General features: G+C 43.7%; 7 protein-coding genes across 17 annotated transcripts; 4 read left to right on the forward strand and 3 right to left on the reverse strand.

Annotated features, from left to right (window-relative positions):
• Positions 1-17,400: 17,400 nt before the first annotated feature.
• On the forward strand, positions 17,401-113,301 carry LOC115194273 (transcription regulator protein BACH2). Of its 5 annotated transcripts, none has more exons than XM_029753895.1 (5): positions 17,401-17,781; positions 88,562-88,816; positions 99,123-100,706; positions 108,350-108,556; positions 109,906-113,301. In XM_029753895.1, the coding sequence occupies exons 2-5, from the start codon at positions 88,574-88,576 to the stop codon at positions 110,389-110,391; spliced, it is 2,520 nt and encodes an 839-aa protein (XP_029609755.1). In that variant the 5' UTR covers positions 17,401-17,781; positions 88,562-88,573; the 3' UTR covers positions 110,392-113,301. The 5 variants fall into 5 exon arrangements, with proteins under 5 accessions (XP_029609755.1, XP_029609743.1, XP_029609763.1 ...); XM_029753883.1 differs by lacking the exon at positions 17,401-17,781 and adding an exon at positions 32,636-33,066; XM_029753903.1 differs by lacking the exon at positions 17,401-17,781 and adding an exon at positions 49,146-49,335.
• A 5,298-nt stretch (positions 113,302-118,599) lies between these two features.
• Positions 118,600-120,329, reverse strand: LOC115194299 (gap junction alpha-10 protein-like). Its single transcript, XM_029753920.1, has 2 exons — positions 118,890-120,329; positions 118,600-118,747 (listed from the first exon to the last, which is right to left on the reverse strand). The coding sequence occupies exons 1-2, from the start codon at positions 120,294-120,296 to the stop codon at positions 118,709-118,711; spliced, it is 1,446 nt and encodes a 481-aa protein (XP_029609780.1). The 5' UTR covers positions 120,297-120,329; the 3' UTR covers positions 118,600-118,708.
• A 1,641-nt stretch (positions 120,330-121,970) lies between these two features.
• Positions 121,971-134,189, reverse strand: casp8ap2 (caspase 8 associated protein 2). Its single transcript, XM_029753950.1, has 11 exons — positions 133,710-134,189; positions 132,890-132,990; positions 131,567-131,644; positions 131,311-131,414; positions 130,521-130,595; positions 129,751-129,866; positions 126,666-129,535; positions 123,366-126,102; positions 123,149-123,248; positions 122,942-122,992; positions 121,971-122,861 (listed from the first exon to the last, which is right to left on the reverse strand). Exons 2-11 carry the CDS (start codon positions 132,942-132,944, stop codon positions 122,820-122,822), a joined length of 6,228 nt encoding a protein of 2,075 aa, XP_029609810.1. The 5' UTR covers positions 132,945-132,990; positions 133,710-134,189; the 3' UTR covers positions 121,971-122,819.
• A 49-nt stretch (positions 134,190-134,238) lies between these two features.
• LOC115194308 (midasin) lies at positions 134,239-178,198 on the forward strand. Of its 2 annotated transcripts, none has more exons than XM_029753931.1 (101): positions 134,239-134,501; positions 134,870-135,096; positions 135,361-135,585; positions 135,809-135,916; positions 136,011-136,203; positions 136,400-136,609; positions 136,783-136,914; positions 137,047-137,150; positions 137,240-137,354; positions 137,554-137,747; positions 139,046-139,127; positions 139,632-139,727; positions 139,838-139,950; positions 142,343-142,491; positions 142,613-142,673; positions 142,804-143,018; positions 143,253-143,356; positions 143,487-143,631; positions 143,806-143,902; positions 144,011-144,124; positions 144,250-144,397; positions 144,507-144,614; positions 144,787-144,938; positions 145,637-145,815; positions 145,942-146,150; positions 147,721-147,867; positions 147,960-148,101; positions 148,275-148,409; positions 148,897-149,035; positions 149,235-149,373; positions 149,605-149,735; positions 149,931-150,069; positions 150,185-150,314; positions 150,548-150,805; positions 150,995-151,192; positions 151,416-151,624; positions 151,914-152,036; positions 152,197-152,394; positions 152,506-152,613; positions 153,127-153,315; positions 153,414-153,503; positions 153,671-153,934; positions 154,235-154,502; positions 154,854-155,013; positions 155,444-155,560; positions 155,649-155,857; positions 155,959-156,107; positions 156,317-156,516; positions 156,636-156,865; positions 156,993-157,106; positions 157,292-157,421; positions 157,665-157,771; positions 157,900-158,033; positions 158,186-158,346; positions 158,587-158,707; positions 158,965-159,178; positions 159,269-159,515; positions 159,753-159,876; positions 160,039-160,206; positions 160,512-160,726; positions 160,932-161,337; positions 161,499-161,611; positions 161,756-162,425; positions 162,554-162,715; positions 162,936-163,218; positions 163,448-163,686; positions 164,313-164,408; positions 164,768-164,862; positions 165,082-165,206; positions 165,428-165,589; positions 165,721-165,904; positions 166,039-166,222; positions 166,385-166,538; positions 166,763-166,909; positions 167,031-167,157; positions 167,424-167,529; positions 167,729-167,844; positions 168,096-168,500; positions 168,607-168,827; positions 169,001-169,138; positions 169,404-169,585; positions 169,838-169,999; positions 170,166-170,303; positions 170,535-170,673; positions 170,910-171,085; positions 171,213-171,344; positions 171,517-171,661; positions 172,351-172,649; positions 172,754-172,912; positions 173,003-173,104; positions 173,442-173,640; positions 173,788-173,955; positions 174,039-174,193; positions 174,303-174,392; positions 174,541-174,656; positions 174,874-175,048; positions 175,557-175,630; positions 175,736-175,850; positions 176,018-176,084; positions 176,654-176,796; positions 176,973-178,197. In XM_029753931.1, exons 1-101 carry the CDS (start codon positions 134,406-134,408, stop codon positions 177,156-177,158), a joined length of 16,638 nt encoding a protein of 5,545 aa, XP_029609791.1. In that variant the 5' UTR covers positions 134,239-134,405; the 3' UTR covers positions 177,159-178,197. The 2 variants fall into 2 exon arrangements, with proteins under 2 accessions (XP_029609791.1, XP_029609800.1); XM_029753940.1 differs by having other exon boundaries at positions 134,406-134,501; positions 169,407-169,585; positions 176,973-178,198.
• Positions 178,199-178,333: 135 nt separating this feature from the next.
• Positions 178,334-179,492, forward strand: lyrm2 (LYR motif containing 2). The gene is made up of 3 exons (XM_029754001.1): positions 178,334-178,443; positions 178,783-178,923; positions 178,998-179,492. Exons 1-3 carry the CDS (start codon positions 178,378-178,380, stop codon positions 179,082-179,084), a joined length of 294 nt encoding a protein of 97 aa, XP_029609861.1. The 5' UTR covers positions 178,334-178,377; the 3' UTR covers positions 179,085-179,492.
• A 2-nt stretch (positions 179,493-179,494) lies between these two features.
• ankrd6b (ankyrin repeat domain 6b) lies at positions 179,495-241,079 on the reverse strand. 6 transcript variants are annotated; one of them, XM_029753966.1, is made up of 17 exons: positions 240,982-241,079; positions 197,045-197,364; positions 196,258-196,317; positions 191,276-191,374; positions 189,764-189,862; positions 189,079-189,177; positions 188,637-188,735; positions 188,034-188,132; positions 187,370-187,468; positions 186,302-186,379; positions 185,628-185,732; positions 185,426-185,536; positions 185,161-185,316; positions 184,606-184,758; positions 184,197-184,310; positions 181,534-181,831; positions 179,495-181,125 (listed from the first exon to the last, which is right to left on the reverse strand). In XM_029753966.1, the coding sequence occupies exons 2-17, from the start codon at positions 197,168-197,170 to the stop codon at positions 180,473-180,475; spliced, it is 2,448 nt and encodes an 815-aa protein (XP_029609826.1). In that variant the 5' UTR covers positions 197,171-197,364; positions 240,982-241,079; the 3' UTR covers positions 179,495-180,472. The 6 variants fall into 6 exon arrangements, with proteins under 6 accessions (XP_029609826.1, XP_029609831.1, XP_029609839.1 ...); XM_029753971.1 differs by lacking the exon at positions 240,982-241,079 and adding an exon at positions 235,801-236,285; XM_029753979.1 differs by lacking the exon at positions 196,258-196,317.
• A 5,736-nt stretch (positions 241,080-246,815) lies between these two features.
• Positions 246,816-278,406, forward strand: ube2j1 (ubiquitin-conjugating enzyme E2, J1). The gene is made up of 8 exons (XM_029754024.1): positions 246,816-247,147; positions 267,913-267,986; positions 268,204-268,335; positions 269,018-269,102; positions 272,116-272,221; positions 274,874-275,000; positions 275,275-275,394; positions 276,993-278,406. Exons 1-8 carry the CDS (start codon positions 247,117-247,119, stop codon positions 277,257-277,259), a joined length of 942 nt encoding a protein of 313 aa, XP_029609884.1. The 5' UTR covers positions 246,816-247,116; the 3' UTR covers positions 277,260-278,406.
• The last annotated feature ends 2,442 nt before the right edge of the window (positions 278,407-280,848 follow it).

Here is a 280,848-nt window from a genome sequence, read left to right on the forward strand (position 1 = left end):
AAACGGTCAGAGAGATGTTGCAGTTTTTAATAATGGACAGAATTTGGGTCATAATATCGTGTATGTTGGTCTATAAATTGCACTGTGTGCCAGATACGTATTCCATTAATCTGTAGAATCCCTAGTTGGTCTTCAAAGAGGCTGTGGGTGATTATTTAAGTTCTCGTCTGCAGAGTCAAAGACGTCACGCAGAAAATGACTGCTGTTTCAGCTCTGTGTTGTCAGTTGACTTTCTGTAGGCTACATCTTACCAGGTGTAGTATTTCATGTGCATTTCATATATTTGGATGGTAGTAATTTCACTTTGACATTGTCTTATTACATTTTTATCTATTGTTTTGCCATAAAAATAAACAATCTGTTATTTTCTTCAATTACTGGATCAGAATCTAATTAGCAACTGAAACAGAAAATTGATTGCCCACAAATATCAAAAATATTGGGTAGTAATCCACTGGGCACACACTTGTTTCAACGTAATTTGTCAATGTATTGTGATGTAGAATCAACGTGGAAAATACATTTAGATTTGAAAAAAGTAATCAACCGGTACTGTTTTCATCTCATTTCAACCAGCGTTTTAAACATAAATACACTGACATAAGTACATTGACTTAACCTGATTAACATATTGTTACATCATTCTAATTTCAACATAATCATCAGAACCACAGTACCTGTCAAGTTTGGACACACCTACACACCTTTATTTTTACTATTTTCTATATTGAAGGATAATAGTGAATACATCAAAACTACATCAAAACTACATGGAATCATGAAGTAACCAAAAAAGTATTTAAAAAATCCAAATATATTTGAGATTCTTCAAAGTTGTATTTATTTTACCTTCATTTAACTAGGCAAGTAAGTGAAGAACAAATTCTTATTTTCAATGACGGCCTAGGAACAGTGGGTTAACTGCCTTGTTCAGGGGCAGAACAACAGATTTTTACCTTGTCAGCTCGGGGATTTAATCTTGCAACCTTTCGGTTAGTAGTCCAACGCTCTAACCACTAGGCTACCTGCCGCCCTAAGTAGCCACCTTTTGCTTTGATGGCAGCTTTCCACACTCTTGACATTCTCTCAACCAGATTCATGAGGTAGTCAACTGGAATGCATTTCAATTAACAGGTCTGCCTTGTTGAAAGTTAATTTGTGGAATTGATTTCCTTCTTAATGTGTTTTAAGTAAATTGGTTGTGTAGTGACAAGGTCAGGGTGGTATACAGAAGATATCCCTATTTGGTAAAAGACCAAGTCCCTATTATTGCAAGAACAGCTCAAATAAGCAAAGAGAAATGACAGTCCATCATTACTGTAAGACATGAAGGTCAGTCAATCCAGAAAGTTTCAAGAACTTTGTTCAAGTGCAGTCGCAAAAACCATCAAGCACTATGATGAAACTGGCTCTCATGAGGACCGCCACAGAAAAGGAAGACCCAGAGTTACCTCTGCAGAGGATAAGTTTGTTAGAGTTATCAGCCTCAGAAATTGCAGCCCAAATAAATGCTTCACAGAGTTCAAGTAACAGACACATCTCAACATCAACTGTTCAGAGGAGACTGCATGAACCAGGCCTTCATGGTCGAATTGCTTTAAAGAAACCACTACTAAAGGACTCCAATAATAGGAAGAGACTTGCGTCGGCTAAGAAACAAAGCAATGGACATTAGACCGGTGGAAATCTGTCCTTGGGTCTGATGAGTCCAAATTTGAGATTTTTGGTTCCAATCGCCGTGTCCGTGAGACGCAGAGTAGGTGAACGGATGATCTCCGCATGTGTAGTTCCCACCGTGAAGCATGTAGGAGGTGTGATAGTGTTGGGGTGCTTTGCTGGTAACACTGTCTGTGATTTATTTATAATTCAATGCACACTTAATCAGCATGGCTACCACAGCATTCTTCAGCGATACGCCATCCCATCTGGTTTGCGCTTAGTGGGACTATAATTTGTTTTACAACAGGACAATAGCCCTACACACCTCCAGGCTGTGTAAGGGCTATTTGACCAAGAAGGAGAGTGATGGAGTGCTGCATCAGATGACCTGGACTCCACAATCACTCAACCTCAACCCAATTGAGATGGTTTGGGATGAGTTGGACTGCAGAGTGAAGGAAAATCAGCCAACAAGTGCTCAACATATGTGGGAACTCCTTCAAGACGGTTGGAAAAGCATTCCAGGTGAAGCTGGTTGAGACAATGCCAAGAGTGTGCAAAGCTGTCAAGGCAAAGGGTGGCTACTTTGAAGAATCTAAAATATAAATATATTTTGATTTAACACCTTTTTTGTAACTACATAATTCTATATGTGTTATTTCATAGTTTTGATGTCTTCACTATTATTCAACAATGTAGAAAATAGTAAAAATAAAGAAAAAACCTTAAATGAGTAGACGTGTCCAAACTTTTGACTGGTACCGTATGTATGTTGAAATTGTAGATTTGATTATACATATTTTATTTGACCTTGTTTCAATGTTGATAGTAAAATGATATGTTTGAATCAACGTCATTGTTTCAACATCAATAAAGAGGTACATTGAAATAAAATGTGAAGCCACAGTCTAATGGTTTCTGCCTGAACAGTGACTCCTACTGGTATATGAGGGGTAATGCACTTCAGTGAAAACAAGTCTACCAGTCAGAGGCCAACCTCTATGTACATTGCTTAGCTTTGGAAACAAGCTGTGTTTGATTCAGCTGAGCTATCATGTCAACACAGTTAGACAATGATCAGCTTCCATACTAAATAACATTGAATAGCTGAAAGTAACTACTCTGACTTTTCTTACACAAGCTGTATGTGAAAGTAAATTCAGAATGAAGTTGGGTTTATGTAAGCTATATTGACGTCTAACTTGCCCAACAGAATGCACCATAATTTCAATGTGTAGGTAGGTATACTATCATTGATCCATGGTTGATTGGATCTTTAGAAGTTTAGAAGTAATTACTATAAATAGGATGCCAAATTCATAATATTAATAATACACTTTTACCTTTTGGATATTGTCTTGTATATGAAGGATGGTTGGTTGGTTGATTTCAAATGTAATCTATAAGTTATTAATAGGTTCAATTCACATCTCCATCCCAACCAAAAATCTAAGTTTAAGAATTGGACTAAATCAAATTGTATTTGAAGTGCATTTAAAGTTTGATTTGATTTCGTACCATTCTTTAACTTAGATGAGCTGGAGATGTGAATCCAACATATCAACATACATTTTTAGGCAAACTGAATATTGAATTTTGATCGCAACTAAATATCAACATTTGAAGGACATGTATCTTCTGCTTGGATAGTATATTATGAATAACATATATAAAATACAATATTAAAAGGCTAAAGTTTCTTATTAATATCATGATTTTGGCATCCTATTTATAAAGCTAATGGTAACTACTAATCTTCCAAAGATTCTATCAACCATGGATTAATGATAGTATTCTTATTATGGTGTGTTTTAGGCAAATCAGATGTCAATGTAGCCTACATAAACCCAACTTCACTCCAAATTGACTTCTACATATAGATTGTGTAAGAAAAGTTAGTGACTTTCAACTATTCAATGTTTATTAGGTAGTCGACGTGTATGTAGTCTATTTTTAACGTTTCTATGTGGAATTTTCAATGCCCTTTCATATATATATAGAACTGATGATTATGTTGAAATTGTATCAACTTGTTATTCAGGTTAAGTTAATATGTTTAAGTTTGAACCTAATTTCAATGTTTACAACGCTTATTAAAACGAGATGAAAACAGTACTGCCTGATTACTTTTTTCAAATCCAATCTATTTTCCACGTCGGTTCCACGTCACAAGACGTGGACAAATTAAGTTGAAACAACGTTGATTCAACCAGTGTGTGCCCATTGAAAATACTGCCTCCCTCCCTAGCCGTTCACAATTATCCTCATTAGCATCCGTCTTAAGATAGCCTGGCTGAAAATGTTCAATGGAAAATGATTAGATCTAATGGCAATTAAGCAAAGGACACCCTATTGTATAATTATGTGCTGAAATTGACAATTGTAATGTTCACACATTTTGATGATGTGAAAGGTTCAAGCTCTCTTAACCAACAATTATGGATAGTTCACCAAATAGCAGTTGTTCGTTTTTACGTGAAGTGGGTAAAGTTGGCAGTCATTTTACGAGCAAAACGGCACAGGCGGAAACTTTCGTTTCCAAAAGTTCAAAGCTGTCAAAACCATTCGTTTTTGAGACAGAGGTGTCGCCGAAGCTTTGTGGTATGATTAGGTATACAAGCGCGGAACGTTTTTCTACATAAATGCCAATTATAACAATAACCGTGCCTATTTGCATGACAATTTATCGTTACCCCAAAATGCCATGAATGTCACAGCCCTAGTTTCTAGTCCTGTTGAGGGTGACAGTGACATTCTCCCACCAAGACGGAGGCAGAGAAACATGAACAAGAGGTCTCCAATATGTATGTATGACAGACAAGATGTAACGTGTTGTGATAGAAACAGTAACACCGGGGAAATGTCTGTTGACATGTTATTTTTTTATTTATGTGCTGATAAGGTGTTCCCATTGAGATGGCGTTCCCATTGAGATGACTCGCTGTCTCCTGCACTGTACTCTGTACAGTGTGGGTGAGAGGTGACGTGTCTTATCTTTTATCTTCAATCATGAGAGCTGCATACCGCATCTTCTCCCCAGATGGGTCTGGGGTGGGGAGAGGAAGGAGGGAGGGCTGGCTTTATAATACAGGGCTAGCTATATAACAATCCACCATTCCCTTGCACCTTACAATCTGCACATTTTCCTCCACGAAGCAGACAACTACTACCAATAAAACTGTAATCATAATCAAAATATGCATGTGTGTACAATTGTGTGTGCTGTATGTGTGACAGAGAGAGAGAGTGGGAAAGAGGGGAGAGCGCTGAAGCGCTGGCTGTGTTGTGACTGAGTGGGACAGTGCGACAAGCTGTTATTACAGGCCCATGTGACTGACAGCGTGTGGGCGAAAAGCGATTGCGTTCAAGCATGCGTGTGGTGACGACGGCCTCTAGGGGAGCAGATGTGTAGAAGACCGAGACTCTCAGACAGAGAGAGAGACGGGCAGCTCAAAATGTGATGACTTATCACTCACACCCCCATTCACTCTGTTTGTTTACCCGTCCCCGTTCATCGACAGAGCAACGAGCGAGCGTGGTGATGACAGGGCACTGTCTTAAAGGATTTCACCTGTTTAGCCACACTGGCAAGCAGCTTAGAGCACAGTGCATATAGGTCCACTTCCCATGTAAACAGCCCGTGCAACCCCGCTGAGTCTGACTAGAGTCTAGACTAAACAGGGAGCTTCTCTGTTTACTGCGCTATTCAGGCACACGGTGAATTCTTCAAAAGCATCGGTGTATAAACTCCTTATCAACACAAGACTTGTGTCATGGCTATACCCTCCTCCAGCTTATCTGCTTAAATACTTTTTCCTGGGTGGAACTGGCAGCCACTCAGAAATTCCTGTAACTGCTCTTCCCTCCCTCACTGGCCAGAACACACATCAGTGGCTACAACTGGTATTAAACAAAGCTCTGTGACTGTTTGGGTTTGTTTAGACCATATGGGTGATTGAGGGTTCTGCTTATGAGCCAAGGCATTGGTTTGGCATTGGTGTGAACCCTGCAACCCCAGCCTCACCGCCCACGCACATACACACACTTGTCCACACTCGATGAACATAAAATAACAATCTGTCAGCCAAGGAAGTTCTAGTTTTTATTTTTCCATCTCAAAGGTAAAGAGAAAAAAATGCAAAGCATTGTATTGTATGAGGCCTGGGGCAGGAACTGACTGTCTGTTATTATGTTTGAATGTGTGTCACCTGTTCTGAAGGTAACCTGAGCCAGGGAAGTTGTTCTGTGGCAGGCTTTGTTATGAATGGCGGTAGAACGGTCCCCGGGGCACTGTTAGAGCTACTGTAATTGACGTAATCAAGGTATTTGGCTTTGGGTCTCATGCTAGCTGACAACAAGGCTGCGTTTACGTCTGTGCCTAGGTTTGAGCTTGCCGTACTCCTTAGCCAGCAAATTCATGGATGATTTCTGTCTCTGGGTCCTATCGTTCGACCGCAAAACCCAATGAATCCCTTTGAAATGAGTCATCCCTCCACGCACTAAGATGTGACTGTTTGACCGACTTGTCTCTCTCAGTTTGTACAGAGCTTTTGTTTCTGGTTTTACTCCGAATACTTTTGCTATGAGTCACTCATTTCAACAAATGCAGGAATATACAGGCTTTGCTTGCGATGTAGTAGTGTATATACTGTACCTTTAAATATACAGTGTATACATGAAGTATAAACAAAGTATAAGTAATGCATGTAATTAATAAACATCAAAAGCCATTAGTGTGTATGTTCTACTCTTTCCAAGAACTGCATTTTCAAGATGGCATTTCAGCGAGGTGACTCTCCCTGAATGTACTGTATGTAGATATACAACTCCTGTGTGGGCTGTCTGGATTGCTCTGAGGTACATCAGTTAATCTGAGTACAGAACACAATAATGGGATAGTATGCGGTCCCAGAAGAGTTTAAATGTACTTTTCAAGATTTCTCAAAATTCTATCGTTGTATCTGTATTCACTTATCTCTAGTTTGTGAAAATGGTTTCCTCATAATGGATTGCCTTCGGCCTATTGTTTATGCAACTCAACACAAAACAACATTCCTCCCTGTTGAGCAATCCGTGCAACTGCCTTTTCCTCACCACTGAAAGTTCATGGTCTGTCAGATTCCACTCTGCTCTGTGGGTGAGTTGAGTCAAACCTTTCTGTAGTGTCTCACTACACTATGCTGCCATACCTCCGATGTCTTGCCTGAATGTCAGACACAGAACATGCTGTCTGGATTAGCTCGAATTAGTCTTCCTGACATAAACTTCAGTGTTTGTCCCCAGTGAAGGCGGGAAACCAAGGCCTTGCCATCCCCACTTTAGACTCCTTATATATTCCACGGACGTTTGAAATGAACTTCTCCTCGTGCACTTTTGAGCATTCTCAGCATAGGCAAGATGTTGACTTCAGGAGCATTGTCTGCTGAGACAAAAGAGTGAGCCATGTCTGTCTGTCTCTCAGTGCTAAGATATGGGACACCTTCCCTCTGGAGGCCCCCAGCCCAGCTTTGGTGCTAAACCATTTGGATGGGTATTAAAAGCTTCAGATGTCCTGAAGGTTTCTGTGGATGAATATGAATATGAATGTCTTCTCTAATCTGCTGGATTACTTTGGGTTTGTCAGATGGTGTGTCTCTGGCCTCCCATAAATCTTTCCTTCACGGACCTCCTTGTCTTCTCCTCACAAAATGTCTCACTTCAGATGTTTCCTGTCTTTTTTCCTCTAACAAGGATCAGTTCATTTCGACCATTTAACATTTAGTACTTATTATCTCAAATGTAAGTTTAACTTTTGTGTGGGTTACACATTGACTCTAAAATTACAATCATGCGTGTTGCTTTATCCTAAAGGCAAACGAAGAAGAGCAAGATCAACCATGACCTGACGCAGATGTCTGACCATGGAACTCAAAAACATCCACTTGTCATGGGCAGAGGCAAAGAAAGTAGCCCAAGACCGACAGCATTGGAGATCTTTAGTACGAGTCCTATGTTCCTACAGGAATGAAGGTGGTTAAGTAAGTAATTCTGCTTCCTATTTAATTGACACAGTACAGTAAAGCGGCAAATATGCATCTGGGGGTGGCCGACAATTACTCATGCACACAAAAGCCACCCTGTAACAACGGTTAATGTTATAACTCTGGTTTATGTAATAACTTTGAGATTTTTTGATGTAATAAAACCAGTTAATAATACTGGTTTAATGTAATAACTTGCCGGTTAACGTAATAAAAGGTTGAACGGTTTATGTAATACCTTTTTCTGCTAAATGTAATGTTATTACATTAAATGGTAGTTATTACATTAACCAGTGAGTAAAAACGTATTTTTATTAATAATGTAATAACTTCAACCAATCACGCAATAGCATAACAAAATCTAGGTTCTTATGTACTACAGTACTTCCCTCAATTTGATGCACATACCAGCACCCACTGCCAATTACAACACAAACAAACTCATGCACATCATACAGGAATACTCATACATAGAGGCACTCACAAGCACACATGTACAGTCACACACACACACATACACACACACACACACACACACACATACACACACACACACACACACACACACACACACACACTCACACACATAAAAGCTGCAATAGAACACACCTTTACTTAGTTTCGGGTTCAATCCGATAATTTACTAAATTGTTGAACGGTTAATGTAATAACTATTTCAGGTAGTTAGACCGTTATCAGGTGAGTAGCAACGTTTTTGATGAATAATGTAATAACTTCAACCGATCATGTAGGTATTATTTCCCTTATTTTGATGGACATCGATGGAGTAGTCCCAAAAGTGCAAAACTCATCAATCTGGCAGTCCAGGCAGGCTCAAGCAGCTTAAAGTAACTATTTGACGTATTTCAAATGCTATTTGAACCCAGATCTGGATGGCATCAGTGCAAATGTTGTCATTTTAGCATGTTGAGTAACCTTGCCTGAAACCTGAAGAGCATTAGCTCCACAAGCTAACCCCGTCTTGTGCTACGCATAACTAACCCAGTCAGTAACACCAGCAACCATCCAGCTCAGTCTCACCAGACATTTCTACTATAAAATAACAACCAATCATTGACAATGCGTTACCGCGAGGTTGATCGTTTCTGGTTCATTCCTTCCTGTAGGCTAGCAATTAGGATTTAGAAGATCAAGGTCAATCAAAATCTAAATGTCTCAGAAAAGTATATCAGATTTCTTCAAACCTGGTACAGCCAATCAAAGAAACCCGCCATCAGCCTCAGTTCTTTGAAATCGGTGGATCTGGTGCATTCAGAAATGGAGAGAAGATTCAACCAGAAAGGGCTAGGAATATCAGCAAGATGAGAACAAAAACATCATTAACGCTGCAAAAGGAAGCACAACTCAACTGGATGCACAGTCCCTTGACTCCCTTCACCCCCCCATGCAGCTATACACAGGCTACCTGCTGCTCTAAGTCCACATGTTGGGAGACATCACAAAAAATACCCCATGCAGCAGTCCCAGAGGATGCTTCATCTGTTAAGGTGGCGCCGAAGAGGATGGCTGACGTTTTACATGCCCGTAACAATTGTGCTATTTTGTTCTCTTTTTTTGCGTTATTTGTAACTTATTTTTTTACTTATTTTGTATATAATGTTGCTGCTACCGTCTCTTATGACCGAAAATAACTTCAGGACATCAGAACTGGGATTACTCACCACGAACTGGAAGAAGCATTTTCCTTTAACGAGTCCGACGAGAAAGATATACTGCTCTCCCGGGAACAGGCCCAGATGCCCATCATTTGCGTGAAGAAAAGACGGAGGAAAAGAGGGCGCAGATTGGGCTGCCTTTTGAGAATCCCTGGGCGACCGAGTAAACTCTCACTGCCATCAATTCTACTTGCTAACATGCAGTCATTGGAAAATAAAATTGATTACCTACGATTACGATTATTCTACCAACGGGACATTAAGAACTGTAAAATCTTAAATTTCACTGAGTCGTGGCTGACACGGGTTAATATAGAGCTGGAGGGATTTTCAATGCACCGGCAGAACAGAGAAGCTATGTCTGGTAAGATGAGGGGTGGGAGTGTGTCTCTTTTTGTCAATAACAGCTGGTGCGCGATGTCTAATATTGCTCGCCTGAGGTAGGGTACCTTATGATAAACTGTAGACCACACTATCTACCAAGAGAGTTCTCATCTATATTATTCATAGCCATCTATTTACCACCACAGACCGATGCTGGCACTAAGACCACACTCAACCAACTCTATAAGGCCATAAGCAAACAAGAAAATGCTCACCCAGAAGCGGCGCTCCTAGTGGCCGGGGACTTTAATGCAGGCAAACTTAAATCAGTTTTACCAAATTTTTACCAGCATGTCACATGTGCAACCAGAGGGAAAAAACTCTAGACCACCTTTACTCCACACACAGAGATGCACACAAAGCTCTCCCCCGCCCTCCATTTGGCAAATCTGACCATAATTCTATCCTCCTGATTCCTGCTTACAAGCAAAAACTAAAGCAGGAAGTACCAGTTACTCGCTCAATACAGTAGGGGTCAGATGACGCAGATGCTACACTACAGGATTGTTTTGCTAGCACTGACTGGAATATGTTCCGGGATTCATCCAATGGCATTCAGGAGTATACCACCTCAGTCATCGGCTTCATCAATAAGTGCATCGACGACGTCGTCCCCACAGTGACAGTACGTACATTTCCCAACCAGAAGCCATGGATTACAGGCAACATCCGCATCGAGCTAAAGGCTAGAGCTGCCGCTTTCAAGGAGCGGGACACTAATCCGGACACTTATAAGAAATCCCACTATGTCCTCAGATGAACCATCAAACAAGAAAAGAGTCAATACAGGATTAAGATTGAATCCTATTACACCGGCTCTGATGCTCGTCGGATGTGGCAGGGCTTGAAAACTATTACGGACTACAAAGGGAAACCCAGACACGAGCTGCCAAGTGACGCGAGCCTACCAGACGAGCTAAATGCCTTTTATGCTCGCTTCGAGGCAAGCAACACTGAAGCATGCACGAGAGCACCAGCTGTTCTGTATGACTGTGTGATAGTGGAGCGGGTTGAGAGTTTCAAGTTCCTTGGTGTCCACATCACCAACGATCTATCATTGTCCAAACACACCAAGACAGTCGTGAAGAGGGCACGACAAAACCTTTTCCCCCTCAGGCACCGCCTGGTATGGCAACTGCTCGGCATCTGAACGTAAGGCGCTACAGAGGGTAGTGCGTACGGCCTAGTACATCACTGGGGCCAAGCTTCCTGCAATCCAGGACCTATATAATAGGCGGTATCAGAGGAAAGCCCATAAAATTGTCAGAGACTCCAGTCACCCAAGTCATAGACTGTTTTCTCTGCTATCGTACGGCAAGCGGTACTGGAGCGCTACCTACATGTACAAATTACCTCTAACCTGTACCCCGCACACTGACTCGGTACCGGTACCCCCTGTATATAGCCTCGTTATTGTTATGATATTTTGTTACTTTTTATAATTTTTTACTTTAATTTATTTGGTAAATATTTTCTTAACTCTTCTTGAACTGCACTTTTGGTTAAGGGCTTGTAAGTAAGCATTTCACGGTAAGGTCTACACTTGTTGTATTCGGCGAATGTGACAAATAAAGTTTGATTTGATTTGAGCTCTGGCCCAACTTCACCCACAAACGAGAGGTCTCTTCAGAGAAGTAGAAACCCTAATCAAACTGTGCCTCTGTCTTCCGATCGCTGTTGCGTCCTCGGAGAGGATAGTGTGTTGCCTACTCTTGTGCTTTATGCGCAAAAGCTTGTGGATAGTATGGTGTTGGCTACTGAAATTAGTCAACTGTGCTTTTTCTCTTTAATGCAGTTGTTGTGTTGTGGTTTGTTGAGCAATTATTTCTAACGATTGTGTGCTTTGGTGGGAGGTTCTGTTGATAAGTGGGTTAACTTTGCTGGAATTAGTTGGGTGGCATCGGACCAATTCTGCATGGAGAGTTCTCAGCTCTGTTTTGTAAGCGGTGCGCTCATGATTTACGCGCTTATCTATTCAGTTGTGATGGTTAGGAGTCGGACACATGCTCTGCTGTTTGATACACAGTTTAGTTTGAGTTGAGTCGGGTCTCTCTCTCTCTCTCCCTCCTATGGCCCTCTCCCCGTCTCTCTCTCTGCCGCTTTTCTTCTCTCCACCTTGTGGTGGATATCAAGTGATCTGGAGTAGTGCTCACAATTAGTCTTTCACTTTTTCTACTAGTTTACTATTCTCAACTTGGCGAAAAGGGAATGGGAACAATATCAAATAAGGGACATGGCACTCTTTCGCCCTCAACTCGTAGGACTGCTCCGGCCAAACACGTAGGTATAGGCTTATAGCCCACCGCACAGCACAGCCTGTGCTCGATCGATCGAGGTGAGCACTTTTTTACACGATGGCTTGCATAGATGTCCATGGTCCTGAAACCGTCTCTCATACACACCCATTGTAATTATGCAGTACCAAGAAATATGCGTGCTGTTCACAACAGGCTTTTTTGCAAAAAGCCATGATATGAAATTAACTTAGGCTGCAGTAATACTTTTACCAAGTCTTGTCCTACTAATCACATTGGGAATAGTATTTTGTTGTTAGTCTGCATAGTTGCAATACTTTATTATAAAGGTGATATATTTTTGTTGTTGTTTTTTTTTTTTTTACTCAGAACAACTTCCCGCGGCTATGGACTGTACCCAACCCTATGACACACCAAATACAGAACAGGCTTGGCGCAGAACACGGTCAGCCTTGCCATTGTAACAGTTTAGGGGCAAAGTGCCTTACTCATGGCCACCAAGGCAGTAGGCGATTGCACCTGAAAAGTGATTTAGGTGTAATTAAACTTATCTGAGACCTAAAGATTTGTGTAAGCTCCCTGATCTAATGCCCAAGCTTAAGCTTAGCAGGGTAACACAGTCTTGTGGCCTGCAGGAGACCTACACTACATGACCAAAAGTATGTGGACGACCTGCTTGTCGAACATCTCATTCGATTAATATGGAGTTGGTCCCCCCCTTTGCTGCTATAACAGCCTCCACTCTTCTGGGAAGGCTTTCCATTAGATGTTGAAACATTGCTGAGGGGACTTGCTTCTATTCAGCCACAAGAGCATTAGTGAGATCGGGCACTGATATTGGGTGATTAGGCCTGGCTCCCAGTCAGCGTTCCAATTCATCCCAAAGGTGTTCGATGCGGTTGAGGTCAGGGCACTGTGCAGGCCAGTCAAGTTCTTCCACACTGGACAAACCATTTCTGTATGGACCTCACCTTGTGCATGGGGGCATTGTAATGCTGAAACAGGAAAGGGCTTCTCCAAACTGTTGCCACAAAGTTGGAAGCACAGAATCATCTTGAATGTCATTGTATGCTGTAGCGTTAAGATTTCCCTTCACTGGAACTAAGGGGGCTAGCCTGACCATGAAAAACAGCCCCGGACCATTATTCCTCCTCCACCAAACTTTACAGTTGGCACTATGCATTCTGGCAGGTAGTGTTCTCCTGGCATCCGCCAAACCCAGATTCGCCCGTCGGACTGCCAGATGGTGAAATGTGATTCAATTCTCCAGAGTCCAATGGTGGCAAGCTTTACACCACTCCAGTCGACACTTGGCAGCTAACGTTTGTTTTTGCGCATGGTGATCTTAGGCTTTTGTGCAGCTGCTCGGCCATGGAAAGCCATTTCATGAAGCTCCCGACTAACAGTTATTGTGCTGACGTTGCTTCAAGAGGCAGTTTTGAACTTGGTAGTGAGTGTTGCAACCGAGGACAGACGATTTTTACGTGCTGCGCACTTCATCACTGAGCAGTCCCGTTCTGTGAGCTTGTGTTGCCTACCACTTCGCGTCTGAGTCGTTGTTGCTACTAGACATTTTCACTTCACAATAACAGCACTTACAGTTGACCGGGGCAGCCCTAGAAGGGCAAAAATTTTATGAACTGACTTGTTGGAAAGGTGCCATCCTATGACAGTGCCACGTTGAAGGTCACTGAGCTCTTCAGTAAGGCCATTCTACCGCCAATGTTTGTCTATGGAGATTGCATGGCTATGTGCTCGATTTTATACACCTGTCAGCAACGGGTGTTGCTGAATTAGCCAAATCCACGAATTTGAAGGGTTGTCCACATACTTTTGTATATATGGTGTAGGTTAGACACCAGTCTGTCCCATTGGTGCTGTGACCTGGATAGGTATCTGTGAGGAGTTGAAATGGGTGGTGGGGTGTAACGAAGGTGGTTCTGTAAACTATTCTTGTTGTGTGTTTAGAAACCTTTTTTGATACCTAAAGAGATTAATTTAGTAGTAACTGTAAGGTTGCCGTTTTGGGCTGACAGGCTAAATCTGGCAGGTGTGAGCCAGACAGTTGCTGGTGTCATTGACTAAGTTCAAACTTGGGTCACTTGTTACCTTGCCGAACTATAGGCATGTTGCCTAGAGGTTAGAGGGGGGCAAACAACCAGAGGTTTTCTGGTTTGAATCCCAGGTCCGATTGGAAAAATCTAGTCTTTGTGAACCGGCAAATGGAGGGTTTCTGGTGTCTAATCCTAGATGCCATATCCTGTCATTGTGCCCTTGAGCAAGACACAACCACAAAACGGCTCTGAAGTGTAATATTTTTGTATCTTGGGGGAGCTAACACAAGTCTTCAGGTCTCACACGAGGTTACTCAACATGCAATTGTGGTTCACCAAACTACAGATGTAGGATCTTAATTAAACCAGTTTCTCACAGCAGGAAAATAATCCTGCAGCAACAGGAAATGTGAATTATTGTGTGAATTCTAATTAATATAACTTTTTGTAGAAAAATCAAGTCAAAAACAAGGTGATCAAATTAAGATCTTATATCTGTACCAAACCACCTCTGTTACACATCCGGGCACAGACTAGATTCTAACCCGGTCTACCACAAGGTCTCTCTAGCCCGGTCTACCACAAGGCCTCTCTAACCCGGTCTACCACAAAGTCTCAAGCAAGGTACTCATCCTGATATACATCCTGTTGTGTGTATGGTGTCAGGCCGTAGGTACTGTGATAGCAAAAAGGCATGTTCCAGATGAACAATGGCCAGGATTCAATTCGAGTCTTGGAAGAGCTGAGTTGTAGCACGGTTGACATTAAAGGTTTGAGCAGACATCTGCAGCGTTTACTGAATGCGATCTTCGCGACAAGAGTCGAATTGCCTTTAAATGGTGGATAGCCGAAAAGGGCCGATCGGACTGAATCCCAGCCTAAATTGAACCTGGGGCGGCAGGTAGCCTAGAGGTTAGAGCGTTGGACTAGTAACCGAGAGGTTGCAAAATCAAATCCCCGAGCTGTCAAGGTAAAAATCTGTCGTTCTACCCCTGAACAAGGCAGTTAACCCACTGTTCCTAAGCCGTCACTGAAAATAAGATTTTTTTCTTAACTGACTTGCCTAGTTAAATAAAGGTAAAATAAAAATAAATTAAAGATGTGTTCTATTGAAACTTTTATTCGAAAAATTTATGTCAGGAATGGATTTGTAAAGGTTTCATGAATGGCAATCTATAATCAAGTAAAGCGTTACCCCGTGTGTGTGTGTGTGTGTGTGTGTGTGTGTGTGTGTGTGTGTGTGTGTGTGTGTGTGTGTGTGTGTGTGTGTGTGTGTGTGTGTGTGTGTGTGTGTGTGTGTGTGTACATTTCAATGTGTGCTTGTGATTGCCTCTACAGTGTGTATGAATATTCCTGTATAATGTGCATGAGTTTGTTTGTGTTGCAATTGGCAGTGGGTGGTGATATGTGCATCAAATTGAGGAAAGTATAAGGCTACATAAAAACATTTATTTGGTATGTTATTACTTGATTGAAGTTATTCAATTATTCATCAAAAAAGTTGCTACTCGCCGATTATTGTAATAACCACCTGTTAATGTACTGACGTATTACATTTAGCAGGAAACGTTATTACGTTAAAGTTCACCATTTTATTATGTCAACAGGCAAGTTATCTTAACCTTTTCGTTCCATAACAAATCTATAAGGTATTACAAATAGAAAAGTTATTACATTAACGCTGTTCGTACATTAACCATTGTTACACACCCCCTGAGTCTACCATAGTTTACATGAAGAGCAGTACATAGTCTAATCTAGTCTGCTGTCTAACATACCATTGCAAGCCTGGCAAGAGGCTGCTATGAGCCTGTCTACTTGGAATCAATTGTCCCTATCCGTGGGAGTGTGCTGAACTATCCAATAACTATGCGATCCTTTGTCATTTCCAGAGATATCCCTCGCAGGGAATGTGTTTTATTGTTTGTGATGCTGTGCAGCTGAAAGTATTGAGAAATATCCCACAGGCATCTATGAAAAATCATCATGCATTTATTGTTTGCAGGAATCATCTTTTTGAGGAGCACACAGATGCTCAGGCAGGCTTCTAGATGAATTGTAATATTAGTTTGTTGAGCTGTGGAATAGAACTGGGGAACCGTATAGACCTACACTAGTTCCACCATTTCAGGTTTCAAGTCCCAGTGCAATACATCTCAAATAACATGTTTAATGTGTTTTCTTCCGTTTCAAATGTAAGTCTTATGTCACTCATAATAATATGTTGTTCCCATATTGCTCTGCTGTTGCATAAACAAATGCCCGTTGGTATTTTGATGTCCCTACCACCAGTGAGACACTTGCAGCAACATGGGGTGTTACAGCACTTATCGAGTGCCACTGTAAAATGTCGAGTGAGTGAACTGAATATATTGGGATGAAAACTAAAAGCTGTCTGTCTGTAGCATCATGATCATGCATAATTACATGCAAACTCCCCCGAGGAAGAATCTTACATTATAAATGAAAACATTTCCAGCCAAAGCTCTCTTGTACAAACAGTATGTGGGCTGATCCAGAACAAAACGTGCCTGAGTAACATGCCTCATGTTCTACCGCCAGCTTCCCTCCGTGCCTACACTTTGGTCCTGAACAACAACATGGGTTTACTCGTCCAAGATCTACGTAAACTCTTGTAAGAATGTATGTTCTCTCTAGTAAAAGAAAGTTGCTGTTCTAGAATGAACTGTAGGCAAGGCTATTCTTTGTTCCTTGATTTGGAAATTCTCATTGGTAATAAAGTAATTATAAGTATATTATTCAATTCAAAAGGCTAGTGTCTTATATCTGGTTTAAATATCCTCCTTTGTAAAGGAATATATATTTAGAACTGTAACTATGCCCATCCTTGCAGCTTTTGTGCATGTTCCTTAATTGCCCTGTATATTGTATTAGTCATGGCAATATCACAACTGGCCAGGAAGTCCCATAGGGCAGCTCACAATTATTAAACATTTTTATTTAACTTTTATTTACCTAAGCGAGTCAGTTGAGAACACATTCGTATTTTCAATGACGGCCTAGGAATACTGGGTTAACTGCCTTGGGTTAACTGTCAGTTCGGGGATTCGATCTTGCAACCTTTCGGTTACAAGTCCAACGCTATAACCACTAGGCTACCTGCCGCCCCACGCCGCCCCGCGTCAGGGGAGGGTTTGGCCGGTGTAGGCCGTCATTGTAAATAAGAATTTGTTCTCAACTGACTTGTCTAGTTAAATAAAGGTTAAATAAAAAATCAAATACAACTGCTCACATTGACAGAAGCTGCTTGTACAGATTAGGGTCGCGCGCTGCGCGTACTCGAAATAGGAATTCACAAACCTCAACTGCGGACATTTTTTTTGAGTATGTGCCTACTGCCCGGGGCACCAACGCAATCTGCACCGCGTAATGTTGTGAATGAGGGCTAGAATGACGTCAGTGGCCCAATGTCAACAATGTAGCCATTCAGAGTAGGCGTTCCATTCGAGTGTAATAAACAGCGGAGACGGAGCAGCACGCTGCACAGGATCATCACACACACTGACATTTGCTGAAGAAGAAGAACAACACTTTTTATAACCACAAAACTTAATACAAAATAGAAAGAAAGAAACGAATAGTGTAAAGTAAAGGTATTCTCCCTGCAGTCGGGGGCTTTAGGAAACTGCAAGGAAGTCACCATGTGATAAAAAAAATCTTTGGTAAACGGACAAAAAGGCTGGATTACAAGAAAACAGGCGAAAGTTAAAAGGTGAGCTGCATGCATATTTCAACCATTTAACTGAAATGTGTTATCGAATTGTCTTAATTATTTAATTATTGTGCAAGTGCTCGAATAGACTATAGTATGTTTATAACGGCGAATGGAGTTCCAAACTTATACGGTGAGGGGACTGTTAATGTTTGGAGTTCGAAGATATGAAAACCGCTCCAAAAGAATACATGCATAAATCTCCAACACTTGGCGGCATGCCTCTGATCATTTTTGCCTGGTTGTAGCTATTAGGCTAGTTTTGATTGTGAACACTCGTTTTAAGAGTGAAACATAAGGCTACCACATCCTGTTAAGATCTGAGTCAGTCCGATTTGAGCTCCCTCCGATTTGAGAGCAGTGAATGCATTGCTATCCTGGAGGAGGAGGAGGCACGTCGGAGTGAGTGTCTGGGTTAGGCATGACTCTTGTTTTCGCTAAGAGAAAAGAAGCTGTCACTTGCAAAGGCCTTAACCGTTTAATGGGCCATGGCAAAGGCAAATACCCCCAGTCCGAATTCCCGCCCTCATTCACTGCAGAAATGAACTCGGGAGTGATTCAAATGTGCAATGCAATTAAACTTAAAACGAGTATAGTTTACGCATTAACGATTAGGCTACTTTAACTGACAAATTATATTGACGATAATAATGATTATGATTAGTATAATTATTGTTAGGCTAGTATTATGTTATTTAGTAATTATATTATATTCTTTAAAGCTACCGAATGTGTTCCTGCGACGAATCGGATGTTAAAAAATACTTTACTAGCACACATTTTACAGTGCAACTTGTTGCTTTTGAGTAACAAAAGCAATTTGGCAACAGTTGGCCAAACTGCACTCATGTAAAACTAGTATCCATTATACTACAATCACCCCATTAATCCACAGAAAATCAGCGAAATATTTGCTGTGTAAGGACTGCGAGCTTTATTTGGTTCAGCAGCCAATGCAATCGGCTCAATAGCCGGAGGGTGCCATTTAAAGAGCCAGAGCATATATTTCAATGAAACTGGGGGGATTTGATCCCCCTCTCCATATTTGCATTATAGTCCTAACTCAAGTTTAATTGAGGTTACATGTGTTTACAATAGCTCATATCTTCAGCCTAGTCTCATAGCAGCCCAGCATTTCCTACAGCAATGTGGCTTGAGAAACGATATACTGTATAGCCTACCTGCCACAAAAGCTTCGCCTTTACGCACGGACGGTCCTCGTGCTTTGTCATCGCTCACTTTGCATTGGCAACAACGTGGAGGGCATTATTGCCGTTATACATATTTAACCTATTTCCCATAATTTCATTATTTCTATTCAATGTTTTTATTGACGTTTTAATTGACGATGGGATAATTGGTGCAGTGACTTAGCGGCTTTGTCCTCATTTGAAATCACCGACGGAAAGCGGCTCTTGATCCGTGCATTAGGCTACTATAGTTTACACATCTCTCTCGCATGCTGTGCAAAGGCGACCACGTTTGCTGCGCTGTGCTGTAATAAGAATGTGTCATGTGTGTGTGTTCTCTCCGCGCCGCACATTTAGGCTATCTGGGATTGCGATGCGTCGGCTATTTCCAAAGACTGACACAAATAGCCTTACAAAACAAAGAATTTATAATCTCTTACATCGGCCATGCGTTGTCATATGAGAATATGTCTGGAAAAAATAAGCGTTGCGTTTCAAATGAATGATGTTGACATTTTAATGCAGTGTTACCGCAGTTTGTAGCCTATAGCAGTGTGACATGCACCCAGAGGATCAAGACATTCCTTTGTCTACTAGTGCATTTGAACCGAACTGCTCATGCCACGGAATAACAGTGGCTGATTGTGCCATGAATGTGCGCGTTGAAAATATGTTTTCAGTGATCGTTCATGATTTGGACTGATGTATGTAATTTTGAAAACTAATTTCCCATAAAATTGAGCCTCAACGCTTGAGAAGGCTATAACACCATTATAACTCATAGGCCTAGGTATAGCCTATCTAATTGGATTACATTTCCTCTGTTCTTGAACCAAGAAACACCAACAGTAGAAAATATACACTTTTAAACTATGCCTCTATCCCATTGGTGTAATGGAAGGGCATTGTATCAATCAAGATTGCAAAGTACACTATGTAGCACTTGTGTAATCATGTGCTGCAGATATGATTCCATTGTTCTGCTGTCTTTATCTTCTGTACATGCGCATGCTTCCCCTATTAGTGTCAGTGTATGCTTCACTTTCCCAGTGAATCTGAATCTATCATTTGAGGCATTGACAGTGAACCTTGGCTGGATACAGTATATGATGCAATATCACACCAACAACCTACATCAGAAATGATATAGCCTATTTTGTTTTTGTGCTTTGATGAATTTGTTTTGGTTGGAACAGTTCTTTCCTTTATACGTTTATTTTTTTTAGTTGCATTATTGTAACTGTTTTCAACAGCGTTTTACAGTCAAAGTAATTATGAGAGTCAGTTACTTCTATTACCTAGAAGACAAAGAAGAAAAAAGCATGTACCTTATATTCCAATATTATCATAAAATCCAAGTTTCCCCTCACAACTCACCGTTCATCACATAATGACAGACATGAAAACTGGTCAATGTCCCTCTCATGCATTGATTGACTATAGGGAAGTTGTCTCAATTTGACTGTCCCCGTCTCAAATGGCACCCTTTTCCATACACAGTGCACTACATTTGACTTACCTTTGATCTGGTCAACTGTTGTGCACTATGTAGGAAATAGGGTGCCATTTGTGACGTAAACAGATTGTTTGGGGATTCACACATAATGAGTCCCAGAGGGTTCCCTCCCAGCGCCTAACCACCGCTGAAATCCCACACTTGAACAAGATCTCTCCACCTGACACTGTTTGTCCCTCCCATGCAGACTTTCCATTCTCATTCTACGTCCTTAAATGCAGAAGTACCAGGCCTACATACTAACTCCTCTTTGTGTTTCCTTTGCCTTGTGGTAATCAACCCTATTATGTTCCATCAATAATGGTGTCTTATGTTGCCATGTTAGCAATGCCCTGTACCTTGCATGTATTTAAAACAACCACACAAAAAAAACACGCTGTTGTCCTTGGAGTAGGCTAAGAGCACTCCAAAGTTAATGATTCATGAAATCACACTTTCCCATTTTCTTTTGCGCTGTGATTTGTCAGGTGATTAAGACCTAGAATAGCACTACTTATCATGAATTTGGTTGAATAATCAAGAAAAATCTGTTTCAATGTATTTATGCACCCGCAGTGCCAAGAAAAAGTATGTGAACCCTTTGGAATTACTTGGACTTCTGCATAAATTGGTCATAAAATGTGATCTTATCTTCATCCAAGTCACAACAATAGACAAACACAGTCTGCTTAAACTAATAACACACAAACAATTATAGGTTTTCATGTCTTTATTGAACACACTGTGTAAACATTCACAGTGCAGGGTGGGAAAAGTATGTGAACTTTTGGATTTAATAACTGGTTGACCCTCCATTGACAGCAATAACCTCAACCAAACGTTTTCTGTAGTTGTGGATCAGATCTGCACAACGGTCAGGTGGAATATTTTCCACTTTACAAAACTGTTTCAGTTCAGCAATATTCTTGGGATGTCTGGTGTGAACCGCTCTCTTGAGGTCATGCCACAGCATCTCAATCGGGTTGAAGTCAGGACTCTGACTGGGCCAATCCAGAAGGAGTATTTTCATCTGTTGAAGCCATTTTGTTGTTGATTTACTTCTGTGTTTTGGGTCGTTGTCCTGTTGCATCACCCAACTTCTGTTGAGCTTTAATTCGCAGACAGATAGCCTTGCATTCTCCTTCAAAATGTCTTGATAAACTTGGGAATTAATTTTTCTGTCGATGATAGCAAGCTGTCCAGGCCCTGAGGCAGCAAAGCAGCCCCAAACTATGACGCTGCCATCTACCATACTTTACAGTTGGGATGAGGTTTTGACGTTGATGTGCTGTGCCTTTTTTTCTCCACACCTAGTGTTGTGTGTTTCTTCCAAACAACTCAACTGTAGTTTCATCTGTCCACAGAATATTTTGCCAGTAGCTCTGTGGAACATCCAGGTGCTCTTTTACAAACTTCAGACGTGCAGCAATGTTTTGTTTTTTTAACAGCAGTGGCTTCTTCCGTGGTGTCCTCCCATGAAGACCATTCTTGTTTAGTGTTTTACGTATCGCAGACTCGTCAACAGAGATGTTAGCATGTTCCAGAGATTTCTGTAAGTCGTTAGCTGACACTTTAGCTGATTCTTCTTAACGTCATTGAGCATTCTGCGCTCTACACTTGCAGTCATTTTTGCAGGACGGCCACTCCTAGGGAGAGTAGCAACAGTGCTGAACTTTCTCCATTTATAGACAATTTGTCTTACCGTGGACTGATGAACATCAAGGCTTTTAGAGATACTTTTGTAACCCTTTCCAGCTTTATGCAAGTCTTCTGAGATCTCTTTTGTTTGAGGCATGGTTCACATCAGGCAAACTCAAATTTTGTGAATGTTTTTTATAGGGCAGGGCAGCTCTAACCAACATCTCCAATCTCGTCTCATATGTTGGACTCCAGGTTAGCTGACTCCAGACTCCAATGAGCTTTTGGAGAAGTCATTAGCCTAGGGGTTCACATACGTTTTCCAACCTACACTGTGAATGTTTAAATTATGTATTCAATATAGACAAGAAAAATACAATCATTTGTGTGTTATTAGTTTAAGCACACTATGTTTGTCTATTGTTGTGATCAAATTTGATGGCCAATTTATGCAGAAATCCAGGTAATTCCAAAGGCTTCACATACTTTTTCTTGCCACTGTGGATATTCGGTAGATTATGCACATGAATGAATGGAACTGTCTGTAGGAAAATAAATAGGTGTTTTTTACGAGGTAACAATCAAAAGGCAATGAGATGTATCTGTCTTGAGCAAGGTAGTCTGCAGCTGCTATATACATTTTTTTGACATATAAATTATAAATGCTATATACCCATTGATTCTTGAAGAATTATAGATGTCTCATGAGTTTAGTTCAACTGTCACACCCCATCAGAGCCCAAAATATAAGCTTGTTTAACTCAAATGTTTGTAAACATTGTCAATGTAAACAAACACTGTAATAGCCTCAAAACATGCTTCTAATAATTTCAAACATAGAATAAAACTATAATTTTGATATCTTGGATGGTCAGTCCTTGCATCCATAGCTCTGACTATGAATGTGATAGTGGTTACATTTTCTCCAGGCCCATCCTTCAGCTTTTTACCAAAACAGAGGCGGGGATTCCCTTTTTTAATTGTTTCAACTGCGGATTGTCACGTTAAGGGGTTGTTTTCATCCCTCCAGGCATTTTGAGTAACCCCTACCAGCAAAAAACCAACATCTCTAATCACAGTCTTGAGTACGAAAAAAAAACGTGTTCCCATAGTTCACCTACGTCAGCACAAAGGCATGTTTGACTGGGCCCCAGCCAGTGGGAGCTATAGATGGGACAGCACTGCTGGGAGAACTCTAAGACCATGCAACTCAGACCAAGGGCTTTTATTTCTCTCTCTCTCTCTCTCTCTCTCTCTCTCTCTCTCTCTCTCTCTCTCTTTCCTGGGTGTTTTGTTCCTCCTCTCCCACTGTCCGGGGCAGTGATGCTTACTGACATTATCACGCACCATGTGAAATCAGACTTCATTATCGCGCCAGACCCAGCTCCGTCTGCGGTTGCAAAAGCCCTCCATGAAACAGCCCTGTGTTGCCTGCCCCTCACTGTGTTCCCTTCCAGTTCACTGCACCGATCCGGTGTATGTGACAATAAAACATATCACAGACAGAGTGGCAAAAACGTATCACACGCAAAAACGCTACGGGCGCGATACTGATTGCTCTGTTTTGCGTGGCGTTTTTATACTGCCTGCGAGAGATTATCAAGACCCCTAAATCACCCCGGTGACTGTGTCATCAGACTGTCTGTGATAATCTGCTGTATTTTCCACCAGGATGAGAGTGACAGACTAGATCACCTCAGAGCCCCACCATGTGGCCTCAGGCCTTGAGCCGGATGGCTCACGCAGACAGTTAACATAATGCTCATTAGGAACCCATCCAGGGATCATCCATTACTTTTTCATTGTGCAAAACGGATCTCAGCAAACTAACTCGCTCACATTTGGTCTGAATTTGGCTTAAGTGAAAACAACAGAGACTAGGGTCGATGATGGAACCACTAGTCACGTAAAATAATAGACATCCAATGAAGTGAATCATTCAAGGAGAAGTAGTAATGAGGCCATTCAGATCACTTTGCAGTGATGTCTTTGTTCAGAAGTTCATTGGAAGATGCCACCATGTTTGATCACTTCCCCTAATGGGCGCTCGGCATGGCTGTGTGCTTGGAGGTGCTGTGTGCTTGGAAGTGTCCTCCTCACATTGCTGGATCCTCTGGTTTCCTTTGTGAAGCGTAGAGAGGGCTGGGGGAGTATGATGAGCGGTTGTGGTAAAGCCGGCACAGCTGCCATTTGGACACGGTGAGCCCCTCACAGAAAGGGCGCCAGCATAGGAGTGCTCTCGCACTCTCTGGTGAGAGAGACAAGACTATGCCAAGGAGTGGGCTTGCAGTGCTCTCAGCCTCAAGTGTCACTGAAGAGTCTCAATAATCAGCTCTTATCAGGGCAAAGGCGTGAGTATCATGCCAAAGGAGTCCCTTTCAGCTCCTGCTTGACAGTACAACTGTTGTTGTATTGGTGATGGGATACTAGTGTGCTTCTTAAATGGGAAGTCAATACCAACACCTGCATTTCCTGTCCAGTTCCATTGAAATGAAACCCCTTTTTCAGTTCCACTTGTAGATGTTTAGCAATGGCATTCATAGCCTAGTGTCACTGTCAATGTCCGTTTTAATGAGGTTTTCACACCATTGTTTTTCCTGTACATTTACACATTTGTATATCTTCTTATGGTATCACGTGAGAGTGCATGGCTACATGTTTTAAACTGGAGCATTTAAATGTAGGCTGTGCATGTTTTCACCAGCCCTGCCACTGTGTGTGGTCCTCTCCTCTTAAGCGTCAGAGGACTTGAGTGACGTACGTGATGCAAGTCATTTTTTTTCTGTAGTTGAATCGGAAAATGGCGGCATAGGAACCACATCAAGAGCCTCAGCTGGGCCTATTTGTCTGACTGTGTCAGCAGCACAGTTACAGTCCAACATGCACCAGGCAGGCATTGGTTCTTTACCAGAACCACATCCAGCTAAGGAAGGGCCAAAGAGCAAATGCACCAGTGTGCCATGGGAGTAGTTGTATAATTTAGATGACAAATCCCTGTCTGCATTTTGTTTCGTTTCCTAAACCTTTATTAGTGTTCCTAAGACGCCTGTTCTATATTTAGAGCAAAGCAAAACACCCAGTTCTGTTCCAGGTGTTGTCTACTCCCTTGAGGGCCCTCCTCTCATAGTGGTGATGACATGCATGTTACACACCTTATCAAATTAGGGCTGTTTTGCTGTGAATTTGAGGCAGAATTTTGGATTTTGTCTGCAGGGTGTCTGTGTTGTGTATGGGGAACTCAATAGATCATATAAGTCATCTCCTCCTAGTTAAATTTAGAGCCATCGCCTCCCGCCTGTCAGCATTTTCCATCTGCAGCTGCTGAGTCAAATGTGGAGGCGAACAACCGGAGCCCCTCTGACCAATGACCGACCACTCACACATCCCGCCAGTCAACCTCCCATTGCTAAACCAACCAACTCACACTGCCTTCCTTGACCTATTCCTTTCAGCTCCTAGTGGAGCAGAGGGGCTCAAACAGTCCGATTTTACGGTATCTAGACGTTTTATTAATCACTCGTCTGCCCGCCTCTAACTTACTCAATGCGTCCTTATTCACTACTTGTTTTACACTGCTAATGCTTTCCTCTTAAGTAGTTTGAAAGCCTGAGTCTGCGAGGGCTACTCTATTTGTAAAGGTTACCCTCTATCTCTGTCTGACGCTAACTTATCGTGTTGGGCCACAGCCTGACACCGTGTCAGACAAAAGAATGCTGTTCTGTTGTCTTCCTATTTAGCCTGAGGTCATATCCTTGCTGTTATCCCTGTGACAATTTCTTTTGTTCTGCTGGTGTTCAGCATTACAGGACGTATTGTTGTGCAGAGAAATGTACAGCTCGTCGACGAGGGTGTGTCAGAAAGCTAATGTGTGGGCTTTAAGTAGAGTTGAGCTGTATCTCTGCACAGGGTCTACAGGGTCTACACAGGGTCTACAGGGTCTACACAGGGTCTACACAAACCTGTGAGGGAGGACATACAGTAGGCACACATGAATCACATCAACTATTGCATGTCAACATCATGCTTTGTCGTAATATACAGTGGCTTGCGAAAGTATTCACCCCCCTTGGCATTTTTCCTATTTTGTTGCCTTACAACCTGGAATTAAAATAGATTTTTTGGGGGGAATTTGTATCATTTGATTTACACAACATGCCTACCACTTTGAAGATGCAAAATATTTTGTTATTGTGAAACAAACAAGAAATAAGACAAAAAAAAATTTAAAACTTGAACATGCATCACTATTCACAGCTGCGAGTCTCTTGATGTATGTCTCTATAAGCTTGGCACATCTAGCCACTGGGATTTTTGCCCATTCTTCAAGGCAAAACTGATCCAGCTCCTTCAAGTTGGATGGGTTCTGTTGGTGTACAGCAATCTATAAATCATACCACAGATTCTCAATTGGATTGAGGTCTGGGCTTTGACTAGGCCATTCCAAGACATTTAAATGTTTCCCCTTAAACCACTCGAGTGTTGCTTTAGCAGTATGCTTAGAGGCATTGTCCTGCTAGAAGGTGAACCTCAGTCCAAGTCTCAAATCTCTGGAAGATTGAAACAGGTTTCCCTCAAGAATTTCTCTGTATTTAGCGCCATCCATCATTCCTTCAATTCTGACCAGTTTCCCAGTCCCTGCCGATGAAAAACATCCCCGCAGCATGATGCTGCCACCACCATGCTTCACTGTGGAGATGATGTTCTCGGGGTGATGAGAGGTGTTAGGTTTGCGCCAGACATAGCGTTTTCCTTGATGGCCAAATAGCTCAAGTTTAGTCTCATCTAACCAGAGTATCTTCTTCCATTTGTTTGGGGAGACTTCCATGTGCCTTTTGGCAAACACCAAACGTGTTTGCTTATTTCTTTCTTTAAGCAATGGCTTTTTTCTGGCCACTCTTCCGTAAAGCCCAGCTTTGTGGAGTGTACGGCTTAAAGTGGTCCTATTGACAGTTACTCCAATCTCTGCTGTGGAGCTTTGCAGCTCCTTCAGGGTTATCTTTGGTCTCTTTGTTGCCTCTCTGATTATAGATAATGTTAAAAGTGCAAATCTAAAAAAGATGATATTGTAAAATGTAATTTGAGTGATGCAACAGACCTGCAAAATCTCAAATGAACAGTCCACAGGCATACTGTCAATATTTCCGTAATCTTCATTTCACCAGAGATATGGTATTAGGTGTTGAGGTATTCCTTCACTTCATTCACCTTGGCAACCCATGTCATCATCGGATTCCTCACAATCCCGCCAACAACAATTCTTCCGCAAAAATTTGGATATTTTTTCCATGTGCGCTCTCTCTCTCTCTCTCTCTCTCTCTCTCTCTCACTGAGCTTTATTAAATTACAAGGGTTTTGTCGTCGTTGTCGGTCATTTCAAATAATATAGGTTGATACCTGAGTGAACCCGAGTCCCAGGGTGGCTAGAGGGCCCAACGTTTCCTGCCAAGGTAATTTTGTTTCCCCCCCCTTTTCCTGTTTCTCTCCTTAGTCGATGGGGGGAAAAAGAGGCAGCAGTCTTTCAAGCATTCGAGAGTGGAAGGTATTTAAAACAATCAGTGGAGTCCTGGTAAGGGGAGTGAGATCATTGTTATAGTGAGGGAGGGAGAATAGAGGGAGAGCTGGGATGATCCCATGGCAGTCTGTTGTTGTCTGTCTGCCAGACCCAGGCCCAGGGCAAGTCAGCCATTACCGTGAACTCTGAGGTAACCCTTGGCTTTGGCAAAGGTCACCATTCCTTCTAGACGTATTTATTAGTACTGCTTAGCATATCAGAACGGCTCGCCCGAAAAACAAAATATTCCCTGTGTGTGTGAGGGGATGTTAACACAGAGCTCCAACATCTGTGTCTGATGATTTACGCTGTATGAATAATGAGGGGGGAAAAAATCGAATGAGTCCCTTTCTCCAGGGTCAAGATAAACAAGTCAGGACATAATAATGATTATCTATGAATCAGCTTCATGGAACTTCTCCTTATTTGTTTTCATGTGTAGGGTACTTCATTGATTTGCCCCTGCAGTTATACAAGTATAACCATTTCATATTTAGAATCATGCGGTTACTGTTAGTTACTCTAAAAAAAAAATTGAAATGTGTTTTATTTACGGTTAAAATACAAGTTCCAAAAATACAGAACAATATTTTCATTGAAATCATTGAAATCGAAGCAGTGGAGTGTAAAAGTACACAAACACGTACGTAGTGTGGTTTTGGGTATGGTGCAGCTGTAGACCTAGCTAGTGTTTGTGAGACTGGTGGGTGTTGGGGATCTTCATCCTGTGAGACTTGCACAGGTGGTTGGGAGGAGGGCGGAAAGAGAGGAGGTGGGCGTGGAGGAGCAGGGGCGTAGTGCCCACTTCCTGTTGAAATACTGTAAACCAGTTGGCTCACGACCAGATCAACAGGATTTGCCTTGCGGTGGCAGCTCTCTCTCCGCCTCTCAATAGGCTGCCATTGGTGGAGAAGCTTTGTGTGGTGGTGTGGCTAGTTGTGCCTGTTTCTTGTATATGGTGTGTTTTCTCGATAATAGAAAACAAAAGTGTAGCGAAGAAAACACATTCGGAACAGAACATTCAACTCTCCCATAAAGAAAAATAATAGCATTAATAATAGTATTAATAATAGTATTATTAAATATGAATATTTACCATTTAAAATAGTGCGTGTTTTAAAAGAGAGAGTGAAAGTTAAAACCACGGATAAAAGGGATGGATTTTCCATTTAGTTTTGCACACTTGTGGAATGGAAAACATTCAAGTATGGCTCAGTAAAATCCACAATGGAGTTTGACATTTGGAATGTAGCTCTTCCTGTACAGAGTATTCCTAACGTGGCTACTTGTCACTCTGTATTACCATCCTATAAGCTGCATTATAAACTGGGTGGTTCGAGCCCTGAATGCTGATTGGCTGACAGTCATGGTATATCAGACTGTATACCACGGGTACAACAAAACATTTATTTGAACTGCTCTAATTACGTTGGTAACCAGTTCATAATAGCAAAAAGGCACCTCGGGGGTTTGTGATATATGGCCAATATACCACACCCCCTCGAACCGTATTGCTTAAATATGAATTGACTGAACCAAGAATTCTCAATAATGATCATTGAGAAAGTTACAGACGCACAAATATCATACCCCCAAGACATGCTAACCTTTCACCATTACAATAACAGGGGAGGTTATCATTTTTGGGGGTGGTATTATATTTGTGCGTCTCACTCATTATTCGGCAGGGGCGGCAGGTGGTTAGAGTGTTGGGCCAGTAACCGAAAGGTTGCTAGATCAAATCCCCAAGCTGACAAGGTAAATATCTGTCGTTCTGACCCTGAACAAGGCAGTTAACCCACTGTTCCTAGGCTGTCATTGTAAATAAGAATTTGTTCTTAACTGACTTGAAAAAATAAATATATAAATAAAATAAAATTCGCAATTCATTCATGATTATCTGTAATCATGGTAGCATCCACATTAATCTAGACGTGTTTAGAAACATATTCTATTCTTATTTACAATAAAAGTACTCCAAAATTACACAATGCATTATTTACCATTCATTTTTATTAGGCACAAAGTAATCTGAAACACAACCAAAATAAACAGCGAATGCATCCAACAAGTTTGTAGAGTAAATTGCATGCTATGAATATGGGACCAAATACTTAACTTTGACCTTCTTTAATATACATTAAAGTCCCATAGTCCCCTAAAATGGGGGGAAAATGTACAGAAAGCGCTGTAATTTCTAAATGGTTCACCCGATATTAATGAAAATACCCTCAACTTAAAGCTGAGCGTCTGCACTTTAACCTCATATTGTATCATTTCAAATCCAAAGTGCTGGACTACAGAGCCAAAACAACAACAAACGTGTCACTGTCCCAATACTTTTGGAGTTCACTGTAGATGCCTATTTGACCGAAATATACTGAACAAAACTATAAATGCAACATGCAACAATTTCAAAGATTTTACATAATTAAAGTTCATATTAGGAAATCAGTCATTTGAAATAATTTCATTAGGCCCTAATCTATGGATTTCACATCACTGGGCAGGGGCCCACCCACTTGGGAGCCAGGCCCACCCACTGTTGGAGGTGGCTTATGGTAGAGATATGTGACAAAACTGCACATTTTAGAGTGGCCTTTTATTGTCCCGAGCACAAGGTGCACCTGTGTAAGGATCATGCTGTTTAATCAGCTTCTTGACATGCCACACCTGTCGGGAGGATGGATTATCTTGGAAAAGGAGAAATGCTCACTAACATTTGAGAGAAATAATATTTTTGTGCATATGGAACATTTCTGGGATCTTTTATTTCAGCTCATGAAACATGAGACCAGCACTTTACATGTTGCTTTTATATATTTGTTCAGTATAGTTTGTGTGTGTTTATTGATATGTAGGCTACGTGTGCTTTTTTCAAATTGATGTAGTTCTGTCGTTGAGCTGTTCTTGTCTATTAATGTTCTGTATTATGTCATGTTTCATGTTTTGTGTGGACCCCAGGAAGAGTAGCTGCTGCTTTCGCAACAGCTAATAGGGATCCTAATAAAATACCAAAAATACCAAATGCCTATTTAAAATTATTTTCGCTTTTCTCACTAACGGCAATTATTATATTTAGCTACCTGTTTTTTTTTATGAATAAGAGTGTCATCATACATTCCCCGTTTGTACAAGGCTACGAAGCTACTTTTGCCTTCTTGCAGTGCAATACTTCAACCAGTACAAACTGTGCGTACGCATGGTCTGAAGTTTGCCGGAGGATAAGCACATTCTCACGTCAAGTTCAGTTTTTATAAATACTAACTTCTATGTGGAAAAACTGGCACACGCATGTTTTGTGGCATGCTTTGTGCGTTCGCAAGATTTATACATGAAGTCCCAGGCGTTTACATTTGTTAGATGACATGACAATAGAGTTCTTTGGCCACGCACAACAGTGTTGGGTTTGACGTCGAAATAAGAATGCATGAGCATAAAAGAACCCCATACCTACTGTAAAATCTGGTGGTGGATCTTTGATGTATGTATGTTTTAGATAAAATAGGATGTTGAAGGATGTTGCTTGGAAAACCACCCCCATTGTTACAAATTTGATGTTCCCTTTTGAGTCTCTTTTAGTCCACACAATTAATAAATGTTCATGTATTTATCTACATACACTACTGTTCAAGAGTTTGGGGTCACTTAGAAATGTCCTTGTTGTTGAAAGAAAAGCAAATTTTTTGTCCATTAAAATAACATCAAATTGATCAGAAATGCAGTGTAGACGTTGTTGTTAAAGTTGTAAATGGCTGTTGTAGCTGGAAACGGCTGATTTTTAATGGAATATCTACACAGGCGTACAGAGGCCCATTATCAGCAACAAGGACAAGTACATTAGAGTGCCTCTGTATGCCTATGTAGACATTCCATAAAAAATCTGCCGTTTCCAGATACAATAGTCATTTACAACATTAACAATGTCTACACTGCATTTCTGATCAATTTGAAGTTATTTTAATCAACAAAACATGTACTTTTCTTTCAAAAACAAGGACATTTCTAAGCGACTACAAACTTTTGAATGGTAGTGTACAATCATGCTTTACAAAATCAAATATATCATTTTGAGGCATTTACACATTTCTAATACACCTACAACTGAAGAACATGAGTTTTATCTAGAGAGATGTTTCAAAAACCATAGTATTGTATTTCTTCTCTATGGTTTGATAGACAGGCAATCACAGCATTCAACCCACATATTGCATTTAATGTCTAAAATAATTATCCAAACCCAAAATCAAAATCCGTGATAATTTACAAAAATTCTCGAACCGAAACCGAACCGACTTCAAAAAGCATTAATTGCTCAGCACTACTTTGAACACAAAGGGAGATAGTTTTAGATGAATTAGCTTGATAATTGTGTAGTATAATCAATTCTCAGTTGTATCTATGGCCACGTCAATAGCGTTTGCTCTTTTCTCTCGCTCGTTCTCGAGACAATAGCTCCTCTTGCCGTGTTTTTTTCCATCACCGACAGAGAGAATCTGGATCGATAGTGCCGCCTGCATGAAAGGCTTTAGTAGCTGGCGTTAAGATGGATTACTGTTGTGTCCCATCTCTTTCATCTTACATTCAGAGACTGTATTTGGAGGGGAGGAAGCAAATTAGTCCTAATCATAATTAGCATCCACTTTTAGGTTAGTTTAGCGTTTTCTTACTGTATTCATAATTGGCGTTGCGTCATCTGTTTGAACAGGGTAATGAGTAGTTATGAAGCCTCGTAAAGTCATTGATTCATGTGTGATTCATCAATAGATTGCTATCAATCCAGTGACTGAGCCCCAGTAAACTACGCCGTACTACTATACGTTTGCAGCTCTTATAAGCACCTTTCTTGGTTCAGTGGTTTGATTATCATGCACAGTCAACCATGTTCAAGTTTATAGAGTAGTATTGCGGTTTACAAGCTTCTTCAATTTGATTTGCCGCCTCTTTGGTGGACATCAAAGTTAGAACTGTTGGCAGTTCAGATCTTTTGTTGTTATAATGTGATGATGGTAGAGATTTGATCAGATTTTTCTTTGAAGGGTCAATTGCGGTGTAACATAAACTACGTAGGCACATCTGTGCTTCGTCACCTTTATGTGCGCTTGTGTTAGGAATGTTTTATTTCAGTTGTGATAAGATGGATAGTTAGATTGACATCACACATATTTGGTTGTGAGTCTTTGTCATTGGTCTGGGCCATAAGCCAATGGGAAGTGCTACTGCGAGGAGTTGTGTGTGTGTGTGTGTGTGTTTGTGTGAGAGAGATACATGAAGCCCACACTACAGACCCCTGAGCTGCCAATCAAATGACTGGCATAACACCTTTACATAGCAGTACGACTGGTGTTATAGAGTCACTGCTGCTGGTGAATGACTTGTTACTGATTACTAACACCATGGACGACAAACCTGTAAGTAACTGATGTTCTCAACGTAACATTTATGTTGTCAAGGAAGCTGTTTTCATGTTATACAGCAAAGTGTTTTTGTGGTCACAAAGGCTACTTTTTATTGCTACTTTGACAATAACATCTGTAGATTTTTTACCAGTTATGTAGTATTATGTTTATAAAGTCATATTCATCGGAACATGTTACTTGCTAGAAATACATTTCTTTGGGTTTACTTTTCCCCATGTTTTTGAACTGCATAGCAAGAAATATGTCCTCAGTTGCTTAGTTTATGGACCATATCAGAAGAAACAGAAGAAAATAGACAGGTCTATCTCAACCTAATTCACGGAGCCCTGGTTTACGGCAAAGCTGGGAGGAAATACGTTGAGCCACAAAACTCTTTAAGAAAGCCTTGGAGTCAGATGATTGTAGTCTCTATGAATTATACCCCAAGTTGAACTGTGTTGTCAACTGTTAGTTGACAGAGTTCACTGCAACACATTTTCAGCCAGACTAAATATATTTAAGCGAATCAATTTATTTAAAAAAATTGCTACGGAAATAAAGCTTCCTTTTGTGACTTCCTCTGCAGGTGCTAGAATTTTGGCCGTAGCCAAATTTATGTAGAAACAATCAACAGAAACAACAATTAATTCATATACTTTTCCCAATTCACTCTTTTTTAATATTTCAATTCCAATATAAGATCCCATTGAATGTATGTGTTGTAAAATAAGGGCAAAGTGTGTACAGTGGATCATTGTGTCTCACTGCTGTTAGTCTCATATACAAGGTTTGTAGCTTAGAGCTAATGCTAATGGTTAATTATAGTAGGAGTACAACCCATAAGATCGCTTAGCCCCGGACCACATGGAGGGCGTCTAGGCAGCTATGTAACATGGCTAAGACCTGCTCAGAGTACATGCTAGTGCCTTAGGATCAGTGGCAAGGTCTGTCTCAACCCAAATGTCCTGATTCATTTTTTTTATTCCATGATGCCTACCTTCCAAAGCAACCTTTTGGGGGGGCTAATTGAACCATATAGTTCAAGAGCAGATGCCTGTGAGTTAAAGGGACATTCACCAATGCTTGGATTCCTTGAATGTCTCACGATTATCCACATGCACTACAAGCAAGCAGTCTGGCTCCCATGGTGCACCTCTTCTCATCCAGCATGGGGAAAGGCAGTGAAAGAGGCCATTGTTTGTGTCACTCTGAGGCATGTTGCATGTAGGTATGGCACTGAGAGGGAGATATGATGCCACTTTATACATCTGGAATATCTTTGAATCAATCAGTTGTATGAGAACAAATGCATTTTATAACCGACTTCAATTTGAGAAGGACAAAGTAGTTCAAATAAAGTTGTATTCATTCCAAATATCACAGTATGCAGTACAAAGTAGGATCATTTAAAGTTACAATATTGTGAGATAAAATGAATGGAAACACTCAGTTCCCTCTTTAAAACCAAGAGTGTAGCAAAATTAGAATTTTTATATTTCATTGTTTTACGCAGAAGAGATGGCTCGTACTATAACATGACTCATGACTTACGGGTTGGAGAATAAGCTCGGAACTAGACCTCCGGAGTGTGATTCTGATGTCTGATCTATTGAATCAAGTCTTCTGCTAAACAAACGGCTTTCAGGGATTCTCTCTCCCTCTTGTCTTCCCTTTCCTTCAGAAGGCATTGATTCATGTGCAGTAAACTGCACTTGTCAAGGTTTGATTTCTCACTTGGATGTTTCTGGCATGATGTAATGTTTTCATGATCCTTAACATGGTAAGATGTCGTGTATAGCAGCACTGACATAAAAAACAACAACAAAGAATACCTCTATCTGAAAAGGCAAGATCCCAGGTCTTTTCAGGGTTGTCTATGCCTCACAGATAACATTAGCCCCATTTAGACATTGTGGAACACTTTTTATCAGCGAGACAAAGGCATTTGTGAGAATGGTTTTTGTTTTTGTTGTTCTCGTTGGAAGCCGAGCCTCTCAGACAGACGGACACTATGTTTTCAGTGGTTGTTGTTCAACATCTTGTCTGGAGTGCACCATTTGTATCAGCGGTGCTGTGACATTCTCCCTAAGCTACATAGTCACCACGCAAGAGTCACCACGCAAGAGTGTAAATGCCAGAAGAAAAAAAATGTCTGTATCCGTCCCAGAGAGGCCTATTTTTAACACCTACAGTGCCACTTATCGCCTCTTGCCATTTTGGTATTTTGTTAGGTGAGGATGATATTTCAGGATGTTCTTGGTTAGCCTGGCCTGTGAGGCGAGATGAGGTAGAATCTCGTCACAACAATCCATCTTGTGACTGTGTGTGTGTGTGTGTGTTTGCTGTGCGAGGTGAACCCGACATCCGGGACTGACCTGTTGCAAAGCTGAAAATGAACTCATTTCACAGCCTGTGCCACTACCAGCGTTGTCACTGCATCTGCACTTCCAGATAGAAACCAGATGGCAGTCTGGAACACCCGTGCAGACCTCATAGGAGCTGAACATATACGGTAAACAGCTATGAAATTATAAGGAGCTCCACGTCAGGACATTCCTCATGCATTAGCAGCACTTAAGTCTCTTGATCAGCGCCAGGACCGCTACTCCTCACACTTAAGACTGTTCCGATTGATGGCCGGATTGGGGGGACTTCAGTTCTCTCTCAGAGCCCAGGGAAAGTCTGGCCTGTCTATCTGCTGTGTTCATGTTTGTTTCGTTTGGATTCTGGAGGCTGGCTCTGAGTTTGCTGCTCTGTTTTGGAGTGATGTCTCTTTTATAAATTTGGAGTGGGAATGTTTACAGGAGGGGCAAATGGGGAGAGTGAGTGAAAGCACAGGAATTCCCTCTCACTTTGGCTCATCATGTATTCATTCTGCTACTCCCCCCCCACACTTTCTCTTTCAGTACTCTCCTCTGTTGAGAAAAGGGGAATGTTTGTTGTTGGAATGCTCTCAGCACTCTGAGCTGTGCCCAGCATTAGAACATCTTTGTTCCGAGCTGAGCGGGTCCTCCCGGAGACGCTGCGTGGCGCGGGGGGAACTGGGCGGCCAGTTATCAGGGGGGACCGCTGTGTTCATTCATCCGCCTGTCATGGGTTCCGCTTTCTTTCATTTTAGCCAAATTCATCAGGCTTGACAAGCGGGTAATTTGAGCCAAATCGAGGGCAGAGCATTCTTCGTCCTCCTGGGAAAGGCTCTGGACAGCCCTCTCCAGGCCCAGAGTTTTGTTGAGTCATGTGAGATCATGTACACACAGAGACAGAACCACACCAGGGTGAAGGGATGGGTGAGGACGGGGGCAGCAGGGGGGCTAAAAGCTGCTCACAGGCTAGGGGAGACAGAGGAATGCACTGGAGCCAGCCTTGTATAAGGTAATGTCTGGCGAACATGCTGGGGTGGGACCTGTGCACAGATTTATTTTAATACACTGCTGGCAGAGCCAGAGGGGAGGGGAGGAACGTCCAGCTCCCTGCCAGCTTGTCCCAGGATCACAGTCACTCGTCGGACAAGACAGGACATTGTATTAGGTTAACCACCACAGACGACAAAAACACACAAAGAGGCAAGTTTCAGTTGACCTATTAATCTGCTAGTTTGATCTATTAATCCGCATGATCAGATTGTGTTGCTTTTCGTTCCACTGTCAGGAGCTTGTATTCCTTTTCCATGGGGTTGTTGTGCTTCCCTGCAGTCGGAGTGATTCCCCTGACACCAGCATGTTTTGAGTTCACTGCCCTGCAGACAGAAATGGATTTGTCATGTCAGTCTGGCATTTAGCATTGCAGTGATGCAGAGAGTACATACATGTAGAGGCTATATAGGGGTTTGACGTTATACTGTAGTGGTAGGTTATGTTGCGGTGCCCCAAAGCTGTGTATGGTTATAATCAAAAGCATAGTAGTGTATTGTTCATAGACTGATGGACATTATAGGTTAACAGATCAAATCCCAGAGGAATGTGACGTAGTAGCCTACAGTGCCCTCAGAAAGTATTCATACCCCTTGACTTTTTCAACAACAAAAAATTGTGCTACAAAGTGGAATTAAAATGGATTGCATTGCCATTTTTTGCATTTGTTAAAACAAATTTGAAAAATAAAACATTAATATATGGTGATTAGATAACTATTCAACCACATGTTAGAATCAATACATGTTAGAATCACCTTTGGCAGCGATTACAGCTGTGGGTTTTTCTGGGTAAATCTCTAAGAGCTTTCCACACCTGGATTCTTCAACCTCTATCAAATTTGTTGTTGATCATTGCTAGACAACGATTTTCAGGTCTTAAATGTACATTCACTATCTTCTTGGTAAGCAACTCCAGTGTAGATTTGGCATTGTGTTGTAGGTTATTGTCCTGCTGAAAGGTGAATTCCCCACCCAGTGTCTGGTGGAAAGTAGACTGAACCAGGATTGTGTTCAGCTCTGTTACATTTATTTTTTATCCTGAAAAACTCGCCAGTCCTTAACGATTACAAGCATACCCATTACATGTTGCAGCCACCGCTATGCTTGAAAATATGGAGAGTAATACTAAGTAATGTCTTGTGTTGGATTTTCCCCAAACTTAACACTTTGTATTCAGGATAAAAAGTGAATTGCTTTGCCACATTTTTTTGCAGTATTACTTTAATGCCTTGTTGCAAACAGGATGCATGTTTTGGAATATTTGTATTCTGTACAGGCTTCCTTCTTTTCCCTCTGTCAATTAGGTTAGTATTGTGGAGTAACTACAATGTTATTGATCCATTCTCAATTTTCTCCTATCCCAGCCATTAAACTCTGTAACTGTTTTAAAGTCACCATTGGCCTCATGGTGTAATCCCTGAGCGGTTTCCTTCCTCTCTGGCAACTGAGTTAGGAAGGACGCCTGTATCTTTGTAGTGACTGGGTGTATTGATCCAAAGTGTAATAATAACTTCACCATGCTCAAAGGGATATTCAATGTCTGCTATTGTAGATGTTTTACCCATCTACCTTTGCTAAGCATTGGAAGGCCTCCCTGGTCTTTGTGGTTGAATTCACTGCTCGACTGAGGGACCTTACAGATAATTGTATGTGTGGGGTACAGAGATGAGGTAGTCATTATAAAATCATGTTAAACACTATTATTGCACACAGAGTGAATCCATGCAAGGTATTATGTGACTTGTTAAGCAAATCTTTATTCCTGAACTTTGCCATAACAAAGGTTTTGAATACTTATTGACCCAAGACATTTCAGCTTTAAAAATGTTATTAATTTGTAAACATTTCGAAAAACATAATTCCACTTTGACATTATGGGGTATTGTGTGTAGGCCAGTGACAAACAAATCTAAATGTTATCCATTTTAAATTCAGGCTGTAACACAACAAAATGTGGAAAAAGTCAATAGTGTCTGAAGGCACTGTAAATGTATAGAAAAGGAAAACATTTGTTGAATGCAATGTTATCCAAAACCCTCAGTCAGGACAAGGAAGTAGTATACAAATAGACTGCAACCATAGCTTTTTTTCACAAAAATACATGTATATATCTTTAAACTCTTTAAATCCCTTGCCTATACCTCTCCTTATGAAAGGTTTATGCAAATAGAGGCAGTAATTATGCGCTTTAAATGGGTGTTTGTTTGGGAGGAAAACAAGCAACTAAAAAACATTTTTTCTTAATAAACTGTCTGTAGATGCTGCTGATTTTACATTACATAGGTACGCAGAAAAAGAGGCTAGTGGCTTCAGCATGAGAAGGCACATGATATCAATGTCTAGCTAATGGATTCAAAAAATAGAGTGAAATTGAGCAAATGTCTACAAGAGAATGCGCGTGCTGCCCAAATGTTCCCCCAGAATGCACTTTGTAGCATTAGCTGGTCCGCAATATGAGAATGGTCACAAGGCCTAAACAACTTTGCCAGCAGTGGCAGTGTGTTTGTTTGTGAGCTGGCTCCTTAACTGACAGAGCAGCCTCTGGGCAGGGCATGGCAGGCAGTGGTTGGTCTGGACTTAGCTTTCCCACTGACCCCTGTGGACCCTGTGGCCCTGCTCAGACAGACTGAAGTATGGAGTGCCCTTGTTCACTCTGAACTCTATACTGTAAATAATTGAAGTATGTGTAGCAGGTTAATGGATTATTGACTACCAGACGGGTGCTAAGAAGAGCTGGAACAGTTGGAGAGAATGGAACCTCAGTCATGCTCAAGCTTTGAGAGCTGGTTACAGTTAGAGCTGTTTTTGCTGCTTGTTTTTATTAAAACGGCTTGCTTCTAAATCCACATCAATAGAACTCTTTACTTAGCCAAAAAGTCTTATCAAAATAACGAATACATGGTTAGATGAATAAAAATAAAGTCTCCCTCCCTTTGGGGTTTCATGTTTTTAGCTCTTGTGTTATCTTAAGGAAGCGTTCTCGTAAGCTGAAGACCTCTATTGATGCATCGAAATTCCTGCTGAGCTTTGGAGACCGAGGACTGAAAGGATACTCTTGGGATAAATGTTCTTGGAACTCTTGGGATACGGCCACGACTCATAGGAACAGGAGTACTGTGAGAGGAATGGCGAACAGCCAACAAAGGAAGAGTCCTTTTTCCCAGCAAATGGAAGTTTGTTTACTTCAGGACACTAAAATGAGCAAAATACTTGTGTAAAAATGTCCTATAATATGGAGGTGGGAAGTTGTTGGCCATTGATCATCTAGTTCATTTCTGGACTAGAGGTTTACAGCCGAGATCTTAAAGTCTGATTGCCATGGGAAACCATTATGTGAGACAATTGTCATGGTCGACCACTTTAGAAATCTCCTTGGAATAGCCTCTATATATTATATATTACTATTACTTATATATTACTGTCCTACTCTCCTCATCTTCAACCTCTCGCCATTGGCTCAGACATAGTTTACTTCAGCCTCCTTTCTCAGAATTGCAGTGGGCTACTAAGCTCAGGAATTAACAATTTATACCCTGTCTGTCTGCGTAATGTACAGATGTGATATCTGTAGTGAGGCGTTTAAGAATAACAAACATCTCTCATCCATATTCCAGCGTCTCATTATTTATAATCTTCATCACAATTAGACCTATGTTTACAGTATATCACATTTATGCTCGAAGACGAGAAATGAACACGTCCTCATCCTCTGCCTAGAACGCTCAGAGCAGCAGTCTGGCTGTGAGACCGATTTTTGCTGTTGCTTTCACCTGGTACTGGGAGTGACTTCAATTTGGAGATTCATCAGGCAAGTAAAGTGGGTTGTGCAGCAGCCTTGAATAACCACTCATATTTTCCCTAACGTGGCAAAAGCCCAAATTAAATTATGAAGACTTCATTCAGAACAGATGTGCTGATATTCGCATTTTGCCTTTAAAGTGCCGTTCATTCAGTATGCCCACCTGTTGTCGATGAATTGTCAAAGCTGCTTGAAGAGTGTTTTCGAGGACAGGCCTGCTGGTTATTAACCTAGATCTGCAGTCCCTTCTGGCTGCCAAATGGACTCTGGACTGATCTCAATATCAAAGTTTTAAATCAATGACTCTTTGCCCTTCAGAGGCACTACTTGGTCCTATTAGAGAAGTGTTCAGTAGCACTGTGTGTAGTAGTCTGAGCAGTCATGAATCTTCAAATGGCTCTATAGGCAATTTAATCAAACGCTCTTCTTGAAATCCTTTCCATTTTAAAACCGAGAGAGAGAGAGAGAGAGAGAGAGAGAGAGAGAGGAGGGAAAAAAGCAATATTCATTTCTGAACCACTCCAGTTAGTGGGCCGGCGATGCTCACATTTATTATGCAGGAAAACAACCTCCCTCAAAGATCTGCTACTAACCCATCTGGTTGAGGTGATTAGCAAAAGCCGAGGCAGATGGCGCCACGGCCAGATTCTGCATTGCTTCAGGCAGGGTGTATTAATCTGCATATACTACTGACTGGCTTGTTTGGATGCAAGGATTATTTTTGGTGTGGTAGTACATTTCTAGCCATGACTGAATGGGAACATTTCTCAAAGAAAAAAAAAAAAAACACCCTCTTTTCCAGTGTTGGGTTTCTGAAGGAATTGTCCACCAGCACAGGGCTCATTTACTGTGGTGAGTGGAATTATGTTTTTGTTAGGGACAAGGCAGCCGCTAATTTGGCCTTCCTCCCGTCCTCTTCTATGTGCAGCGAACACGCTACACTGAATAAGACCACAGCCTCCACTGGCAGTCCGTCAGGAAATGTTGACACACCGTTGGAGAGCAGAGAGAGAGAGAGCGGCCTCAGAAACTCCAGGAATACCCGAAAAGAGACTTTGGACCAGAGGGCGGGAGGGTGAGGTGGAGCCTTGGAATGCGTTTGGAGCAAATGACTTATTTACTAGCTGAACGCAGTGACCCCTGCCTGAGTCGGCGACTTCCCAACCTGTCTCTCCTGTCACAGTTGGTGAAGAGTCCGCCCCTCCCTCTTCTCTCCCTCCACCCCCTCTCTTTCTCTCTCTCTCTCTCTCTCTCGCCTTCTCCTTGTCTATCGGTCTCCGTTCCCCACCCCCCTCATTGATCGAGACTCGAGGCTGCTGCGAGCCTATTGGCTGGGCTGTTTGCCCTGCTCTCAAAAACAACCCTGTCCATCCCCCTCTACCACCACACCCCACCTGACCCCCCGTAACTCGCCCTCTGGTCCCAGTGTTGAAAATATGTTAGGGATGAGCGATGAAATATCAATGTCACTGTGTTCCAGCCTGGCAGTGGAAAGAACAGTGCAAACGATCAGCCACGCACGGACATTTGGAACACACGCCATTTACCACAGTCTGATAAATGGTCTTTAGTTTGTAGAAGTGAAATGACCGTATCCCCACCATCTCACACCCCTGTTTCTAAACAGGATAATCTGCTGCTTGACCTTCTCAGTTACACATTTTACTGAATATCTTTGTTAGGTACTGTGTGGATCCTCACTTGGCACCAGCAAGGAGTAGACGCTGAATTGACATCTGTGCCCAGTAGGAATGGTACAGTGTGCATAATGAATGAACAAATATTTTCACACTGCAATATATTCATGTCACCCTGGATGTAACCTAAACCCTTTGTGAATATTGGATTGGCAGTCTATTCACAATCAAGTCCAGATTAAACATGGAGAGAGAGAGAGCGGGATAGAGAGAGGGAGGGAGAAGATGAGTAGAGTAGTGTAATTCAGATCAGATTTTTCTTTGAAGACAGTATGTGTTTGTGCACTTGAACGTCTGTCTGCATTGTGTGCCTTTTAAATGCCTGGCGTGGCACGCAGTGGACTGTCAGAAGACTCTGGTGGACAAGATGTTCTCACGTGGAATTATAGTTCCATGTCGCAGCCAACCATATGCTGTATGTGTTAGTCCAATGTGCATGTGTCTCCCACCCTCTTATGACGGCACTGATCTATGATCTAGACTTTTCTCTCAGGGTTTTCAGTTGGTTTTCTCTTGGTTGCGGCTGGGCTTTCCTTGGTTCCGCGTTAGACCTCTCCCGGTGGATTACACACTGTGATTTCCAGCTTGTGTAATGCACACATTATCATCCCAAAAAATCTACTCAGAGCAGAGTGGAGCCCGCCAGTGCCAGAGGCTGATGGAGACTGGAGACGGTTTGTGCACGCTAGTGACGAACGAACACACAGGCAGATGTGTGTTCGTTGGCTGGCTCACCAGATCATTGCTTGAATAGCCTGATGAAGGATTCTGATACAGCTAATTTTTGGGGCATCTAAAGCTAATTTCCTGCATTTCTTCACAATCTAATATGACTCTTTTGGGGTCTTTTTGGGGTCACTTTTATTATAAAATAGAATAGAATGTGTTTCTTAACACTTCTACATTAAGATCCTACCATGATTATGGATAATCAATCCTAAATGAATCGTGAATAATAATGAGCGAGAAAGTTATAGACACACAAATATCATACCTGTGTAGCTCAGTTGGTAGAGCATGGTGTTTGCAACACCAGGGTTGTGGGTTCAATTCCCACAGGGGACCAGTACGGAGAAAAAAATGTATGAAATGTATGCATTCACTACTGTAAGTCGCTCTGGATAAGAGCGTCTGCTAAATGACTCAAATGTAAATGTAATACCCCCCCATAAATACTAACCCCCCCGTTATTGTAATGGTGAAATGTTAGCATGTCTTGGGGGTATGATATTTGTCTATCTGTAACTTTCTCACTCATTATTATTCACGATTCATTCAGGATTATTCCTAATCATGGTGGCATCCTCATTAATGTAGAAGTGTTTAGAAACATATTCTATTCTTATTTACAATAAAAGTGACTCCAAAAGGACACAATACATTATTTACCATTCATTTCTATTTGGCACAAAATAATCTGAAACACAATCAAAGCAAACAGCAAATGCATCCAACAAATTTGTAGTCACATGCTTGATGTAGTCATTACGTGCTATGAATGTGGGACCAAATACTTAACTTTTTACCACATTGATATACATACAAGTGAATTTCTCCCAATACTTTTGGTCCCCTAAAATGGGGGACTATGTACAAAAAGTGCTATAATTTCTACCCTCAAATTACAATTTGAACTTTAACTTCATAGAATAAAAAATGCTTCACTGTCCCAATAATTATGAAGGGCACTGTGATTCATATCATAGACCTAATAGTACTGTAGAGCTCTTTTTACTTGCACACAATATAGCTGGATTGCCTCATCCTGCTCCTAAGGGTCCACTGCCCTGCAGCGCCTCAATCCAACACACCTCACTCAGCTTTAGGATCTTAGTGAAACGTTCATTATTGGTTTCAGGTGTGTTAAGCCAAGGCCAGCGTGACAACCAACAGTACGGCAGACCCCCAGGGCGAGGACTGAGCAGCCCAGCAGCTAGGGATTGCCTAAATCGGAATCTCTCCTGACGTGGGCTTGTTTTCAATACAGACTCCTTTTGCCATACAGTATTCCATATAAGCATTCAGACCTTATGAAAGTTGCACAGTATACCTTTCATCTTGTGATAAATCAAATCTAGTGATACATAACTTGACATTTCTGCCATCCATTGTGACATTTTGGGAAGATAACCAACCTTCCAATTAATGGCAATGCATTTCTTAGCCGCTATAAATGCTAGGTTACACAGCTTCTGGGTTTTCCAGTGTTTGCTGCACAGAGAGAACAAAGCGTTGCGTCTGTAAAAGTTCACCTCAGTGCCGTCACAGACTGGTCTTCCCTGGTTTCCTGACCCTGCTGAGACCCCTGTCACCATTTTATCCTGCTCAGATGAGGCATGATAAATAATTACCTTGGTGTACATTATGTTATCCAGGAATAGAATCTATGGTTCAATAATTGAAATGAACATTAATCCCAGATACCAGACTGTAGCCTACCCATCAACTCAAGATGGAACTTTGTATCCATTCACTGGTTGTTATAATATACTGCATAATTCACCTCAGCTCCATAGACTGGTCTTCCCTGGTTGTCTGACCATGCTGCGACATCTGTCACCACCTGATCCTGCTAAGAAATGATGAGCATAGTGTTGTGTACTGACTGTGCACCATGACAGTGAAGCCTGTAGAGCTGTTTATATTGTGTCCGTGTGAAAAGTAGGGAATTAGCTAGGAAAACTGATAGATCAATAACGTTACATTGCTATACTGACTAATAAAAACTTGCATTGCGCTGTCAAAAAATGTCAAAACATCGGTCTTCAATCGTTTGGCCGCTGGTTTCATCGTTTGACTCAGGTCTAGTGTTATTGAGACAAAAATAATAGCAACTTTTGGCTAGCTCTAATGGTACATCTACTGGCAAAAACTAGCCATGTTAATTTACTTCTGTTGAAACGGGACAAAATAAAGGCTTCAAAACATTTCCATACACACAACAGCTCTTAGATACTGCGACCTGACAGATAGCTAGAGGATAGAGCTGAACTGGCTGTGGTAGCTATAGCTAGTTAGCTAGCTAGCTAGTTTATTTACTTCAGACAGAACTTTTTTATTTTTTATTTCACCAACTTCAGTCAAGGAGGGATGAAACATGTAATGCATTTGCAGTGGTGTAAAGTGCTTAAGTAAAAATACTTTACTTTACTATTTATATTTTTGACAACTTTAACTTCTACTTCACTACATTCCTATAGAAAATAATCTACTTTTTACTCCATACATTTTCCCTGACACCCAAAAGTACTTGTTACATTTTGAATGCTTAGCAGGACAGGAAACTGGTTCAATTCACACACTTATCAAGAGAACATCACTGGTCATCCCTACTGCCTCTGATCTGGAGGACTCACTAAACACAAATGCTTTGTTTGCTTGGTTTGTATATGATATCTTAGTGTTGGAGTGTGCCCCTAGAATTGTGCCAGCTGGTTTGCTTAATATAAGGAATTTGAAATGATTTAAACTTTTACTTTTAGTTTTGATACTTAAGTATATTTGAGCAATTACATTTACTTTTTATACCTACTTTTACTTTTACTCAAGTAGTATTTTACTGGGTGACTTTCACTTTTAATTGAGTAATTTTCTATCAAGGTATCTTTACTTTTACTCAAGTATGGCAATTGGGTACTTTTTTGCTAAAGTTACGTGCCAGTTACAATACTAACTCCACACTGGTGATAAATACATTTTTCTGTTAAGTCAAACAGCAGTTACCTTGCCAGCTAAATCCAAATAAAGAGTAGGTCGTTTCTGTTCTGCTTGCTTTTACAACTCGGAGAAAAAGCACAACACACACAGACAACAGCTCCCTCTGTTTGCACGCTCTGTGCTGTCTGTGGGGTCCTAAATCCAGCTGGTTTATACCGCCAAACAGCCTACCCGACCGCTCTAAAGCATCCGCATGGTCCTAAAGCACACCAACGCCGCTTTTTGTGTCACAGTGCAATGATAGCGGTGGTGGTGGATGAATATGAACCTCAAATATGGTGAATTGCTGTTGATGTCTCGTTGTGTCCTATTGTGTGTGAAAGCCAACGCTGGTCTGATGCTTTGAAAGTGTCTCTTTAGTACTACTCAAGGCCATAGCAGGCCCTTAGTGCGCCGCTGCAGAATGCACTAGTTGTAATTGCGCTGAGGGAGCGAGCTTGGCATTGTGATAATTGTTGCGGGTGAGGCGTTCTATCTATAGAAAAACAGATGATGGGGAGTAGTTGGCCTTTGAAGCTGGTGCTAAGTTGTTGTTCAATTATCACCGTTGAACCGTTAACTCAGGCAGAAAGACTTGTATTTCTCTGTGCATAATAGAGCCTTAAATCTCAGCATGATGATTGCTGTGTTCATTGACATTGTAGAAATGGGTCCATTTGAAGAAATAGCAAAGCAAGGATCCCCTTCACTTCTTACGCTGCGGGTGATGCTTATGTTTAGCTATTTTTCTGGATTTCGTAGATGGATATGATGTGATTGATGTATTGTGCTCAATTCAACCATGAACATGGAGAAGTACATCAGTTTTACTAACATGAAATGGAATTGAGTGTGCACTACCTGTACTGTCTGCTTGTGGAGATTCCGAGAAGTTTAGTCAAGGGCTAAACACACAATATGTGACTATTGTGCTCCAACTCTATTTCCAAAGCAAGCGCAGAGGGGTGAATGTGGAATGTGTGTGTTATGGTTTTTATTTTGTTTTGACTCTTCCCAACACAGCCGAAACTGGGTCACAATCTGACAGAGGTAAAGGATGAGGCAGCAGTTTGCAGGGCGGTTGGCCCATGAGAGAGAGGGGCTGCATCTGTCTCCAGGAAGCTTGTTGCAGAGGAGACGTTAAACACAGAGTTCCTGTTTGACACCTGTTTCCACCAAGCCAAGTAGACCAGGCTTTTCGCTGGCAGGCAGGTTCATTCATCTCCCTCTCGCTCTCTCTCTCTCTCTCTCTCTCTCTCTCTCTCGCTCCCCCTCCCTATCTATCTATCTCTCTCCCTCGCTCTTTCACTCTGCCGGGGAAAAGAAGCTGTCTTTTCAGTTTAACTGCTCTGTGACCCCTTCCTCCCCACCCAAAGAAATTCAGATGATGCTCCTATCGCTTGACCTGGTGCCCAGAATAACTAAATGCCAAGAGATAAAAATCAGGCAAGACAGGTTCTTACACATGCTGCTAGCTAGACTGTTGACCCGCAGGATTGTGAATAATAAACCAGCTGTATAGAAAGAGAGAGAGAGAGAGAGAGAGAGAGAGAGAGAGAGAGAGAGAGAGAGAGGAACAAGTCTGAAAATGTGTGGAGAACACTTCAGCAAAGGTGACTGATTCCGTTGCAGGCTGCCAATTTCCAGTTTTTTCACAAAATCTCTGACAAAAAAACTACAACCTTAAAGTATGTGTTAAGTAACATCACTTGAAGGCCTCAAGTAGATACATTACAAAAGATAAACACGTAGGCTTATTTTTAAAGGAAGAACAGTGCATTGGAACAATTCTGCTCTATTGTTTCCATTCTGGTCACTTTGAATTATCCCGTATTTGTTTTTCCGTCATCAATATGGCCAATGTATACCTCCTGCCCGGCTACCTTCTGCCCGGGCTTCCCCACACCACGTGTGAGCGAGGATGCACGGCGTCGCAGTGTATGTTTTGCATCTAGCCATAGGGTGACCTGCCAGACATCGGAGGACCAATTATACACTACTACACCTTACTTTACATGAAACCCTGGAATGTAGAGCGGAGCCGCCCAGGCCTTTCAGCCACTAATGATGTCAGTGGTGGAGGCTGAAAGAGGACACTGAGCCAGAGTGGGTGACTGAGCCCGGGCAAAAGGCCAGCCGTGCAGGGAAGGGGCAGGGCGGAACGTTTCATTCAGGACCGGCTCTAGTCTTTTGGGGGCCCTAAGTGAGAATTGGTTGCCCCCCCCACCGACCTCACGGTCGGTATTTGGCCATGATTACTACAAGTTTAGATAGCTGGCTAGACTAATTTACCAATCTAAAATCTCCTGTTTTTCAAAAGTGCATTGAAAGACTGAAACATCTCAAAAGGTTGCCTGGTTGCTCATCAATAGATTCAATTGATGCCATCGTTACTTCCACCATTCTTAGAGATAATTACCCCTACACTCAAATAATGTTTTATATTTTATGGTCATATAAACCCTGCACATTTTTCCCTGTATGGAAACTCTGAGGGGTATAGGCACAACCCACATTTCCACAGATTTCTGTCTTCATTAAAAGTGACTGTTTAGTGATTCATACTTTCCACATACAGTATGAGCCACTTGGCAGACAGTGATTTCTTTGTCTGTGAGTAATTTGTTTGCTACATGGTTTGACACCATCTTAAATAGTTGCTCTACTGCATGCCTAACTACATCACATAGAGAGTTGACAACTTAGCTTCAAGGATAATCAACTGACAGTTCAGGTAATATAACATAAGCTTTATTGAAAGTCAAGGCCATTGCCTCTCTTTAACAGGTAGTTTAAGTTTCAATCAGATATATTTCCATTAACTGTAGACTACAATTAATGGGTGACATTTAAGTCACCACGCTTAATGCAAATATCTAGAGTAACATGTTGTCCCAGAGGCAGCACATTGTAAGTGTGTGTCTGTGATGCTGACACACAGTCACCTCAGTCTATTCATCCTTATGGATAGAGGGAGAACTTATTCACTTATGTGCAGTGTAAGAATTGAGAGATGCAGGGGGAGAGACAATGTGAACCCAGCACACTGTCTGGGTAAGAGAGAAAAAGAGACAGACAGACAGACAGACAGACAGACAGACAGACAGACAGACAGACAGACAGACAGACAGACAGACAGACAGACAGACAGACAGACAGACAGACAGACAGACAGACAGACAGACAGACAGACAGACAGACAGACAGACAGACAGACAGACAGACAGACAGACAGACAGACAGATAGATAGATAGATAGATAGATAGATAGATAGATAGATAGATAGATAGATAGATAGATAGATAGATAGATAGATAGATAGATAGATAGATGCTGGTTGGTTTAGTGTGGCTCTGCAAGGCTGAGATCAGCCTAATCAATAGAGAGGATAATGTGGGATGAGTAGTATGACATCAATATTAGGCTCACAGGTCCAGGGTCACCATTGTTGCCCGTCTCCCCCTCTCCCCTCCTCCATCTCTCCCTGTACTTAGTAAACAGTGGCTCCCCAGGGAGAAAGGCAGTCATTGATGGGCGCCGCTGGCTTCTCAGGCCTGGCAGTCTACTGTGAATTGTTACAGGCCCTGAATAGAATCCATAGTGACCTCATCCATGGACAGGGACCCTTACCTATCCCCGGCTGTCATAGAGGGAAAACAGAGGGAGAGAAAAACAGGTGAGATTTATTCGATTACCAGTAAAATACGATGATGTCGGGGGTTTTGACATTGATGGAGTGCTTTGTGCCTCTTGTGCCTCAGTCTTTTTATTGAATCGTAAAATAAAGCGTTTGACTTGTGTTGTGTTCGGCGAATCAGGGCATATTGAGGTGATCATACTATAGGCCTACTCTGTCTCTGACATCAGAGGAAAGACGTGCCCACTTCACTAAAGGAATGCATGTGGGGTATCGGCATGCTGTGTTGCCTCAGGAAATCTATGTGGCAGGATTATAAATCAATATTTATTGGAGAAAGAAGATATTATGTGGGGCAACTATATATGTTTGAACTAAAAGATGACATGCTACAACGATTAAATGAAATGTAAACAAGGAAACATGAAATTGAATAATAATGATTTATGACGTTAATACTGTATACAATATTTAATCATGTTGCAGTATGATGGTGAAAATAATAGCCTAATATATTCAACATGCTGTAAACCAGTGGTTCCCAAACTGTTTATAGTCCCGTACCCCTTCAAACAGCTGTGTATCCCCTCTAGCATCAGGGTCGCGCTACTCTCAAATGTTGTTTTTTGACATCATTGTAACCCTGCCACATACGATGCATTTATTAAACATAAGAATGAGTGTCACAACCCAGCTCGTGGGAAGTGACAAAGAGCTCTTATAGGACCAGGGCACAAATAATAATATAATAATAATCTATAATTTTGCTCTTTATTTTACCATCTTACATATTAAACCTTATTTGTCCATTGAAAATTGTGAATAACTCACCGCAGGTTAATGAGAAGGGTGTGCTTGAAAGGATGCACATAACTCTGCAATGTTGGGTTGTATTGGAGAGAGTCTCAGTCTTAAATCATCTTCCACACAGGGTCTGTGCCTGTATTTAATTTTCATGCTAGTGAGAGCCGAGAATCCACTCTCACATAGGTACGTGGTTGCAAAGGGCACCAGTGTCTTAACAGCGCGATTTGCCAAGGCATGATACTCTGAGCACAGCCTAATCCAGAAATCTGGCAGTAGCTTCTGATTAAATTGAATTTTCACAGAACCGCTTGTTGCAATTTCGATGAGGCTCTCTTTTTCAGATATCGGTAAGTGGACTGGAGGCAGGGCATGAAAGGGATAACAAATGCAGTTGTTTGTGTCATCCGTTTCGGGAAAGTACCTGCGTAATTGCGCACCCAACTCACTCAGGTGCTTCGCTATATCACAATTGACATTGTCCGCAAGCTTCAGTTCATTTGCACACAAAAAAAGTGAAAATTATGGTCAGTAAAGACAACTTTAAGCTCGTCTCTCAATTTAAAGAAACGTGTCAATACTTTGCCCCTTGATAACCAGCGCACTTTTGTATGTTGTAAAAGCATTACATGGTCGCTGCCCATATCATTGCATAGTGCAGAAAATACATGACAGTTCAGGGGCCTTGCTTTAACAAAGTTATTTTCACTGTAGTGTCCAAAATGTATTTCAAGCTGTCAGGCATTCCCTTGGCAGCAAGAGCCCCTCAGTGGATGCTGCAGTGTACCCAAGAGGCGTTTGGAGCAACTGCTTGCACGCGCGTTACCACTCCACTATGACTCCCTGTCATGGCTTTTGCGCCATCAGTACAGATACCAACATGAGCAGCAGCTACGTTTGGCTACATACGGACCGTCAGTGGAATTCCTGTGAGAGAGAAACGGTTAATGTGATTGGATGTTAATTATTTGACGAGGCTACCTGTATTTGACATTGTGTTGTTATTTCGCTGAACACTAGATGGTTGAATTTTAATTTTGGCAGTGAAACGAGGCTACTCAGGCGAGAGAGAAAAAAAATCACCCAAATGTAAAGCCCCGTTGGGAAATATAAATGGACTGCTTGAAAATGTGAAGAAACATTTTTTTTGGCGTACCCCAGTTTGGGAATACCTGCTGTAAACTATTGTTTTTTAACAGTTCCACCTTTTCATGTCTCATCACTCTGTGGTCATTGGTTGCACAAATTGTACTGTTTGTCTACATAACCCTGTTCAAGCATTCATGATATTACCCTGAGTAAGGCACTATGATGAAGGGAACTGATCTAAAAAGTTTGTGACTCTATTTATTTGTTTTTATAGTCTACAATTTACTTTCCGTTAGTCAGCACTAGGGATTAACATGGGTAACTGGGATCCAGGGACTGTCCCGGGAACACTCTTCACATTTATCAGAAAAATGTCATGAAAAGACCCGGGAAAATACAAAATGTTTCCCTAAGGTCACACTAATGCAATTCCACAAAATACACAACATGCGCAGCAGCAGATTAGCCAACTGATGATCAATCTATGTTGTTCTGTTGCCTGGCTACACATCCACAGCACTCCGGCCAAACGCCGCGTCCACTAACGTTTTCCGCGATGAGTCTGGATTTGCATCCTCCGTGACGACTTCTCAAAAGTGAACACGTTCAAACCATTCTGATTGGTCCCAGAAACGGATGGGTTGGACCAGAGTTGGCCTCCACGAATCATGACTCAATTTTGACATCAGCACAAACAACTTCTAGGATGGCAGGTTCAGCCTGATGTATGTGTAACCGATGTGAAATGGCTAGTTAGTTAGCGGTGGTGCGCGCTAATAGCGTTTCAATCGGGTGACGTCACTCGCTCTGAGACCTGAAGTAGTTGTTCCCCTTGCTCCGCAAGGGCCGCGGCTTTTGTGGCGCGATGGGTAACGATGCTTCGTGGGTGTCAGTTGTTGATGTGTGCAGAGGGTCCCTGGTTCAAGCCCAGGTTGGGGCGAGGAGAGGGACAGAAGCTATACCGTTACATATGGAATGATCGATGGAGCAGGGCAATTAAATTCAGCATGAGTCGTCAGGCAAGTTGTTCTGACCCCTACTACAGATACAGTATCATGCACTGCCTGCCATAAAAAAGCTGAAGTACCAAATTATACTATAGCCACCTATACAAGACCCCAAAAGACCTAGACACCTGGCTTGAGTTATATTGCAAGAATGTGCTTTGTGTTTAGTTTGGATTATTTCAAGAATGCCTGCTGATCTGTCATGATGTATATGAATGCCGAGTGGTCTCTTTCCAAACTGTCTGTTCTAAAAACACTGATAGCTTGATCACCCAAACGCTGACAGGCTCCCTCAATACATCGAACAAAAGACCTCTTGCACGTCTCACTATTATAAAAAAATAAAAATTCCTGACTCTGTGCACTGGGTGCAGAAGGTTTGTTTTGGGTGAATAGCATGACTAAGTTGACCGCACTTCAAACAGCGGCGCACTTGTAGTGCTGCCCAAAGTTTGATGAATGGCTCCTATCCCTCCGTGGCTCACATGGAAGGGCTGAGGTCTTATGTGAGGAATCATCCATCACCTCGGTTCGTCCCAAATGGCACCCTATTCCCTATACAGTGCAGTAGTTTTGGGGGATAGTGCACTTCATGGGGCATAGGGTGCCATTAGAGACGCTGCCTTACTTCTCCTCCCTGCCTACACTACAGCGGCTGCTACTTCCTACTGAACACTACTGTCTTCAACCTTGCGGTGTATATTCCAAACCAAATTCCTGTAAAGCTTAAAGAGGATCTCATGTTAAATACTGTTGAAGTTATATGGCTACAGGTTTATCTTCCTGACCTAAAGCCCGTTCTTGTGGGAAGCTGATATAGACCACAAAGTTCTAACAATCAGTATCTGGATAATATGTGTGAAATGCTTGATAATGTACAGGTCATTCGGAAAGTATTCAGTACACTTGACTTTGTTCACATTTTGTTACGTTATTTTATTCTAAAATGGATTAAATTGTTTTCCCCCTTATCAATCTACAAACAATACCCCATAATGACGAAGCAAAAACAGGATTTTAGAAATGTTAGCGAATTTATTAAAATAAAAAAATTGAAAAATCACATTTACATAAGTATTCAGACCCTTTACTCAGTAGTTTGTTGAAGCACCTTGGCAGCGATTACAGCCTTGAGTCTTCTTGGGTATGACGCTACTGTAAGGGGTGTGTAACTGGTGGCAGGGAAGTCAAAAGCAGGAGAGCAGAACTTGGTGAATAGCCGGAGCAGTTTAATATATAAAACTAACGGCATACAAAATAACAAACACATGGGTACAAAACCCGTAGCGCACCAGTAACACATAGCACAAGTACTTACAATAAACAATTCCCGACAGGGACATGGGGGAAACAGAGGGAAAATATACAACATGTAATTAGGGAATTGAAACCAGGTGAGTGTGAAAACAAGACAAAACAAATGGAACATGAAAAATGGATCGGCGATGGCTAGAAGACCGGTGACGTCGACCGCCGAACACCGCCCGAACAAGGAGAGGAACCGACTTCGGGAGAAGTCGTGACAGCTACAAGCTTGGCACACCTGTATTTGGAGAGTTTCTCCCATTTTTCTCTGCAGATCCTCTCAAGCTCTGTCAGGTTGGATGGGGAGCGTCGCTACACAGCTATTTTCAGGTCTCTCCAGAGATGTTAAATCGGCTTCAAGTCCGTGCTCTGGTTGGGCCACTCAAGGACATTCAGAGACTTGTCCCGAAGCCGCTCCTGAGTTGTCTTGGCTGTGTGCTTAGGGTCATTGTCCTGTTGGAAGGTAAACCTTCGCCCCAGTCTGAGGTCGTGAGCGCTCTGAAGCAGGTTTTCATCAAGGATCTCTCTGTACTTTGATCCGTTCATCTTCCTCTTGATCCTGACTAGTGTCTCAGTTCCTGCCGCTGAAAAACATCCCCACAGCATGACGCTGCCACCACCATGCTTCACCGTAGGGATGGTGCCAGGTTTCCTCCGTTAATGATATGCATGTCAATCTCTCATGGCTTAAAGTAGAGGAGAGATTGACTTCATCACTATTTGTTTTTGTAAGAAGTGCTGACAAGCTGAATGCACCGAGCTGTCTGTTTAAACTACTAGCACACAGCTTCGACACCCATGCATACCCCAGAGGACATGCCACCAGAGGGTGTCTTCACAATCCCCAAGTCCATAACAGACTATGGGAGGCGCCCACTACTACAAAGAGTCATGCCTATCTGGAACTCTATTCCACATCAGGTAACTGATGCAAGCAGTAGAATCAGATTTAAAAAACAGAAACAAATACACCTTATGGAACAGCAGGGACTGTGAAGAGACACACACAGGTACAGACACACGCATACACACACGCTAGCACACACACTGTACACATGTACATTGTAATATTGTTTTATGGTGGTGTTATACATTTTGTATTGTAAATTAGTAGTGGTGTAATATTGTTATATGATGTACTGTTTTATCTTTCATTTTGTGTGTAAAGTAAGTGCCTTAATGTGTTTGGATCCCAGGAAGAGTAATGGGGATCCCTAATAAATACAAATACGCCTTAAACCTCTGGAAATGGTGGCAGATTGGGAAATCTGACCATGGAAGGTTTCTGATTTGGGTTTGAGTTAAAACACCCCTGTAACAAAACTTTACCTCACCTTGATGTGTGATATTGCTTGATATAATGTGCTGTTGTAGCATGAAAGGTGTGGACCTTAAGACTTCTATAAGTCAGGCTCTGCAATAGAGCCATCCATGGGGCACCATGACTATACATTGTCTAAGAGCAGTGATGTTTGGATGGAGAGGTGTTCCCAGGGGGGTGGTTCTCTGCGTCTCAGGGGAGCAGCTGTCTGGAGAGAAGCCTGACTGAATGGGTAATTAGAAAGGACCCTTCATAGTCACGCCCTCCTCGTCAGCCTCTGAGTGGAGCAGGGGAGACCCGGTCTAATTGGCCGAGCTTTGATGTGATGCACGTTCGCTAAGCCTCTCAATGCAGCACTTAGCACTTAACAATACACGTCTCTTTCATCTGCAAAGCCAATTAATTTCTATTGTGGAATAGAATTTCAAAGAGAGAAAAAAGCTAATTTTGAGACTGTGGTAGCGGTTAATTATCATATGTGATATATTTGAGGCTACGCGTGAATGTATTACATGTTCATAATAAAGCGTCGTTGGCATAGAAAGCTGTTCATATGTCATACTGATTGTGTCATGAGATCATTGCATATACTGTAGTATTTCATTCATAATACCGCAAATAACAACAGAAAGAAAAGGCTGCCATTTTGTAACATTTCTCTACTATAACTGATTCAGCCTGATGAAGGAAAACTAGCCACTGAGAGTCTGTCATGGCGTTCTGACGATGTACTACTAGCCTTGTGGAATATTCTCTGACTCATTCCTGGCTTCCTCAGTGAAATTATGACTCAGAGGGAGGGAGCAACAAAAAGAAATCAGACATCAGAGCATTCTTGGAGTGCATCTGGGTGGGGAGAGTTGGAGGTGTACACATGGTTGTGTCTGTGTGTGTGTGTGTGCACGCTTGTGTGTTTGGGGGGGGGGGAATGTATTCCCTGCTGTTGCCTCAGTCCTTTGCGAGCTGTTTATGATTCTCCTCTTTAGCCCTGGGACCCCTCTCTCTCCCCATCCTAAATTACCTCTACCACCCTTTGCTCCCGCTCTCCCCACCTCACCGGGAATGGTAAAAGGTTATTCGATTCGCTCAGGCAAGATGTGAAAGGAGTGGGATGAACATTACTGATAGAATCATTATGGTAGGCTACAGTACATTCCCCCCGTGCATTTTCCCCTTACACACTAGTCATCTGAGTCGACCTTCTTCAGCAGGACTAGGGGAACAATTGACTGGTTTACATCAGCCAACCATTCCCTCAGATGACCTTCACTCTGCAGAGGAAGCAGTGATAAATCCTGTCATGACTCACTGCTGGCTAGCGCCTTGACAGTTGGAGTCTGGGCTTGGTTTTTCATCAGCTCTCCCAGTGAGAAGCAGGTCTTATGGTGTGGAGTAAGGGGGTCTTTCTATAGATAATGGGGCCAAAGTGTGACATTGGGATAAAAATGTCAAAATGGTTTGAAACAAACATTTGAAAGTATTTTTGTGTAGTTCCACATGTGTATTTAGAGGATAATATGCAAATTGCCCATAACTCCAGCTACACAACAACATAGAACCAGGACGATACGATACATCCTTAAAAACAGGGTTTATACAGACATTGGCAGGCACTTCATTGTAATGTTCAAGGACCTCAATGTTACAAAACTGTGCGGCAGGTAGCCTAGAGCTTAAGAGCATTGGGCCAGTAACTGAAAGGTTGCTGGTTTGAATCCCTGAGCCAGCTAGGTGAAAAATCTGTCGATGAGCCCTTGAGCAAGGCACTTAACTCTAATTGTTCCTGTGAGTCGCTCTGGATAATAGTGTCTGTTAAATGACTCAAATGTAATAATTTTGATTTATGTACATATAGGGCTTAATATAGAACCACCCTCCCCCCCAAAAAATAAAAGCATGCTGAAAGTGTCAAAAAAGTAAGCAATTACCACAAACTAAAGTGGCCACATCTCTCACAAAAACTGATCAAAAATTAAATCACTGAGGATGATAATAATAAGGGAGCAGGAGAACTTATAAATTGGCAACAATGATTACAAGGACTTTTCAAGTACCAAATTGAGGAAATATCTACATTTCAATATAGGCCTATTCCAGTACTTGAATTTCTGAGCTCCAAATTCAAGTCCTTGTATTGTTTAAAATTGCAGGTGTAGCATGGAAAACAAAATGTATTTGTCATGTTATTTCATTATCAGATCATGCCGTGAAGAAGCCATCTAAGCTATGTAATTTGTTGTCACTCTATCCAGAATAATTCACAGGAATAGCGTTGGGTGTTGCGCAATAGTGTATCCTACAGAATTGCGCAGAGTAGACCCAGTGTCCAATCCGAGGCACAGAAACATATGAAAACACGAACTCATTACCTTGATGCTTCCTCTGTTAAATCTAACGAGACCCTGCTGTAAATCAAGCAGACAACAACAGATGATCAGCATCAATTCGCTAGGGATATTACATCCAACGTGGATCCAGGCACGAACGTCTTCACCGGGCATAACGAATGAGACGCCAAAATATTATGGACATTCCTCGCACTTGGCCTGTTGTAGCATCGCATGTGCTATCACAACAGCTGTTCCTCACTGGATCAGATGATGATGTGTGAAATGACTACGGCGTCATTAAACAGCTTGACACCAAATGCACATTCAACAAGTATTATACATAATTATTGAAGAACCACATTAATGATAGCATCAATTTCGTTTTTAAGTGTCAAGGTCACTCATTCGGGTTAGAAGCATTCTATTTTACAATTGCATCATTCTTTGGTGATTTTTGTGCCCATGAAAACTGTTTTCACCACGTAACATAAGGTGACACAAAATGTAACATAGTTACACAGCATTTCTAAAGATCTCTACAAAAAAATGTCTGACAGCTAGATCCAGGATTCTTACAGGGTTCAAGCTCAATGTCTAATGTAACTGATTAATGCTTAATATATGATATAATGACAATTCACTCTACCATAAATGCAAGAACAGAAAGTCATGTTTTATGTCACACGATTTTGGACAAATCTGACAAGACAACAACCATGAGAAAGGGTTACACATAGGCTTTACATCAACTTGTGAATTTTATGGAATATAGCTATGTTCCCCCTTATATCTTAAGGTAATGACATGAAACAAATTGGCAAATTATTATCAATGACTTATCAACAGCTGTAACAAGTTGTCCAGTGTAGGAAATCCTCACTGGTACCCTAGTTTATAGAAAGACCCAAGGACAGGGAGAGGGAGAGACTCTTCTGCATCCCAAATGGCACACTATTCATAGGGCTCTGGTCAAAAGTACATAGGGAATAGGGTGCCATTTGGCATGCATCCACAGGCTCACCCTCTGACATGATGACTTTGTGATGGCCACTCCAATACCTTGACTTTGTTGTCCTTAAGCCATTTTGCCACAACTTTGTAAGTATGCTTGGGGTCATTGTCCATTTGGAAGACCCATTTGCCACCAAGCTTTATCTTTCTGACTGATGTCTTGAGATGTTGCTTCAATATACCCACGTGATTTTCCTGCCTCATGATGCCATCTATTTTGTGAAGTGCACCAGTCCCTCCTGCAGCAAAGCACCCCCACAGCATGATGCTGCCACCCCCGTGCTTCACGGTTGGGATGGTGTTCTTCGGTTTGCAAGCCTTCCCTTTTCCTCCAAACATAACGATGGTCATTATGGCCAAACAGTTCTATTTTTGTTTCATCAGACCAGTGGACATTTCTCCAAAAAGTACGATCTTTGTCCCCATGTGCAGTTGCAAACCGTAGTCTGGCTTTTTTATGTCAGTTTTGGAGCAGTGGCTTCTTCCTTGCTGAGTGGCCTTTCAGGTTATGTCGATGTAGGACTCGTTTTACTGTGAATATAGATACTTTGTACCTGTTTCCTCCAGAATCTTTACAAGATCCTTTGCTGTTTTCTGGGATTGATTTGCGCTTTTCGCATCAAAGTAAGTTCATCTCTTGGAGACAGAATGCGTCTCTTTCCTGAGCGGTATGACGGCTGCGTGGTCCCATGGTGTTTATACTTTCGTACTATTGTTTGTACAGAACGTGGTACCTTCAGACGTTTGGAAATAATTGCTCCCAAGGATGAACCAGACTTGTGGAGTTCTACAATTATTTTTCTGAGGTCTTGGCTGATTTATTTTGATTTTAAGGTAGGCCTTGAAATACATCCACAGGTACACCTCCAATTGACTCAAATGATGTCAATTAGCCTATCAGAAGCTTCTAAAGCCATGATATAATTTTCTGGAATTTTCCAAGCTGTTTAAAGGCACAGTCAACTTAGTGTATTTAAACTTCTGACCCACTGGAATTGTGATACAGTGAATTATAAGTGAAATAATCTGTCTGTAAACAATTGTTGGAAAAATGTAAAGTGTCATGGACAAAGTAGATGTCATAACCAACTTGTCAAAACTATAGTTTGTTAACCTGACATTTGTGGAGTGGTTGAAAAACGAGTTTTAATGACTCCAACCTAAGTGTATGTAAACTTTCGACTTCAACTGTATATAGATATACATACTATTTTTTTTAGAATATACCTTTATTATTCCCCGCAAACCCTACCACCCTTCCCGCAATTGGAGTAAACTAATAAACAATAACACTTAGGCTTCTACCTTCAGTTTATACATATTATACACATTTTACAGACACAATCTATTTTACAATAGTTATATTTTGTTTGTTTTTAGTCCTTCTTCTATTTCTGATGTCCATCCAGTTTGATGTCTATTTGTAACTGTGCTATTTCACAAAATGTCTGAACCTATATACATTTTACAGACCCTGTATGTTTTACATTGGTTATCTTGTTATTAGTCCCACCCTTCAGATCCATTAAACCCCTCCCACCTATCTCTTAACACCATCCATTTTGGATTTCTATTTGCCATATATTTTTCAACTGTGCTGTGATGCTTCACAAAAGTACTGAACCTTTCTATTATCATAGCTTCTACAGACTGTAAATTAAGGATAAACTTTTTTGCTAAACTAATTATTATATTATTGATTGATTGACTATGGCTTTTCAAATCACCCAGTATTGCTATCTGTAGCATTAGTTCTAGGCAAATGTTGCAATTCTTCAGCCATTCCTGGACCTGTGACCAAAAACAAGCTACATATGTATGGATTATCTTGGCAAAGGAGAAATGCTCACTAACAGGGATGTAAACACATTTGTGCATAACATTTGACAGAAATAAGCTTTTTGTGCATATTTCAGCTCATGAAACATGGCACTAACACTTTAAATGTTGCGTTTTATATTTTTGTTCAGTGTACATGTACATCACTGTATGCTACTGAAAAAGTCAGCTTTGACACACTCTTTGACTCAAGGTGCTGCTTAGGGGTTCAGAGAGTTCGTGCAGAGAGTTCATAGACTCACTTTGGAACACGTTTGTCACGAGAGACTAATACATACCGTACATGTAGAATGTGCTTCTGTTGCTTTAGCCTGGTCTCAATACAGACCCTCACAGTACTGCACTGTATGCACAGACCTCCCACTAAATGAGATCCATAGGCAAGGTCGACCTGACTGATGTGCGTGTGCTGCAAGTCACTACTCTCTTCCTTTCTTACTTTTGTTATTATCTATACCCTGCCTACTGTATATGTACATATGTACTTCAAATACCTAATTTGTCTGGGGCTGTTACTCCCTGTATATACTGTAGTTTAATTCTTGTCTTTCTCTTTTTGTTCTGCTGCTCTGCTGTCCCCTCCCCCCCCCCCCCCCAGCCCTCTCTGGGTTTGACTTCATTACACAGCCTCACCACAGGCACAGGCACAGGCACAGGGCAAAGCTGCCGCTGGGTTTTCCACCAGACACAGGCTGGAATGTGACCCATTCATCAAATAGAGAGCAAATACATCACCTAGCTACTATCGCTTCATCACAGAGAGCAGATCATTATCAGAGTGTCGCGTGTGGAGTTTAGATCCAAGGCAGATCCAGAGCCTATCGTCCTATTGTCTGGGAGCGTGCCAGGCAGGCTCAAGAGGAGGCTCAAGTGCTATATAGAGAGTTTATGTGTTTGTTCCGACTGAAACGTGCCCTCGTGCCTGCCCAGGACTGCATGTTTGTTTGTGTTTTTACTACTACTTGGCTCGTTATTCCTTGCTGTGCGTGTTTAGCTCCCCCCCCCCCCCCCCCCCTTGTGAGAATTACGATGTGCGACTAGACAGTTTCCTATTGGATTACGCTGACTCATTAGCAGGCAGGCTGCAGCTATAAAGGGCATTTTTGTCCACAGTGGGCTGCTGATCTGTTTCTTTCTTTAGAGTCCTAGGAGGCAGGCAAGAGGCTGAGGCCAGTCAGTTAGTCAGAGTGTGTTTGTGTCCCTCAGGCCTTGTTTCATGTGTGGTGAGAGAAGATTACAGCAGTTTGTTCCTAATAAAAGCCTAAGGATGAACGAGCAATGTCTGTCTGTGTGAGGTCATTTTTGATCCAGAGCTACAATAGAGAGACACTACATTAGCAGCAGGCTGGGGGCATTAATGTGCAGTGTAGCAGTATGTGTAGGATCTGGACTGGATAGACAGCAGTGCTAGTTTGTTATAGCTACCAACTGAGTTAATGGAGCTGAGTGAAGAAGACACTCAATGAATATAGTGGGTTGTTTTCCTAGCCAATGAAATCCTCCGACTGGTAGTCATCCTAGAAATGTGTTAATGTTAGACAATGTGTCTGACGTTTGTATCTAAATGTAACGGTGTTCATACTGTAACTTCAACATTTGGTTCAGAACACAGGTCTCGCACATCCTACCATTTGTTTTTAAACCTGGGATATTTTAGGAGCACAACTAATGAGAGATCAGGCAAAAACCCCGTGGGGCTACACTTTAACAACATTTAACCTGTTGTTATTCATGTTTTTTCATCTGCACAATCTGAACCATTATAAATCCATTGACGGATTAGACTTCCATTAATAGCCGCTTACGAGGGGGGATTTATTGCGGTGAATAAAAGTTCCAATTGTTTAATATCTCCACTCTGGCTGGATTCCAATAGGAATTAAACATCACTTTGCAAGCCAGCATAATGTGACTTGCAGGCCCTGATGTGACCACTGTATTAGGCCCTCGAAGTAAGGCTTTATGATATATATAATGTATTGTCTTAAATAATTATTATTTTGATGCTGTTTTTGCTGGTGACTAGCATATGCTGGCACGCTGGTGACCAGCTCATGTTGGCCATCAGTGTCCAAAACACAGGGCAAGCTGGTCACCAGCAAAAAAACACAGCAAATGCTGGTCACCAGCCAAAACACAGCGAAGGCACCAGCAATTTTGGTCTACACTGTTTTTTTTTCTTCAGCAGGGTAGTCAGAGTGTGTTGGTGTCCTCAGGCCTTGTTTCGTGTGTGGTGGGAGAAGATTAGAACAGTTTGTTCCTAATGAAAGGACGAAGGACCAATGTCTGCCTGTGTGCACATTTTGATCCAGAGATACAACAGAGATTAGCAGTACATTATACTACATTAGCAGCAGGCTGGGGGCATTAATGTGCAGTGTAGCAGTATGTGTAGGATCTGGACTGGACAGACAGCAGCGCTAGTTTGTAATAGCTACCAACTAATTGAATGGAACTGAGGGAAATCCCACAACTAGTAGTCTTCCTAGAAATGTTTTAATTTGAGATAATGTGTCTAACATCGGTATGTAAATATAACAGTGTTCATAACCTGAACATTTTTGGTGCAAACACAGGTCTCACACTTAAATGCGGAAGACACATTTCAGTTGAATGCATTCAGTTGTACAACTGACTAGGTATCCCCCTTTCCCTTCCCACATTAAAAACGGCTCTAGTATACTATGGTATAAATGCTATAGTATTCACTGTAGTGTTTTTGCAGACTTTACTGTAGTATTTACTGTAGTGTTTCCGCGGACGTTACTGTAGTATTTGTTTTATTGTCTTTGATATAGCAGTGGGGACTATCTCATTGAAGAAACAACCTGGACAAATTACTCAAAGAGCAAATTTTCAGTAACCTGTAGATAGGTAGGACAGGTTTGAATGGATAGTTCAGAGCTTCTGCTCTTTTCTATAACCTGTAGGAAACACAATATATCAGCTATTGACAAAACAATGTTTGTATATTTACTGATATGTATGTGTAACTGATAGATGATTACACATACACACACATGCATGTACAGTGTAAATTGCAAAGCATTTTGTCGGTAATGTCTTTTTCATTATATGTCAGACCCCAGTAGGACTAGCTGTCGCGGTTGGCGTTGATGGGGACCCTAATGAAATCAAATCAAATTGTGTAGTACTGTTAGCTGTATACAGTAAATTCGGAAAGTGTTTGACTTTTTTGGGGGACTTTTTCCACATTTATTTACATTACAGCCTTATTCTAAAATGGATTAAATTGTTTGTTTTCCTCATCAATCTACACACAATACCCCATAATGACAAATCAAAAACTGGTTGTATTTTTTGTGTGCAAATTTGTACAAATAAAAAACCTGAAATATCACATTTACATAAGTATGCTGACACATTATTCAGTACTTTGTTAAAGCATCTTTTGGCAGCGATTACAGCCTCGAGTCTTCTTGGATATGATTCCATAAGCATGGCACAACTGTTTTTGGGGAGTTTCTCCCATTCTTCTCTACAGATCCTCTTGGATGGGGAGCGTCGCTGCACAGCTATTTTCAGGTCTCTCCAGAGATATTAGATCGGGTTCAAGTCAGGGCTCTGGCTGGGCCACTCAAGGACATTCAGGGACTTGTCCTGAAGCAACTCCTGCATTGTCTTGGCTGGTCGTTGTACTGTTGGAAGGTGAACCTTCACCCCAGTCTGAGGTCCTGAGCACTCTAGAGCAGGTTTTCATCAAGGATCTCTCTGTACTTTGCGCCGTTCATCTTTCCCTTGATCCTGACTAGTCTCCCAGTCCCTGCCACTGAAAACATCCCCACAGCATGATGCTGCCACCACCATGCTTCACCGTAGCGATGGTGCCAGGTTTCCTCCAGATGTTCAATCTTGGTTTCATCTAGAGGTCGACCAATTATGATTTTTCAACGCCGATACCAAAACTGATTAGTGGAGGACCAAAAAAAGCCGATTTTTATATATACAGTTGAAGTCGGAAGTTTACATACACCTTAGCAAATACATTTAAACTCAGTTTTTCACAATTCCTAACATTTAATCCTGGTAAAAGTTCCTGTCTGGGTCAGTTAGAATCACCACTTTATTTTTAGAATGTGAAATGTCAGAATAATAGTAGAGAGAATGATTCATTTCAGCTTTTTAAGAACACCATCCCAACCGTGAAGCACAGGGGGTGGCAGCATCATGTTGTGGGGGTGCTTTGCTGCAGAAGGGACTGGTGCACTTCACAAAATAGATGGCATCATTTACATTTTAGCAGACACTCTTACCCAGAGCGACTTACAGTAGTGAATACATTTCATTCATTTTTTTTTTCCCGCTGTACTGGTCCCCCATGGGAATCAAACCCACAACCCTGGCATTGCAAACACCATGCTCTACCAACTGAGCCACACGGGACCCATCATGAGGCAGGAAAATTATGTGGATATATTGAAGCAACATCTCAAGACATCAGTCAGGAAGTTAAAGCTTGGTCGCAAATGGGTCTTCCAAATGGACAACGACCCCAAGCATACTTCCAAAGTTGTGGCTTAAGCACAACAAAGTCAAGGTATTGGAGTGGCCATCACAAAGCCCTGACCTCAACCTATAGAAAATTTGTGGGCAGAACTGAAAAAGCGTGTGCAAGCAAGGAGGTTTACAAACCTGACTTAGTTACACCAGCTCTGTCAGGAGGAATGGGCCAAAATTCACCCAACTTATTGTGGGAAGGTTGTGGAAGGCTACCAGAAACGTTTGACCCAAGTTAAACAATAAAGTTAAACAATAAAGGCAATGCTACCAAATATTGATTGAGTGTATGTAAACTTCTGACCCACTGGGAATGTGATGAAAGAAATGAAAGCTGAAATAAATCATTCTCTCTACTATTATTCTAACATTTTACATTCTAAAAATAAAGTGGCATTCGTAATTTTTACTTGAATTAAATGTCAGGAATTGTGAAAAACTGAGTTTAAATGTATTTGGCTAAGGTGTATGTAAACTTCCGACTTCAACTGTAAATACTTACGGTAATATACTAATGGTAATATACTGTATACATGTAAACAGGAGTAATAGTGACCAGTAGCTGGATAAATCGATACATACTAATGGTAATGGCAATCAATAATCAATGAACAGCAGTGTAGTGGTAGTAATAAATCTAATTAAAAAAAAATTGTAGCAACAGCGTAGGTGTGAGGAGGAGCAGTAGTTGTTAGACATTAACAATCTTATGGCCGTGGGATAAAAGCTGTTAAGGAGTCTGTACTCTATATTGTGGTCTGTACTTGGCATGTAAGTTTCTGCCATTTGTTTTTAAACCTGGGATATTTTAGGAGCACAACTAATGAAAAATCAGACAACAACCCCGGGTGGGTACACTTTAACATTAACCTTTTTTTATTCATGTGTTTTCATTTGTAAAATTTGAGCCTTTATTAGACTGCTAAAAATAGCCGCTTACGTGGAGTAACAAAACAAATATTTTTTCCGCTGGCCTGTCTGCCTGCGATTCAGGGAGTAATTTGTGGTTTGCCAGAGGTTGACCTTGGTCAGGAAGCGGCAGCAGGCGGCGGGATAGAAAAGTGCTATTTAGCCCTGCTGTATGTTGGGACCTGGAAGAGTGGCCTTCTAGCAGGCAGGCAGGCAGACAGGCTGAGGCCAGTAAGGCTATGTCCAGTCTGTGCGTGGGTGCTCCGGCTAGCCCACAGACTAGAGCTAAAACGCTTAAGATGCAAGAGCATGGCTCAGCCAGACACGGCGCATTGATCATTGCCTTCCAAGAACTGTCCTTTCCTCTCCTCCCGCTGGAAAAGCAAATGTCCCTCCTGTTCGTAGACCTCCGCCTGGCCCAATGTGTAATTTCAGCCAGCGTCTTGCCCTAATCTGCAAATAGCAACAGCCTGTGTGTGTTCTTTTTTTCCCACGAGATCCCTGCTTCCAGAAGAAAACACTGCATGGCCTGATACATCAGTCATTGTTGTGTTTGTTCTGCACTTGACTTCAAACAGAGCGCGAGTTGAAAAGGAGAGCGACCTTTGGGAATCACACAGTCAGGAGCCAGGGCCAGACTCAGACTCAGCCCAACATCTACTGTACATATGGGAGGAGAGACTTTACTTTGAGGCTCTTTCTATTCTCATATATATATTTTTAATTGAGGAATCTACAAGGATGAACAGCCATTGAATGTGGCCCTAGAAAACACCCCTCCTGCCTCTTTCACCCTGACTGACTGCTGGGAAAAATGCATCTTTTCAAGCTGTGACGTCGGTTAGCTCAGTAGGTTGGAAGCTTTTTGAACCTCTTTACACCCACTATCTTTCGCCTAGGTTTATCGCGTATAAAATTAGTCATTTAAAATGTATGTACACGTTGCTTTGAATAAAAGTGTCTGCTAAATGGCATATATTGTTAAATTATTATACCATTCACCTCTTTGTCTACCTTCAACAGGGGAAAAAAGCACGTATTAAAAGAGAAGTTGGACAGCTTTAGTTGCATGAGATTGTCCTTTTTACCTCAGATGTCCTTGCATAAAAAATATTACAAAGCTGTTGATACGGTTCTTTATCTTTGTACGCATTTCTCCAGATTTGTCTAGGTACAAGAAAATGTATATGATATAAAATGCAAATATGATAACTAAATATGTGAGTGTATCTGAATCAATATGACTTTGAATGTTATACTTGTACCTGTAACCCCCTTCTGAAAAAATAACAAACTAAATATATCTTATGTTTGAGATTCTTCGAAGTAGCCAGCCGTTGCCTTGATGACAGCTTTACAATGTAAAAAAGAAAGAAAAACCCTTAAATTAGTAGGTGTGTCCAAACTTTTGACTGGTAACGTACATGGAATGAATGACTAACCGTATCCAGTAGAGTCCTATTAATCTACCGGATCTTTACAACACACTAAGCCCTGAAGTATAGAAACCAATTTTCATTGTCGTTTATTTTTGTATTTGCGGGCTGGATAAACCTCTTGAGATGAGACGTCTTGTTTTCGAGGGCATCATGAGAAATATAGTTACTTCACTAACAGAATCAATGTTTAAACAATGAAATAAATCAAACATTTTCCTGTTCTCTACCTCCCAGCAGCCTATAGATATGGTCCCTTTTGATAGAAACTCAATTGTGCTTATTTCAACCAACCATTTTCAACCAGCCTCTTCTACAATATACTGTACGCTGAGTATACCAAACATTAAGAATGCCTGCTCTTTCCATGACATAGTCTGACCAAGTGAAAGCTATGATCACTTATTGATGTCACTTGTTAAATCCATTTCAACCAGTGTAGATTAAGGGGAGGAGACAGGTTACAGAAAGATTTTGAATCCTTGAGACAATTGAGACGTGGATCGTGTATGTGAATGGGCAAGGGTGAATGGGCAAGACAAAAGATTTAAGTGCCTTTGAACGGGGTGTGGTAGTAGGTGCCAGGCGCAACGGTTTGTGTCAAGAACTGCAATGCTTCTGGGTTTCTCACGCTCAACAGTTTCCCGTGTGTATCAAGAATGGTCCGCCACCCAAAGGACATCCAGCCAACTTGACACAACTGTGGGAAGCATGGGAGTCAATGTGCCAGAAAATCCCTGTGGAACGCTTTCAACACCTTGTAGAGTCCATGCCCCGAAGAAATGAGGCTGTTCTGAGGGTGAAAGGGGTGGGTGCAACTCAGTATTAGGAAAGTGTTCCTAATGTTTGGTATATTCAGTGTATATGCTGTATTTCTATAGTGATTTAGTCTATAATGGTATAGTCTATAATGGTATAGATACCATTTCATCCAATCCACCTACCCCACCCGTAGCCTATTATCCTGCTGTTTATTTGTCTTGTTTTCCACAAGTGTTGCCCCTCACAAGACCTTGTGTGCCCTCAGTGTACCCACTCCCTCCCTTCCTCCCTCTTTCCCTCCCTTCCTGGTCTGGAGGTCTTATTACGACGCAGTGTTTTAATCAAGCGGAAATCAATTGCTACAGAGATACAGTGCCTTCGGAAAGTATTCAGACCCCTTGACTTTTTCAACATTTCATTATGTTACAGCCTTATTCTAAAATGTATTAATTTGCTTTTTTTCCCTCATCAATCTACACCCAATGCCCCATAATGACAAAGCAAAAAACAGTTTTTTGGAAAACGGAAATAACACATTTACATAAGTATTCAGACCCTTTACTCAGTACTTGGTTGAAGTACTTTTGGCAGTGATTACAACCTCGAGTCTTCTTGGGTATGACGCTACAAGCTTAGCACACCAGTATTTGTAAGTCGCTCTGGATAAGAGCGTCTGCTAAATGACGTAAATGTAAAATGTAAATGTATTTGGGGAGTTTCTCCCAATTTTCTCTGCAAATCCACTCAAGCTCTGTCAGGTTGGATGGGGAGCGTCGCAGCACAGTTATTTTCAAGTCTTTCCAGAAATTTTTGATCAGGTTCAAGTCTGGGCTCTGGCTGGGCCACTCAAGGACATTCAGAGACTTGTCCCAAAGCCATTCCTGTGTTGTTTTGGCTGTGTGCTTAGGGTTGTTGTCCTGTTGGAAGGTGAACCTTCGCCCCAGTCTGAGGTCCTGAGCACTATGGAGCAGGTTTTCATCAAGGATCTCTCTGTACTTTGCTCCGTTCATCTTTCCCTCGATCCTGACTAGTCTCCCAGTCCCTGCCTCTGAAAACATCCTCACAGCATGTTGCTGCCACCACCATTCTTCACCGTAGGGATGGTGCCAGGTTTCCTCCAGACATGACGCTTGGCACTTAGGCCAAAGAGTTCAATCTTAGTTTCATCAGACCAGAGAATCTTGTTTCTCATGGTCTGAGAATGAATTAAAAAGTAGTATTATTTTTATTTTTTGGAATAAATGAATAACATTTTTTTTTTTGTCAAATCGCCAATTGGCAACCCAACCCTTATGGGATTAATTGACACATAAATAAACATTACAAACTTGGTTCCAAACTTCTTCCATTTAAGAATGATGGAGGCCACTGTGTTCTTGGGGACCTTCAATGCTGGAGAAATGTTTTGGTACCCTTCCCCAGCTCAATTTCGAGTCTCATAGCAAAGGATCTGAATACTTGTAAATGTAAATAACGTGTTTCTGTTTTTTTAACAGACTTGCAAACATTTCTAAAAACCTGTTTTCCCTTTGTCAATATGTGGTATTGTGTGTAGGTTGCTGAGTTTTTATTTTGAATGATCTAGTTTAGAATAAGGCTATAACTTAACAAAATGTTTACAAAAGTCAAGGGGTCTGAATACTTTCCCAAGGCACTATATATATTGGTCTCTCAGCCCCAAGAGTGTAACATAGTCATTTGCCCAGTGGCTCTGTACTACAGCATCTTAATTTCAGCCAGTTTGGCAAAGTAGAAAAATGATCCTGCAGCATCAGGAAATGTGAATTATTATGTGGATTATAATTAATGGACATTTTTATAGGGGTTGATACATTTTTTGTTACGTCAAATCAAGTCTGACATTTTGATGTGGAAATTACAAACTTTAGAAGCCCTTTTAAACCTTGAACACACTACACGTTTGCATTTCTTAGCCACAAAATAGCGATCAAATTAAGATCCTACGTCTGTATGGTCATGCAAACAGCCTGATGCGGTGGCTGTGTAAAAACACAGGAAATACCTGAGGGCGGTATGAAAGCTGAAACATGTCTGGATCAAGTTGAAGTTGAGATTTGAGCACCATTGATACTAGACAGCATTTGTCACATATAGCAGCTATCTGTCCACAGCAAGTGGTAATATCAGATGAAGGCCGAGGATAACCATATCCCACTTTACCAAACAATACTTCAACCAGTACTCATCTCAAAAAGCACTGGTGAGTGTTGCTCACGTACATAACATTTGCATTGTCGTATCTAAAATCACCTCTGTCGGTGACGAACATGAAGTTACTGTAGTCACACTGATCATCGCCACAGACACAGCCAGTATCTCCTCCCTCAGAATACTTCCACCGTGTCTCAAGTCCCTCATCCGTACAACAAGAGTGCATATGGCTTTCTCTTCTCACTTTGAGTCACCAGCAGCGCTGTCTGTCTTAACCCACACTAACCGCAGCATGTGTCACATCTTTGCCAACTTCAACCATAACCTTTCAGTCCGTGCCCTCACAATGTATTTCAGACGCACGTGGGTTGTATTTACGTAGCTACACCTCCTATCTATGACTGAGCACGTCTGGGGTGCCCCGGTTTGATTGTTCCGTGTCAGTCCCTCATTAACCTTATCACGGAGACGCCGTAGTCGAGTCACCACTGTAAGAGGCCAAATCATGCAGATGATGCATTTTGAAGAAATACATCATATGACTTGTGTGTACAATGAGTGGGGAGCGAGTGGTCAAATGTATTATTAGATTATTTTTTATGATCTGCATGGCGTTCATTTCAGAACATCTAGAATAACCTACTCCTCTGCTAATGTTATGGCTTGTCTTTTACATTTATTTAACTAGGCAAGTCAGTTAAGAACAAATTCTTGTTTACACTGACGGCCTAGGAACACTGGGTTAACTGCCTTGTTCAGGGGCAGAAGGACAGATTCTTACCTTGTCAGCTCGGGGTTTCAATCTAGCAACCTTTTGGTTGCTGGCCCAACACTCTAACCACTAGGCTACCTGCCGCCCCGTTCCCACCTTAGTGTGCACATGCAGACTAATTATCCCCACTCACACATTTACGTATCCATACTGTATGTGTTGTAGCCTCACCTTAGTTCCAAAATTAGCTTTCTTACACTCCCGTCCGTGTTGCTGCCAGCGGGTCATCTGACTTGGTATGGTCACTGGCAGTCACTCTCTGCCTGTGTAATGTGAGCTAGCCCCGCTTGGCCAGGTCCAGGGACACTTCATGTGTTGGTATGTGTGAATGTGCTTTAACCCCTCACCATAGCCAGGCAGCCACAGTGCAACAGTCATGAACGGGTTTACAGGCAGGCAGTGTATCACTAGAAACCCTTACTGACACACTACGTGACATCCATTTATGTCACCTGTCCAATTAACCAATAAGGCCCGAGGGGGTGTGGTATCTGGCTGTATCCAGGCACTCCGATACAACATGGGAGTGCCTGGATACAGTCCTTAGCCGTGCTATATTGGCCATATACCACAAACCAACGTAATTAGAGCAGTACAAATAAATGTTTTGTCATACCCGTTGTATACGGTCTGATATACCAAGGCTTTCAGCCAATCAGCATTCAGGGATCGAATCACCCAGTTTATCATTTACCTTATAGCATAGTAGAGGGACGGATGCTTTGTTTAACACAGGCCTATGAAAAGTGTGGACAGATTATTTTTATGGAGTCTACTGTTGGTGTCTATGGTGGATCCTTCTTTTTTTAATCATTCAATTGGCATTAGAGTATTTGCGGAAGCATATTTAATTTATTAATCTTTTCATCAATTCGATTTTGTGGACACATTTCGCGGATTTTGAGTTTAAAGAGGAAGTGCTGACGGGGGTCAATGTTAAAAATATGAATGGCTGAAATTCTCAGTCACATTTCACGACATTGGTGGAAAAACAAAAACTACAGACTTCATTAATGATTACGTCGTTTTTCAGCTTTTATGAATGAGCGATAGCCTTCACAGCGATAGCCTTCCTTTGCAAAAAGAGTTCCATTCGTATGGTTCTCTTTTCTTTCTAGTGTATGATTGTGCTTCCTGCAAGAACTGGGCTTATTGTGGCATATAATGACAACTGTAAATAACCATAGAAACAGGAATGTCATGTGAAAATGCATCACCATGGTGGATCTTTTTTTCTGTGTCCCAAATGGCACCCTATTGGTCGAGATCGGTGTGGAAGAACTTGACTGGCCTATACAGAGCCCTGACCTCAACCCCATCAAACACCTTTGGGATGAATTGGAACGCCGACTGCGAGCCAGGCCTAATCGCCCAACATCAGTGCCCGACCTCACTCATGCTCTTGTGGCTGTATAGAAGCAATTCTCCGCAGCAAAAAAAAAAAAACGCTTTTGATTTCACCTCATTTGAACATTCTGTCATAAAGAGCACATGTTCATCTTCATAAAAAAAATGACTATAGTTGGTGTCTATTAAAGATAGACTGAGTGAAAGGAAGTTGCCATGAGCAGCACCGTATCTATGCATTTGCACGGGTTCTCTTCACGCTGTTACAGTGTGGCAGCATCTGGGCCAATTTAGCAGAGAAGTTGAGCCTCGCGTTTCAAGCTCTTAGTTGTTGCAGAGATTGACCCACTATGATGTTTACTTTCTGCATCTAAGTGCCAAATAAAGTCATAGGGGTTGACTAACAAGGTTGATGATTTCATCTTAAATCAGCCATAAATCCCTTTGTGACAGGAGGAATGTAAACTTGTTGTGTACAACAGGGTGTGGCATATAAATGCACGAAAACGTTTCACAAAAATGTTTTTATTGTTAAAATATTTTTAGCCTGTCTATCTGCGGGTAACAGGGATGACATGTTATGTTCGACCCGTTCAGTTTTCCACCACAAAACACAATAATTGCTAAAAGGAGTAGAACCAGCTCACCTGCTTTTACACTATGATTTCACTATTAGATGTTCAATGATTCTTTTGAAAAAAATAATTAAAAACAAATAGTAGTTTCACCATATTAAAACAAGAGTACAGTTCAGGTAACAGGGTTCACATTAAAATGAGGGATAGATGTAAATTAATCACTAATCACATGAAGTAAATAATCATCTTTAAAAAATGACTTTGTCAAAGCAACAAAATAACTCAGGCTTTACAATGATGGTGACAACTTAGAGAACTCTTTGGGTCAAGTGGGTTGGAATCTTCCTAGAAGTCACAGAGGGTGCATGGAGGGTCATGTCAAAATGCTGAAAGGTGGCACTTTAACAAGTCTTTATTCATATGACAAATCAGATGTATTGAATTCTCCATGTGGTTTATATTAAAGGGCACTTCGTTTAATTTAACAGGTTTTTAAATTGAATATTGGTGCACAATTTCTACTTCAAATATCAAAGGGACGCGAAACGCACTCATTTCCTGGAGTGACCTACATACACATGCACGTTCACATACACACACACACACACACACACACACACTGAACAACACACTCAGCCTTTGAAGGCTTCATGTGGGTGGTTTTGTGTGTCATATTTTTCCTATGGGGAGAGTTTCCATTTGCAAGGTGTTGTTTTATTTTGTTTGTTGTTGAGCTGTTGAAGTTTTATTTCATTGCCAATTATCACATCAACTTTTCTCATATGAGCTTTTTTCTTTCTCTGTATTGTTGTTTTGTGTAAAGCCCTCCATCTGGTCCCTCTCCCACCACTACCCCTCATCCCCTACCCCTCATTCCCTACCCTCCTACCCCTCATCCTCCAGCCAGCCCCTTCCATTGGGCACCATTAATAATGCAGGGGACAATCCCGCCTCGGAAACACTCCTCCCCCCTGGCCTGCCAATCGCCCGGCTTAATTAGCACGTGAGAGCATGGTCGCCAAGCGCCCAGCCGCCCATTCACCAATCACCACACACCTCTGGCTCTGGTGGCAACGCTCAAAATCTTCATGGTAACCAGATTCATCTGAAATAACCCCAATACTAACTTGATCACCTTTTTGGCCGTTTCGGGCCAAAGTGATGGTGTGAGTGTTTTGCTTGTGTCAGAGTTTTGTGCGGTTGATATCGCTGAGGTGTCTGTGGTTGCATTGTAGCTTCATTAGAAAGGGTTCTGTGATTATTCAACTGATCATAGGAGGAGGAAGGGGTCGTTAACTGACGAGACAAAGGAGAGGGAATTTGCTTGAGGTGCAGATTAGGGTAGCTAGTGATTATCCTGTTGCTTAAGTCAATACCAATGTACTCTCCGAGATTAGACACACAAAAGCATGTACGCCACATGTATTACTTCTCTACCATTTCTAACATGTAAGTAACATCAAGTTGCTAGTTACAATTCAGGTAGAAACAATGTCTGGATACAGTGGATTGTCGTACTCTTCTTGGAGACAGCCATTGCCTCATCTACCTTCCAAATCAACAAAATGTTTGTCACTGACACTGGCCAGCTCAGAAATACAGTAATAGAAACATGTTAAAGTATGGAGGGAACTACTCTACTGTATTAGAAGTGTGGCCACGGCGTTAATATCGAAGTAGACACAGAATGAGGTACAACAGTGAATATTATTTACATGCAGAATTATAGCCAAGGTCTATAGATAACGCCGTGTTTCTATTACATTTGCAGTCTGTTACCATATAAGACAGCGTAATGACTCACCCTGCTTTCTGACCTACAATGTGGGAAGGGAAGTCATGATTCATGCAAGCTGCAGCTAATGCAGGCCGGGAGCCTAAAATACTCTGGTATGCCATCTCACACACTCACATGCACACCCACACCCACACACTCACATATGCACAGATGTACTCAGCAACAGTTTGTGAGACATGAGAAAGTTACCAGAGTGTGGAGAGTAACAGAATGACTGGCCAAGTGGAGAAGTCTTTCTGAGGTAATGCTAGCATGTTTGTCTGTATTGTGAGGTGCATTCCAGGTATGAGCGACATAACTTGCGTTTTGGGTCAGGAAGTGATGTGAAGAGCTGCTGTGTTATTGTTTTTGGTAAGTCGCGTAGTTGTCGTCTTAACACTCTTGTCGTAAAGTAGATTCTGCAATTAAAAGCTGAGCGATCACTCCAACCTCATTACGACTTCATCTAAATGAGGGACTGCTTAAAAAAAATCAAATTAAACGTTGCTGCTTATGTTGACATACTAATTTCACTAAGGCACTGTGCGGTGGAATTAAAGAGCACCGATTTGATTTTTTTTGTAATTACCCTTAACTTCATCATTAGAATGAATTTGATACTCTTAAAGAGAGGGATTGTCTCTGTAGGTGAGATCAGAGGGACGGCCATACAGTACGATCGATGTATGTTTCATTTCAATCAACAGTAAGTCATGACTCATGAGAGAGGTGTCTGTAATGTGGACTGTATGGAATAACTTCTCTGCTAGCTACATGTGTAAGGACCGCCCTCTTGTCTCACAGCACTACGTGAGCATTTTAACCTGCTTTAATCTGGCTAACAATTGTCTTTAATAGTTTAAACAGTGTATGCTATTGTACTTTTTACTAATTGTTTTCTTTTGGAGGGTGAATCCCGATGGTTTTCTTAGTATTGATTACATTCTGAAAGATATGGCTCTCTGCCTGCCTCATTAAGACATTAACTACCTTTGATTTTAATGGTAGATAGTACAGAACTCTTAGGGCCGGTTTCCCGGACACAGATTAAGCCTAGCCCTGGACAACAACAAAAAATGGGGGCGGGGGATATTCTCCATTGAGTTAGCTTTTTAGTCCAGGACTAGGCTTAACTTTGACACGTACCAACACACAGGGGTAATCATTCAACAGTGGTCCCTGCAGCGTACGCTCAAACTGGTGTGATTAGAATGATTATTTAAAGGGCCTCCCGGGTGGCGCAGTGGTCTAAGGCTGTTCCACCAGAGATTCTGGGTTTGAGTCCAGGCTCTGTTGCAGCCAGCTGCGACCGGGAGGCCCATGGGGCGGTGCACAATTGGCCCAGTGTCGTCCAGGTTAGGGAAGGTTTGGCCGGCAGGGATATCCTTGTCTCATCGCGCACTAGCGACTCCTGTGGCGGGCCGGGCGCAGTGCATGCTGACCAGGTCACCAGGTGTACAGTGTTTCCTCCGACACATTGGTGCGGCTGGCTTCCGGGTTGGATGGGCATTGTGTCAAGAAGCAGTGCAGCTTGGTTGGGTTGTGTTTCGGAGGATGCATGGCTCTCGACCTTCGCCTCTCCCGAGTCCGTATGGGAGTTGCAGCGATGAGACAAGACTGTAACTACTACCAATTGGGGAGAATGTTTTTTTAATTTTTTATTTTTAATTTATTTATTTTTTAATTAAAGAATGCTTATTTAGAATGTCCAGTTTCGATTGATGCAACAGTCAGCATTTGAGCTTGCCACGCCGTTTTTTCACAGAAATTTGTTTCACAAACACAGTCCTTACAACGTTATATCCTGAATGTGACCAGTTTATTTTTGGATGCAATGTTCAGACATTCACAGAAGTAGAGTTAGAATAACACATTCATCCAAACCAGAAAATGTAGGCTACATTAGTCCTAGCGCTAGCTGAGGAAAGATTGACATAACACAAGCGGTCAACTCTCAGCTGACAGAAACCATAATATCAATTAGCTAATAGCAATTACTATTTACAAGTCATCACATCACAGGTGAGCTCACCATTGATCGAAATAATTGAGTAAAACACGTTCTAAAAATGTTAAGTAATCCAACGATGGGTAGTTTGTGCGCACCACCATGTTTTTTTGTTGTTGAGGCAACCAAAGATAAGAAGACGAGACAAGATGAGTTTGGTCTGTTTGCAATATGCATGTTTAAGAGGGTCTGTCGTCTACCATCATTCACTTCCCTTCATTCACTTCCGAAAGATGAGTGAACCATCCCACCTCATTTTGTTATAACATCTTTTGTCTGATAGACTTTACGTGACACCCAGAATGCATTGTATAATGTCAACAAACATGGCGCCACACATAGATGGCAAATAGCTTTGCATTAGCTCATCATAATCAGTACTACCTTCATAAAAATATTTTACACACATCATATGTGTCCATTAAAATCTATGCAAGAATCGGTGTCACCAGTACTTGAAAATGTGAATAAGACTGTAAATACATTATACTCCATACATACATTCGGTATGCTCCACTAGAAATGACAACACAATATACAGAAAATAAGGCACTTACTTTGATAGGAACGCACACACGTCCAAAGTTATTATTTGTAAGGAAAACAACAATGAAGGCAATGCGAGCACCAGCCAGAAAATGTGCCGGGGGGGGGGGGGAGTTTGTGCAAGACTGCACAAATGTCTGCATACTTGATCTGCGGAAACACTGGGGAAGTGCTTGGCCTCTACTTGAAGAGAGAAGTTTGTCCTGCTCAGTAAAGCCTTAAACATAAATTGTCCGCAACAGTAAAATGGGCTACTTCTATGTGAATTAATGAGGAGACGGAACACACTTCAATTCAAAATGTTGTTAGAAAATAAAACTTGAAACTAATTTGAAATGGACAAATTTAAACATAGCCTATAAATAATTAGCAGGCAGCGTGTCTTGGTTTGAGGGCAGCGCGGGTTAACTGTCCTGTTGCGTAGCAATCACATTTTGGAACATTGAGAGCATTCTGAAATCACGCGCATAAAAAGAAACTCACGTGAAAAGGTTAATCTGTGTGCCCGGGAAACCACCCCTTAATGTTATTACTGTGCAAGTCTCTCAGGGCTCCAGCAGGTGTGCAAAATCAGATGAGCTCTCTCCTCTCCTCCCTTCTTCCTTCCTTCCTTCCTTCCTTCCTTCCCTCTCCTTCCTCCTCTCCTCCCTCACTTTTCTCTCCTCCCGCCTTCACAATCACCAGACACAGAGCTGATCCCATTCATCAATGTCAGCAGGCAGGAGCTCCAGGGTTTGGTCTGCAAAACTGCAGAGAATCACCTTAGGGAGTCATAGACCCAAAGGCTCTATTCCGAAAGACTGTCCCAAACCAGGTCTGGGTAACATTGCATACCACACCTGGGATCATATTATCCACTCATTTCAGACTCTAACCATTGTAAAGCAATTTTCCATTTTTTCAATTATGAACATGACACATGCACAGTGTCTTACAAAATTCCTTAAATTAATATTTCAAGTCTCTGGCAACCTATGGTCGAAAATGTATGATATGCTGTTTTTAGCTCTGGCTCGGGATCAAAGCGTAGGGAGACAATTCTGATCTCTATCTGGGTGAAAAGGTCCATTTGTTGATTGAGTTGGGCTTTAATGAACCCCAGCAATAGCCTGACTCGTCTCTGTGTCTTTGGCCCAGCTCTTTGCCTTGAACTCTGACTGCCACATCTGTAACCCCTCTCTGTGGCCTGAGCAGACCCATAGTTCAATTCAGATGTACTATCCACTGTGCTCTCATAGCCACGTGTTCATGTTGAGACCCCTATTACTGAACGCATCATAGATTCAGCATGAGCTCGCTTTCGTAAATGGTTCTACATCATTTAATGAGTTAAAAATGAGATCAGAAGTGACAGAAAAGTAACCATGCAGTATGACCAGGCTAAACCAAAATTGTTCCACGTTAAATAGGTTCAACAAGGTCAGTTCAGTGGAGTCACATTGTTTACAGGTAAACTGTATTCCATAGAAGAGCTCAGTCAGCGCCGGTATAGCACGTCAAACATCTGTGTCCTGTATGCATGGTCTCAGGTTCAATATGAGTATCCCATTGAACTGATGGAAGCCAGATTGATCCATATCTTGGCCTCTGAGAGTAACAGCTTTTCTCAGCCACTGACGTCACTGTCTTATCTGTCTGTGGTTACACAGTCAGCTGGAAACCCCCGCTGAGAAGAGATCCTTTCTTTCGCTCTCGTTTCTTACATTTTTCTCTCTTAGGCAAGAGAATCATTCTCTCTCTTTGCGTGATACATTTCTTTAACATTTTAGTCATTAATTTAACAGACGCTCTCATCCAGAGCAACTTACAGTAAGTAGCGAGTGCATGCATTTTCGTACTTTTTCATACTGATGATCTGCCGTAGTACATAAATGTACATTTTGTCATAAGCAAAATGTGTTTACAACAACATATGTTACATTGCCAGCCTCTGTCATTAACCAGTCATTAAAGCCCTGGTTATTCCTTAGCCCAATAAACAGTATCGGTCCTTGAATGATGCCTTGAGGAACACCAGACACTGATAAAGCCCAGTGGTACATAACACTACGTGTGTGTGTGCACAATGACCAGAGAGACATCTAAGGTCACTTAAAGGCAGCGCTTCTGAGTCCATTCTCATTACGATTCTTCATTAGCCCTCTGATAGTGATCTCTGTTTCAATCAATTCCTATTCTCAAACATCCTCACTCTGCATATTCTATAATGAATTATTAACATGTTTCCATCTCTGTAGTTTGGCTCGGAATGAACTGCCACCTTCGGTGTGATATCACAGATTTTTGCTGAATATCAACGAGACCTACAGTATGTGCTCACTTCGACTTGTCTGTTATTTATATATCTTTGTATTATTTATTTGCAGAATTAGGGAGAAACATCTCCACAAATTCTGTCACCACCTTAACAGCTCTCTGCCCAGCCCTCTCAGGTGTCTGACTGTCTGCGCCTCTCAATGATTCAGTTTCATGAATCTACTACAATTAATTTATCTAAAGCCCCAGACCAAATCCCTCTAACAGGCTGAGGAAATAATTACCTTGATGGCAAGGAGAACATGTACTACATGGATTCCTGCATCACTGTTGCAATATCAGTACATGACTTCATGATTTAATAGAAACAGTTGAACAACTACCCATGAGGCCCTCCAGGTGGTTTAATAAGCAGAATTCTGTCATTTCCTGCGGGAGAGAGAGAAATCTAGCTGAATGAAGAGAACCATGCAGGAGCCTGAGAGCATTGAGTTGAGGAAATTGCCACTTAGGTATAATGGAATAGTCATCTGGGTTGACCTTCATGTTGCAGTGAGTGGAGGGATCTGCTCCCTCATTTTAGAGAAATTGCAAAGATGAATGTATGCATTTATAGGAACATACAGCAGTCACTGGGAGGAACACATGTCTGTCTGTCTCTCTCTCTATCTCTTTCTCTCTCTGTCTGTCTCTCTGTCTCTGCCTGTTAATATTGGAGCACGATTGAAACATATCAACCCCTCACAATAGAGTGACTGCCTTTAAAAACCAACAAATCCCTTTGAAAACTGTAGCATCAATTCGATTCAGAAACCACTAGTCCAGTGTCAAAATGTAAATAGGATCATTTGGGTCATGAAGTCAGTCTCGTCTAAAACGACGTTTAGAACATCCGTGCGTCATAACGGGTAATTGAAGGTTGGTTTTTGATTTGACGATGTCCATTTGCCCGCTAACATGCATGGGTAACAGCTGTGATTGCTCTCTATCCAATAGCATAGGCAGTGATACAGACCTGCCCAGCAGCTCCGACTTTGGTTCCATAAGACAACACGTCGCACATTTTTTTTACTTGACAAATACTGCACCAAACACCTTTGTTAGATGTAAAATTGTCGGTTTACTTATTTGATTTTAATTTCTCTAAAGATAAATCACATCCAGTCTGTAGTAGGGAGTTTTAGTTTGCAACTTGCCAATATTATACATAGTTTAGCGCATAACATGTGGTAATTAACTACAATGACCATAATCCATTGCACATCTACTTGTCCAGTCTTTCTTTTATGCCTGCTACAGAAGAGACAAGAGAATGAGCGATTGTGAGGTTATATAGAGAGCAGCTGTTGCTTAGTGAGGTATCTCTACCTGAAAATACATGATCTAAGTGATTGCTAGTCAGTATTCAGCAGTCCTAAAAGTATGCCTTATTTACTTTGAAGAACTCCTAATAGTTATTTTGTCAGAGAGCATAGGCAGCAGTTCTACAGAGATGAGATGATGACTTGGAATGAAATAATAAAGTCATCAAATTAAACAAATGTAATATACACAACAACTGAAATATTGTATTAAAGTCAATTAATGTGAATAAATGAGGGTTAATAAGTGATCAGCAGTAATGGGCAGTCACTACTACCATCATGGGACTTTATTAACTATTTTATTCTGTGTTACAGCATTCAACCCACATAATGCATAGCGCATTTAATGTTTTAGAAAATTATTTAAATCAAAAACCGTGATGTCATATTTTTTTTTATAGAACCGACCTAATCGCTCAGCACTTAGAAACAGAAAAACACGCGCGCCAGTCGACGTGTCCGTTGGCTCTTTAAAGCCATGTTTCACATTTGCTGGGCTATACCTCTACAAGCATATATGTTATTGCAAGCTACTTCATTTGGATTCTGTCATTAAAGCCATGCTCATCCTCAGAGTAAATACAGACATCTGTCCTAATGGTACACAGTAACGCAGTGTTCTCTCCCGTTCCTCGTCGCCTTGCTACTATCCTGCTTAGGAGACTTGGGCCTTCGTCCCAAATGGCACCTTATTCCCTAGATAGTGCACTATTTTTGACCAGAGCCCGATGGGCCTTAGTCATAAGTGGTGCACTATAAAGGGATGAGGGTGCCATTTGGAACGCAACCCTAGAATTGCAGCGGCAGACCGGGCTTGTTTTACGACCAGCAAATGCAATCATAGAGAGTGATTCAGATTTTTTTTTAATGGGAGCTATGCTATTTGTTTGTTTTCGAGGCAGGAACTTTAGTAAGACTCTGGTCAAGATGCTCCCATGATAAAGAAACTCATTTTAACTCATGTTCTTAACCACAGCAGCTACAGCACGTCAACCTGTTTGTTTTATACTGTAAGCATAGTCCTATATGCTTTCAAAGAACAATAAGGTATCGAAATATAAGGATTTGTCATTGGGGTGTCGGCACTCAGCACAGTGGTTCTATTGTTTGTTGAAGAAATACTTGTTTCAGTTTTGGAATGGGTAGGGAACAACAAGACAAGTTATTCAGATGACAGTTGAGACTATCAAAGAGACCCCAGTTTAAATTCATTCCTAATCGCTCTCTTTCTCCCCTATACTGTAAAGGGAGATACCTAGTCAGTGTCTCTGAAATATGCCTTCCACATTTAACCCAACCCCTCTGAAACAGAGAGGTGCAGGGGGCTGCCTTAATCGACATCCTCATCTTCAGTGCCCGAGGAACAGTGGGTTAACTGCCTTGCTCAGGGGCAGAATGACAGCTTTTTACCTTGTCAGCTCGGGGATTCGATCCAGCAACCTTTCGGTTACTGACCCAACGCTCTTACCCGTCAGGCTATCTGCCGTACATACACACATTGTTATTGTAGACAATACATGTTAAATGACTCAGGTTTTAAAGAAATGTGTTCATATTACTCACTCACGTCATCTCAGTAGCAGCGACATCAGCATGCTCATTACCTGCATGTTGTGCACAGGGCCTCTGGAGGACAAACCTCTTGCATCATGGTCGTCTATGTATCATTTGCATGAATAACATTATAGCCTTGCATTGGAAAATCTATGAATTCCAGATACATTTCATGTTGAACAGGTCTGTATGGCCTGTACAGTGGCGTCATTGCTTAGAGCCTATATAATGCCTTTTGAAGGTGAATTTATACAAGTGGAACAACAGGATTTGTCATAGAGACCCATGATTAATGCCAAGTGGATCTTGAACGTAATGAGCCACTGAATCTGATTCTGTGTCGGAGCCAATGAAGGAAATGACTCGCTGCACACTAGACTGGCATTTCCTACCAATCAAAGGAGCTCAGCGAGGCCCGTCTTATATAAGACAGCAAGGAGACTTCGAATTTTATATTTCCTAAGCGCAGGAGACTGGCTGTTGTTGTTTCCTGAAAATGCAACTGCTCGGTTTTCAACTTGATTCTCCTCTAAAGGGAAGACGGCGTAGTGAACGATGTCAAAACAGTCTAACCTTTCTCTTGTCCTTTGTGTTGTCCGTTAAGACACCTCACATCCTCCTCCAATCCGTGGAAATGGCTGGAGAGAAGAAATAGAGGCATGTATGTCTGAAGAGGAGTGCGCTGTAATGGCATCCAGGGTGTATGTGTGGGGGAGGGGGGTTCGGTCGCCATTAGAGGGGATGATGCCCTGCTTCTGGTATGAGTCATGTGACCTCTCTTGTCATGAGTGTGGTGCTCTCAGCTTTGTTTCGTGCTCAGAGAGAGAGAGAGAGAGAGAGAGAGAGAGAGAGCCCGGGGGCTGTTGGTGTGGAGCCCACCCCATTTCCCCCTCCTCTCCCTCCTGTCAGTCCCCTCTCTGCATATGGCTCCTCAGAGACACAGAGAGAGAGGAGACATCACAGAGCCCATCATGATGCTGTCATCGCCCCCTCTCCTTCAGAGCCCCCTAAGCTGGAGCACATCTTACTGCCATGTCGTAGGTGTATGAAACCATCCACTGTTTTGTCATACACAAGAAAAAATGATTGCTGTAAGTAGCTCCTTTGTGTACTGTACTGTATGCACATGCTGCACTGTAGTAACACATACTATACTGTAGTAGCACATACTATACTGTAGTAGCACATACTATACTGTAGTAGCACATGCTGTACTGTATGCACATGCTGCACTGTAGTAACACATACTATACTGTAGTAGCACATACTATACTGTAGTAGCACATACTGTACTGTAGTAGCACATACTATACTGTAGTAGCACATACTATACTGTAGTAGCACATACTATACTGTAGTAGCACATACTGTACTGTATGCACATGCTGCACTGTAGTAACACATACTATACTGTAGTAGCACATACTATACTGTAGTAGCACATACTGTACTGTAGTAGCACATACTATACTGTAGTAGCACATACTATACTGTAGTAGCACATACTGTACTGTAGTAGCACATACTATACTGTAGGAGCACATACTGTACTGTAGTAGCACATACTATACTGTAGTAGCACATACTATACTGTAGTAGCATATGCTATTCTGTAGTAGCACATACTGTATTGTAGTAGCACATACTATACTGTAGTAGCACATACTATACTGTAGTAGCACATACTATACTGTATTGTAGTAGCACATACTGTACTGTAGGAGCACATACTATACTGTAGTAGCACATACTATCCTGTAGTAGCACATACTGTACTGTAGTAGCACATACTATACTGTAGTAGCATATACTATACTGTAGTAGCACATACTGTATTGTAGTAGCACATACTATACTGTAGTAGCATATGCTATACTGTAGTAGCACATACTGTATTGTAGTAGCACATACTATACTGTAGTAGCACATACTATACTGTATTGTAGTAGCACATACTGTACTGTAGTAGCACATACTATACTGTAGTAGCACATACTATCCTGTAGTAGCACATATTGTACTGTAGTAGCACATACTATACTGTAGTAGCATATACTATACTGTAGTAGCACATACTGTATTGTAGTAGCACATACAATACTGTAGTAGCACATACTATACTGTAGTAGCACATACTATACTGTAGTAACACATACTGTATTGTAGTAGTAGCACATACTATACTGTAGTAGCACATACTGTATTGTAGTAACACATACTATACTGTAGTAGCACATACTGTATTGTAGTAGCACATGCTATACTGTAGTAGCACATACTGTATTGTAGTAGCACATACTATACTGTAGTAGCACATACTATACTGTAGTAGCACATACTGTATTGTAGTAACACATGCTATACTGTAGTAGCACATACTGTATTGTAGTAGCACATGCTATACTGTAGTAGCACATACTGTATTGTAGTAGCACATACTATACTGTAGTAGCACATACTATACTGTAGTAGCACATACTGTATTGTAGTAGCACATACTATGCTGTAGTAGCACATACTATACTGTAGTAGCACATACTATACTGTATTGTAGTAGCACATACTGTACTGTAGTAGCACATACTATACTGTAGTAGCACATACTATACTGTAGTAGCACATACTGTACTGTAGTAGCACATACTATACTGTAGTAGCATATACTATACTGTAGTAGCACATACAATACTGTAGTAGCACATACTGTACTGTAGTAGCACATACTATACTGTAGTAACACATACTGTATTGTAGTAGTAGCACATACTATACTGTAGTCTCACATACTGTATTGTAGTAACACATACTATACTGTAGTAGCACATACTGTATTGTAGTAACACATACTATACTGTAGTAGCACATACTGTATTGTAGTAGCACATACTATACTGTAGTAGCACATACTATACTGTAGTAGCACATACTGTATTGTAGTAACGCATACTATACTGTAGTAGCACATACTGTAGTGTAGTAGCACATACTATACTGTAGTAGCACATACTATACTGTAGTAGCACATACTGTATTGTAGTAGCACATACAATACTGTAGTAGCACATACTATACTGTAGTAGCACATACTATACTGTAGTAACACATACTGTATTGTAGTAGTAGCACATACTATACTGTAGTCTCACATACTGTATTGTAGTAACACATACTATACTGTAGTAGCACATACTGTATTGTAGTAGCACATACTATACTGTAGTAGCACATACTATACTGTAGTAGCACATACTGTATTGTAGTAACACATATTGTACTGTAGTAACACATACTGTACTGTAGTAATACATACTGTACTGTAGTAATACATACTGTACTGTAGTAGCACATTGCATTGTGCGTGCTTGTGTACGTACATGCGTGCGTACGTACATTGTGTATGTACGTGTGTATGTGCATGCGTGTATATACATTGTAGTTCGAAATTATTGACACCCTTGATAAAGATGAGCAATAATGACTCTATAAAATACATAATTAAAATACTGAGCTTTATTGTATGCAAAAACATTTTTAAATTATATTATTTTATACTAGTACAATTGCTCAGAGAAAGAGATTATTTTTTACATGTTTTTTTCTCATAAAGGTAGGGGTAAAAATTATTAGCACCTAAAGATCCATATAAATAAACTAGTCAACATTTTAATATTTGGTCCCATATTCCTAGCACGCAATGACTACATCAAGGTTGTGACTAGTTGGATGCATTTGTAGTTTGTTTTGGCGGTGTTTCGGATTATGTTTTGCCCAATAGGAACTGAAGAATAAACTATGTATTGTGTCATTTTGGAGTTATTGTAATTCAGAAAATAACATGTTTCTGAACACTTACATTAATGTGGATGCTACCATGATTATGGAAATCATGAATTAATCGGGGTCAAAGATCATACCCCCAAGACATGCCAACCTCTCACCATCACCAATAACATGGGAGGTTAGAATGTCTTGGAGGTATGATCTTTGACCCTCTGTAACTTTCTCACTCAGAATTATTGTATTATTGCTCATCTTTATCAAGGACGTCAATCATTCCATGTACAGAACATGTAATGTTTCAACTGTGATGTGTGAAGTGTAGAGCTGAGAACTGACTCCTCTCCAGCCTCATTAGTGGTAATCAGTGCCACTCAGATCAGTGTTAGTGCTTCAGGAGAATGGAGTTGTGGTAAGCCCCTGGAGTCAACCTGTTGACGGGTGTCGGAAACGCATCGCCACGCTACTGCGCTTTTTGATCTGTGCAGGAGTGTTAGTTACAAAGCCGGTTAGCGGGGTCGGTTTGCTGCGTCGGTTAGCTGCGTCGGTTAACGAAAAGGGCTACAGTTGAAAAAAATGAACCTTGAAAAAAGAAAAAGAGCTTTGCATCCCTCAGCAATTCGAATCAGAACGCGACCATAACCAGCAATTTTGTGGTGCGTGCGTGCGTGCGTGTGTGTGTGTGTGTGTGTGTGTGTATTTTCCTTTCCCCACTGCGAAACAGACGTCTGAAATCGAAGCAAGGCGAATGCCCATTCCAGGGTTAGAAATAGCATGTTTGAATTGTTATGAACCTTGAAACCACATCTGGAAACATTATTCTTGGAAGACAGATCATTATCCTGCCAAGCCAACTGAGAAATGTTTGGTGGAAATAAAAAAACAAAACAATAATTAGTGCTGACCACTCAGACAACCACTGTAAATGTCTGGACAGGGGTTCCCCGCGTGGAAAACATATGATATCCTAGCCTGGAATGATGTCTGGTATAGTAACAGTTTGTTTTTATACCTGGAGAGGTAAGAGCCAGAACTCTATCCCTCAGGTAGTTGATGACTATGTAGTGTGGGCTGTAGTAGAACCTGGACATGCGTGCCATTTCACTACCCTCGCAGTGCAGCAAAGTAGCGTTTTCCTCCGATTGAGGACCAGAGTGTCCGGTCGGTCAGACCATGGTGTCAAGCTGGTTGAGAAGACAAGGCCAGCCACCACAGCCCACCCAGGTCCACGTCCATTTACAAGACAGGATTCCCATTTTCAAAAGAGACATTTCAATTTGCAAGGGGAGAAGTCTCCATTCTCACCAGTAATGTCGTCGTCCCCCCCCTATGGCGAGGCGGTGCGTTAGAGTCGTGTTACCGATATTGTATTTGCCTGTCTGAGTGAGAGCCAAGACTGCTTCAAATGTGGCACAGTGTCAGAACGTTCAGGATTGCGCGGTCTGGCCGGGTCACAAGGGACTCAATTTAATATGACTGATCGTACGTGTACACAAAGTGGTCTGTCTTCCACGTGAAGAACACAGGAACGAAGTAGGGGTTGTCGGGTAAGCAAACTCAGGGGATGAAAGAGTCATATGACTTCTCTGCGGAAAGATAGTTTCATGCCTATCAATCACCAGGGGGTGAGCAGAGGGGAAAGTCAGGCTGGCACTGACTTCATGCAAATGCACAGCCGGTTCCCAGTGCAGGACTTCTTAGGATGATGATGTGTTTTGAAATAACTATATAGTCACGCAGTAGTTCTGATTTCGTCATGTTTTAAGCTTTACGTTAGTGGCAAGCGCCGCGGAATTGAAGAGTCAAACGTGCCGTTGTCTGAGTGCAAAAAGATCCCCTTTTGCAGATTCTCACTGCACGGTGTATGCGGACAACTGATAACATCAGAACGCATGTGGATAGCTTGACCGTATGCATTTCTTCCCTGCCAAATCTCAGCCTTCTGATGGCTTAAAGCAACACGAACAACTGCATTCCCTCACACAGTTTACACAGCGGCGGTGAGGAGGCTGGAGTTGTGTTTGTGTAGCGGGTGTTCGTTCCTCTTCCTGTCGGTACTCGTGTTACTCTGTGCTGAGTGTGCTCGAGTGCCGCTCATAGTCGCTATCCCTCCCAACCTGGATAGATTACCAGCATGTGGCCTTTCCTTCTTACTGCCTGTGTGAAAGGACGACACCCTTGACACTACGCCTTCTGTTGTGCTATGTCAGTGTCTGTGTGCAGTAAGGTATGCAGGCCGTTTTTCTGTTTGCGCTGTGGCGCGTGTGTGTGTATGTGCGTGCTTGCGTGCGTGTGTGTGTTTGCTTGGGAGTATGAGGAGGTCAGGATTGGGTTGTGTGTGGGGTTGTCTACAGGAGTCTACGTGGAGGTGTGTGTGTGTGTGTGTGTGTGTGTGTGTGTGTGTGTGTGTGTGTGTGGACGGGCGAGGATTGTATTACTGCTTGTGTGTTTGCATGCACGGGTGTATATGAGTGGGAATGTGTTAGGTGCCTGTGACTCGTGTGTGTGTGTGTGTGCGTATTTGTTGATGCTATACCAGGGAAGGGGGAAGTGAGAGAGTAGAGCTGAATGCTGAGCTAAGCGGAGGCGGTTTAATCTGGTCGCGGTGCATGTGTTGAATCATGGGATTGACTGTGTTTGGGGCTGGTGGGGTGGGATGAGGCTGTGCAAGGAGAGGGCCACTGATGTCAGCCCTGCAGTATGCGCAAGCTCACCGACAGGACCCGCCGCATTATGCTGAAAGCTGACCCCCCCCCCCCCCTCCGTTGTGCTTCTATTTCCAGGGCGTGAGCGGAATGTCCGTGGATGAGAAGCCTGAAGCCCCCATGTACGTGTATGAGTCGACGGTTCATTGTACCAATATCCTCCTGTGCCTGAACGACCAGCGGAAGCAGGATATCCTGTGCGATGTGACTGTCCTGGTGGAGGGCAAGGAGTTCCGCGGCCACAGGGCCGTGCTGGCCGCCTGCTCAGAGTACTTCTCGCAGGCTCTGGTTCAACAGGCCGAGAATGGCTTGTTCCTCAGCCTACCTCGAGAGGTACGTATCTACTGTATAAAAAAAAACCTGTGCATTCAGAAGAACCCATTTTATCACTAGTCACTTGATAACTTCTCATTCCAATACTGAAACTCACTTTGCCGTGAACGCCGTCAAGGGGAATGGTATCGAGATGAATGGTGTCAGCCAGGCAGGAAACAAGATAACATACGTGTTTTAATTGAATCTGGGAGGTCTAGTAGCTGAAGGCGAGAGAGTGAGATAGGGAGGTGTGCTAGCGACGGTGCTAGTAGATAATGTAATAATGAGCCATGATTAGCAATTATCACCTTTCCCTCAGCTCACTGCTCTCTTCAGCTCCTCAGCTTTCTGTCGCAGGTAGAGTCCTCTCCCTCACACCGCCAACACTCTGCTTCCTCTTCCCAGCACCCCTGTCGTTCCAGCCTCCAGTCATTCACCCATAGACGTGTCATAGAGTGATTCAAGTTCTCCACAGATGTATTTATTTAACACACTTACACGTCACATACCGTACAAACACGCGGTGCTTGGACCTGGCGCACACACCACATGTTTATAACATGAACGCCTGTCAAAAGGCTTCCGCTGTTGCCGCGCTCGCGAGAAAAGAAGTCGTCGTCACTTGATCTCCGCGGAGATCTCTCCCGAAAGATCAATCCGTTCCTGTCTCATGTACAATGAGCATCATGTGTTTGAGTGAGTTACTATCAGTTACCCCTGGGAACGGCTCCGCGACGCACGCCGCCGCAGAATCCCTTTCATTCACACTTTCGGCGTTATGCATAATGCATGAGCAGCTGTGTATTTCAGGTGTGAGCGTGTGTGGAAAGTGACATGTTTCTGAAAGAGCCCGCGTCTTTGATGTCCATGGGCCCTGGTTGAAAGTAGTGCACTATATAGGGAAGAGGGTGCCGTTTGGGACACACACAATATTTCTCTCACACTGTCCCTGTCTAGACGGGTCACTGTCCCAACGTGTAGGGAAGGTCATTTCATGGATGTCATCAATCAGGTTTTAAGGTCCTCTGTCACCCGCGTCTCTGTGGTCCGTGACTCACAGGCGCTGACACATTTGTGTCCGTTCCCGCTGCGATTGCCTTATGACCACTCTCGACCCCACCGATTTGTGGCGGCAACAATGCAGCAGCGACCAACCTTTAGCTCACTAGGCCGCCTTGATACTGGTGGGCCTGGCTGCAGTCAGAGCGATCGAGAGGGGCTGTGTTCCCCAGCACTACCGAAGGCTGCCACCTATGTGCAACAAAGGGCAACTAACCGAGGAGGCCTTGATGATCACCACCGACAGAGAGACAGAGAGAGAGAGAGAGAGAGAGAGAGAGAGAGAGAGAGAGAGAAGAAAACACACTGCAGATGAAATGTGAAACAAAGACCATTGCGGGGGGCTATGACGCTATCCTCTCCTCCCCCGAACTGTATCATTCCTCGCTCCTCCCAGATGACCTTGTCAGTCCGAAGTCGCCGGGGCTGCAACCGGTTAGTGACCTCATCATCCATTTAATGTCATAGCCGTTTCAGAGAGAGAGAGAGACGGGGCCCGTTCGTCAAGGTCTTTGTTCGGGATCAGATCACGAAAGTAGAACAATCAGGTCTTGTCTCCTTTAAGTCCTTAGCCAAGCAAGAGCAAACAAACAGAGGACACTTGGTTTGCATTGGATGATAGAAGGCTACATTCACAGAGTCACATTAGAGCATTCCTCCACATCACAGAACAGGGCCAGAACAAATGGCTATTCATAGACGGACCAGTATGATGTAATATGAGATCGAATGAAGGAGAGGCGTTTCAGAGAGTGCCCCCCGCTGGAGGAGAGCGGTCATCACGCCACGGCGGGCAGCAGCGCGGCGACGGAGCGAGTTCGCGTCGATCAGTTCAGAGCTGCTCTTCTACATGATGAAACTGGGCGTAAGTGTAATGTCTGACTGGATCCCCGCTCGCACCATCTCACTGGAGCCCGGCTGGGAGGGTGTCAGTTTGACCTACTTGTCAGCACGTCCCCTTGGTTTCCCTATCGAAAATATCCTCATAGAAAATATACAGCGACCGATGAAATATATTTGTGAGCAATTCCATGCCTACTACTGTAGGGGTGATTTGATTATTATTAGTGAATTTGCATTAGGTTTCTAATGCACCGAATAATTGCACGGGATGCGGGCGCAGGATTTGATAATGAAATCAATTCAATTCAAATATTCATTCATACACAGGCAAGCCGATTGACTTGCTCCATGCGTCTTATGCACATTCCTTTTTCACCACAGTATGGGAAAGCAGCTCTGACCAGGGTGAATAAGACTGGAGAAGATTGATTGCAGATCCAGACTGCTGGAGGAGGGAGGGGGGCGGAAGGAGGGAGGGAGGGGGGCGGAAGGAGGGAGGGAGGGGGGCGGAAGGAGGAGGGAGGGAGGGAGGGAGGAGGGCGGCCCCTTGCTGGACCGGTAGCCGTCTCTGGCCTCTGGTTTACTCAGCATGCATCGGGAGGGGTACCGTATACTGTATGCAGTCCACTGCTTTTCACCAGGGCCAATAGGGGTCTGGTTCAAAAGCAGTGGACTATGTAGGGAACAGGGTGACATTAAGGACGTACAGTACCTTCCCTGTGATTCAACAGAGGGGCAGATGGTTGAACGCTCCAACTGCCTCCTGTTTGTCAGTTCCCTCAGTCATGACTCAGACCCATTGGTGCGTATTGTTTAACTCCCTCTTCAGAAAAACTCAAAAAATACAACCCCAGACACACTGCTTCGATTGCAGTGATTTGGCAGCCTGTACTAAGTGTCATTCTGAGCCCTGGTGAAGTGGGTTGGGAGGGAATGGCGGATGAGTGGCTGATGAGACAGGGAAATGTAATGTGCCTCGAGAGGTTTAGGGTCGGTGAGTGACATCCCCCAAACACCATCCTCCCTCCACAGACACCTGATGGGGTCGGGACCCGCAGAAGCCCGGCTAACTAATCGGAGGGACTCAGGGTGAGGTGGAAGCAGAGCAGCAACAGCATGGCTTTACACAAACAGGGAGCCTAAGCAGGAGACTATCACACGTTTACAGCTTATTAGACAGATGGCGGGAGCCGGGCGCGTATCTCCAACTCAGTCTTCCCCTTACTGACAGTGGGGGAGGGGTGGGAGAAGGGAGGAGGAGAGGGGAGTGAGAACAGGAAGAGAGAAGAACGAGTACGCTAGCGATACCCCCTGGTGTAACTGCTGGTGCTAATGCCAAGCCCCCCCTGGTCATGGCAGGGGGTTTCCTCTCCGCCAGCACAAGGGCACAGCGCTCAGCGCTAAGCTGACAGTAAGGATACAGGCTCTTTGTCTGCCGTTTGAGCAGGCTGCTCTGAGAAGCACCTTGAGCAGCTTATGTTTCCCTCCCAGCCTACTAGCCAGCCAGTCAGTCAGTCAACCAGCCAGCCAGCCAGTCAGTCCGGGACACCCGGTGAGAGCCTGCGGAGTGATCCCTGTGTGTTTATAGTAGCTGGATTTAACCCATGAGACCCAGACAATTAACCACTGGCTGCGCTGTATCTTCAATGTCTCATCTCAGACGCAGGGTGTCTCCAACGGGGGACGGCGGTAATGTCCTGCAGTTAGCCAGTTTGTATAGGAACAAAGCAGGATAGAGTGCAGCATCCTGAAGAATAAAGACAGGCACACTGTGTGAAGTCAGAGCTGAGCGTACTCCTTGCAAAGCTGCAGGGTCATGTCCTCCCCAATGTCTCACCATGGACAGTAAACTACAAGAGGATTAAGCAGTGCAGTGTTTGATTTAATCCACACTGTCAAGGGAGGTTTACTGGGGGCGGCAGGTAGCCTAGTGGTTAAAGCGTTGGTCTAGTAACTGAAAGGTTGCAAGATTGAATCCCCGAGCTGACAAGGTAAAAATCTGTCGTTCGGCCCCTGAACAAGGCAGTTAACCCACTGTTCCTAGGCCGTCATTGAAAATAAGAGTTTGTTCTTAACTGACTTGCCTAGTTAATTAAAGGTCAAATAAAACTCCAAGGTTACGGCTAAGCTGTAGCTAGACGTTGCGGTGTGGAAAAGCATGGTGTTCCTTTCCATCACGGATGAGACATTATTACATATACATTTTAGTCATTTAGCAGACACTCTTATCCAGAGCGACTTACAGTAGTGAATGCATACATTTCATTTCATGCATTTATTTATTTTTATTTTTTGTATTATTTTTTTTATTTTGTACTGGCCCCCCGTGGGAATCGAACCCACAACCCTGGCGTTGCACACACCATGCTGGCGTTGCAAACACCATGCTCTACCAACTGAGCCACAGGGAAGGCCTTCGTTCACATTAGCCATCAAATTGACTTTATATGACTTGTATTTCCCTGCTGTTATTGGCACAGTAGCCTAAATGGATTCAGAACAGACTGACCAATGGGCTTGGCTCTACTGCAGCAGTTCATTGTCCCTGTGCTCCCTCCTCCACTCTCTCCCATCCCCATCCTACTACGGTAAATCGCAATGGCAGCCAACCCTCCATGCGAGTATCTCCCTCCATTAGCGCTGTGCTGTGACTCATCGTCGTCGAGGTTACTCGGCAGAGCTGATATTAAAGCATCTAGCGGGTAGACTCTCCAGTGGAGATGGAGTATTTATCTTCGGGCTCGGCGGCGGCGGCCGGGGAAGTACTCTATTGTCATGCCATGCAATGTCCTCATTAGGATGCATGACATGCAGGAATTCACTGGAGTCTATTTGCATAAATTAACCATCTCTACTTCAGAGAGGGGTGAAAGGCTGATGTAAGAACAGAGAGAGAGATAGACTGGAGGAAGAGGGCGTGTGAGAGCGAGAGCGGGAAAGAGAGACAGGGGCAGGATAGTATTCCACACTGCCTGTTTATGAAAGGATATTTGAAAAGGACTTCCCAAAAATAGCATGGGAATTGTCAGGGTTCTGTGATGCACTCTTGCTATAATTTCCTTCTCTGTAATGGTATCGCCTCCCCCCGGTCCCCAGACACAGAGTAGGGCCAGATCCACCCAGTCCACAAGCCCACATTAGCATAAATGGCCCAGATCTGTCACCTTGATTAATTTGTCCCTTTGTCTTAACTCATGCAATAAGTGCTGCTAACGGCCTGAAACGCTTCATATGTCAAAGTCGATCCACTAATGACCAGGAAATGCTCATTATATCCTATATCCTTTGCTTTTTGTTCACCCTTTAATTTATTCTAGTGTGGCTTTCTCTCTCTCCCTTTCTCTCTCTCCCTCTCTTCATTTTCTCTCTTTCTCCCCCTCCGGATCCCTCACGCTTGCCTTCATTGGGCTACTGTGCTGGTTTCATCACTGGAGTAATCACATATGGTGCAGGGCACACATAAAGAGGTGCTCCCGCAGGCAGCAGCTGCTGATACAAGCTGAAAATAGATCCCGGCGACGCTCAGCACTTTTCCCCCAGCCCAGCAGCAGCTCCGTGTCTGTTTGTCAGCAGCCCTGATGCGGCGGGGCCAGCCAAGCCCAGCCGACCGGCCTCATTTAAGCCCAAACCACTTTCAATTTTAAAGACGGCTGGTTGGATCTGCCCTGTTTGTGGGTGTGTCAAAGGAAGGGAGGGGTGGACAGTGCGTGGCGAGGAGGCGCGCTCTCTCTCTCTCTCTCTCTCTCTCTCTCTCTCTCTCTCTCTCTCTCTTTCCATCTGTCTACAGGGAGGTGTCTGCGTTCCTGTGTTGTGTGCACGCGTTTGTGCACACTGATGTGCCCGAGCGGTGCTGCAGTGGTATAGTGGAGGTGCTGTGCTCATCAGTAGTGGCGAGTCCAGTCAAAGCCTTTTCCCTCCCACTGTGCACCGTACACACCCACCCACTCACATCACAGCACAGGCACACACGTATTTTCTATAGGAAACATCTGCTTAGTGGAGGTATTTTATAAGATCATTAGTATACATAACAAATGTTGAGCAAATGTTGAATTATACTGATACTGTATAATGATTTCACATAGTGTTTTGGGCAGGTTGTCCGCAGTTCAAATGATCATTGAGTTGTTGTGTGGTATAACTGAATGCATACACTGTAAGTTATCTATTCACAGAATAGTGTGTAACATCAGGATACTCTCCCCTACGTGTTTATTTGGACTGTAAAGCTAAAACATTTAATTTGGCTCTATACATTTTTGATTTGAGTTGAAATACTTTATATGAGGCGACAGTACAGAATGTCACCTTATATTTGAGGGTATTTTCCATACATATCTGTTTTACCGTTTAGAAATCAATGCACTTTAGGTATCTAGTCCCCCCATTTGAAGGTGTATTTGGACAAATTCAAATGTTTTGTATTTGGTCCCATATTCCTAGCATGCAATGACTACATCAAGGTTGTGACTACAAACTTGTTGGATGCATTTGCATTTGGATGTGTTTCGGATTATTTTGTGCCCAATAGAAATGAATGGTAAATAACGCATTGTATAATTTTGGAGGAATAGAATTTGTTTCTGAACACTTCTACATTAACGTGGATGCTACCATGATTAAGTGAGAATGGCCGACAAGCCGTTGTTTGGAGGATATATTGTCACGAGTGTTGTTAGGTCCGAGACGAAGTCTACGGCAGTCAAACCGTGCCAATATATCCTCCAAACACCGGCTTTGACGGCATTATCACACAACGGGTTACCAACTTATTCAAATTATGATTTACATATATTAAAAACTTTATTTTTATGTATTTATTCATTTTATTTCGTCCTTCCACAAGATATAGTCCTGACACAAATCTAGGGTTGCTACCCAAGCTGGCTGGTTGTTCGGTTCGGTTCGGTTGCCAGAGATGCGACCCAGTCGTTAAGTCTTTTTGTTCTGTATCTATGGACGCAACCCAGTCGTTCGTTCTAAATGTTCCATTACTGGCTGGCAACGTTCTCATCCCTTGCTTGCTAGCTAGCCAACTATGGCTAATTTATAGTCACATCAAACAGTGCAGCCAGAATAACAACAGTAGCATTTGCATTTGTTTAAGGTGTTTTCTAGTGACATTTATTTAGACACGTCTATAACAATGAGCTAATGAGGCGTGATTTCTCCTGGCATAGAAAATGTGCTCTCTCGTCAGGACACTGTTGTTCAGAGGAGCTAGGCAACAACACAGCTAACACAATCACTTCAAACACTGAAGCTGTAAAGACTGCAAACTATTTGCACTTCGTTTAGTTTTACCTGTTTTCTATCGCTATTTCTTTGTATATATCTATAAAAATTATGCAGATTCATGATTTTAATTGTCTGAGAAAAGCTGCCCACCTGTATGTCTCATCCAGACTCCCGACACCTTCATTACTATGCAACAGCTGGAGATCAAATTTGAATATTGAAACAATGTTGCAAATGTCATAGAGACAGACAGCAAGGTTTATACAAATCTCTGCTGTTGAAAGCGAAATGTTAGTCTAAAAGATATGTGAGATAACGTCTAGATGCTTTTTATAGTGGAGATCGAGTCTATAAATTGCCTGGCTGGGCTGATGAGACAGTGGATTGCGCAGTCAAATGGAACAGAGTAAATAGGCATTTTAACGTCATAGATTTAGCCGGTGGTAACTTGTGGAATAAGTTTTAACCAATCAGCATTCAGGGTTACACCCACCCGTGTAAAATTACGAATAATCATGAATGAATAGAGAATAATGATGAGTGAGAAAGTTACAGAGGCATAACTATCATGCCCCCAAAACATGCTAAACATGCTTTAGGCTAAATCAAAGAAAAGTTTGTTGGTCGCGTACTAAGTTTAGCAGATGTTATAGCGGGTACAGTGAAATGCTTATGTTACTAGCTCCTAAAATGACCAGTGTTTATAGGGCAGCAGTCTCTAAAGTGCAGGGCAGAGTACCGGGTGGTAGCTGGCTAGTGACAGTGTCTAAGGTTCAGGGCAGGGTACTGGGTGGTAGCCGGCTAGTGACAGTGTCTAAGGTTCAGGGCAGGGTACTGGGTGGTAGCCGGCTAGTGACAGTGTCTAAGGTTCAGGGCAGGGTACTGGGTGGTAGCCGGCTAGTGACAGTGTCTAAGGTTCAGGGCAGGGTACTGGGTGGTAGCCGGCTAGTGACAGTGTCTAAGGTTCAGGGCAGGGTACTGGGTGGTAGCTGGCTAGTGACAGTGTCTAAGGTTCAGGGCAGGGTACTGGGTGGTAGCCGGCTAGTGACAGTGTCTAAGGTTCAGGGCAGGGTACTGGGTGGTAGCCGGCTAGTGACCGTGTCTAAGGTTCAGGGCAGGGTACTGGGCAGAGGCCAGCAGGTGGTGATTGTTTAACAGTCTGATGGCCTTGAGATAGAAGCTGTTTTTCAGTCTCTCGGTCCCAGCTTTGATGCACCTGTACTGTCTCCGCTTTCTAGATGGTAGCGGGGTGAACAGGCCATGGCTCGGGTTGCTAAGTTTCTTGATTATGTTCTTGTTCTTCCTGTGACACCGGTTGCTGTAGATGTCCTGGTGGGCAGGCAGTGTGCCCCCAGTGATGCATTGGAATGACCACACTACCCTCTGGAGATCCCCGCGTTTGCTGGCGGTGCAAATACCGTACCATGCGGTAATACTGTAATTTGTCCACATACTTATGACATCTTCTAATGGGGGGGCTAAATACATAAAGTGCATTCATTTCTAAACGGTGAAAACAGATATGTATGAAATACCCTCAAATAAAAGGTGACATGCTGTACTGTCGTCTCATATAAAGCATTTGATCTCAAATCCAAAATGTTGGAATATAGAGCCAAATTAAAAGTTTTAGTGTCACTGTCCAAATAAATACGTAGGTGAGTGTATCTAGTGTTATTGTTTGATCAAACCCTTCCCTAACCCGGACAACTGTGCGCCGCTCCATGGGTCTCCCGATCGCATCCAGCTGCGACAGAGCCTGGACTCGAACCCAGAATCTCTAGTGGCACAGCTAGCAGTGCCTTAAACCACTGCACCACGTGGGAGGCCCAACCTTGTCTATTTTAAACACAATCAACACACATCTCAGTGATTTCATTCCTTTTGCTAGGAATGATTTAATGACCTCAGGCTTTAAAAAAAAAAAAAATTCCCTCTGTTTGTATTTCCTTGACTACACTGCCCAGTTTTTTTTCAAAAGCAAATTTCTGTGGTTTGTGAGCTTGATTTCTGAGGAGGGAATATCCTGTTTAACTAGAAGGGTGCGTGGCACTGAGCATTGGAGTCTCTACTGCTGACAGTGGGCAGCGGGCAGTCCTCTCTCTCAGAGAGAGAGAATACCATTACACCAAGGTCATTCATCTTGTGTTGTTCCTCCCAACAATGGAAAGCAAAAATAATCAGTAAACACTGGGCCTTTTCTCCCTGCTCATTAAAAACACATTGAGAGAGCACGTTAAGTCTTACCGGGAACTTGACATCGCTCAGACAAAGTAAAGTGCTTTGCTGAACAATGCCGCTCCCCGATTCAAAGTGAAGCCCTCGTAATTGTGTTTGTGAGCACACCTTGCCTTGTGTAGTTTCACGTGGCACATCCCCAGTCGAGCCAGCCCCTAACAGAGGTGCATTCGTCATCAGAAACTGTAGTGAAACAGCACTGTGTGCTACTGTTGCCTGAGCAAGGGATGTGTCTCTCAAATTGAGCTTAACACCGGTTTCCCTCTACAGACGCCAAACAGAACGGTATTAAACAGCTAGCTAGCCTGGCTCCTTCCTCCTGTCTCTCTGTCTTCAATAACAACTGTAGTAGAGGGCGGCCAAGCTTCTGCAGTCTCAGGAGTTTACCTAATTATCCAGCATTAAGTCTAAATGGTAGGATTCCCTCTCTCATCCTAGTTTACTCCACATGGCTGCAATAAAGATTAGCCACTGTCTTGCAAATCATTAGTCTTTACAGGTACTTCACCTCAGAGGGGCTACAGGGGACTGAACATGAAAGTGAGGCAGCAGCAGGAGCTGCAATCCATATGATCCTACACTGTACATTAACACAACACAAGGCTCGGGGTGGGCGGAAACTGCCGGGGAGAGGGATAGGCTACCGCCGGGCGGCAGGGCAGACAGACTGTGGTGGGCCAGTGGAATGTCAGTATGCCACAAGGGTTATTGTAATGAAAATGGGAGTTGGACACAACCAGCCAGCCAGCTAGCCCAGCACCACTGGGGTTTTTTTATTTGCTAGACTGTATAGAAAGTTCGGTGCTGACCCGATAAAAGATTAACTGGTACTTTAAAGTGTTTGTTTATGGTCATTAGAGCTGTCGGGTTGTCTCACCACACTCCAAGGGCTCAGAACAATGGCAGTGCTGATGGTAATGCTGGCAATTTCCCTGTTTTTTCGCAGGTCACTGCCAGGGGATTCGCCCCATTGTTGCAGTTTGCCTACACTGCTAAGCTGTTACTCAGCAGAGAAAACATCCAGGAGGTCATCCGCTGTGCCGAATTCCTGCGCATGCACAACCTGGAGGACTCGTGCTTTCGCTTCCTGGAGGCCCAGCTCCGCAGCGAGGAGGACGGCCTGCTGCTATGCCGCAAGGTGGCGCCGGCCGAGGGGAACCACGAGCCCGAGGACGAGAGCATGCAGTCTGAGACGACATCAAAGGTTGCCTCCCCCCGGGCCCGGCGGCGCGCTGAATGCTTGGCCTCCTTGCGGCAAGCACCAGACGCGGACCAGCTAGCCATGGCGGTGCCCAGCGACTTTGCAGACGGACGGCTGGACTTCGACAGGCACGGAGCGTCGGACCTCCCTCGCTGCCCCAAATACAGGAAGTACCAGTGGGCCTGCAACAAGCACAATAACGACACCTCCTCACACACCAGTACCTCAGGTTTTCCAAGCACATTATTATTTAAGGAGACCATCGGTGGCATCAGCGACGGGGCGGTCCGGGACCAGAGTAGGCCGCCGGTGGCTCAAATCAAAGTGGAGCCTCGGGCAGAGGAAGAGGCCATCTCGCTGTGCTTGTCAGGGGACGAGCAGGATGGCCATGACAAGGACGACGTGACAGCCATGGAATTGGACAGTGTCCCAGTGGTATCCCCCTCTTCCGTCAAGAGGAGCAAGTCCCCCACCTGCCTCCGCGCCTTCTTCAAGAAAGGAACGGACCTGCCAGGTCTGCCCAACGTGTCACAACAGCTATTCGCCAACAGACTCGCCAGCGTCTGCCCCCAAGACAAAGAAACCACTCAGGGAGATCACAAAACAAAAGATTTCAGGCCTTTCACTGCAGTGGAGCTGGGCCTGTCTGTTACATCCCCAAAGGTAGTGGACGGCTTCCCTCCGATGCTGTCGTCGCTGAAGTCCGCCTCCTGCGACGGCGTTTGCAAACAGGAAGTGGAACTGGACCGCCGCAGTGTCATCTTTTCCTCCTCAGGGGCCTGCGACCGTCTGGGCACCCCGGCGCATTCCTACCCCGGTGGGAACTCTTTGGAGATGGAGCTCTCAGAGCACACGCCAAAGAGTCTGTGGGCTGGTGCCAGCCAGTCCCTCCCCACCTCACAGACCTACTCTCCCAGCAGCGCCCCCACCCTCGCTTCCACCACCACAGAGCCCCCGCCGCTCCTCTGCCACCCGCGACCCAACACCAGCTGCCCAGTACCAATCAAGGTGTGCACGCGCTCGCCGCCCTCCGAGACCCGCACGCGGACCTCCAGCTCCTGCTCCTCCTACTCCTTTGCGGAGGACGGGAGCGGTGGCTCACCCTGCAGCCTGCCCCAGTTTGAGTTCTCCTCCTCGCCATGCTCCAACGTGGCGATCCGCCTCGCCACCGACCAGCAGGACCAGGGTGTGATAGGGGGAGATGCCCTCTTCAACCAGGTGCGCCCCAAGATCAAGTGCGAGCAGTCGTACGGCACCAACTCCAGCGACGAGTCGGGATCCTTCTCCGAGGGTGACAGCGAGTCGTGCCGAGTCGAGCAAGGGCCAGAGGTGAGTGAATTTAACACTATCACACCGCCTTCTCTCATGTTGTACACAATGCCTCATACACCCAGTCCCACCTTGGAAACAAATCATCATCTCAACGTAACCTAGCTCTCTGGGTCTGCATTTACAGTTATTAGATCATCATGTAATTGAAGCGGGAGTATTTCCTTTCAGTGAAAGATTTACAGCAACGCCACCGTGAACAGAACAGGGGCACAGATTTGCCTTGATAATGTTAATCGGCTTTACGCACGGTTTGAGATCTGTGTAATGAGTCTGAATAGGAGCGAGGGTCCAAACCAAACGTGCTCGCTAGAGCAATCTGAGCCCACACACACACACACACACGCACACACACACACACACACACACACACGCACACACACACGCACACACACACGCACACACACGCACACACACACACACACACACACACGAGGATGCGGTGGTTGTGTCGAGGGCTGTGATTGGTTGATCCTGTGGACAGGGAAGCACTGGTGTGTGTAAAAAAGGCTAATAGACTGAGATGTAGATGGCCGGAGCTGGGGAGGAGTCTGAAGGCATTCTCCTGTGGCTTTATCTCTGTCCCCCCTAGCTGTCACAGGCTAAATAGCTGATATTATCCCTCCACAAACCTGACATCTCTAATCCAATTCCACGCAATCTGCATCTGCTAATTGTCGAGACACCTCTCTGGGCATGTGCACTGTATACGAGTATGCTGTATCACCAATACACCTGCACTACTTGAAGGTGAAGGTAGCCTTTGTTGTATTATAAACAAACATAGCTTATAATGCATGTGACAGATATACGCAAGGTAGGCTATGTTGTGTTATACACAGCTATAAAGCATATGCAGTATGTTTGCGATAGCGATCGGACAATAGCAGCGTAATGAAACAGGATGTAGCTGTATTGTGCACGTGGTTTGGTGGAGGGGGGGGGCGGCTGCTCCGCGTTGTGTCATGATGAGACTGCATCCTGCAGCGCCTGGCGTGCTGCTGACAAGGATGGATGGCCAATCCTCTGATCATCCCCTAATCCATCTGGCCAGACAACCGATGTCCTCCAGGCTGACTGCAGAACAGCCCTGATGTTGTTGTCGTTGATGTTGTTGTTGTTTACTGTGAGATCACTAAGGATAAATAGAATACAACCTCGTCAGGTGGACAATTATAATTCAGGATGAAAGCTGTTTTGTTCCATCAAAAGGACATGTAAAATGATCCTTTCTTTCTTCATACAGAACGCCTCTGATGCCTCTAACTTCATCTTGAAACTATTGCATCCGTAGCGTTTGCTTTTGTTGCAAGCAGACGTGTTTTCCCTTTGCCTGGAAGATAAAGGCTCGCCGCTTCTCAGCCTGAGACCTTGAAGTGCGCAGGGAGCCGAGAGAGAGAGAGAGAGAGAGAGAGAGAGAGAGAGAGAGAGAGAGAAACGGGTGCGTTGCCATGGCGATCAGATTCACAGAGCCTCGTCCCTGTTTCGCAGGTGTTGGAGCCACATGACAGGGACTGTGGAAAGAATCCAGTCAGGCACTTCTTCTGTGCACAAACAGAGAGATTAACAGCCCTAGCAGTAATGTGTAATTATTACCTTAGTGGCACCCACACCCAGTGATTTATGGGCCGTTTGAAGGACTGTTGAGTGCTCTACTATAGACAATTGTAATTTACAGCGTTAGAGCTGTCGAGGAAGAGAAAAGCAGCCCCAAAATGACTCTTCAGACATTTCCAGTTCCCTTTGTTATCTTGTACGAGTCAAAGAGTGTATGGAACACACACTACACTCTATTGTAGGCAGTCGATTAGCAGCGCACAATATCCACTGTCAGATCCAATGACTGTATATATGAATGGACAAAGTCACTGATCACGTGACACCATTCATTCCTATGTGAAGACTCAATAGCGCATTGAAGCCAAATGAAGTCGGATAAGATGGCGTCTCATGGAGACATAACATGCGCAGTTTGAGCTACTCCAGGAAGTGACGTTGCAGGCTAGCTCAGTGCTGCCCCCTCTCATGGAGTAACTCAAGTTGAAGACCGCCTGGGGTACTGCAGGCTGCCATTAGCAACTAAATTATCCTTGTAATTTCTTCTTTGTGCAATTAAAAAATGATTGTTTCAAGGACAAACATCTGGTGTATTAGAAGCAATTATTGGCACCGTGATTGTCTTCATTTGTATTTTTTTTTTTACACAATTATTGACCATGAAGATTTCCATTCTTCCATTCACTATAATGGGGGGGATCCTGTTTTCTGCTAACAATGCCTGCAGTGCCACGGTCGGCCTTGAACTTCCGTGGCTTCAATGAGAGGGGGCAGTCGTTCTCCCCTGGTCAGACCTCTATTGACCCGCATGGAGTTATATCTGCCTGCTGCTGATAAGATGGATTATGAATGAGGCTGGCTGGCTGTGCCTGGTCTCAGATGCTGCTGATAAGATGGATTATGAATGAGGTTGGCTGACTCTGCTTGGTCTCAGATGCTGCTGTGTGTGAGAGAACCTCTCTCAGTAGTGCTGTTTGGTTTATTACATGTTCTTATGGATGGACGCGTAGGAGAGCATTTACATAAGGAGCCTCAGCGTGGGGCCAAATCCCGCCGTGCTTTTTCCTCCAGCTTTATCTGGCAACAAAACTGCTACCTCATGCTTCCCGGGGCCCTCTTTTCCTTATTCCCCCCAGTGAGTCGGCTGTACAAACAAACACAGCTCGCGTCCAGGGAGGGCTCTGCCATGCCTCTCCCTCTGTGTATTTGCAGAGCAAATGACAGGCAGACCGGGCCCCACTCAGGGAGAGCTAGCCAGGCAAGCGCCCAACGCTGCTGTTGTTGAAAATAGCTGCAGCCCCAGCGCTGGGAACAATGAATTCTGACAGGGAAGGAAGTTGTTAAACTGGAGGCTAGTCTGGCAGAGGGAGGCAATAGTCATTCAAGGTAGTCCGAGTCAAACAAGGTCTCCTGGCTGCTCCCAGAACTGAGGTTAGAGGGAGTTGCATACGAGCCCACATCTGGTAGCCACATTAGCAACACCCTCACACATAGCAGACACTACACTACTCTGGGCTAACTTTTTAATTGCCACAATTTTACACCTTAACTGTATTTCTACTGCTTCCCAGCTGGACAACATCATACATAGTGAATCAGTCAATAGCGTCAGGAGAGGCCCCTCTGTAACTTTGACCATGGCCCGGATTCATAAAGAGTCTCAGAGGAGTGAGTGCTGATCTACGATCAGTTTTGCCTTTTCAGATCATAATGAATACAATTATGTGGACAGTGGGGAGCTGATCCTAGATCAGCACGCTTTGTGAATACGGAACCCAGTACACCACCACCAGCTGATGTTTTTGCACTCTACACCCACAGAGGAGGAAGCAGAGATGGAATTCACAGTGATAAAGGAGATGGAATTCACAGTGATAAAGGAGATGGAATTCACAGTGATAAAGGAGATGGAATTCACAGTGATAAAGGAGAATTAAAGAGCTGAGACCTTTTTCTCTCTTTTTCTCTCTTTTTCCTTCTTTTTCTCTTCTTCTCTTTCTTTCTTTCTTTCTTTTGTTCTCTCTCTTTCTCTCCCCCCTCTCTCTCTCTCTCTCTCGCTATCTCTCTCCCTGTGTAGGCGTTAAGCTCAGTCTTACTGTCTGGTCACAGTATGCTGCAAATATTGATCTGAGAGTGAGGTGGGAGTGTTAGGGAAGTAGAGTTGGTATATTAGCAGCACAACGTTTCCTATCTCGCCCACCACCAAACGTTAACCCCTGAATGAACGTGTGACACAGGAAGCGCACAAACCTAAATATCACTTCTGTTATTTCTATTATAGTCTACAGTAAAAAAAAAATAATTAAAACCTCCTTGCTCCACCCTTGTTATGATGCATCTGTGGTCTCAATAATTTGGGGCATACAGTGTAAACCACATTATACTGATTTGGTGCAGCCTTTTTGATTTCTTTTTTGGTAGGTTTCGTTATTTGTCTTGTGTGCAGACAGAGTCAGGCTGTTGTTGTGCCCAATGGGGAACGGTGGGATGCTGGGGCTGGCAGCTGAGATCCAACAGGCTCTGTGTCAGCTTTAAAGCCAGCTGGGGTGCTGCCACTTTGCCTTCCATCCCCTGGGACCTGGCATCCTGCAGTAACAGTACCCACAGACACACAGCCCATCTCTTCACCACAGAGCCTCTCTAACTCGTCTCCCATAGGGGGTTCCGGCAACAGCGTTTGTTTATGGTAGAAAAAGCAATACGATACTAAACAGAGTTCTGTAACAACATGATCTTCTCCCAGATCTTCATAGGATGCATAATGCTCTGTAATCACATTATAAACCAACAAGTGATTTATCACTGTGTAACTGGGAGCACGTAGTATATAATCAACATAGAAAGACGCTAGTGTTCACATTTCATGTTTATCGTACTCACCAGATTAAGGTCTCTTTTTGATGCAGAGACAGAGCCACAGTCACAATAGCAGCGCTATAGAAATCAGGAATAGCTAGTGGGAGACGGTTAGACCTGAAAAACAATTCACAGTGCGTGACCATTTTAGTCAATTGCTTCACTTTTCAGTAAAAATTGCTCTGAAAATTGGAAGTACAGATGTAGGATCTTAATTTGAGCCAGGAAATGTGGATTATTATGTACATTATAATTAATGGACATTTTTTGTAGGGGTTGATAAAAAAAATGTGTTAGGGGAAATCAGGTCTGACATTTTAAAGTGGAAATTACAAACTTTAGAAGCCTTTTTAAATCTTGAATACACTACAAATTAGCATTTTCAAATTCTCAGCAACAAAAGAGTGATCAAATTAAGATCCTACATCTGTATTTATTGCCTCAGGGCTTGTGTCAATAGCTAGGAAGGAACACAGTAGTAGGTGGCTTTGCATGCCTCTCTCTTGCACAGTACGCTGCAGTGTTAAACTCCCTCCCAGGGTTCAACGTGAGTCACCAAACCTACAGATTAGGACTGGCAGTCAGGCTGTACAGAACCCACTGACCCCAGGCGTTAGCCGTCATCGTCGGGCCGCCCCACCATCTGACTCCTAAGGCTCGGCCCAAGTCTGGACCTGCAGGCAGCCAGATGCCCAGCCTCTCTCTGTGTGTCTGAGGGGAGAGGGAAGTAGGGTAAAGAGGCACTGCACAAACAGTGCCGCCCGGGTAACAGATAAGCCCTACTTTTCACTCTGGACCTATTTGCAGCATAGTGACCCAGAGAAAGATTGAGTCTGGGGAGAATAGAGGGGAAAGAGGAGAGGAAGGAAAGACAGAAGGGGGAAGGGAGGAAAAATAAAGTTAGTGAGAATCCAGAACACATTGGGTCTGAATTTATGACTGCCGTCAGAGCTGCTGCTGGACTGATTCTCCTGGTGGCGCCACTAAATATATCCTAGATACCCCTTCAGCGTGCCGAACGCCACTGCCGGGAAGAAAAAAGAAAAGAACATTACAAGGTCGCTCGCTGTGGAGAGGTATCTGTACATCTCCTCCCTCTCCCAGCCTGTCTCAGGGAAAGAGCCCCCCTCATCAGTACATCTGTCTGGTCACTCCATCGACCTCTATAACTAGTGGTTATTAGATGGCGCTTAATGGGGCCATCATCACCGGCAGAGTCATCTTCTGTTTGTTTTTAGATCACATAGAGCAGGCAGGATGTGGATGTGTTCCATTGCCCTCCCTCTCTTCCTGCCTTCATTCTCTCTGTAGCTACTGTCATACCCTGGCTGGTAGTGGGAGGGAGCCTGCAGGGCCTAGTGTGGCCTTGAAATCTCCTACCATTATTTATTCATGTGTCTGCATGCAGCGGCCAGATGAGAAGTAGGCTCAACGGCTCGGAGGACTGAGGGCTTCTAATGAGGAAATTCAAGCCTGTCTCTCCGGGATAAATTGACATCTAGATTTGCTCTTCAATGGAGAGTGATTTCGATGTGCTCGGGAATAGGTACCTTGCTTTTGTCCCTTGAAGTGCAGCACTTACCCCAGGTGATGCCGTATATCTCGGCTCACTGTGGGGTGTGTGTGTGTGTGTGTGTGTGTGTGTGTGTGTGTGTGTGTGTGTGTGTGTGTGTGTGTGTGTGTGTGTGTGTGTGTGTGTGTGTGTGTGTGTGTGTGTGTGTGTGTGTGTGTGTAGTAGTAGCTTGAGGGAGTGTAAGCAGGCTCCAGCCCAGTCCATTGTCCTCAAGTCTTCTGTTTTGGTGGGGCTCAGTTTGCAGTCACGAGGGGCTTTTGGATTCTCCATCTGGCCCTGGTTCAGCAGCCAGGTACAGAGAGAACGGGGAGACGTTTCTCCTCACCCCTCCCTCCCTCCTATCCCTCCTCGGCGTTTGACTTTGTTCTCGACGTGCTCCAGAGAGGCAGCCGCGGGGAGAGAGAGCAGAGCGGAAGAGAGCAGCAGCTCATCTCATCTTGGCAAAAGCTCTCTGGCTGTCTTCCCCCGGCTCTTTGTTATTCCTCCTCGCCTCTCTCTCTCTCTGCCATCCTGTTTCTTTCTCTCCTTACTTCTCCCCCCCCCCCCCCCCAGCTACTCTGCTACGGCTCCCTGGTGCTGTGAGGCACCACTGGGATATGTCGGTATCAGAAGGTTTGTCAGCACCTAAGGGAACAGAAAGAATCAGGCAATCTATAGATGTTTTGTGGGAGGAAAAAATATCACACCCTCGTGGATATTGGCAGCAAATCCATGGAAATAATGTATTGTGATTTTGCAATTATCTGTATTTTATTGCCAATGATTTTTCTCCGGATTAGTGTTGCACTATGTGACTGAAGGTGTCAAAGAAAGTATGGCTTTGCGTGTTTCTTTTGTTCTGCAGTGCCTGTGGACTATTGTAGGTTGATAGTATAGATCTGGCCTGCAAGATTATATTTGTTTGCCTCCCTCCCTTAAAGTTTGTAGTGTTTTGGGTCAAAAAAGACTGTCAAATCACCAGGAATTCAGCAACAAACGTGTTAAATTCAGGAAATCTGTTCCCAAGTATTCCCATGAATAGAAAAAGAGACACGTGATCGTGTCTCAATGTTATTCAACGTAATGAAATGATTGTTATTGTCAAATACAATCTATTTTTGGGCTTAGTTGGGGGTCAATTTGCAGTGTACAAATGATTATAGTTATGTTCCGTTCATCCAACCATCCTCTCCGACAAAAAAAACGTCCCGTGGCTGAATCTAGTTGCCTACCCCTAGTATAGACGTTACATATCATGCCCTACAGATATCACCTGACACCATTATGGATGGGGGGGTGACAAGTCCCTGCCTGTCCCTCCTCGATCTGTCACGCTGGCACCTCTCCAAGCTAGCAGGGACAGATGGCGAGACACTCATTTCTTGGATCACGTTGTCCCCCCTCTGCCCGAGAATAGGTTACACGATGTTCAATATTTCAGGTTGAGAGAGAGAGAGTGCTGAAGGCTTTGTATGTAAGTCACGTTCTCTATTTCTGGTCCTGGCGGCACTCTGGCACCATCTTGTGGTAAAATGTGGCTGACCGTTTTTTTGACATGTGCATAAAAGTCTAATCAGCAAGGTTTCATTCACGTTCATGTTCATTCCGTATTCAATTCCAAAGTGAACGCTGTATCACGTCGGATGTGAAAAGTCATTTGTCATTTCTTGTTTTGCAGGTTAAGCTTCCTTTCCCCGTAGATCAAATCACAAATCTTCCACGGAACGACTTCCAAATGATGGTAAAAATGCACAAACTGACCTCAGAGCAGCTGGAGTTCATCCATGACGTCCGGCGGCGGAGTAAGAACCGCATCGCGGCGCAGCGCTGTCGCAAGAGGAAGCTTGACTGTATCATGAACCTGGAGTGCGAGATCAGAAAATTGGTGAGTGTGTCTCTTGCCATGTCTCTCTCATAGATATACTGTGCGCACCAGAGGAGGCTGGTGGGAGGAGCAATAGGAGGACGGGCTCGTTGTAATGGCTGGAATGAAATGAATGGAGTCAAACATGTGGTTTGTATACGTTCGATGTGTTAGATACCGTTCCGTTCATTCCATTCCAGCCATTACAACGAGCCCGTCCTTCTACAGCTCCTTCCACCAGCCTCCTCTGGCGCATACAGTACTACAGCACATAGTGTGTGGACCTGCTGGCATGTAAAGTAGTAGAACCATGTGACGTCTATATAGTACCGTTCTCTCCCTGGACTAATGATAACTGTTGGCTCCCGAGTGGCGCAGCGGTCTAAAGGCACTGCATCTCAGTGCTAGAGGCGTCACTACAGACCCTGGTTAAATCCCGGGCTGTCTCAAAACTGGTCCGTGATCGGGAGTCCCATAAGGCGGCGCACAATTGGCCCAGCGTCGTCCGGGTTAGGGTCGGATTTGACTGGGGGTAGGCCGTCATTGTAAAATAAGAACTTGTTCTTATCTGACTTGCCTAGTTACATAAAAATACATGAAAAAAGGAAAAATGTGTTGACAGTGCGACGAGCATTACCTTGGGATAGAGTGATATTAATTACATCAACACCGTGTCAGCACTTTCACGCCGGCCGACTGTCCTCCAGCTGCCAAGCTGTCAAAGTACAGCAATGTGCGGAGGGGGAACAATATCAAGAGTATGTCTCTCTTCCTACATCCTCGCCCCCCACGTTTCCGTGGCGTCGCGGCAGGTGGTCTCTCAGGCAGCCAGTGTGCTTTTGTTCCGTGATGGGGGTGGAGCTGCGGGCCTTTGATGTGTTGTGTGTGTCAGCCGCACACACATATACACACACACACACACACACACACGAGTGCTTTACACTCCACAGTGGACTGACAGTCCTTCCCCTTGATGTCGCCCGGCAGCGTCCTAGGATATGAGAACAATTTCATCATCTCAAACCGCTTTCCACCACCTGGTCCCGTGTTACCCTCAGTGCACACAGCATCCTGGGAATGCTCGCTCATCACAAACCTTATCAAAAGCATGCATTGTTTAATATAAGCTCAGTGAGCAAGCAACAAAGCTAGGTCATGTGAACTCTTTTATGTTGATACGAAGAGGTGAATGGCGTGTAGTAATGTATCTATGTCGCGCTGCTGCTACAGGTAGTGTGAAGCGGTTATAGAACGTCAACTGTGCAGCTGCAGTGTCAAAGGGCATCACAGTATGCGCTGCATGTCTCTTTGCTCCTTGTCAGACCACAGCTCGTGACACTAGTCCCAATATTTCCTTGTGTGTCCACCAGGTGAACGAGAAGGACAAGCTGCTGACGGAGAGGAACCAGCTGAAGGAGTGCATGGGTGAGCTGTGGGAGAACTTCTCCTGTCTGTCCCAGGAAGTGTGCAGGGACGTGCAGCTGAGCCCCGAGCAGGTCCAGTCCCTGAACCACTACTGCCCGGTCCTGAAGCCCGGCACCAACACCACCGACATTGCCGGCAATGCCGCCTCCAACAGCATTGACCTCACCACCCGCTCCGGCTCAGCCACCCCGGAGCCCAGCTTCCTCAAGTCCCCCGGGCCCTCAGAGAGCGAGCCTGACTCGGTGGTCATGGGGAATGGGGCTGACGCGGGGGCGGGCAGCAACGAGGCGGAAGGCCAGGAGACGAGGTTATACATGGAGGCGGGACTCTCATTCAATGAACAGTCCAATCAGACAGTGACGGTAGACTTCTGCCAGGAAATGACTGATAAATGTACAACTGACGAACAGCCGAGAAAGGACTGTGCTTAGCAAACGGTGGTTTTAATATCTGTGTTCTTATTATTTCATGTTTAGTTTTGATTTTCTTCTAACAAACCCCTTTCTCGGGGTTGTTGAGATGGTCAGCCTTGGCCAGTGTTCTTTGAACAAGTTTTTTTGTTTGTATGTCTTTTTGGTTGTCTTTTTAAAGGTTGACACTACAGTTGTCTTAAGAGCAGCAATACTGTTCTCCGGGTATTCTCCTCTCTGTAACCATGACAGAGTGGGAACTTCTCACACAATACTCCTCTTACAATGGTGCTACACCGTGACCGGGCAGGCAGCGATCTCCACAGTGTTCTTTATCCATGTATTACAGTCTACTCACAGGGACGGGCGAAGATCACATCTTCAATACAAACCTCAATGGACCTAACAACAGCTCTCTTTGTCTCTCGGATCAACCTACAGTTTCTATCTCCGTCTCTCTCCTCTCTCTGTTTCTCTCTCTCTCTCTCTATGTCTCTCTCCCGATCGCTCTCCTACTCCGGCTATTTTCTATCAATCTATTTCTACCTCTTAACACTTTCGCTCTCTGTGTTATCTCTCTCTCTCTCTCTCTCTCTCTCTCTCTCTCTCGCTTATTCGCTCACTCTCTCTCGGTGGCCCTTGGTCACGGCAATTCAAACTCAGGAAGAAATCTTCTGAATGTTCAATATGATTCATGAAAATAAGAACACAGCTTCTGTACGTGAGAGATTTATGAAGCAGTTAGACTGTAAATGTTCATATGCAAAAAATGTCTTCTGCTTCACTCATTTGCATTTTCTGTACAGCAAAACGACGTGTACGGACAGTACCGAAACATTCCTCCTTTGCCTTCCGCAGCACTGAAACGAAAGAGAAAAACAAACGATTTGACAGGTGGTTAAATAGCTATGTTCCCACCAGGGCTGGGGTCAATTCCATTTCAATTCCAGTCAATTCAGGAAGTACACTGAATTCCAACTCTCTTGAAGGCTTTTCGATGAGGACAATGGGAAATTGGAATTGCGGTTTGGTTTACGTTCTGAACGAACTGGAATTGAAATGGAATTGACCCCAGTCCTGGTTCCCACACATCAGCAATACCATTGTATTTGGATGTTGTAATGATAACTTTCAAGTGCTTGCTTGGGCAGAACGTATAATGTATATAGTATGGAGCATGGTGACTGTCACAGTAATATTATACAAGTAGAGGCTTAGACGTTTCTTTTCACTGGGGTTTTTGCTAAGGGAAAATATTCGCTTTGCTGTTTCCTGCCCAAAGGAAAATTCCCCATAAAGGGTGGGTGTTCTTAAACTCAGGAAATCAGCTTGACACACACACTCAGACACGCACACACAAACACGCACACACGCGTACATTCATTTCAGAGCCCCTTGCATGAAAATTGGATGTTGCTGGCGAGGACAGTGTAAGTATGTTATTAACCAGTGGCTCAAGCCACATCCATTCAAACTTTGACACCACTTTAAATGTGAAAATGAGTTTCAGCTTGTTGTGTTTTTGAGGAAGCTTTATTTCTTCTTATCAGTATTTAAAGATGCTATATGTATGACGGGGGAAAGTCTCACAGACACCCTTTGGATTTCTGTTATGTTTCAATGTTGTCAAGGAATGTGTGAGTAGACATCTTCCCAAGCTGAGGGATAGCTATTCTGTCTGCAAAAAAAAAAAAAAAAAAAATTATATTATATTTACCAAGGATACTTTCTCCAATAAATCTGGCCTCAATTCAGGCTCTTTCCTTCCAGCACCAGATGCTCAGTTATAACTAGTTAAAATAGCACTTCATAGAGGGTTTATGTCTGGTTCAGAACCCTGAAAACGTCTGATACCGAAACACTTGAATTGGCACTTAAATGAAAAAAAAACGTATTGAATGTTAATATTGATATAAATATCTCTATGAAGACATTACATTTTTAAAAACTACAGTAAACAGGGTTATTAACTAAAAGGAAGCTGACATAATATTGATTGTTCACGTCTTATATTTGTAATTCTTTAAGAATTGAATAAGCTAATTGAGACTTCAGTTCATGTGAGAGCACTGTGTGTGTCATCATAAAACTGATTGAGTAACAATCATATGATATAGTAACATTTTTGCCCTGGTTGTACATTTGTTAAAAACATCATATTCTGTGATGTGAACGCATGCCCCTGTATATTTTACCTAGTTAGTTTGTCTAGCTTACGTTTGCTTCTAACGATAGTCCTCAGCTAAATGATTTACTCTGTCTTTTGTTGATTAACCATATTTACATTTATAATGTACATTTCATTTACATTTATAATGTAAATATACAGAAATACTTTTCTTATCTGTTCAACAGTCAGAGATGTGCTTGAAAATACAGAATATAAGAAAATAGAGCCATAACCTAGGAAGAGGAGTGAATTCAATTGGAATATAAAGCTTTGCTCATAACTTTAACTTAATTCAGGACGAAAAGCTATACAGTTTGTCGGAAAGAGCGATAATACAACTGTGTATATGGAGGAGTCTGCAAATTCCCCTTGGCGTTACTCTGCTGCCCCCTGTTGGACACAGTTATGTTGTTCTCCAATCAGTCCTGACTGAGAACAACCCTTTTGGTATTTGAGTGCTCTGTGTTTTTACAGTGTGTTTGCTAGTCTGATTATTTGACCATACACCTCATTTTCCCTAAGGTTGTAGCTAGACTCATATACAGTCTCACACAGAGAACCACAAGCATACGCACAAATATGAATACATACACACACACGCATGCACACACAATGCATGTCGTAACGGCATCCTTGCTTAAAGGCTCCAGTCTAGATTGCCTGTTGAAGTTGTTGTTTGCGAGGTTCTTTTCCCACTTTGCTCTGATTCGTATGCTATCACTGAAGTGGAACAGTATTCATCCCCGTTGTCAGATACAAAACAGAGAACTAAAGATAGATGGATTCAAGTGGACATTTGTGTAAACCATATGCAATTCCGACTTTTTCTTACTCGTTTTTGAAGTAAAAGTGAAAAGCATGACGTTCCACCAGAAAAGCACACTCATTAGGCTACACTTTGACAAATGTCAAATTTGGGGGAAATGTATTGAAATGCATCGAGTTTATATTGTCCTCCATCAAAGCTAGACCAATAGATATCCTTCTATCTGTTTTTAGATGTCCTTATAATGCTATTATGATTACTGTTGATGTTCTTTGGATAGCGATGAGTGCCAAGCATATTTCTGGTGTGTAGGCTACTGTACGTAACATTTCTAATTCCTCATTGTTTTTTTTTGCTCTACCAAGAGAGCCCCTGGATTCATGTAAAGGCTGGTTGGTGGATGCAGATACATGAAGAGTTTTTAAAGCAGCACCTCCCTCCAGTCATATGACAGTCCAGTCCATACCTCTTAGCCCTCTAGCCTTGAGAGAGCTACTCCATGCTTGATATGCTGTGTGTGGTGTTACTATGGTGGCCAGTGGTTGAAATTAGAGCACGGCCATCTCAACGGTCACCCCCCCCCCCCCCCCCCCCCCCCCCCCCCAAGCATTCCAGGTGAAATAAGCTTGTTGTGTCATCATCTCAATCACACAGTGAATCGTCTGGTTAACTTTAACCAGGACCAGTCATTGCTCTTTGTATATCGTCTCAGGGTGCCAAGTGTTTTATTTCTCCATTTCTGAATTTGGAGCAGACCTTTGTAACTTTAGCTGGTTTTGTTTTGCTTTGATGTTTTTGGCTTTGCTTTGAGTGTGTGAAAGTATAGCTTTAAACTCTGGTTTTATATTCCCGAAGCTTATTTCTACCAATGCAAATACTGTGTAATGAGCTTGGCCCGATACAGATCTACCCCATCAAGAGACTGCATAGAGTACACAGTACATTGGAGTACAAATATGAATAATTGAATTATGTTTTGGTAATACGTTTAGTTATTAGTTGGATTTCCCTCAAGTTCTTTACCTCTGCAGTTTTTTTACAAGCCAAACACACAACAACAACAACAAAAAATCCATGTAATTTGATTTGTTAACTGGCTTTGGTTATTAGTTGGTGGATATTTGTTGTAAAGCTAGGTGCATTGAATGCATTATCTTTTTAAAACACTTTTGTGCTGTGTTATTTTGTCGTTTAGTTGAACTTTAGTTTGTTTTAGTTTTTCTGTGCTGCTTCTGTGAAAGAAACACTGTCTCTCCAACTCCAAAGGTTGTTGTTTTGAAAAGATGAACAAAACTTGCCTTTTTCACAAACTGCTCAACTTTATAATACAGTATACTGGTATCCTGATTACATGCACAGGCTGAGACCATTTTAGGAGTAAAAGAAAAGTTAAATATGTTTACAAAAAGGTGTGTTTATTCAATTTGCCATGTATATAGAAATTGGTAGGTTAAAATTGGACTGATGTTTCGTGCTTTTACATTTGTAAACAGAAAACGATGTGTTTCCTCAACTTGTCTTTTCATTCAGCTGGGGATGTTTCAGAGATACATGGATACAAGTGCACCTCCGATTTTTGCCTTAGAACTTGCAGAGGCCATAGTTCACATTCAAGTGACGTGAGTGTATGCAGGGGCCTACGCCCCCCATTTCTGAGTAACCACCAGTGCGGACTTTCTCACACTTATCTACCTGTGAAATCCTTCATACCTCTCATAATTGGTCAATGACTGTATCAGCAAACTGCATCAGGTGGGGTTTTTTTTACATGCTTTTTACACAGATTATATGGATTATTGTATTAGTAGATTTTGGTGCATCGTTTTTTGATGTAATAACTCTTAAGCTTGTAGTCACAAAGTTGTTTTCTCTCTCGTTTTTCTAGAAGACTGTTTTGTGTTAATATTGTCCATTTGAAATAACTGTTATTTGCTTATTCTCTACTTACCTTGTTCATTTTCAAATGCTACACAGCCCTAATGAATTAAAATGACTTAATAACCATTGTAAATACGGTGTTGTGTAAACCCCATTTTCATTCGTTTCAATTGCTAGTGTTATATAAATGACATTTTTGTCTAGACACCATTTCTGTTTATGAAATAAAGAAACATATCATGTACATTATTTTTGTCATTTTCTTTATATCTGCAAATGCAAATAAATATTGTTTACTTGGTCATATTCTTTCACTAAATCATAATCTGTACTTTTAAGGTGTGATTGTAAATTAATCAAAGGTATTATATAGATTATCTGATTAAAATAATATCAGATTTGAAATAAGGTGTAATATAATCGCATAAGAAGAGAACACAAGCGTTTCTTGTCCCCATGCACAGTGAGAAAGATGGTTTGGGAGGCAAAGAAAAGTCCAAGAGCCACAGTTGGGAGAGTTACAGAACTTGGTCGCATCTTGGGGTCACCAAGTCTCTAAATATAAAATTAGACGCCACCTCCATGCCAAAAGGCTATTTGGAATGGTTTCCATAAAACAAAGCCTGTATTGTGAGCAACCAACAATTGTAAACACCTGAAGTTTGCTAAATGGCATTGGCACTTGGATTGGAACCAGGTGCTATGGTCAGATGAGATTAAAATAAAGCTCTGTGTGATCGGTTTGGCCTCGAAAGAAGGATGCATATGCAGAAAATACGCCATACCTACTGTAAAATATGGTGGCGAATATTTGATGTTATGGGGCTGTTTTGCTTCCACTGGTACTGGGGCCCTTGTTTAAGGTCCACGGCATCATGAGCTCTACCAAGTACAAGGGCATTTTAGACAAAAACCTGGTTGCCTCTGCCAGGACACTGAAACTTGGTCACAAGTGGATCTTCCAGCAAGACAATCACCCCAAACACACCGCAAAATCAGCATCTCAGTCTCCGGACTTAAACTTCATTGAAAACCTGCTGTTTGAATTGAACAGGGCATTCCATAAGCACAGACCGAAGGCTATCAAGGATCTGGAAATATTCTATATGGAGGAATGGTCTAATATCCCTCCCAATGTGTTTTTCAATTTCATAAAACATTATAGAAAAAGGCTCAGTGATGTTATCTTTGCAAGGGGAGGGTGCACAACATACTGAAAACAGGTGGCAATAATTTTGACACATCTTTTTGAGATTTTTTTCATATTACTTGTTAAACGAAATATTGTTCTCTGAGCACATGTATTAGCATACAATAAAATAATATTCAAATTCTCTTCAGCATACAATATAGCTCAGTATTGGTATTATATATTTTATAGTCTTTTTTTACCATCTTTATCAAGGGTGCCAATAATGTTGGATGTGACTGTACATGTTTGCATTTTAATAGTTGTACATCAGATCCCAGAAAAACATTATGTGCAAGCAAACAGGTTATAGATTTCTCAACGATATCAAGAAAGTTGACAAGTGTTGCAGATATTGTAATCCATTTTTTTAAAGCATCCATTGCAGGGTTTACAAAACGTTTCAAGATATTCATCAATAAATTCACATTTTGTTAAGTTTGAAGAGCACTTCCATCTCCAACTTTATCATCGTTCTGTATGATAAACAATATCAAAGTGCTTTAAAAAAAACAAAAAAAAACATTTTGAGATAAAATATGTACATAGTGGAGTTTATCATCATATCCCACAATGTTTTACATGTATTATCAATCAAAATGTTGAATTCTCATCTTATGAGAATACTGTCTTTTAGCCAAATGTCATTTTAATGTGTGCAAAATGTCACTACAAGTAGCTTGCAGTCATATCACTTTGACAAAAAATATTTGATGCCACAGATATTTCTTGCAAAGATAGCATGTGACATATCTAAAATTTGAAATTAGAACTACCCATGCAAACATACACTGAACAAAAATATAAACGCAACATGCAAAGTGTGTGTCCCATGTTTCATGAGCTGAAATAAAAGATCCCAAAAATGGTCCATATTCACAAAAAGCTTATTTCTCTATAATGTTGTGCACAAATTTGTTTACATCCCTGTTAGTGAGCATTTCTCCGATAACCATATAATCCATATATATGTGATAGGTGTGGCATATCAAGATGCTGATTAAACAGCATGATCATTACACAGGTGCACCTTGTGCTGGGGACAATAAAAGGCCACTCTAAAATGTGATGTTTTGTCACACATCACAATGCCACAGATGTCTCAAGTTTTGAGGGAGCGTGCAATTGGCATGCTGATTGCTGGAATGTCCACCAGAGCTGTTGCCAGATAATTGAATGTTCATTTATCTTCCCTTAAGCCCCCTCCAATGTTGTTTTGGAGAATTTGGCAGTGCGTCCAACAGGCCTCACAGCCGCAGACCATGTGTAAACATGCCAACCTAGCACCTCCACATCCAGCTTCTTCACTTGTGGGATCATCTGAGACCAGCCACCTGGGCAGCTGATGAAACTGTTTCAGGGAAGCTCATCTGCATGCTCGTCCTCCTCACCAGGGTCTTGACCTGACTGCAGTTTGGTGTCATAACCGACTTCAGTGGGAAAATGCTCAGCTTTGATGGCCACTCGCACGCTGGAGAAGTGTGCTCTTCACGGATGAATCCCAGTTTCAACTGTACCGGGTAGATGGCAGACAGCATGTACGGCTTTGTGTGGGTGAGTGGTTTGCTGATGACAACGTTGTGAACAGAGTGCCCCATGGTGGTGATGGGGTTATGGTATGGGTAGACATAAGCTACCGATACTTTGATGAGATCCTGAGGCCCATTGTCGTGCCATTCATCCACCGCCATCACCTTATGTTTCAGCATAATGCATGGCCCCATATCACAAGGATCTGTACACAATTCTTGGAAGCTGACCACCAATGTTCCAGTTCTTCCATGGCCTGCATATTCACCAGACATGTCACCCATTGAGCATGTTTGGGATACCCTGGATCAACGTGTACGACAGCGTGTTCCAGTTCCCGTCAATATCCAGCAAATCCGCACAGCCATTGAAGAGGAGACAACATTCCACAGTCCACAATCAACAGCCTGATCAAGTCTATGCGAAAAAGATGTTGTGCTGCATGAGGCAAATAGTGGTCACAACAGATACTGATTGGTTTTCTGATCCACGCTCCTACTTTTTTTTTAAGGTACAGTATCTGTGACCAACAGATACATATGTGTATTCCCAGTCATATGAAATCCATTGATTAGGCCCTAATGAATTTATATCAATTGACTGATGTCCTTATATGAACTGTAACTCAGTAAAATCGTAGAAATTGTTGCGTGTTGCATTTATATTTTTGTTCAGTGTAACTATACTAATGCGCTTACTGCTCATCCGCAATACATATGTTATTATGAATACAATTAGGCAATTAGAAGGGTAATGTTGCTTCGTGATCAGGTTCCCCAGATGCTTCTGGTCCCTCAGCCAGTTCTCACTTTTTCATGATTGAAGACAGTTCCAGAATCATGCTCTGAAAGATTGAAATATGCAACATGAGTTAGTCAGTAGTTATTTGAACCGAATCTTTAATCCGAAGCCTTAGAAATACATGATGAGAATCCTACAATACATCCTCCATTTTAAAAATAATGTCGTGTAATAGGTCTACTTACCATTGACATTCTTCGTCCACTGGCTGGAGGCGGGGTCATAGGTGGGCTCTCTCCTTGGGCTATACGCTTGGCCTCTGTGTCTGTCCCACTCCCGGAGTTCGGGCTATCAGAAGGACTATCCAGGTTGGTCTGAGAGAGTCCCCGGGACATGAAACTAGCCTTCCTCCCCGTGGGATAGTGACCACTGTCAGGTGAATCACTCATGTCACTGTAGTCCTGCAGAGCGCTGACCCGGCTCTGTTTGCGTAGCTGGTTCCACAAGGCTGCAGGTATCTCCATATGGCTAGCCATGAGGGAAGGCCGTGGCTGTGCTCCGCCGTGCCTGGGATGGCCTGAGCCTTTAGGTCCGTTGGAATCATCACTGCTGCATGAGTGGTTCCTCTGGTCCAGGGTGTAGTGGTGCTCCACGGTCCCCAGCTGTCGCAGGGACTGGAACTCAGTCTGTCTGGGGTACTGCTCTGAGTCGTTGGTGCCACCACCATCGTTGTGAGGAGCTACCGAATGCAGGTACAAGGGGACAGCATCCACTTGGCTGTTAGGAACCATTGTGTAGGCCGTCTGAGTGAGCTGCATCATCTTTTGGGGTGATGAGTTTGTAAGGACACACACCTGCTGGACCATGGAGTTTTTCTTGGACCTGAAAACTAATAAACTTTCATCATCTGTACCTTTATTTCCATACAGACTTTGCTTGACTTTCTTCACTCCCAGGTGGAATATCTCGAGGAGGTTCAAGAACAAAGAAACCCCAGCGATGACGAGCATGAAGATCATGAAAATGTTCTTCTCAGTTGGTCTGGACACAAAGCAATCCACACTGTTCGGGCAAGGCAATCTCTCACATTTGTACAAAGGATCCAGTCCAACTCCGTACAGTACATATTGTCCCACTATGAAGCCAACCTCCACCACTGACCTCGTCAAGATATGGAAAACATATGTGCGCAGCAAGGAGCCCCTGAGTGGAGCTTTCCTTACTCTCTTCTGTTCCTCCAGCTTCCTCAGCTCCCTCTCTATCCTCTGTCTGTCCTCATGAATGGGCTCAGCGCCCTCTAGCTCTGCTTTCAAGAAAGCTTTTTTCTTGTGTCTCTCTTTTTCAAGGGCCCTCAAACGGTACAGTGCATGTCCCATGTATACCAGAGAGGGAGAGGACACGAAAATGATTTGTAACACCCAGTATCGGATAAGAGAAATGGGGAATGCATCGTCGTAGCACACGTTCTTACACCCAGGCTGGTCCGTGTTGCACACAAACTCACTCTGCTCATCATCCCAAACATCCTCTGCTGCCACACCAAGAACGAGCATCCGGAATATAAAAAGGATGGTTAGCCAGATTTTTCCCACGATGGTTGAATGAATATGTACCTCTTCTAAGATACTCCCCAACAAGTTCCAATCCCCCATCTTCTGAGTCACATATCCTTACGCTATAAAAAGAGTTTACATAAATAAACTTCCACTGGGCCATGGTATTATATAAATACCTCACAGGATAAGCAATATTTTCATAGTTTAGTGTGTATATTTTTCATGATTCCAATGCAATTGTCCTCTTTCAAATGTAGACTGTTCAAGCGTGTAAGATCAAAATAAAGGATTTAAGAGTAAGAAATAACTTACATTTCAACTTGGTTGTGTGTTCCACTTGCTTCAGAAATACCTGAATATTTGGTAGGACGTAGGTTTTGTTTCCACCCATTGAAGAGATAGGCTACCCATCTCTGAGCGTCGCTGCAGTGAGTGTATCTCCGATCTGTTGCAAGCAGGATTCATAGACTGCGAGGATCGATCCACCAAGCGACTGGACAATGGCCTGGGGCTTGTTTTACCACACAATTGTTGATGGCAGGACACAACACAGCAGGACATGTAACGTTACCAATAGTGCCAATCAGCTCATGGCCTAGCTTTGAATGTCAATACATGTCAAATGCATGCTATTTTTACTTTCCAAATAGCTTTTATCTTTACTATATGTTGGTTTTATGTTTATATATGATCTAAATCTGCTAACTAAATGTTTTCAAATGACCCAGTCAAAATGAACAATCTATTGGGCCAGATAGAATGATCAATGAGTCATGCCCCATCTCATAGTTCACTGCATGATGGGCTATTTGAGGCATTGGATTAGTCTGGCAACAAACCAACAGACCTCCCCAAAAGTTCTGTCAATTAAATAAATGAAAACTATAACAGATTACACAATTAGAACAACATGTTCACATTGTTGCCATTGATATTTAGTAGCCCATTTAGATTTTTAAAAATGAGGTAACAATTGAATCATTTTAATTGTTAGAAAGAAAAATAAATTATGGAACGTATTGAACACTTACTTTTACATTGCATGGTACTGTGTGGTTGCAATAGCCACCATTAAAGGGATAGTTCACACAGATTACAACATGGCATATTGGTTTCCTTACCCTATAAGCAGTCTATGGACAAGGTGTGACAGCTTGGTTTTGTTTACCTGGCTGTTTCAAAGGCTAACTTTTTAGCATTTGTGGTACAAATCCAAATGCAAGTCAATGTTACCAGTTAAACAAAACAATGCTGTCATACCTTCTCCATAGACTGTTTACAGGGTAAGGAATCCAAAACCTATTTTTGTGCAATATCCCTTTAATACACCCAAATGTGAGTCTAACCCCATGATCCCATTCCATGACATTGATTTGTCATGAAAGAGGTGTCCTTACAAATCACTCTGCTTGAACCAACTTCATTCAACTTTGTTTCAGTGAGCTAAGGCAAGTACATCCTTAGGCACTGACCTCAATTCCCATACTTCGTGGCCCAGTTTCTGGATATTTATATTAGAGCATGTATTACCTTGAAACATTGCCCTCCAGAAGGATTAATTATTAATGAACAATATCCCATGACAGCTGTTACAGTAAGAACAAGTGTGCTGAACTATGACCATTAAGCTTTTATACTTTTGGCCAGAAGACATGCTGCCCGTTGCTATAAAACCTAAGCAGCAGTTGAGAACGTGCCTAAAATATGCTCTACTCATTCGGGTGGTAAGTAGTCATTGAGTTCAAGTTCCATTAATAAATCAAAACCATGTTAAATAAATACACTTTATTTACAAAAGCAAAATATGTACAATATACAGTGTACATTTGTTAACCAGGTAGTCACTCATTCACAATCATCCAAAACCAACCAACCAAAAATCTAAGTCAAGAAATGTTCCCTTTAAAATCCTTAATTTCTATCAACATACCACCTTGAATCGTACAAAAAAATGGAACATGTACGCCTTATTTATTAATTTAACTGACCATCTTGAAGTCAGTACAATATATATCCAAAATAGAATACTTTTGACATACTGTACAGTAAAATGTACTTTCTGCCATGTGACCTTACAGCATGAAATATGATATAAATGTGACCTGAATTGTAGTTCCAACCTTTATTTCCAACCCCCCCCCCCAGATGTTGTATAAAAAGTCACTTTAGTACATGCGGCAATGCGCCACAAAAGTATTAGAGACAATTCCCCATTTACTGCTAAAATGTGTCAATTTCTTTAGATGAAATGTATGATTGCAGCAGTGTTTAACTCCACATATGGTATAAACTTGCTGGGGCATATTAAGAGTTGTGAAGTTGATATGGGATATTGCCCAGGATCAATATGGTAGATTAGATTTAACGCAACAAAAAGAAAAAATACCAGTGCATACAAATCTGCTAAATCAGCAGACGAAGCAAAACAGCTTATACGAGCTGTACTAATTTAGGCTGTGGGGAGATGATACATTGAAGCCTGTGTGGATATTCTGATCCTTGCTGACCACCCCCCAAAAAGAAACAAAAAACATTTCAATTTGAGATCTAGTTGACTTGGCCTTCATATGTTCCAAGGCCATCAATTACAGGGATCAAATTCAGATGATCTGCTTCTGCTCATTCGTCAAATGGGAAATTCGACCCTTGACCTTGCAACATCTGAGTAAAAAAAAAAAGCATAGTACTTCAAATCTTCATTGAATAAAGAAAAATGATAAGATTCCGGAAAGTCAACTTGCCATCTTCTTCTTCTTAAAAAGCTTCATCAGCTGGGAAAATCTCTCTGCAATCTTAAAAAAATAAATAATATGTTTTAATAAAAAGCTCAACAAATATACAGAACCGATATTAATGCTCAGCAATAACTACTAGTCTCATATCAAAAACATAGAATTCCATTACTATGAAAAAGAAACTCCAAAGACAGTAAATAGGTAAAGACATACCTGAGCGGGTGTCTTGCTCATCTTCTCCGATAGGGCAGAGAAAGTATCTGGAGAGGCACCTTTCATCTTCAGCGCGAGGAGAATATCTCGGTCTTCATCCCTTTAAAAGAAAATGATGGTTTTAGTGACAATCATAACACTTGACATGAAGACTCTCCAACAGCTAACATGCAGAAGGTACGTAACAAAAAAGGCATGAATGTTAAAACCAACTCACCTTGTCCAAGTCACCACCACTGCACCCTTTTTCATGATGATATTCTTGGCAGACAGGCTGTTGGGTGATGGGGTAGATTGGGGAGGAGTAGTGACTTTACTTCTCTCTCTCTTGGATCTTCTAGTCTCCTTTCTTTTGGCACTTTTTGAGGACTTCTTTTTATGCTTGATCTTCTCAGGGATCACCTCCTTTTTAGGCCGCTTTGCTTTCATTTCAACATGGTGCTTTGTCCGCTTTTTCCCAGTCTTATCCTTGCTGTGGTCTCTCTCCGGTGTGTCTTCTACGATGGTGAGGCATGGTGAAGATAGCGCAGATGCTGTTTCGGTGCTTGTTGAAAGGTAGAAAGGAGGACTGGCCTCTGAAAAATGGGTTTTAGAAGGAGTTTTTCCTGTGGGATGAGCTTTGTCTTTGCCATGTTGTTCTTCTCCTGGTGGTGTTTGAGGGCTTGAGACAGCCCTTGGATTGATGTCTGCACTTGTGGGGTAGATACCTGGGTTGGTGCAGTTGACTTGTGGGCTTGTGGAGTTGACACATGGGTAGCTTGAGTTTGTGTCTGGGTTGGGGGAGTTATTTCCTGGGTAGGTAGAGTTTACACTTCCTGGGCTTGAAGAGTTGACTCCTTGGCTTGTTGATTTAATTCCTAGGCATGTGGGTTTGACCACTAGGCTGGTGGAGTTGTTGCCTAGGTTGGAGAAGTTGACACCTGAGTTGTTGGAGTTGGTGTCTGGGCTGGTGTTTGCATGCCGTATCCTCACAATGAAATGATCATTTGACTTCTCCATCACTACTGCCTGCATGGGCAAGTGAGGCTTGAAGTGAAACAGGGGGTTAACAGAAGCCTCCCTGGTCCTGCCACCACCGCTTGACGCACCGCTGGAGTTGTCTGTGTCCAGGGCAAGGTGGATGTCCTGCTCTGTAGCATCTTCCCCATTCATAAGGGCATCCTCACTGAAGTGTGCACTGATGACACTATCTGGAGCAGACATGGGCTCCACGCTGGCTGGGTGCAAGAAGCTGAGGTGATTATCAGACTTGAGAGGCGAAGGAATTGTGAGGGAGACAGCCAGATCTTCTGCCAAAATGGAATAAGATCTCTGCGAGAACACACTGGACTGTGATGTCATTTTGTCTTCTGGTAGGCTGGAGGGCACCTCTAACATGCAACTCTCATCCAACAAAGCTGGATTTACTGGAATTTGGACTTTTGAATTTGGAGGGGAAAACTTGCAAGGTGAAATAGAAGACCATGTGGCAATGATTTTAGAAGGAGTACCAACTTTGCTTGTGGTACCAACTTTGCTTGGGGTGGTAACGCCTCGGAAGCGCTCTCCTTTCCGAGGAGTACCAAGAGGCCAGGCCTGATTGTCCCCAGCTGAGACACTAGTTTCTAGCAGATCAGACCCTTGTAAGAGACACTTGAAGATCTCTCCCATCTGGGAGTCTGTCACCAGGTTGAATGTTAGGTTGGAGGCTTGCTGTTCTGTGAGGATTTCGAAGTCAGACTTGTCATGGAGTGAGCCATTTTGAGACAGCCGGCGAACATAGGCAGCTGTTTTCTCAACAGATGAAGAGCTGTTTGATGGTAAGATCTCTAACCCGTGTTGCAAAGGAGGTTGCATTGGAGGTTGCATAAGAGGATGATCTGAGGTTTGAGGCTCTGATTCCTTATCATCTTCAAATGACATTTTAATATTTTTGCCTCTTCCAAGACCGGTTTTGCATGGGGGGAGGGTCTGAGTCCTGGTTCTTTTTATGTTGGGTTCAACACACTCTGTTAATTCCTCTTGCGGTCTTTTACTTGCAGATGTTCTGGACACACAATTTGTTTTTTGTACTGCTCCCTGCGTTCTTTTATGTTTAGAGGCTGTGGACACCGATGACATCACTGGCTGCTTGGGGGACTTCACTGGCTGCTTGGAGAGACTCAAGTCCCTTTTATTGGCTCCTGCAGACTGGTTTCCATTTGAGGATTTGCAAACACTTCTCAGAGCAGTCTGAATTTCCTTGAATAAGAAGTCTAACTGCACATTCACAAATTCCCACAGTTTCGACTTCATATTAAGTGGTTCCTGGTCAAAGATGCGGTTGACAATGCCATTATTTGATAACTTACTCAAAACAGACATTATGTTTTTCTTCAGTTTCACTTTGAGGTCATCTTCTTGGCTGCACAGTTTAGTAAAGCTAACACTATCAACAAAGTCTGTAAAAGAGTCAAGGGACATGTCCATAACACCGCAGAAGCGTTCCTTAGAGAAAGTTGAACGAAGCTTCATGTACTTTTTCCTGCACGCATAGCGGATCTTTACAAACATGGCCATAACCTCCTCCACGGTACACAAGGCGGCTTTGGGTAACGGAGGTTGAACAGTTTTATAGCGAGCTTTTGACATGGGGCTTCCAACTGGTGAAATCAAGGTTTTACTTAGGGGTTTAGAATTCCCTTTCTCTTCAGGCGACTTCTTGGAAAGTCTAGGGGATGACTTGGGAATTGGTTGACTTTTAACAGTGCTTGTGGGGCGAACCGTTTTGGCTGGAGAACTTGGCGTGACTGGAGTTTCTTCCCCTTCACTAAGAATTTCACCCTCCTCCAATTCATCCTCAAGGCTGGAAGAACGGACAGAAGCCCGATCCACATCTTGTCGTGTAGCACTTGCAATGGAGCGGCCAGGATTCTTGTTCTCCATATTCACATCCAACTTCTTCGAATTGGGATCCCCAGCAGCACTGGTAAACTCTGTCAAATACAATATTTTGGTTTCATTAGCAAAGTAAAGGCATAACCTGTAGGCCTATGTTGACAAAGTAAATTCAGTATCATGGAATTAGGCAGATGATTACAAACATAGGCTATTGCTGCATCTTAACTTTTCAGAAAATGAATTAAATCTTAACCATATCCATAGTGACATATCTTAAAGAGAAACTCCCCCACTTTTCAACCTCATTTTATTATCTCCAGGACAATACCATTGTCTACATGTGAAAACAAAGTTTGAAAATTCTACCCGATTACATCATCAAAAGTTGCAACATTTTAAAAAACTAATGAGATTCGCTGTGATGTGGGGAGCAAGAAAATACTCTCCCCTCTGACTAGAAACTAGTTGCAGGCTTTGAAAATCAACGTTGTTTTTTTTACTATTAATCCTACCCTGTTATGTCACAGAGAAGCATGTTTTAGGACCTTCCTTATCTTTTTAACAACAGATCATAGAAACGCGCCTGTAGACACTGGTATGGTGCTGTAATGAATACGAGGTTGAAAAGTGGCAGAATTGTCATTTAAGTGATGCTTACCTTTGCGAAGACTCTTGACGTAAGCAGGTTTCCTGTGACATGGCGGCTGCTGGCTTTTCCTCATTGGACGGACTGGGCTAGTGAGCGGGCTGATGGCATCTGGAATACCTTTTAGGCTGCTCAGCGTAAGCATCATCGAGTCCTCATCATGGGCCAATGGAATGGAGCTAGAGGGCTCAACATTCACGTTTTCATTCTCTGTGTAACTTGGCTCAGAATTGGGGGACTTCTTTGGTGTCTGTGACAAACCACTGTTGTGCTGTGCTGATGGTGCAACCTCTCCTGTCGTGCTGCTCACCTTAGACACCCCAATGCTGCTCAACGGTGAACTTTGTTCCACAACAGTTTTCTCCTTCTCACACTCCAGAGGTATCTCTGTGACATCATTAACGATCTCAGATGTAATGCAGATCTCTGGAATTACCTCCATGCTAATCGTACTGGAAACACCATGCTTGGAAATATCTTGCACCTCCGCTGTCACATCTAGACTAGAATTGGAAATAACAGAGGCAGGCAGTGGCAATTGCAGAGATTCCGATTGTTCTTTTCCTGGAACACCTTCAACAGCAGGATTTCCCACACAGACAGCCGCAGGTGGACCTTGTGTCACATTTTCAACAGCTTGACTTTTACAGACCAAAGCACTGGGAGTTTTACTGTTTGGCTTACACACCCAATTGTCAGTAATAAGAACTACATTTTCCGTTGGAAGTTCAGGGGTAAATCCGTTAGAAGATAGGCCAGTGTCAGTATTTGAATCGTTTCCACGATTCCCAGTAACAGTAGTAACAGTGACAGCAGCAGCAGTAAAATCCTCAGACTCACTCATTTTATTTGCAGAGGCACATTCTTCAGGTCTGGTTTTCAGTGGAGTTCTCAAAACAATGTCACAGTCTGGTGCTGAAACACAAACCTTCCTGAGAAGTTCTGGTGTGTTGGGTTCAGTGCTCTGATCCAATGTGGCATCCAGCAGCTCAGGCCTACCTTCTGAGACATCTTGGACAATAGTGTCTTCCACTTCTAACTGGCACTTAGGTTGCTCATTGGCCTCAGCCACACCTTTGTTAGCATCCTGACAAGGTTCTTTGTCTGTATGTCTAAGGTTTATACTTTCAGGTTCTGAAGGCATTGGGATTTCTGAAGAGGGCTGTACAACTGGGTCCTCGAAGACCTCATCGGTCTCTACCACACTACTGTTGATTTCGTCTAAGATAAGTAATTCGTCTAGATCAGGCTGCCCACTGTCTTCCGCTGACTGGTCTTCAGGAACTTCCTCAGGTGGTGTGCCCTCCTGTTCCTTGGTTTCAGCAGGCTGTCTTGGTTTTTTAACTGGTGACAGGGTAAGATTCAGAGTTTCCATGAAACTTAACTTTCTGTTTGGACCGTTTTCCTCTACAGAGCTTTTCTCAGCCACTTTAGCCTCAGATGGAAGCAATTCAGACTTCTCATCCGTCTTTTGCCCCCCAACTTTACTGTTGTCCATTGTCTTGTCCTTACTGCATTGGTCACTTTCCTTTGTTCTTCTTCTCTCTGTATAAGTGCTTTTTCTTTCTCCTGATTTTTTTGATCGATTCTTTTCTTTTCTGATCTCATCCTCTCTTCTTCTCTCCTCTTTCCTTCGATGGTCCCTTGGAGGACTTGTCCCTCCCTTGCGATTAAAAGATTCACTGGATCGTTCAGTGACACTGGCTTGATTCAAATTGGCATGCTTTCTGTTAGAGGAAATGTCTTTAGTACTTCTACTATGCCTATCATCATCATCATCATCATCCTTATCACGCCTGAGCTCCTTATAATGCCGACTAGAACCTTTTGATTGATAGGCTGCACAATCTTTAGACAATCCTTCAGAAGTGCGGTCAGAGGAAGCAGTGCAATGCAAAATGTCTGAGGTTGGATTTTTAGCCCGCTCTGATCTCCTGCATACCTCAACATCTGAGAGACGAGGGTATCTGCTCGACTTGGAGTTATATTTTCGCTGCTCCTTAGAGTCGGAGAGCCTGGGATTTTCACCGCTGCCTTCTCTGTGCTTGGTTTGTTTTGGCTCGTCTGACGGGTCAAGTTCACGTGTAGGGTGTCTATTCACAGAGTCCTGTCTGGAACTACTAACAGTGCGTTTCACTGGAGCTTCTGAATCTCCTCTAGCTGTCTTTGAAGTGACAGGAAGAGGTGGTCTGAGAACTGTTGCATCAAGAAGAGGTGGTCTGAGAACTGTTGCATCAGGAAGAGGTGGTCGGAAAACTGTTGCATCAGAGGGGGTTGGAGGGAGAAGGGGGTGGACCACATCTCTGTCTTTACAGAGGAGCTGGCTAAGATCCTTTACAACACAATCATGTCTAGGACCCGGTGGTTGGCTTGGTGGAGGCTGCCCTGTAAGATTCTGTCTAGTTGGAACTAGTGGTTGGCTAAGTTGAGACGGCCCCGTAGGGTTCTGTCTGGTTGGAATTTGTGGTTGGCTAGGTTGTGACTGCCCCGTAGGATTCTGTCTGGTTGGAACTTGTGGTTGGCTAGGTTGTGACTGCCCCGTAGGGTTCTGTCTGGTTGGAACTTGTGGTTGGCTAGGTTGTGACTGCCCCGTAGGGTTCTGTCTGGTTGGAATTTGTGGTTGGCTAGGTTGTGACTGCCCCGTAGGATTCTGTCTGGTTGGAACTTGTGGTTGGCTAGGTTGTGACTGCCCCGTAGGGTTCTGTCTGGTTGGAATTTGTGGTTGGCTAGGTTGTGACTGCCCCGTAGGATTCCGTCTGGTTGGAACTTGTGGTTGGCTAGGTTGTGACTGCCCCGTAGGATTCTGTCTGGTTGGAATTTGATTTCTCAGGCAGTTCATTTGAGATTGATGGTGAACTACAGGACCCCTCCTTGGCCTGAAACTAAAAGTTTAAACATAATTGACTCACATGCCTAGATTTACAGAGAGTTCATAGAAAGTATATACATTTACCTAATGGGTATATAGAAAATGTGTATTTTTCGTTCTTGCCTGTCCCCATTGGAGATGTACATCCCTAAAATAACTAAGTACCCTGCCAACTACGAGTTACCACTTCACAGGTGTATATGAAGTATGAAGGGTCAAGACACTTACCTTTGGCTCAACCTATTTATCTCCTCGTCCTTCCGCACAACCTCCATTTTAGCTGTTTTGATGAGCGCACAGATGTTCTTCTTCAGACGGCTGTTCTCGGTGTTCAGCGTTGTATTCTTCAAAGTGAAAACGCATGTCAAGCACGTAAGTGGTAACACTAACTGTAATGTAATTAGTTCTGGATAAGAGCGGCTGCTAAATGACTAAAAATGTAAATGAGATAATCTACGTAATAATTTGGTCAATTTAGCCTTTTCATCACGACAGAATCAATCATTCATGATTGTACAAATAAAAATGTTCCATGACAATCTAATTCAAGTCAATGTATGCAATTATTTCAAGTACTGGGTATGTTCCTCATATTTCAAGTACTGGGTATGTTCCTCATATTTCAAATACTGGGTATGTTCCTCATATTTCAAGTACTGGGTATGTTCCTCATATTTCAAGTACTGGGTATGTTCCTCATATTTCAAGTACTGGGTATGTTCCTCATATTTCAAGTACTGGGTATGTTCCTCATATTTCAAGTACTGGGTATGTTCCTCATATTTCAAGTACTGGGTATGTTCCTCATATTTCAAGTACTGGGTATGTTCCTCATATTTCAAGTACTGGGTATGTTCCTCATATTTCAAGTACTGGGTATGTTCCTCATATTTCAAGTACTGGGTATGTTCCTCATATTTCAAGTACTGGGTATGTTCCTCATACTTCAAGGGGTACTACTAGTACACGAGTGACACTTAAGACTTTCTATTACAAACCTGTGTTTCAGTCTGCTGCAACCTTCTCATTAACTCGTCAACTTGGCTTTGTGCTGCATTGAATCTTGTCCTCAACTGTAATGAGATAGGGGTACTGATGGTTATTCATTTCTAATGGGAAAAGGAGCTGTGTACCCGCATTCCATTTAAGACAAACGAGGGGGTTAAAAAAAATGCATACCGTAAATTCCGGACTATATTCTGTGACGTGCTCAGTTTTTTGGCGGCATGAAGCTTTCATTAGACCAATGAAATTGCCGAACGGGTTAAGGTCAAACAACTTTTTAGTTTACTGTTTAGATAAAATCGCGCGCTCTCAAACTTCCCATCATTCTGATTACGGTAGTCATCTTGTCACCCTCATCATGGCAAAGACACGGAGAATTGCATATGATGCAGCTTTCAAGTTGAAGGCGATTGATCTGGCTGTTGGAAAAGGAAACAGAGCTGCTGCACGGGAGCTTGGTCTTAATGAGTCGATGATAAGACGTTGGAAACAGCAGCATGAGGAATTGACTCAGTGCAAAAAGACAACTAAAGCTTACTGCTAATTTTGAATTTTTTGTTACAAGCCGTGTTTCGTTAAAGCCTATTTATTTTTGTTACAAGCCGTGTTTCGTTAAAGCCTGTGTAAAGTTCATTTGTTTCAATGTACCGGTAGGCACCTGCGGCTTATTTATGTTCAAAATAATATATATTTTTTTTATTCAGTGGGTGCGGCTTATATTCAGGTGCGCTTAATAGTCCGGAAATTACAGTATATGAATCGGATAAGCATTATGGTACAAACCTCATTGTAGGAAGACTCTCGATCCTGCTGTTCCTCTGTTATGATTTCTTCATATAAATCCATATATTTCAGATTCTGTGGTGAGAGGAGTGTGTAGTTCCTTTCTGTAATAAGATTGCACAAATGCAAAGTATGTTATCCGTTCTCATATTCTGAGAGAACACAGCAACGTGGGTATCTTTTCTACTTCTAAAAATATATATCTGACTCAGGCCATCTCGTAAAGAACCGATGTGTGTGTTTGAGTGATGTTTACCTGCATTTGAATTCGTCTTTGGACTTTCTAAACCAAAATAAATATCCACAGAATCTTCATTGAAAGCTGCTGTGGTATCTGTGGGGTAAAAGTACCGCAAAGTTACCCACATATTGCACTTCTGTAATTTCATCACATGGAATAACATTACTGTAGAAATGCCTTGTATTATTGGATACAGTACAGATAATATGCTTAGGTAATAAGGGATACACATAAGACAGGTTTGTGTATTTTCTTTGAGTGCATAAATCCTATATGGCTCGACCTTTGCCGAGCCATACAAGAGAGAATAGGAGAATTCATACTTCTCCATAAGAATGCTTTGTGACAGAACAGTTACACAATAACAATAGAGATCAACTCATGGCAGTAACTATACTGAACAAAAATATAAAAACGCAACATGTGAAGTGTTGGTCTAATGTTTCATGAGCTGAAATAAAAGATCCCTGTTACATATGCACAAAAAGCTTCTCTCAATTTTTGTGCAAAATTCTGTTTACATCTCTCAGCTACAGACAATTTAGTAAGAAGACCGATTTTAAGGATGTCTCACGGGCTGACAAACACGCTCTAGCTCTGTCACCTTTCACGGCAGATGCGGAAGTGGTGGATTGAGACGCATCCAATGCAAAAAAAACATCTCTAGCTTAAACTGATTTTTATGGGGATTTTTTATTATTATGCTAATTCGACCTTAGGGGGATTTATTAAAGTATATGTGACTAACAACTGCATATCTGTATTCACAGTCATAAGAAATCCACAGATTAGGGCCTAACAAATTTATGTAAATTAACTGATTTCCTTATATGAACTCTAACTCAGTAAAATCTTTGCATTTGTTGCATTTATATTTTTTGTTCAGTGTACTTTGGGAAAGTTGTACCATGTCTTTCAGCAGCCGATCTGTAAATAACCCACCCAACTACCTCATCCCCATATTGTTATTTATTTTTGCTCTTTTGCACCCCAGTATCTCTACTTGCACATCATCATCTGCACTCGTGTTAATGCTAAATTGTAATTATTTCACCACTATGGCCTATTTATTGCCTTACCTCCCTAACCTTACTACATTTGCACACATTGAATATAGATTTTTCTATTGTTTCATTGACTGTACATTTGTTTATCCCATGTTTAACTCTGTGTTGTTGTTTTTGTCGCACCGCTTTGCTTTATCTTGGCCAGGTCACAGTTGTAAATGAGAACTTGTTCTCAACTGGCCTACCTGGTTAAATAAAGGTGAAATAAATAAAACATGTAAAAAAAAACACCATTTATGGACAGTGAAATCGGTTATAGCATTGTACTCACTATGGTGGTCTTGGCTGAGGTCACCATACACTTCATCCATCAAATCCCCGTCCATTCTCCTGATGCTCAAATCAATGGCTCAGAGATGTACCTGGAAGTAGCTGGAAGAAACGATGCATAATTTGTGTGGCAAGCCATGCATTACTTGCAAAAGAGTCCGGATAGTTTGAAATTGGTGAGGTCGATGGGAAAGGTGATCAGCAAAACATTTGGACCTTCTAGAGACTAATGCCTGGATTTTAAAGGAATAAGTTAGCATGAAGCATGATCTCACACAACTAGCTAGCTCTTATAATTATCAGTACGCTTTCTAATGTCAACTACTGTAGCTAGTTATTAACAGTAAGCTGCCTAATGTCAACTAGCAAGCTACCTAGGATCTAAGAAGCATAACGTTACAAAACATGTTACTGTGTCTGGAATGGCTAGCACATGGGCTTTGCTGGGTTGGTGCTAGGTACTAACTAGTACCAATCCCTAGATTGAGTAGCTAGTAAGCTTGTTAGTTAGCCAGTCATTTAGTTACCAAAACAATTCTGTTTGCAGTTCATTCCGCAAACTTAAAATCAGCTATGTCGGCTCCTTGTAACGTTACATGCACCAAGGGAAAGGATATGATGGAATGACACAGCCGAGCCATCACAGGCACAATATAGTTACTGTTATATTACTTTAGCTAGCGGACTGACACATCAAGCCAGCTAACGTTAGCTAGCTATGGGACCCACACAAACGTACCCATCTACAAACTCAAGACACGGAGGAACATTAAATCATGAAAAAACCTTGGAATGTGAATTTACAAAAAATATCTACTCACCATATGAAAATTAGATTCAAAGAATGTTGTTTGGCATGTTATTTTGCTTTATCATCTGTTTACAGCCACTGTCGCGACAACCCAACAACCTTCTTCAGGGAGCAGGAAATAACGACATTTTCCCGCGGTCTCTGCAAGAGACATGCAGCGCCTCTTCCGGGACTTTCAAGCGTTCAAAATAAAATGATTAAATCAAAGCAGCCTATTGTTTAGGCCAGACTCAATCAAAGCCAAAGTCAATAAAACACTTTCTAATCATAGGACACCACCGTTTCTGACCTCGAAAACGTTGTCATTAAATTGTGAATAAGTTTTAATTGGGACCTCCCAGTAAATATATGTATAACTATGTCCTTGTTCTATCTGTGCTCTTGGGTGTCTTTTATGAAATTAATTTCGATTTTTCCAAAGCAAAAAGCATCTATCTCAAGTAGGTATGCCTGTCGCTTCCAATAGCGTCATCTAAGCGACATCATTTGGACAATCGACCGAACCGGAAGTGTTTCTGATTTACTCACATGTGGACTGGATTTTAACAGTAACGGGAACGTGCTTGCTGTGTTGTGATACAACCTAGACAGACAAGTGATGTACCTCACGATTTGGTCAACGACTAATATAATAACCCATTACAGTTTTTATCCATTCTCGTACATTTCGCTGTGGATTTCTCTGTCCTAAACGACAAATGGTACGATGGAAAATTTAGAATTGAGCCTGTCATCACTTGGTACCATATCCAGACATATTGACAAAAGTCACAACGAACTCAGCAAGTATTTAACTAAACAGGTAAGATACATTTCTCCTTGACTTATTAAAACCATAGTGTCTGTAATATGTCTCTTTATATGACTTATTGATAGGTGATGCATCCTATCTGTGCATATTCCACCATCTTATATATGCATAGATTAGATGTCTTATTAACCATCCAAGAAATTGCACTACGCCTACACACCATCTTAATGAATGCAAATGTAACCCAATTACAATTGTTTTTTATCAGGACGCTATTTACATTACATTGATGGGTGTCCCTTGAGATTGGAGGGTATAGACTTAGCCAATGCTTGTCTACAGTTGCCTGGAATGTCCTAATGAATTCAATGTCAATCTTGACTTTCACCTGATATGTCTTTCTGTCTGTCTGTCTGCAGATATGGAGCCAGCAGGACAGACAGAGCATCCTGGCATGTTTGTCTCAGCTGCTGTTGGAGAAGGACTATACACTGCTGCTCGCCCGCCACCTCCGGCCGCTGATCCTGGACCTGCTGGAGAGGAACGCGCAGAGGATCAAAGCAGACGGCAGAATCAACCATGATCTCCACGAGCGCCTGTGTGTGGCGCTCAGCAAACTCCTCGGCGTCAGTCCTGACGCGCAGGCGTAAGTAGTGAACCTTCTGTGATCTCTGACGTGACGAACACTTCAAAAACACGAGTTATCTTTTCTATTCTCGTCTAAGTGCTTGAAGTGGCATGAAAAAGCTGCCAATACTCACTTTATTTTTTTTACTGTACCAGAGTTGGTATTTTAGTGCTGGTATTCCTTATGAGGGGCTTGTACTCAAGCAGTAGAAAATTTACAGTACTACCGGCCCACTTCAACCACTACTTCCAAGCTGTTACACTCCCCTCTTTTCTTTCTCAGGTTTGCTGCGAGGTACTTCAACGATGCCCCTCCGGTGTTCCAGAGGCTCTTCTTCACCAGTGAAGAGTCCTCGTCTGTCCAGTACGGCCCCAGGAGGATGAAGCTGCGGGACCTAATGGGTGCTACCCTCCGCTTCCTCCAGAGTGACTGTGCCAAGTTCCGAGTCCTCTGGGACTGGAGTGCATGTGTTTCTCAACTGCTCACCAGCGACATCATGGTTCGAGGGTGAGTATCTACCTTGGCTACCGTTTTCACGGTGTCTATTCTCTCTCGGGCCTTGCGACAGGCTAGCGTCCTGTCCGGGGGAGGGTGTACTTGTACAGCAAGCTGCCTCGCACCTCGGAAACGGGCTGAATGCTTTGATTGATGCTTTTACAACCGTCTGTTTGTTGATGTGAAGTCAACTTGAAGATGCTAATAACGGTCGTCCGGATTCTTTCCCATGTAGTTACACTGCCCAGTGTCTGGCCCTGGTGTCCCACATGACTGACAATCAGAAAACCATTTTTTTGAGGAAGGTGCTGTCGAGTGACGAGATTCAGCACATGAAGATAAAGTAGGTTCATTTCTGTTTCTATTATTACAATCTATTACAATCTGTTACGCTTTCAGCGTATAACCTTTGCTTGTATCGGTTTATAAACATCTAGGTCACTGGAGGAAACTCAGCAGTTTGAGGTAGAGAAGGCCCTGGTCCTGGCTAATCAGGGTACTGTGATGTGGAGCCAGGAGAAGGGGAATAAATTCACCCGGGGTCAGGTAGTGTCAGAAGACCTGTCCCAGACTGTGGTGGCTGTCTGTGGGGTGGTGCTACCTAGGATCGCCCCCAAACAGACAGAACAGGTAAGACTTCCTGTTGAAATTAAGGGGCCATTTCCTGGACACAGATTAAATCTAGTCCTAGACTAAAAAGTAAACTTAATAGGGACTCTCCATCAAATGCTTTATAGTTATGTTATTTGAAAAAGTGGATATGATATATGGTTCAAACAACATCGGTAGTGTTGATTTGATTCGTGGAAATATATGTAAAATCTAGGGTAACCTAAAGGATCTGGTGCTAGTGGATTCGACCTGTCGCAACCTGCGGAGACTGGCCATGGCAGTGGCATCCCAGAAGGCTGTTCTTCTGGAAGGGCCCATTGGATGTGGTAAAACCGCCCTGGTGGAGTTCTTGGCTGCCGTGACCGGACATACCAAAACACCAGAGATTCTCAAAGTCCAACTTGGGGATCAAACTGACAGCAAGGTAAGAGCAGTGATTTAATATAGGCGACCTATGAAATCATTTTCGGGTATCAGTCCACATAGAGGGAGAGTCCAATGACACTGGTATGACCTCAACCTCTGAGAGCTTTCGGAAAAAAAATGTAATGGTTGCAAATAGGAATTGTCTAATCTCTTTGCTGTCTTTTTTTGCAGCTGTTGCTCGGGATGTATCGCTGCACTGATATCCCTGGGAAGTTTGTGTGGCAGCCAGGCACGCTGACGCGGGCCGTCTCTAAAGGACACTGGATCCTGTTGGAGGACATTGACCATGCTCCTCTAGATGTGGTGGGTATTTGCACACCTGAATTACACATGGAATTGCATGAATTACACTTGTACAGTTATTACTGTAGTAGTGGGTTCAAGACTAGAAGGTATTTTCTAGCATGTCATCCCATGAGTTTGTATGCCTTGCAGATATCTGTACTCCTTCCCTTGATGGAGAATAAAAAGCTGATGATCCCGGGACGGGAGGACTGCGTTGAAGTGGCCCCAGGCTTCCAATTCTTTGCTACGAGAAGGTAAGAATATGATTATATGTGGCCCACGTGTGACTCTATACATGTCATCCTCTTTTTAAACACAGAAACTAACTGATGTTTGTTTGTAGGATGTTCCACAGTGCCGGAGGTTGGTACAGACCACAGAACACCCACGCAGCTCTCTTGGACAAGTACTGGACTAAACTGCAGATGGGAAATATGGCGCGAGAGGAACTGAAGAAGGTGAGACGACTGAGGACTTGATCAAATGGTGTCCACATTGATTTCCTGTAGTTTTATATTTTGACCATTGTATCAAGCGTAGTTTCTGTCGCAGGATGTACTACGGTACCCATAATGCTCAGTACACTGATTCCGTTTAACCTTACTAAACTAAAGAAGTCCCTGAAGCTACCAGTAGTGTTATTCTTTGTCTGTGCAGGTTCTGGTGAACAGGTACCCTAACCTGACGGTTGTTGTGGAGCGCCTCCTGGATATTTACTGCCAGCTGACTGGAGAGAGTCATCTTGACCCGGTGGCACTGGGCCACACAGACAGCCTGCAGCCCCCAGAGGTGTCCCGTCACAGGCTGGAAGGCAAGACCACGTCCCTTGAGGGGAGGGGACTGTCCCTGAGGTAATGCCCAGTAACATGCTCTCATTTTTAGCTCTCAAGATTTTGAGAACTGGTACACGTTGAAGCCGGGGAAAAAACGGTTAAAGGAAAGATCTACCCATTTTGAATGTTTAAAAAAAATAATCGTTTTGGTGCATCTCTGAGCGATGTTCTGAGCTTCTTCCCTTCAAATAATGCAAAACATGTCATACTGGCTGTATTTCTGCCTGCTTAAGCAGCTAGCTCAGATACACATGAAAACCTGAAATTACCCCATTCAAAATGGGTGAATATTTCCTTTAAGCTTCATTTTATACTTTGTAGCTACTTACATTTAGTTACATTTCTTGTAGCAATGGATTTAACCAATCACAGCTAACAATGCCAACCCTCAAATTCCCACCAAAGGTGTTTACAACAATCTTTTTTCCCCTGCTCTGAAAGATGACACAGTCCATCTGTCTATATGCCGCTGTTAGCTCATGAACTTGTGATAAACTCATTGCCATAAGTCCCTAGCTATTCAGTCCCCCCATCATATAGCATCAAACCCAGCCAGCCCCATCCCTCCCACCACGTGTCCCAGAGCAGAGGAAGGTTGTGTGGTTCACATTTTGCTCTGTTGTGGCCTATTGGGAGATGAGATGACCAGCCAGCCCTCAGGACTTTAATTAGCTTTCCACTGGGTGCTGCTGCCTGTGCTCCATGGCCCATCGATTGGCCCCATCTTTCTATAGAGCTTGTTTCGCTAATGCTAGACGTCAAACCAGGACAGCCCTTATCATTAGATAACTAGTTCAAACCTGACCCCCCTCATTTGTAGGAGTTCACTCGTTGTTGGCAGCACGCTTTTCCATATGGTCTCTGTGGCCCTCTTCAATGTTGTATATGGTTTAGCTGCATGGATCAATGCAATTAACTTACATACTGAATGTATTTTTTCATTTGCAAAACTTAGCCTGGTCCTAGATCTGTATCTAGCTTGGTCCTAGATCTGTATCTAGCCTGCTCCTAGATCTGTATCTAGCCTGCTCCTAGATCTGTATCTAGCCTGCTCCTAGATCTGTATCTAGCCTGCTCCTAGATCTGTATCTAGCCTGCTCCTAGATCTGTATCTAGCCTGCTCCTAGATCTGTATCTAGCCTGCTCCTAGATCTGTATCCAGCCTGCTCCTAGATCTGTATCCAGCCTGCTCCTAGATCTGTATCTAGCCTGCTCCTAGATCTGTATCTAGCCTGGTCCGAGATCTGAATGTCCTTAAGCCAACTCCTCTGTCTATCATTGTCATATTTATGTAACCTCGACACTATATTTTACAGGGACCTGCTGAAATGGTGTGATAGGATCAGCAGTAACTTTGACAGCACCTCGTCTGCCACCGCTCAACATGTCTTTCTGGAGGTAAGCCTCGAGTCACAGCACAGGCTGGCATTGCAATGTTATTGCCCACCTGCCATATTTACTTTGCTAATGAAGCTTTCTGGCTTGAACCGGCTTAAATCGGAGATCGTTATTCACCACTGTTCATTGGGCACTCTGTAACTTAGAACTCTGCGTGGAACTGAGGAGTTCTAGGGACCGGTAAGATTATAACCCAATCTTGGTTCGGAAAGAAAATCCTGCAGCTGCGCTAGCACTCGATGTCTTTAACACTTTGTCATAGCTGTTTCGGGTTAGCCTCGTGAACCAGAATGTGCTGCTGATCAGGATGGTTGAGCAAGGCTAGTTTAGGATAGACTATGGATAGATTCATTGGCATAGCACAATGTATCTTTGAATGGAAAAATCAATGTAGCTGTAACGGTCTCAGAAACATTTAACAGTTTGACATTTAACAGTTTGACTGCCCCCCACACCACACCGCTCTTCTTTACTGTACTGTTTTGTGGCTTTCCCCCCTTTTAGGCCCTAGACTGCTTCACGGCCATGCTACCCCGACCAGAGAGTAGGCTACGCATGGCTGAGGTCATCGGGAGCAAGCTCAACATCTCCAAAGAGAAGGTAAGTGCGGCACCACTGGAAATGACGGGCCACTGCCCGACAAAGTGGGCCATTTGGGACTCAGACATTGTGATTGTTTGTTGTTGACGTGATGGTCGTGTGCCCCTCAGGCCGCACATTTCTGCCAGATGTACAAGCCTGGCATCTCTGGGACGGAGTCGGAGGCCTTGGTGGGCAGAGTGACCCTGGAACGGAAGCAGAATGAAGTGGTCCGCATCTGCAAGTAAGTCAGCAAACTGTGTGACCTAAAATAACATTTGGTGGCATCTGATGCATCCCGATTTGTTTAAGCCAGTGAAGTAGCCGGCCGCATAAGGGTTAGTAGTCAGTTATTTGGCTGGCAGCTGGGGCTTATGGAACGCACTAGGTCAGGCTGCCAGCGCTGTCAGTATGTGCACATAATCTCTCTGTTTTACACAATATAATCACTGTGCCAGGCCAAACACTTACCCATCCTGGGGAACAGCCAAGTAGACTCCCCGCTGGTTGATGGAATACACTTTTAATTGATCCCTACAGATGTCGGATCTTAACGTGATCACGCTTTTGTTGCCGAGAATTTTCCTGCTGCATCAGGGAATTCAAATGAGCCTGTTGAGTCCCTGGAAAAAGTGTCAGTGTGGGTTCGATTCCGACCCGCACCCTTCTGGCACAAATAACTCAATTGCCCTGATTTACTTGATTTATTTACACCTTTCAAATATGGACAGTCCAGGGATATTTTACCCCCCGATCCTGCTAAGAAATGACCACGCCAGACACTTTTGGATAACAGAAATGGGAAACATGTTGGCTACACCAACGTTAGTTTCCATTCACGCAGTGTCGGGTAAATTGTCACAGTAGGAAATCTATTACGTATTGACGTTTTAACAAGCTGGCGATGGTTGCAATAAATCCCTTGTTATTTGATTATATTCCAATAGGTTACATTCTGTAGGCTCGGGGCTCTCCAATCCCATTCCTGTAGAGCTACCCTCCTGTTAGAGGGTAGCTCTACAAAAACCAACAGGACGGTAGCTCTCCAGGAACATGTTGGTGTGCCCTGTGTTAGCCTATCCATTGTCACATATTGAACGGTGTTAAAAGAAAAACGATAATAAGCTAGTTGATGAGCTGATTGGGCCATCAGTTGATTGACAGATGTAGTGGTACTGTAGAACGATACAATTTCCTCCAGTGTGGATGCTCGTCCACGTTTCGTAGTCTATGTATCATTTGTCAATATAGTTTTGGTCTTAGGCGTGGATTGAAAGCCTGTATTGTGTGAACGCCTGTATTAATGTTTCGTAACGCTGTCAAGATGTTTATGCACTTGAGCCTATCCTAAGACGATTTTGTTGAGCTGAAGCATTTTTCTTTGTGTAAATTATTAGAATATTCGTCTTCTTAAATGAATGCTATTTACTTGTAGGCCTAATGTATGCCGCACTATATCGCTGGGCGCAAACTCGCAGTTGGAGCGCGCTGCTTAGACCACAATGCTACGGCAGGCAGTAAGAATACCGATGGAACGTGGGAGCGTCGTTTTTTTTAATCATTTTGTTTTAAGCGTTCCCCTAACCACAGATCCAACCTTAACCACTCGGAATGAATGCCTAAACTGTTAACCTTTTCGAGTTGTTTCTGTTTTAACCCTGTGACCACGCGGAATGAATGCGTCAAAAATAGTCCTTCATCCACGAGTCAAAGGGCGGTGGGCCGGATTCGAACCTACGCCGACTCTGGCATATGTGTGCCAGGGTCAGTGGCTGTAACCAGACATGCACTGAGGAAACTGTTCATTTATTCTGCCTGTTGCTTGCCTTCAACATACAGTACCAGTCAAAAGTTTGGACCCACCTACTCATTCAAGGTTGTTTTTCTTTATTTGTCCTATTTTCTACATTGTAGAATAATAGTGAAGACATCAAAGCTATGAAATAACACATATGGAGTCATGTAGTAACCAAATTCTAAATATTTCTTCAGATATTCAAATCCTCCCGCTGAAGGATTATTTTCCTTCCGCTGAAGGATTATTTTCCTCCTGCGGCGAAAGGGGTCAAATTAAGATCCGACATCTTTAACGACACACTCTGATAAACCAGCAAATATTCCAAGCCTCCGCATATGACTAAAAACATGTGGATTCTTCCTTTCCAAACCTGTCAGATCTATTGTACCCGGCTCTAAATCCCGAAGAAAGCAAATGCACATTTGTTTTTGAAAGGCATTTGCTAAATAGAAATACAATCGGCAATTTCCGCAATAAGATAGCATAGGCCTAATTGTGGATTTCATGCGTTATTAGGTCTTTTGACCTTGTTTTATGCATTTGCATGTTACATTTACATTTTACATTTTAGTCATTTAGCAGACGCTCTTATCCAGAGCGACTTACAGTAGTGAATGCATACATTTCATAGATTTTTTTTTTTTTCTTCCCGTACTGGCCCCCTGTGGGAATCGAACCCACAACCCTGGCGTTGCAAACACCATTGCAAACACCATGCTCTACCAACTGAGCCACAGGGAGGCCTGTTGAAAGCATTCTAGGGAAAACTTGAGTGAAAGCATAACCTAACCTATATGTGTATATATAAATATATATATGTGTGCCTCCATGTGTACAGCGAGAAGCAGACATTTGCTGCCACGCGACCCTCTGCGGTGCTTTTGGAACAGCTAGCTGTGTGTGTTACCAAGGGGGAACCCATCCTCCTGGTTGGTGAGACGGGCACGGGCAAGACGTCCACTGTGCAGTACCTGGCTGGACTCACTGGTGAGACACACAACACTGCCAGGAAGCTCCTCTCAGACAACATGGTACAATGGGAACCCACTAACCACCACTTCTGTTCGCCTCCTGTCTTCGCTCCCTCTCCTCTCTCCTCTCTCTCCAGGACACAGGTTACGGGTGGTGAATATGAACCAGCAGAGCGACACAGCTGACCTGCTAGGAGGGTAAGTGAATTACAACAGAAGACCTAGCTAGTCCTTTTCTTATATGACCTTTCACCTATACCGGCATATTCAGACTGGGAAAATGCCTGTGTTGGTACTGAGTATCCATATTCTCTTCCCCGATCTGCAGGTATAAACCAGTGGACCACAAGCTGATCCTGCTGCCCCTGCGTGAGGCCTTCGAGGACGTGTTCTCCCAGACGTACTCCCGCAAGCAGAACCTGACCTTCCTGGGCCACGTGCAGACCTGCTTCAGGGGCAAGCGCTGGCCGGACCTGCTCAAGCTCATGGACCACGTCTGCAAGTCGGCCCTCGGCAAGTCGGAGCTGCAGGAGAAGAACAATGGTACCGTCACCCACTTTTTAGACGTTGTTTGTGTCCTAAGCGGCACCCTATTCCCTTGGGGATCTGGTCGAAAGTAGTGCACTATTGAGAGAATAGGGAGCCATTTGGGGAACTACGACAGAAGTACCTTAAACCCCTCTCATCTTGAATAGCTTAGCCGTACTCTCACTGTGACAGCGACGTGAGCGTTGCCTCAGGCTATTCTCACTGTGTGGTTTTGTGTGTCTCCTCCAGCTGCCTTGCTGCAGGACCAGTGGGAAGCCCTGGCTGTGAGGCTGGCTCAAACCCAGCAGCAGATCAGAGCCTGTGAGACCACACTGGTCTTTGCCTTCGTGGAGGTAATGGCTTACCTAAAGCCTCTCCTTTCTTACACATATACACACACACACACACACACGCTACACATCCCTGTCGCTCACCAACCTGTTATTATGATGCTAAACTCTGTGTGTGTCTATCTTTCTACAGGGGACTCTGGCCCAGGCGGTGAAGAAAGGAGAGTGGATCCTGCTGGATGAGATGAACCTGGCTGCAGCAGAGACCCTGGAGTGTCTGAGTGGTCTGCTGGAGGGCACCGCCGGCTCTCTGGTGCTGCTGGACCGCGGAGACACTGGTGAGGCTCCCACCGCTCTCCGTAGCATGTTATGACATGTTATAACACTATTATATTACATGTAATAAATGACTTATTATTCTCATGATTTTGGTCATAAAGTTATTAGTTGATCATGACCTTGGAAATCACTTTGATGCTGACCAGAATAAAACTCCACCTTTTTTTGCACAGAGCCCCTGGTTCGCCATCCAGACTTCCGTCTCTTTGCCTGCATGAACCCAGCGACTGACGTGGGGAAGAGGAACCTGCCCTTGGGCATCAGAAACAGGTGGGAACAAGAGAGAACCAGGCCTGGTGTGGGCCTGAAATGTCTTTAACTTACCGACAACCCCTACTAATGGTGGTTTGACTTTGTAACCGTTGTCTTTTTCTCCAGGTTCACTGAGCTGTATGTGGAAGAGCTGGAGAACAAGGGAGACCTGCTCATCCTGGTGTCTGACTACCTGAAAGGATTGAACCCTAATAAAAACGTCATCAACGGCATCATAAGGTCAGGGGTCATAACACCAGACTGTCGTAGCCATCACGTGGCTCATGGAGTTCCCGCAAAAGCACGTTGAATGTCGTGTCATATTGATTGCTGACTTGATTGATTGGATTATTTTGTCGATGCAGCTTTTACCTGGCGGTGCGTGAAGAGGCGACCTCCAAGCTGGTGGACGGGACAGGACACCATCCCCACTACAGCCTGCGTACCCTCTGCAGGGCGCTGAAGTACGTGGCAGCCAACCCCTGCCACAGCGTCCAGCGCTCTCTCTACGAGGTAGGAGGCCAAAGGCTCCGTCACTGTTGATATCCTCAGTAACGTCATTGATTTAGATGGGACCATAGGTTCAGATGTCACCAGATTCTCCATTGGTGTCTTTCTCCAGGGCTTCTGTCTGAGTTTCCTCACCCAGCTGGACCGCAGCTCCCATCCCACGGTCCAGAAACTGGTGTGTCAACACATCATGGGGGGAAACGTCAGGTGTCTGAAGCAGGTAAAACAGCAGTCCCGTACAATGACTAATTAGGTCCGGAGACATTTATGCGATGCCGATTTCTGAGTGTTTTGAACATTTTTAAAGGCACAATCTGGGGTCATTTCAAGTGCTTAATTAATCATGAGTTCACGAGTGAGCCGTGTCTCCTGATCTGTGTGTTTTCCCCCAGCCCATCCCGGAGCCCACTGGGCGACCCTGCATCCAGATGGAAGGCTACTGGGTTTCCCAGGGGGAGATGGAGCCAGCCCTGGACCCCAGCTACATTCTGACCACCTCCGTCAAGCTCAACCTGCGCGACCTGGCCAGGGTGGTGTCCGCCGGGTAGGCAAACTGACCCGCTGCCGTCAATCAACCTAGTCAATATCCGTGGAGCCCAGAACCATTTATTTAGTTGGGCCAATGACGTTTCTGCGTTGTGATGCGTTTTGCGTGACACGTCAACGTTCTATGGCAGCCATGTTATCTCCGCATTTAACATTACATGGGGGATATTAGGAAAAAAGTCCTATAAAACTGATGGCTCTGGAAGAGCCTGGTCATAGTAGCCACTATCTGACTGCTGTATTCAGGGTTGATTCTGTTTCTTTAAAGGGAAATTGTGTTGTCAACCTGAGCGTCACACGAGTTGTGTTAGCGAAATATTAGTTGCGTCATCACTCGCTGCTGCCATAAAGACGGCGTGGCTGGTTTTCACACGTCGTTGCGTTTCCATGCCCACACCAAACGGGTCAATCGTCCCCCCACTAAGTGCTTGATTGTTTCTCTGCCCTTCATTAATTCGGTCCTCTCTGGACACATGGGCTTGCATCCCAGGTGGCACCCTGTTCCCTACGTAGTGCGCTACTTCTGACCAAAACCCTAGGCGCCATTTGGGACACGGCCATGGCCTCTACACTCGAGGCCAAGGAAAATCAATCAACTCCTCTTCCACGAATTGCGCAGTGGGACACGGCTACAAACAGACGGTACCAAAAGCCAGTAGAAGTGTTGTGTTGATGTGTTTCTGTTTTGTTCTTCAGGAGCCACCCGGTCCTGATCCAAGGAGAGACCTCGGTGGGAAAGACCAGCCTGATCAGGTGGATAGCGGCCGCCACGGGGAACCAGTGTGTGAGGATCAACAACCACGAGCACACAGACATCCAGGAGTACATCGGCTGCTACTCCTCTGACGGCAGGGGCAAGCTGGTCTTCAAAGAGGGTACGGCCAGTTCCATGCTGTAGCCCTGCAGTGTCTCACACAGCCTGTAGTAAACACTCTGTTCATGATTACGGTGTAATGTCGTGTGTGTGTGTGTGTGTCTCTCTGTGTATGCTTCCCCTACAGGCGTTCTGATTGACGCCATGAGAAAAGGCTACTGGATCATTTTAGATGAATTGAACTTGGCCCCTACAGACGTCCTGGAGGCCCTGAACAGACTGCTGGACGACAACAGGGAGCTGTTTGTCGCAGAGACACAGGAAGTGGTCAAAGCTCATCCCCGATTCATGCTGTTCGCTACCCAGAATCCTCCTGGTTTCTACGGAGGCAGAAAGGTACGCGTCACTCAGGCCATAGTGGGATATTAAGATTCAATTGGGATAGTGTAGTTTGGCTATTTCAAGCAAGCACACAGAGTACGATGTGATCTCTCCCTTAAGAGAGTCAAAGTGGGATAGTGATAGTGTAGCAGTGTTAATTTCATCAACAAAAATTGTGACAAGAATATTTGTCAAACACACTTTTTTTTTTGTGGCAATTGACAAGACTATAACTGAGTAAATAGACCCAGAAAAAACTTTAACTAAACAAAATAGATTTTTAATTTCCGTTGGCTAAAAGATGAGTCAAAATTGTCTCTAACTAAAATCTAACTACTAAGTAGACTGGACAATAGTTTTTAGAGAGATTGAGAGCTTCTCAGTGATAAGCACAATATTAATATTAGCAGCCCTGATGTGGAGCGCAGTTTTGTTCAGCAGTGAGAAGGACACGGCCACACCTGGTACACACAGCCTACTGTACATCAGCTGGTGAGCTGCGGAGGAGCAAGCGAGGAGTGTGGGCAGACAGGCTCCGCCTCCGATTATACACATTGCCAGGCGACTGTCTTGCTTCCCCGTAGCTAACCAATCACCTCCAGCCTTCTAGTTAACTACCCTTTCGCCGGGTTAAGAAACACAAGCTGCTTTACAAAATTCAAAACAATAGCAGCATTGAGTTTAATAGTAAAACAACAGTGCAGCTATGTTTTTCGCTCCCTTGAGTATAGAAAAGTAGGCGGTCTTTGTAATTTGTAGTCTCGCTCAACCCTCCCACTTTCCCCACTGATTTTCATAGCCAGGTTATGCAGCCATATCTCCCTCTTTTCCTCCGAGAAAACATCTTCATTCTACCCCTTAGGCTAATTCTAGCCCGTAGGCTAACCCAAGGCGCTTTCAGCAGGACGCAACGTTTTGGAATGTTCAGATAGAAATATGCTATCTAGAACAAACATGCCTTTCTGACACATTGAATACGGAACAACTTTGGCTCTATTCATGGAATTTCTATCTGCAACGTTTGAGGATATTTTGCAAAGAACGTGGCCCTGGTAACATTACCAGTAGCCTACGTGAAAACATTTAGTGGCACAAAAATAAAGGAAAAGGGATAGCAAGCTATTTATTGACTAAATCCCTCTAGCCACTTCACTATATCTGACTGGGTAAATCACTTTCTCGAGCACTGGGACTTCAGCGATAGGGACTCGTGACTCGACCGACCATTGGTGACTCGGACTCGATTACAGGGGACACTCTTGCTCTCACTCTCTTCTGTGTGTCCCTGTTTGTTTTGTATGTAATGTGCAGTATCTAAGCTGAATTCGGGAATATAAAATTCTTGTATATGTTAGTCATATTTCTGCTGTTGGGACGAGAATAGGATGTTATGCAGTTGGACAAGGCTATGACAAGGCTATGTATGTTTGTGCACATGGATTAACTAGACTAAATCATTATTGAAACGACATGATATTTTAGTCAGAAATCTAAAAATAAAAAAAAGAGTGTCAAAAACAAACGCTGCGGTGTAGTTTGACAGGCCGAGTCTCATTGATTGCAATGTAATCTTACCCCCCGTCAGGTGCTGTCCAGGGCCTTCAGGAATCGCTTTGTGGAGCTTCACTTTGACGAGTTGCCCAGTGACGAGCTAGAGACCATCCTCTGCCAGAGATGTAGTCTCCCTCCGTCCTACTGCTCCAAGCTGGTCAAGGTCATGCAGGATCTCCAGGTGAGTGTCACACATTTGACCTCCCTTTCACATGCTAACTCATTGCTTTTGGCATTAAGGTAATGCTGTTGTGTGTGTGTGTGTGTGTGTAGTCTCTTCGCAGGGGATCCACAGTGTTTGCTGGGAAACATGGCTTCATCACCCTGAGAGATCTGTTCCGCTGGGCCGACCGCTATCGGCTGGAGGAGCAGACGGACGCCTCCCGCGATTGGCTGCAGCATTTAGCTGATGATGGTAAGGCCCAATCGAATCACACCCCTATCTTACGCAAAATGAACATTTTCGTTTTTTGTCTCTTGCTTTTTCCGTGCCTTTTTTTTGTTTTTGTCGATGACACATCCACTTCATATAATGTAATCAAACCCTGTCTCTCTTTCTTTCTCTCTCTCTCTCTCTCTCTCTCTCAGGGTTCATGCTGCTGGCTGGGCGAGTGAGGAAGCCAGAGGAGGCCGCCACCATCCAGTCTATCCTGGAGAAACACTTCAAGAGGACGGTGAACCCTGACAGCCTGTTCTCAGAGGAGCAGCTCACCACACAGTTTAGTGAGTAGAGCAGAGCCTGGTTCACACAGACAACAATTGAACCACAACCCAACTGAGTGCGTGACCCTGTTCGTTCACAGCCAATTCATATTGGAGGAGAGTGTCAACGACACAGGAAAGCATTCAACTAAAACTATCATGTCGAAAGTGCAGAATGTGGCATGGAGAATGTTTAATATGCGAGTGCATGTAAGAGGGACCACAAATTACCCACGGTTGTTACGTACTCAATATGTACTTCAGGGTGTACTTCAAGGTGTATATATCACTGTTCTCCATTATTTGGGGACAATAGTGTGTGAACATGAAAATTGAGTGTGAAGTGGATGGAATGTGGGTCACGTGGCGCTGTCCTTCTCAACTGGAATGACACCACCTCCCTTTGCGTAACGTACCCCAATGATTTCAATCAAGTTTAGTAGGCCATTTTTTTTGTTTTATCGGTCAGTGTGTCCGAAGAATTCATCTGGGTTATTGTGATTGGCAGGTCCGTCCGTGGACAGCATCGCGGGAGTGCCTGAGGAGTTCCGTCACGTGGTGTGGACGCGGGGGATGAGGAGACTGGCCGTGCTGGTGGGACGGGCCCTGCGTTTCGGGGAGTCTGTTCTGTTGGTGGGAGACACTGGGTACGATTCATACGGAGTCCCTGATTGTCCATTTTGAATTAGAAATAGAATTTCCAAAGCAAGCATGATAAAGTGAATGGCTCGGTAGTACCTACAGAACGACAAATCTCTGTGTCTACATATCCGGAGGCCACTGCATTACAGTATTAGCCTCCAGAATGAAAGATCAGTTAGGACGTAAGTTCCTCTCTCCCCCCAGGTGCGGTAAGACCACTATCTGCCAGCTCTTTGCTGCGTTGGCCGGACAGAAGTTCTTCTCCCTCAACTGTCACCTGCACATGGAGACGTCTGACTTCCTGGGCGGCCTGCGCCCTGTCAGACACACTGGGACGCAGCAGGTAGATGGATACTACACTGATATTGGGCACAATCTAAACGAACTATGAACGTATAAGGCTTAATGAAGCCATCATAAACTCTTCGTAAGGCATTTTTAACTTATTAATTGAGGTAAAAAAATTAATTAAATAAAGTGATGCTGTATTGGTAAAGATAATGCCGTCACAAATGATAATGCAACAGATAATGCAGTCCCACTGACCCCCTCCTGTCGTCGTGTGTTGGTACAGGCGGACGCCGAGGACGGCAGGTTGTTTGAGTGGCACGACGGGCCCCTGGTCCTGGCCATGAGAGAGGGTGGGGTGTTCCTCATGGACGAGATCTCCCTGGCTGACGACTCTGTGTTGGAGAGACTCAACAGGTACACACCCTGACTATGTTCCAGTATCGGCACTAGTATACGACTTAGAATCCTTCCCCAATACACGACTTCATTCTAAATGGAATGCTAGTGTGGATATGGGAATAGAGCCGCTTCCTCACAAGAATTAGCGTATAGCACTTCATTAGATAGCATTGACCTCTAAGCTCTGACCCTGCTCTCTGATTGGCTCAGTGTCCTAGAGACGGAGCAGTCTCTGGTGCTGGCAGAGAAAGGAAGTGGCGACGACGACGACGTGGAGGTGATTACAGCAGGGCAGAACTTCCGCCTGGTAGCCACAATGAACCCTGGGGGAGACTTCGGGAAGAAGGAGGTGAACAGTCTATATTCTATTATTTTCTAACTCTGTCTCTAAAGGACCACAAGCACGTTTGTTTTTTAGGTGAACGATCAGTCCAACTTGTTAACATTTCTCTGCGTGTGTCCAGCTCTCACCTGCGCTGAGGAACAGGTTCACAGAGATCTGGTGCCCCCAGAGCAACAGCCGCAGTGACCTGGTGCAGATCATCCAGCACAACCTGAGGACTGGCCTCTCATTGGACGATAGCGACCACCAAGGTACTCCTCTCCTCCACACACCACAGACATAATACAGCTATTCATCTAGGAGTAGGGTTTGGTAGGCTAGAATAGTCTGACCGCATATTTTATATGGTCTTCTCCAGTTTTTGTTGTGCTTTGCTTCAAATGTGTTGCACCCTCTGTGTTAATTTGGCGCCAGTACTTTCAATATCCGTTTTACTTCCTTTTTGTGGCCATCTCTCACCATGACCCTTTGACCCCCAACCCAGGAGGACACATCGCCGAGCTCATGCTGGACTTCATCGACTGGCTGACCGACCAGGACTTTGGGCGGCGCTGCGTGGTCAGCGTCAGGGACATCCTGTCCTGGGTCAACTTCCTCAACCTGGTGTGTGAGCGAGACGCCGACGGCTTCATGACCATGGGGGACGAGGGCGAGGAGGAGGCCGAGTGGGATCTCCGGCTGGACACGGTCACTGCCTTCATCCACGCAGCGTGCCTGGTCTACGTGGACGGCATCGGCTCAGGTCAGACACCGGGGCGCAGACTGTTGTTGACGTGTGGAATTAACAACAGCAAATGATCCGTTGCCAGATTTAGTTTTGCTTATGTGTGGCTAGAGTACACAGCACGTGGAAGACGCTGGCTGCTGTTGTGAGAGGCTTAGTAACTACTACAATCGTTTAATCTCACGCGTCCCTCCTATGATGTCACAGGGACCACGGCGTCTGCTGCGGAGAACGCCCTGGTGGCGCGCAGGGCCTGTCTGAGCTTCCTGCGTACCAAACTGGGTGGGATCACCAAGCTGGACCAGGAGATGCTAGACGCGCTGAGGGTCTACGACACCAGCCTGTCCAGGGAGCCCCACTGGGGGGACGACTTCTTTGGCATCGACCCCTTCTACATCCCCTCAGGTTGGTGGACACTTTGATCCTAGACGAGAGCATGGGCCATTGGTCAAAAGTAGTACGCTATATAGGGTGCCATAGGAAGCAAGACCGGAGCGTTTGGTTTAACGGATCTGTTTTTGTAAAACATCCTGCCGTTTCTGTGTGTCGTTGGCGATGAATGCGTTTACCTTTTTCGTTGATTTTGTTTCCTTTTTCCATCCGTTTTCCGTCCTTTTATTCTGATCAGGCCCGGAGAGGGAGAGCAGAAGCCTGACTGACTATGCCATAGCCGCAGGCACCACAGCAGTCAACGCCCAGAGGCTCCTACGGGCCCTGAAGCTGCAGAGACCTGTGCTGCTGGAGGGCTCCCCTGGAGTGGGCAAGACCAGCCTGGTGGCCGCCCTAGCAAAGGCTTCTGGGAACCACCTGGTCAGGATCAACCTCTCTGAGCAGACTGTAAGACGCTGTTCACTAACTTTCACTGGGGCTCTTGTGTTAATATAGAAGGCTTTACTATGATTATGCCAATTTCAAATGTTACATCAAGTTTCTGGATTCATATTTTGTATATGTGTATGCTATATAGTATTATTATGTCATTTCTGAACTTTCAACTTCAGTTACATGTTGTACTGGTATACATTTATGAGATTGTGAAATTAAATGAGCAAGGAATTAACAACACAGTAATGGACAAGTGGAAGAACTTTTAACCTATGTACGATGTCATATCCTTTCCTGACAGGATGTGACAGACCTGTTTGGGACAGACCTGCCTGTGGAGGGAGGAAAAGGGGGAGAGTTTGCATGGCGGGATGGCCCTCTCCTGGCTGGACTGAAGGCTGGACACTGGATTGTCCTGGACGAGGTGGGGGGCTCTCACTGTTTTTTGTTATTAACTCCCCAGCAAATAGACATTTGTATAAACTTACTCGAATTTGTGTTGTTTTTAGGTGATATAAATGAAATGTTTCGGAGAAGAATAGCGTTTTTTTTTTTTTTAATGACACGTCTATTTTTCTGCGTAGTTAAACTTGGCATCACAGTCAGTCCTGGAGGGGTTAAACGCCTGCTTTGACCACCGCGCTGAGATCTACATCCCAGAGCTGGGCATGAGCTTCCAGGTACAACACGAGAAGACCAAGATCTTTGGCTGCCAGAACCCCTTCACTCAAGGAGGGGGGCGCAAGGGCCTGCCCAAATCCTTCCTCAACAGATTCACTCAGGTAAGTGATTAAAGAGCCGGTGTTTTAGATATATTATGTAATGATACATTGAATATATTGTAGTCATTTGGGGGGGGGAAAAATAAACAGACATTTCACGTATTTTCTCAGGTGTTTGTGGATCAACTGACCAGTGAGGACATGGAATTCATAGGAGACTCAATCTTCCCGAACATTGACAATCAGATCATCTCTAAAATGGTGCAGTTCAACAACCGGGTAGGTAGAGCCGTCCTGTTACACCGACCCCCCCCCCCCCCCCATTCAGTCCTTTTCAACTCTTTGTTATTCTGGCTCTCTGTGACCGTTGGGGAGGTGACGTGTGTCCATATTTGACCTCGCGGCCAAGGTCAATGCCCGCCAGCCTGTAGAGCTGCGGCCGATGTTCCTCACATTCAGTGCCATTAGTGCATGGCGAAGTGACCAAAAAACACGTTGTCCTTGTCCAATGGGTCACTGTAGTCATCTGATTTTATGTTGAGGACTTGTTTGATAGAGAATCAATTCTGTTTTTGTTTTTTCCACCTGTAATGTCATGAAGTAACTGAGCCCCCCCTCCGCCCCCATTTCTTTGTTGGCCACCATATTTCTCCAAGTCCGTTTTTGCTGTCTTAAACACCATTTTGTCCAGCCACTCATATTCCTTAACTGAGTTCCCCTAAAAAAACGCAGTAAAAAGAAACATTTCTGTTTTAATGGACAAAGTTGTATTGCATTCTTATTTTCTCACAGCTGGTCCATGAGGTGTCTGTGGAGAGGAAGTGGGGTCAGAGAGGAGGCCCCTGGGAGTTCAACCTGCGTGACATGTTCCGCTGGTGTCAGCTGATGCAGGCCGACCAATCGCCAGGGTTCTTCAACCCGGGTCAGCATGTGGGGTTGGTGTACGCTGATAGGATGAGGACCGAGGCAGACAAAGCCCAGGTATGTAGACTACAACTCCTGTGCATATGTAGCACCTTTACTCGGTGGGTTTGTGTACAAACTTCCTTTTTTATATCTTGACGTGTTTTTGTCTTCAGGTGCTGTCTGTGTTCAGGAAGGTGTTTGGTGAGGACTTTGAGCCTTACACCGGATCAAGACAATTCCACATCACTCCACTCAATCTGCAGGTCAGCCATGTTGCGAACTCCATCCAATTTTCGGTTGAAAGATATTATTATTATTGGAAGATATTATCAAGAAATGTTTTGATTGTACTGATAAAATGGTGTCATTCAGAGCTAATTATCGAGAAAGTGAATTGACCCTCTTCTCTGTCCTCCTCTCTCTCATCCAGGTGGGCTTCTCTGTGCTCCAGCGTAGCGGAGGTGCCCCTGTGGCCCTGGACCCTCCTCTGTCCATCACCCACCAGGCGCTGCGGCCCCTGGAGTCCCTGATGAAGTGTGTGGAGATGGGCTGGATGGCGGTGCTGGTGGGCCCCACGGCCAGCGGGAAGACCAGCCTGGTGCGCCTCCTGGCCCTGCTCACCGGACACCGCCTCCGCGTCATGGCCATGAACAGCGCCATGGACACCACCGAGCTGCTGGGAGGGTTCGAGCAGGTAACCAATCACAGAGAGACTTTTGAGAGGATCAGTTTGAGCAAGGCGACGAGCAGAGTAGTTATGTGATCAAGACACCTAATGAGTAGTCATTAGGAATACAAGGTGATTTTGTAGATCAGTGATTCTGTGCGGTCCCACTGCAATTTAGTTGAACACGCACACTATAAATGCTTCTTTGTAGCATCTTAGTGTTGAGTGTTGAGTTATAGTGCTGGTTGAGTTGGGATTGCAGCACGGGTCGGGTCGGCTCCCGTTTTTCCTTCCCAGAGTGCCGAGTTGGGTCTGTTCTCTTTCCAGGTGGACATCGTGCGGCCCTGGCAGCAGGTGCTGGAGAACGTGGACTACATCGTCGCCATGGTGACGCGGCGGGGTCTGATGTCGCTGGACGGGGCGGGGGTGCAGGACACCGAGTTCCTGTTGAAGACCTGGAGCCTGTTCTACCGCTGGCTGAAGGAGGAGGGGCTGGAGAGGACCGGCGGGGCGGTGACCTCGGAGGCGCTCAACAAACTGGAGGTCATCATCCTCCTGCTGCAGAAGCTCAACACCAAGCTCAAGGTGTTCACAGGTACGGTGTATTTGACACTTGACTTTGATTGAAGAACACAAACGGGCAGGAAGGTACAAGTGCATCTTCCTCGAGGTCGTGTCAGGACCAGGCAGCTCCCTCTGGAACAGACGATCGCTAGAGTCACGATAACCGTGTATGAGTAGTCGATTAATGAAATGTTTGAAGCAAGTCGTAAAGAAGGACAACACTGGGTCGTTGTACACTGGGTCGTTGTACACTGGGGCTGTGGGGAAACTAACCGTAGCATTTTGCTCACTGCACGTATCGTTGCTCGAGGAAAATATCTACCCGTCTTCGTGTGGTAAAGTAGTGTAACCTCTATGTTCTGTGTCCCCACCCTCTCTCCAGACATGTCCAAGCTGCAGATGGACTTCACCCTGCTGAAGGAGCGTCTGGCCCAGCTGCAGGACGGCTGGAGTAACGGAGGCTTTGAGTGGCTGGACGGAATGCTGGTGCAGGCCCTGCAGGCTGGGGATTGGCTGCTCATGGACAACGTCAACTTCTGCAGGTGAGAAATGGCCTGCATCTGAAATGATCACATTGAAGGAAAAGACACTGTTATATTTCTCAGGTAGTTCCTGAACCCCTTGGTTTGTGTTAACCCTTGGTTTGTGTTAACCCTTGGTTTGTGTTAACCCTTGGTTTGTGTTAACCCTTGGTTTGTGTTAACCCTTGGTTTGTGTTAACCCTTGGTTTGTGTTAACCCTTGGTTTGTGTTAACCCTTGGTTTGTGTTAACCCTTGGTTTGTGTTAACCCTTGGTTTGTGTTAACCCTTGGTTTGTGTTTAACCCTTGGTTTGTGTTAACCCTTGGTTTGAGTTAACCCTTGGTTTGAGTTAACCCTTGGTTTGAGTTAACCCTTGGTCTGATGCCGGATGCCACAAGAGTGTGTTGCAGATGGTAGACGTGTGGTAAATGGCTGTTGTGTTTGTGTTAAGTCCCTCTGTGTTGGACCGTCTGAATGCCCTGCTGGAGCCCGGCGGCTGTCTGACCATCAACGAGCGCGGGGTCATTGACGGAACCACCCCCTCCATCACCCCACACCCCAACTTCAGGTACAATACAAAAGGTTACACACACACACACACACACTCTGTTTGGATAGTCCAGTCTCAACTCATCACGTCTCCCCATCTCCTTTAGGTTGTTCCTGACCATGGACCCAATCCATGGAGCGATCTCCAGAGCCATGAGGAACCGAGGGGTAGAGATCTACATCCCAGGGGAACACGAGGGGGTCTGCTGGGACACGCTGGACCTGAAGACTGTTCTCCACACCGCCGGGGTGACCGGAGACTGTGTGTGTGACCTGCTGATCGAGATACACACCGACATCAAAGCTACCATCTGGGGTAAGCCCTGGGCACTGAGAGAAACCTCTCCAAAAGATGGAGGATATCAGTTAGATATCAGCTGGGGTTGGCATCTGACATGAATCTCTCTGTCCACCTAGACTCCCCTGCGTCATGCGTCTCCTCCCTGCTCCACGCTGCAGCCCTGCTGTCCTGCCAGCTGCAGAGAGGGGTGGACCTGCCCAGTGCCCTACAGCATGCCTGTGGTGAGGCCTACTCCCTCTGCCAACGCACCAACGCCAGCCAACAGGTACCAACCAACACCACCTTGTCTATTATAGACCACCGTATACCCTCAGCCAATCAGCCTTTTACTCTGTGATGTAGGATACCCCGGCGACCAGTCTAGATCTATGTAGTGACATCCCACTGTCCAATACGACTTCTATTCTCATATGTTTAAATTCTATCTTATTGATAAGCTTTACATGTTTTGCCCCCTGCTCTGTTTTGTTCCAGCAAGCCCAGGAGGTGATTGAGCGTCGCCTGTCCATCCTGGACACAGAGGACTGGGGCAGCGGGCTGCTGTGTGCCGGGGTGTGGCCCGACGGCTTCCCCTCCGCCCTGCTATCCACGGAGGACTCCTGCTTCTCCTCGGTCCTCCGCGACGGACAGGTCCTCTCCTTCTGCCTCAACACGCTCAGCATGCAGGGCAAGAGGTGAGAGACTCGTAGGTCACAGGTCGGGCCTGGAAAAACAGATTAGAACTAGGCCCCGGAGTTTTACCGGGTCTTATTGTAGCGATAATGCTACCGTTTGGATTGACGTGTGTCACCAGGAGCCGTCCGCTGAGCCTGTGTGACCTCCAGAGGGCGCTTCAGAGTGGGACAGCGCTGCACGAGGGTCTGGTGTTCTCCGGCGGCGTGGTGGACCTGGTGGAGGACGGTGACGCCCTACGCCTGCTACCCACCGCCGTCAGGCTGCTCATCGAAAGGGCCTCGCACTCCGACTGGATGCTCCGCACCGCCTGGCTCTCCAGCCTAGCCAAGAGCTACAAGCACGCCCCTGGTAGGGAGCTCCAGTCACTGCTCTTATTCCTATGTTTTTTTTAAATCCTTTTTGTAGCTTTGTAGCCGTCTGTCTGTGGTGCATGTTACTCTGAAGGACTTCTCTGAGATCCGTTTTATTGTTTCAGAGGTGGCACTGGTGCAGCTGGAGGCAGGGAACAGAGCTCTGAAGGCCATGTTCAGCAGCAAGCTGACTGTGAAGGGAAAGTGCCTCACTGAGCTGCTGCAACCACACAGCACAGGTAGGCTAAACAAACTCAATTCCTCAACATATACGTTATATACCGATTGTACCAACAAAAAAACCTCCCCGGCTATTTTCGAACACCCTCCAGCTCTTTTGCACAGATCTTACATACCATAACTCCCATCAAAACAATCCCTTTCCACAAATTGCACAGTTGACGTTAATGTCTGTTCTTGTTAGATGACTACAGGATTCTGGTGGACATGCGTTGGAACAAGCAGTACCTGGACATTCTGGCTAACACGTGCAACTTTGAGGACGAGGAGAGGTACATGGAGTTCATGGAGGCTCTCAACGCAGTGGCCAACAGGTATGTGTTCGGCTGTGTCCCATATTGGACCCTATTCCCTATATAGTGCACTGCTTTTTTTTTCTTCACCGGGGCGTATTGGGCTCCGGTCAAAACTAGTGCCTTTTTTATTTATATATATATATATATATATGGAGCCATTTGGGATTCGACCTCCGTCCGGTAGTCTGGATGTTTAGCGACTGGGTTTACATCGGTGGCTGTGGTTGCTGGGTAACCTGGGTGTGATGTGTGTCTTAACAGGATCATACTGTTGATGGACAGAGAGGAGAGGGCTGCGGTGGGGAGCTGTGCGATCAAGACATCAGCACACAACAGTGCGCTGAGGCTGGCCACTGCTTTCTCCAAAGGTACAGCTTCGTCTGTACAGTACACCACGTTGAACATATACTCGGTCAAGTATATAGTAATTGGGGGGGGGGGATTGTGGTAATATGAAGGTTTTAATATTGATGGTGTTTTGTTTTGACCGTTAAAGGGACGGTGGACATTGGTCGCCTGCCTCACCCAGTGCTGATGCACCTGCGCTCCTTCTTTGACCTGTGGGACACCTTCACGCTGCAGTCCGTGCAGACTGGACAACCCTACATATCTGACCACCTCATGTTCGAGGTTCGTCGTAACACCGTCGTAGTCATTGCATTTGAGTTTCTCTCATTCAGCAACCGTCGTCAACCTTGGCTTAACTTCTGTGTGTGTGTGTGTGTGCGTGCACACACACACAATCGAACGATAGTAATACATTGGATCTATGGTGTCCACAGATCCTGCAGCTGCTGCAGTGGAGAGACCGGTTCTGGCAGGTGTGTAACTCGCTGCCTGCCGACTCCCAGGGAGTGTCGGTCCTGTCGCTGCACTGGCAGTGGGTCCAGAAACACCTCATCCTCCGGCTGCCACAGCTGCTACTGGGAGATGGCACCCATGAGTGAGTGACGCCTTCCTTTTTTTACCCAGGAGTCAGCGTTAGAATCCTCCGATGGACTTTCTGGACATTTAGAATCAAACGCATTGGCAGTAAAAGTTGTCGCGTCGCCTGTTCCCTACATCGTCCACTACTTTTGACCAGAGTCAGCGTAGTAATAACGGTCATTGGGGAGGCGGACTTTGTGTTTTTTGGCTGCAATGCAATGACTGACGACAACCCTGTGCTGCCCTGCTGTTCCAGTGGTCAGCGGGAGCTCCAGACGGTGTCAGCTGCCATCCAGACCGTCCTGTCCACCTCTGTTACCGTGGCCACCGCCCTGAAGGGGATCCAGAAGACCCTGGGGAAACCCCTTCCATTCAAGGTACAGAGGAAGAGCGAGAGCATTCAATCCACTATGACAAACACCTTTACACTGTCCTAACTGTTATTGGCAGTCAAGTGGAGTAGAGGTGCTAACTGAAGTTGAACTCTCCATTTAAAAAAAACGAAAAAAACATCTATGATTTATTGTAAAAGTTAAAACATTGCGTAACGGTATTTGTCAGACACCTTCATCGGGTAGAGTTCATGGAGATCGTCCATGTTATATGATGCTGTCTCCCTCTCCGTCTCCCACAGCTGGAGTCTGTGGCTGAGTGTGCTTCCCAGCTGAGGGTCCTGAGCAGGGCCCTGGACGTGGGTGACCTGAGGCTGGACAACACAGCCTCCCTGTGGAGACAGGAGCTGGTCCGCCTGCAGGGAGCCGCTCTGGGCCTGGACACCAAGGAAAGACTGCTAGAAGCCTGGGGCCTGGTCCTGCTAGCCAACAACCAGCTAGAGCCCCAGAACTCCGGTAACCTGGTGCTACGGAGTGAAGTATATGTGTGTCGATCTGACAGTGTTTGCATCAACTATTCATTATTCCATTCTATTCTGACCCCAGGTGTCCTAGAGAGGCTGGTGTCGTGCGTCCAGCAGCAGCAGGATCACATGACCTCGTGCGGCCTCCTGGAGGTCCGCCCCTCCTCCATGCACGACGAGGGGGACCAGGGGGACAGCGCCCCTCCCTGTAGAGAGGTGCTACAGCAGCTCAGCCGCAGGGCCCAGCTCTGGCCTCTCATGGAGGAGCTGGCCGTCCTCAACCAGCTCAGGCTCAGCACCGACCTGCTGCAGCTGGCTCTCACACAGGGGTAAGAGGACGGCCAAACTGGCTCAATGGAGGAAGTACACTTCATGACGGATGGAGGATTATCTTGCTTTACTGAATCCGATTTTGAAATCATGCCTGAAAGTATGTAGCGTTTCAAATGTGTCATCTTTGGCATATTAGAAACCTCACACAAAAGCAGCAATAACGCCATCAAAAATACGTTTGTCGTGTCACGTAGTTGTATCGATAACTAGCTAGTGTTGACTTTTGCCCACAGGGACAGGGAGTCAGAGGACAGCCTGCGTCGCGAGGTCTCCCAACACCTGCGCTTCTGTCTCCAGTCCACCCCCATGAACGTCAGCCAGCTCCAGCCTCTCTGGTTCCTCCTCAGCAGTGACCGGGTCAGTGGTTCAACCAGTTCACCCTCAGTATGATTGATTTATCGTGTTGTTGTGTCGTCCTTCAAGAGGACATCCCTGTACCTGTGCCTCAAACAGAACAGACGATGTGGTTTTGTGTCATGCGTTGTTGACTGTGGTGCCTGCCTGCATTTCCCCTCCCAGCCTGTGGAGGAGCTGCAGTTTGTGTGGTGCGATCTGCTGTCAGAGGCCCTGTGGGCCCTGTGGAGCAGCAGTGTGACCGCTGACCCCGAGCGCTGGCTGAAGTGGGACCCCCTGTGTCCTGAGGGACAGATGATATCATCCAAGTCACCTCTGGGACCTGAAAAAATGGTAGCTAATGTAACATGTATGATATTAGAGAGGCTCACAGCTTGCCAAAACAATCTCAATGTGGGTTGATGTCAATGATGTTGGTTTGATTTGTGCATCAGGATTTGGACCCATTTACATCACTGAATTTAATTCCATTTCCTGCCATTCTGATTCCAATATGTTACTTCTTAACCTTCTTACTTCTTAACCTCAGTTGTACCACATACAGAGCCGACTGGTGGACGAGATTTAGTGAATTATTTAATTGGATTTGAGTTTTCCATAAATGAGGCGTTCACTCACTCTCCTTGCGTCACCTCCAGGGTCCTGACATGCTGAGCAAAGCTGTGTGGTCCAGGTGCATGTTAGGGGTTCTTAGCAGCAGCGAGACAGGGGGACGTTGGGACCCCACGGGGACGTCCCTCCTGTCCTCGTCCCGGGTCACCCTGGGGGAGTGGAGGGAGAGGACCGAGCAGCTCCAAGACGTCACCGCCGTGCTGTGGGACAACATGGCTGTCCCGGCCCTGGCCGAGTTCAGGTACACGCGCTGGAGAAAGACACGTGCACCTCAGGCTTATAGAGAGGAATCATATAGAACGCTGACACTGTCAATAGGAAAACTCCTTACCCTACCTATATCAAGAGTGGTGCACACAATCTGTGGTTTTGGTGCATATCTATTAATATCCATTTGACTCGGCTAGATGATCTCTGTCTCACCCTCTCTCTGTTGGTTCTCTCAGGAGTACTGACCTGCGGCTGCAGGGCGTGGTGCTGCGCAGGCAGCTACAGTCCCTGTCAGAGCTGCTCCCCCCAGGGCTGCAGGAGGGCTACACCGAGACCTGCGAGAGCCTGGTGGAGGACCAGGACCCTCTGGTAGCTGCCCAGGAGGTCCAAACCGCCCTCAGGGACTTCCTGCCCCCCAACCTGCTCCCTGAAGGCCTGCTGGACGCCCTCCTCACCTGCCTGCAGCAGTTTGTCCAGAACAGGGTCCAGGGCTCCATCCGCGTCCAGGGCTTCAGCCAGCTGGTCCGCTCCGGGGTCTTCTGGGTCAACATGGGCCTGCTGCAGATTAAGACCTGGACCCCACAGACCATCTTTGACCCGGCCGTGAAGAGGGCCTACAAGCTGGACTACGCCCAGGAGGAGGTGGGCCACTGTCAATGCAGCATTCTCTTAATCCTTTCAACCTTGTAGAGTGTAGTAATGACAGGAGATATTAAGTCTGGTCTTTTTTTAACATTGGAGTTGAGTGTCATTCTCTTCCCCTATATGTGACGTCGACAGTGTCCCTTTCTTCTCTTTCCCAGCTGGCTTTGCTGCAGGAGGAGTGGCGAGGACGCAGTCTGTCCTCTCAGCTGCTGACCGGAGTTGAGCTGGAGGAGAGCAGCACCACCGACGGCTTCCAGCATCCTCGCATCAGGTGAACAACCGTCCGCAGTATCAGAACTCAATGTGTCCACAGACACCATGGCAACATATTACGCATTTGGCCACAGATAGTTCTGGTTGACTGGTTTTTGCCAGATTGGGGTCTTTTTAAACGTGATTGTCTCTGTTTTCGCAGGTACCTGTGGATCCGTATGCAGCAGTTGAAGGAGCAGATAGCAGAGCTCTCCAGGAAGCAGGCCTGCAGGCCCAACGAGCCCCAGTACGGCAGGCTGTTCCAGGAGCTGCAGCACTACCTCTGCAGCATCGGCCAGCCGGCCGCTGTGGAAGACATGCTCTCCCACCTGCTGAAAGCCCTCCAGGGGAGCGGCCCCAAATTCAGGTCGGGGACTCAGGGCCTGCTGAAGGAGGAGGCTGTGTGGCAGGCATCGCAGCACCGCTTCGCCCAGAGGCTGGTGGAGGAGTACCCGCTGTACCCTGACGTGGTGGGGCCCCTGAGGACCGCCATCCTCCAGCTCCGGCACGGCATGAGGCTGGTGGCATCCCAGGTGGACTCCTCCCTAACCCCCATTCCTGGCCTGCCCAAGCTGGTGTCCTGCCTACTGGCCTTCCCTTCCATCTCCCCCAGCCTGCCCTCTTACCTGGCCAGGGCAGACTACCTGTGCTCCAGGGGCTGCATGGATGTTCTGAGGGGCCTAGGGAAGCTCTTGCCCCAGCCGGACCCAGATCACGTGGTCCCAGAGCCAGGGACGTTACTCCTGAATGCTCTGCTGTACCTGCAGTGTCACGCCCTCCTCACAGGCCAGCTCAGCCAGGACACACTCAAACTCTTCAGACACATCTGTCAGGTGGGCGTCACAACTTTTGATTGGATAACATTGGATGTCGACTTTTTGATTGGCATTTGTTGATCTTATTGATTGATAGTCAGGTGGACCAACCAGTGTTCATGTTGTTTGTCACGCGGTATGTCCAGGCTCTGGTGAACGAGTGGGACGAGCAGGAAAGACGTGCGCGGGAGAGAGAGCAGCTCGAGGCCAGTCTGTACCGTCACCGCAGCAGACTCCACGGAACGGGCCTGAGCGAGGACGAGCAAGAGGAGAGAGACTTCCGACGCTGCTTCCCCCAGTTTAACAAGGTACAGTCACTTCAGGGCTAGCCAATGGATCCAATGTAATCTCTCTCTTTAGTTTGTTACATTTCACTATCACCTAGTCAACTTTTGCAACCGTAAACAACCTGCCTCTCTAACTCTCTCACTTTCTCTTCTGTCTCTCTCACTTTCTCTCATCTCTCTCTCTCACTTTCTCTTCTCTCTCCCTCTCTCCCTCTCTCTCCCTCTCTCTCCCTCCCCTCAGGACTTTTCTGACATCACTGCCCAGCCCAGTCTGGAAGGACCGGCAGACAGGGGAGAGCCAGAGGAGGAGGAAGTGACAGAAGATCCCAGCGAAGCTGGCTGCCTGTCTCCAGCCTGTATGAACACTGTGGTACAGGTCCATCAACGCCTCTGTCTGGGCTACACCCAATCACTGTGGTACCAGGCCAGTGCTCCAGCCAATCACAGCAGAGATCACATCCGAGCTCTGGTCTCCTCCTATCAGACCACAGCCCCTGTGATGTCACGCTTCTACCATCTCATGGGTGGGTAGTACACTTAGTCACGCCATGTCTGTATTTATATCTACACAATTACGCAAAAGCTGAAATTGAGAGGTGTCGGGACTTTTAAGCCCTGCCTACAGGCATGTTATCCTATGATTTAACTGAATCCTGCTCTTCTCTTTAGAATATTTCCATAAATCTACTGTTTGCTGTGTTAAGACATTATGACTTTTGTCTAAAACGGCATTTCCCCCATCGTGGCCCTCAGACTCTGAGATGGACCAGCAGATGACAGGCACCCAGCTGCTCCTCAGCGCCCTGCTCCAGAACACTGTCCAGGGGACCCCGGGGCCCGAGGGCCTGACCCTCCAGCCAGACGGGCCCTATGACTTCTACCAGCAGCCCAACATGAGCGAGGCCCGCCTGTGTCTGCCTGTACTGGAACAGCTGGCCCTGGCTGTCAGACAGAGGCTGGAGGAGTGGCCGGAGCACCCTGCCCTAGTGCAGGTAAAGAGCCATGACTGACCTAACCTATGGGCTTATAAGTGTCTCGTATCTCATATCCCCTAGTAAGGGTTCACTGATCTTAGTAGTTAAGTGCTATTTTTAAATGAATGATACTTAATCCACTTCATTCCCGTGCGGAACATAAGGCTTTCACGAGAGAGAAATTGAACATTAAAGACATGATAGATCAGACGCATATTATATAAAGGCGTGAGATCTGTAGAAAGACGGAGTGGCTGTGGAATGTGCCGGGTGGACGGGAGATCAAAGGATTGCTCTACGGGAAGCAGATGAACATCTGTGGATAAGGCGAAGGAGGGGTTGAGGTCAGATCCCCTGAAGGGAGTAAGACGGGTTTTACTACCCTCTTCCTGTTTAACCATAAGATGTAAGGATTGGAGAGAAGGAGGAGTGTCTTTAAGTGGGAGATATATATATATATACCTGTGACGGGTGAGAAATGTCTGGTTGTCTGAATTACAGCTGTCACGACCCTTTCGGGAAGAATTCAACTTGGTTAAGCTTCTCTAGTGTCCGTGAGATATTCACTCTGATAAAATAAGAACCTGACAGTAAAAACTCAGGTGTTTAGTGTTGCTGAGCGCGCGTCCGTCTCTCTGTTCCAGTTGACGGTGGTGATGGAGAGGATCATGGGCTTCAGTCTGGCCAGCCCACTGGCCAAGTTCCTCAACGGCCTGGAGATCCTGCTCAGCAAAGCCCAGGTGCGTCCTCCTGCCACTACTGCTGTTACGCTCCCTCTCTTAGCCTGGTCCTAGATCCAGTATGTCTGTGCTGTCGTGACCATAGGAGTTGGCAAGACCGTACAAACAGACCTGTGACCAGGCTATCCAGCGGCGGCAGGTAGCCTAGCAGTTTAAGAGCGTTGGGCCAGTAACCGAAAGGTCGCTGGTTTGAATCCCAGAGCCGACTGGGCTTCATAACCACTCCCCAAATGTCTCCCTATAGCCCTGAGCCCTAGTCATAAGTAGTGCCTTGTAAAGGCAATAGGGTGCCATTTGGGACATATCTTCCTATCATGGCCCTAACCCTGTTCTAACTTCACCCCCTTTGCCCTCCTCAGGACTGGGAGAACAACGCCAGCCGCAAGGTCTCTCTGAGGAGGGAGCTGGAGCCTGTCACTAACCTCATCATCCAGTGGCGCAAACTGGAGCTCAAGTAAGGCACAGAAAAAGCAGGCAGGGTTATACTCCTGGTTATGATACTGTTACCTTTTTTTTTATCACGCGTATAATAACATTTTCTGTTGGAGTTATTGTAGTGTAGACGTGGTGAGAAATTAGTATGCTTTTTGACATGGTGAAAAATGGATCCGGTTTCCCACAACCCGCTAGACTTTAAGGCCTTTCTATTTTCTTTCTTTCTACGCCTCAACAGCTGTTGGTCCAGCAGTCTGGACAACGCCTTGAAGCGTCACACAGAGAGATCCACCAAGCACTGGTTCTCCCTCTACCAGCTGGTTGAGAGGTACCTGGAGGAGCAGAGGATGGACACCAGCACAGGTACCTATTGCACATCCATGAAAATGTTGGGTCACATTCATAAGGTACCGAACGGAAGTAAACAGACTAAAACAGGAAGGGACTACCTGGACCTGTCCAATAAGAGAAACCATTTTTTTTTGTTTCCGTTGAAAAAAAGTTTCAAAGCGTTTTCCATTGCATGTCCTAATGAACACTGGAGTATTAGCCAGCTAACTCTCCCTGTCCTCTGTTGTCTCCAGTAGAGGGCGATCTGTCTCTGGAGAGTCTGTCCCTGTCCACGGTGTCGTCCACGCTGCAGGCCTTCATGGAGGGGTCCACTCTAGGGGAGTACCACACGCGGCTGGCCATGCTGCTCAGCTTCCACTGCCACCTCCTCCTGGCCCCCAGCCAGCACGGAAAAGGTGGGACCCAACCCAGCGTCACCTCGCACACTTTACACACAGTAGTCTGCGCTAAGTCGGTTGACTTGGTGTTCACCTTTTTCAAACGTGCAGATGTAGTCCTGACTAGGAACTCCTTCCTGCTTTCACAGAACCTCTCTGCAGTCTCCTATGGAATCTGCACAAGTACTACACGCAGTTCTCAGAATGCATCCAGACCAAAGTCACTCAGCTCCGCCAGCCCATTGAGAAGGAGCTCAAGGACTTTGTGAAGATCTCCAAGTGGAACGACGTCAGTTTCTGGTCCATCAAACAGTCGGTGGACAAGACCCATCGGTAAGACTGCCTGTTAATAAAAGATCCTCATTTTCTTGTTTTATTAAACAAATGACCGTTAAACCGTACCATTTGAAGCTTGATCACAATCCAGTCAATACATGACAATGTCCACCACTCTTATGGTTTCCCAGCACCCTGTTCAAGTTCGTGAAGAAGTTTGAGGCAGCGCTGAGCGGGCCGTGTGCCCCGGCACTGATGGAGCAGGGCGGCAGTGCCAGCCTGGACAGTGTGGATGCCAACCAAGAGAACACCCCGCTGCACAGGCTTCACCATGCCCTGAAGAACGCCCTCCCTGGCAAGGCCAGAGACCTACAGGTGCAGTACAAACCACCCTATAGCCACAATCACTCTAATCTGACACAAAAACATTATTTTTCTGACTCATAAAATGACAGTTTGGACCAGTATCGTTATCCATTCTGATGTTGGCAATGACTGTGCTTGTGTGTTGTGTGTGTGTGTGTGTGTGTGTTACAGAGTGAGTCCCCAGAGGAGGACCTGGTAGGTGTGGAGCCCTCATCTCTGCAGGGCCGTCTTCCCCTCCTCACCAGGAAGATGAGGAAGATGTGTGTGACCCTGGTGAAGAAGAACCCCCTGCCCGAGCTCTCTGAGGACCTGGACGTCTTCACCGGTAAGAGCTGGAGAAAAACTATGGCCTCACAAGTTTTAGATGAGAAACGTCTGCTTGTACCGCCTCGTTGAGAATCCATCACGAATGACAATGAGAAAAACCAAAGATATCAAAGGTTTTGGATGAGAAATGTTTGCTGAAGTTCTACTGCCTCGGATTAGATTGTTGAAAAAGTCCCTCCATGATTGTAGTTTTGACTAAGGTATTTGTGGTTTTTATTTCAGGGGAGATCATCAGCAACCTGCGTGACCTCCAGAGCCTCACGATCGACCTGAAAGCTGAGAAGGAGAAGCAGAAGTCCGAGGTCAAACACATCCTCCAGCAGAAGCAGAGGGCTCTGTCTGACCTCTTCAAGATGCTGGCTGAGATCGGTGACTCCCTCTACATAGACTTTGTATCCCAAGTACATCTTATGTCAGTGTGGTAGAACACTGATACTGTACAGTATTTTATGACCGGAGTTTTATTGACGGTGCTGCTGTCTTCGTGCAGGTCTGTCCTACCGTAAGGGCCTGAACTGGAACAGGACAGCGGACCCAGAGGAGACCCTGTGTCTGCAGCCGCTGGAGCTGCAGACCGCCCTGGCAGCAGTCAGGACCCAGGAGCAGGCCGAGAACAGGTAAGACAAGACGCTCACACCTGGCTGCTACACACACACACACACCTGAAATATTACACTCTGAATAGCTGTGCGGTACGTCTTTGAATAGCTGTGCGGTACGTCTTTGAATAGCTGTGCGGTACGTCTTTGAATAGCTGTGCGGTACGTCTTTGAATAGCTGTGCGGTACGTCTTTGAATAGCTGTGCGGTACGTCTTTGAATAGCTGTGCGGTACGTCACGGAGTACCTGGTTGACTGTGGCATGGAACTGTGTCTGTTTTCAGTTTGTTTACCGAGATGAGCGCCGCGTGGGACGGCTGTCAGAAGTACTTCTACCGCTCCTGGGCCCGCAGAACGGCCATGATGACTGCTCTCCAGAGCGCTGCTAAGGTGAAAGGCTGAAATGGAATGACCGACAGATTGACTTCATTGCAACTGCGGTATATCGGTTATTTTGTGTGTTCTAAATGTTGTCACTAAATGGGTTCTAAACCACGTAGTTTGAACTGTGTGTGTGTGTGTGTGTGTGTGTGTGTGTGTGTGTGTGTGTGTGTGTGTGTGTGTGTGTGTGTGTGTGTGTGTGTTCCAGGAGCTGGGGATTGGGAACATTGATCGGTGCCGAGGCTTCTCCTCCCACCTGTTCAAGCTGCTGCTCAGACAGAGGCGACGCCTGGCCAAGCTCACGGAGCAGTGGGTCCAACACAGGTGAACCTTAACTTCTAACCTATGACCTTACACCTCAGAGCTTACAGTTTGGGTAGAGGATCTGTGTATCTCTTGGTATGGTTGTGTCCAAAATGGCACCCTGTTCCCTACATGGCACCTTATTCCGCATAGGGCCCTGGTCAAAAGCAGCGCACTATATAGGGTTCTATTTGGGAGACAACTTGAGGATCTCTATCTGTAGTTGTCATTCTAACACTGCTTTTGGCTTGTATCCCCTCTAACACATGCAGGAGGCTAACAGTCAGTGTTCAGGGCATCCAGGCTCACCTCCGGGCCCACAATGAGGACGCTGGTGGCCTTCCCCCCCAGGCGTCTCTCCAGGGCTGGGTGATCAAGGCCCAGGGCCTGTCGGTGCAGTGTGTCACCCTCCTCCAACAGCTCTCCTGGCTGCTGCAGTGTTGCCCTGAGGGCCCCCATCAGACTGACGGGTCAGGCGGGCAGAGGGAGCCCACCCTGAGGTACCCGTCCCCCCTGGCGTCTCAGAGGAAGCCCCCTGGGTGTCTGCTCAGGAGGGGAGACCCGGCCTGGAGCCAGCTGAGCCAGCGTGTGGCGGACATGTTGGGTCAAACCCAGAGCCTGAAGGAGGAGCTGGATGCAGTGGCACTGCAGTCCACACAGGGGGCGCTGCACTCCTGGTAAGGCCTAGGAGCACAAGATGGCATTAGGAATACCGATAGTACTAAACAGGAACTTAACACAGGTAAGACCATTAAGCTTTGTCTTTCCTCCACATCTCCCCAGGAGCCACTTCTCTGTGTGTTGCTCGGGCTATGACCGGCTGGGCTCCGTGACGGCACAAATGCCCGCGGTGGAGCAGCTGTTCACCACCCCCGAGGGCACGGCCGACACCCAGCCTGGCCTGACCCGGGGCTTGCAGTACGTCAGAGGAGAGGTGGAGGCCGCCCTGACGGAGTTCACCACCTGGAAGACCCAGCTGCTCTCCCTGGGCCACGGAGACGCAGGTGAAAACAGACCGATCATGCTTAGTTAATCAATCAGTCGCATGTATATTATAATGCCCGTTTCAAAAAAAAAAAAAAAGTGTATTACACTGGTGTTAAAATTGTATCAAAGTGTTATTGCATTGTTAAAATAATTTTCCCTCCACCTCTTCCAAACCCCCCCCCCCCCTCAGATTACCAGCAAACATTCCGCTCAGAGTTCTCTGCTGAACTTGAAAAGGCCATCAACGCTGTGCTGGTTGCCGTGCAGACCCTGGTGAAGAGGAGGGAGGGGGAGCAGCAGGGAGAACAGCAGACAGACACCAAGAGAGGTGAGGAGAAGACCCCCTGCTGTCTTCCTCCAATAACACACCTGGGTCATATTCACTAGGCACCAAAACGGACAAACTGGGAGGGGCTTTACTTTGTGTCCTTGTGTGGTTATTCTCCTGTAGGAGAACTGTCTAAAAAGCGACCCAGGCAAGCCAGAGTGAGACTGGGCCAAGATGTATTAACGTGATCAATCCTAGGGTTCTGTGAAGTGTGTTGGTCATTGATTGGGAATGGGGATGTCATTTCCTGTCGTATCTGTTCCAGAAGGTGAGGAGGAGGCGCCCCAGGAGGACCTGCTGAAGCCTGGTCACCTGAGCCGCCTGCTGGAGGAGGAGTTAGGAGCAGAGGTGGCGTCTCTCTCGCTGGGGGATGTCAGCGACACGCTGGAACAGCTAGTGGAGAGACTCCGGGTCCACCGAGACTCCTGTCCATCTCACCAGCTCCAGGTGGGTGCAGTCACACAGCATATACTGTAGCCTATACCGCCCTCTAGTGTAGTGGAGATATAATACTAAAACGCAACGGTTCTGTAAGGTAGCCAACCATGTCAAAGTCGCCATAGGAGATCATTATTTCTTTCTCCTGAGGTTTTCTGAACGATGATGTCCTGTCGTTTTCAGATTTGCTTTGTTCGTGAAATTCATACGTCACCGTTGACCTTCTGTTTTACTGCTTTGTCCCGTGTGCTGTGTTTTTAGGAGCTGAGTGAGGCGTGCAGGCTGCTGGCGCGTCTGGAGCCCATGCTGGGGCTGTACTCGGAGCTGGTACGCTATTATCTGGCCGTGTCACTGGGAGCCCACAGGAGCACTGGGAAACTGCTCTCTGTCCTGGCCGGCATCTTCACTGAGCTAGCCCAGAAGGTACTGTATCCATTCTACTGGGATCTGCTTTAAAACATTAGGACAAACTGTAGTTTCAGTACCTGTTTATTCCTACTGTTTGGGTAAATTACCTACGCTGCGGCGGTGCCTACAGTACAGCTGCTTTTTTTTCCCTTGTTGATTGTCCTGTTGTCTTGTCCTGCAGGGCTTCTGTCTACCCCAGGAGCTGATGGAGGGAGGGGACGGAGAGGGGGCCACAGAGTTCCATGACTATGAGGGCGGTGGCATCGGAGAGGGAGAGGGCACCAAAGACGTCAGCGACAAGATCGAGAATGAAGAGCAGGTGACGCCTACAAGAATGACAACATAATGCAGACACTATAAGATCTATGTTTTTTTGACTAGCGTTGCTAATGAAAGGCCGAATCCTAACTTCCACTAAAGTCTCATTTCACTTAGTCTCCCACTGACATCAATACATGACTAAGTAAAAACAATATACTCGGTGAGAGTTGGGATTCACCCCAAAGGTTATAACGTTTCGCTAGCTAAAACTGTTCCGTTTCTGTCGTAGGTGGAGGACACGTTCCAGGAAGGCCAGGAGAAGAAGGAGGAGGAGCCTGACAAGAAGAACATTGAGGAGGAAGACAACGCCATCGAGATGTCCGAGGACTTTGACGGCCAGATGCATGATGGAGACCAGCAAGAGCCAGGTGGGACGACAGACCTCTTTAACGCACAGCCTCGTGGCAGTCTGAACTTTCTCCTGGGTCATGTTCATTAGGCAGCAACGGGAGAAAATAGACTGAAACATTAAGGGACTACCTCCAATTTGTCCAATTAAAATGCTCATTTTCATTGTCTGTTGCAAAACAGTTTTCTGTTTCATGCCCTAATAAACCCAACCCTGGTCTCACGTCGCAAAGCGCTCTTGGTTATTCCTTTTCAGGTGAAGATGATGAGGAGGAGTCTGACAAAGAGGAGGATGAAGATCTGGATAAGAAGATGGGTGACCTGGGCGAGGGCCAGACGGACACGCTGGATGAGAGGATGTGGGGTGATGATGAGGATGACGAAGAAGAGGAGGGCAGTGACGAGGAGGAGTCAGGCCAAGGAATGGACCAGGTACGGGGAGAAAGAATTGGATTAAACTGTTCACATATCTGACAGCGAGTGCGGTATCTACCACTTGCGACCAGTCAGCATGCTACTGTATTCGTTGTTTAGTAATTGTTCTTCTGTTTGTCTTCAGGGGGAATCAGAACTGGTCGCCAAGGACGACAACCTGGATGCAGCTGACCCCAAAAAAGACAAGAACAAAGACGACAAAGACCAACAGTTGGACGAGGAGGAAAAGGAGAAGATCCACGAACAAGGGGACGAGGTACGCTTTAACTAGGAAACGATGTTTACTTCGAAAGACCAGTAGTTTGGTCAAACTATCCCTGGCTGTGTGATGAGCATGCGGCCACTAAATCTCAGGCTGTAGTTGGGTGTGTGTTTTAGCAGGACTGCCAGACCGTATCTGATTGAGTTTTTCTGTTTGTGTGTTCCAGCGGGAGTTTGATGAGAACGAGGTGGACCCGTACCACGGGAAGCAGGAGAAGAAGCCTGACCCAGAGGCCATGGACCTGCCTGATGAACTCAACCTGGACCAGGAGGAGGAGCAGGTTGGGGACGAGGAGGAGGGAGAGGGAGAAGGTGAGGCTTCAGCAAGGGTCAGGGGTCAACAGGGGAGGAGAGGAACATACCTGGGTTCAAATATTATTTGTCTTCTTTCAAATACTTTCAGTGTTTGAGTGCCAGGTAGGCAGGGTTTGCACTTTGGGACTATTCCATTGGGTCCATTGTGCCAGGCAAGCTTAATTAAAGCCCCCATGCAGTCTCTGTAATTTTATTTTTAAATCATCACTTTGTCTAATAAATTACTGTGTTTATGTAATGAAAATAACTCCAATATATATTTCCCTGATCCTCCTTTGGCCCTTGAAATGCTCAGTCTGATTTTGTGGGCTTCAGGAAACACATTTGAAGATATTTACATCCCTGATTGGCTGATAGGTGTAGAGCCCACCCCCTTACCCAGATGAACAGTCATTGGTCTATTATAATCAGATCAGGATGTGGGCCAAAAGTTCCAACCCACCCGAACAGGCTGAAATTCCTAGCATTTGTTTCCAAATAGATCTTGCACAAAAATGGCATTATCAATTTCAGAGTTATTTTGACCTCCGCGTGGAAATATCTTTAATAAAACAGGACAATCGTGTTTTTAGCTTTACTTTCCTTTGAAGCGCAGCTAAATAATTAGAAAGATAATAAATACTATTTGAGAGGAACAGGTGGAGACACCACAGAACCAGTGTCTGACAATTGTTTATTTCCTCCAGAGGAAAACCCGTTCGACATTGACGCGAAGCCCATGGAGCTGGACGAGAAGGAGGGAGCAGAGAAAGATGAGGAGGGAGGAGCGGAAGAGATGGCTGAAGATCAGACAGACAAACAAGGAGAGGAGGAAGGCCAGGAACCAGAACCCAAGACTGAGGAGGAAGAGGGAGGTGGAGGAGAACAAACAGAGGAGGACAAAGAGGCGGCCGAGGAGGATGAGGAGGAGGAGAAGGACGAAGGACGGGAGGCTGGGAAAGAGGAGGACATGGCCATCCCTGCAAACGAAGGCCAGAAACCAAAGGTTGTTTGACTTGTCTTTTCTTGCACATTGGGGATTCAGATGTACCTAGAACAGATTGTTTTGCTAGTCGGGTGTTTAACACCTTTCTTCGTCATTGCCCACAGGAGGAGGAAGAGGAGGGTACGGGTGAGGATGAGGAGCAGCCAGAGTCGGCAGAGAGGAAGGAGCACAACACGGACGGTCAGACGGGAGAGGAGAACGTCCAGAGTGAGACGGCCGTGGAGCTGGCAGGAGAAGCATCCGAGAGAGACCAAGCTAAAGAGGTACACGCCCACCTCACCCAACCCATTTACAGCCCGTGTAAATGTCTAAATCCACACATTTGACCCTCTTGTGTTGTTGTTGTTGTCCAGGAGCACGGTAGCGGAGCGGCTGATGCCAGTCAGTCAGAGGGACACGAGTCCAAACTCATGGCAAGGATGTCCTCTCAGAAACGGAGCCAGAGCAAGACACAGGTATGTCTGGTCAACGAATCTCTCCGGCCGGTGTCAAACTCGTTCCACGGAGGGCCGAGTGCCTGCGGGTTTTCGCTCCTCCCTTGTACTTGATTGACAAATTAAGGTCACTGATTACTAAAGAACTCCCCTCACCTGGTTGTCTGGGTCTTAATTGAAAGGAAAAAACTAAAACCCACAGACACTCGGGCCCTCCATAGAATGGGTTTGCTCTGCAGTGTGTTCTTGAGTTGAAGTGAGACCGGAACATTTCAAAACGGGCTACAATTCCGTTTTTGTGTTTTAAGATGAGCAATATATTTCCAAATGGGTTCTAATTCCGAATTGGCTGTTCCAGAGCTTCAAGAGGAAGCCTGGGCAGGCGGACAACGAGCGCTCGACGGGCGACTACAACGAGCGCATCAGCAAGCGCCTGCGAACAGTGGAGAGCAGTACGGAGAAGACGCAGGAGAGCAACCAGACTGAGGCCCGGCAGGAGTCGGACCTGTACGAGCACATCAAACAGGGAGAGACCGCCTACGACACACAGACATACGGTGAAGCAGCAACGCACCACAGAACACTGAGCTGCACAGATATCCATACCGCGGAGTTCACTTCACACTTTTATCATCGTCGGAAGACGATGGTCGGAGACGACAACCGGTACCGTTCTAAAACCATGGTCTCTTGACATGTTACAGATGTTGCCAGTGCAGACCAGCAGAAACCAGCCGGAGCCCCCCAAGAGGAGGACCAAGAGGATGAGGACATTGCTATGGATACAGAGGAGCAGGAAGAGGACCTGCAGGCTGTTGAGGCGCAGGAGTTGAAGCCAGAGAAGCTGGAGTCGAACAGAGCGTCCCAGAAAGGTGCTCCAGCCATCTACTCATGTCGTGTGTGTGCGCGTTTGCCTGTTGTTCGTGTGTCTTACTGTGTCTGTTCTCCACTGTAGGTCTAGACAGCGGAGAGCTGGAGGCTCAGAGGCAGTGTGAGGAGGACGAGGAGAGGCCAAAAGACACACGGGGTCACAGTGACGAGGAGCACCCAGAGAGGAGCACAGAGTCTACCTTCCACACCGTCCCAGAGCTGCTGATGGACACACTGCAGGTACCCGAGAGATGATCCGAGACCTGCTTTGTGCTACTAATGAAACAGATCTGTCAGAAAGCTCTGGAGCGCTCCGTATAAGATTAGCTGAATGTCTGTGTGTCCCCAGAACCCAGTCCGCGACCCAGAGGAGCTGAGGAGGGAGATGGAGCTGCAGCTGGAAGTCTGGATGAAACAGGCCCCTGGAGACCGGGAGGAGGTACCGGCACTTTGGATGTCCTGCAAAACATTCCTAACACCGGACACTATTTACCCTGTCATTTTCTGTTCCCATTACCTACCACTAGAAGTTCAGATCTCTGTGTGAAACTGAGATGTGCAACTCATGCCGTGGTCTTGCCCTATAGGAGAGTGCAGCGGCAGCCATGTGGCACCAGTACCAGACGTTGACCTCGGCCCTGTCCCAGCAGCTGTGCGAGCAGCTCCGTCTCATCCTAGAGCCCACGCAGGCCGCCAAGCTCAAGTGAGTACCTACCGCAACCCCTAGATCATTCAGGGAGCATGATCATTGGTCGACTATTAGACAACACTCACAGACTAGAAGAGGAACAGGCTTTTGCAACCTTTTCTATTCATTCATTTCTATTTTTTCTTTTCATTTTTAAATAACGTTTTTTATTTTTAATTTCAGTACAAATATTCAAAAAAAAATATTATTCTGTTTTCTCGCTGTGTCACAGAGGAGACTTCCGCACAGGGAAACGTCTGAACATGCGAAAGGTGATCCCTTACATCGCCAGTCAGTTCCGTAAAGACAAAATCTGGCTGAGGAGGACCAAGCCCAGCAAGAGAGAGTACCAGATCTGTTTGGCCGTGGACGACTCCTCCAGCATGGTGGACAACCACTCCAAACAGGTACAGTAGGCCTTCTCAGAGGGATGAGTGGATACAATAATACAATAACCTTAGAGCGGGGATACAGGCGGCCCGTGGGCCAAAACCGACCCGCAAGGGATTTTATTTGGCCCCCCAAAGTTTTTAGCAAAATAAAATAATCAAATCACCAGGAATTAAGCTACAAATGTGTTTAATTTAAGACATCTGTTGATCAAGTATTCCCACAAATAAAAAAAGAGACCTGATTGTGTCTCAATGTAATGAAGGTATGAAATTATCATTTTCAAATACTATCTCTTTTTGGCCCCCCGACCAGCCGCTCCGAGTCTAGCTGCCTTAGTCAGTTTGCTGCAGGAACAATGTATAAATCCCAAATGGCACACTATTCCCTCCACAGTGCACTACTTTTGACCAGGGCCTCATAGGTGTCTGTTCAAAAGTAGTGCCCTATATCGGGAATAGAATGCCATTTGGGGAACAGACAATGTCTCATTAATGTCTCCCCTCTGTCTCCCGTGTGTCACAGCTGGCCTTTGAATCCCTGTCTGTTATCGTCAACGCTCTCACTCTCCTGGAGGTCGGGCAGGTGTCCGTGTGCAGGTGAGAGGAGCGGCCCTCTGTAGATGAACGAATATTGATGTCCAGGTGTTGCTCTTCCCCAGACAGTGCTGTTACATCTGTGAAATGTTTTGGTTGTCACCTCAGCTTCGGTGAGACGGTGCAGCTGCTCCATCCGTTCCAGCAACAGTTTAACGACCAGTCTGGCGCCAGGATACTGAGGCTCTGTCAGTTCCAGCAGAAAAAGACCAGGATAGCCCAGGTGGGGTCCCGCTGTTTTTTTGTTTGTTGTTGTGCTTGATATCTTTGTTTTCATGAATTGAACGCCTTCCGAGCCCATTTGTTTACCGTCTGTGATATTAAATGACATCTATTTAGTGAGGTACTCCTGTTTGAGACTGACCGTCACATTGTGCTCATGTCCTTTAGTTCCTGGAGACCTCAGCCAACATGTTTGTAGCAGCTAAGCAACACAGCCCTGGATCCATGAACACAGGTAATGTATTGCGGTGGTGCAGCATCTCCTTTCACTTGATCAATGCAATAAGACTATTCAGTATGATTACCATACTAGAGAACGGCCTCCCCAAGTCCGTTCTTCATTTGCTAATGTATTCAAGTGGGTTTAGAGCCCACTATACCTCACAGTAATGAGTTCACATAATAATCAACGCCTGCTGATTGCATCGTACTCTGAGCCTATGGGGTCCGTGCCCTGGGTGTATTTGATGTCCAACAAACAAGCCCTGAGGGAAACAGTGGGAGAGTAGATCACAATGACTGTTATTCAAAGGCAGGGTATTGTTCCTGCTACAGTGCCCCTGGTGAAGCTAACATGTCCTCTATGGAGCCGTGGTGAAGATCACAGTGCAGAGCTGGTATCTGAGCTTTCACTGCTCTCCCTCTGCAGCCCAGAGGACTTGAACCTGTAAGCAGACACCCAGGGCCATTGTGGTGCAAGTGTAAACTGACCGCCTCCTCTCTCTCACTCCCTCTTTCGCTCTCGTCCCACTCTCCCTCCCCTCCTTGTCTCCCTCCCTCCCTCCCCCACTCTCCCCCCCACAGAGACAGCCCAGCTGCTGCTCATTGTGTCGGACGGCAGAGGGCTCTTCCTGGAGGGGAAGGAGAGGGTGACGGCGGCTGTGCAGGCGGCTCGCAGCGCCAACGTCTTCGTCATCTTCGTGGTGCTCGACAACCCAAACTCCAGGGTAAGGGACTTAAGTTGGTTTAGATGGAATCCATGTTATGTATCAAGGACTGTGGATGGTAATGCAACATCTAATTTACATGATACATTTGTTAATGTGAATAATCAAATCACTATAAGATATGATATTCATATAGAACTGTTCCCTTTGGTGTTTCCTTTGTCATTTTTCTACAGGATTCCATCCTGGACATCAAGGTGCCCATCTTCAAAGGTCCAGGAGAGATGCCTGAGATCCGCTCCTACATGGAGGAGTTCCCCTTCCCTTTCTACGTGATCCTGCGGGACGTCAACGCCTTGCCAGAAACCCTGAGTGACGCGCTGAGGCAGTGGTTCGAACTCGTCACGGCAACCGACCAGTAGAAGCCATCTTAGAAGGCAGCAACCAACCGCACAACGCCACTCTGCTGCTAGCCTCTCGACAACACACGGACTCAAAAAACAAAATGGGACTCACAAAGAAAGACGGACTTGCCGCTGTGTACGTGCCTTTTTATCTCATTTTTTTTACTGTAATTTTAGTAGACTGTAGAGTTTGATAGCGACTTCCGCCGTTGAGTCCTTGACTTCAGGCCAGGGGGATTCTGGAAGTTCTTTCGTAATGTAATAAGCATTGCTTTAACTTGCACGTCTGTAACAAATGATTTAGAAAAGGATACAAAATGTGATTCCCTTCCGCGTAAACAACCTCAGTGAAGAGATGCTGTACCTCTTTCCCCTGTGTACTATAACCCCCTTCATGTTGTATGGATGTTTTCAGTGTTACATGCTCATCATCAAGTCATTCTACTTCCATGTGAACACATCAACCGATAATGTATGGAGCTGACAGTAGTGTTGTGATGAAGTTGTTTTTGGACAACTGTAAAGAACAAAAAAAGAACAAAAGCACACCTTTTCGTTATATCATGGCAAAACAAAAGCATGCCGATATGGTCTTGATCCATTTCTAAAGTAATCCCAAAAATTGTGCCTTGAAGAAATCTTATTGCATCTCACTTAACACCCATGTGCTTATAAAATAATCCATTGTTTACATGGAAATTATCATTCTGCCCAAATGTGTTATTCATATAAAGCTTAACCCTCTCTCTCATTAAAGGTCAAGGTTTTTGGGAAAATTTTAAGCACAAGAACTGCTAATAACAATTTTGATAAACGCTCCAATCGATGGCATTTCTCTGGTCTAAGAGACATATCCACTACATCTTACTGTAGATAAGGTTCATTCACTGACACGAAGACACCATTAGGAAATGTCATTGCTGTGGCCATATGGAACACAGTTGTAACTATAAGTAAACATATGATATTCATGGAAGTTTTTTTTTCTTCATACCATCCATAAATCACATCATATGACATGATACATTGTATGATGATAATAAACTTTTTAATCTGTGTTTTGAGCACGTTGTTTTATCTAATATGTACTGTATTTGGTAGTAGCCAATTCACATACAGTATTTTATGGTCCCTAAAGAAATCGATTTTCAATAATACTCCGCCCCACAAGAGGGCGACATTTATATTTCTATATGTTGACTGCCAAAACAGGTCAGCTTGAGCTGCCTCTACAACCATGTTTGCTACAATTCACATCATGGCTAGCTCAAGGTTACCCGCGGCAGCACTTACATTAAAACAGGTAATAAATACATATTTGTCGGTATCATGACCTGTAAACCATGCGGTTCGACTACCACTGCCAACTAGATGGTGTTCTCTTTCATTCACACTTGGGAAATAGCCGTGGCAGCATGATGAGCGAGCTAGCTAGCGTTAGCATTTCAGCAGCAGCTCTAGTTAGCTCATCTGACAATTTGGTCTTAAGTGTAATATCCTCACTAAGTAGCTAATACTATGCCTTTTTTTTTGTTAACGTTTTCTCCTTCAGCAAATTGTTCTGCTAATATGATTGTTGATAAATTAGCCAGATAACTTGCTAGCTAGCTTGCTTGTTTTGCTTCCTCTGGTCTATTTCTAGTTTATACAGAGGCAGAAAGTGTTGAGTCTCTACAGAAACATGATGAGAACCATCAGACAAGTGCCAGACGAGGGAGACCGAAAATACCTGAGGGATTGGGCGAGAGATGAGTTCAAGAGGAATAAAAACAGCACGAATCAGGTGAGATAAGGTCTGAAATGACGTCATTCTGCGTTCTATCCCTGTTCTAACCTTCGTTGTCTCCGTATATCTAGGACGCCATCCGAATGATGATCACACAGGCAAACATGCATCATGACGAGCTACAGTCATCCCTTGCATTGGCTAACGTTAAGAAGTAATGTCACCTGTCTGGGGCTAAGGTAACCCACCGATTTATCCTGGAAGTGAATGCCAGAAGCGTTTCTATGCTGCCTCAAATGGACTGTGAAAGCCATAGGAATCAGTACTTGGACAAGTACACCACTTACTGTGGAAGCACCTTGGCATTTGGCCCCGACCAGCTCGTTGCCGTTCATAATGTGATTTGGACCATATCAGATGGTTGCCATCTACATGTCTAGCAGTGGTGACGCTTTCAAATCACTTGTGAGGAACGCTGTGAGAGCCATGTGTGATATGCCATTTGCGATCATGTCTGACATAATACCATCGTTCTCATGTTGGGCTATTGTAAAGCTGTTTGTGTCCAGATGACCCTCGTGAAATATGTTATGTACATGTTGGACATAAAACAAAAATACATTTTGTAGTTTGTCTCTAGTTTTTTTTTACAAAATCCATTTGATATCTATTTTACTACACAGAATGTGTGTTCATATCAACAAAGACATCAATGTACCACAACCTCGCATCTGAACAGAACAAATGTCACACATCAGCACTAACTATATACTGTTTGCACAGGTCTATTTCAGAAGATAAAAACAGACTTTCCATCATGCAAAATGGTTCTTCTTAACAGTACCTCATTTTAGTGCTAAAGGACAAGCAGTAGGATGATATGGTTTTTACCATTAAAGAAATATACAGTAGTGGGTTGGAGTAAAGGTTATGAATACTATAGTTTTCTTACTAGTTAAGACAGTGCCAGTTTGGCTGTGTTCTCTTGAGTTCTGTTACCCTTGTAAGTCACATATCTGTATAAAAGCTTGCAGTAGCGTATTCTACTGATATTTTAAGCATCCTAGTTACCTCAACTATTTCTGCTGTCTGCGTTTGTCTTTCTCTACTCTCTCATTTGAATATAAATTAAGAACGTCACAAAAAATGACCCACATTTTCCACAAGCAAACCTCCAGAATCCTTCACATAAGACTTTCTCATCACAGGATAAAAAGCACTGGAGTATTGGCATGTTGACTTAATGACAGCGTGACATTGTTCCCAGGTGTGTGTGTGTGTGTGTACCAGTTCCGTGATGGCCCCATGACATAATACATTATAAATAACTATCAGTTTTACAAACACAGGAGCTACCCAAAACAAATTAATAACAAGACCACATTATGCTGAATAGTCTGGCATGCCATAACATGTCTTTAAAATAAGTTACTATACAGATGATTTTCTACTGTTGCATGACATTATTTACCAAAAGTATTAAATCTGCTAAATTCAGTCAATGACAATTTTTTTGGTCAGTGGGTCCAGTTGATCCAGGGTGCCATCTGTAATTTTGTTGCTGTTCTGAAGGTATACCTCTATACTCTGCAGTGGCGTCCCTGTGTTAGCTGTCGTCGTGCCTGTTAGTCCTGAGCATGCGTAGCTCGTCCTCCAGGTAGGTGATCCTCTCCACCAGGGAAGCCCTGTCTGCCTGAGCACGCTGGTCCGCCTGCCACCTGGCCTCCTGGATCTTCCTTTCATACCAGTGCTCCATCTGGGTCGACACCGCCTCGAAGAAGTACTGTGTCACCTCCAGGGCGTGCATGTTCTCCCTCTCCTTTTCAAAGCCCTCCCCCACGCCTCTCTCCACGGCTCTCTCCCCAAACACCCCCAGAGTCTGAGCCCCCTCGGCCTGCCCCACCGAGGCCCCCTTGTCCCCCTTGGTCTTAGTTCTTCTGCCCTGGGAGTGCCTCTTGTGGTGCTTGCCCTTGTCCCTGCCCCGCTCCCTGTCTTTATCCCTCTCCCTGTCGCAGTCCTTGTCCTGCCTGCTGCTGCAGCGGCGCTCGGTGGCTGGGGACAGGCTGCTGGCCCGCTGGTTGTTGCCGCCTATGCTCGGCGCCAAATCCAGCAGTGCCATGTCCTGCAGTCCCTGGTATGGCCTGCGGGGGTCAGTACAACACAGCGAGCGTTCCTTGGGCCGCACCACTTGGGGAGATGGGGACAGGGACTTAGCGGGAGTTGGGGAGATCTTTTCTCGCTTGTGATGTTTACCACCGCCTGGGAGATTTCCGAGAGCCAATTATTAAGTGAATTAGAATTAAAAAGTCAACCTCAGAGCACGGCACACAATAAATCATTTATGATTATTCAAATTAGTTCCAGTGAGATTGCCATCTTCAAATGCAGTGTGATAGATTAGGATGATAAATTAATTAACCTGCCAAAGGCAACTTTATATTTTGGGCATTTCTGTGAAAATGTTCTATTTGGGCCACATTCTCTGTTATTTACTTCTAAAAAAAGGGTATGACCTAAGAATAATATACTTAGATTACGTAATGCTTACATAAGCCTGTATCTGTGTGAAATGAGTTCCCTCTCCATTGTGTATGTGTGTTCGTGCATGTGCATAAGAGTAGTAATTCGGAGCGCTGGCTATTTCACTGAGTTCTCTTTGAACCGTACCTGGAGAGCTGTCCACCTGAACCCCAAAGTTGTGATTGGCTGAGGGGTCCTCTGTGGCGGCCGTGTTGGGGTCTCCCTCGGTGAGGTCAGTGGTGTGGGGGGCCAGACACTCGACGCTGCACCCAGGCCCCCCTGCAGGCAGCACAGTGAGGCCCCCAGGGTCCATCTCACACAGGCCTTCAGCCATGGACGAGGACTGACGCAGCTTGGCGTTGCGGGGGTCTCCGGTGAAACGCACCTCAATGTTCTGGAGCTTGGCCAAGCACCAGTTTTTCAGCTCGTTCACCACTGATGCCTGCTTGAAGGGCAGGCCAAGACAAGAAAAGGTTTTGTGACAGAGATACAGCAGGGTATATACAGTGCCTTCGGAAAGTATTCAGACCCCTTGACTTTTTCCACATTTTGTTACGTTACAGCCTTAATCTAAAATTAATTAAATAAAAGAAAATACTCAGCAATCTACACACAATAACCCATAATGTCAAAGCGAAAACAGAAATACCTTATTTATATAAGTATTCAAACTCTTTGCTATGAGACTTGAAATTGAGCTCAGGTGCATCCTCTTTCCATTGATCATCCTTGAGACCTTTCTACAACTTGATTGGAGTCCACCTGTGGTCAATTCAATTGATTGGACATGATTTGGAAAGGCACACACCTGTCTATGTAAGGTCCCACAGTTGACAATACATGTCAGAGCAAAAACCAAGCCATGAGGTCGAAGGAATTGTCCTTAGAGCTCCGAGACAGAATTGTTTCGAGGTACCAAAACATTTCTGCAGCATTGAAGGTCCCCAAGAACACAGTGGCCTCCATCATTCTTAAATGGAAGAAGTTTGGAACCCCCAAGACTCTTCCTAGAGCTGGATGCCTGGCCAAACTGAGCAATCGGGGGAGAAGGGCCTTGGTCAGGGAGGTGACCAAGAACCTGATGGTCACTCTGACAGAGCTCTAGAGTTCCTTTGTGGAGATGGGAGAACCTTCCAGAAGGACAACCATCTCTGCAGCACTCCACCAATCAGGCCTTTATGGTAGAGTGGCCAGATGGAAGCCACTCCTCAGTAAAAGGCACATGACAGTCCACTTGGAGTTTGCCAAAAGGGACCTAAAGACTCTCAGACCATGAGAAAAAAGATTATCTGGTCTGATGAAACCAAGATTAAACTCTTTGGCCTGAATGCCAAGCGTCACGTCTGGAGGAAACCTGGCACCATCCCTAGGGTGAAGCATGGTGGTGGCAGTATCATGCTGTGGGAATGTTTCAGTGGCCGGGACTGGGAGACTAGTCAGGATCGAGGCAAAGATGAATGGAGCAAAGTACAGAAAGATCCTTTATGAAAACCTGCTCCAGAGTGGACCTCAGGACCTCAGACTGGGGCAACGGTTCACTTTCCAACAGGACAACGACACTAAGCACACAGCCAAGACAATGCAGGAGTGGCTTTGGGACAAGTCTCTGAATGTCCTTGAGTGGCCCGGACTTGAACACGATCAAACATGTCTCGAGATACCTGAAAATAGCTGTGCAACAACGCTTCCCATCCAACCTGACAGAGCTTGAGAGGATCTGCAGAGCAGAATGGGAGAAACTCCCCAAATACAGGTGTGCCAAGCTTGTAGCGTCATACCTAAGAACACTCAAGGCTGTAATCGCTGCCAAAGGTGCTTCAACAAAGTACTGAGTAAAGGGTCTGAATACTTATGTAAATGTGATTCTTCCATATTTGTTCTTTTAGAAATTGCCAAAAAATTCTAGAAACCTGTTTTTGCTTTGTCATTATAGGGTATGGTGTGTAGATTGCGTGAGGGGGAAAAAACTATTTAATCATTTTTAGAATAAGGCTGTAACCTAACAAAATGTGGAAAAAGTCAAGGGGTCTGAATACTTTCCGCACTGAACAAAAATATAAATGCAAAGTTTATAGTGTTGGTCCCATGTTTCATGAGCTGAAATAAAAGATCACAGAAATTTTCCATACGCACAAAAAGCTTATTTCTCTCAAATGTATTGCACAAATGTGTTTACTTCCCTGTTAGTGAGCATTTCTCCTTTGCTAAAATAATCCATCAACCTGACAGGTGTGGCATATCAAGAAGCTGATTAAACAGCATGATCATTACACAGGTGCACATTGTGATAGGGAAAATAAAAGCCACTAAAATGTGCAGTTTTGTCACACAACACAATGCCACAGATGCCACAGCGTGCAATTGGCATTCTGACTGCAGGTATGTCCACCAGAGCTGTTGCCAGAGAGGGCCAGGACAAAGTTTGGGAAACCCTGGTCTAGAGGAGGATGAGCTGGCCAATCAGCTGTCTACTTGGGTGAATATTTTTAACGACCGGTATACGCCTACAACATTCTGTTGTTGGGGTACGCACACACCATTCCAACATAAAAATATGCTTTTTAACATAGCTAATTAATACAATTTGGGAAGAAAAACTATTTCACTCATATAAGTCATTATAAGTCATATTTCATAGAAATCTGGAAACACTGGGCAGTCACTTTAAAGCATTGTTGTAATATTTTAACGACAACCTTGAATTAAAAAGTTTAATGACGGCACGTGAAGGTATAGGAACGAGTGTTTAGTCCATCTGAGACCCGCCTCTCTTGCGGTGTTGAGTGAGTTGACACTGCTGTTAGTATTACCTGTCTCTTCTCCCCCTCCTGTCTCTCCTGCGTGGCCCTCTGGTCGATCCTGTGTTGGCACTCTGACCTCTCCGCTGAAACTCTCTCTACTGTCATCTTATCTAGGGCACGGATCTAGAACCACACAATCACAAACCACATAGTTAAATGCCCGAGCCTGATAAAGCTGTCGTGATTAATGCAAGACGCCGGTTGTGAAACAAAAGCTCACAGCTGCTTTTGACTTTAGTAACATTACACTTCATTTCATTAATAGGCAAAATCTGCAAATGATGAATGCATGCCTGCCCCACATCCACTGCTGTGACTTCAGAGGCTTGTGGGATGTAGGTCGAAAGCTACAATTTTCCGTTTACGTTGCAAAAAGTTGAAAACGCCCTAATGAACAGCACCCTGGTCTATTATGTACCTGATGTTTGTTCTTGCGGTCCAACTGTCCCATCTTGTTGTTCATCAGGTCCTGCACCGTGTGGATCTCCGTCTTCATCTCCTCCTTGGTGGCCTCCAGCTGGTTCTCCAGCTTGATGATCAAAGGCTCACAGCGGCAGCCATTGATGGGCGCCTGGGACACAGAAACAAACCACGGGCACTGATCCACTTGATAGCAGACACAAACTCAGGCTGAAATTGTATTAATTACTAAGTATGTAAGTCTTGTCCGAGCCAGAATGGCCCATAGGACAGGAGCCTATCATGTTTCTGTAGCATGAGGCAGCTAGATGTACAAGTACACCTCCTGGACAGGATGTTAGTCTGTCGCGGGGCCTTGCTCCGACTGAAATATGTGTTTTCTACTACCGTTACAAGGTTTCAACATGACAGAAAATCTCTGACAGTAGCTCCTTTCACAGTGCTTTCAAAGCAACGCACTTTAAATGTGAAGCGAAAGCATAATGAAATCATAGCATCACGTGAAAAATGTAAAACAAAAGCACAGGCGTCTGTGTGCTCTTTTTCTATCTACCTGCATGATTTTGCCATCCTTGCCACGGTACAGAGTGTACAGCTGATAGGCCTTGTAGTTGTGAGGCGGGGGCTGGGGGGAGGAGCCACGCAGTTGGCCCCGCCTCTTCTTTCCGTGTTTGTTCTCATTCCGGCGGAGGGGGTCGGAGAGCGAGGGCTGCAACGACATCACACCGCATTACATATTCCATCTGTTTAATATTGATAACATATCTCACCTGGGTAAACGTGTGCGGGTTGTTTAGAAGGTTAAGGTAATAGCTGACCTTCTCTTTGAGCTTCCTGTTTGTGCCCTTGCTGGCGCTCGCCTCGACCACCTCGTGTTTGAGGGCGACGAGGTCGCTGCTGTGGGTGTCGTCGGCAGCAGATGCGCTGTCCTGTGAGGAACAACAAAAATCAAACATCTCCGCATCTGTGTTATAATATGCTGGCGCACGCGGTACGAGTGAGACGGTCAGCTAACTGTACCTTCCTGGGGAGCATCTCATCCCTGGGCACAGACTGTGCTCGGCGCTCAGCCTTCAGCTTGTCCCTCCTCTTCCTCACAATCCTGCCTCGGGTGAAGCTCTGGACCTGAATACACGCAGGGAGAGCAGTGTGAGAACTAAGGGCCAGTCTTATTATTCACTGAGGCTTTAAGTTTACTGACAGCCATTGATTGGTTGAAGGTCCTGTTTTTTGTTTACTTCAGCCTGTCCAGCTCTTTACATGGAGTAAATGCACATTATTCAATTAGGGAAGGTTTCTTGATTAAGTAGGGATATAGGTACAGCTAAAATAGCACAAATAATGCTAACTAGTTTAGCCTCTCAATTTCCCTATCACTTCCAAGTGCCAGTGCCTATCTAGATCTATAGCAGTTTCCCATGGACTCTGCCCATACTTGCACTTGACGCAGAAACACCTTTACTGCCAACCCACAGGAATGATGTCAGGTAGGCGTTATGGAGATATGAGAATTTCAGACAGATAAAAACGCCAGTCAAACACCTGAAGTATTGTAATTCAAGTCCAAACACAGTCTGCGGCATACATTTTTTCTATATAAATATATAGATAAGGTTGGTATGTGAGGTGTAAAAGTAAAATAATAATACTGCCTGGGTGCCCCTGCTGGACAGACTGGGTAAACCTGTACTCACCTGAGGTGCTTTGGTCAGAAGCAGAGCTATGTCTGGGTTGTTGTGGTCTCTGGCCTGGTCCAGTGCAGTCTGGCCTGCCTGCTCACATACAGAGACAAGAGGCCAGTCAACCAGGGCTACAAGGCCTAGTTAGAGATATGTGATTCAACTGGCTATTGCACTATGTTCATTGCCTGGCTACCCAAACTCCTCGCTCCGGCCAAACAGACGTTAGCTTCTTCTCCGCAATGAGTCTGGAACTGAGTACCTCCCTGACATTTTCTAGAAATCAAACACATTCTAACCATTCTGATTGGTCTCAGAAACTGTGTTGGGCCAGAGCCAGAACACAAGTGGGTAAAGCTGCGTTTTGAAAAAGTGTCATTGGCTTTGATACTCTGATTGGTTAAAGATTAGCCGATCGCCGATGACTTTGTTTCGTACAACAGCCCTCGTTTTGACGTCACCACAAACGACTCCAACGACGTCCGTCTCAGACTGAAGTATGTAGCGAACGTAGAACAGCGGATGAATTCAGTTTGAGTCGTCAGGCAACGAAGTTAAGGGTAAATATAAATAGATATTTCCAAGTAGCTATTTCAGTTGTCAGTATGTCAAAATTACATTTCTTGAACAACATACTGTTGTTCCTCATCAAAGTCCGCATGGCGTTACTGTGACTGAGTAAAAAACCATAGCCGTGGCTCCAGAGCAGGTTATTCACCAAACAGAATGTGCGGTGACATTAGTCATGATTAAGACGGCCTTTAGAAGTGCATGACTGCTCCAGAGCATAGTGAACATAGTATAGTATAGTATAGTACACTCTTAGAAAAAAAGGTGCTATCTAAAACCTAAAATAGTTGTTTGGCTGTCCTCATCGAAGAACCCTTTGAAGAACCCTTTTTGGTTCTAGGTAGAACCCTTTTGGGTTCCATGTAAAACCCTTTCCACAGAAGGTTCTACCTGGGAACCAAAAAGGGTTATCCTATGGGGACAGCTGAAGAACCCTTTTTTTTCTCCTCTAAGAGTGTAGAACAGAGCCTGGTCCGGGGGCCTGGGGCCGGGGGCCTGGGGCACTCCACTCACGTTGTTGCGGATGCTGCTCTCTGTTCCAGCCTCTAGCAAAAGCCGCACCGTTTTCTTATGATTCAGCGCTGCTGCAACATGCAGCGGTGTGTCCCCAGCCTGGCCCAGAGAGAGAGAGAGGAAGAGAGAGAGAGACTTAGCATAATGAAGTGGATGTTCCGCTGGGTTTTTACGCTTCAACAAACAAATACAGAACAATGTTATACTCTAAGTCCCTGCTCTTTGCTATTAAAAGCTAAACACAGTCATACACATAATATTTCCAGTAGGCTTGCTGCACTATGCTACGGCTAACTTAGGGTAATTCAAGACCTTTGACAAAGAAATGATTTACATAATAATCATAGGAATGGTATTACATTATAAGCGGATAAAAGCTACCGAGAAAAGTATATTCACATATTGCGTGTACATGCATCGCATACGTTTTCTGATCAGTAAGATTTCTACCCAGAAAAAAAACCGGGAGTAAAAATGATATAAAAGTTGTAACACATGCAATTCTCTCATTACATCTCACTGAGGGTGAGCAGAAAGCAGAGAAAAAGTAGTGTCAAAGTATGGGTCTCGATTCAAACCCCTTTCCAAATATACACGACAGAACGTAAAAAGCTGGAAAAGCCCTCTTGTGTGAAAGTAGTGTCAGTCACATGCTCAGACCAACCTGGTTCTTCTCTGCCACGGAGCAGAAGGCTCCCAGGAGGATGCGGAGCACGGGCACGTGGTTGTAGCGGGCCGCAACATGCAGACACGCGTCACCCACCTGGAACACAATGAAGAGAGACCACCACCGCCACCCGCAGTTTGAGTTTCCTTTCACGCAGACGTTGGGAGAGCAGTCAATGGAGAAGTATAGTAGCGCTGCATGACACCCGGCAGTGGCTGGTGTAGCAGAGGAGCAACGAACTGCATTGGGAGACGCTTCCTCTGCTCAGCAGCTCTGTTCAATTCACCCATGAGGGGCGATTACGTTTGAAGTGCGGAGCAGAGCACTCGCATGCATACGTTGTTTCATAATGAAGTGACTGCATGCAAATTGCTCTGTGGTAGTAGCTAAATGTAGAGAGGCTTCTATTGTCAGCGTGTTTTCCTGAGCAGTGGTTCGGAGATACCTGGAGATCCTGTATCAAATCATGGGAAGGCTACTTTGGAGTGGCATTTGTAACGTGCTATATTGTGTGACACGGAATTATTATTGTTCACAAATTATAGGACGGTACAAACGGCGCCCCATAGACTAGCCGACCCGTGGAGGAGGAGGACTTACATGGTTCTTGCTGTCGGGCCTGGCGCCACCTAACAGCAGGACCTTGGAGCTCTGAGCATGGCCGTTCTGACAGGCCAGGTGGAGGGCCGTGTTCCCTGCCTACATGGACAGACGGACGGACGGACGGACGGACGGACAGACAGACAGACAGACAGACAGACACCAGGGTTGTGTTTAATAGGGAGACAACATTTTGGAACAGAGTGAAACTGGGAGGTACTGTAACAAAACTCAACTTGTCCAATTAGAGCACAGCTTTCCGTTTGCGGTTCTATATCTCGGCTATGGTTTGCCCTACTGAAAACCACCCAGGTCAACACTAAGCACCACGAAAAGCTCTCCAGTCATATAACAATCTGCAGTCACAGCACAGGACCTCTTGGAACCACAGCTGTTTTATAACTGTGAGAAATCAAATCTACAGTATTTGCAGTAGAATTACCTTGTTTTTTGAGTGAACGTTGGCTCCGGCCTTGACCAGCAGTTTGACAGACTGGCTAAAGCCGTGCCACGAGACCTCATGCAAAGCAGTGTTACCGTCCTGCAATAACAAACACACAGTCAAGAGCTTCACACATCCACAGCCTGACCTCTGGATTGGTAACTATCATACTGGACAACTGTGTTATTGTTACTCTTACAGTCAAAATAGCTAACATGGCAAGCTAAGTAGGAGATTAGGGAGGTAACGTAAGAGGCTGTGTGTCTAGGCCTAGCTATAAACACACTTTCTATTCACATGGACTTCCATGGGCTATGTATGAATCCCAAATGACACCCTGTTCCCTTTTTAGTGCACTACTTTTGACCAGGGCTCATAGGGTTCTGGTCAAAAGTAGTGCCCTATTTAGGGAATTGGGTGCCATTCGGGACACTTACTATTTCTTCGCTGGGAATGAATGGGGGTTAAGCAGATTACAGGTCCAGTGTGTTCTCTATAGTTTTAGTGCTGTCTGACAGTTTGTTGGGGGTTTAAAATCCCTCTGTGCCTGTGAGTGCATTGAGCCATGCTTTTAGGCCTGTGTGAGCGCTGCTGTGTGTGTGTGTGTGTGTGTGTCTGTGTGTGGGTGTGTGTGTGTGTGAGCTCTGTGTGTGTGTGTGTGTGTGTGCGTGTGTGTGATATGTACCTTGTCCTGTCTGTCCAGAGCACACCCTTCCTGGATGAGGGCAGAGATAACGTCATTGTTTCCCACCACGGCTGCCCGGTGTAAGGCTGTCTGCTCACCCTGCGCATGCACACACACACACACACACACACACACACACACACACACACACACACACACAAATGATCAGTTAGGGATTTTCACAACAATGGTGAATACAAATACCACATCCACTGGTTAATAACTTTCCATTCCATTGCAGTTGGCAAACTGACTTGAATATGATGGGTGGACTTTTTAGTAGAGTTTCTCAAGTAGAATGTTTCAGGTTATTATTAACACAAGAAATGACAATGATGTTACAACAATCATCCAACAGCGCAGTTTGACACCAGATAGGCCTCCATACTATCACAGTCTACTACAGTGGGCATCCTCCATACAAAGCAGTGAACACAGCACTCAGCAGCAGCAGGCAAAAGCACTCAGTTCAGCCCAGCTCATTTATGCTCTACCATAAATGGAATTCCTACAAACATGAAGAACTCCTCCTAACAGCAGCTCAACAGAGTGACGTTTTGCAGACCAGGTTCGACATGTCACGAGAAAGGGGGGGAAGAAAGAAGAGCAAGAAGAAGTGCCGATTCCTGTGAGTGGAGGAGGTGGGGCTGTGGTTTGTTCATTCCAAGCGAGATAACTAAGAGGCGTGCCCAAAAACCAGAGGACATGCAGTAGTAGAGGATTGGGAGAGTGATTATTTTTCACGGGCTCAAAGTAGCTTTTCTCTAACCTCCTTCTTCACTCTCCCTGATCTTCCAGGCTCTCTCCCAGGCCCAGTTCCAGCAGCCTTCCTCCACGGCCGTCTCTCTCTCTCCCCTCCTCCCCCTCCTCCTTGCGACCACTCCCCCCCGTTGGTGGCGGAGGATGCGCTGTGGCCCGTTCGGGATCGGGAGCTCATTGACCAGATGGAGAGAATTTGGGAGCGCCAGAGCTTTGGACCATTATCTGTGGCTGTGGGACTGCGGAGGGGGAGGAAGGTTGACCTGCACCCAGAGGGTGAGACCCGTGGAGGTCTGCTGCATGCCTCAAACTGGCAATCCAAATAATCCCACTCTAGGCCACTGGAGGTCATTATACTACTAGCGTGACAGTCTTAGAGAAATGGAAAGGGCGTCCGCACGCAGGAGAAACTACACTGCAATCAAAACACACCAGCAGCCAGACTCAGAATCTCCATGCAGATGTCATGTCGTTTGTGTGCTTCAAAAAGTGACCTAGTTCACATGTAAAGGTCTATGTTAAATATTCTGGTGTTTGTTTGTGTGATCGTACAAATATTACATGGTGTTAAATGGGTGTGATGTTCATTTGGGAAGATGGTGAGCGACACTAATGCAACGCCAGCGAAAACCAAGCGATGGTCCACACACAGATCCATCATCACAATCATGACTGTAGTGCTAGCTGGAAACATGGAAAGAGGGCAGTGCAAATGAAAGGCAGTATACAAACAGACAGTCTCTGGGTACTTACATCGTCCTGGATGTCCAGATCGCAGTCGGCCTTCAGGAGAATGCGCACAACCTCGATGTGGCCCTTATAGGAGGCCAGATGCAGGGGACTTCTGCCGTACTGTGGACACAGAACACACACTCTCACACACAGAAGAGAGGGCCACAGCAACTGAAGACAGACACACCAACTGAAGAGAGAGAAACCAAGTGAAGCCAACCACACAACCAGACCGTATGTGACAATGTGTCTATAGTTCCGCCATACCCAGTAACACATGGTGCTGTCATCATGACACAGCATTTAGCCGCATGCAATCTGTCTGTCATGGCCACACAGGCCATTTGAATAACGAGTCGCCAGTAAACAAAAAAATATTTAATCCACATACGGTTTAAACGAGCTAGAATGGAAGGGAACCTATATAGCTGCTTATGGATAGGCCTCCCACATCCTCCGGCTCTTAGGCCCAGACTTATGGACCTGAAGCCTGCTATGGAGCAAATGTGTATTTATAGTTTTGGGAGGTTTCTCTTTCTATGGTAATAATGGATTGTTTGTCAGGTTACATCAGTGATACTACCTGACATTACAATCATATGCTGTATTGGATTAGATAAGGTTAGCAATGTAAAGGCATGCTGGATACTCGTCATGGAAGGTTCCTTTTCTTATAACAACTGAAAGGAATCCAAACTGTTGGTCTTTAGGAAAACTAGATTTCAGTCTTGGGAGGTGTGTTTCCTGACTGATTCCGTGTTTGGTTAATGATGTTTGTCCCCCATGAGACACTGTAGACACAGAAGCCTATTTCACTTCCTCAATATCCCCAGAATGAATCTAAGATAACTTCAAGAAATCTGTAATAAATGTTGACGTTTTTGCCGAGGATGTTTTAGTTGTGCAATTTTACATCTTAAGGTGATAAGTACCAAAGTTCTCAAGTAAAAAAAATGTGCAACGTGTTGTCTTATGTAAACAAAGTCGTAGCTGCTGGGCAGGTCTGTCTCACTGTCTATGCTATTGGATGTAGAGCAATCACCGCAGCTGTTCACCCCATGTTAGTGGGCAAATGGACATAGTCAAATCAAAACCCAACTTTCATTTACCCGTTGTGACGCACGGATGTTCCAAACTCCGTTTTAAGACGAGACTGACTTCATGACCCAAATGATCCTATTTACACTGTAGTCAATTTTGACACTAGAATAACTGTTTCTGACTCTAATCGATGCCACAGAGGCAGTTTTCAAAGGATTTGTTGCTTTTTTGAAGGCAGTCGCTCTTTAAGAGGCTTAATTGGGGTTAAGCTAATGTAAACAGATGCTCTCAGTAAATCTTAAAGCATTATTTCAAGATACTAAACCCTATCTCTCCACATAGGCTACAGTAAAGGAAGGCCCTAAAAATTGTCAAAGACTCCAGCCACCCAGTTATGGACTGTTCTCTCTGCTACCGCACCGCAAGCGGTACCGGAGCACCAAGTCTAGGTCCAAAAGGCTTCTTAATACTTCTACCCCCAAGCCATAAGACTCCTGAACAGCTAATCAAAGGGCTACCCAAACCCCTCTTTTACGCTGCTGCTACTCTCTGTTTATTATCTCTGTACATATTACCTCAATTACCTCAACTAACCGGTGCCCCCGCACATTGACTCTGTACCGGTACCACCTGTATATAGCCTCACTATTGTTATTTTACTGCTGCTGTTTAATTATTTGTTCTTCTTAAAGCATTGTTGGTTAAGGGCTTGTTAGTAAGCATTTCACTGTAAGGTCTACACGTATTCAGCGCATGTGACAAATAACATTTGATTTGATTTTGATTTAAAGCACAGTAACAATCTGGAAGTGAGAAAATAAAGTGAAAACGCGCTATCTGCCTGCTGCAGAATCCCTCTCCTGAAACATGTAACTGGCAGCCATATTGAATCATCCACGTTAATTCAATGTAATTAGAGATCAGGTGTGCAATCACAAAGAACCACATCAACACAACCCCCTTATTAACACCTAATCCTCATAGCCCTCCATTAAATGGGTAGAGACGGGAGAGACCACAATCCCTTTAGCAGGCGAGTGTGGCCTGATATATGGGTGCGGCTCGGCACTGCATGTTATTCATTATGGCCAGGCAGGGGTTGAGTTTCACTTGGCCAGGCTTGGATGTCTGCCATGGAAGCGTCTCAGGTAAACACAGTCAGGGCCCAGCCAGGGTGAAGTCTATTATCCCAGGAGACTGTGAATGGAAAGGGCCTGCTCTCTGCTCTGTGGCCTGGTATGACCTTAGATAGACTCACGACTGGCTCTATTCTAACTCCTCTCATTCTCATTCTCAAAAGAGTTTCTCTTCCACAGAACTAAAACATCCATCCAAAACTTGACACTTTACCTCACACTCCCCAATACAATACCTTCCTCACCTCCCCTCCTCTTCCGCTGAAGCACCGGAATTTCCAACTGAAATATAATCCTCATGTTTCTAGTTTTTTTTGTTACTAGGGAACCCAGCCAAAATGTGAAAATACAGCTGGACGTAACATTATGAAAGAGACAGGTCGGCCTAGCAGATGCAACCATGTAAGATAGATAACTGACAACTTTCATATATTCAGTCAGTCATGTATTCATATTTCACTCAGTTTCAGCTGTAAGTGTAAGAATTGCAGTTCATTTCCTGAAACAATGAAAAATGCAGCATTCTTGACAAATTAAAGACGATTGAAAGTCTTCCTTAACCCATAACTCTTGTGCGCTCTTAAAACCTGTTGGGGCTAGGGGGCAGTATTTGCACGGCCGGATAAAAAACGTACCCGATTTAAACTGGTTACTACTCTTTCCCAGAAACGAGAAAATGCATAAAATTAGTAGATTTGGATAGAAAACACTCTGAAGTTTCTAAAACTGTTTGAATGGTGTCTGTGTGTATAACAGAACTCATATGGCAGGCCAAAACCTGAGAAGATTCCATACAGGAAGTGCCCTGTCTGACAATTTGTTGTCCTTCTGTTGCATCTCTATCGAAATTACAGCATCTGTGCTGTAACGTGACACTTTCTAAGGCTCCCATTGGCTCTCTAAAGCCGCCAGAAAGTGGAATGGGGTGTCTGCTGTCTCTGGGCAAAGTACAACAGCTCTGTTTGTGAGTGGTCAGCCTGGGGACAGTGAGACTGAGATGCGCGTTCACGAGAATTCTCAATTTTTTTCTTTCAGCCTTTGAATGAATACAACGTTGCCCGGTTGGAATATTATCGCTATTTTACGAGAAAAAAAGCATAAAAATGTATTTTAAACAGCGTTTGACATGCTTCTAAGTACGGTAATGGAATATTTAGAATTGTTTTGTCACGAAATGCGCTCGCGCGTCACCCTTCGGATAGTGACCTGAACGCACGAACAAAACGGAGCTATTTGAATATAACTATGGATTATTTGGAACCAAAACAACATTTGTTGTTGAAGTGAAGTCCTGGGAGTGCATTCTGACGAAGAACAGCAAAGGTAATCCAATTTTTCTAATAGTAATTCTGAGTTTAGTGAGTCCCAAACTTGGTGGGTGTCAAAATAGCTAGCCGTGATGGCCAAGCTATGTACTCAGAATATTGCAAAATGTGCTTTCGCCGAAAAGCTATTTTAAAATCTGACACCGCGATTGCATAAAGGAGTTCTGTATCTATAATTCTTAAAATAATTGTTATGTATTTTGTGAACGTTTATCATGAGTAATTTAGTAAATTCACCGGAAGTTTTCGGTGGGTATGCTAGTTCTGAACATCACATGCTAATGTAAAAAGCTGTTTTTTGATATAAATATGAACTTGATTGAACAAAACATGCATGTATTGTATAACATAATGTCCTAGGAGTGTCATCTGATGAAGATCATCAAAGGTTAGCGCTGCATTTAGCTGTGGTTTTGGTTTATGTGACATATATGCTTGCTTTGAAAATGGCTGTGTGATTATTTTTGGCAGGGTACTCTCCTGACATAATCTAATGTTTTGCTTTCGCTGTAAAGCCTCTTTGAAATCGGACAATGTGGTTAGATTAACCAGAGTCTTGTCTTTCAAATGATGTAAAATAGTCATATGTTTGAGAAATTGAAGTTATAGCATTTTTGAGGTATTTGTATTTCGCGCCATGCGATTCCACTGGCTGTTGACTAGGGTGGGACCTAGCCCAGGGAAGTTAAAGGGGCACACAGCATTTAACATGAACACCACAGAAAGCAGAAAAAAAGCTTCTGCCCAGAGATGTGTTATTGAGGAAGTACATTTATGAGGCTCAGGAAAAAAGGCCTCTGCTTGGCTGTCTTATCGGCCAGTATCACATTGCAGTCTATCAAGAGAAAGACTGGAGATCTGAGGAAGGCCTGACCTAAATACTATCTCGACACCTCAGGTTTGTCTTAATTACCAGAGCTGTTCTGACAGAGACACAAAGACAGGCTATTCACTTCACAGACAGATAGGATTGCTACTGCCGCACATTACTTCAATCAAGCATGTCTGTCTGTGACTCTCACAGAAAACACCCAAACACACAGGTGTATTTACTGTATTTACTGGGGCGGCAGGTAGCCTAGTGGTTAGAGTGTTGGACTAGTAACCAAAAGAGTTGCGAGTTCAAATCCCTGAGCTGACATTATAAAAACAATCTGTCGTTCTGCCCCTGAACAAGGCAGTTACGCACTGTTCCTAGGCCGTCATTGAAAATAAGAATTTGTTCTTTAACTGCCTAGTTAAATAAAGGTAAAATAAAAAAACACTGCCGCACACAACTACATTCACTGTCTTTGGGAGATCAATTACCACATTCTGTAAAGCCATGTCATGCAATGATGAACATACAGTATTACATCAGCCTATATTAAATGTGTCAGTCTTGGCATCTCTGCAGAGGCTTGGGGCTACATGACATGTTTAAGAAATCTTCTCTCCCAGCATTGTGTGGTGTGACATCAAACAGAGGTTTACACTGTGTTGCGTGTGTCAGCGTGTTTACCCAGATCTGTGCTCCCACAGCTGTGGTCACGGACAGCCAGATGGAACGATGGAAAAGCTCCTTCGCACAAGTGACACACACACACACACACGGGTAAAATCAGCATCAGAGAGAGTCCCTCATGGCCGTGTTCATTTGTAACCAACACATTCCTCTTCCTCTCCAAATACTGCAAATTCCAACTCCTCCTCCTCCCTGTAAAATACAGCTACTGTAACTTACTGTGAGGAAACAGGGTAGTTTTATAGATAGTGCTAGTATCCATGAAAGTGAGGATTATAATAAATTCCTATACTGCTCCAGTCCCACTAATCTTTTGGCAGTGGACCGTAGAGGGGATCTAATCATAGCATGAATGATGTACCACACTAGGCACATACATCTGCCCCATGGTCATTGTCCTGGTGGCCCAATGAAGCTGCAGTTGAGTGAGACACAGATAACTGTGTCACACAAACCCACCCATATTAGCTACACACAGAAACAGTACACAGCAGTGGAGGCTGCTGAGGGGAGGACGGCTCATAATAATGGCTGGAACTGAGCGAACGGAATGGCATCAAACCATGTGTTTGATGTATTTGATACCATTCCACCTATTCCACTCCAGCCGTTACCACGAGCCCGTCCTCCCCAATTAAGGTGCCTGTGGTACACAGTACACGTTTGACAGAAAAAAGCCTGGTGGCCCAGCCTGTGTGACCGCCGCTACTTAGTATAATAAACACGTTGAAAAGACAAAAGTCTTATGAACACACAAGAAGGCAACCTCCTCTAATCCACTTACCTTGGTGACGGCTACTTTGGCGCCCTTGTTGATGAGCTGGACCACATTGTCGGCCTGGCCCTTATGCGAGGCTACAAGGAGGCGCTCAGAGAGTGCAAGGACCGCAGCCGCATCCTGCTGGCTCATGTAAGCAGGGCGAGTGAAGCACTGTCTCCAAGACGCAGTGCTCCAAGGAAGGGAGGGTGGGCTCACACCAACCCTAAGTCATGACCGTCACACACAGAGGTAGTGGGCAGAAAGAGAGGAGGAGAGAAGGAGAAGAGAGAGGGCTCGGACCTCCGGACACTCCCAGGTTGGCTCCCTCATGTCATCCTCAGCGCCTGGAAGAGAACAGGAAACACATGTGTGGTGATAACAGGCTAGCGCGTGTCACATGGTACAGTAGTAGAATGGCAAACAGGAAGCCAGGAGGGAATGGGGAGAATAGTTTGAGATTTTAATTGCTGCTAGCCATCTAGTTTTGAGTTTTATTAGTTGTATGTACGGGATACACATGGTATACACTGTCCAATGAAATGCTTACTTGCAAGTTCCTTATTGACAATGCAACAACAATAAGAAATAAAAAAAGATTAGTCTGACGGCTTGTAGATCGAAACTGTCTCTGAGCCTGTTGGTATCAGACTTCATGCCCCGATATGTCTACCTGACGGTAAGGGAGTGAACAGCTTATGACTGGGGTGTGTGGTGTCTTTGATGATTCTGCAGGTCTTACTCAGGTACTGTTTTGAGTCGATGTCCTGGATGGGTGGGAACACAGTCCCAGTGATGTACTGGGCCATCTGGAGGGCCCGCTGGAGGGTCGTGCGATCGTGGACGTACCAATTTGCCTACCAGGCCGTGATGCAACCGGTCAGGACGCTCTCGATGGTGCAGCAGTATTATTTGGAGAAGACCCAAGTTGGCATGCAGAATTTCTTCAGCCACCTTAGGAAGTACAGGCGCTGTCGTGTCCTCTTGACAAGAGTGGTGGTGTTGTTGGTACATGACAAGTCCTCTGTGATGTGGACGCCGAGGAACTTTAAACTGCTGACTCTCTCTACTGCAGTCATGTGGATGCGGATCAGGACATGTTCCCTCCTCTGCTTCCTGAAGTCAACAATCAACTCCTTTGTTTTGCTGACGTTGAGGGAGAGGTTGTTGTCCTGGCACCACAATGCCAGTTCGCTTACCTCCTCCCTATAGGCTGAATCGTCGTTGTTGGTTATCAGGCCTACAACTGTGGTGTCATCAGCAAACTTGATGATGGAGCTGGTGTCGTGCAAGGCCACGCAGTCATGGGTGAACATTACCAATCCTCACAGCCTGTGGTCTGCCCATCAGGAAGTCCAGGATCCAGTTGCAGAGGGTGGTGTCCAGACCCAGGGATCTAAGCTTGGTTTCGAGCTCGGCGGAAACAATAATGTTGAATGCTGAACTGTAGTCAATGAACAGAACTGTCACATAGGTGTTCCTCTTGTCCAGATGTGTTACGGCTGTGTGAATAGCAATAGAAATGGGATCTATCGTGGATCTTTTGGAGCGGTAGACAAATAGGAGTATGTCCAGTGTACCTGACATGCTGGCCTTGATGTGGGCCATGACCATCCTCTCGAAGCATTTCATGATGACCAGGTGAGAGTGACGGGTGTTAGTCATTTCGGCATGTTTTTCTTGGGCACTGGGATGATCTAACACACTATAGTCAGCTGTGGGAATTGGGAAAACAGGCTAGTTCCTGTTGGGGGAGACAGCAGCTGTACACAGTAGATCTGTCTGTCAAATGAGTTCATACAGATTGAATAGGGGTTAAGGTTTGACATTTCCAACAACAGAGAGTACTTTCTACACAAGCACTGTTTTGTTTTCACTTTTATGCCATATCATCAGACATAAAGCTATAAAAAAGCTAATAAAAATAGCTTTAACCAACCACACACAGGAGTCAGACTTCTGTGGTTAGCTGAGCAAGACTTGGTGTGACCGCAGGCAGAGTGACTCATAGGAAAAAGGTTGTCTTTCCAGGAGTTCCTACTACTATCATTACAACCCATCAATGTGTTGAGCTGTCAAATCTGTCAATGTTTCTAACTGGCTCAGAGGAACTAGGTAATTGATTAAACACACCAGCATCTGGTGAAAACCACTATAGTCAATTGAATGTAGCTTATTAGCTCAATTATAAGGCTGATCATCTGCCAGGCTTTATTCAGGCATACTTGTTGAAGCTAAATGAACTGCCAAGAACATTCTCCATGGTTATTTAACATGAAGTATGTGTGAATTAGCTTGTTGAAATTACTAATGGTGGTCTGACAGCTTGCATGGCCTGTTTGTGTTCCTTCATTATGAAAGGTGATGAGGTCAAAGGACACAGACACAGTAAGCGATATGGCAAAATAATGATTTCTTCCATTCAGCCCCATAGGCATTATATGGGTTTGTAATGGTACACCAGATGAAGCTATACCAAGGCAAAAAGATGTGTGCATAATATAGCATATCAATGCATACTTTAAATGCAGACCTTTTGCTTGCTTTTCTCTTTCCCAATCTTTTACTAATATCAAATAATTTAAAAAAATAATTATTTAAGGGGAAATGGAATTGTCTGTATCATTTCCAATCCCCCATAATTATTTTGTAAATATATACAGGGCATTCGGAAAGAATTCAGACCCTTTGACTTCTTGCATATTTTGTTACGTTACAGCCTTACTCTAAAATGTATTAAATAGTTTTTTTCCCTTCATCAATCTACACACAATAATCCCTAGACCCTTTACTCAGTACTTTGTTGAAGCACCTTTGGCAGCGATTACAGCCTCGAGTCTTCTTGTGTATGATGCTACAAGCTTGGCACAACTATACTTGGGGAGTTTCTCCCATGCTTCTCTGCAGATCCTCTCAAGCTCTGTCAGGTTGGATGGGGAGCGTTGCTGCACAGCTTTTTTCAAGTCTCTCCAGAGATGTTCAATCTGGTTCAAGTCCGGGCTCTGGCTGGGCCACTCAAGGACATTCAGAGACTTGTCCCGAAGCCACTCCTGCGTTGTCGTGGCTGTGTGCTTAAGGTCATTGTCCTGTTGGAAGGGGAACCTTCACCCCAGTCTAAGGTCCTGAGTGCTTGGAGCAGGTTTTCATTAAGGATCTCTGTACTTTGCTCCGTTCATCTTTCCCTCAATCCTGACTAGTCTCCCAGTCCCTACCGCTGAAAAATATCCCCACCATGCTTCACAGTAGGGATGGTGCTAGGTTTCCTCCAAACGTGACGCTTGGCATTCAGGCCAAAGATCTTGGTTGCATCAGACCAGAGAATCTTGTTTCTCATGGTCTGAGAGTCTTTAGGTGCCTTTTGCCAAACTCCAAGCGGGCTGTCATGTGCCTTTTACTGAGGATTGACTTCCGTCTCGCCACTCTAACATTAAGGCCTCTCTGGTGATTTGCTGCAGAGATGATTGTCCTTCTGGAAGGTACTCCCATCTCCACAAAGGAACTCTGGAGCTCTGTCAGAATGATCATCGGGTTCTTGGTCACCTCACTGACCAAGGCCCTTCTCTACCGATTGCTCAGTTTGGCCGGGTGGCCAGCTCTAGGAAGAGTCTTGGTGGTTCAAAACTTCTTCCATTTAAGAATGATGGAGGCCACTGTGTTCTTGGGGACCTACAATGCTGCAGAAATGTTTTGGTACCCTTCCCCAGATGTGCCTCGACACAATCCTGTCTCGGAGATCTATGGAAAATTCCTTTGACCTCATGGCTTGGTTTTTGAGCTGACATGCACTGTCAACTGTGGGAACTTATATAGACAGGTGTGTGCCTTTCCAAATCATGTCCAATCAATTGAATTTACTACAGGTAGACTCAAATCAAGTTGTAGAAACATCTCAAGGATGATCAATGGAAACAGGATGCACATGAGCTCAATTTTGAGTCTCATAGCAAAGGGTCTGAGTACTTACAGTTGAAGTCGGAAGTTTACATACACTCAGGTTGGAGTCATTAAAACTCATTTTTCAACCACTCCACAAATTTCTTGTTAACAAACTATAGTTTTGACAAGTCAGTTGGGACATCTACTTGGTGCGTGAAACAAGTAATTTTTCCAACAATTGTTTACAGACAGATTATTTCACTTATAATTCACTGTATCACAATTCCAGTGGGTCAGATGTTTACATACACTAAGTTGACTGTGCCTTTAAACAGCTTGGAAAATTCCAGAAAATGATGTCATGGCTTTAGAAGCTTCTGATAGGCTTATTGACATAATTTGAGTCAATTGGAGGTGTACCTGTGGATGTATTTCAAGGCCTACCTTCAAACTCAGTGCCTCTTTGCTTGACATCAAGGGAAAATCAAAAGAAATCAGCCAAGACCTCAAAAAAAGAATTGTAGACCTCCACAAGTCTGGTTCATCATTGGGAGCAATTTCCAAATGCCTGAAGGTACCACATTCATCTGTACAAACAATAGTGCGCAACTATAAACACCATGGGACCACGCAGCCGTCTTACCGCTCAGGAAGGAGACGTGTTCTGTCTCCTAGAGATGAACGTACTTTGGTGCGAAAAGTGCAAATCAATCCGAGAACAACAGCATAGGACCTTGTGAAGATGCTGGAGGAAACAGGTACAAAAGTATCTATATCCACAGTAAAACGAGTCCTATATCGACATAACCTGGCCGATTTCAAGTTTTCATAACAATCGGTAATCGGTATTTTTGGACGCCGATTATGGCCGATTTACATTGCAATCCGCAAGCAGACTGCGTGGCAGGCTGACCACCTGTTACGCGAGTGCAGCATCAAAAGGACCTTGTGGCTGCAAGGAGCCAATGTAAGTTGCTAGCTAGCACTAAACTTATCTAATAAAAAACAATCAATCTTAACATAATCACTAGTTAACTACACATGGTTGATGATATTACTAGTTTAACTAGCTTGTCCTAGTTGGTGTTTGAAGATATCCCTCTAGTGGTGTGGGGGCTGTGCTTTGGCAAAGTGGGTGGGGTTATATCCTTCCTGTTTGGCCCTGTCCGGGGGTATAATCGGATGGGGCCACAGTGTCTCCTGACCCCTCCTGTCTCAGCCTCCAGTATTTATACTGCAGTAGTTTATGTGTCGGGGGGCTAGGGTCAGTCTGTTATATCTGGAGTATTTCTCCTGTGTTATCCGGTGTCCTATGTGAATTTAAGTATGCTCTCTCTAATTCTCTCTTTCTCTCTTTCTTTCTTTCTCTCTCTCGGAGGGCCTGAGCCCTAGGACCATGCCTCAGGACTACCTGACATGATGCCTCCTTGCTGTCCCCAGTCCACCTGGCGGTGCTGCTGCTCCAGTTTCAACTGTTCTGCCTGCAGATATGGAACCCTGACCTGTTCACCGGACGTGCTACCTGTCCCAGACCTGCTGTTTTCAACTCTCTAGAGACAGCAGGAGCGGTAGAGATACTCTCAATGATCGGCTATGAAAAGCCAACTGACATTTACTCTCGAGGTGCTGACTTGTTGCACCCTCGACAACTTCTGTGATTATTATTATTTGACCATGCTGGTCATTTATGAACATTTTAACATCTTGGCCATGTTCTGTTATAATCTCCACCCGGCACAGCCAGAAGAGGACTGGCCATCCCTCATAGCCTGGTTCCTCTCTAGGTTTCTTCCTAGGTTTTGGCCTTCTAGGGAGTTTTTCCTAGCCACCGTGCTTCTACACCTGCATTACTTGCTGTTTGGGGTTTTAGGCTGGGTTTCTGTACAGCACTTTGAGATATCAGCTGATGTAAGAAGGGCTATATAAATAAATTTGATTTGATGTGTCCTGCGTGGCATATAATCAATGTGGTGCCTGTTCATTTATCATCGAATCACAGCCTACTTCAACTTCGCCAAACGGGTGATGATTTAACAAGAGCACATTCGCGAAAAAAGCACAATCGTTGCACCAATGTACCTAACCATAAATATCAATGCCTTTCTTAAAATCAATACACAAGTATATATTTTTAAACCTGCATATTTAGTTAAAAGAAATTCATGTTAGCAGGCAATATTAACTAGGGAAATTGTGTCACTTCTCTTGCTTTCAGTGCAAGCAGAGTCAGGGTATATGCAGCAGTTTGGGCCGCCTGGTGCACAGCACTGTTTATGACTTCAAGCCTTCAACTCCCGAGATAAGGCTGGCAATACTATAGTGCCTATAAGAAATTCCAATAGTCAAAGGTATATGAAACACAAATGGTATAGAGAGAAATAGTCCTAAAATTCCTATAATAACTACAACCTAAAACTTCTTAACTGGGAATATTGAAGACTCATGCTAAAAGGAACCACCAGCTTTCATATGTTCTCATGTTCTGAGCAAGGAACTTAAACGTTAGCTTTTTTACATGGCACATATTGCACTTTTACTTTCTTCTCCAACACAACACTCTAACACTTGCATTATCTAAACCAAATTGAACATTCTTCATTATTTATTTGAGACTAAATAGATTTTATATATGTATTATATTAAGTTCAAATAAAAGTGTTCATTGTTCATTCAGTATTGTTGTAATTGTCATTATTACAAATATATAAAAATCGGCCGATTAATCGGTATCGGCTTTTTTTGGTCCTCCAACAATTGGTATCGGCGTTGAAAAATCCTAATCGGTCGACCTCTAGAAAAAAGTAATCAATGTAAACTGTTGTTTTGAAGGTGAAATTTCAACCACACGATTATGTCATCATTGTAACCAATTTTCAACATAGACAAACCTTATATAAAATATGTTGAATTTGTACTGTACCTAGATATTGAATTGTGTTTGGTTGTCAACGGAGATGTATCTTCTGCTTGGATAGTTCCATCTTTGCCACTGACTTAGTCTGGCTTTAATTCCAGTTTGTCTACAAATAAATAATTGATATGTTGGATTCACGTCTCCATCTCAACCAAAAATCTAAGTTAAAGAATTGGACTATTTGATCATATTACTCCAGTGCTAGCCTCCCTACACTGGCTTCCTGTTAAGGCAAGGGCTGATTTCAAGGTTTTACTGCTAACCTACAAAGCATTACATGGGCATTACATTACGAACATTTTAACATCTTGACCATGTTCTGTTATAATATCCACCCGGCACAGCCAGAAGAGGACTGGCCACCCCTCATAGCCTGGTTCCTCTCTAGGTTTCTTCCTAGGTTTTTGGCCTTTCTCAGGAGTTTTTCCTAGGGAGTTTTTCCCAGCCACCGTGCTTCTTTCACATGCATTGCTTGCTGTTTGGGGTTTTAGGCTGGGTTTCTGTACAGCACTTTGAGATTTCAGCTGATGTACGAAGGGCTATATAAATAAATTTGATTTGAATTTGATTTGATTTGACTAAATCTAATATAATCAAACTTTAAATGCACATTTAGTCCTATTCTTTAACTTTTATTTTTGGTTGAGATGGAGACGGAGACGGGTTTACTTTCGGGTTTGTACACCAAGCTTCAAACAGCTGAAAATACAATATTTGGGGTTATGTAAAATATATTTCACAACGGTTTAGATTCTCTACACTATACTTGCTTGTTTTGTCACATAAACTGAAATTAGGCAAACTATTAGAATTTTAGCAACCAGGAAATGAAAGAGCAATTTTTGCACATTGCACCATTAAGTTATTGTATAAATACAAAACATCTGACATTGTATTCCCATTTGAACTGTGTTGTGTGTGATGAGGTGTTCCCAGTGGGTCCTTACATGTCTTAACTTTACTCACTATTTGATTACAGAGCTTCCAATTCATGCTATTTGCTATTTGTGCTGTAAGTGGAGGCAATTATTTGAGGATATTATGTTCCCCTTTTGCCATGCAACATATAGGCTAGGTCTACAGCAGGTGAATGAAATTCAACGATTCAAGAAGTTAATGGGCGGGTAAGTCTTAAATTACACATTCCAGGGACAGCTGTAAATCTACACCACGAAAGAACATTACGCTTCCATAGAGGCGAAGTAGAGTTACATGAAGAAGAAGCTCACCATGTCTTCGTGTAATCCTGAAAAATACAGGTCCCTGCACTAGTTACCCTGTTTATTTTCCTGATGTGGACCTCCCATTTCTGTGTCTGAGACGTATGTGCAGATAATCCTAATTATAGAGCCCTAAGGAATCTCAGTCTACTGCTTGGTCCATCGCACCTAGTCTAAGGTTTCAGACATTCCTATTTCACAGGCAATACCGGACCAACCAAAAGAACCAAACAAGTCGGCTGTCATGCTATGTCTTAATAATAGTTTGGATAATGTCACGACTTCCACCGAAGGTGGCTCCTCTCCCTGTTCGGGCGGCACTCGGCGCTCGTCGTCGCCGGTCTACTAGCTGCCACCGATCCTTTTTCCTTTTCGTTTAGTCATGTCTGTTTTGACTGTTCACCTGTGTCTAGTTGAGGTTGGTTAGTTGGTGTATTTAATCTCGCCCTACCCATTGTGTTTCGTGCGGGTTTGTTTGCGTTTTCCTGTCTTTGGTTTTGGGTGGCGTATATTTTGTTCATTGTTTTTAACAGGTGTTTTTCCCGAGACGATGTTCTAGTGATTTTTGTGGACTGCTATTTAGTCTGTGCCTGTTGTGTTTCATGAACTGTTAATAAATACGCCTTCTCCGTAGTTACTCCTCTCCTGCGCCTGACTTCTACACCCACCTCTCCTAGAGAGACCTGAAAGATAAGCTGGTCTATGTCTCCCTCAGCCCCCCTACCGACTTAAACAGATTGTCTAGATAAAGCTCTTTGAAAAGCTAAATAAATCAAACAAGCAGACTATACTGTAGCTATAGACCGTACGTCTGTTGATAATACTTCAAAACATCTGTTTCATCAGGGACATATGCTACATACCTTCCTAATCTCCATATACTAAGAGTAGTGTTTCTCTGTCAGAACCTCTGTCATGAAGGGACTGGGCATGCTCAGAACAGGCAGGTCCCTCTGATTATGACCGGGGCTACAGATCAGCGGGGCCCACCTGCTCCTCTCTCACTGTGGCTTTAATCAAGTTTCTCACAGTCCCTCACACCTCTAGGCCTGGCCCCAATGAACCAGATGAATGTTGGTGTGTATAATACAGCGCTACGATTAAAGCAAAGATAACCGCCGGGTGCCTCTAATCCGGAGTCTATTGAATCTATACGCTGTAAAGCCTCAAGGTGGCTGGATCATTACACAGCTAATGGCACCCACCTCGGTGTTATCTGTGGCTTCTGTCAACCATTATAAAAGGAAGGGGCCAGGGCAGATCTTCACCAGTCAGTTCCTCTCTCAGTTCACTTTAAATGGCCCTGCCATAAAGGGCTATTGTTTGGGGAATTCAATGGTCAAATCTAAGTGAGAAAGATGGTACTAGACAGGAATGTCCCAACTTATATCATTCTGGGCACCTTACAAGTCCAAGGGTACGACTACGAAACATGAGACGAACCTGAGCTAACTATTAGCTCAAATGGCCATCTTTCCAGAGGAAGTGAGAGACACCAAGAAAAATCGGAAACAATTTTTGCTGTAACATTGTTCCGCTTCAATCTGGAGAGGAAAAGGCATGTCCCATCAGATCCCCTGAGTCTAATCTACTTTGACAACTACTCTAGTGGCTCTGTTGAAATTATTTCTCTGCAAATAGTTGTCACACGCATGTATTGCATGTGTGATGTACACTGTAAATCATACTAACAGCGTTCTGCATTATTAAATCTATGAAAATATATATTTAGAAATTAAACTCTACTCTTCTTGGAATGACCTATTGCACAGTGAATGCATTGTAGGCTATTCCTGTTTAATATTCTGCAAACGTATTCCAGGATGTATCACAGTTGCCAGGTTAAAAGAATAGATTACTGAAGCCATGTCCTTTCTATTGCACACCGGGGGGGGGACCTCATTAAAAAGAGTTAGTTACCATTCCTGTACGGTCGCTGTCATGTGGAACTATGCCACTGTCAGGCCAAGGTGATCAAACTAGGATGAGCACTAACACGTCTAACAAACACAGCAGACCCAAAACATCTGTGGTGTTTAGAAAACACGGTGCCTTTTCTGTAACCCTTCGTTACCCACGATGCATTATTTTCACATTTACTGTGCCTTCAGAAGGTATTCGTACCCCTTGACTTATTCCACATTTTGTTGTGTTACAGCCGGAATTCAAAATGGATCAAATCCATTTTTTTCCTCACCCATCTACACGCAATTATTTGCTAATGTATTGAACATGAAATACAGAAATGTTTCATTTACATAAGTATTCAAAGGCCTTGGTCAAAACATGTTAGGGAGAACCACCTTTGGCAGCTATTACAGATATGAGTCTTTCTGAGTTTAAGAGCTTTGCACACCTGGATTGTACAATACTTGCACTTAAAATTCTTCAAGCTCTGTCAAGTTGGTTGTTGATCATTGCAAGACAGCCATTTTCAAGTCTTGCCATAGATTTTCAAGCCGATTAAAGTCAAAACTGTAACTGGGCCACTCAGGAATATTCAATGTGGTATTGGTAAACCACTCAAGTGTACATTTGGCCTTGTGTTTTAGGTTATTGTCCTGCTCAAAATGTTATTTGTCTCCCAGTGTCTGTTGGGAATCAGAGTGAACCAGGTTTTCCACCAGGATTTTGCCTGTGTTTAGGTCTATCCCATGTATTTTTATCCTAAAAATAACCGAAAGGATGCTTGTTAAAAAAAATCTGCTGTTGTGCCCTTGAGAAAGGCAGTTAACCCCCACAACAATTGCTACCCGAGTGCCGATGACGTAGATGTCGATTAAGGCAACACTCCGCACCTCTCTGATTCAGAGGGGTTGGGTTAAATGTGGAAGACTCATTTCGGTTGAATGCATTCAGTTGTGCAACTGACTAGGTATCCCCTTTCCCCTTTCTTTGCGAGGCATTGGACAACCTCTCTGGTCTTTGTGGTTGAATCTGTGTTTTAAATTCACTGCTCGACTGAGGGTATCTTAGAGATAATTGTATGTGGTACAGAGACGAAGTAGCCATTCAAAAACGTTTCAATTTTTATTAAAATCGAAAACCATTATTCCACTTTGACATTATGGGGTATTCTGTGTAGGCCACTGACACAAAATCTCAATTGAATCCATTTTAAATTCAAGCTGTAACACAACAAAATGTGGAAAAAGTCAAGGGGTGTGAATACTTTCTGAAGGCCCTGTAGCTGTGTTGTAATCTTCTGTCACTTTAAAATAGAAGCATAGCAAATATGTTTTGTTCCCTAATATGCTATGACAAAAAGTTTAATCAGACCAGGGGAATATCTTCCATACAAGCATTACATCCTAAATCCATTAGAATCAAAAGGAGAACATTACTTCTTATGAAGCCAATATTGAACACACTTACTGGAGTCCAAGAGCAGATTTTCTTGCAATATCAACCAATATCTCATTCCACAAACATCTATATAACTCTCAATGATGTCATCATACTGAAGCTTCTGAAGGAGGAAGCCATTTCCTGTCTGGGTCTTACAGGCAAAGACATTCCAGAGCTTTCTATCTAGAGATGGTGAGTCTCTGAAATGTCCTAAGGGGGGTTAAGAAAAGCAAGGCAATGATTATACCCTTACAAATCTGCAGAATGCCACGCATGGATAATTCACACACAGATGAAGACATGTTGAAATGTTTCTGATTGACAAGGGCTTTTTTAACATGTCATAAACTTGACAAGGAAAATAAGTCACCTTTCGTTGGCTATTTAGAAGAGAATGTCTGTGCACAATGTGAAAACTACTATTCTATTCTTCAGGAATGCACTACAACTAGAGTCAAAGAAGAGTTTTTTTTCTGAAATACATTTTCCTTGAGTTAAAATGGTTGCTAAATGTACTATGGTAACATTTAAATGACTCCCTCCTGCCAGCTGAGAAATTAATCCATTCTTGTGGATCTCCATAAGAGGTCTGTTCAGCCATATAGCCACACACAAAGGCTGACAGAACAGGGATCCTCACAGGCAGCTAGGCAACGGGGCTTTTGTGCGAACCTTTCAGGAACTCAGGACTCGGTTCAAAACGAAGAAATGCCAAGCTCTCTTTGATTTTCATACCAATTTTGAGAGGGAGGAGGCCTAAGGACACAAAGTATTTTTATACAGGCATGTTTTGAGACTTCTAGATTTAACCTTCTTCTCCCTCAATGTAGTTTGATCTATCCCTGGATTGGCATCTAGTGAAACTGAGGGAAAGTCAGGTCTCCAGGCAGTTTCCATCCACACCAATGGGAAGATGGGTGGATTTGTCTGGGATAGTCTCTGAGGTGATATACTCAAGCATATTAATAAATCCACTTAAATGTAAAGTCCCCTGTTTAGGGGACCTGCGTGGTTCTGGTACCGGCTCCGATCAAACATTTTCACTTATAAATCAATCTGTGGATACCGTAGATCAAAATGGCTAGCATTGAGCGATAGCCCTGGTTCCCACGGACACAGTAGTATAATTGAGCCTGTGTGATGTAGGATGTGAAATCTGAAACCATTTGTAGCTGGGATGTCTCTCCTACCATTTTATTCGCTCTTCTGACTGTCCATCAACTCTTGGCTGAACCCTATGTCACAAACCTACAATCCTTTCATCGTAGCGCAGCAGGAGAGAGTGGTTTCATCATGGTAGAACATTCAGTTGATCGATTTATTGCCATTAATGTAAAATAGATTTGAAACAAAAAACACTTTTGGTTTGTCATAGACATAGAGTTCAAGAAGTCAAGCTAGAGGTCTGTGAGACGTTCACAGCAATGGGGGCAGACGTTTTGACCAAGATAGACTTTTAGAAAAGATGCACATTTTCTCAAACACTAAACATAGAAATATGTATTTTACATTTAAGGAAGGTGAAATCTTATAGTTAGTAGTTTCATAATTTGACTATACTATATTCAGAAAGCATATGTAATTTTAAGCATTATTCATACAGTTTTGTTGAATAGGAAATACATCAACTATTTCTATCAGAACGGTGAGATTTTAGCCTTTTTTGGAGTATGTAGTATTACTAGTTATTGTTTATGGGCCGATCATCATAAATAATTACTTTTGGGGATTACGTAGATTACATTTAATTACAGTTAAACGGTTATAAAGGAGGCTGCCCGCCTCCAAACTAGCTTGACCACGTTGGAATGTCTTAGGCCGCTGTTTATTCCTTGAGCTGTCAAATAGCAGCGACAAGAGGTCAGCCAAAATACTAAAGCATAACTCTTTCAACCCTGGGTCACTGTCATGTATTCGCCTACACTGTAGTTCTGACATCAGACATGCTTCGAGACTGTAGGCTACTTGTTTTAAGAGTTTGAGAAAAACTTTGTGAACCTGAAGGACTACATTCATAGACTCACCAAGAGACATAAGCCGTACTGCAGCTGATGATAACTCATTCAGCTAATGCTTGGTCCATCATCATTGTGCCATTTTTATCTTCGGCATTGACAGCTTGTTCTCCTGTAAAACAGATGGGTGTCTGAAACTGCCCATATTTTGGGGTTTTCTGACGGTCTGACCCACTGAAATTAACAAATGTCAAATCTGATTTAGCTATTGATCGAGTTCATGTCTGCACCAAATGTATGCTTCCCAAATAGCACCCTATACTATACTACTATACTATACTATACTACTATAATATACTATACTACTATAGTACTATACTAATATACTACTATACTATACTACTATACTATACTACATAACTATACTACAGGATGCCATGTGTCTGACACATACAATGTTATTACATATGGAAGGGAATCCTTATTGAACTGATTTTAATTCTATTCAAGACACTGCAATATGGCATGGTCTAAAGTAGGGCCGGGCAATATGGCCAACATAATATATAATTATATTCTTCTCATTTTTGACCGTATTGCGTCATGACCCTAAGATTGCAAGAAATTAATTCTAAGTGGTTTTAATGGGCTTTTTTCCATTCCATACTCAACCAAACTAGGACAAAGCTGACAGTAAAGTAGTCCAATTTGTAGAACTTTTCATTTGTTTAGCACTGTATCAAAATATTGTTATAGACGGTATTGTAGAAATCTAAGTACCTTAAAACCAGAGGAAAAATAACTCTAGACCACCTTTACTCCACACAAAGAGACGAGTACAAAGCTCTCCCTCGACCTCCATTTGGTAAATCTGACCATAACACTATCCTCCTGATTCCTGCTTACAAGCAAAAATTAAAGCAGGATGCACCTGTGACTCGGTCAATAAATAAGTGGTCAGATGACGCAGATGCTAAGCTACAGGACTGTTCTGAGATTCTTCCGTTGGCATTGAGGATTACACCACATCAGTCACTGGCTTCATCAATAAGTGCATCGATGATGTCATCCCCACAGTACCAAAACCAGAAGTCATGGATTACAGGCAACATCCGCACTAAGCTCAAGGAGTGGGACTCTAACCCGGAAGCTTATAACAAATCCCGCTATGCCCTCTGACGAACCATCAAACAGGCAAAGCATCAATACAGGACTAAGATTGAATTGTACTACACTGGCTCTGACGCTTGCAAATTATTACAGACTACAAAGGGAAACACAACCGAGAGCTGCCCAGTGACATGAGCCTATCAGACGAGCTAAATTACCTCTATGCTCGCTTCGAGGCAAGCAACACTGAAGCATGCATGAGAGCATCAGCTGTTCCGGACGACAGTGTGATCATGCTCTCTGTACCCAATGTGAGTAAGACCTTTAAACAGGTCAACATAGACAAGGCCACACGGCCAGACGGATTACCAGGACGTGTACTCCGAGCATGCGCTGACCAACTGGCAAGTGTCTTCACTGACATTTTCAACCTGTCCTTGACTGAGTCTATAATACCAATATGTTTCAAGTAGACCACCATAGTCTCTGTGCCCAAGAACACTAAATTAACCTGCCTAAATGACTACCGACCATGTAGCCATGAAGTGCTTTGAAAGGCTGGTCATGGATCACATCAACACCATTATCCTAGATACCCTAGACCCATTTCAATTTGCATACCGCCCCAACATATCCACAGATTATGCGATCTCTATTGCACTGCCCTTTCCCACCTGGACAAAAGGAACACCTATGTGAAAATGCTATTCATTGACTACAGCTCAGTGTTCAACACCATAGCTCCCTCTAAGCTCATCAATAAGCTAAGGACCCTGGGACTAAGCACCTCCCTCTGCAACTGGATCATGGACTTCCTGACGGGCCGCCCCCAGGTGGTAAGGGTAGGTAACAACACATCTGCCACGCTGATCCTCAACACGGGGGCCCCTCAGGGGTGCGTGCTCAGTCCCCTCCTGTACTCCCTGTTCACTCATGACTGCATGGCCAGGCACGACTCCAACACCATCATTAAGTCTGCAGATGACACAACAGTGGTAGGCCTGATAACCGACAACGATGAGACAGCCTATAGGGAGGAGGTCAGAGACCTGGCCGTGTGGTGCCAGGATAACAACCTCTCCCTCAACGTGATCAAGACAAAGGAAATTATCGTGGACTACAGGAAAAGGACGACTGAGCACGCCCCCATTCTCATCGATGGGGCTGTAGTGGAGCAGGTTGAGAGCTTGAAGTTCCTCCGACAACAAGGCACTACAGAGGGCAGTGCGTACGTCCCAGTACATCACTGGGGCCAAGCTTGCTGCCATCCAGGACCTCTATACCAGGCGGTGTCAGAGGAAGGCCTTAAAAATTCCAGCAACCCTAGTCATAGACTGTTCTCCCTACTACTGCACGGCAAGCTGTACCGGAGCACCAAGTCTAGGTCCAAAAGGCTTCTTAACAGCTTCTACCCCCAACCCCCAAGCCATAAGACTCCTGAACAGCTAATCAAATGGCTACCCAGACTATTTGCATTGACCCCCCCCCCCCCCCTTTACGCTGCTGCTACTCTCAGTTTATTATCTATGCATAGTCACTTTAACTCTAGCTACATATTACCTCAATTACCTCGACTAACCTGTGCCCCTGCACATTGACTCTGTACCGGTACCCCCTGTATATAGCCTCACTATTGTTATTTTACTGCTTCTCTTTGATTATTTTTTATTTAAATTTAAATGTTTTACTTACCTATTTTTTTCCTATTTTAACACTTATTTTTCTTAAAACTGCATTGTTGGTTAAGGGCTTGTAAGTAAGCATTTCACCGTAAGGTCTACAACCGTTGTATTTGGCGCATGTGACAAATAACATTTGACGTGATTTGAACAGGATACATCGCCCAGTCCTAGCCCAAAGTCCAAAAGTCTAAAGTGTTTTAACAACTCTAGATCGGCTTCATTTTCCAGCACTTCATCTTCAATGGAACTTAATCAGCCAGTTGTCAGTTGGTAGGAGCCAAGAACGATAAGCGAGGCGAAAACTGCACACCTCCTGAATAACTGCACAGCACTTGATATCCATGAAGCACGTCAGGAAAACCCACAACCGCTATTCTGGTTGACAGAAACAAACGATTCCCCAGGGAGTCCAGCGTAATGTTTTCAGACACCTGGCAACAGAAACAGTACGGGGAGCCAGCCAACACTGTACTGTAGAGTGAGTCAGAGCAATGCTCACCTCCACCTGAGACATGCACACAGCACAGCACTGGATGGAGCCGGTCCAAACAACAACATTACATCCACACAGCACAGGATGGAGCCGGTCCAAACAACCACATTACATCCACACAATGAGACCTATAACAAACGCGCTAGAATGAACGTGTTTGTGCTCTTGTCATTCTAAGTCGCTGCCGGCTGTCTCTAACATTCCCATCAGTGAGGGCACTTTCTCCCTCCATTTGTTTAAGCTCACATCCATCCACCACAACAACAGTACATCTTTCTTTAGCATGCTCTGGGGCATAGACTAGCCTAACACACAGGGATTTAACCTCTTGTGTTCTGGACCAGCTGTAGCTCTACTCTAGAGATCTCCCTCTACTCTTGCATAAACCTTCCAGAGCTAGCGCCGATGGGGACAGAGGGGGTTACATAAGAAGCCATGAAGCCACAGCAAGATGAGAGGAGCCTCTGGATTGAAAAATAAGGCCTTGCTTGTGTTGTTTTTTTTATGTCTCAGGGCATCTGCTGGACCAGTTTCACTAACTCAGTGAGCCGCCAGCTTGGCTGGGACCCTTATTGCTTGGGTCAAGCATCTTTGTTGTTTGTAATGAAGTAAGCAGAGACAAGATTCCTGAGTCTGACCCCAAAGGATTGTGATCTATTTCATTTTCTGGCCGCATATAATTTGTTTTATTTTATTTTTTACATTTGACTGAAATACAACTTGTAGCTGTGGCTTCTTTGGTCATGTTTTATGCTGTAGGGGTGTTCCCCAGCGGAGTATAGAACAGGGATCAGCGACGTGATTAGACAATGACTGAGACAAGCACTCAGTCCAGAGCAGGATTGGCTCCCTAGTCCCCAGTATTTAGTCAAACTCAGCCATCTGTCTTTCCCCACCCCCACTTCCAGCAAACTGAGGCAGAAACAGAGAGAGAGACAAAAGACAGAAAGAGAAAAAGAGTGAGAGAGAGGGCAGAGAGAGGAGAGGGCAGAGAGAGGAGAGGGCAGAGAGAGAAGAGGGCAGAGAAAGAAAGGGCCGAGAGAAAGAGAGGGCAGAGAGAGAGATAAGGAGAAAGAGAGAGATTAAATCAAAACTTTGACCCTTTCGCTAATCCCAAGATCTATTTCAGAGCTCATAGCCCCGGTTCCTCCAGGGGTGGAGCCTTGGAAACCTCTGACACACACAGATCAAGGAGTTTATTTCTGAATCAGAGATTTATGGTAATCACTAATCACAAAATCGAAATAGTCAGATAGTTTAAATAGTCTAAATATAGATCCTATACTTTCAAATGACCCAATTCCAAAAGTCTATTTTGGGCGACTCGTGATTGTCAGCCTTGAGGAAAGACTCCAGGGCTGTTGTTACTCTGAGGTAGTTGGACAGTGATAATTAAGCTGTTCTGTGTGTGACTGATGCCTGCCAGATGTGAGACTGGAGATAACGCTAACAGCACTTCGAAGACACTCAACATCAAAGGTATTACCAGGGGTCGTAACCTCTATAGCAAGCCAAGATTTCAGCCTCATATGCAGACATTGACAATAAATAAGTGAGGTTTAGGATGTTGTCACAAGACCAGCGCTGCCACAGTAGTATACACACACTTCCAGCTGTGGGAAGATACTGTACTGACCAAAGACTCTAGACTCTGGTCAATCTAGTTATCCTAATCATCTGATTTGGATTCATTGTCCTGGACCACCGAACAGAAAAGGCCCCTTGTGTTAGTCAGAGAGAGGCCAGTCAAACACAAATCTCTCTCTTTCCGTCTGGGTAATTCCACGGAAATGGAATTACGCTTTGACTCAGATTTCTCACTTTAAAATGTATGCCAGACAAAAACCATTGATTTCAAAGTTTAACAAACCATATAACTCTATGCACAAGGACTACTTTGAACACAAACAATTTTACAAAAACACATTTACTGGAAGACCTGCGCAGGTGCAAAGTTTGGTAACAGAAAATCTCCTTCGTTTTTTATGTGACCACCTTTTCCAAAAACTCTGTTAAATACAGATGTAGGATCTTCATTTGAGCCAGTTTCTACAGCAGAAATATTATACTGCAGCAACAGAAAATGTGAATTATTATATTATTATATTATAATTAATGGAATTTCTTTGTATTGGTTGCTACATTTTCCGTTAGGACAAATCAAGTCTGCCATTTTAAAGTGGAAATTACAAACTTTAAAAGCCTTTTTAAACCTCACATTCACTACAAGTTTTCATTTCCTGTAGCGCAGGGAAATTCTCAGCAACAAGTGTGATTAAGAAGTGAAATTAAGATCCTACATCTGTATCTGCTCCGATTAAGTTTTAAAGATGTCTGCAGAAAGAATGGAGTGTCAGCTATGACATTACACTTTGAGTTGGAAACAAATATTTTGGTTATTGAACTAGAGTAGGTGAAGTGGATTTACATTCAGTAACGGAATTACGGTAATGGAATTATATCATAGGTCCCTGATCTGTACTATACAGAAATGCATAAGTATGGATATGAATATCATTCTCTTTATGGTGATGTTTCCTGAATAGGCACACAAAGGTAGAAATATGCAATATCCTTATTTTGCATATTTGGATATTAGCCTACACACTGGCTATTATTGTAATGAACTCCGCTCCAAACAAAACCACATTTGGTTGGTCCGGACCAGACCAAATCTGAAACAATCATAGACAAATATGTTTCATAAGTTTGGAAATCACGGTACAGCAACGTAGAGTACAGTGGAGTAAAGTACAGTACAGCATAGCACAGTTCAGTAGAGTACAGTAGAGTACATACAATAAGATAGGTTCTGTAGAGTTAGGGTACAGAACAATACAGTACATCATACTGTACTATACTCTAGTGTGCTCTACTGTACTGAACTATCCAAACTTGTGAAACATAGACGTCTATGATTGGTTCAGATTGGCTCCGGCCAGGGTCAACTGACCAAATTTCAACTACTTTTCAACGTCCATGGACGTCCGGTGTCGGTCGGTGCTCAGTGGGTGAGGATGCTTGTTACAGTAAATGGAAAGAGGGTAGGTGTCAGTAAGAGCCAGGAGAGGTGACATTAACTGGAGAGAGAGAGAGAACAGAGAGTGGCAGTGAGAGAGAATGAGAGGGAGGTGTTGTCCAGACTGTTTTCAGTCTTGCTTTGACCACCAGACGACAGAAAGCCGAAGAAAAAAAATGATGAGCTGAACATAACAGTATGCCAGTGGAAGGGAGGACAGTAGCATGTCCTTTCTATCTACTGTGATTTACCATTGTGGCCAATTCAATTGCAGTAATTCTGTTACTAAGTTTTAATCACTTACAGTTTTTTTATCGCTTTGGTACTATTTTCACAAGTATGTGGTCAAAGTTCACAACTCTTAGTACAAAAATCAAAATAGATCTTCAAAAAGGCTGTTTTAAAAAAACTTTAAAGCACATTTTCAATTGACTAAGTACAACAGACAACACTCGCACAGTAACCTTTCTTTATATGAAATTCCTTTCATATAAAGTAATTGCCTTTCACAATGCAATGCTCATAATACTTTTCATATGATTCTCTTCTCATTTGTTTAAATGCATTTGACCATCACTTAATCCAACTGTGCTTAATGGTTAATCACTTAACCATTTAGAAAAGCTACAGATTTTACACTGGTTTGTCTACTATATATGGATTTTGAGAACTACAGAAATAGAATGTGTGTTTGTAAAGTATACACATCGAAATGACATGTATGATACATGATGACCATACATAATGACTACTCATTATTGCTAATTGATTTCACATAGTGGTAACCGCAATTGGCCACCATATAAAAGTGGGTGTGTGAACACCTGCAATTTCTTTCAACACGGAGCAGGATAGACAGCAAGGGAGAGGACGAAATCAAAGAGCTAGTGGAAAAGGGGCCCGTCAGAGAGGTGGGCATGGGCCCAAACAATCAGGTCAAAGAGGTGGGCATGGGCCCCGTCAAAGAGTTGGACATCAGAGAGAGAGGGGGAGGCAGACGGCAGGGAACTGTTGTCTAATGAAGTCCGGACCAGCGTCGTTGACCACGTGGTAAACAGAGGCCTTACCATTGCAGAGGCTGCCAAATGAGTTCACCCCATTCTGAAAAGATACATTCAATCTTGAGAACATTTCGCCAAGAAAACTGGTAAGTCTGAAGGATATGCACTATGCTTTACCATTTCATTTACAGTAAATAAATTTGTAATGCATGTCAATTCACAAAACATGTTACAGTATGATCTATTGACAGTATACTCTGTTCTACCCTCAGAATTGACAGAAGACCCCATGGTGGTGTCTGTGGCCGTGTGCTGAACGACCAGCAGGAGTGGGCAGTGGTGGAAATAATGAGGGCCAGGAATGACATACGGCTGTCCGAAATAAAGCAGGCCATTGGGGAGAACGATGACACCTTTGCCAACGTGGCATCCATCAACCTACCAACATTCACCCGCCTTTTGAAGAGACACCAGGAATCTATGAAACCCATTTACCCGGTGCTTTTTGAGAGAAACAACGACCGGGTGAAACAACTGAGGGCCGAGTATGTTCAAGTACAACACTATATACTGTATTACTGATACTATTTTATGCACATGCTATTTCACAACATCATATTGGAACTATACTGTAAAAATACATTTTTAAAGGGTGATTGTGAGTGATGCTACTGTGAACCATCACAAGTATACACTACATGACCAAAAGTATGTGGACACCTGCTTGTCGAACATCTAATTCCCAAATCATGGGCATTAATATGGAGTTGATCCCCCCCCTTTGCTGCTATAACAGCCTCCACTCTTCTGGGAAGGCTTTCCACTAGATGTTGGAACATTGCTACAGGGACTTGCTTCCATTCTGCCACAAGAGCAATAGGGAGGTCGGGCACTGATGTGCAAATAGGCCTGGCTCGCAGTCGGTGTTCCAATTCATCCCAAAGGTGTTGAAGTAAAGGTGGTCTAGAGTGTTTTTTTTCTCCTCTGGTTGCATGTGACATGCTGGTAGAAATGAGGTAAAACAGATTTAAGTTTCCCTGCATTAAAGTCCCCGGCCACTAGGCACACCGCCTCTGGATGAGCATTTTCGTGTTTGCTTATGGCCTTTTACAGCTTGTTGAGTGCCCTCTTAGTGCCAGCATCAGTTTGTGGTGGTAAATAAATGAAGAATGTGGCGAAAAATATAGAAACTCTTGGTAAATAGTGTGGTCTACAGCTTTTCATGAGATACTCTACCTCAGGCGAGCAAAACCTTGAGACTTCCTTAATATTAGATTGTGTCCACCGGCTGTTATTTACTAATAGACAGAGACCGCCACCCCTTGTCTTACCGTAGGCAGCTGTTCTATCTTGCCGGTGGACTGAAAACCCCGCCAGCTGTATGTTATCCATGTCGTCGTTCAGCCACAACTCGGTAAAACACAAGCTATTACTGTTTTCAATGTCCTGTTGGTAGGATTGTCTTGATCTGAGCTCATCCATTTAGTTATCCAATGATTGCACGTTGGGTAATAGGTCTGATGGTAGACGGGGATTACTCAATTGCCGTCGGATCCTTACAAGGCACCCCGACCTACGTCCCCAATATCTCCGTCTCTTCTTCATACGAATTACAGGGATTTGGGCCTTATCGGGTGCCTGAAGTAAATCCTTTGCGTCCCACTCGTTAAAGAACATTTTTTGTCTAGTACGAGGTGAGTAATTGCTGTTCTGATATCCAGAAGCTCTTTTTGGTCATTAGAGACGGTGGCAGAAACATTATGAACAAAATAGGTTACAAATAATGCGAAAACACACACAATAGCACAATTGGTTAGGAGCACGTAAAATGGCAGCCATCTCCTCCGGCGCCATCATCAGCTCATTAAGTAGTGAATGAGGACATTCACTGTGATGTGGATGAGAATTTATGGCCAAATGCTCAAGACAGGCGTGACGCAAATGAATGCGTGCATTACATTTGATTAGACAGTAGACCTACTGTATGTGGCAAATATATCTGAAAAAAAGATATTGATTACACATTGGGTATATATTATGGAAATTATAGATTTTCTGTCAATTTTGTTGGGTAATGTAAGCGTATTGCCTAAAACTGTAATCTGCTGTAATTTACAGTACTGTAGCATCCTACTTTCAGGATTTCTAAGGGCGATTTGAAACTTGTATCTTGCATTATATGCTATTGGATAACTAACTGGTAGTTAATATGACTAAATTGAAAATATATTAAGCTGTGTTTTGGTGATTAAACCAATGTTCTATTACATTTCCCAATAAACTTATATTTTGAATCAAATGGTTGTGTGATGAGATGTTTACATCCAAATGAATGCACAAAATGACAGGTTTTGGATGAAAGAATGGCTGCGTTTCAAGTGGGACCAGTTTTGTGCTAAAAGTTGTGAAAATGTACCACATACTTGTGAAAATAGTACCAGTACCAAAGCAATAAAAAAAACAAATAATTCATTACCAAACTTTATATCAGTAAAAACACTAACTAATTGGTAGGTCTACCTTTACTGCTTACTTATATAAACTTTCATTATCCTCCCTCATGAGGGAGAGAAATTAGAAAATATCTTAAAGATATGTGGAGTTTTGGTAATAGAATTACAAAGCAATTTTTCTTAAACTTACAGTTCAGAAGGCAAATGATTTCTCCAACTAAAAATAAGTGATATTTTTGGGCAAGGGGATTTACTTCAGCATTATTATGTTTTGATGTATTTCAAAGACCTGCTTTCCATCTGTTTGACCAGAAATCAAAGCCTTTGCTTATTTAAAAAAAAATGTATGATGGAAAATTGTCGATATATATTTATTTCCCTAAAAGAGACTCTTAGCTTTCATTTGACACGCTCCTATGAACTTCACGTTGGGGCTCACGGGTTCGTTTATATGGAAATGCCCCTCTACACACACACACACACACACACACACACACACACACACACACACACACACACACACACACACACACACACACACACTAGCAAGTGCACAGCAAAGGGCCTGCCAGCCTTGTCACCCAGTCTCCAGCTGCAGAGGGCTAACAAATGTTTGTGTGAAATGAAGGCTGAGGCGCAGCCTGAAGAGAAGACTTACTCCCCCCACTACCACTGCTTTGTTTGGAGCATCTCCTTTCAGCCTGCCTCTGAAAAGAAGGACCAAACATCAATATGTTTCAGCAGCGTGGGGTGGGGGGGGACCATCTCAGACCCACATTGTTTTTAAAGGACCTCTTGGCCGCAGAGACTCAATGTTGCTGTTTCAAAGCTAATTTCTACACATTTTTCCAAGGCTTATGCCGTGTTCTTCATGCTATGTGAGTGACTGAAACATAACTAAATCAATGGTGGCCCCATGTCATGACTGTCTGTTTTATTTTGGTGATTGTTAGTTCTCAAAGATAATCATATTAGAAAATACACTGAACAAAAATATAAACACTACATGCAAAGTTTTGGTTTCATGACCTGAAATATCCCAGAAATGTTCCATTGGCAGAAAAAATATGATTTATCTCAAATTTTTTGCACAAATTTGTTTACATCCCTGTTAGTGAGCATTTCTCCTTTGCCAAGATAATCCATCCACTTGACTGGTGTGGCATATCAATAAGTTTATTAAACAGCATGGTCATTACACAGGTGTACCTTGTGCTGGGGACAACAAAAGGCCACTCTAAAATGTGCAGTTTCGTCACACAACACAATGCCACAGATGTCTCAAGTTTTGAGGGAGCGTGCAACTGGCATGCTGACTGCAGGAATGTCCACCAGAGCTGTTGACAGAGAATGTAATGTTCATTTCTCAACCATAGGCCGCCTCTAACCTCATTTTAGAGAATTTGGCACTACGTCCAACCGGCCTCACAACCGCAGACCATGTATATGGCATCGTGTGGGCGAGTGGTTTGCTAATGTCAACACTGTAAATAGAGAGCCCTATGGTGGCGGTGGGGTTATGGGCAGGCATAAGCTACGGACAATGAGCACAATTGCATTTTATCGATGGCAATTTAAATGCAAAGAGATACCGTGACGAGATCCTGAGGCCCATTGTCGTGCCATTCATCTGCCGCCGTCACCTCGTGTTTCAGCTTGATAATGCACGGCCCCCCATGCCGCAAGGATCTGTACACCATTCCTGGAAGCTGAAAATGTCCCAGTTCTTCCATGGCCTGCATACTCACCAGACATGTCACCCATTGAGCATGTTTGGCATGCTCTGAGTTGGCGTGTACGACAGTGTGCCAGTTCAAAAATCAGAAACTTTCTGTCCAAAAATGACGCAGAAAAATTAATCCATGCTTTTGTTACTTCTAGGCTCGACTACTGCAATGCTCTACTTTCCGGCTACCCGGATAAAGCACTAAACAAACTTCAGTTAGTGCTAAATACGGCTGCTAGAATCCTGACTAGAACCAAAAAATTTGATCATATTACTCCAGTGCTAGCTTCCCTACACTGGCTTCCTGTTAAGGCAAGGGCTGATTTCAAGGTTTTACTGCTAACCTACAAAGCATTACATGGGCTTGCTCCTACCTATCTTTCCGATTTGGTCCTGCCGTACATACCTACACGTACGCTACGGTCACAAGACGCAGGCCTCCTAATTGTCCCTAGAATTTCTAAGCAAACGGCTGGAGGTAGGGCTTTCTCCTATAGAGCTCCATTTTTATGGAATGGTCTGCCTACCCATGTGAGAGACGCAGACTCAGTCTCAACCTTTAAGTCTTTACTGAAGACTTATCTCTTCAGTAGGTCCTATGATTAAGTATAGTCTGGCCCAGGAGTGTGAAGGTGAACGGAAAGGCTGGAGCAACGAACCGCCCTTGCTGTCTCTGCCTTGTCGGTTCCCCTCTTCCCACTGGGATTCTCTGCCTCTAACCCTTTTACAGGGGCTGAGTCACTGACTTACTGGTGTTCTTCCATGCCGTCCATGGGAGGGGTGCGTCACTTGAGTAGGTTGAGCCACTGACGTGGTCTTCCTGTCTGGGTTGGCGCCCCCCCCTTGGGTTGTGCCGTGGCGGACATCTTTGTGGGCTATACTCGGCCTTGTCTTCGGACGGTAAGTTGGTGGTTGTAGATATCCCTCTAGTGGTGTGGGGGCTGTGCTTTGGCAAAGTGGGTGGGGTTATATCCTGCCTGTTTGGTCCTGTCCGGGGGTATCATCGGATGGGGCCACAGTGTCTTCTGATCCCTCCTGTCTCAGCCTCCAGTATTTATGCTGCAGTAGTTTATGTGTCGGGGGGCTAGGGTCAGTCTGTTACATCTGGAGTATTCTCTTGTCTTATCCGGTGTCCTGTGTGAATGTAAATATGCTCTCTCTAATTCTCTCTTTCTTTCTTTCTTTCTTTCTCTCGGAGGACCTGAGCCCTAGGACTACCTGGCATGATGACTCCTTGCTGTCCCCAGTCCACCTGGCCATGCTGCTGCTCCAGTTTCAACTGTTCTGCCTGCGGCTACGGAGCCCTGACCTGTTCACCGGACGTGCTTGTTGCACCCTCGACAATTACTATGATTATTATTATTTGACCATGCTGGTCATTTACGAACATTTTAACATCTTGACCATGTTCTGTTATAATATCCACCCGGCACAGCCAGAAGAGGACTGGCCACCCCTCATAGCCTGGTTCCTCTCTAGGTTTCTTCCTAGGTTTTTGGCCTTTCTCAGGAGTTTTTCCTAGGGAGTTTTTCCCAGCCACCGTGCTTCTTTCACATGCATTGCTTGCTGTTTGGGGTTTTAGGCTGGGTTTCTGTACAGCACTTTGAGATTTCAGCTGATGTACGAAGGGCTATATAAATAAATTTGATTTGATTTGATTTGAGTTCCCGCCAATATCCAGCAACTTCGCACAGCCATTGAAGAGCAGTTGGACAACATTCCACAGGCCAGTCAACCACCTGATCAACTCTATGCGAAGGAGATGTCGCACTGCATGAGGCAAATGGTGTTCGCACCGTGTACTGACTGATTTTCTGATCCACCCCTCCTACCCTTTTATTTAAGGTATCTGTGAACAACATGCCTATCTGTATTCCCAGTCATGTGAAATCCATATATTAGGGCCTAATGAATTTATTTCAATTGGCTGATTACCTTAAATGAACTATAACTTGAAATTGTTGCATGTTGCGTATATATTTTTGTTAAGTATACTTTTTCCACTTTTTTTACGTTACAGCCTTATTTAAAAAAAATATTAAATACATTTTACTCAACAATTTACACACAATACCCCATAATGACAAAGCAAAAACAGGTTTTTAATTTTTTTGTGTGCAAATGTATAAAAAAAAGATCACATTTACATAAGTATTCAGACCCTTTACTCAGTACTTTGTTGAAGCACCTTTGGCAACAATTACAGCCTTGAGTCTTCTTGGGTATGACGCTACATGCTTAGCACAGCTGTATTTGGGGAGTTTCTCCCATTCTTCTCTGCAGATACTCTCACGCTCTGTCAGGTTGAATGGGGAGCGTTGCTGCACAGCTATTTTCAGGTCTCTCCAGAGATGTTCGGAATCTGGCTGGGCCACTCAAGGGCATTTAGAGACTTGTCCCGAAGCCACTCCTGCATTGTCTTGGCTGTGTGCTTAGTGTTGTTGTCCTGTTGAAAGGTGAACCTTCTCCCCAGTCTGAGGTCCTGAGCACTCTGGAGAAGGTTTTCATCAAGTATCTCTCTGTACTTTGCTCCGTTCATCTTTCCCTCAATCCTGACTAGTCTCCCAGTCCCGGCCGCTGAAAAATATCCCCACAGCATGATGCTTCCACCACCATGCTTCACCGTAGGGATGGTGCAAGGTTTACTCCAGAAGACAAGCTTGACATTCAGGCCAAATAGTTCAATCTTGGTTTCATCAGACCAGAGAATCTTATTTCTCATGGCCTGAGTCCTTTAGGTACCTTTTGGCAAACTCCATGTGGGCTGTCATGTGCCTTTTACTGAGGAGTGGCTTCCGTCTGGCCACTCTACCATAAAGGCCTGATTGGTGGAGTGCTGCAGAGATGTTTGTCCTTCTGGAAGGTTCTCCCATCTCCACAGAGGAACTCTGGGGCTCTGTCAGTATGACCATTGGGTTCTTGGTCACCTCCCTGACCAAGGCCCTTCTACCCCGATTGTTCAGTTTGGCTGGGCGGCCAGCTCTAGGAAGAGTCGGTGGTTGCAAATTTCTTCCATTTAAGAATGATTGAGGCCACTGTTCTTGGGGACCTTCAATGCTACAGAAATTTGGAACCTTTCTTGGAGCTTTACAGACAATTCCTTCAACCTCATGGCTTGGTTTTTGCTTTTACATGCACTGTCAACTATGGGACCTTACAAAAAATAACTGTTTTCACTTTGTCATTATGGGGTATTGTATGTAGATTGAAGAGGATTTTTTTTTATTTAACCCATTTTAGAATAAGCCTGTAACGTAAGAAAATGTGGAAAAAATGTATAGCTCCATTATCTTTTTACATACTTTATCTGGTTTTAGTAATTGTATGTTTTTTCAAATATTTTTTGGAGTGGTGGCCTGTCGCTGCTATATTAATATAGGCGAAACACCTTAAATCCTCTGCGCTAAAACACTTAATGATAGCAGATGTGGTTGTGCTGAAAGAGCAAGGAGCTGTGGGTAATGACAAGCGTTTACTGTACCAATAAAAAGGTTTAGAGCACCTGCAAGGCAAAGTGTGAAGAAATATATTTTTATTGTCCAACCAGGCTATTCACTTGTTCAATGGCCTACTATTTATGTCAAAAGGTGCACTTCTGTTTTACAATCACACTAACCACACAATTCCCTAAAATTTCAATAAAAAATACAAAACATAGTAGTAGTAGTTGTAGTAGTAGACTAGTAATCCATCATTAAATGGCCCCTTCCTTCCTCTCCTTCTCATTTATCTTGTACGTTGATAATAGGCATTGTCTCACCACCTGGGAAGTGAAACCGTAATCAATGTAAAAAGAATCTCATCCATATAACACTATCTGGTTTCCTCATCTCATATAAGTTTAATGGGCCCCCTGCCCCAGACGTCCATTATGGGTCATCCTTTCCCAGTTACACACCTGGTGCCGCGCTGACCTCTCCATCACACTGGCACGCTAATCAGCTCCCCGGGGATCCCCAGGGAACCCAAGAGACGGCCAGGCGGGGGAAACAGCTAGGCAACTCCTACACACACTGACTGCATGCATGAGCGCTTTCATGATAAACACAAAACTGAAGACACTGGCTATACTCCAATGCACAATTAGGCGAGGCCTATGCATCACCCTCAGACAAACATAATTCAATCACACATACTGTATTAAGACTGATTGGATAAAATGGGGATATTATTTACAGCACAATGCATGATCGCATAATTTCCTCCCTTTATGTCACAGTTTTAATGTCTCTTGTTGACATCTTTAATATGTAAAACTGAGTAGTTGGTTCTGGTTTCTCTGCATTACAGTTTTAATATGGTTGAAGAGAATTCTGATTGGCTAATCTTAAAGGCGTCCGCATGCTTCCCAACCGAAACGTTTTGGAAGAGTTTGTTCATATAAAATGACAACATTTTGTGCAGTTTTTTTTTTTTGGACTTCGGTAAGGGTTTTTTAAGCTGTTCGGGCACACTACATTTTTTTCTTGAGGCAAGCCGAAGTTGGTAGCTGAAGTCTACGCCCCTTCGTCGGTAATTGGTCAACGGTAGTGTTACGGTTGTCGTAAGGAGAGGACCAAAATGCAGCGGGAATATGTACACTCATCTTCTTTATTATGGACAAAGAAGGAAAAATCCAAAACAAACACGTATACACAACGACGACGACGACGACGAATACCAGGCCGGTAAGGCACAAAGCTATACACAGCACAATCTCCCACAAACTAACAGGTGAAAACAGGCGACCTAAGTATTTTCTGTGTTGGCCTGGTATGACTCTCAATCAGCAACAAGGATGTACAGCTGTTCCTGATTGAGAGTCATACCAGGCCAACACAGAAATACAAAACTAGAACAGCCCCTTAGAAATACAAACACAAGAACATACCCAACACCCCGGAACACATAAATCAAATACCCCTCTACAATACACGCACACTCCGAACCACCTAAATCAACTACCCCCTCTACATCGACACTTACACCAATAAACCCCAGAAACACTCTTCACAAAATATCCCTCTATCTAAACACATACACAAAACCATGAAAACAAATACCCTCTGCCACGTCCTGACCAAACTACAAATAACAAATAGACCCCTTTACTGGTCAGGACGTGACAGGTAGGGATTCTTCAGTAAAGTCTTTGTTGTCATTCAATGAGAAATCAATCAATCAAATGTATTTATAAAGCCCTTTTTACATCAGCTGACGTCACAAAGTGCTGTGAAATGAATGAAATACTGCACCAAACATCTTAGTTAGATGTAAAATTGCATGACTAAGACCTCCTCGACTATTTTGAGGAAGTGTATACTCACTACAGCGTCTCTAAATGGACAAACAGTACTATTGCCGCTTTTTTCTAGTTTTTCAAGTGAAGGTCTTTTAAAGGAGTAGCCAGTATACCCTTCCTCAAAATAGTCAGAATGAACCTGAAATAACTCAAGAAATCTGTCATTCATTTTCACGTTTTTGCCAAGGAGATCTGAGATCGTGCAATTTTACATCTAACTAAGAAGAATACCTTTTTTTTAAAGGTTTACTCTCTCAAAGTCACAAGTGCACAGGCACCTAGCACTGTTTGGTTAGCATGTTTCTGCAGTGCACATGAGATGGAGTTTGCTTCCATCTCATCGTCCCACACACAATGGCAGACCGAACGGAGGGTGGTGCGGCAGGTGCCGCTTCTCCTCCAGATGCTGTTATTTTATCTAAATCATCAGGTGTACGCCGACTCCAGCCAAGTAATTCTTGCAAAGATTTAAAGTACAATTGTGTTTTATCTCCAGTACATTGCCACGATTGTCAGTTATATAGCTGCTCTACTGATAATCTCAGTGAGTCCTTGCTGGGATGAGACAACCAATCTACTGTCGAGGAATGCCAACATCCCAGACAAACACATTGGTTCACCGTTCCATGGAAGCGGACAGTACACAGCATACTGTATCATAATGTTCTGAATAATGGCCAGGTGTACCTCGCTCCCTATTCTACTGAATCGGTTAGGAGTAACAAACACAAGTCCAACATATATTGGAAACTGCTAAACTACCTGTTCACCACCCTCCTGCTCTCCGGGGATGTGCACGTCAATCCTGGGCCTAACACCACCGAGTGGAAAGCAGTGGATGGCTGCGTCCTCAAATCACCGCCGTGGCGGAAGTGGGTGAGTGCTATGATTTCTCCCATGATTTCTCTCGAGTCACCGGCTCCAAGATGAAATTTGACTCCCCAAAAATATCCAAGTCGCTATACGTGATCCCCAACTAGGTCTGTTGCGGTGACTGTATTACCGCCACACCGGTGGTCAGGAGTCATGAAGGCAGTCAAATTCCACGTGACCGTTTAGTAACGGTAATTAGGCTTCTCTAAGCTCTGATGCTGCTGATGGTCATTAGTAGCCTACCAAACTTGCTAACTGCCTGGTACTCAGAACTCTATTGTCTCTCTAATCACTCTGACATCAATGCAAATGTTTTCGAAAATCTAATCAAACACTTCATGAGAACCCATGAGCTCATTTTGTGCAACATTTCTATAGGCTATGCAAATACATGAGAAAACAGAGTGATGGCCTCTACTAAACAGAGGAGGATCCCATCAGCTTTCTATAGGCTAGGCCTACTATATTTATTTCTAAATGTTTTCCTAATATTAAGCACATTGTTTATCTTTACAACAGGAGTATAGCCTACCTGGCTGGCATGAAAATGAACCACGGGAAAAGCGTCCTCCATTCGCTATTTAAGTGCATAGAAGACCTTAATTTTCCCCGCTGCCCCTGTTTTGAGACAGGTGCATGATAATGATCCATTCTAAATTAAAACAAATTTAACACGTATATGACAAGATTAAATCAAGAATAGTCTGATTAGCCTATCACTTGTGAATTATGCCCAGCATAAACTGGCTTTTATTTGTGCGACTTTTTGAAATGATAGTCGCCCACCTCATGTAGCCTAACCCATAGGCCTATATGTTTTGATAAGGTTTGTAATCACAACAAAAGTGGCCAAATAATACATTCTTAAAATTAAGCACATGAATCCGCTTTACAAGGGGTTTAGTGCCTAACTGGCATACATAAGCAGAGCTTGAGTTTCAAGTTTGGGGAAGATAATTTTCACCATAAAAATGCACTCAATTTTGATAATGGTGTTTTCCCGCTCATGGAACATTTGTGCTTATAACCTACTGCCATGTGCGCATTGCTGTACTTATAATGTGAAGAAATAGCCTAATAGTCTATCAACATTTTAAGGTAAATGTTCTGATCTGCTACGTCAGCCACATTGCTTAAAAAAGTTTTTTTGATGCTAGTGGTTGTATTAATTTGGGATCTATTGCATCCCACAACTGTCCAAGACTATGTTTGAAATATTTATTTATCGCACAGAATAGAATAGGTTGACTTTTGTACTATGGGTGATAGTAGATTGACATAGGCTAGTGCTTTTGCTGTTCGTTAGGCCTACTCATCTTGTTGGCTGACAAAGTAAATGTGGACAGTTCTTCCAATATCTTCAATATGCACCTCCGAATTGGATAAGAATGCGCACAGTTGCGCCCACGATGTGTCTGTCTTCACTTGTAGCCTGTGAGAAAGACCCGATCAAGTGATGGAGAGCCATGTGAGTGAGGGGTGCTTAAGCGCACAACGGCCACTGGCTGCAAAAGGTATGTATTTTCTAGGGGTGCATTACAGCCACAAAGGCATTATCAAGTGCTTGTCAAATTGTGAATGAGAGACTAATGAAGGGTGTACAACCTGCGCAAAAAAACTGAGCATAGCTCATGCCTTTCAAGCGACTTTTTTCAAATCATCATTAGTCACATCATGCAGCCTTGCAATGTATAAAAAATCTAAACATAAAGCCCAACGTTTGTAGAACAACTAAAGTTACCTTAACTCTAAATGAAGCATATAGGAGTACCTATTTCTTTGTTAACTTTTCAACACTGAATAGCCGCATGTGCACACTCCCTCAAATCATTTGGAGGAAATATTTATATTTTATTCAGCTTTGTTGTCACGTCCTGACCCTTGTAAGAGGTCATTTTCTATAGTAGAGTAGGTCAGGGTGTGACAGGGGGTGTTTTTGGGTGGTTTTCTATGTTTTCTATTTCTAGGTTTAATTCTAGGTTTCTATTTCTATGTGTTTTTTTGGGGGGGTTGATCTCCAATTGGAGGCAGCTGGTCCTCGTTGCCTCTAATTGGAGATCATATTTAAGTAGGGTTTTTTTCCACCTGTGTTTGTGTGCAGTTGCATTCTGTTTAGTCTCTGTACCTGACAGAACTGTAAGTTGATCGTTTCCGTTTGTCATTAGTGTTTTGAGTTAATAAATATCATCATGAGCACTCAACATGCTGCGTTTTGGTCCCCTCTATATGACGCCCGTTACATTTGTTCAATTGTTTTCTTCATAATATAAAATAATGCCACAGAATCCTGCTAAATGAAGTAGTGTAGCCCACAGCCATTTGGCATAGCCAGATCAGGATCTAACATAAGGACAACTCAGAGTATGCTATTCTGTTCTTCTGAAATAGACTAGATGTTCTTCATATCATGCTTCTTTAGACATGTCTACAATAAATAATGGATTTATTGTGAAGGCGTAGGCTATATTACATGGATTTATTAGACTTTTTAAAATGTAGATGTTCCAAAGGTGTGTGTGTGTGTGTGTGTGGAAGCCAGGAGAGCTAAATATGTTTGTTAATTAAACTGAGACTGACAGTTATTTGCTTGACAATCACCGGCTGACGAAATTTCGTGACCGCCACAGCCCTATCTCCGACTCTGCTTCTGGCACGCAAAATGTTTTAAATAGTTCCCCGCATCCAGTGCAAGCGCAAGGGATAGTTAATTGTACAACCAAACTACTTTTTTCAATGTGTAAATCATGCTTGAGTCTTCTGGGACCCACAAGCTAATTCCAAGCGACTACTAGGGGGTCACTTGAAAATTCGCAATGACATTCCAAAAAGTGATAAAATTCAACATCTTCTCACAGACTTCCGCTGCCTTTCAGAGACATGGCTCCATCTGCTGCTTTGATTGTGCCTGGCTACAATGTTATCAGGAGAGATAGGATTGAAGGAAGAGGAGGAGGTCTGATTTATATTAAAGAACATATCCGATGTAAACAAATTGATAACGTGATAATGAACTATGTATTGGCCTAAACGTTACACTGTCTCCCCAAATGTCTTCTACCCTTATTGGAATGTACGCACCACCTTCCACCAAAAGTGGGTTTTTTTTTAATCAGTTTAATAACATGCTTAGGGAATGTGATTTTGGGAAAGAGGTATCTTAATGTGAGATTTTAACATTCATTATGAAGACAAGTCTTTGTAGGAAATCCCTCAAACGGATCACTAATACCTTTGAACTCACACAGCTAGTTAAAGGGCCAACCAGGGTGACTAAAACACATCTGGTGTTCAGTAATAAACCAGAAAGAGTGACTAAATCACTCAATATGGTAACTGGGCTGTCTGATCATAATCTGACACTCATAGCCAGAAAGCTTTCTAAGTACAGGTTTAACCTCTCTACTGTTAGAAAGCCTGATCAGCTCAGAATACCTAAGAGTGAATTAAATCATTTTGAAAACATAATTAAGGGAATTAACTGGAATGATCTCTTGTCCTATACAAATTATGTGGAAGCTGATAGTCAGGCTTGTCTATCCACAATCCAAACTACAATAAATGTCTTCCTAAAGAAAATCTAATCCAAACCTGGCCAAAAGTTCACTCTTCCTTGGTTAAATGGAGAAATCTGGAAACTGATGAAAGAAAGAGATCATGCTCTAAAAACAGCCCTAAAGTCCAAATTAGAGGGAAATTATAAATTGATCTGGGAGAATCTAAAGTTAACAGGGAAAGACCATAGTAACACTGCAAAAAGACTAGAAATCGATGTGAATGACAGGATGCAGTCGAACTGGCAACAGCCTTCAATTCCTACTTTGTTGACTGTCAAGGTACTGACACAGAGCCCCTCCACTGGTTTCTTGGGCTCAGCGCCAGTGAATGATTCTCAACCTGTCTTCATCATAAGGGAGGTTTCTGAGTCAGAGGTGAACAAGGTGATTAGCTCACTAAAGGGGGGGGGGGGGTTCCAAGGGTCTGGAAGTCAGCCATAATAACATCCATCTTTAACATTTTACGTCATTTAGCAGACACTCTTATCCAGAGCGACTTACAGTAGTGAATGCATACATTTCATACATTTTTTTTTTTCTGTGCTGGCCCCCTGTGGTAATCAAACCCACAACCCTGGTGTTGCAAACACCATGCTCTACCAACTGAGCTACAGGGAAGGCTAATCAGGTGACCCTGCTGACATGAGTAACTACAGGCCCATTAGTGTACTACCTCGAAGGTTGCTGAAAAGTGTAGCAGAGCAACTGATTGCCCACCTCAAAAACAGTCCCTTCACATTACCCGGCATGCAGTTTGGCTTCTGAGCAAAACACTCCACAGAAACGGCCAACTGCTTTATTCTGGAAAATGTGAAGTCCAAGATGGGCAAAGGGGGCGTTGTTGGGGCTGTGTTTCTAAACCTAAGGAAAGCTTTTGATACTGTTAACCATGAGGTTCTTGCAATGGAAATTTGAATGTTTGTGCTTTTCTTATAACTAATTTCTGTCTTCTATTCATGTGCTGTTCTAATAACCAATTTCTGTGTTCATGCAAGTGGCTGACTGTACAAATCCTCATTATCAGTAGGTGCAATTTGGCAGTACGCCCAGAACCTTGTTTTGAGAATGAATGAAAGATATCTCAGTTTCAAGGACTCAGTTTAGAGAGAAAGAAGCCTTGTGAGGTGTTGGTCTGTCACATGTTATGAACCAGTATTGGTCGGTCACATGAATGAAACAAAACAGTAATGATTAATTATGCTAAATCATGCAAATATAACTTGTCTGTGTATAGTCGTATATAAGACAACTTCTGGGTCTGCCCAGGTGGAGCTCCTGATTGACATGTGTAATATGGTGCATTGAGTTGGTTGGAACCTCTCCTGCACACTGACAATAAACAATTATTCATTTAAGATTGACTTTGAGTATCCCTGTGTATGAATTTCCACGATGTTCTCATCACAAAACTGTCCAAGTTCAACATTTCCCCCGATGCCCTGAGATGGATGAAATCATACCTTGAAGGCAGAACCCAGTGTGTCAGAGTGAGCAATGAGCTGTCGCCCACCCTCAGCTATGATGTGGGCGTGCCCCATGGGTCAATACTGGGGCCCCTCCTGTTCAGCCTGTACATTTAATGGTCTGCCTTCTGTCTGTACTGGGTCTGAAGTTCAAATGTATGCAGATGATACAGTGATATATGTGCATGCAAACAACAAGCTGCACAAGAACTCACCACTGTAATAGTCCATCTTACAAAGTGTCTCAGTGACTCATGTTTGCATCTCAATGGTAAAAAAACAGTCTGCATTTTCTACACAAAGAGGGAAACTGATGCTTCTGAGCCAGATGTCTATGTATCAGGGGAGAAGCTCCAGGTGATATACGATTTTAAGTACTATACCTTGGCCTAATACTTGATTCCAATCTCTCTTAAAAAGCATGTGAAAAAGGGTAACTCAAATAACGAAATTCAACCTATCTAATTTCCAATTCATATGAAATTGTTTGACTACAGAGGTAGCAAAACTATACTTCAATGCTATGATACTCCCCCACTTAGCATACTGCTTGACTAGTTGGGCCCAAGCTTGTTGTACAACATTAAAACCCATTCAGTCTGTATACAAACAGGCTCTCAAAGTGCTTGATAGAAAGCCCAATAGCCATCATCACTGTTACGTCCTCAGAAAGCATGCACAAAATCTTGTGCAATATTCAAGATCCTAAATGGTCTGGCTTCCCCTCCACTTAGTACTTTTAGTCAAACAGAAAACCCAAACCCATGGCAGCAGATCCACAAGGTCTGCCATGAGAGGTGACTGTAATAGTTCCCTTACAGAAAAGCACATTTAGTCAATCTGGTTTCTTTGTGAGAGCTTCCCATGTCTGGAACACACTGCCATTAGACACATGCAACTGCACCACCTATCGAACCTTCACAAAAAAAACAGAAAGACATGGATAAAGGTCAATCAGACTTGTGAACATAATTCCTAGCTGTGTATTGCCGCTTTCCATGTTATCTGTAGCTTGTGAGGTGTGGAACCACTTTGCTGCTTTTATGTATTTTGTTTTGTTGCATTTTGTGCCATTTCTCTGACTGTGCTACGTGTTGCTTGTCCTATGTTGCTCTGCATGTGCTCACTGCTCATTGTTTGTCTGTATTGTAATTGTTTTCAATAACCTGCCCAGGGACTGCGGTTGAAAATTAGCCGGCTGGCTAAAACCGTCACTTTTCCTCAAACGTTGATTAAAGTGCACTGTCCATGTAAATAAAACTCAAACTCAAACTCAGGATGTTTGATGCAGTATTTGTCAATGAAAAAAACAATTTGCATGAAAATGAGTCTCTCATTGAAAGACAACAAAGACTTTATGGAAGAATCCCTACTGTTGACCAATCACCGACGAAGGGGCGTAGACTTCGGCTCCGAACGTTGCCTTGCCTCTAGAAAAATGCAGTGTGCCCGAACAGCCGAAAACAAACAAAAAAAACGTCTTCATAATATACGCACAAACTCTTCCGGTTGGGAAGCATGCGGACACCTTTATCCTCTTCTGACAGAGCTGTGACTCAGAAATGTCTACCTAATCTGTTATCACTAAAGTGTCCAGCAGCTCCATTTTTATTACCTTTATTTAACTAGGCAAGTCAGTTAAGAACAAATTCTTATTTACAATGACGGCCTACACCGGCCAAACCCAGACGACGCTGGGCTAATTGTGCACCGCCCTATGGGACTCCCAATCACAGCCGGTTGTGAAACAGCCTGGATTTGAACCAGTGTGTCTGTAGTGACGCCTCAAGCACTGAGATGCAGTGCCTTAGACTGAACCACTCGGGTGCCCAAGGAACGCTTCAGAGACTGTCTCAGAGTACCCTTCCCCAACAGTATGTTTTACAGAAAATTACAGAATTTGACTTCTCATGTCCTTATTTCTTACCATCCATAAAAGCACATAAAACAATCTAGCTGGAGGAGGCCAGGGTAATGAGGGGAAAGAAATGAGTTTATAGTTCAACAAACACAGATCAAATCTACTTGAAACAGACAGTTAGCCCTTGGAGTGTGGTTGACACTCAATCATGCACCTATTTACATAAATGCACCACCTTGGAGTGTCTTTCTAATGATGAAAGGCAATAAGCTTAACTATTCTGCATATGAAAAACAGTGAATGTGTTTTCCGCTTCAGAATGGATTATTTAACAATCTAAAGCTATCCAAGAAGACAGAATAATTTCTTTACATTTATATAAGCTTTCTTTCTATTAAATGCGGTTTTGTACTGCCTAGGGGATTTCTGCTAATGATTTACCTTCGACCTGTAATTGACTCTGACAATAATAAGGCCCTTACTTACAAGCTCTGCTTACAGTCCACTAAGACGCAAAATGTGGCTGTCTGTGTATATCTCTCTGATATGCCTGTTTTTTTCTCAACTTTCCCCTCAATTTAAAAACTTTCTCCCTCTCCTTCACCCAGTTAGGCTAGTACATATACTGAAATAGATAATACATTATTTTATTCATATAGGCCTAGATATACAGTATATGGCATTGTCGTTGGTACCCCTTGGGCACGTGGATTTCTACTACCCATCTGGGACCAGAGATGTCCCGCTAAACATACAACTGTTCAAAAGGCGTCAATTTTGGTCTCAAACTATCAATAATCCAAATGGCCAAGAAATGTAATTTGACCAACGCAGCATAGGCTACACATGGTCCCAGATTTGAACATGATTAAATCAAAAAATCAAAGAAAATATTTGATCTGCTCGGGGTAAAACATACATCATAGCAAAAAGTATCAGATACTGAGCTCATACCAAAATGTTCCACGCGTAATTCGCCAGACGAACTCTCCGTCCGATTACAAATCCTTGGAAGATTAAACCCGATTTGAAGAATGAGAAGCGGTGCGGGCTATTTACATAGAAGGACAACAAGAAGCTTGAGGGGTCTGTCGATGGCTCCGTAGTTTATCCAGGCAGAAAGTAAAAACAGATGGGGCGGGAGCTACGCGCACTGAGTCCCAACTCCCAAGTAAACTCAGTCGGAGCCTGTCTTCACACTACCACCCGCTCTGTCCAATTTGCATATCAATAGATCTTGTGACAGCCTCTGTTAATGAGGTAAAATGAAGGAGCGCTGATACAATCCCACTATTTGGGAAGAGAAGCAGTCCATCGGTTCTGCACCCTGCGTCACCCTATGGGGCAGCAACCCTGTCACTGGCCTGTCACTTTATTTCCTACTAGAAAGTGAAAGGCAATTCCGGTTCTTTCTGTGCTATCCTCAACAGGCTACTCATGTCATGCTATGAAATGCATCTTACTGAGTAGACTAGTTTATCATTAACCAGCAATAACCAAAACATGTATTTTTTTTTGGGGGGGGGGGTATTCAGCAATCAACTTGGCAAATCATACTTTACAAGCAACTAAATTAGGTGAGTGGGGCATGCAAGATTATCCAAATCTGGATCATGTTTACTTTGTCTTTGAACTACACTGTTAAAATTAAGTGAGTTCTAACACTAAAACTAGTGGCAACTGAGCTGCCACCACCTGAAATGAGACAACCTTAACTTTGCTGGAGTATTGAAACACATGTTGTGAGACAGATGGAAGGTGTACTGAAACATTCATTCTGAGGTGTTCTGAAACATCATATTGACATGGTGTGTTGTAACGCCAAATAATGAAGAATTGTGCAACACCTTGACAGAGATGGGTAGCACGAACACGGAAAAGGTTGAAAATACTTATGGTGTTTCGAGTCCTGCCTAGAGCAGAATTAGCTCCCTTCTGGAGTTTCCAAAATCTGTAAATGGGAGTCCCCTTTCTTATTGCATATTAATTATATTGGTAACCCTTTATTTTAAGGGTCCATAATAAACCATTTAAGGCCATTAAATTGTGTTTTCATCATTTATTAATCATTACTCCCACGTTAATAAACCTGAAGACTGGTTGAGCGCACTAAAGCAGTGTTTTGACAAGCAAAAGACCTGGGTTCACATCCACCTTCTCACATCACATAAATACCAGTGATGAAGGCTCACTTTACACATGTTCAGAAAGTATTCACACCCCTTGACTTTGTCCACATTTTGTTCTATTACTGCCTGAATTTAAAATGTATTATATTGAGATTTTGTGTCACTGGCATACACACAATAGCGCATAATGTCAAGGTGGATTTTTTGTTGTTGTTGAAATGTCTTGAGCCAATTACTGGAACTTGATCAACTGAGAAACAGCTTCTGTGAGAGTGTGGCAATCACAAGTTCAACTTTTTTGAGAGGTGGGTATCTTGCTGTCTCCTCACATTCCAGAAGAAATGGTGTGAAATAAAATAAAAGTTTGGGTGTCCTACCCTTAGTGAAGGGATAGTTTCATACACAGAAACCACATCATGGAGAGTGGCAGCCTGTCCCCATGACGGCAGCTGCTTAAGGTCTAGCCTCCGTCATATCCTTTCACCTAGACGATGTGAGCCAAGCTCGGGAGGTTATTCAAGTGCCGCTGTTAATAAGAGCGTGAGCGTACACAGATATCTCTGCCTGTGGTAGAGCGAGCCCTTTGTGATTCCTGCTCTACGCCCTGGAGATGTGGAGATGGTTGTAACCTGACCTACCAGCAGCTCTCATCCATGGGAGCCGTGAGAGATTCTTGTGTTGGGTTGACCTGTAGCTGAGGCTAACGGTAGCACAGCGGCTTTGTTTGACCACATTAGGCAGGGTTATAGCTTAGATGTGAGAAACATATTTTGTCTGTCTGCCTGAGCCGCCTTGGCTTTGACCTTATTTTATTGTTATTATATATATATACTTAAGAAGCATGAGCACCCTAACAGGTACAAATAGAGTCATACAGTGAAGTACTTTTCTATTATGTTATTTCATCACCCAGGTAACAGACACTGAGTGTACAAAACATTAGGAACACCTTCCTAATATTGAGTTGCACCCCCCTTTGCCCTCAAAACTGCCTCAATTTGCCGGGGCATGGACTCTACAAGGTGTCGAAAGCCTTCCACAGGGATGCTGGCCCATGTTGATTCCAATGCTTCCAACAGTTGTGTGGGGTGGCAGCGTAGCCTAGTGGTTAGAGTGTTGGACTAGTAACTGAAAGGTTGCAAGTTCAAATCCCCAAGGTACAAATCTGTTGTTCTCCCCCTGAACAATCACTGTTCCTAGGCTGTCATTGAAAATAAGAATTTGTTCTTAACTGACTTGCCTAGTTAAATGAAAGTTGGCTGGGTGGTAGGCCATTTTTGATACACACAGGGAAACTGTTGAATATGAAAAACCTAGCAGCAGTTCTTGATGCAATGCTGCTGGCACCTACTACAATACCCCATTCAAAGGCACTTTTGTCTTGAATATTCACCCTCTGAATAGCACATACATCATCCATGTCTCAATTGTCTCAAGGCTTAAAAATCCTTCTTTAACCTGTCTCCTCCCCTTCAACTACACTGATTGAAGTGGATTTAACAGGGGACATCAATAAGGGATCATAGCTTTCACCTGGATTCACCTGGTCAGTCTATGTCATGGAAAAAGTAGATGTTCCTAATGTTTTGTACACTCATTGCATTGTAACCTGCATTGTAACCCGCTGTACTTTGAGGGTAGGTTATCGGTCTGTCTGATTTGTGCGCGTTAATACTTTTAATACTGAGCCTTATTGTATGCTATACCATGTGGCAATAGCATCTATGGTTTGAAAGCGTTCAATACCCCTCATCGAGTTAGCAGTGTCTGTAATATGATGCAGGCCATTAAGACAAACACGTCACTTAACAATACTCAGGGACCTAAGGCGACAGCGGCCATTTCAAAGCAACAAGCAAGGTAGAACATTTTCAGATGAACCTCCAAACTTGTAAAGAGTAGGCCTGATATCTGTTTAGAAGTAGGTAACTAATGGGATGTATTCATCAAAAATCGAAACTTAGTATGTTCAATAAAGTTCCCAAATAATTCAAATGTAACTTATTATCTGTAAGAAGTAGCAACAGTATCTTCAAAACAAATAAATCTATATGTGGTAATAAAACGATACTGAAAACACCTCAAAGATACTGCAAGCCTCCTGCTTTTACTCAGGCTAATCCCACATAAGAAGGTCCCATAAATCTGACAGTCATATCTCTGTCAGATTCATAGAACCCCAGGGCAGGCAACTGTTATTGGAAGGCTTACTTTCAATAACAGCATTCCCATAGTTCCCCACAGTCATCTCCTTATTTCAGTGCTCAAATTGCACCACATAATTGACAACACAAGCATAATAGTGAGTGAATGACTGAGCTGCCACATAAAAAATACTACAGTTTACTATAGAATACTATAGTACTTACTATAGAATTATGTAGTAAACTGTAATATACTGTAGAATACTATACTACACACTGTAGTATACTTCGATGAGGTGTAGTACTTACTTTAGAATTTGGTAGTATACTGTAGAATATTATAGTAAATACTACAGATCGCAAAAACACTACAGTAAATACTACAGTAATTTACACAAAAATACTACAGTCTGCAAAAACACTACAGTAATTACTATAGTATATACTACAGTATTTCATTTGCATACACCCTGCCCATTCCCCTCACCCTTACAGAATAAAAATGCAGTCAGAGGTCAGTATAACTGCAGTACACTGTAATACAACTGTAGTTAGAGTGCAATATAACTGCAGGATGCTACAAATAACACTTTTTTACTGCAGTAATTTTGCAGTGTAACTGCAGTTGCAGTGCAGTATAACTGCAAAACACCACAGTCAACTGCAGTTACTGCAGTTTCAAAACAGGTTATGGAAAATTTGCTCTTTGAGTAGGCCTATTTTTTTGGTTCAGTAGGTTTCCTCAAGGAGAAAACCCCCACTTCTATGTCAAAGATAATAAAACAAAAACACTACAGTAAATACTACATTATAAACTAGGTGGCTCGAGCGCTGAATTCTGATTTGGTATATCACGAGTATAACGAAACATTTTTTCTAAACTAATTACATTGGTAACCAGTTTATAATAGCAATAAGGTACCTCAGGGGTTTGAGGTATATGGCTACAAGAATTACTATAGTATATACTACAGTAGTTTTTTACCACAGTATTTACACTATTGTAAACTGTAAATACTACAGTATAATAGTCATGTCCGCAACACTACAATAAATACCACAGATTTCACTGCAGTGTTTATTCTGCAAAAACACTGCAATGCCCTTACGAAAAAAGGTTGCAGTCAGAGTGCAGTATAGCTGCAGTAGACTGTTGCTGATTGGCTGAAATCCGTGGTATATGAGACAGTATACCACGGGTATGACAAAACATCTATTTTTACTGTTCTAATTATATTTGTAACCAGAATTAAGGTACCTCGGGGGTTTGAGATATATGGCCAATATACCACAGCTAAGGGCTGTATCCAGGCGCTCCGTGTTGCGTAGTGCATAAGAACAGCCCTTAGACTTGGTATATTGGCCATATACCACATCCCCTTGGGCCTTATTTTCTTAATGCGATATAACTGCAGTATGCTGCAAATACCGCGTCCAAATTAACAGTCTTTTGCAGTAACTGCACTTTCCTGCAGTTTCAAAACGGCATGATTTTTTTGTAATGGTGTACAGTCTGCAAAGTCTGCAAAAACACTACAGTGAAAAACTATAGTATTTAACCATAGCATACTATCGTTTTTTTCATGTGGGCTAGCATGAAGTGCATGGCAATCTTTTAAAACATTGTAACAACAATTTTCACGAATACTGTTATGTATTTCGAATTCTTACATTGTTTACTTTGTACTGGCTAAGCAACAAGTAAAGACATGTCGACGTACTGTAAACACTAAAAACATTCACATGAACATATGACGCACTTAGCTACTGTTTTTACTGGATGTGACGTCCCCTCAACAATAAGGTGGATGAACACTTGCTACTCATGGTTATTCAAAACTTTTTAGAGAAGAAAAACGTACCTTGCCGACATAATTGATGTGAAATTATTTCGGGTGTGTGCATCTGACAGACAACGCAGCCTAGCAAACCTATTCACAAGGAATTATTAGAGAAAGTTCAGCTCAACATTATTTAATGTAGTGCAGATATATCACCGTTCTCAAGCTCCATCTGGTGGTGACTGGGGTGAGTCTCCTTAAAACTGTGGGCAAGTACACTATATGCGTTTTTATTCTTTCTTGTGGTAACAGGATTTTAGGAGAGCAGTAAAGTAAAGTCTAGGTGATGCCAATTAGTCTGATGCCAAAGGAGCTTCCTCTGCTTGTGTCCGTTCCCTCATCTGGCAGATAGCCTAGTGGTTAGAGCGTTGGGCCAGTATCCGAGAGGTTGCTGACAAGGTACAAATCTGTCATTCTGCCCCTGAACACTGTTCCCGGTAGGCCGTCATTTTAAATAAGAATTAGTTCTTAACTGACTTGCCTAGTTAAATAAAAAAAATCTGCACCTATGTGGAAGAACCTGGAAGCACACCTGTTCAGGTGAAAAGTGAAGCTGCAAACGTTGAAGACTGAGGATTTCCTAAAATGGATTCTGTACATTGGAATATCCTGCACTGCCTGTGTTCTAGGACTGACGGGTGTCTGATGTTAGGTGACATAGTTCTGCTTTAAAAATGTATATTGACATTTCATACAGAATGCCTATAACTTTTGAGAATGCCCCATTCGTCTCACTCTTGGACACTCACAGCAATTTGGAGTGTCCAAACACTGACTTTGCAGAGTGCATATAGTTTTATAGGTTTCCCTTTAAGACTAGATCTAGGGCAACACTATTCATACATTGACCAGCAAGTGTCAGCAGAATACAAAGAAACAGCATGGCAGCAAGGTATACTGAACAAAAATGTTCAGTATACCAGCACAGAAAAAAAAAAAAGGTATGAAATTGTATGAAATGTATGCATTCACTACTGTAAGTCGCTCTGGATAAGAGCATCTGCTAAATGACTAAAATGTAAAAAATAAAAAAATGTTAAAATATAAACGCAACATGCAACAATTTCTCTATATTTTACTGAGTTACAGTTCATATAAGGAAACCAGTTAATTTAAATAAATTCATTAGGCCCTAATCTATGTATTTCACATTACTGGGAATACAGATATGCATCTGTTGGTCACAGATACCATTAAAAAAAAGGTAGTGTCGTGGATCAGAAAGCCAGTCAGTATCTGGTGTGACCACCATTTGCATCATGCAGCGCGACACATCGCCTTCACATAGAGTTGATCAGGCTGTTGATTCTGGCCTGTGGAATGTTGTCCCACTCTTCTTCAATGGCTGTGCAAAGTTGCTGGATATTTGAGGGAACTGGAACATGCTGTCGTACACATCAATCCAGAGCATCCCAAACATGCTCAATGGGTGACATGTCTGGTGAGTATGCAGGCCATGGAAGAACTGGGATATTTCAGCTTCCAGGAATTGTGTACAGATCCTTGCGATATGGGGCCGTGCATTATCAAGCTGAAACATGAGGGGATGGCAGCGGGTGATAGCACAACAATGGGCCTCAGGATCTCGTCACGGTATCTCTGTGCATTCAAATTGCATTGAAAAAATGCAATTGTGTTGTCCGTATCTTTTGCCTGCCCATACCATAACCCCACCACCATGGGGCACTGTGTTCACAACGTTGACATCAGCGAAGCGCTCACCCACACAACGCCATACACGTGGTCTGCGGTTGTGAGGCCGGTTGGACGTACTGCCGAATTCTCTAAAATGACGTTGGAGGCGGCTTATGATAGAGAAATGAACATTCCATTCTCTGGCAACAGCTCTGGTGGACATTCCTGCACTCAGCATGCCAATTGTACGCTCCCTCAAAACTTGAGACATCTGTGGCATTGTATTGTATGACAAAACGGCACATTTTAGAGCGGCCTTTTGTTGTCTCCAGCACAAGCTGCACCTGTATAATGATCATGCTATTTAATCAGCTTCTTGATATGCCACACCAGTCAAGTGGATGGATAGATTATCTTGTCAAAGGAGAAATGCTCACTAACAGGGATATAAACAAATTTGTGCATAAAATGTGAGAGAAATAAGCTTTTTGTGCACATGGAACATTTCTGGGATCTTTTATTTCAGCTCATGGAACATGGGACCAACACTTTACATGTTGCATTTATATTTTTGTTCAATGTATTATTTATATATTTAACCTTCATCTGACCAGGAAGTCCCTTGCAATAAGAAATCTTCTCAATGAAGTCTTGGCCCTGGCCAGGACAAGGGCAAACCAGCTCTTAGAGGAGAAAGGCTCTGTGCTGTGTTGACTCTGCTAAAGCATGACTTGGAGGGCCCAATGTACATCATAATGCCCTCTGTGCCCATACAGGACAAATAATATTGATCTGAAGGACAGAATGTATGGGAACACAAGCACTGAAGCAGAATAACAACACCTGCAGTGGGAATTCATATGGAAACACAAGTCAGTCAATTACCATCCCCTTTATAGTACTTTGCCAGTTGATCTGGAAAGATACCATTAGGAAAACACTGTGCCCATGGTGTTTGTTTGTGTTCTTGTCAAGAAATTGACCTTGACACATGTTAATATATATGTACATATTGTTTTTTAACAGCAGCGGTGTCCTTTGCAATAAAGTATGAAAGTGTCTCTGGTTGAAGATTAATGCAAAAATTAAGACAAACCAAAATAGTGAGATCCAAACAATTGTAGATTCAGTATTAAGTGTATGATTGGCCATTTGATTCTGTACATATTCTGGTTCAATATATTGAGGACATTAATCTATCATTAAAGTACAGACAGGCCTTACAACTAGGCATGGATAATGTTGTTTTTCTCGCCCATATTTTCTACCCCAGTTTCTCAGAGAAGCATCTGAGTTCTCTTCACTTTTTCTACAAGGGCTGCTCCAATAAAGCCATATGTTCCAGCCTTTTGATCAAATCCTCCACCTGAAAGAACACTGCCTGATCCTGCCCAGACAATTCCATATGGTTTATTTACTTATAAGTAAATGAGATTTTTTTTAAACTTTTTTAAAACACACACCCATAAAAATTAGTGTGTGGAGGTGCTGACTAATGGCGAATAAACTATAAACTATCAAAATAAAGAAAGTCGCACACTCAATGTATAAACACCCAGCAATTGAATGGGTATTTACCAACGTTTCGGCATCACTGTGCCGAACTGTTAGTTTGTTTTGCCAATATCTCATTTGTTGTCAGGTTAAGGTTTCTTTTATTTTCAAATATCCGTTTTACAGTGATAGCAACAGCATCAACTTCCGGGTAGACAGGACAAAGCACTTGTACACTCTACTGAAAGGATACCGTTCTTTTACAGTATACAAAAATGAACTTATAGTGTATAGTATATACTCATTAAGTATGTTTGTATGGGTATTCAAACACAGCTAAACATTTTCAGCTACCCCTTTAAGGGACGGGACGTTACTGTGGTAACTTGGTCACTCCCTTGTCTGATGAAAAAAATCTGACTGCAATGTCTTCCTAGCAGCAGGCAGTTGCAATAAACTCAAACTAAAATTGAAAACAATCTAGCGGGTGAACAAAACGATGTAACTGGCAAAGAAACACTAGAACAATGTCACACCTCAGTAGCCTTTCTTGTCAATTCGACCAACATGTGGGTTTTTCATTTTTTTTTTTTTACTGTTCTCAGATGCTCTGTGTGACCACCCGCCAACGTGGCTCGTAAAATAGACTTTCTTATTTAGCCGCCAATGACAAAATCTACCCACATTTGGAGGGTTGTGGGTATCAATATCCAAACCTGATTATGTGCTGTCTTTTATGATGATGTTATAAAATGGGAGTCAGTCATGGAATGGCCGGGCCACATTAGTAATGCACACATAGCTAGACATTTCCTGCTGGGCACTCATTGATTTTGAGTGTGTGATATCAAAAAAATTACATCATGTATTTTTTGTGAATCATTTGAGGGGTATTTAATCAAATGAAGATTAAAAAACACTTATAATCCTGTGCACTCATTTTTCTCTTGATGCAAATTGGCAGGCTGATGTGGGGGACATCTGGCTGGCAGTCCAGAGACAGAGTCGACTGGAGGGCAAAGAGGTAGAAGGGAAGGGCCCTGGGGTACTGTAGAGATGACATTAACCACAGCTGCACAGCCCTCTCTTTAATCCTATTTCACCATGGAGCTATGAAGGGGCACTGCAATCCCATTAAAAGTGTTTCTGGATAAATAGCTAATATCCTGCTTTGGCTCAAATTATAGAATATGCTCTCAGTAAATTTTGAGTACAGTTTTGTTGAATACATTTTGAACATAATGATGAACAAATTGATGTATCAATTTCAATTCAAATGGCTTTATTGGCATGGGAAACATATGTTTACATTGCCAAAGCAAGTGAAATAGATAAACTAAAGTTAAATAAACAGTCAAAAATGAATAGTAAACATTACACTCATAGGAATAGAGTTATAACGATGTGCAAATAGTCAAAGTACAAAAGGGAAATAAATAAACAAATATGGGTTGTATTTACAATGGTGTTTATTCATCAATGTTGCTGTCACGCCTGCTCCTGCTCTCCCTCTCTGGCGCTCAAGGGCGCCAGGCTGTCCTTCATTTTACGCACACCTGTCACCATCATTATGCTCAGCAGCAGTCATTGGACTCACCTGGACTCCTTCCCTTTGTTGATTGCCCCGTCTATAACTGTCTGCTCCCCCGTTTGTTCCCTGTGTCTGCATTAATGTCGTAATGTGTTTGTGTCCAGACGCTGTCCTGTTCCATGTCCGTGCTAATTAAATGTTCACTCCATGTACTTGCTTCTCGTCTCCAGCGTCGACCCTTGTTGAACAGTTGCCCTATTCTTGTGGCAACAGGTCATAAATCTTGCTACTGTGATATTTCACCCAATAGATATGGGAGTTTATCAAAATTTGATTTGTTTTCGGTATAATCTGTGGGAAATATGTATCTAATATGGTCATACATTTGGCAGGAGGTTAGGAAGTGCAGCTCAGTTTCCACCTCTCTATCTCTATCTCGCATGCACGCAAATATAAAACATTTAACAAAAAATATAAATGCAAAGTGCTGGTCCAATGTTTCATGAGCTAAAATAAAAGATCCCAGAAATGTTCCATATTCACAAAAAGCTTATTCTCTCAAAAGTTGTGCACAAATTTATTTACATCCCTGTTAGTGAGCATTGTATCCTTTGTCAAGATAACCATCCACCTGACAGCTGTGTCATATCAAGAAGTTGATTAAACAGCATGATCATTACACAGGTGCATCTTGTGCTGGGGACAATAAAAGGCTACTCTAAAATGTGCCGTTTTGTCAAGCAACACAATGCCACAGATGTCTCAAGTTTTGAAGGAGCGTGGAATTGACATGCTGACTGCAGGAATGTCCCCCAGATCTGTTTCCAGAGAATTGAGGAGGTGCTGAAGATAATTGATGTCTGTAATGAAGCCCTTTTGTGGGGGAAAACTCATTCTGATTTGCTGGGCCTGGGTCCCCAGTGAGTGGGCCTGGCTCCCAAGTAGTTGGGCCTCTGCCCACCCATGGCTACGCCCCTGCCCAGTCATGTGAAATTCAAAAATAAGGGCCTAATGAGTTTATTTGAATTGACTGATTTCCTTATATGTACTGTAACAGCAAAATATTAGAAATTATTGCATTTTGCGTTGATATTTTTGTTCAGTGTATCTTAATAAAGGGAAAGAAAGAAAGAAAGTGTGTTAATAAAGTTTTGTCGTTCAAATCCTTTACAGTTCGACTACTTCCTGTTTACATGTTCATGTGACGTCACACGACTGACATTTTTCTCTGTTCGAACAGGTCGTTCATCAAATTCGTGGAACAACAAACTTGTGCCACGTCAGGACTTCCTTTCTAGCTAACTAACTCATATGACAGCTGTTTAGGGTAAACTGCATACGACTTTTGGCTCTCGGTGAGCTTTACCGAATACATTGCTCGCATGTTTTGGACGAATCAAAAGTCAGTATTGGCTAGTGTTAGCTGGATGTGCGTGTGTCAGCTGTCTCTCCTAAACAGACGCGAGCTACATTTTGAGTCCACTTGACTTGTTAAAATGGAGAACAAATATAACCTCAAGAGCCCAGGTAAGTTTGTAAATGACACAGACTGCAATATGTCGAACTCGCTAATGCTATTTAGCTTAGCAGAAAGGATTTGGCTTTATTCGCTTTCGGTTTCCCCATCATGAAGAAGTGACTCCACCATCATGCTGATAGTATCTAGCGTTAGCTAGCTTATTTGACTGTATGGTTAGCTAACTATTTGCCCAATGACATTTGAATACAAAGTACAATGCCACAATATTAAGAAATAATCAAGACGTTATGGCCTTTTACAGGCGTTCTGCCACTTAGTAGCTAACACGTAGCCTAACCTCAACTTCACGAAGTCATGATATACTTTTGTCTATTTTCGTGTTGCTGTTCATTTGATCAGACTTAGTGGAGTCTTTGAGCATAGATACAAATAAAAAGTTGGTGTCTTAAGTGTTGTAACTTAGTTATTTGCATTCACTAACACCTTACCCAAAAAGACAGTAATCTGAGCAGTGGGACCTGGTTATGATCACTCCAAAATAGTGAACCTAAAGCAGATACCTCTGGGGTTGACATTGTTACTCGGCCTCTGACTGGCTTGCCTGGTCCAAGGACACACACGTGTACACTGGTGGCAGGTGCAGAATTCTCTTAACGTGAACAGCTGAGTGGGTTGGAACATGTCACTTTCAACCACAGCAAATCAGTTACACTAAGCTCCATGTGTTCAGTCAGTTCTGTGGTTTCCTCACTAGCTCAAATTAGACATGGTTTCTAGATTTCATTTTCTGCCTTCTTAGGCCAGCCTTGGGCTGTGTCAAGAAATATGTACAGAAACCTTGTTTTTGCATAAAGCATTTTCTGGCCTGTAGTTCCTGTCCTCCATGCTAGATCAAGTATAGTGTGGAGGGTTGGGGAAAGATTTAAAAATTCTCTGCTCAGAATGTTGTAGATCAAAGTTAGTTTGTCCTTGCGCACCCGGTGTGGGCTGCATTTTAAGGTCTTAAAGAAAGGGTTTACAAATACAGCTTGGGTTAGCTAGTGTTTGGATTTTGAGAGGGGGTCAAAATAAGGCTGAGGCTATAGTTGAGAGAGGATCAAATAAAGATTTGTTTCCAGTTTTGAAAAGTGGTCAAGTCAAAATAAGGAAATGGCTACACCACTTTCTGGTAGTTGATGCATTTACAGTATCCCATTTTTGTGTGGATAAGCAAATGGAGAACCTATGCTTAGTATCACTGTCCCCATTTTTCAATAGCCTATTGTTGTAAGGTGAGCGTGACATTGTCTCTGAGACATGTCCCAAAAGCTTGTAGAGCCGACTTCTGAGGAGGTATATGTCCCAAATGGCACCCTATTCGCTACAGTGAGGGAAAAAAGTATTTGATCCCCTGCTGATTTTGTACATTTGCCCACTGACAAAGAAATTAGCAGTCTATAATTTTAGTGGTAGGTTTATTTGAACAGTGAGAGACAGAATAACAACAAAAATATCCAGAAAAACGCATGTCAAAAATTGTATAAATTGATTTGCTTATTAATGAGGGAAATAAGTATTTGACCCCCTCTCAATCAGAAAGATTTCTGGCTCCCAGGTGTCTTTTTATACAGGTAAGGAGCTGAGATTAGGAGCACACTCTTAAAGGGAGTGCTCCTAATCTCAGCTTGTTACCTGTATAAAAGACACCTGTCCACAGAAGCAATCAATCAATCAGATTCCAAACTCTCCACCATGGCCAAGACCAAAGAGCTCTCCAAGGATGTCAGGGACAAGATTGTAGACCTATACAAGGCTGGAATGGGCTACAAGACCATCGCCAAGCAGCTTGGTGAGAAGGTGACAGCAGTTGGTGTGATTATTCGCAAATGGAAGAAACACAAAAGAACTGTCAATCTCCCTCGGCCTGGGGCTCCATGCAAGATCTTACCTCATGGAGTTACAATGATCATGAGAACGGTGAGGAATCAGTCCAGAACTACACGGGAGGATCTTGTCAATGATCTCAAGGCAGCTGGGACCATAGTCATCAAGAAAACAACTGGTAACACACTACGCCGTGAAGGACTGAAATCCTGCAGCGCCAGCAAGGTCCCCCTGCTCAAGAAAGCACATATACATGCCCATCTGAAGTTTGCCAATGAACATCTGAATGATTCAGAGGACAACTGGGTGAAAGTGTTGTGGTCAGATGAGACCAAAATGGAGCTCTTTGGCATCAACTCAACTCGCCGTGTTGGAGGAGGAGGAGGAATGCTGCCTATGACCCCAAGAACACCATACCCACCGTCAAACATGGAGGTGGAAACATTATGCTTTGGGGGTGTTTTTCTGCTAAGGGGACAGGACAACTTCACCGCATCAAAGGGACGATGGGCGGGGCCTTGTACAGTCAAATCTTGGGTGAGAACCTCCTTCCCTCAGCCAGGGCATTGAAAATTGGTCGTGGATGGGTATTCCAGCATGACAATGACCCGAAACACACGGCCAAGGCAACAAAGGAGTGGCTCAAGAAGAAGCACATTAAGGTCCTGGAATGGCCTAGCCAGTCTCCAGACCTTAATCCCATAGAAAATCTGTGGAGGGAGCTGAAGGTTCGAGTTGCCAAACGTCAGCCTCATAACCTTAATGACTTGGAGAAGATCTGCAAAGAGGAGTGGGACAAAATCCCTCCTGAGATGTGTGCAAACCTGGTGGTTAACTACAAGAAACGTCTGACCTCTGTGATTGCCAACAAGGGTTTTGCCACCAAGTACTAAGTCATGTTTTGCAGAGGGGTCAAATACTTATTTCCCTCATTAAAATGCAAATCAATTTATAACATTTGTGACGTGTTTTTCTGGATTTTTCTGTTATTCTGTCTCTCACTGTTCAAATAAACCTACCATTAAAATGATAGACTGATCATTCCTTTGTCAGTGGGCAAACATACAAAATCAGCAGGGGATCAAATACTTTTTTCCCTCACTGTATATAGTGCACTACTTTTGATCAGAGCACTATGGGCCCTGCTCAAAAGTATTGCACTATATAGGGAATAGGGTGCCATTTGGGATGCAACCTATGTGGAGCCCTTCTTTAGCTGCGTCTCATAATAACAATGAGTGGGTGTGACAGAAGAAAAGCCTCTGCTGCCACATGGGCCTCCTGACTTCTGCGGTGAGGAGGGTTTCAGTTAGTGGACCTGGGGGATAGGATTATAATCCTGTACACAAAATCTTACGTAACGCATTTGTTTGCAGGCAACTGGGGACGATTCAGACAGGTTGGGTCCTGTGAGCAGGGAGACACCGTTACATAATGACTTTTAACCAAACTCATAATAATACAATAGGATTTAGAGACCAGGGCAATGATGGAATTGTCTGAGTTTACTACTGACCACTCCCCCTTCCTAACATAGAGGTCTATGTCCCAAATGGCACCCTATTCCCTATATAGTGCACTACTTTTGACTAGCGCTGGGAATTGCCAGGGATTGCCAGATATTATCACGATATATAGGTGCCGATATGATATGTATTGCGATTCTTTGTGTTATGATTTTATTGCAATGTTAAGTGTGTGTGTGTGTGTGTGTGTGTTGGTGTTTGTGTGCACAGTCAGTGCAAGAGAGTTAGTTAAAAAAAGGGTCAATGCAGGTAGTCCGCGTATCCATTTGATTAGCTGTTTAGCAGTCTTGTTTAGCAGTCTTATGGCTTGGGGGTAGACGCTGTTTAGGGTCTTGTTGGTACCAGACTTGGGGCACTGGTACCACTTGCCGCACGGTAGCAGAGTGAACAATCTATGGCTTGGGTGGCTGGAGTCTTTTTGAAGAAACGTTGGGCCTTTATCTGACACCGCCTGGTATAGAGGTCCTGGATGGCAGGGAGCTCGGCACCAGTGATGTACTGTGCCGTACTCACCAATTGAAACGTATTTTATTGTACTGATCAACAACATTTGCATAGAAGTAGCAATCTCTTATTTTAAGACTAAGTAATGATGTCATTCATTAATTTGATTTGCCCACCCAGTCAGTTGAGCTCAGTTAGGGGAGACATGACAGATAAAAGGGGAAAGTATCTTTGGATGTGAGGGAGAGGCGATTAAGTGAATTAATAATGTTTTTGTGGACAATCAGCTTTGAAATCAGAATATCTTTGCTTTATGGTTTCACAAACAAAGTACTAGGGCAGTGAATCCTGACTGAGGACAGAGATCCCGAATGAGTTTCTCCTCGTCTTTCAGGTTGTCTACACTTGACACTTACATGCGACTTCTGCTGTCAGAATATGAAGATTGCATTGAAAAGACTGGTCTGATTGTGTTCAGATCTGGTTGACCACTTCAGGAGGTGGTCAGGGATGCATTGTGTGCTTATTTCTCTTCAGTCTCCTCAGAAAACTTGTGTTCTGGGACCGAGAGGCATCTTTTCATTATAACATTGGAGGAAATATGTTCCTAGTATGTGAGGACCGTGTTTGCTGGCCTCATATATGCTAGTCAGCTAGCTAATATTTAGAAAAACTTTTGTTTGGCGAGAGTTATGTTAAACCCTTGGCAATCCCGTTAGCGTTGCTTGCTGGCTAGCTACAGAGGTTAGCTGGCTAGTTAGCTACAGTAGTTAGCTACTGCCATCAGTTGTTGTGTTATAATATTTTGCCTCTTCCACCGTTTGTAGAATGCATACTGCCATTTTAATATCGCGGAGGAAAAGAGAATCTGGGCACACTGTGGACACGGTAGACACATTTTAAATGTAGGTGTAGATGCATGACGCGTTCGGAATTCCATGATCGGAACTCTATGATCAGAATATTGAAGCTGCATGAACTGTCAAGTCTATAGATGGCCTCTGTCGCAACTTGCCACCGTTTCTGTTCCTCTTTAGGGACAGTCACAGCACAACTTCAAATCGAATGTTATTTGTCACATGCGCCGAATACAACAGTTGTAGACCTTACCGTGAAATGCTTACTTACAAGCCCTTAACCAACAATGCAGTTTTAAGAAAAATAAGAGTTAAAAAACAAATTTTACTAATCTAAAAAAATAGAAGCGCAACAATAAAATAACAAGGCTATATACAGGGGGTACCGGGTCAATGTGCAGGGGCACAGGTTAGTTGAGGTAATTGAGGTAGTATGTAGATGGGGGTAAAGTGACTGCATAGATAATAAACAGCGAGTAGTAGCAGCAGCGTAAAAAAAAAAGTGTGGGGGGGTGTCAATGCAAATAGTGCAGGTAGGAATTTTATTCGCTGTTCAGCAGTCTTATGGCTTGTGGGTAGAAGCTGTTCAGAAGCCTTTTGGACCTAGACTTGGCGCACCGGTACCACTTGCAGTGCCGTAGCAGAGAGAACTGTCTATGACTAGGGTGGCTGAAGTCTTTGGCAATTTTTAGGGCCTTCCTCTGATACAGCCTGGTATAGAGGTCCTGAATGACAGGAAGCTTGGCCCCAATGATGTACTGGACAGTACGCACTACCCTCTGTCGAGCCTTGCGGTCGGAGGCCGAGCAGTTGCCATACCAGGCGGTGATGCAACCGGTCAGGATGCTCTCGATGGTGCAACTGTAGTACTTTTTGAGGACTCCGTGCCAAATCTTTTCAGTCTCCTGAGGAGGAATGGGCATTGTCGTGCCCTCTTCACGACTGTCTTGGTGTGTTTGGACCATGATAGTTTGTTGGTGATGTGGACACCAAGGAACTTGAAGCTCTCAACCTGCTCCACTACAGCCCCGTTGATGAGAATGGGGGCGTGCTCGGCCCTTTCCTGTAGTCCACTATCATCTCCTTTGTCTTGATCACGTTGAGGGAGAGGTTGTTGTCCTGGTATCACACTTCCAGATCTCTGAACTCCTCCCTATAGGCTGTCTCATCATTGTTGGTGATCAAGCTTACCACCATTGTGTCATCTGCAAACTTAATGATGGTGTCGTGCTTGGCCACATGGTCATGGATGAACAGAGAGTACAGGTGGGGACTAAGCACGAACCCCTGAGGGGCCCCTGTGTTGAGGATCAGCGTGGCAGATGTGTTGTTGCCTACCCTCACCACCTGGGGGCAGCCTGTCAGGAAGTCCAGGATCCAGTTGCAGAGGGAGGTGTTTAATCCCAGGGTCCTTAGCTTCCACAGGGAGACAAATGCTACATACCTGCAGACAGAGTTCCACTTATCCAGCAGAGCAAGCAACTAATCCAGTTAAGAAAGAAACCTCGCTGTCTGTCTGCAACACATCTGGTTTATGTGTATCAGCAGTAGGGTTGCATGGTATACCAACATATACTAGAACATGAAAAATGGTTCGGTACTAGAAATTGTTACTTTCGGTACTTCTGTCAAATGTGTCTCATGTCGTCTACTGATTGGGACGAGCAAGTCTGTCGCAAGCGCACCGTGCATGCCTCTCGCCTACTCCACTTACTCATACATTGCTAGAGCACTGGGAGACTGGGCTGCAACATGCTAGCTCCCCACTCATGCTGCACAGAAATGAACACACTTGAATATTGCGACATGGCATGTTGAAATGTTGAAACTGTTAATTACTGTTTGCAAAACAATGCCCATACAGGCTTGAACACTTAACAATGCAATAAGATACTCATAGCTTCCAGCTTTGTAGGCTGATATTCCTTGCTAGCCTACAGCTGAAGGAAGCTAACATCAATTCACTACCGAAATACTTTGTAAAGATATGCTGATTTCAAAGCTGTTTGTCCCCAAAAACTTTATTGATTCACTTAATCGTCTCTCCCTCACATCCAAAGATACTTTTGTCTGTGTCAACTGACTGTGTGGGCATGTATCCATGACATCATTATTGGGTCTTAAAGACAGTGTGCAATTTCATAAAATAAGAGATTGCTTCTTCTATGCAAATGTTGTTAAGCAGTACAACAAAATAAGTCCCAAATGGAAGGAAACAGGTTGTCATCTGTAGCCCCATGAAATCAGTGAAACCAACCTCAAAGGTTTATCAATAGAGATTTAGCATTCAAATAAATGATTACCATTGTGTTATGTAGTTAGATTGGTAAAAACAAAGTCCAATTAATTGTATGATTGTTTAATTAATTCATTAATGCATACATGGCTGTCTGAAATGTTGACATCAATTTTCAGATATAATGATTGAAGTCAGAAGATGCCCAACGATTGAACAGAGCAGTAGCTGAGTTTATCTGTCTGGATCAAGTGTCATTTTGTGACTTAGGCTAATATGCCTTTTTATTTTTTGCTGTGGTGTGTGTGTGTGTGTGTGTATGTATGTATATATATATATATATCAGTATTGAAGTCAAAATGATGGTATCGTGACAACACTAATCAGCAGTGAGTATCAGTATTGATTTAAAAGTCTGAGCCTCAGTAAGTGCACTCGTGCAAGGCTTGATGTCACTGTTGTCCAGATCAGGGTTAATATAGGGTTTTGAAGCTCGATTCTTACTGAGCAAATGATGCTATACTGTTATTAAAGGTTCAATGCAGCTTTATCTCAGTATCAAATCTGAGTAACAATTAAGTACCTTACTGTGATTGTTTTAAATTAAAATGGTAAAAAAATAAACAAAGATAGCTTCTTAGCAAAGGGCAATTTCTCAAGCAAGAATTTTGCTGTTTGGGAGTGGGCTGAGTGGGGAGGGGAAAACTGAAAATTAGCTATTATTGTCAAGAGAGGTTTGGAACTCTCTTATTGGTCTGTTAACTAATTTACCACATGGTGATGTCACCATGGAAGGCCAAAACTCCATCCCACCAAAACAGGCTGAAATTTCAAACAGCAGTCTTTTCAAACAGCTCTTACACTAAAAGGGCATTATCACAATTTCCCAGTATTATTCCAACCTCCATAGTATATAAATAAAACACAGGACAGTCCAGTTTGAGTGCACTGAGCCTTTAAGGATTTCCTAAGGTCCTGTTAGTTCTTTGTCCTACCTAGTGAATTATTACGATACATCATCATGCTTAACCGATAGCCTGACTCTCACTGCAAAAGCCCCTCACCCCATAGTGGCTTTAATGAGGGATGGCTGAGTTGTTTAGCCTACACGAGGGTGCATGTTCGCTGTCGGAGGATGCCCGAAAACAGCACATCTCCTCTTTCTGTCCCCTGGGAAACACAATGAGTGCGGATGATACCAGACTGCTCCAAGACAATGTCGATTCGACCACCCACATACAAAACAATGCTTTTATTTTCTTCAGGCTTTTCTTCTCTTTCCCCGCCATAACCAAAAGAAGTGTTTTTGAAGCCTGCTGCAGTGTTTTCAAAGGGAGCCAGTGTTTATTCCCCAAACCGAAGGAATCGGACTTAGTAGGGACATAGGCTATATGTAAACTTTTAACTCTGAATCTGGGGAGTTTGATGCATAGCCTTATTTTTCACGAGCTATATTATAATAAGTGTAAGGTTATGTAAAAAGTAGTGTTGGAGCCGGTGTTTATTCCCCAAACCGAATGAATTGGACTTAATGACGGGTGGTTCTTGGAGTGCTCAGTGGCCCTTCAGGTTATAATATAGCCCGTGAACAATAAGGCTATGCATCAAACTCCCCAGATTCAGAGTTAAAATACATATAGCCTATGTCCCTAGTAGGTAACAAATGGGCAATGGCAACTTCATGACAAATTAGGCTAAATGTTCAATCTTGATAGGAAGTGTTATGCTATATTTTATGTTCATTACAATAGCAGGGCAATATCACGGTAACGGAGTTGCGCTGAGACTCAGCTCTTTCACATTAAAATGTATGCCAAAGAATGAACATTGAACCAAACACACATTTTGGAAACAGAATTTCGGTAAAATCTCCCTCACTTTGTGACCATGTTTTCCAGAAACTCTTAAATATCTGTTGGAAATGAAGATTCAACTATGTCTGCAGAAACAATAGGGTATCAGCTTTTTTGAGTTTTAATCACTTAATAATTCATAAGCCAAATAGATATCAGTAGAAACACTAATATGTAGGTCTACCTACTTGTTTTTTTTGTTTTTTTGTGAACTTTCATCATCCTCCCTCATGAGGGAGAGAGGTGGGGTTTTGTTAATGGAATTACAAGGCACAGTTTCTTAAACTTACACAAGGTTGATGTATTTCTAATACCTTAAGACTTTTTCTGGTAGGTGTTTTCTTAGACCCCTTTTCCATCTTTGAACAGAAATCAAAGCCTTTGCTTTTTCCTAATATTTAGGATAGAAAATGGTTGAAAAATGTGCAGTGCCTTCAAGTATTCACACCCCAGGCCTTTTTCTGCATTTTGTTGTGTTACAGCCTGAATTTAAAATGAATAAAATTGAGATTTTGTGTCTCTGGCCTACGAGACACACTAACCCATAATGTCAAAGTGGAATAATGTCTTGAGTCAATAAGTATTCAACCCCTTTTTGTTATGGCAAGCCTAAATAAGTTCAGGAGTAAAACATTTGCTTCACAAGTCACATAAGTTGCATGGCCTTGATTTTTGAATGACTACCACAGCTCTGTACCCCACACAAGGTCGGTCAGCACAGATTCAACCAATGCCTTGCAAAGAAGGGCATCTATTGGTATAAAAAAAAAAGACATTGAATATCCCTTTGAGTATGGTGAAGTTATTAATTACACTTTGGATGGTGTATGAAGACACCCAGTTACTACAAAGATACAGGCGTCCTTCCTAACTTAGTTGCAGAGAGGAAGGAAACCGCTAAGGGATTTTACCATGAGGCCAATGGTGACTTTGAAACAGAGTTTAATGGCTGTGATAGGATAAAACTGCGAATGGATCAACATCATCATACAGAATAAAAAACATCCATCCTGTTTGCAATAAGGCACAAAAGGAAAACTTTAAAAAAGAAAATTGTTAAAGAAATGAACTTTGTCCTGAATACAAAGTGTTATGTTTGGGACAAATCCAACACCACACATCACTGAGTACCACTCTTCATATTTTCAAGCATAGTGGTGGCTGCATCATGTTATGGGTATGCTTGTCATCGGCAAGGACTAAGGAGTTTTTTGGGGATAAAATGAAACGGAATAGATCTAAGCACAGGCACAATCCTAGAGGAAACCTGGTTGTCTGCTTTCCAACAGACACTGGGAGACACATTCACCTTTCAGCAGGACAATAACCTCAAAAACAAGACCAAATATACACTGAAGTTGCTTACCACGACAACATGGAATGTTCCTGAGTGGCCTAGTTACAGTTTTGACTTAAATCTGATTGAAAATCTATGGCAAGACTTGAAAATGGCTGTCTAGCAATGATCAACCTCCAACTTGACAAAGTTAAAATGTTTTTTTTTATGAATAATGTGCAAATATTGTTCAATCCAGGTGTGCAAAACTCTAAAACCTTGTTCACATTGCATGCCTTAATGCTCAAATCAGTTTTGTTTTTGAATATCGAATGTCCGAGTTGCAAGTGACCAAATTGGATTTGTGTGTGTTCAGACAGCAGTCATTTTCTGACATGGTTACGTTAGTTGTCATGGTAATGACGGGTGTGTGTGCAGTGATGTAGGCTGATTGGTGGTGCTCGTGCTTTCTATCAATCAGAAGTTAAGGTGACAACAATACCTGCCATGGACGTTTCCCAGTTGCTTTGAAGGTTCCAAATCATAGTGTAAGAACACTTTTAAAGCTTCAAAGGATAAGGTTATCCAATTTTCAAAACAAGTCCTTTTTGGCTAGCCACAGCAGTCAACTAAGTAGCTGTTTAGCTTTCTGGCACATTCACTAATTTGTTTGTAAACAATTAGCAAGCTAGTTGGCTACCACATACATGTTCTTGGTAAACTGTCAACAGAGTAGCTAGCAAGCAACAAGATATGCCAAATAACAGTCTAAAAACCACTTGAGGGCAAATAAAACAGATTTGACCATTTAGACGCAAGTCACATGGCTAGGAATCAGATTTGTATATGACTTCAAACGACCTACGAAGGTGGCTTGAAATATCCGATTCCATGTGCTTCTTGGCTGTTCAGACGGCAGGTAAAAGAACAAATTTAAATCAGAAATGCCCCAAAAAATGAAGTGAGTCACTTCAAACTGCCAATGTGAACACTGCTTAAGAGACTTACCCAGAAAGACTCACAGCTGTAATTGCTGCCAAAGGTGATATTAACAAAGGTGATGTATTGACTTGGGTGTGAATACTTATCTTTATGAGAGATTTCTGTATTTTATTTTCAATAAATTTGCAAACATTTCTAAAAACATGTTTTCACTTTGTGGCGTATTGTGTGTAGATGGGTGAGGGGGAAAAAATCTATTTAATCAATTTTGAATTCAAGCTGTAACACAACAAAATGTGGAATAAGTCAAGGGGTACGAATACTTTCTGAAAGCACTGTGTGTGTCTTTATATCTAAAAAAGATGGACTGTTAGCTTTTATTTAACACCAGGTTTGACATGCTTCTATAGACTTCACGTTGGTGCTCATGGGTCCTTTACATGGAAATGCCCAACAGCTGTCTCATCTAGATAATCATCACAGAAGGGGTGGTGTGCCCACACAAGCAGACCACACTGTGCTAGTGTTTCATCTGGAAATCAACCCTACAAAACCCTGTTTTGATTAGTCAAATCAAATCCCAATTTAAACCCCTCAGTATACAGTATTTTCATAGTGACTGCTCATCCCACCAGCCTACTGAATCAACCCTGGTTAACCAATAGTGGGGTGTTTCTGAAAAACGCTCACAAAATGATTCAGCCAGCTGCTGAGAGAGACAACCACTATACACGTTGTTGGAGGGGGGACCCATATTACCCAATGAGATCTGGGACAAGCTACTGTTGACAGCTGCCATGGCCCGGGGATCAGGCCCATGATTGGAGGGTTTAGTGGCACAGACAGTGTCTGAGCCGCTATTGGCACTGCTATCAAAGCTTGGAGCTTTGTATTCAGGCTGGATGAGACATGGAGCTGTGGAGCTGAGACACTCCAAGTGGCTCTAACTTAGCAAGCCTGCCCTGCCCGTCTCTCTATACCATATCTCACCTTTCCCACCGCTCAACCACTTATTTGTATTTTTTTTATTTAACCTTTATTAACTAGGCAAGTCAGTTAAAAACAAATTCATATTTACAATGACGACATACCCTGGACAAACCATAACCAGGACGACGCTGGGTCAATTATGCGCTGCCCTATGGGACTCCCAATCACAGCCGGATTGATACAGCCTGGAATTGAACCAGGGTCTGTAGTGACGCCTCTAGCACTAAGATGCAGTGCCTTAGACCACTGTGCCACTCGGGAACCCTAAAAGAAGTCCCAAGTGTAAGATTTTATCTGCCACCGCACAACAGGAGAAGTATCAACTTAAATATGGTTACAACCATTAAAACTATAACCACACGTAGCATATAGACTTCCTCACTTGTTATTTTTAGACCAGGAAATACAGTTTTCTGCTCATAAGCACACTCCAGGGATTTGTACACATGGTCCTCCTCCTCTGCAGTAGCTCCTTCAGTGTGTGAATGCATCATCTGTTGCTCCTGGGGAGAGAGAAAGGAAGAGTTGATAGCTCTGCAGGCTTGTTGTGTGAAGGCCTGCTGGGGAGTCGTGCTCCAGTTTGGACAGTGTTAAAACTCAGTGGCTGTCAGGGCAACTTACACCACGCATCACCCTTGCTGACTCTTCTGGTCCAGAGTTTCTGTGGGCCAAATGCATCAGTGCGTTAGGGAGGAGGTTGTAGTTCGTACACACACTAACACACACATTCCACTATACTGTGCAAACCATATAGACTATTTTCTACAATGACCTCTTGGCTCCCTACAGTCTTTGGTGAATATGTGACCGACCGCCTCGATTCGGTCTTATGTAGCAAAATTTGAAGTTGTTTTTTTACATCAGATAAAAGTAGAGACAGCTAGAAAATGGTATATCATACACTGCAGTTGAGGAACAATGGGAAAGTAATTCTGCTTTGAAAGTAACCCTACTTTTGAGAAAATGGCACTTGAATGTTTTGGTACACCTGCTGGAGAGCTCTTCTTTGTCTACACCCATTCAGGATCGTTCACACCCTCTTAAGCCTTAGTCCCACCCTTCTCTTTAAGGATTCACATGTGAGGCCATGTGGTAAACACACGCTATATCAAATAAAATCAAAGTTTATTTGTCACATGCACAGGATACAGAAGGTGTAAATGGTACAGTGATAGTACTTGCATAGTAGCAATATCAAAAACAAAGTGTCCAGATAAAAATATTTTATCGTTAGATGACGCTTACCCGACACACTTGTCTAAATTGATGGGTCATGTGAAGGAAATGCTATAACCACCCCTCACCCACATCTAACTAAGAGGATGGGTCACTATTGTCTAGACATGTACACATTCATGAAATACAATAGATGGCCGTAATCACCCCCAGACACACCTGCTAATTTTATGGGTCATGTAATAATCCGGCCGAGGTGGAGTCTTTTTAGACATGTAGCTAGCTAAGTAGCTAGCTAGCTAAACAATGAACCGGCATAACCCCAACTCATACTACTACCAATGCAAACATTGTCATAGCTAACAAGCTAGGCTAAATATTAAGTAGCTAATATTAGGCTATAACTAGCAATGCAAATGGTTTACATTATCTCAGCCAATCATGGCTAGTGGGAAGGTTCCTGTCTTTTTCCATGGCTAAACCAACTAGGCTCGTAATTGAACAATTTTATGTGCATTTATGGATGGAATACAAGTTTGCTATTAAGGCACACCAAAGTTCACATGTTCCAGAAAGCATTTTGATAAAAAAAGAATTCCGTTTACATGCTGCTCCTGTGAAGTAGTGACGTGTGACATATGCCGTAGTTTCCTGAAACAAGTCACATACATTTGAAGTCAGAAGTTTACATACACCTTAACCAAATATATTTAAACTGTTTTTCACAATTCCTGACATTTAATCATAGTAAAAATTCCCTGTCTTAGGTCAGTTAGGATTACCTCTTTATTTTAAGAATGTGAAATGTCAGAATAATAGTAGAGTGATTTTATTTCAGCTTTTATTTCTTTCATCACATTCCCAGTAGGTCAGAAGTTTACATACACTCAATTAGTATTTGGTAGCATTGCCTTTTAAATTGTTTAACTTGGGTCAAATGTTTTGGGTAGCCTTCCACAAGCTTCCCACAATAAGTTGGGTGAATTTTGGCCCATTCCTCCTGACAGAGCTGGTGTAACTGAGTCAGGTTTGTAGGCATGCTTTTTCAGTTCTGCCCACACATTTTTTTATAGGATTGTTGTCAGGGCTTTGTGATGGCCACTCCAATACCTTGACTTTGTTGTCCTTAAGCTATTTTGCCACAACTTTGGAAGTATGCTTGGGGTTATTGTCCATTTGGAAGACCCATTTGCGACCAAGCTTTAACTTCCTGACTGATGTCTTGAGATGTTGCTTCAATATATCCACACAATTTTCCGCCTCATGATGCCATCTATTTTGAGAAGTGCACCAGTCCCTCATGCAGCAAAGCACCCCCACAACATGTTGCTGCCACCTCTTGCTTCATGGTTGGGATGGTGTTCTTCGGATTGCAAGCCTCCCCCTTTTTCCACCAAACATAACAATGGTCATGATTTTGTTTTATTTATTTTTATAAAAATGTTTCGGTGAATTTTTTGCCGTAGAAGTACAACTCCTTGGTTACCTTGATACCCTAAACTGCCTTCCCTTGTAATTAAGTAACACAGATAAATAAATACCGGTACACACCAACTACATCATGTAAAAAAAATACATATCAAAACTATATATAGTTCTATTTTTGTTTCATCAGACCAGAGGACATTTCTCCAAAAAGTACAATCTTTGTCCCCATGTGCAGTTGAAAACCGTAGTCTGGCTTTTTTATGGTGGTTTTGGAGCAGTGGCTTCTTCCTTGCTGAGCGGCCTTTCAGGTTATGTCGATATAGGACTCGTTTTACTGTGGATATAGATACTTTTGCACCTGTTTCCTCCAGCATCTTCACAAGGTCTTTTGCTGCTGTTCTGGGATTGATTTGCGCTTTTCGCACCAAAGTACATTAATCTCTAGGAGACAAAACGTGTCTCCTTCCTGAGCGGTATGACGGCTGCGTGGTCCCATGGTGTTTATACTTGCGTACTATTGTTTGAACAGATGAACGTGGTACCTTCAGGCGTTTGGAAATTGCTCCCAATGATGAACCAAACTTGTGGAGGTCTACAATTTTTTTCTGAGGTCTTGGCTGATTTCTTTGGATTTTCCCATGATGTCAAGCAAAGAGGCACTGGGTTTGAAGGTAGGCCTTGAAATACATCCACAGGTACACCTCCAATTGACTCAAATGATGTCATTTAGTCTATCAGAAGCTTATAAAGCCATAACATAATTTTCTGGAATTTTCCAAGCTGTATAAAGGCAGTCAACTTAGTGTATGTAAACTTCTGACCCACTGGAATTGTGATTAAGTGAAATAATCTGTCTGTAAACAATTGTTGGAAAAATTACTTGTCATGCACAAAGTAGATGTTCTCACCGACTTGCCAAAACTATAGTTTGTTAAAACCTCTTAGGGATCCCTTATGACTAGAATCCCGTTAACGGGATCGATTTGACATTATCCGGTAAATTGCAGAGCGCGAAATTCAAAAATACAAAATTTGTCAAGATATGTGTCTACATCATATGTGTCTTACATCATTTAAAAGCATGACGTCTTGTTAATCCAGTCACTTTGTCAGATTTCAAACAGGCTTTACGGCGAAAGCATACCATGCGATTATCCGAGGACAGTGCCCCGCATACAAAAGCATGAAAAACTTTTTCCAACCAAGCAGATGCATCACGAAAGTCAGACATGGCAATTAAAATAAATCGCTTACATTTGAAGAGCTTCATCTTTTTGCAATCCCAAAGGTCCCAGTTACACAATGAATGATCGTTTTGTTCGATAAAGTCCTTTATATCCCAAAAATGTCTGTTTATTTGGCGTGTTTGATTCAGAAATACACCTGTTCCAACTCACCCAACATGCCTACAAAGGATCTAATAAGTTGCCTGTAAACTTGGTCCAAACATTTCAAACAACATTTCTAATCCAACCTCAGGTACCCTATTATGTAAATAATTGATAAAACTTAAGACGGAATAAACTGTTTCCAATACCGGAGAAAAACAACGAGGAGAGTGCTCTCATTCACGCGCACCAAAACACTTGAGTCCTTCTGAGTGACACTTAGAAAGAATACGAATACTTCTCCATTTTTCCAACAAAAAAAACATTGAACAATTTCTAGACTGTCGACATCTAGTGGAAGCCATAGGAACTGCAATCTGGGTCCTAATAATTAGATTTTCCCATAGAAAAGCATTGGAAAATCTAATGACCTCAACAACAAAAAAATATCCTGGATGGATTGTCCTCGGGGTTTCGCCTGCCAAATCAGTTCTGTTATACTCAGACATTTTTTTTAACCGTTTTAGAAACATTAGTGTTTTCTATTCAATACTACCATGCATATGCATATCCTAGCTTCTGGGCCTGAGTAACAGGCAGTTTACTCTGGGCACCTCAGTCATCCAAACTTCCGAATACTGCCCCATAGCCTTAAGAAGTTTAACAAGAAATTTGTGGAGTGGTTGAAAAATGAGTTTTAATGACTCCAACCTAAGTGTATGTAAACTTACGACTTCAACTGTATGTACTGTACAAGGACAGTACAAGCTCGTTACGCACTCTGTACATTTATTCAAATTTTATAAGAATGCAACATATTTTAATTGCTGCCCGGGAGACACTTTTTTAGGATTCGGCAAAAGCCTGTGGTAATAAAGAAGGGACAACCTAAAACAACCTATTGCACAATTCCACAGAAAATTATATTTCCTTTTATAAAGGGGTTCAAGTTGTTTTTAAATAAATGTTATTCCAATTCTACTGTTAAACTTTTATTCCAGTGTAGTCTCCAACACTGACAGCTTTGACAGCTTTGTGGTACTGTGCTGCTTTCTGTTGAAGCTTAGTATCTATTGTTTTTTTTATTACAGATTTCCAAGCTGTAGTTAAGGATTGTTTCTCCAATGTTGATTGTAGACGGAAATGCATCTGTTGGTGTATTCTACACGATGACTTCTAAGCTTGATTTAAAGTGTCAATAGAAACCATTGGCATCACTAAGCTGACATCTGGATGTAAAAAGAGATTTCTCAGGACAGTAATTCTCTTTGGAAAATATGATTTCCCCCATTGCTTTGGTCACACTGTCAACCTTCATGTAATTCGCTCACTGAAAGGTTTCATGCAAACCATCAAGTGGTTATTTATGTACTTATTAGCATGTAATAAAGTTGGGAGAGAGAGACAGATCCATATCGTGATAAATTGCCTGAATTGATGCGATAACGATAAATGGCATTCTACGTTTAACATTATTGTGCACCTCAGTTATTTTTTTGTTATCCTTTAACTTCTACTACTAGTTTGACAGTTGGAGCCAACAATTGTCCCATTAACAATCACCCATATTAGCAAATGTATTTCATTTCACATTTTTCTAGTATAGGCTGCTTATCGTAATGAAGGACATCAGCAAAATTATTGCGATAAGTGATTGGTATATGGTCTGTGTCGGTAATGTTCGGTTTATCATCCCAGCTCTATGTCGTCAGCCTCTTGTGATTAATCTCATCTTGTGTTTACACCCCAAAAAATGTTCAAGAAGCTCAACTTGATTTGGGTTCCTACTTCCTACCATCTCTGTCCCTGTTGTCTTTGGGTAAACACGTGAAGGAGGGAGAGGGGGGGTTTAATCAGTGCATTCTTATCACTCTCGCACACACACACACACACACACAGACTTTCCTTCATTTTTCTTATCTTTCCAGTGCAGGATTACAGAATGGTACAGATAGTTACATCTTTAGAGTGTCTGGCCAGAGGCGGGATCAGATCTGGAACACGTGCCCTGGGAGGTGTGATGTCAGAGCCTCTGTTCCACTGCCTTAAACTGCTTTCCTTCCCCTGCTCTCTGCCCTACAGTCACACAGGGGTCTGAAAAGCATTACTAGCTGTCAAATCTTTGCTTCTTCTGTCCTTTTTTCCTCAATTCCTTTAAAAAAACCTTAAAGCTCATTGGAGGAGCAGGTTCAAGGCTCCGAGCACGCAAATTGGAGCACGGGAGGGTCCAAATCAAAGTATGCGAACGGAGCATGGAGGGCACTTCTCGACTGCGTACTCAGTTTGTACATATTTTGAAGCATGCATCGATACAAAGTGTGCAAAGAAATATGACTCGACCACTCAATAAATTATGCAACATTTCTTGGAATCAATGGCGGCCATTATTTGAGCTGAAGCGAGAGAAAATACACTCTGACTTCAGAATGAAATGTTGCGTATTCACATAGAATATTGTAGTCAGGCAACATATTACATCTTGATACGTTAATAAATACATGCTGTGTTAAGTTTGGCATGTTTACCTGCCTATGTACCGTAGACCGCAAGTCAATTAGGCTAACTGGCTAGCTTCTACTGTTAGCTATTGTAGCTAGCCAGATAGCCACAAAGAATGGACATCTACCTTACATAATATTCATTTTAGGTCATTTTGGCCTGTTAAACTATCTGTTTAGCTACATTATTACGATTCACATATAGCTAGCTAGCTGATAGTTATGAAGTAAAACGTTTGCTTTGTGTGTGTCTTGTTTCGTCTATTGTTTCCGTTGTCCTGGCTGAAAGAAGGTTCAGTGAATGGGGAGGAGTAGTGTGAGGTAATACAGTAGGGGGAGTGCGAGTGCATAACATTTGAGAAGCAATCTCCACCCTCTCGTCCTCACAAGAACGTACTCAAAAGAACGTTGTCGGAGAATGCACTTGGAGCATGAGAGTGGGGAGCACGTTAGTATGCATATTGAGAAACACCCAGTATGTCCTGATGTGACACGTGGTCATCAAAATGTCCTAGTTCACTTCCTGCCAATCAGTCTTGACCAGCAGCAGAGGTGTAATAAGGCTGCTGGTCATTAAATCAAGGAGAATGTGTCCTTTATGGTTATAGAGCCGTATTGCAAACATCTGTATAAAAGGGACTGGTCCAGATCAACACACTCCGGAGGCGTCAACCTTCATGTCATAGGGGTTAATACAGATGTTTTCAGCTGTTGAGAGCATATCATGTCTGACGCTGACCCTGGCTTTACTGCTTGACCCTACTGCTATACGAACGTGTTTACTTCCTCTTCCATGAGCCCTAGTTACATGGAGTTTAGCTTGCACAAATTTGGCATCGCGCGTGCTTCCTGTTTCCAAGCCAGGCAGTCTCGTCATATAGCCTAGGCTACTCATTTGCAGCTGATGGGTTTTCAGTCTCTCATAGAGATTTTTAACTCATCCAAAGCTGGATTTGTGTTGACATTTGAATGGACACCTGCTGAATGGCACAATCCTTGTATTATTTGTAATGATTTTTGGCAGACATAGATGAACAGTAATTAACACACTCAACACCACACAATGTCAAATCATCAAATCTGATTAATTACCAGGGTTTTCGGTGACAAGCCACATTTTTTCAGCCTGCTGAGGTTGAAGAGGTGCTGTTGTGCCTTCACCACACTGTCTGTGTGTGTGTGGACCATTTCAGTTTGTCGGTGATATGTACACCGAGGAACTTAACTTTCCACCTTCTCCACTGCTGTACCATACCATCTGTGGATAGGGGGGTGCTCCCTTTGCTGTTTTCCTGAAGTCCACGATCATCTCTTTTGTTTTGCTGACGTTGAGTGAGAAGTTATTTTCCTGACATCACACTCCGAGTGCCCTCACCTCCTCCCTGTAGGCTGTCTCGTCGTTGTTGGTAATCAAGCCTACTACTGTTGTGTCGTCTGCAAACTTGATGATTGAGTTGGAGGCGTACATGGCCACGCAGTCGTGGGTGAACCTGGAGTACAGGCGGGGGCTGAGCACGCACCCTTGTGGGGCCCCAGTGTTGAGGATCAGCGGAGTGGAGATGTTTCCTACCTTCACCACCTGGGGGCGGCCCGTCAGGAAGTCCAGAACCCAATTGCATAGGGTGGTGTCAAGACCCAGGGACTCAAGCTTAATGATACGTTTGGAGGGTACTATGGTGTTGAATGCTGAGCTGTAGGCAATGAACAGCATTCTTACATAGGTATTCCTCTTGTCCAGATGGGATAGGGCAGTGTGATGGCGATTGCATCGTCTGTGGACCTGTTGGGGCGGTAGCAAATTGAAGTGGATCTAGGGTGACGGGTAGGGTGGAGGTGATGTGATCATTGACTAGTCTCTCAAAGCGCTTCATGATGACAGAAGTGAGTGATACAGGGCGATAGTCATTTAGTTAATTTAGTCATATAAAGAGCTCCAGCCCATGATAAAGCAAACACAAAAAATAAAAATAGTGGAAGCCATAAATACTTTTTTCCACTGGAAAATACAGTACCCCATAAGGCGATAAACGTAGAGGTTTGAGCTGGTTTGACAGACAGTGTGCGTTGCAGTGGCTGGTTCGAGTCAGCACTGTAACCTTTGTGGAGCCCAGTCTGTCTGTGTTAGCCTCCCCTCAGCCCAGGCTGAAGTGCTTTTCCAGCCCTGTGCATCTGAAATCAGGAGTTTAGCCTGCTGTAGTGTCTGTTTATGGATGGATATGGGGATGTAGAAAGACAGCTGGAGAAGCTGTGACATCACATGCCAGTGGAAGTAAACTGCAAACTTTGTGTCTGCTGGGATAAAGAGTGAGAAGATGTCTGCTAGTCGTTTTACCTGGGGCTTACTGGGATGTTTTGTTTGTTTGTTTGTTTGTTCTCTTCGCCGGATCGGTGCTAGCTGTAAAGCGGCTGATGAAGGAGGCTGCTGAACTGAGGGACCCCACAGACCACTACCACGCCCAGCCACTGGAGGTGAGTCACACCTGGGACTCACTCGGGCTCATCAGCACCACAAACATCCCTGTCCTCCTCATTATCAACATAGTGTGTCATGGGTGTGTGCTTCCCTATATGTTTCTTACAAATCAACAAACAACCCCACACAAAACACATAGAGAAGGATGTTCTCTAGCTAGCTGGACCAATCATTGAAATGTGTTAATTTGACTGACTTGTTGTGTACTCGCAGGATAATCTGTTTGAGTGGCACTTCTCTGTCCGCGGACCCCCTGACTCGGATTTCGACGGTGGGGTTTACCACGGCAGGATCGTGCTGCCCCCGGAATACCCCATGAAGCCCCCCAGCATCATTCTACTCACAGTAAGCACCCAAAACACACACACTCATACACACACACACTTATGAAGATATCCCCCTCTCTCGATCAATCACAGCCAATGATGTGTTAGTTGAAGTAACGATGAAGGGCAGCTAATCCAAATGATCAAGGCTGGAAGATGGACAGCTATAGACATCTTGCCATAACCAACAGCCACATCTGGTTACATCACACCGAGCCACTACTGTCAGAACAAGACCTAGCTGTCTTTGCACGGTCATTGCACTGTCACAGAGGATTTGAATGGTTCTGTGGTAATGCACCAATAATAACCCGAAGAACCAGTGACAGGCTGATAAAAGCCAGTGGATCCGAAAGGTTGTGACAGTCTTTATGCCCGGTCTCTTTTTTTCCTTTTTCTTTTCTCAGCTCAGGCTGGCAGGTTTTTCTTGGTCTTTGAAGGCACTCTCTTTCTTTTTCTTAACATCTTTTTCTTAACATCCCATCCCTCCCATCAACCACTCCCAGTCTCCCTCTACCATTCCCCCCCCCCCCCCCCCCCCCCCCCTCTGTCGGTTTTCACTGTCTCCTTGTTGCTTGTTCAGCCAGGTTGTCATAGGATCTTGATTACCATATCGCTGTCTATCATAGAAATCCAAAAATCTCTACTCTATATTCTATATGTGTTCTATATGTAATTCTATAGTTATGCTTCTTTTTCAGCCCAATGGGAGATTCGAGGTGGGGAAGAAGATCTGTCTGAGCATCTCCGGTCACCACCCAGAGACATGGCAGCCATCTTGGAGCAGTAGGTATCCCTGTGTAACAGGTGTCACTGTGCCTGCTTTAACAGTATAGCTTCCTTCCGCACTGGCACTCGATTTCGGATCCTCTGTCTCGCAAACACACGTGACTGCCCGCTTGATAACATCTTAGCCAACTACGCTACCGAAAATCTAGCCGTTCGGTAGTGCAAGTAGAGAAATTTCAAGCATAAGAGTCAGGTTACCAATCCAACTCTGTTACACCTACAGCGATAGGCCTCCTCTAGCCTCTAGCCTGTTCCCCCTACTCCTCCAGCTGCTGCACTAAAACTTAGCCTAGCATCCCCACTCACTTGCTCTCTGCCTGGCAGGTACCAACAGGAAGAAATGAGACATAGCTGACATAGTTCCCAAAATGTTTTGCATACGGGATGATTTCTGTATTTTGAATGTTACATATCTTGAAAACTTGATTGCTGACAGGCCCAAAATGTTTTGCTTATGTCAACTATGGACTAATGATGCAAATACCCAAAGATTGTTTTTGGATGGAGTTTTCCTTTAAGACTTTTTGTTTGAATTTAAATGAAGGCAGATATGCAAATGTGTTTTTTTTTTTGCTCAACTTTGTTCTACATTGTTCTATCATTGGGCTTTTCTCCCACTATTTAAGGAGTCAAAACTGGAAGCGGCTGAAAAGAAGCCTTCATAGCAGAACAAAGTAAATAAGATAAAGTTTTACTTCAAATATAGATTTGACACGCACGTCTTATTCGCTCGCAAAAATCTGTGTTGGCAGCAGGCAATCTGCTTCGTACCTCAAGTTGGATATTTCCATTCTTTTCTGGCCTGATTTCAGTTACCACCATTAAGCCATCCTTTCTCTGAGTATTCCCCTCATGTTACTCTCCGTACCAAAAGCATGAAAATGTTATCAGATAGAATTCAGTGGGAGAATCTAGATGTCCCACACTGCATTTATTTCTATTACTTTAGGGGTATTTTGGATGAGCCAAAAAAAGCTTAGTCCATAGTAAGGGTTAGGGAATTAATAACAGAATTTAATCATGTGGACAAACAGGTTGTGACAGACAACCTCCCCATTTTGCCCTCCAGGGTCACATGGCAAAACAATGAGGCCATGCCCCAGAGATTGGACCTCCCCTGCTGGGTTTTTGGTGTCTCAGCTCTCCAGTACAAGTTCACTCTGGTGCATTATCAGCTCACTGTGGTGGAAAAGCTGGATAATAAATTCCAGTAGAATCTCAAAGACTGGGTCCCAAATACACTGAACAAAACAATTTCAAAGATTTTACTGAATTACAGTTCATATAAGGAAATCAGTCAATTGAAATAATTTCATTAGGTCCTAATCTATGGATTTCTCATGACTGGGAATAGAGATATGCATCTGTTGGTCACAGATACCTTAAAAAAAAGACTGTTTTTTTGATCCACATCCCTATCTGGTGTTACCATTTGCCTCATGGAGTGCGACTCTTCTCCTTCACATAGAGTTGATCAGGCTATTGATTGTTGAATGTTGTTCCACTCCTCTTCAATGGCTGTGCCAAAGTTGCTGGATATTGGTGGGAACTGGAACACGCTGTCATACACATCGATCCAGAGCATCCAAAACATGCTCAATGGGTGACATGTCTGGTGAGTATGCAGGCCATGGAAGACCTGGGACTTTTTCCAGCATCCAGGAATTGTGTACAGATCCTTGCAACATGGGGCTGTGCATTATTATGCTGAAACATGAAGTGATGGCGGTGGATGAATGACACGATTATACAATGGGCCTCAGGATCTCGTCACGGTATCTCTGTGTATTCAAATTGCCATCGATAAAATGCAATTGTGTTCGTTGTCCGTGAGTTATGCCTGCCCATACCATAAATCCACCGTCGCCATGGGGCACTCTGTTCACAACATTGACATCAGCAAACCGCTCGCCCACACAACAACCAGACACGGTCTGCCATCTGCCCGGTTGCAGTTTAAAACCGTGATTCATCTGTGAAGAACACACTTCTTCAGCATGCCAGTGGCCATCGAAGGTGAGCATTTGCCCACTGAAGTCGGTGGGCATTTGCCCACTGAAGGACAGTGAGCACGCAGATGAGCGTTTTGTGCATATGGAACATTTCTGGGATCTTTTATTTTAGCTCATGAAACATGGGACCAACACTTTAGATGTTGCATTTATATTTTTGTTCCGTATAGCACCCTATTCCCTTCATAGTGCCTATAGGCCTCTGATCAAAAGTAGAGTACTATTAAGGGAATAGGGTTCTATTTGGGACACAACCAGTGTGCCCGTAGGGCCTGCCACATTGATTCTTAGCTTATGCATGTTTTCAGTACACGAGCCTACACTCACTGGTTTTAATAATTTGTGGAGAGAGAATTCAGACCTTGAGAGCATTCTTCAACTAAATCATGATCTGGTTAGTAAGCCTCCTTAACCTCTCTCTTCTCTTTACTTCTAGCTCTTTTCTCACTATTTTCTGCCTCCCGTTAGCCTGCTGCTGATGTTTTAGACTTGATTTCATTGCTGTTTATTATACCCTACATTTTTTTGTGTGAAAGTGTTGTGGTCTATACCCTTTCTAGCCTTTAAAAAAAAAACAGTTTGTTCATTCAAATCATCCATGGGTTTTGAGCTCTGCATCAATTCAACATCCAGGTGCTCTGAGAACCCCCCCCCCCCCCTTAAAGCAGCCATATCATTGAAATGTAGAGAAGCTCTGTCTGTCTCCTGAACATGTTGCTATAAGCGTCCCGTCATGTCAGCTGGAGAAATGATATTTGAGGAGTTGCAGAGTGTGAAAGTCCTGTAAATCGAGGCTTACGCAGTGGAAGACAAAGCATTCCTCCCACAGCGCAAGACGTAAAATGAGTGGCGAACTTTACAGAATGTGCCGGGGTATTTCGTGTGTTTTTAGCGACTCATCTTATCCTCTGCTGTTAAGAGTTGACAGACAGTATGAGTTTTATCTTTTTTTGTCTTTCATAACTTTTTTGTTTCTCCCTTTTTTTTCTCTCTTTCAGTCAGAACGGCACTAATAGCTATAATCGGATTCATGCCAACCAAAGGAGAGGGTGCAATCGGATCTCTTGATTATACCCCAGAGGAGAGGAGAGCCCTTGCCAAAAAGTAAGATTACATAGATTAGAGCTCTCCACTGTTTACTCTCTTTCCAGTGCATTTACCCTGTGTGCACTAACGGATGGATGAGTGGTGCTGATAACAATGTAGTGAGAAACCGGGATTCACAACAGTCTGGAGTGAAATGTCTGTTTGCATTTTGTTTCAATGTGTCCCTAACCCTTATACGCATCATTACACAATACGCACATTAGGCCTGTATGTATGTATGTTAGATACTGGTATGGTACGCACTAGCTTTACATACAATTAGATGGACTAGCTGTACATGCAGAACATATGGTGTTTGGCAGGCATTTGTTCAACAAAGTTGAGCATAAAGCGATGCTTATGCAAGCGTCTCTGGCTGACACGTCTGGGAATCTTGATGCTCTTCTTCTCGCATTGTTACGGGTCTCTCCCTCTGAAGAAACTCGCTCCGACTTTGAGATGTATCAAAAGAGCAAGGGGTCCAGCGCTTGCGTCCCAAATGGCACCCTATTACCTTTTTTTTTTTTTAAAGGGCTCTGGTCCAAAGTAGTGCACTCTCAAGGGAATCGGGTGCTATTTGGACCACATCCCAGATGACTGTCTGTTGTATTTAACATATCAGGACAGGGGTCTTTAACAACTGGCTGTTTAATTAACACATGAAGATGAGATGTGACACAGGAACATATCCCTGTCTATAAATATATCCAGTGCACACCCTGCCTGCGTGGCTGTTTATCTTCCGGATGAAAGAAAGGCCCGTTTCACGAAAGGCTGTCGTGGCTGCGGCTGAGAGAGCAACTTCGCTTTGATTCAGATCTCCCGTCTTGGTTGTCTCCGTGCCCTGTGGTAATTGTGAAAGCTGTCAGTCAACGTCGGGGCCAGGGGCACCCAGCAGGAAGCAGCGAAACAGGAGAATAATCCGTAGTTTTCAGTTGGCTCTGTTTCCTGACAGAAAAGTAAACTTATAGGGAAGTTTTGCTGGCTCCCAGACTGCTGTAATGACAAGTGTTAATAATGCAGAAGTTAGGAGGAAAACATTTCAGATGGTTGTCTTTTCTGCCTATTAAAGCATGATTTTGGTTGGGGGGGGGGAGTACATTGAAAGAACAGCAACTCTTGGGATGCCATGCTTGACTTCGTTGATGGAATTGTAACTGTCAATATCGCTCTCCAAGCCACAGTTGAATATTTTCTTCACATAATGAGTTTCAATCCATACGTCTTGTCAAATTGTCTGAGTCATCTTTGACTAACCAAATCTCCAAGAAATTTCTCTAAGTTTGCTATTGTTGTACTTGGAGCTCCAGCCAAACGACTCCGAGCTCTATTTTAACAAACCTAGCGCAATGGTAAATCTTAGCGCTGGTGGTAGCGTCATTGATTCGGTTCAGGGTGTGTCAGAAATATTTGTTATTTTCGCAACCGGAATTATGGGCCCGGTGGCGTGAAATTGCTAGGTTTTGATGAATAAACAAGTTGTGTGTGTCGAAGCTTGGCCCCTCACTGGTCAATCAGACCTTGCGCCAAGGCTAAATATGTGGTTGCTTCAAGTGGTGTATTTATGGTCTTTTATGTATTGCATTGTCATCAACTACAATTCAAATGTTAGTCTGTTATAGCCTAGTTCTTTAAACAGCCTGCCCCATGTTTGCTAAACATGTTGTACATGTTTGCAGTCCACACTGTTATAATTGCATTGCTTCAATATGAAAATACATTAACAGAGAATTTTATGTAAATGGCATGTTATAGAAGAGTCCAGACGCTTTAAAAAAAAAGGTTTTTATAACTATTTTACTTGTTTTTGAGAAACTTATCCCCAACCAATGATATTTAATTTCCTCATCCTTTTTGTGCGGTATGGGGGCTCTGAAAAAAAACATGAACAAATTGTCATTCCGAACTATATCCGCAACGTTATATTCCATGGATAATAAGATAGTGGGAGCGGTTTTGTTAGAATCTCTCCTGGCTCAAAGTAGAGGAAATATTGACTGCATCACTACTTGTCTTTGTGCGATGTGTTGACGTGTCGAAGTCACAAACTATCTGTTCAAACCGCTAACACACAGCTCAAACACCCATACGAGACATGCTACCCGGTGTCTCTTCGCAGTCCCCAAGTCCAGAACAGAGGCCAGGAAACACACAGTACTATATACAGCCATGACTACATGGAACTCTCTTCCACCTCGAGTAACTCAAACTAGCAGTAAAATTTGACCAAAAAATAAAAAAACAACAACAAAAAACATAAAACACCTCAAGGAACCACACAGACTGTGAAAAGACATACATACACACACATTGCAATATTGTACATTACTAATATAGGAGCAATGCACAATGTCTTGTATGATGTTTTATTTATGATGTAGGCTATTGTTTTAATATGATGCATTGTTTTATTCCTGTTTGGACCCCAGGAAGAGTAGCTGCTGCCTGGACAGATTGTACTAAATACTAAACAAACACAAATCCAGGCCCTCTTTTGCCTAGAGGACTGCTGGGGTGAATTATTTCCCATCATTTATAAACTGAGTTTATATATTGAGTCACATTTTCTCTACCCGGCTTGTCAGATTAATCCATTTGACTCCAGGAAAACCAAGAAAATTCAATGTAAACTCTTTTGTCCATAACTCGCTCTCGCTGACCCTCTGACAGATCCCAGGACTTCTGCTGTGAGACTTGTGGCTGCTCCATGCACTTAGCTCTCCTGGCTCCCTCCCCCACAAACCCCAGCCCAGAGGACCAAGAGGACCAAGCGCTTGCCCAGCAGATCAACTTCAAGGTACAACTGCCTACCAGCCACAATACTACCCCAGCCACGGTGTGGTGTTGTTTTATTTACATTTTAGTCGAGTCAGTTTTCTTCAAAACCTTTTACCAGATGTCAGAACTGGATGAAACACGTGTTTCCATGTCTTAACCCATTTGTGCAGTCAAGCAGTCACATACAGCAAAGATAGGGCTTTGCACCCAAGGAGTATTGTCTCAGCCCGCTGACAAGAGCTGGAGTACATGGTGTGTGACGGCAACCGTCAACTGTGTGTTCGTTTCTGCAGGCAGAGTCCAGGCAGGGCAGTGAGAGCACAGGGGCAGAGAGTGAGCCCCCCGTAGAACCCCAGGGAGAGACATCCTCCTCGGGGAGACAGGAGGAAGAGGAGAACGCCCAGGCTGAGCAGGTGAGGAACACCATCAGTGTTATAGTAGCTGGTGACGGACTGTGAAATCAGCCAATTAAAATCCAGCAGCACTTTTTCCTGCTCCTGACATGGGTTCCATTCAAGTCCATTTCTGAGGCACTGTGAAAACAGACAGTTGGAAAGTGAGAGCGAGCCGGCTGGTGGAGGAGATTACCCTGCACCACAAACCTCCCACCTACACACATTTTAATAAGCAATCTCTGCCACCTACGTGGGCAGAGAAACAACTGCATACTGAATATATTTGCTATACTAGGGGAATATTCGTGTGTTTGCTATAGAAGAGGTTGGTATGGTTGCGTAGTTGGCATGGTTGCACACAATTGTGCCACCTTGTCGCAGACGACGTCCCGAAGACTGTTTTCTCCGGCGACGTTGTCGTTATTATTCCCGAGCCATTAAATGAAAGAGTTATTTATGGGAGGAGTGGCGGGGGTGTCCCGGGGGGGGGGGTCCCGAGGCTCCAGAATGGGGTATAAAAGGGAGAACATGGCAACGTTGTTACCCCGTAAATGATCCCTAATCTCTCATAGTGCTTTATGTAATGTCGTGGCTCCACTGTGCTGCATCAGCCTCTGTCACTCAATCAGTGAGCAGCACTTTTTTTTTTTAAATCAATGTGTTTAATGGCTCGGGAGGTAATCATACTGTATGATGACGGTGCAGGCAGCACTCTGCTCTCTGGCCCTCCAGGTTCTTCACTGTGCACCAACTCGCTGCCAGTGAGGCATGATGCCACTTTCTAGCAGTCCCCTATGACAACACTCATGATAACTGATGTTTTCTTATAAGCCGATTTACAGCTAGTGTTATAATGTGTTATTTAATAGCATAATTATTTATTTGGAAATGATGATGGCGATTTTGAGATTGCAGTTTCCAAGCATGGTGAAGATGAATGAAGGGAATATGTTTCTTCATACGTAAGAGTCTATGTGGATTTGGATTCAATCCCACTGGACTGACCTGAGTAGGAGAGAAATAGCGGGGATAGTCAAAAAAATGGACTTACCGTCTGCTGCTGGATGCAGTAACAAACGACCGACATAACCTCTGGCTGGGAGAGGGACCATTCTGGTTCTGTGGTTATCCCACACCTTGACTGCGTCATCACGGTCTGCCTTGCTCTTCCTATGTCAAACTGAACAGAGTGATATAGGCAGGATTATAGCGTGTTGTTCACTGCTCCCTACTCTGTCTCTCTGCTCGCCAGCCCTCCCTGGCCTGCAGCCATCCCCCTAACCAGGAGGAGTGAGGTTGAGCTGTACCCTATTGCTCTCTGTTTAGTCATCACCTTTAAAGCAACTTTAAGTAAGACTGTTCTCCCTTCAAAACAATCATTAGTTGCTATGACCTTAGTGTATTTTCATGACTGCAACTTAAGTGTTATTCCCAAAACCAACTGTTAACCAATATGCACATTTGCTGAGAAGCTCATGAATTAAACACGTTTTGCTGTGAAGTAACACCATGTCTTTGGTGGTGGGAAAAACCGATGTGCTTCTAGGAAGATGGCCCAAAGTGTGTGTGTTGGTCCACTGTCTGATCCTGTATATGCTATGCTGTGCTCCCTGCAGGCCGAGGCGGCTCCACCTCCCCGTGAGGAGGAGACGAGTCCCCCAGCCCCCAGCACCCACCAGCGCCGGGCCCAGCAGCTACAGAGAGACCAGATAGAGCACCCCAGCAGGCCCACTTTCCCCCACACCGCCGCCCCGCACCCTCCTCAGGACACCAGCCATGCGGGATCTGTGGTGCTCATCGTGGTGCTCGCCCTGCTCCTGGCTGCCCTCATCTTCCGCAGGGTCTACCTGACCAACGAGTACAAGTTTGACTACGAGCTGTGACAAAACTAACCTTAACCTCCCCAGCCCCACCACCCCCCTGAGTCGAGTGAGTCAACCGCCCCTCCTATCACCTGACCTGACACCCTAGCTGGCAACAAACGTGACTTTCTCTTTACTGTGGGCTTTAAAGAGGGCTTGGTTTACAATGCGGGTAACTTGCATTCCTGTGGAGGACGGGGTTGACTCACCACCACAACACCTCCCAAGGTGTCTTCTATTACTTTGAATTGACTCTAGAGTGTACTACATTTTTTAGAATGGGAGTATTGTATCCAAACCTCCCCAGAGGAGAGGCACTATATCAGACCTGTGTTCAAATACTATTTAAAATCTTTCAAATACTTTGTTTTTGCTCTAGTCTGCCTGGGATGCCAGTTGTTTTTTGTTTTGGTGTTATTATATTGGGACATGTAGCCAGGCAAGCTCAAGCAACCACAGATAAAGTATGTGAAATTATTTCAAATAAGATTTGAACCCAGGTCTGTTCTAGCTCTCCTTTTTTAATTTGTCAGGCATCTGTTTATCATAGCAATTGCTGATTTGCTCACAATATTTAAACAAGACAATGCTGTGTCATATAACATGTAAACAATGAAGGCTATTAAATTGTTTGTCTCCAAATTATTATTTAATTGTGCAAAAGGAAGCAATATGGTTAACATTTTGTATACAGATAAGATGCTAACGATTTCTGCTCAACTGTTATGTCATTTACATATCTGACTGCCTAGCCAATGCTTTGGCTGTTCCTACTTTACAATAGCAGATACAACCTAGCTAGTATACTTATAGCCTGAGTGCCAGTCTGTTTCTGCTCTCTTGCCAACTCCTTGTCACTCCATTTCATGAGCTTAAAGGAAAGGGAGATTATAAGAGACTGTACGACTATAGCCTATCTTTTTGAAGTCCTGAAAAGAAATGGGATCGGGGGCTAATGGAGCGATTTTAAATGTTGTGTGTACATTTTACTTCAGGGCAAACGAAATGACCAGAATAGGGCCTATCTAAGTTTGAAACATGTAAGACGGCTTGATTCATGTCTCAAGATGTAATTTAGACATCTGTCCATCTTTTCAGACTGTATTTGAACCATACACACACAGTAGGTTTGAACATTGTATCAGAAAATAAATGCCTTGGAATTTTTTTTTTCTTTGTGTCGGTCTTATTTCTTTCTGTGTCATGACGGATGGCTGAAAGTAACACTTAGTTATCCATCTCCGCACAAACCATGAAGTAATCTGGAGAGCGTTGAAACACATGTACACATAAAGGATCAGATTTCATCCTCCAGTAAGTTTTCTCTAAAATATGTACGGTGCATTCGGAGAGCATTCAGACCTTGACTTTTGACATTTTTTTACGTTTCAGCCTTATTCTAAAATGTATTAAATAGTTTTTTTCCTCATTGATCTACACACAATACCACATAATGACAAAGCAAAAACAGGTTTTTAGAAATGATTGCAAATTTACTTAAATGACACGTTTATATAAGTATTCAGACCCTTTACTCAGTACTTTGTTGAAGCACCTTCGGCAGCGATTTAAAGCTTCAAGTCTTGGGTTTGACGCTTCAAGCTTGGCACACCTGTATTAGGGGAGTTTCTCCCATTTTTTGCAGATCTTCTCAAGCTCTGTCAGGTTGGATGGGGAGTGTCGCTGCACAGCTATTTTCAAATCAAACTTTGTCACATGCGCCAAATACAACGAGTGTAGACCTTACCGTGAAATGCTTACTTACAACAGTGGAGTGCAAGAAGAGTTAAGAAAATATTTACCAAATAAACTAAAGTAAGAAAAAGAAAAAGGAACACAATAACGAGGCTATATACAGGGGGTACCGGTACCGAGTCAGTGTGCGGGGGTACAGGTCAGAGGTGATTTGTACATGTAGGTAGGGGTGAAGTGACTATGAAGCTGTTAAGCAGCCTTTTGGTCCTAGACTTGGTGCTCCGGTACCGCTTGCTGTGCGGTAGCAGAGAAAGTCTATGACTGGAGTCTCTGACAATCTTATGGGCTTTCCTCTGACACCGCCTATTATATAGGTCCTGGATTCCAGGAAGCTTAGCCCCAGTGATGTACTGGGCCGTACGTACTACCCTCTGTAGCGCCTTAGGGTCAGATACCGAGCAGTTGCCATACCAGGCCGGTGATTCAACCGGTCAGGATGCTCTCAATGGTGCAGCAGTATAACTTTTTGTGGATCTGAGGACCCATGCCAAATCTTTTCAGTCTCCTGAGGGTGAAAAGGTTTTGTCGTGCCTTCTTCACGACTGTCTTGGTGTGTTTGGACCATGATAGACCGTTGGTTATTTTAGACACCAAGGAACTTGAAACTCTCGTCGGGATGGTGCCATTTTCAGGTCTCTCCAGAGATGTTCAATCGGGTTCAAGTCCGGGCTCTGGCTGGGCCACTTAAGGACATTCAGAGACTTGTCCTGCGTTGTCTTGGCTGCTTGCTTAGGGTCGTTGTCCTGTTGGAAGGTGAACCTTCGCCCCAGTCTGATGTACTGTGCGCTCTGGAGGACGATTTCATCAAAGGTTCTCTACTTTGCTCTGTTCATCTTTCTCTCAGCCTGACTAGTATCCCAGTCCCTGCCACTGAAAAACATCCCCACAGCATGATGCTGCCACCACCATGCTTCACCGTAGGGATGATGTTAGGTTTCCTCCAGATGTGACGCTTGGCATTCAGGCCAAAGAGTTTAATCTTGGTTTCATCAAACCAGAGAATGTTGTTTCTCATGGTCTGAGAATCCTTTAGGTGCCTTTTGGTAAATTCCAAGCGGGCTGTCCTGCTTTTTACTGAGAAATGGCTTCTGTCTGGCCACTCTACCATAAAGGCCTGATTGGTGGTGCTGCACAGATGGTTGTCCTTCTGGTACTTTCTCCTATCTCCACAGAGGAACTCTGGAGCTCTGTCAGGGTGACCATCGGGTTCTTGGTTACCTCCCTGACCAAGGCCCTTCTCCCCCGATTACATTTACATTTACATTTTACACTTTAGTCATTTAGCAGACGCTCTTATCCAGAGCGACTTACAGTAGTGAATGCATACATTTCATTTCATACATTTTTTTTCTGTTTGGCCAGGCGGCCAGCTCTAGGAAGAGTCTTGTTGGTTCCAAAATTCTTCCATTTAAGAATGATGGAGGACACTGTGTTCTTGGGGACCTTCAATACTGCAGAAATGTTTTGGTACCCTTCCCCAGATCTGTGCCTCTACACCATCCTGTCTCTGAGCTCTACGGACAATTCCTTCAACCTCATGGCTTGGTTTTTGCTCTGACATTTACTGTCAACTGCAGGACCTTATATAGACGGGTGTGTGCCTGTCCAAATCATGTCCAATCAATGTAATGTAACACAGGTGGACTCCAATCAAGTTGTAGAAACATCTCAAGAGTGATCAATGGAAACAAGATGCAACTGAGCTCAGTTTTGAGTCTCAAAGGATCTGAATACTTATGTAATTAATGTATTTTTCAGGGGTTTTTGCAAACGTCTAAAAACCTGTTTTTGCTTGTCATTATGGGGTATTGTGTGTAGATTGATGAGGAAATCATTTAATTTAATCAATTTTAGA

The sequence above is a fragment of the Salmo trutta genome, chromosome 1 (assembly GCF_901001165.1).
Source record: "Salmo trutta chromosome 1, fSalTru1.1, whole genome shotgun sequence".
NCBI lineage: Eukaryota > Metazoa > Chordata > Actinopteri > Salmoniformes > Salmonidae > Salmo > Salmo trutta.

Coding starts and splice junctions, on each gene's coding strand:
- LOC115194273 (XM_029753883.1), top strand. CDS start 32,962: ATGACTGGCATAACACCTTTACATAGCAGTACGACTGGTGTTATAGAG. Junction 88,817..99,122: donor TCCTCAGCCTACCTCGAGAG/GTACGTATCTAC, acceptor GTTTTTTCGCAG/GTCACTGCCAGGGGATTCGC. Junction 100,707..108,349: donor GAGTCGAGCAAGGGCCAGAG/GTGAGTGAATTT, acceptor CTTGTTTTGCAG/GTTAAGCTTCCTTTCCCCGT.
- LOC115194299 (XM_029753920.1), bottom strand. CDS start 120,296: ATGGGGGATTGGAACTTGTTGGGGAGTATCTTAGAAGAGGTACATATT. Junction 118,748..118,889: donor GTGGACGAAGAATGTCAATG/GTAAGTAGACCT, acceptor TCAATCTTTCAG/AGCATGATTCTGGAACTGTC.
- casp8ap2 (XM_029753950.1), bottom strand. CDS start 132,944: ATGGACGGGGATTTGATGGATGAAGTGTATGGTGACCTCAGCCAAGAC. Junction 131,415..131,566: donor AAAGACGAATTCAAATGCAG/GTAAACATCACT, acceptor ATCTTATTACAG/AAAGGAACTACACACTCCTC. Junction 129,536..129,750: donor ATAAATAGGTTGAGCCAAAG/GTAAGTGTCTTG, acceptor TTAAACTTTTAG/TTTCAGGCCAAGGAGGGGTC.
- LOC115194308 (XM_029753931.1), top strand. CDS start 134,406: ATGGAAAATTTAGAATTGAGCCTGTCATCACTTGGTACCATATCCAGA. Junction 135,097..135,360: donor GTCAGTCCTGACGCGCAGGC/GTAAGTAGTGAA, acceptor TTTCTTTCTCAG/GTTTGCTGCGAGGTACTTCA. Junction 143,632..143,805: donor GCTGGACCGCGGAGACACTG/GTGAGGCTCCCA, acceptor TTTTTTGCACAG/AGCCCCTGGTTCGCCATCCA.
- lyrm2 (XM_029754001.1), top strand. CDS start 178,378: ATGTTTGCTACAATTCACATCATGGCTAGCTCAAGGTTACCCGCGGCA. Junction 178,444..178,782: donor CAGCACTTACATTAAAACAG/GTAATAAATACA, acceptor GTCTATTTCTAG/TTTATACAGAGGCAGAAAGT. Junction 178,924..178,997: donor ATAAAAACAGCACGAATCAG/GTGAGATAAGGT, acceptor CCGTATATCTAG/GACGCCATCCGAATGATGAT.
- ankrd6b (XM_029753954.1), bottom strand. CDS start 190,874: ATGACCTCCAGTGGCCTAGAGTGGGATTATTTGGATTGCCAGTTTGAG. Junction 185,317..185,425: donor ACAGGAAGCTCAAAGAGAAG/GTCAGCTATTAC, acceptor ATGTCGTTGCAG/CCCTCGCTCTCCGACCCCCT. Junction 181,832..184,196: donor AGGAGGGGGAGAAGAGACAG/GTAATACTAACA, acceptor CTGCCCTTCAAG/CAGGCATCAGTGGTGAACGA.
- ube2j1 (XM_029754024.1), top strand. CDS start 247,117: ATGGAGAACAAATATAACCTCAAGAGCCCAG. Junction 267,987..268,203: donor ACCACGCCCAGCCACTGGAG/GTGAGTCACACC, acceptor GTGTACTCGCAG/GATAATCTGTTTGAGTGGCA. Junction 275,001..275,274: donor CCCAGCAGATCAACTTCAAG/GTACAACTGCCT, acceptor TCGTTTCTGCAG/GCAGAGTCCAGGCAGGGCAG.